Source organism: Zalophus californianus, chromosome 12 (assembly GCF_009762305.2).
Source record: "Zalophus californianus isolate mZalCal1 chromosome 12, mZalCal1.pri.v2, whole genome shotgun sequence".
NCBI lineage: Eukaryota > Metazoa > Chordata > Mammalia > Carnivora > Otariidae > Zalophus > Zalophus californianus.
Genome location: NC_045606.1, coordinates 4,483,563 through 4,769,620, shown reverse-complemented (window position 1 = coordinate 4,769,620; position 286,058 = coordinate 4,483,563). Strand labels below are relative to the sequence as shown.

At 50.6% G+C, this 286,058-nt stretch overlaps 1 protein-coding gene and 1 pseudogene across 5 annotated transcripts; one reads left to right on the top strand and one right to left on the bottom strand.

Moving 5' to 3' along the window:
- Positions 1 to 42,877: 42,877 nt before the first annotated feature.
- LOC113912127 lies at positions 42,878 to 43,079 on the bottom strand (annotated as a pseudogene).
- A 63,972-nt stretch (positions 43,080 to 107,051) lies between these two features.
- Positions 107,052 to 278,416, top strand: GRB10 (growth factor receptor bound protein 10). 5 transcript variants are annotated; one of them, XM_027573017.2, is made up of 18 exons: positions 107,052 to 107,255; positions 139,806 to 139,960; positions 163,951 to 164,040; positions 188,992 to 189,082; positions 214,172 to 214,367; positions 219,718 to 219,859; positions 249,532 to 249,688; positions 254,714 to 254,829; positions 255,766 to 255,834; positions 256,893 to 257,030; positions 257,807 to 257,917; positions 259,757 to 259,855; positions 266,486 to 266,563; positions 267,403 to 267,519; positions 268,361 to 268,427; positions 268,631 to 268,718; positions 276,689 to 276,782; positions 277,893 to 278,416. In XM_027573017.2, exons 3-18 carry the CDS (start codon positions 163,990 to 163,992, stop codon positions 278,037 to 278,039), a joined length of 1,761 nt encoding a protein of 586 aa, XP_027428818.1. In that variant the 5' UTR covers positions 107,052 to 107,255; positions 139,806 to 139,960; positions 163,951 to 163,989; the 3' UTR covers positions 278,040 to 278,416. The 5 variants fall into 5 exon arrangements, 4 of the variants coding, with proteins under 4 accessions (XP_027428818.1, XP_027428817.1, XP_027428820.1 ...); XM_027573016.2 differs by lacking the exon at positions 107,052 to 107,255 and adding an exon at positions 108,087 to 108,216; XM_027573019.2 differs by lacking the exons at positions 107,052 to 107,255; positions 188,992 to 189,082 and adding an exon at positions 108,196 to 108,216.
- The last annotated feature ends 7,642 nt before the right edge of the window (positions 278,417 to 286,058 follow it).

Genomic DNA, 286,058 nt, shown 5'->3' with positions numbered 1-286,058 from the left:
GGTTACTATAATTTTTTAAGATTTATTGTATTTATTTATGAGAGAGAAAGAGAGAGAGCAGGTGTGCATGGAGCGGAGGGGCGCAGGGAGAGGTAGAGGGAGGATCTCAGCAGACTCTGCACTGAGCACACAGCCCCACGCAGAGCTCGATCTCACCACCCTGAGATCCTGACCTGAGCCGAAACCAAGAGTTGGACACTTAACTGACTGAGCCACCAAGGCGCTCCTATAGTATTTTTAAGCATCTTTAAACTATGTATCACCTTGACCTTTCCCACTGTGCACCACGTTGACTGTAATTGCCCACCCAAGCCACCTGTCTTCCTAGGGCTGCCTGTTACACTGGGTGGTGGGTCAGGGTTTTGATATCATTTGTTGGTAAGATCTTTAGGTTGCTGTTTGTTTAGTTGTTTTTTTGTTTTTGTTTTTTGTTTTTTGTTTTTAGAGAGAGCGTGCACGTGTGCACGTGGGTGGGGGGGAGGGGCAAAGGGAGAGGGGGAGAGAGAATCTTAAGCAGGCTCCAAGCCCAGTGCAGAGCCCAACTCAGGGCTCAATCTCACAACCTTGAGATCATGACCTGAGCTGAAACCAAGAGTCAGATGCCTAATGGACTGAGCCCCCCAGGTGCCCCCCTCATTGTTTTACTTTGACCCATGAAAACTCAGGGTTCTTTTTATAATACGAATGGGACCTGAATAAACCTGTATGGGCCTGTCTTCAGGAAGACAGGTGCTGGGAAGGTGGTAAGAAGGCATCCAGTGGGATGTCAGGATATGGAAATTGACCCCCTTCAATTGATTGTCCCAGGATCCTTGGAAAGGCTTCACGTAGCCCCGAGGAAACACCCAGCCAAAGAGAAAGGCCAGATGGAGTGTGGATGAGGGCAGCAATGATGTGATTGTTAAGACTCATAACAAAGGGCGCCTGGGTGGCTCAGTCTGCTAAGCATCTGACTCTTGGTTTCGGCTCAGTTCATGATCTTGGGGTTGGGATATGGAGCTCAGCAGGGAATCTGCTTCTCCCCCTCCCTCTCCCTCTGCCCCTCCCCCCACCGGTGTGCTCAAATAAATAAATCTTTAAAAAAAAAAAACTCATAACAAGCTAAGCTATTTGCTGTTTGATGATATCTGCTCTAAAAAATGCTGATTTCCTAGAGTTCAGTCTAAAAGCTCAACAAATAATTACGGTAGTCTTATTATGGGTCGAATAACAGGCCAAGAACTTTATAAAATATCCCATTTAAGAACTCCTCAAAACACCAATGGCAAGAAGTAGGTATTTCCTTCCATTTCCCAGAGGAGGAGGCAAGGCTTGCAAAAGCTGAGGAATTTGCTGCACATGACATAGCTAGGGAGGCATGGCTCCAAATGAGCAGAAAGCATTGTAAGTGTTGCTTATATTCATCCAAACGCATTTGTGCATCATGTTACTAGAGGAGGCTCATCCAAATCAGAACGTTCAGCTCTCATTCTATGAACTTACATTATAGGGAAAGAAAGAAAGGAAAAAAAAAAAGAGAAAGAAAGACAAAAATTAAAAAAAAAAAAAAAGAACCACACACAACTTTTTCTTCTTTTTTCTTGGATAACTTTTATAATGCAAACAAGACAAACCACTTTGCAGGACTTCAACTTGACATCAGTTGAGATAACACAGGCAGGCAGAGCCATAAAGCGTGAGCTAAAACAAGAGTCATAAAAGAGATCACACTCCCTATCCTGGCGATCGTGCTGTGGGGAACAGACCTCAGAAATGACCCCAAATCTATCTGCATGGGTATGTTTATGAGATATGATTTACAAGCTGGAATTGACCAACACACCCTGCCATGAGTAATGAACACAGGCGCAGCATTTTCTAGTTGACAAAACGCATTCACACACGCCTTAATCTCTTCGGGCTGCTATCATGAAACACCACAGACCAGACTGAGTGTCTGATGCAACCAACGTTTACTTCTCACAGTCCTGGAGGCCGAGAGGTCCATGATCAGGGTGCTGGTGGACGTGACGTTTGATGGGGGCCCGCTTCCTGGTTTGCTGATGGCAGCCTTCTGGTTGTCTCCTCAATTGGCAGAGAGAGAGAGAGAGAGAGAGAGAGAGACTCTGATAAGGGCATGAATCCCATCGTGGGCTCCACCCTCATGACCTCATCGAACCCTAATTAACCTTCCAAAGGCCCCACCTCCAAACACAACACACTGGGGGTTGGGACCTTCAACATATGAGCTTCAGGAGGACACAAGCATTTGGTGCATAGCAACATCTCTCTGTCCTGACCCTCCCAGGCCCCTGTCAGGTGTGTAGGTCAAGGATGAGCAACATCCCCTCCTGGTCTCAGACCTGAAGTGATACCACAATGAGGAAATGAGGCAGGGGGGAGGAGGACCAGAGAAGCCAGGTGTATGGTGTGCTCATCTTGTTCCTGACTGTCTGAGGGGCTCTCTGAACCTTACATTATTGGGTGACCGCCGCCTGCCTCAGCACCCTAGACCCACTTCTCAGCATATGGTCTGGTGACATCTGGTGATTGTGGTTCAGTGTACCCCTTGGCATTCCAGGAATTTGTGTCTTTAACGTTCTTCTTTTTGCCCGTGACACTCAGTGCCTGGTTAATACCTTCTGGTACTTGAAACTGCACCCAGGTAACACCTTATCTGGAAAGCCTTCCCTGGAGGACATCCTCCCTTGGGTGTGGGATCCTACAGGGCCCCTGCTATGCTGTGAGCTAGCAAAGGCTGGTTCCCTGCTCCCTTCCCCCCCCCCCCCAGTACCCAGGGATTTCAGCTCCCATGGGGCTCTGGGATCACACTCGGTCTTGGATTTCCTCCCACTACATTGCCCCAGGGCTCCATCCTCTGTGCCCTTTTCTACCTTCTGGCATGCCCTCGGGCCGCTCACATAGATTCATCATTTTATATACAACCCACCCTAAGAGCTCCAGCCCAGAAATCTCCACGAGATCCCAGGATTCATAGCATCCCAGCGTCTAGTCAACTTCTACCCTCAGGATGAAAACCAAACTAATTTACGTGCCTCCAAATCTGTTTTTCTACAGTCAACGCCTCGTCATGTTAAGTGACAAGCTGACTATCCGAATTTATCAAGCCCCAGACCTGGAAGGCAGGGAGGCAGTGTGTGGGGCGGGGGGGCGGGGGCTGGTTAAGTCCACAGGTGGCCTGGGTTTGAGTCCGGCTCTCCTGTAAGCTGGCTGGGAGACCTTGGGCACCTTTCTGGAGAGCTGGAGTGAGCTGCATCCTCACACTTGCATAGGAAGAGGATAACGCTGGAGCCTTCCTCGTGGGGTTGTTTTGAGGATGTAACTAATTAATATTCGGGCACTGCTCAAAGAGCTGTCTGGCACCCAGGGGGCATATAAATAAATTCATGATTATTTTTACTGTGACGTCTCTCAGACCCTTGCTCTGTTAGTTTCCAGGGTCTGCTTCAAGAAATCAGCACAAATCAGGTTAAGGTTTAAAAACAGCAGAGGCACATTCGTCACCATTCTGAATGCCAGAAATCTGAAATCAAAGTGTGGGCAGGGCCACACTCCCTCTGGGGTCTCTAATATGAAGCTTTCTTTTTTTAATAAGATTTTATTTATTTATTTGACAGGACGAGAGAGAGAGAGAGCATGCACATGCAGGGAGAGTGAGAGAAGGAGAAGCAGGCTCCCCACCGAGCAGGGAGCCCGATGTGGGGCTCGATCCCAGGACGCTGGGACAATGATTGAAGCTGAAGGCAGATGCTTAGCTGACTGAGCCACCCAGGTGCTCCCCTCTGGAGGCTGTAGGGGAGAAGCTTCCTCACTTCTTCTGGCTTCTGGTGGCACCTGGCATTCCTTGGCTTGTGGCTGCATCCCTCCAGTCCACACCAATGTCTTCACATGACCCCTTCTTCTCTCTACCTGTGTACCTCCTCTTTGCAACTCTTCCAAGAACGCTGGTCATTGGATTCAAGGCCTACCTGGATAATCCAAGATGAGCTCATCCTGAGGTCCTTAACTTAATCACATTTGCAAGCATCCTTTCCATAATGAAGTCACATTCATACATTCCAGGGATTAGGATGTGGACATGTGTTTGGGGGAGGTGGGCTCATTTGACCCACTGCACCTGCAACAATCCCGCTAGGTGCTTCAGGATCTGCCGCCAAACTAAGACAATCCAGTTGAGCCCCTCGCATGCAGAGGGGAAGCCCAGGCCTTCATTCCTCCCAGCAGGTGCGTGTCTGGCCCCTGCAGCCTCTCCTCACCCATGCCCCCTGCTTTGGCTTCTCCTCCCACCCATTGCCTTCCTTGGTGAACCTAAGAAACACCAGCAACATGCCCATCTCGGGGCTTTGCACTTCTTTCTATGATGATGAGCTTCCCCTGAGACCTGCCAGTCTCCCCCTTGCTTCCTCTGGTCCATGGACCCAATGTCACTACACCCAAGAGAGGTATTCCCTGACATCCTGTGTCATGGGATCTACCCTGGCTCTCCTTGCCTGCCAACCCTGATCTGTGTGTCTTCACGTATTTCTTAGCAGCTAACACAGCATTACTAAAATACTTTATCCTCGTTAGAAACTCGGTGAGGGCAGGGCGTTGATCACTGTATCTCAACACTTGCAAGAATCCCTCGCTTGTGGAAGATGCTTAATCAGTTTTTGTGGAGTGATTTCAATGAACACTCACATTTTCTCCTTGTCTACTTTGGACTCCCCAGTCCGGAATCACAACCATGGTACCCCAGTGCCCTCAGTTCACCCACAGAGCCCCTAGAGCTGGTCTCCCCGACCCCCCACTCTCACCTGGTGACCCTGCTCATACTTCTTTGAGGGATGAGGTGATGCGGTTGCTTCCCCCATAACTTGACCACCCTCCTTGCCCGGGGGCCCACACTCTCTGCCTGGCCCTCTGGGACCTTACGTGGCTGGCGCGTCCCCTGCCTTGCTGCTTGCTCACCCCGTCCACTCCCAGTTTCTCTGGGACTTGCCTTCTTCAATATTTCCGTCTTGAGCAGGAATCACGGACACCTCCCTCTCTACTGGATCGTGCACAGCTTCTAAACAATTCCTCTTTCAATCCTATGCTTCTTCCCTCCATGACCCACTCTTATTTATGACGACTCTTCTCGAAAGAAGGGTCTATACATGTTGTCTCTACCTCCTAATCTTGCATTTCCATTAACATACTGCAGAATGAGCTTCCACAGCCCCCTCTTCACAAGGTCACCGGTGCCCTCCCCTTTGCCAAATCTTCGTGGCCCCACCTCCATGTTTACCTTACCTGGTCCTCAGCAGCTTTGGGGAGTTCACCCTCCTGTGGGAGAGCTTTCTCCCATGCCCTCCATGACGTCACGCTCACCTCTCCTTCTGACCTTTGCCATGGCCCCTCTCTTCCTCCGTGGCCTCTGACTCCTGCAGTGGCCCAGGGATCCAGCCCAGCCGTCCCTGAGGTCTCAATGTTGACCCTCAAAATCATTTCAAAAACTTCTTATGTGTTCCGTCTGGCGAGCTAAGTCTAATTCTGTACCAAAGAAAAGCTCATGATCATGGTCTTATGCCACACGAGCATATCCTGTGGTCTGTAACTCTTTGGGGAAGGAACGGGAAGCCATGTGTGGGAGGAAGTATCCTCCCTGACACAAGAAAAGTGATTGAAACTTTCTGGGCCTTAGTTTTCTCAAGTGTGAGTTATCGTGAGGTTTTTTGTTGTTGTGTTTTTTTTTTTTAATATTTTATTTCTTTATTTTAGAGGGGTGGGCAGGGGAGGAGTAGAGGGAGAGGGAGACAGTCTCTAGCAGACGCGGCGCAGAGCACAGAGCCTGACGCGGGGGCTTGATCTCATGACCCTGAGATCATGACCTGAGCTGAAACCAAGAGTAGGACCTTTGACTGAGTCACCCAGGTGCTCCTCGTGAGGTTATTTTAAAGAAAAACTTACATAACGGTTCTCAGATGCCCGGAGTCTGGCCCATTGCAAGCTAGCAAGGGTTCCTCTCCGTTGTGCTTCACCTGTTTTTTTTTTTTCACTCTGCAGACCTGGCCTCACCTGTGTCAAGCTCCAAACTGGATCCCCTGTTGTGACAGGGGACACGTGCCTGTGGAGGTAGGAAATCTCACGATGGAGTTTTCCTGCCGACTCCTGCGTGTCCCTCAGTGACTGCGGGAGCTATCTGGTGACCTAGAGCAGACTACGGAAGGTAAGTGAGCTGCTTCCCTTGGAGGTGGGCGATGGGGAGCAAAGCAGAAACCGGTTTTAATCATGTGTTTGCCTCAGTCTGGTCCACATGTGTGGGTCTATTTCCACCCACCCCCCATTCCCCAGCCCAGAGAGTAGGTAATGTGAGGTAGGTCTGAATATGGCCCCTGGACATCTCCCCCACTGCCTTCTGCAAGGGCGTAAGTTTCGACAACTCCAATATTTGGCACTGCAATTAAGCCGTTCAACTGTGCATGACCCTGGGGACGCCCGGGTGGCTAAGTCGCTTAAGCGTCCGACTCTTGATCTCAGGTCTTGATCTCAGGGTGGTGAGTTCCAGCTCCTTGCTGGGCTCCACACCGGGTGTGGAATCTACTTAAAAAGAAAACAAAAAACAACAACAAAAACTGTGCATGACCCAGGAAGAGGCATCTCCAGAAACATTCACCCATCTTTATTTATTAAACAACATATCCATCCCTACCCTGGGTGCTGGACGCACAAACACAAATAAGGTGAAGTCTCTCCTTACAGAGGGGGTGGCCGAGGATGCGTGCTGACTTAGTAAATCATGTCAGTGCCTGTGATACATGCAGGTGTCACCTAGGGAATGGTCACCTTGCTAGCTGTGGTCAGGGAAGCCCTGCAAAAGAGGTGATATTTAAACTGGAGAGCGTCATTTTCCAGGCAGCACATGGGGACAGAATTCTTCCCAGAATTCCTGAAGTCTGAAGACAGGAGAGCCAAGGAGCAGGCCTCTGAGGTCAATAGGGCAAGGCTGCAGTGATCCAAGATTAGGAAGGCAAGAAAGGGAGCGCCGGGCTGTGCACGTGCCCATGTGAGAACAAAGTCTCGACGCTGAGCTTCAAATGTGTCCTCAGGGCGCCCGGGTGGCTCAGTCGGTTGGGCGACCGCCTTCGGCTCAGGTCGTGATCCTGGAGTCCCGGGATCGAGTCCCGCATCGGGCTCCCTGCTCGGCGGGGAGTCTGCTTCTCCCTCGGACCCTCTTCCCTCTCGTGCTCTCTATCTCTCGTTCTCTCTCTCTCAAATAAATACAAATAAAATCTTTAAAAAAAAAAATGTGTCCTCAGGTGGCCCACATAGTGCTCTCCCCTTTGGTTCACGCAGCAAGAGTCTGACTCATCATTGAGAGCCAGAGACTTAGACTTACAGACTCCGGCTTCTAAATCCAATTCTTCCGCTAATACTTGAGCCCACTTTCCCACCTGCAGTGACGCCAGGCACTGGGTCAAGCCAGGACGGTGTGTCTTCTTCTGGGACAGTATTGGGTTAGAGCTGGCCTAAAGAGGAACTCGTGAGAAATTTGAAAGGCAGGAGTACAGCAGCGGCCATTCCTTTGAGAAGGTCATCGTGTTTGGTCGTGGGGTCGGGCTGGTGCAGAGACACCCAGGACCTCCTCCCTGCCTGCTGGCCCTGCCGGCCAAGGGTGACCCGAGGCTCAGCAGCAGAAACTCGTGAAGACTGGGGGCCAGGGCTCCCAGGGGCATCAGCAGCCTACACCTGCCTCACGAGCCCCTCGTGGCCCCCCTTGTGGGTCGGGTGTGGTAATGACCTCTTAGAATCCCCTACAGACTCCGACCGTCTGCCAGGTGCCTAACGCAGGCCCTTCCAAACCTTCACTTCTCCAGCTTCCTGCGTTTCTGGCTTGGGCCTAATTCCAGGAACAAATGCCTTATTTCCAAAATGCTCAGAGCAGCTCCCTTTCCCTGGTGCACCCAGATGGACACAGGGGCTGTACCACCTGAGTTGGCACCTTTTTCCTTCTGACTGCTGCTCCCGGTTCGACCGCAACGTCTAGTGCAGTCCTTGTACCTGATGGCCAGTCCTTCCAGATTCGAAGGCCTTCGTCCAGAGATGCTGAGGCCGAGGGTCTGGGGAGGGCCTGGGAGCCTGAGTTCATTTCACCAGGCTCTCCCTGCCCCCTGCCCCCCACACCAAGTGATTCTGCACAGATACACGGGTGTTCCAGATGGGCCCAGAGACCCCAGCTCCCTGCTTTGCATCACACAGCTAAGGATGCCACACAACATCGCCTTGCTCTCATGTCGGCACCCAGCTGTGTTCCTCTGTTCCTTGTCAGCCTTCTCTTCCAGATGTTAAACAGACCCCTCACCTCTGCATCCTCAGGAAGCCTTGCTGGTGTGTGGCGGTTGCGAAATACACGAGAAGATGAAGAAGGCTGGAGGGGTGGAGACCGTGAAGAAGGAGCTTGGGCCAGTCCTAGGGTGGGGTCTGGCTCTGCATATGCCCTGCGGGGGGGTGGGTCATTTGCAGGGCTGGGACATTTGTCCAAGTTCAGTGTCAGGGCCGGGCAAGTCACATCCGCTTCCTCATCCACCGTCCAGGAGGGTTGACTTCATGTGTGGGGAAGGAGGGCTTTTGGGGGTGTGCATGTCCCTGCCTGAGCCTAGGAGCTCCAAATTGCAGGGCGCCTAGCTGGGGCCTGGATATATCCCCCATCTGGCTGCTGGAGTGGCCCAGGGCCCTGAGACAGACACGCCACTCATCTTAGACAAGCCAGAGAACTGGATGGTCGGATGTTCTGATGTGGTACCTCCGCTCCCCGCTACGGGAGCTGTGAAGACTTGGCGGTGGTAACAGAGCTCCACGCACCACACCTGGCATGTGGCAGGTCAAAGTCCATTAACTTGTGGCTAAAGGCAGATACCCCAGACCAGCAGTGCTGGCTGATGGACCTATTGGGAGAACCCGGTGACTGGTATTACTCAAACATTCGAGTGGAAATTTGAGGATTTCTGATTTCTGAGCTTGGACATTTCTCGAAGACTGTGGTCGCGGGATGCCTGGGTGGCTCAGTCGGTTAAGCGGCTGCCTTCGGCTCAGGTCATGATCCCAGGGTCCTGGGGTCGAGTCCCACATCGGGCTCCCTGCTCTGCAGGGAGCCTGCTTCTCCCTCTGCCTCTGCCTCTCTGTCTCTCATAGATAAATAAATAAATAATCTTAAAAAAATAAAAAGACTGTGGTCGCTACGTGCACAGCAGGGCCTGAAGAACTGCCCTGTGTCCTCAGGCAGACAGCCCTGCCCTCACCCCGACGTGCCTGATTCTCCCATGCAGATAAGGCTGGAATGTTTCTCAGGAGATAACCGTGAGCACTGTGGAAACTGGAGTTTCTGAGCAGTCTGTGGAGTGGGTGACTGAGGGAGAGGGACAGCTCGATGACATGATGCCATGGCTGACGGAGCCAGGGCTGAGGGCTCCGTGGGTGTCCCTATGGCAGGGACAGGGGTGTGGGCATCCACCAGCCGTAATGCCGAGCAGCTCTGTCCTTCCTCCCGCGGGCTCCCAGTACAAGTGACAGGGCGGTTCCAGCCCCTCAAGCATTAGAAACAGAGCCAGGCCTCCCTGTTCCTCAGTTCAAATGTCCCATGGATTAGGGACCTGCTAAAGCAGTCGTTTGGGCTCCAGCTCCCAGCCTGTGGCAGAGGCCTGGAGTGGCACTTACTCACCTTTCCGCCCCCAGCGGGCCAGGTCCCTTGGAGGACGGGAGCTGTCCAGGTGAGCCCCCACAGGTTTGGCCTTGGAGGCTGGAGCTAGGACACCTTGCTCACCTCCTTTTAAAGTATCAGGCTTCTCCTTCCATTTAAGTTTCCGTTTCCGTGTGGCGCCATATTGTGGCATCTATCCCAGCCGGATGGGTACAGGATGGGTCAGGCACAGTGCTCAGTCCCCGGCCTGATGAGCAGCACAAAGGCCCTACGTGGCTCCCCCTGGCGTGGCCCGCCACCCACACGGCAGGGTTTGGTTGCGCCATGAAAGCCAGGGCACCTCACAAGCTGATGACTCGAGGTCCCCTCCCTGCAACAAGGCAGGTCATTGAAAAGCCCCTTCTCTCTCGTTTTGGGTATTTTGAGGCTGCTTATCTGTGACCACAGATGGATCCCGGTTCTGGCCAGGACTGGACTGCAGCCGGTACAAGCAACCTCGGGACGGGGGAGACCTTGCCTGAGTTAGAGCTCAGCTGCCAACTGTTGTCCCGTGTTGCCTCATTCTCCCCAGCGATGCTGACAAAGTTGGCTGCATGGAGGCGTGGTCCGCGGACGCCCTCGCCCTGCACAGGCCAGCCCGGGTCTCTTCTCTGGGGAGAGGTAGGACCGTCGCCTCCCTGGTGACCCTCTACCCCAGAGCATCAGCTCACGCTCTAGGCGGCATCTTGTGTGTCAGTCGCTGCCCCTGGTCGATGGAAGGCAGGATGAGCTCTCAGTAAAGCTGCTTCCTACCCTCAATACTTTTTGGCAGCACATACTCACCCAGAGAGAACAGAAACAACAGGATGGGTTTCTAAAAGACCTGACTTGTGTAGAGCAACCACTTTGTTATGGTCATGAGTTCATGAGCCAGGAATTCATAAAGGACATGGGTGGGAGGCAGGCTCTCCTCTGCTTCTTGATGACTGGATCCTCAGCTGGGAAATCTGGAATGACAAGGATGACTCAGGCAGCTGGCCTGGAGGGTCCCTTCCCAAATGGCTCCCTCGCTCATCCGTCTGTTGTCAGCTCTAGAATTGCTGAAGGTGGGCTCCTCGGGGACCAGCACACCCACCCTCAGCCTCCCCCAGGGCCCAGACTGCTCAGAGCAGGCAGCCAGTTCTGAGAGGCACATCCAGAGAGGGCTCTCTGGAGAGAACATTCAAGAGAGCTGTGTGGACCTCCCCGGCCAAGCCGGGGAAACCACACCTGACACTTCTGTCTCACCCTGCTGATTGAAGCAGTGACAAGGATTCTCAGATACAAGGGGAGGTTGACCTAGGCCCCTCTTGCAACGAGAGGAATGCTCAGGCCACACTAGAGGACAGCGTATGGGATGACAAACATTGGTAAACCATCTTTGGGAAACGTATAATCTACCATACCTTGGACTTAACGGTTTCTCCTGAGCGCAGCCCAGGAAGGACCCAGACCCAGGGCAGGGTCTTCCCCAGCTATGGGGAAGAAGGGACACACACACATAATTGTCTCCATCAGCACCAAGGATGGGTCAGGCGCTTTCCCTGAAGTCCCCTTGCTGATTGCTCCAACTATAAGGTTCTGCAAACCTGCTATATCATCTTCCTGTTAGGGAGACACAGAAGGTCCTAGAGCTTTAAAGGGTAGGGTTTTTGTGGGGGGGGGAGGGGGGAGGTGGCTCATTTTGGTTTTCAGAGTACTGAGTCCATTTCCCTTAGGAGTCAGATCAGAGTCTCCTGTGTCTCTGTGCCCCCAGTGTGGCCAGGAGGTGTGTGTGTAAGGGGCTTGGTTCGTGGGGAAGGTGGTCAAAGAATGGGGGCTCAACCCTGAGATTAAAGTGTCAAGACTGTACCTTCCCCTCTGCCAGCAATCCCTATTGGAGCTCTAACACTTGTCACCTGAGGGTCCTGGGGGTCCAGCGTGAGAGGCTCTGGGGAGCCATGACTGACCGTGTGTGTTTGGAATCGCCAGCGCTGGAAAAAGACAACAAGGCATTGTATCGGGATCCAGAATTGGATGCTCCCCTCCCGGAAATGTCAATTTCAGGGGAGATACGCGTGTTTACTCGGTGCTGGATTTCTTCCATTTGCCTCTCCAGATCCACTCTCCTCCCTTCCCTGCAGCTCCCTTTCCAGCTCCAGGAAGCTGCAGAGGACGGGCCACATCAGCAGACCTTCTTGCCAGGATTCCTGTCTGGTGCACACCTGCCTGAGATCAGAGGAGGAAGGAGCGTGAAGCCAGACATTTCTCCCTGGCTTCCTCCTTTTGGTGCCATTTGAAAACGGACTACGGCTGCCCTGCAGCCCCATCCAGGCTGGACCTAAGAGTGGGGAGAAGGAAAAGTCTCCTCAAGAGCAGAGCTGTGGGCAGAATGTGGCTATTCACTTCGTGTGGCAAGATACAAGTTCTGGGGTACAGATGTACGTGGACCTCAGGACCTCGGCCCATAGATTAGCTAGTTGGACCAGGCCTTGGAAGGGGTAAGACTGGAAAAGTGAGGTCAAGGAATGCTGCAGTGCATGCATATCTCCATGCGTCCCGCTGACACATGCGTCCCAGAGATCACGTGTCCCAGAGGAAGCTCTCAGCTGTTGTGGGGCATAGGGGATGCCAGCCAGGCTCTCTCCTTGGCCACCCCTCACTACACTGTGGCTCCCCCTGAATGGGGTGGTCATGAGCTCAAAAGCATGAGCTCTCTCCTAAAGTCTCATAAAGTCTTGACCAGCTACAGCTAAAGCCAAATGCCCTGTCAGCAGCCATGCTCAGTGTTGGCTCTCAAAGGCGCCATTCCTTGAGGACACCAGGTTGTCAGGTAGTGAAAGGTCAATGACATGGACACTTTCTGCTCTGGAGGGATAATCAACTTGTCTTCACCAGGAGCATCACTACTTTGGATGTGAGTTTGCCTTCCCTGCCTCCAGAGTCTCTGTCAGCACCACCAACTAAAGACCTACAGAGTTTTCCTTTCTCTTTTCTTTCTTTTTTTTTTTTTTTTTGACCGACAGAATTTCTAATCATTTGACATGATATCCTGTACCAAGTGTTGTGGGTTGAATTGTATCCCCTTGAAAGATGTGATGTCAATCTCCACTATCTGAAAGTGACCTTATTTTGAAATAGGGTCTTTGCTGATGTAATCGAGTTAAGAGGAGTGCCTACTGGTGTAGGGTGGACCTTAATCCAATATGGCGGGTGACCTGATGAGAAGGGGGCACACACACAGGGGACAGCCCACGAGAAGACGATGGCAGAGGTGGGAGTGATGTGTCTCCATGTCAACGAACACCAGGAACTGTTGACCACCAACCATTGTTGGCTGGCGGAGAGGCTTGGAACAGATTCTCCCTCAGAACTCCAGAAGGAGCCAACCCTGTTGACACCTGGATTTCAGATTCTGAGGGAAAATTCCGTTGTTTGAAACTCTCTGGTTTACTTCGTTACAGCAACTGTAAGAAATCAACACACCAAGGAACCCATTTAACAGGAAAATAAATAGAACTATAAGCATGTGGTCCCAGGATCCCCTGACCTAACTACACACCCTCTACCCAGAAGCAATGGCCTGGGGGAACGGAGCCATGGCTTGTGAAAAATCCAGCCAAGGGACAAAGTCCTGTGTGAATAGTTCTCTTTTCTATAAGGCTGATCCATGTGCTGATCAATGGCCAATATATGGGGCTATGTTTGTAATAGCTAGAAGGCACGCATCGGGAAAGTAAGGGATGGAGCTGGGATGGACCCCTTCACCATCTCTTCCAGGGCCACCCTTTTGGAGTTTGTGCTTCCTGCCCTGGTAAACCGGAGCTCTGCTGAGTTAGAGATCCCGGTTCCAAGTGTGGAAATGCTCCACAAGGGGATAGGACAGAGTAGGGAGTCCACAGGACTGGAGAGAGCAACCATCATTTGGCCATTTGGGGCGCCAGTGGAGTGCAAGGAAAGCCAGAACTTACTTTCCCAAGGGGGTAATTGGCTGGGATTGCTGTGGGAACCAGGGCTGCTGCCCCACCATGGAGCAGCCTGGTATGTGTCTGGAATAGCAATTCCCATTATGGGAAACTTTGACCAGGGGATTGGGAGTTGGTAGGCAAATGCTTCTCCCACCCTCTCCCTGGATGGACTCTCCTGAGACCTGGTGGTACTTAGAGCCTCAGTAAAGATGGTCTAGAGACTGAGGAAGCAGTTGCCCTTGATACAGAGTCATGGCTAGTTTGGGAATGCCTCTCCTCTCTGCCCCTCTCCTGCAACTCCTTCCCCAGCGGTCTCATTCCTGCTTTCCGGGCTGGTCATCCCTAATCAATTACTAAAACTCATACTCATTAGCTTTCTCAGGGACCAGGTAGAAAATGGTGAATGGGACATGCAGTTTGGGAAGTAAAGCATGTAGGAGTTAAATTTTCTGCATAGTGAGGAGGTCAGTGATTTTTAGTCACGTAAAATCAGGTTTTCTTCACCTCCTTATTGAACTGATATTTCAGGTGTCACATTTCAAGGGGACATCATTGGCTTTTTCATGTATGTTCCCCTATACCTTGGCCACTTTTCTCTCCCTTGTCCCCACCCAGGCTTCCAGGATACTATTTCCAGCCCAAACACTGGTGACACCAAGACCCTCCTTGTCTGGAAGTTGACATAATCCTCCCCCAAGGTGGGAGGCAGGGTTGCTGGTGGGAAATGGTGCCAATTCCGGGCCATTGGGGAGGGGAGATCCAGCCAGGGTCTCACCCGCAGCCTGTCTGGGATCCACAGGGCAGCTGGAAGCCAAAACTCCAGCACAAGTTAGGGGGCCATAAGCTCAGGTAGCCAGGGTCGTCTTCTGTCAAAGGCAACCTTCCTGTCCATGGAAAGAAATGGCTTTCTCTCCTGACCTTCCTGGGCTGGAATACGGCAGCCAATCTTTATGAGCCCTGTGACCCCAGACAAGCTTCCTAGCCACACTTCTCTGGACAGTCTTCACAGAGCTGATCTAAGCCTCGAGGAGATGATGTGCATAAACCACTGGCACGCATAAATAACTTCATAAATCCTCCTCAAGCAGGAGTGAAGCTAAAATGTCAGGGAGCAATCTTCGATTGTAGGTAGAATGGGACCAGAAACAGTGTGAATCCCCACATGTTCGACTGGACGGTGTCTGCCTTCCAGCATCATCGTGAAGATGAGCGCGGTGCATTACTAGAGTGTGTTGCCCATACCTTCTCAGTAGATGCTCGTTTGCTGTTAACCAGTGGTACGTTCTCTCAATGACCCTGCATAAAAGTGGCTCAGAATGAACAGGGGAGCCCTGCGGCTGGCTGAACTGGCTGAGTTCCCAGAGGGACAGATTTCAGTTCTCTTCTGCCATTAGGGCCACGAGGCATCACAAGGAGCCATTGGAAAAACGTTTGGGGGAAGTCCCCTTAGCTTCTGGACCAAGACAGCAGTGAGGGGTGAAGTTCAATCGGACAGTGTGGGACCGATCCTGGCTCCACAGACTGCCGGCTGTGCACCCTTGGGGAACTTATATAATCCTTTCACCCTAATGTCCTCACCTGCAAAAAACCATACTGATTTCTACCTCAGGAAGGGCATACTAATTTCTACCTCAGAAACACCAGAACAGCCCGAGTTTCTGGTAGAGTGGAGGACGTATGCAGCCTCTCACAAAGAGGGCGGTGCAGTTCTGCTAGTGGATGGTGAAAATGAGCCCTGTATGAGGTTTTGTAAAACCTAGCACAAGGAAATGAAGATCCCTCCCAGATCCCCTCGAAAATTTCAAAATGAGTAGTTGGGAGCTTTGCACTTCCAAATTTACTCTCTAGCTCCTGCAAAGCTAAGCTGAAGTCATGTGGTCCCATATCTCTTACTTAGGTCCTGCAAATATGATCAAATTTTCAAGGCACATTTGCATCCTCCAAGATGGCAAAAGACTTTTGGGAGTTTTGTGATTCACAGGTTTCCTTTAACATCTGGGGCCCCTCTGACCCCAGAGGCACCCTCCCTCCGCCGCCGCCCCAGGGCTAGCCAATTCCTAGAGGCAGCAAACAACTTGTCTGCAAACACTCCTTCCCGATGGAAACCAACCAATCCCAAGTCCATAGTTCCAGCCACCTTCTTTATTGGGTTCTTGCACTTTGGGCGATGATGCCCCACTGACCGCTGTAATCACCCTGGATCTGTGCCAGACTGTGGGACAGCCCCTCTGCCCCAGGGCCCACTAAAATTATTCAAACTAGCCAATTCTAAACCTGCCCACTCTACCTTGCCCATCCCTACCTGTGGAAACCACAGTATGGGCTCTTGTTTGCGTTTCCCTGGGCTCCCTCTGCCTCCCAGCTGACCCTGGCACCTCCCCGTATGGCCCTGCACGGTGGTACCTCCTGCTTCTTGGGAACTGTGAGTATTAACTTCTTCCTTACTGATGGTCATTTCAATGTCTGCCCGTACCCGATTAAGACAAATCCCAGATATCCCTAACGTACCTTAATTGGATTCTCTGCTCTTTAGAGACAGAAGGGCACATATGTAATTAAAATGAAACTAAGAAAACCATAATGTGGGAGTGGCTAGACTTTTCAATTACATCTTGCTTCTGAGTGCCAAATATCACCGCTGAGCTCGGGGCCTGCAGAGACCGCTGTGTCCTTTGTCACCAGCCATTATCATTTCTGCAGGAACACATCCTGATGGCTTCCTGAGCTGGCTCTCCCACTGGCTGTGGGCTTCTTCAGGACCGAGTTGCGAGGTTTATTCAACTTGTGCCTTCCTAATGGCTGGTTCAGAGCGCAGCACTCCATACATCCAGAATATGTGCTTGTGAATTGAATGCTTGAATGACCACAGCTCCACCCCCAAGCCCCGAGGACAGGGGTCACTGTGCTTCTAGATAAGGAAGGAGGAAACAGCCTTTAACCGCAGAGTCATTACACGCTGGTGGGTGTCAGGTGTGTCAAGGTGATTAGTAAAGTACCAAAGTTTGCAAACCAGAATGGATTTACAGTTCACCCTTTCCTGAGATCCTAATGTTGACCTGCACCCCATGGCACTCTCTTGAGTGATGGCTGCCGCCTCCGGAATGTATGTAGCTTCAGATCGCTCAGGGGAGTGTGGTCCGTAAGTGGGCACCATCAGTCACATTGCCATGGAGGTAAAAGGCTGAGAACCATTGGTTTAGGGGCCGTGATGGCCGTGTTCTTCGTCCCTGAGATAGGTGTGGACCCGAGATGGCAGAAAGGCACAAGAACCATTGGGTTCACATAGAATAGGTTACTCGGACGCTATTGGTCTTCGGCAGGGTATCTCTCATGATCGTGCTAACTGTTGTTATTCTTCTCGATGCTCTGTAGGCTGCAAGAACAACAAGGAAGAAAACTCTGAAATTGGACACGAGATCGGTGCAAGCACTGTGCACTTTGGCAAGCACTCACATGGGATTTTCCAAAGGCTGTTTCTGTCCCTATTTACTTGCCAGATCAGCCCTTTGATTAGGATGTATCCTGAGGAAATGTGTCTGAGATCCACAGGGTGAAGCCGTGGCAGATTCTAGTATCCAAGAACTAGCTATTGCCCTTTAGAACAGTCGATTACAAATGGCCTAGCATGCCAGCAAAATATTAACACCTTTGATTTCTCTGTATTGCTGTTATTTTCTTTCTGGAAACAGAATTCAAATCTTGCTTGTTTAGTAAGTCATTTACTGCAATTTACTGATATTGCACGCTGGCCAAATTGCTTTTTGTTTAGGTTTTGGGTGACTAACTTTCTAGCTCTTAAGAACACCGCTCTTACGGCAGAAAAACCTATAACACAAAGGGCTTGTGTCCCCACTGGGAAACTTGCAATGGGAATCTTACCCTCTCAAGATCACGCTGACCTCATGTGTCTTGAATAAATAATGACGTAGTTCTCACTCGATTCCTGTTTTTTTTTTTTATTTGTTTATTCAAGGGATATTATTGCATCTATTGATAACCCACTGTGGCTCGCTGTCTTTGCCACTACTCATTGCTGAAGGGAAATAGGGTGGTGATTCTCAATTCTCTGTAGGGAAAAATTAATTTTAATTTTTGATCCATTGCAGACCAATATTTTTATGAAGTATAATAGAAATGAATAAAATAAAAGACCTTCAAATGATACACCCTGACTTACTATTAGAGTCAACGGACATTTCATATGGCTATCATTAGAACAAACATGACATAATTGCTCTAAAAGTCTCTGAGCCCTTGCAGAATTTCTGCAGCTTGGAAATAGACGATTTCTGGACCAGCATGGGTGCCCGCATTCTGAGGAGCCTGGAGGAGAGGTCCTTCTACTGACTTCCTGTCCAAGCAAACGGCAAGTCCACGCTCCAGACCAAACCCACGGAGCCATCTTTGGGATATTTGACTTTCTCTGGTTGGGCCTCATTTGAAGTGAGGCAAGCATCGGAGAGGCTGTGAATCATGAACAAGTCCTAGCCAGGAGGCTCACGGTCTCAGGGGGTTTTTTGTTGGACTTCCCAGGCTGATTGCTGCAGGTGTGGGTCAGGGCTGTGTTTTTATATACCTTGTGCCCATTGTCTCTTTGTATATTCAGTCTCAGGAGACTTGAGGGTGGGGGCAGGCAGCATAAATGAGACTGAGTATGGTGACCCAGATTTGGGGACAGAGAGGCTGGCCCAGCATTGGCAACCCCATTGGCAAAATGAGGCTGTTTGGGTGAAGAGTTTCTAAGAAGATGAGTGTTCATTTCTAAAACCATGATTGGGGCGGGGGCGCCATGATCTCTGAGTATGTATGTATGTGGTTTGGGCAGGGAGCATCGTTTCCTAGGCAGGAGGCCTTGATATGATGGGGAGCAGGGACAGAGAGGTACAAATAAAGGCAGCAAGACTAAAGCAGGCTGAGTCTGCGACGCAGAAGCTCTGGCATCCTGGGACAAGACCACCGTCCGTGTAGTGCTTCATTGCTTATCCAGAAGACACAGGGTTCCACGTGTGGGTCTAAATCCACTGCCTCCTCCAATGTGGGCAAAAATATATTGCATTGCCTCTTGGGCTCACCTAATTTAGAAATTAACAATAATATGTTATGGAGTCACTGTGGATACTTTGGACTGCTCTCAGTCAATTCTTGCCAGAATCTATTGGATCTACCATTTCCCCGGGACCCAAAGAAGGAACAAGAGGTGAAGGGGAAAAGCCAATTTTGGCAGAGGAGCTAGCAAAGGCCCGGGGGCATGAAGCAGTGTTGTGACTTCTGCGAGCATAAGTTGGGTGTAACTGGAGTCTAGAGTATGTGAGGAGACAGGGTGAGTAACAGAGCCATCCAAAACCAGACGCAAAATTGTGCCATAAAGGACGTGAGCGAAGATATTGGGCTGAGCCACAGATTATTCCAGGAAAGGACAGTGCTTTTGTATGTCCCTAAAATATTAACTTGACAGCCCAGTCCCTAGGAGTGTTAGCGACTTTTGCCAGGTGTCTGTTCTGCAGTGCTCCAGCATCCCAGAGGATGGGCTGTAAGCCCCCATCAGCACCCTGGTGTGAACTGTTTCTCACCTCCATGAGGATCGACAGGAAGGACACTGTGTGATGTGTAAGGACAAGGGTGGAAAGCATGATTTCCTACAGAGGAGCAAATAGGGCCACAGACAAGCTCTATATAGTCATTCGGGTCCTTTAAGCAAAAAAAAAGAGGAATTCATTACTAAATCCGGCTGAATGGAGACAGCCAGGGCGCAGAGTATGTAACCCATTAAAGAAACAAAGACCCTTGTAAATACCCGTAAAGGCAACAGAGTTATGTTTAATCCAAATCAATTCTCTTTATCTATTCAACAAGGCTTTTTAAAAATTTCAAGATTATACTTTTAAAATCTCTGATCAACATACGATCCGTGGAGAAATGCAACATCACTTCACTGGTAGACTACTTTCTATACTCTAGTCTTTAATTCAACTCAGTTGTGCTTAATCAGAATCGACAGCAGAAAGCAGGAACTCTGGAATCACATGTACCTGCGTTTCATCCCCATGCCTCGCTCTGGGAGCTGGTCAGAATAGCCAGCCTCTTGGAGCCTCCAGTGTCCCCTTGTGTAAAAGGAGGACAATAGGGGACTCATCCGTAGGGATCCCATGAGGGTCATGTGAGGCAATGTGCCCTACGTGCCTAATGGCCCAGTGCATTTCAACTACTCTTATTAAGGAAATTTTGCTCTGTTTTTAAGACTTCTTGCTGGCTTCCTGGTTCTGAGGTCCAGGCTTTCATTTCTATGCTAATATTCTTTCTACCACTTATAAAAGAGGTGTGTCTAAATCTCGCTACATCATTATGAAACATGGCTCACAGTAGAGTCATGTGGGTGGTAACCAGACACTGTGTCTTTGTTTGGTCATTTAGTGATGTAACCCTTGAAAAATCCTCTCTCAGATCATTCTGTTGGGAACAGTTTCCAAGCCATTAAAATGTTATTCTTCCAAGTCTTCCCGCGTGGCTAACAGGGGAATGGAGACAAAAATGCAGTGTCACTCAGGCTTTGCCTAAAATGAATGGAACCCTCCTCAGCAAGGCACAGTGTGAGATCCATCAGGAGGGTCTAGGCTGGGTGTGGTGATGGACTTAGGGTAACCCTGAGCGACAGGGCGAAGAAAGCAGGTGTGGGAGCTTCTAGGGCCCAGACCCTCCATCACCTTTTCCTTCTTTAGAAAGTCTTGTCACATCCTCTTCCAGTTAGAACGTAGTGACTGTGGGAAGGGGCGTCACTGACGGTCACTCAGAGAACCACCGTTGAACCCAGGGAGGAAGAGCAACATGTCTCATCGTGAAAGAGAGATAGGACCCGAATTTGTCTGGAATGATTGAACTTGTGTCTATTCAAGAAAGAAAACTGGTAGGCTAGATTATAGATTATAGAGAGATAGATAAATAGATGGATAAGATAGGTAGATAGATACATAGATAATAGAGATAAATATAGATAGATATAAATAGATTCAAATAGAGATAGAAAGGAAACTATGTGTTTCGAAGATAATTGACATACGATGTTCTGTTAGTTTCAGGTAACTGACAGTGACTGCATGTTTTTCTGCATTACCAAATGATCCCCACCTAAGGCTAGTTGCCATCTGTCATCATGCAAATACGACGATATTATCAACTACATTTCCTCTGCTCTATGTTACTTCCCCATGACTTCTTTCTGGAATAACTGGAAGTTTGCTCCTCTTAATTCCAATAACGCTTCACCCATCGCCCCCAATGCCTCCTCACTCTGGTAACCACCAATTTGTTCTCTGTTTTTATGAGTCTGCTTCTGTTGTTTGTTTTTTTGATCCCACATATAAGTGGATTGATAGAAAACTGACCATCACATATCACACTGAGTTTAGCAAGAAAGCTCATCGAATCCTATGGAAATAACATTCCTAACCCAAACTGCCCATTTACATCAGTGGCACCACCGAAATTCCAGTTTTATAGGGTTTTTTTCTCTTCCTGGTTTCTCAGTTATAATTTTCAAGTAGCCCACAATTCCTGCGGATTTTTCTGAGAATTATCATTCGTGTCTCCCTTTTTCTCCAATCCCATATTCTAGCCTCACGCAGACCCTGGAGCCCCAACACTGCAGCTCTGTCATGTCCTCCTCATTGGCATCTGCTCTGGTCTCATTAACTCTGTACCAAAATAATGAAACACCTTTCCCTGCATTTGTCCTTTGTGTTGACAGATCTACTAAGCCTGAGTTCCTTATCCCAGCATCTTCATCCCTCCATCATCACTGCCCTAACCCTTCCTGGCCTGTGGTCCTCAGAGACCCTGCTTCTCTCGTCATCAGGGGAGCATACCCGTCCTTCCAGCCCTTCGTCTGCATTCCTGGTGGTCCTCGAGACTGCCTCCCATGGATCTCTGAGCTGGTGTCAGTTCCCCACTCTTTTTCTGTCTTATGCTGGGTGTTGAGGAGTTACCAGCAGAGCGAACACCTCACAGCAAAGTGCAAAGTTAGCGAAGTCAGATTGATAACCCAACAAGGAGTGAGTGTCTGACAAGAAGTGGGGAAGGAATGAGGGAGAGTTTCCTGTCAAGTTGAACCTCATGAAATTGCTGTTTTTCTGGGTATAAAAAAATCCAAACAATCAGTTGAACATTGACAATTTCAGGTGGCATAGATGAGTCTAGAGGTGGTCCATGGAGGAGGTCGGGGGTAGAGGGCATGGGGAAGGCAGAAGGGTGCCATCCCACTGGTTCACCTCCCTGTGACTGGAGCAGAGACCGCCTCCCCTGAAACAGGGGGTGTGAATGCCATGACATTCGTGGTGGAGTTGCCAGCAGGTTGTCAGGTGGAAACCTCTAAGCAGTGGTGCTCGTGTGGGGTGCAGGGACAGAGGGAAACAGCCAGGCCCTTGGAGGAACTAAGCAGGCAATGTGCAAAAAAAAAACCAAAAAAACAAAAAAACAAAAAAACTAACCCACTACAACACACAATGTGCCTCAATATTTAACTATTTTCCCTTTGGGGAGAGGTGAAGGTTTTAGATTGCTTTTATTTACTTGCTTACTAACTCATTTCTTGCTATCAATAGCAATATGCAATGAATATCCTCTATTCATGAATATTTCTTTAAAATGAGAGCCTGGAAATGAAATTGCTGAGTCCAGCCATATAAAATATGGCAAGGCTGTTTGATGTACATTGCCAGTCACCCACCAGAATGTCCTGGGACATCAGCTTGGCCACGAGCCACATGTAAGAGGATCTGTGTCTTCATCTGTTGGCAACAGGATTAGCATTTGTCATTGTGATGAGCAAATAATAGTTGATTACTTTTTAAATGACTTTTTAATCACCAATGTGGCTAAACATTTATTTTGGACATCTACATTTCCTTTGTATTTTTTACAATAAAGGCAATTTATTTAATATAAAATGTGATTACAACTTTATGCCTTTTTGAACTCCAGATTGACTTGATTAAGAAAATAAGACTGGGGCACCTGGGTGGCTCAGTCGTTAAGCATCTGCCTTCGGCTCAGGTCATGATCCCAGGGTCCTGGGATTGAGTCCCACATTGGGCTCCCTGCTCAGTGGGAAGCCTGCTTCTCCCTCTCCCACTCCCCCTGCTTCTGTTCCCTCTCTGGCTGTGTCTCTCTCTGTCAAATAAATAAATAAAATCTTAAAAAAAGAAAAGAAAAGAAGATTGTTGTCATAAATGCCACCATAGAAAATAAGATTGCTGAGGCTGAATTCATATTAACGTTGATACTAGGTGACATGCCAAGTTCTAGGTATTTCTCCCTCTCTTTGCATTTTGCTTTCTTTGTGTAGAAAGCTCATCAGGAAGTTAGGATTCGCTAGCTAATGTCTGGGAAAATGTTTACCATCCTTATAAAAATCCTCTGCTTTACACAGTTTTATTAATTCATTTGCCCGATGTTCAAATGGTGTATATTAAAATACACAGAGAGTGAGGATATGAGATAGACAAAGACAGAGCAAGACACACATACAGAGAGAGAGAGAGAGCAATTCTAAGAAACAGAGATTTCCTTAGAAAATCAAATCCCTGTGCTGGCCCATGTGATAGGTAGTGCTTGTAGAACTGTAGCTTTGCTGCCTAGATTTCTGATTTGGTTGCTGGGATGAATATTCATCATCCATGAGCTCTATCCATCAGCACTGGCTTTTAAAGTACATCAGATGGGTCTGTAATGGCCCAGATAGGAGATCGAAAAGTACAGGAGAGACAATTGAGCACAATTTACTTAAAGTGATTTTCCCCCTTTAGGGATTTGGTTACGTGAATTCTAACTTTCAGAAAGAATGTTCTGTCTGTTGATCTGAAGTTACAAATACAGGATATTTACTCTGCAAACTGCAGGAAGGGATGAATAGAATGGAAGGGACCTGGGTGAATTTTTTGCCAAATTATAAAAATATTTGCATAAAATCATCCACCATCAACACTTTTCTCTAAAGAAATAATGGATTTAACAAGACAGAAGAAAGAGAAATTAAGGAGTTGACCCCCATTTACAATTGCACCCAAAACCATAAGATACCTAGGAATAAATCTAACGAAAGAGGCAAGGAATCTGTACTCAGAAAACTATAAAATACTCACGAAAGAAATTGAGGAAGACACAAAGAAATGGAAAAACATTCCATGCTCATGGATTGGAAGAACAAACATTGTGAAGATGTCAGTGCTGCCTAGAGCAATCTACACATTCAATGCAATCCCCATCAAAATGCCATCCACTTTTTTCAAAGAAATGGAACAAATAATCCTAAAATTTGTATGGAACCAGAAGAGACCCCGAATAGCCAGAGGAATGTTGAAAAAGAACAACAAAGCTGGTAGCATCACAATTCCGGACTTCCAGCTCTATTACAAAGCTGTCATCATCCAGACAGTATGGTACTGGCACAAAAACAGACACACAGATCAATGGAACAGAATCGAGAGCCCAGAAATGGACCCTCAACTCTATGGTCAACTCATCTTCGACAAAGCAGGAAAGAATGTCCAATGGCAAAAAGACAGTCTCTTCAACAAATGGTGTTGGGGAAAATTGGACAGCCACATGCAGAAGAATGAAACTGGACCATTTCCTGACACCACACACAAAAATAGACTCCAAATGGTTGAAAGACCTAAACGTGAGACAGGAGTCCATCAACATCTTAAAGGAGAACAGAGGCAGCAACCTCTTCGACCTCAGCCGCAGCAACTTCTTCCTAGACACATCGCCAAAGGCAAGGGAAGCAAGGGCAAAAATGAACTGTTGGGACTTCATCAAGATCAAAAGCTTTTGCACAGCAAAAGAAACAGTCAACAAAACCAAAAGATAACCGACAGAATGGGAGAAGATATTTCAAATGATATATCAGATAAAGGGCTAGTGTCCAAAAATCTATAAAGAACTTCTTAAACTCAACACCCAAAGAACAAATGATCCAATCAAGAAATGGGCAGAAGACATGAACAGAAATTTTTCCAAAGAAGACATCCAGATGGCCAACGGATACATGAAAAAGTGCTCAACATTGCTCAGAAACGACAGATGTTGGTGGGGATGCGGAGAAAGGGGAACCCTCCTACACTGTTGGTGGGAATGCAAGCTGGTGCAGCCACTCTGGAAAATAGTATGGAGGTTCCTCAAAAAGTTGAAAATAGAGCTACCATACGATCCAGCAATTGCACTACTGGGTATTTACCCCAAAGATACAAATGTAGGGATCTGAAGGGGTACATACACCCCAATGCTTATTGCAGCAATGTCCACAATAGCCAAACTGTGGAAAGAGCCAAGATGTCCATCAACAGATGAATGAATAAAAAAGAGGTGGTATATATATATATATATATATATATATATATATATATACACACACACAATAGAATATTATGCAGCCATCAAAAGGAATGAAATCTTGCCATTTGCAACGACGTGGATGGAACTGGAGGATATTATGCTGAGTGAAATAAGTCAGTCAGAGAAAGACATGTATCATATGATCTCACTGATATGAGAAATTCTTAATCTCAGGAAACCAACTGAGCGTTGCTGGAGTGGTGGGGGGTGGGAGGGATGGGGTGGCTGGGTGATAGACATTGGGGAGGGTATGTGCTATGGTGAGCGCTGTGAATTGTGCAAGACTGTTGAATCACAGATCTGTACCTCTGAAACAAATAATGCAACATATGTTAAAAAAAAAAAGAAGAAGAAGAAGATAGCAGGAGGGGAAGAATGAAGGGGGGGAAATCGGAGGGGGAGACAAACCATGAGAGACTATGGACTCTGAGAAACAAACTGAGGGTTCTAGAGGGGAGGGGTGGGGGGATGGGTTAGCCTGGTGATGGGTATTAAGGAGGGCACGTTCTGCATGGAGCCCTGGGTGTTATACGCAAACAATGAATCATGGAACACTACATCAAAAACTAATGATGTAATTAATGGTGATCAACATAACATAATAATAATAAAAAAAGAAAGAAAGAATGGATTTAGTGTGTGGTGTTAGGTCACAGTAGACTATGAAATGGCTCGGGGATTTACCTGGGATTCAAGAGAAGCGCAGATCCTGGAATGGCTGAACCAGCAGTTCTGAGCTTACTTTGGGGGTAAAGGTCGTCTGGATTTGCAAGAAATCAATGCACCGGAACAACATAGAAGGTGTGTGCTCTGGCTGGGATAAGGCATGAGACATCATTCAGATGTTCACCAGTTGAATGGCACAGAGCTCTTCTCAGATAAATCTGTGGCAGAGTGAAACATCCACTGACTTATTCAACATAGGACTGTAGCAAAAAAAAAAAAATGTTTTTAACATTCTGGAACCCATGATGGGAATAGTTTTATCATTTTGCAAGTCAAGGGAATGCTTGCTTCATTTATTGAAATAAAACATTTTCATAATAGAAATGGTAAATCAATGTATTGGTCTAGTTCATAACTTAGTAGTCCAAAGGTGGAACTTCTGAGGGTAGTGGTTTTTGCAAAGAACACAGAATCACAGGGATGTGTGAAATAAAAGGAAGGAGTTTACCTTGCCTCCTCCCATCTCTCTGAGAATGAGAAGGGTCTCTAATAAGAAAGGAGAAATAACAGTGGTGGTATAGTTCAGATAGCATTTAGGTCCTTAAAAAATTGGGTTTCTTTCTTGTCCGGTCTGGAGATGAATAATCAAACATTGGTGGTCTCACGGAGCATGTCCCGTTGCCTCAGGAAATCACAGAAAGATGGGATTATCAGACCCTGTCTCCCACCTAGAGCACTAAGGTGCTGGACATTAGCCTGTCATCTTTGACAATCATGTGTCCAGTTCCAACTGGGATATTTGGGGAAGCCAAGGCAAATGTGGCTGCCTATATTCTAATGTCACATACATCTTCCAAAAACAATACGAGTCAACAAGAGAAGCGGATAAAACCACACAACTTTTACGCCTTCTACACTTTTATCAACATAACCAGAAAACAGAAAACACTACAACTTCATTACTACCTAAGTAGATGCATAACTACCAATTTCAACGGAGCTAATCCCTTAGCTTGCAAACCAAGACGTTGCAGAGAATAAGGCAGGGTCTCCCAAAAGCTGCACAGAAGAAAGAGGGAAAGTAGGACTACAGTAAAGCTACCCTCAAGGAGCCAACTTTAAGTACGAAATAAAACCCTCCTCAAACCCAAAAGGGAAAACTAATATTTCAGGGTGCTGACTCTCAGGAAAAGGACCCAAGGAGGGCATTTGAGACCTAAAAAGACAGTCTTGGAAAGGCAACAATTACTAGAGATAAGAGAGTACAAAGAAAGGGAGAGGCAACTGAATTTTGAAGGACAAAATCAGCAATAGGCAAGAAATTTGGATCCTACAAGACAAAAGCAAACAAACAAAACAGCTCCAAGTACACATAACAAATGCCACCATAGCTTTCCAGAAAAGAAACCTTGAAAGTGTCTTGAATTAGGATTGTCTCACATCCCCCAACCCACCAGCCCTGTCCACTGAATGCAGAGGTGCAAGCTGTCTTCATTGCTGCAGTGTCCCTATCAAAATAAAAAATGCAACAGGAGGATGAAATACTTATGTTCATGAAAATATACTCCTCCCCCAGCAATTAACCCTGAAACAAAAGGAAATGTATTTCAGCACTCCAAACTGAATTAAGTATCCCCAAAGAAGCATTTGAGGTATGCAAATAAATTCATCTTGAACCAGAAAGTTAAAAACTAAGAACACAAATGGGCAGAACCTTGAAAGAAATAAAATGAGAATTTCAGGAAGAGAACAGAAAAGAAAAAAGATCAAATCACATCAGTAATATAGACTAAAAAGTTCCCAAGGAAGAAGGGATTCATGTAAAAATTAAATAAGGACAAAGAAGAAACAGGACAATAGTAAAGATAATCAAAACAAGACAAAGAAGGTAGAGAATGGGTCAGAAAGTCATTGAAATGGAAGATACAAATTGGGCGCCTGGGTGGCTCAGATGGTTAAGCGTCTGCCTTCAGCTCAGGTCATGATCCCAGGGTCCTGGGATCGAGTCCCACATCAGGCTCCCTGCTCCTTGGGAGCCTGCTTCTCCCTCTGCTTCTCTCTCTCTCTCTCTCTCTCTCTCTCTGTCTCTCATGAATAAATAAATAAAATCTTTAAAAAAAAAAAGAAATGGAAGATACAAAAAAGATGCAGCTTCTATATGCAATTTAAGTCCCTGAAGAGGAAAAAGAAAACAGTGGAAAAGAATTACTATTTAAAACCATAACTCAATAAAACTTTCAAGAGATGAAGGAAGACCTAAAATCTTTGTACTAAAAAGACCCAACAGGTACTTGTGAAAATTGATCCGAAACCATCAGCTCTGACACATATTCTAATGAAATTATGGACTTAAAACATAAAGAAGAAAGCCCAAGGCTCCACGCCAAAAGATGAAATAACTTCAAGGACAATATACTTACAATTACAATATAATCATGTAGCTTAAAGAAAAAACTCAAATCAAGCAATAATGGAGCTGCATTTTTAAGAAGTCAAGGAAGGAACATGCAGACCAAGTATTTTGTATTCAACCAAGCTAATTCCTCAAATAGCAGACTTGTAGAAAAAGACTGAAGCATGCAGAAATCAGGAAATGCTATTCCCATGAAGCCTTCTTGGCTGATCTTCTAGAAGATAAGCTTCCTCTTACCAAGAGATAACCAACGCAGACTTCACGAGCAGTCAGGTGGTGAGCATTTAATACATTTTAATTATAGATCTAAGCCTTAATCAAAGGGGCTGAGAAGGGGGAAGGAAAGAGGAAAGTACAATAGTCTCATTGTTAGTTAAATAGATGGGAGTCAAATGAGGGGATTAAAAATGAAACTAACCAGTTAATAAAAGTTTACGCACAATACAAATGTTCTTAAATAGTAAAACTGTATAAAAATAAAAGTATACAGACAAAATATCATGCAAAGAAATAACAAATGTAATACACAATGTAATTACAACCAAAATAATATGACAGAGTTGAGACCAGACGTAATTGTCCTATTAATAACTGTGAATGGGCTTAATTGACTCATTAAAAAATATTTTAAACTTGGCTTACGAAACAAGATACAAGTCTGGTACACAGGAACCCCTCCCTTACCACCAAAAAAGTGAGGGACTCAGAAAGAAAAAAAATAAAGGGATTTTCTTTTTCTACCAGGAAAATGGAAACAAGAGTGAGGAGGTTGCGATCATGAGGTCAGCAAAATATAATTCAAGCCAAGAAGGATTGAACTTGACTAATAAGGACACTTGTTGGTGTCAAGGCACTTGACTAAGGACACCACTATTCACAAAGAAGTTGTAACAGTTATGAACATCTACAGGCCAAGTAACATAGGAGACATCTTTATAAAGTGGAAACTACAGGAGGTCCAAGGAGGCAGGCACATTCTAATGTGGGAGAACCCAACACTCAATTTTAATAAAAGGCAGACCAAGTGGACAAAAAATAAGTAAGGATATAAAAGATCTAAATGACACAATCAATAGGTGGATCTTATTTACATGACATCTTTTACATCCTTACAATAGAGAATAAACCTTTTCTTAAGCACACATGCAACACTGACCAAAATACTCATGTATTAGGTTATAAAGAAAACACCATAAAAGTCCATAAGGTAGAAATATTACAGCACTCTCTGACTGCAAGGTAATAAAATTAGAAATTTGTCACAAAATAAACAAAAGGCTCTTCCCTCGTCTACCTGGAAATTACAAAAACAAAAAATCCTTTTAGATAGCTATTGGGTGAAAGGGGAAATACAAGCAGGAAAGTACACAACTTCTAAAAAGCAATGACAATGGCAATGAAAACACTCCACACGAGAATCTAGAAGATATGTGCAAGTCAGTTACCAAAGAAATCATTGCCTTAAACACAACAGTGCAAAAGAAAGAATGAAAATGAGTTTATTACATTTTCAACTCCTAAAGTTAGAAGAAGAAGAATAAAGTCAACTAAATGAGAGGACAAAGAGGGGTAAAATAAACATAAATGTGTAAATTAATGAGACAGAGAGTAGAAAACCAGTACATTCATCACTAATCAAAATCTTTATTTTTAAAGAAATGAACAAAACAAACAAGGCATTAGCCAGCCTAATCGAAAAAAGGAGAGGAAGGAAAAAATACAAAATTCATTCAAAACATGAAATGACAAGAGGGAAAACAACATGGAAACAGAAGCAATTTTTAAAAAATACAAAATATGATTTTATAAACCTCTATGGAAAGAAAATGAAGACCTAGATGGAATTGATAATTTTTTAGGCTAGTTTGCCAAAAGTGTTTGAGATTTGGCCATATCTAAAAAAATGATGTGTGCATTTCCTTAATGACCCAGCAATCTCACCTGTAAGAATTTAACTGCAAGATACAACCCCAAGGATGCAAAAAGTACACACGCACAAGGTGACTCATGAACCGTTGTTTGTAATTGCAAGTTATTTGAGACAACTGAAATGAAGTGAATTCCAAGACTGTTTGTTAAAATAAAAAAGTCAATGGATAGAGTTCTACAGTATGTTTCCTGTTGTGTAAAAAGGAAGAACAAGAGACACACATAAATGTACTTATTTGTGCATGAAGAACCATGGAAGGGTTAAACTAGAAAGTTATGAGACAGGATAATGATGGGAGATGGGGGCCGAGCAGATGGGAAAGGACTGGGTGGTGGGCACAGCACAGAAGAAATGGCATAGTGAGCGTTGCTTTTTCTGTATTTTGGACTTTTGCAACTGTGTTAATGTTTCACACATACAATAAATTTAAAGAGCAACAAAGATGTTAGAAAACCCTAAAAGGTATACAAAGTGAAACAGATCAAGTTATCGGTATTTCAAAGTAATAACAGAACCACACTGAGAACAATAAGCCAAGTAATTTTCAAAGAAAGTATGTTGACTGTATATCCTCAGACTGAACACAAGAAAACTGCAAAGAAAGATTGAACTTGGATGGGAAGTTTGGTGTGGCTCAGGTTAACAACAACTAACTGAAAGGATTTGTGTGTGTGTGTGTGTGTGTGTGTGCGTATTCTGGTATATTCTGAGATCAAGCAGTAAGTAAATTTGTAGTGGATGGGAACTAGGTTTCTTACTGTTCAAGAAAGCAATTACAAGTGTGAATGTAGGGCGAGTTGGAATTTACTGGAGTGTACTTGGGTATTATATTATCATGGAATTGGAAGAATCAATAAGAATTCATGGTCTATATTATCTGTCTGTCTCTATCATCTATCCATCTATCTATTGATCTACTAATCTATTGATCTACTGTCATCTATCCAGATATCTATCTATTGATCTGTCAGTCTGTCATCTATCTATCATCTATCTTTCGATCTACCATCTATCTTCCCTAACTCTGTCCACTAAGAGTGAAAAACAATGATAGTCCAGCAGCAATAATCACACTTAGTACAAAGATCTTGATTTCTAAATATATTTGTCATTATAAAGAAAAAAGTCTCGCGGTGCCTCGATGGCTCAGTCAATTAAGCATCCAACTCTTGATTTTGGTTCAGGTCACGATCTCAGCGTCATGAGACTGAGCCTCGTGTCGGGCTCCATGCTCAGTGGGGAGTCTGCTTGAGATTCTCTCTCTCTCTCCCTCTCCTCATGCCCCTCCCCCTGCTTTCTCTCTCTCAAATAAATAAATCTTTAAAAACAAAAAAGAAAAAAAAAAGTTTCCTTGGGTAAATAAGTTCATTCCAGATCTGAAATTGGGAAAATGGAAGGCAAATACAGAACATCTTATTACTCAGGAAAGTAAGGAATTGCTCAAAAAATGATGGAGAAATTTCAAAAGGGTACACAGCTAGCTTTAAGAGACTCTACTGGAAAAGGGGGAACAGTTTAAGACTTAGAGTCAATGTTAGTAATGGATTATAACGTACTGAAGGAAATAAAAATCCATAAATTGATACCAATAAAAACGAGTGAATGAATGAATGGATGAAGGGGACAATGGAAAAGTATTTCTTACAATAGAATAACAATTAATGAAAGTAGAAGGAATGATGGAATTAGAATTGTAGTAATAATTGATTTAGGCAAGAATCAGGAGTGGCTAAAACTAGTGGGTAGAAGTTTTTTGAGAAACACAACATTTACATAGTCTCAAAGTGCCTTTCCACAGAATAGTTATCAATTGCAAAGGGGAAAATCTCACAACTTTACAGTAGAGAAAATCGTCAGTATGTTCCTTGGTCAGTGTGATCAAAGTCAACTTCACCGGTATTGGGACAATCTGTTGTCATGTCTTCCTGATAATATGCAATATAATAAATAAATATAGTAAGTATATGCATTATAGTGCAATATATGAGAAGGATATCATCACTTTTGTGTAATTACTGCCAAAAAAATGGATGAATCGGGTCAAATTATAAGGAAACATCAGATAAATCCACTCAAGGGATATTCTATAAAATGGTAGCTTTAATTTCTTTTAAAATGTTGACATCATGAGTTTGTTTCTTGGTTTATCTCTCTTTTTTCTTTGCTTGTTTATTTTGTTTCTCAAATTCCACATATGAGTGAAATCATATGATAATTGTCTTTCTCTGACTGACTTATTTCACTTAGCATAATGCTCTCTAGATCCACCCATGTGGTTGCAGAGGGCAAGATTTCATTCTTTTTTATGGCTGAGTAATATCCCATTGTATACATCTTCTTTATCCATGCATCTGTCAATGGACACTTGGGCTGCTCATAAATCAGCTATTATAAACATAGGGGTGCATGTTTCTTTTTGAATAGTGTTTTTGTATTTTGGGGGTAAATACCCAATAGTATGATTACTGCTATTGAATACACCCTGATGATCACCAGAGGGGAGGTGGGTGGCAGGGAATGGGGGGTACATGAGTACATGAGATGGGGATTAAGGAAGGCACAGGTCATGATGAGCACAGGGTGATATATGGAAGCATGGAATGAGACTAATATTACACTGTATGTTAACTATATTGAAATTAAAGTAAAATACTAAAAATGTTAATACCATAAAACGCAAAGCATGAGGAGTACAGACGTGGTAACTAAAATAGAAGGCATGAAGATCCTGGATTAGAACCAGTACTGAAAACATTGTTTTCTCTTGCTATAAACAACATTCTTACAATTGGTGAGGCTTGAATAAGATCCATAGATAATAGTACAGAATTTGTGTAAATTTCCTAATGTTTTTCATGATACTGTAGTTATGTAAGAGAATGTCTTGTGTTTTAGGAAATACACACTAAAGTATAGGGGTAAACTAAATGCTTATTTTCAAATGGTTCAGAAAAGAGACAGAAGTGATAGAAAAAAAATATGTTAAAATATTAACGTTTGTCCAATCTAGGTAAAGGGTATATGAGAGTTCTTTGTAGAATGGCAATTTTTACATAAGTCTGATATTATTTGGAATGGAAAAGTTTTGAAAAATGATCAAAAATGATTGGGGAAGCAAGATGGCGGAGGAGTAGGAGACCTGGATTTCGTCTGGTCTCAGGAATTCAGCTAAATAGGGATCAAACCATTCTGAACACGTACGAACTCAACAGGAGATCAAAGGGGAGAGTAGCAACAACTCTCTGAACAGAGAAGGGACCACTTACTGGAAGGTAGGACGTGCGGAGAAGTGAATCCGAGGCGATATTCGGGAGGACAGACGGCGGGGGAGGGGGCCTCCGTCGGCCGCTTCTGGCAAGTGCTAGAGCCGCGGAGCACAAAATCGGACCTTTTAGAAGTTGGCTCCGCGGAGGGACGTCGCTCCAGTGGCTAAGTGGGGGGTGGAACCCTCGCGGGACAGTGGGGTCTCAGGACCCTCGGGGTCACAGGAAGACCGGGGGTGCCTGAGTGCGACAGAGCTCCCAGGTATCGGAGCGGGGAAGCCGGCTGCAGAGACGGAGCCGAGGCGGGGGCTCTCAGCTCGGGGTGGCCATAAACTGTGATCCACGGCCCAGTCGGGCCACTGCTCCCCCAGCAGGGACCCAACAGGCGGCAGATCCGGGGAGACTCCCCTTCCTCCCCCAGGAGGAGCGGCGCGGGAGCGCACCACAGGGATCTGCTGGGTTTGGAGACTCCACACGGGGTCGGGTGCCAGAGATAGAAACGCTCGGTCACAGGCCGGGTGAGCACGGAGTGCGGCCGGAGACCGGGGACACGGGAGGGACTGCTTTTCTCTGGGGGCGCACTGAGGAGCGGGGCCCCGAGTTCTTAGCTCCTCCGGGTGGAGATTGGGAGGCCACCATTTTCGCCCTGGTCCTCCAAAGCTGTACCGAGAGCTTGCAGGGAACAAAAGCTCCCGAGAGCAAACCCGAGCAGCTTGCTTAGCCCCGACCGACAAGGGCGGGGCAATTCCGCCTCCGGCAAAGACATTTGGGAACCACGGCAACAGGCCCCTCCCCCAGAAGATCAGCACGAACAGCCAGCAAGCCAAGACTAAGTTTACCGATCAAGGAGAACGGGAGAACTCCAGCGCTAGGGGAATACTGCACATAGAATCCATGGCTTTTTTTTACCATGATTCATTAGTTCATCAAAGTTAGGTTTTGTTAAATGTTCTTTTTTTATTTTTCTTTTTCCCTTTTTCAACCAACAACTTATCAATCCCTTTTTAAAAAAAAAATGTTTTATTTTCTTTTTTAGAGTCATATTTTATCCCTTCATAGTAGTTACCCTTATTTTTGGCATATATATATAAGTTGTTCTCTCTTTAAAATTTTGAGATACAGTTTCTTCTAACAGATCAAAATATACCCTAAATCACCAGTGTATGGCTTTGTTCTTGTCTCCTGCCTGATCACATTCTCTCCCTTTTTTCTTTTTTTTTCTTAAATCTTCTTTCTTTTTTCAAACAACATCTTATCTTATCAATTCCTTTTATAAAATCTTTTATAATTTTCATCTATACAGTCTTCTTCCGTCCATTCATTGTATCAACCCTTATTTTGTACATATATGTCTTTCTTCCTTTAAAATTTTAGGAGGCGCTTTCTTCTAACAGACCAAAATACGCCCAAAATCTAGTGTGTGGCACTGATCTATGCACTAGCCTGATCATATTTGATCATATTCTGCTTTTTTTGTATTGTTCTGTTTTTGTTTTTATTTGTTTTTATTTTTTTTCTCTTTCTTTTTTCTTTCTTTCCCTTTCTTTTCCCCTGGTTTCAGGTCTTTTCTGATTTGTATACAGTATATTTGCTGGGGACGTTGTAAACCTGTTAGTATTTTGTTCTCTCATTCATCTATTCTCCTCTGGACAAAATGACAAGACGAAAAAAATCACCTCGGCAAAAAGAACAAGAGGTAGTACCATCAGCCAGGGACCTACTCAGTACGGACATTAGGACGATGTCGGACCTAGAGTTCAGAATCATGACTTTAAACATACTAGCTGGGCTTGAAAAAAGCGTGGAAGTTATTAGAGAAACACTTTCTGGAGAAAAAAAAGAACTAAAATCTAACCAAGTTGAAATCAAAAAGGCTATTGATGAGGTGCAATCAAAAATGGGGGCACTAACTGCTAGGATAAATGAGGCAGAAGAGAGAATCAGTGATATAGAAGACCAAATGTTGGAAAATAAAGAGGCTGAGAAAAAGAGAGATAAATAACTACAGGATCACAAGGGCAGAATTCGAGAGATAAGTGATACGAAAAGATGAAACAACATTAGAATAACTGGGATCCCAGAAGAAGAAGAAAGAGAGAGAGGGGCAGAAGGTATATTGGAGCAAATAATAGCAGAGAGCTTCCCTAATGTGAGGAAGGAAACAGGCATCAAAATCCAGGAGGCACAGAGAACCCCTCTCAAAATCGATGATAATAGGTCAACACACCCGATATCTAATAGTAAAACTTAGGAGTCTCAGAGACAAAGAGAAAATCCTGAAAGCAGCTCGGGAGAAGAGATATGTAACCTACAATGGTAAAAATATTAGACTGGCAACAGACCTATCCACAGAGACCTGGCAGGCCAGAAAGGACTGGCAAGATATCTTCAGAGCACTAAATGAGAAAAATATGCAGCCAAGAATACTATATCCAGCTAGGCTCTCATTGAAAATAGAAGGAGAGATAAAAAGCTTCCAGGACAAACAAAAACTAAAGGAATTTGCAAACACCAAACCAGCCCTCCAAGAAATATTGAAAGGGGTCCTCTAAGCAAAGAGAGAGCCTAAAAGCAGCATAGATCAGAAAGGAACACAGACAACATACAGTAACAGTCACCTTACAGGCAATACAATGGCACTAAATTCATACCTTTCAATAGTTACCCTGAATGTAAATGGGCTAAATGCCCCAATCAAAAGACACAGGCTATCAGATTGGATTAAAAAACAAGACCCATCAATATGCTGACTGCAAGAGACTCATTTTATCCCCAAAGACACCCCCAGATTGAAAGTGAGGGGGTGGAAAACCATTTACCATGCTAATGGACACCAAAAAAAGCTGGGGTGGCAATCCTTATATCAGACAAACTAGATTTTAAAACAAAGACTGTAATAAGAGATGAGGAAGGACACTATATCCTACTTAAAGGGTGTTTAGTAGAAGATCTAACAATTGTAAATATCTATGCCCCGAACATGGGAGCAGCCAATTATATAAGGCAATTAATAACAAAAGCGAAGAAACACATTGACAATAATACAATAATAGTGGGGGACTTTAACACCCCCCTGACTGAAATGGACAGATCATCTAAGCAAAAGATCAACAAGGAAATAAAGCTTTAAATGACACACTGGACCAAATGGACTTCACAGACATATTCAGAACATTCCATCCCAAAGCAACGGAAAACACATTCTTCTCTAGTGCCCATGGAACATTCTCCAGAATTGATCACATCCTAGGTCACATATCAGATCTCAACCAGTACCAAAAGATTGGGATCATTCCCTGCATATTTTCAGACCACAGTGCTTTGAAACTAGAACTCAATCACAAGAGGAAAGTCGAAAAGAACTCAAATACATGGAGGCTAAAGAGCATCCTACTAAAGAAAGAATGGGTCAACCAGGAAATTAAAGAAGAATTAAAAAAATTCATGGAAACCAAGGAAAATGAAAACACAACTGTTCAAAATCTTTGGGATACAGCAAAGGCAGTCCTAAGAGGAAAGTATATAGCAATACAAGCCTTTGTCAAGAAACAAGAAAGGTCTCAAATACACAACCTAACCCTACACCTAGAGGAGCTGGAGAAAGAACAGCAAATAAAGCCTAAACCCAGCAGGAGAAGAGAAATAATCAAGATCAGAGCAGAAATCAATGAACTAGAAACCAAAAGAACAGTAGAACAGATCAACGAAACTAGGAACTGGTTCTTTGAAAGAATTAACAAGATTGATAAACCCCTGGCCAGACTTATCAAAAAGAAAAGAGAAATGACCCAAATCAACAAAATCATGAATGAAAGAGGACAGATCACAACCAACACCAAAGAAATACAAACAATTATTAAGAACATATTATGAGCAACTCTATGCCAGCAAATTAGATAACCTGGAACAAATGGGTGCATTCCTAGAGATGTATCAACTACCAAAATTGAACCAGGAAGAAATAGAAAACCTGAACAGACCTATAACCACTAAGGAAATTGAAGCAGTCATCAAAAATCTCCCAAGAAACAAAAGCCCAGGGCTAGATGGTTTCCCAGGGGAATTCTATCAGACATTTCAAGAAGAATTAATACCTATTCTCCTGAAACTGTTCGAAAAAATAGAAATGGAAGGAAACTTCCAAACTCATTTTATGAGGCCAACATTACCTTGATCCCAAAACCAGACAAAGACCCCATCAAAAAGGAGAATTACAGACCAATATCCTTGATGAACATGGATGCAAAAATTCTCACCAAAATACTAGCCAATAGGATCCAACAGTACATTAAAAGGATTATTCACCACGACCAAGTGGGATTTATCCCTGGGCTGCAAGGCTGGTTCAACATCCACAAATCAATCAACGTGATACAATACACTAACAAAAGAAAGAACAAGAATCATATGATCCTCTAAATAGATGCAGAAAAAGCATTTGACAAAGTACAGCATCCTTTCTTGATCAAAACTCTTCAGAGTATAGGGATAGAGGGTACATACCTCAATATCATAAAAGCCATCTATGAAAAACCTACAGCGAATATCATTCTCAATGGGAAAAGCTGAGAGCTTTTCCCCTAAGGTCAGGAATGCGGCAGGGATGTCCACTCTCACCACTGCTATTCAACATAGTATTAGAAGTCCTAGCCACAGCAATCAGACAACAAAAAGAAATCAAAGGCATCCAAATCGGCAAAGAGGAAGTCAAACTCTCACTCTTTGCAGATGATATGATACTGTATGTGGAAAACCCAAAAGACTCCACCCCAAAACTGCTAGAACTTATACAGGAATTCAGTAAGGTAGCAGGATATAAAATCAATGCACAGAAATCAGTGGCATTCCTATACACCAACAACAAGACAGAAGAGAGACAAATCAAGGAGTCGATCCCATTTACAATTGCACCCAAAACCATAAGATACCTAGGAATAAATTTAACCAAAGAGGCAAAGGATCTGTACTCAGAAAACTATAAAATACTCATGAAAGAAATTGAAGAAGACACAAAGAAATGGAAAAACATTCCATGCTCATGGATTGGGAGAACCAACATTGTGAAGATGTCAATGCTACCTAGAGCAATCTACACATTCAATGCAATCCCCATCAAAATACCATCCACTTTTTTCAAAGAAATGGAACAAATAATCCTAAAATTTGTATGGAACCAGAAGAGACCCCGAATAGCCAGAGGAATATTGAAAAAGAACAGCAAAGCTGGTGGCATCACAATTCCGGACTTCCAGCTCTATTACAAAGCTGTCATCATCCAGACAGTATGGTACTGGCACATAAACAGACACACAGATCAATGGAACAGAATCGAGAGCCCAGAAATGGACCCTCAACTCTATGGTCAACTCGTCTTTGACAAAGCAGGAAAGAATGTCCAATGGAAAAAAGACAGTCTCTTCAACAAATGGTGTTGGGAAAATTGGACAGCCACATGCAGAAGAACGAAACTGGACCATTTCTTTACACCACACACAAAAATAGACTCCAAATGGTTGAAAGACCTAAACGTGAGACAGGAGTCCATCAAAATCCTCAAGGAGAACAGAGGCAGCAACCTCTTCGACCTCAGCCACAGCAACTTCTTCCTAGAAACATCGCCAAATGCACGGGAATCCAGGGCAAAAATGAACTATTGGGATTTCATCAAGATAAAAAGCTTTTGCACAGCAAAAGAAACAGTCCACAAAACCAAAAGACAACCGACAGAATGGGAGAAAATATTTGCAAATGACATATCAGATAAAGGGCTAGTATCCAAAATCTATAAAGAACTTATCAAACTCAACACCCAAAGAACAAATAATCCAATCAAGAAATGGGCAGAAGACATGAAAACAGACATTTTTCCAAAGAAGACATCCAAATGGCCAACAGACACATGAAAAAGTGCTCAACATCGCTCGACATCAGGGAAATCCAAATCAAAACCTCAATGAGATACCACCTCACACCAGTCAGAATGGCTAAAATGAACAAGTCAGGAAACGACAGATGTTGGTGGGAATGTGGAGAAAGGGGAACCTTCCTACACTGTTGGTGGGAATGCAAGCTGGTGCAACCCCTCTGGAAAACAGTATGGAGGTTCCTCAAACAGTTGAAATTGGAGCTACCATTCAATCCAGGAATTGCACTACTGGGTATTTACCACAAAGATACAAATGTAGGGACCTGAAGGGGTACGTGCACCCCAATGTTTATAGCAGCAATGTCCACAATAGCCAAACTGTGGAAAGAGCCAAGATGTCCATCGACAGATGAATGGATAAAGAAGAGGTGGTATATATACACAATGGAATATGATGCAGCCATCAAAAGGAATGAGATCTTGCCATTTGCAACGACGTGGCTGGAACTGGAGGGTGTTATGCTGAGTGAAATAAGTCAATCAGAGAAAGACATGTATCATAGGACCTCACTGATATGAGGAATTCTTCATCTCAGGAAACAAACTGAGTGTTGCTGGAGTGGTGGGGGGTGGGAGGGATGGGGTGGCTGGGTGATAGACATTGGGGAGGGTATGTGCTACGGTGAGCGCTGTGAATTGTGCAAGACTGTTGAATCACAGATCTGTACTTCTGAAAAAAAAAGAAAAAGAAGAAGATAGCAGGAGAGGAAGAATGAAGGGGAGTAAGTCAGAGGGGGAGACGAACCACGAGAGACGATGGACTCTGAGAAACAAACTGAGGGTTCTAGAGGGGAGGAGGGTGGGGGGATGGGTTAGCCTGGTGATGGGTATTAAAGAGGGCACGTTCTGCGTGGAGCACTGGGTGTTATGCACAAACAATGAATCATGGAACACTACATCAGAAACTAATGATGTAATATATGGTGATTAACATAACAATAAAAAAATTAAAAAAATGATTTGAAAATATATTAAAACAACACCATGGGAGAAGATGTTTACAACACATGTAACTGACAGAGGCTTGTGTCCAGGATGTTATAAAGCGCTCTTTCAAATCAGTAAGACAATCAACAAGGTAAAAGAAAAGTGGGTAAGAAACTCGAAGTGACATTCAAAGAAGAGACGCTCAAATGACAATAAATACATGAAAAAATTTACATTTCTTACATAAAGAAATGTAAATTAAAATCTCCACTACACACCCACTAAAATGGTCCCATTTAAAATCCTGGCCCAGGGGCGCCTGGGTGGCTCAGTTGGTGAAGAGTTTGCCTTAGGCTCAGGCCATGATCCCAGGGTCCTGGGATTGAGCCCCACATCGGGCTCCCTGCTTCATGAGAAGACTGCTTCTCTCTCTCCCACTCCCCCTGCTTGTGTTCCCTCTCTCGCTGTGTCTCTCCCTGTCAAATAAATAAATAAAATCTTTAAAAAAATAAAATAAAATAAAATCCTGGCACAACCAATCTCACCGAGAAGGTAGAGTACCTGGAAACTTCAGACATTGTCGATGGGTGCAAATATTGGCCAAACCACATTTGAAAAACCGACATTGTCAACTGAAGCGGAGCCTATGTGCACCTGATGACCCAGAAAATCAACCTGAGTTACAATCCTGTAGAAATGCATTCACATGTTCACTAAAGATGTGTACAATTCACCAACGGAAGACTGGGTATGTTATGGAATATCCATACAACATAATAGTATTTGGTAATACAAATAAACACACTGCAAACAGGGATGAATGTCACAAACACATGAATAAGTGGGAAAAAGCCAGACACAGAAGAACACGTAGTATTGGATTGCATATACGTAAAAGTACAAGAACAGGCAAAAATAAATGATTGTGATAGAACTAAGGGCTTGCAGCCCTCTGGGAGGAAGGAGGAGCCACTCAGCGGTTTCTTGGGTGTGTCTGATGTTCTATTTCTAGAAGCGGGAGGTGGTTACATGATTTTTGCTCAGTAAGTGGTAATGGGTTGAGCTGAAATTTTTGTGTTCTGCCCCCTTTCTGTATGTGCGATATTAAGTAAAAAATTAAGAAACAGAGAAATTCATGAGACACAATAATAACAAAGGTAGCAAAAATAAGTTTTAACAAGGGATTCTGCCACAGAGGCAGGAGACTCAAGATTATGTAGGTAAAAGGCAGTCACACTCATTCCTCTCGTATGGCATCAATACTTAAATTCACACTGCAGGATGTACTAAACATGAATTCCACCATTCAATTTTGTATCCAATGTCCAAAGTTTTCACTGAGCTTAGGGGACATTGTAAGCACCAAAGAAAAATATCACATTAATAACGACACTTGCCGGGGGTGGGTGGAGTGAAGCCCCACATGTGGATTATACAGAGACCCCTCCCCACGATGGAGGTATAGCCAGAGAACCACCAAGATTCCATAAGCTTAGTCAGACTCTATTTGTCACATAAGGAATTTTTGTGTGTCTTTGGTGCCCCTGGCATTTTGTGACGTGCATCAATCTAAACTTTTTTCTAGAGTCTGACATTATTCTATTTGGTGGCGTTCTTCTCCTCCAGAACAGAGGCTCCTACACCCATTTGTTACGGAAACTTTTATTTTTAAAACACAGAACAGTCATTTTTCCCAGTCAATAGCTACTTCCATCAAATGACCTGTTTCTGGACTCACCAGCATTTCCGTATCCTGTCTTCTCTAGGGTTCCTTTTCTTGCCAAAGAGAACAGTCTTTTTTTTTTTTTTTTTTTTTTTTTTGTAGAAGAACAGTCTTAATTTACTCCTCTAGACCTTTGTTGGTAAACTCTTAAAATTTGAAAAGCAGGAAAGGTACTGGTTTTGCACTCTCATTTGAAGAATGACCGAGTTCAAAGTTTGAAGTTGGTAATTATTCTGCCTTGGCCCCTTTGAAGATGATACTTCATTACTGCTGATTAGAAGTCTGATGGCAGGGTGTTAGAGCTTTGTGGTAATCTATTTTTTTTTAATGTGTTAGCTCAAAGATGTTCTCTTTATTTTTGGTGTTCTGCCATTTCACAGCCATGTGTGTGGGTGAGGTTTTATTTTTATTTGCCCTGGTTAGAGCTCGGAGTGAACTGCTTGAAAGATCCTGTCTTTCTACAAATCTAGAAATTTCTCAGTGATTATCTTATGAAATATTTGTTTCCTGTTATTCCTTTTCTGCTTTTTTTAGGAAATTTCTAAAATATATACAGTAGTCTCTGAATCTGTCCTTTATGTCTCTTAACTGTTCTTTCCTTAAAACAAACAAACAAACAAAAACCCTTTATTTCACTAGTTTGAGTTCTGGGTAAATTCTTCATTACTATTGTCCAACTCACTGATTTTCTTTTAGCATCCATTTTACAATTTGTTCTAATTTTGTATTTAATATTTTTATTTAAAAGTCTATATTTTTCATGTCTTTAGAGTCGAAACAATTTTATATCCACTGTTCTTTTTCTCACTCTATTTTTCCCCCAGTTTAGTGAGGTATAATTTACATCACTCATTTTAAATTGGCAGGTTTTGGCAACTGTAAAGTCTTGTAACCACCACCACATGCAAGACATGAAGCCTTTCTAATAACCCACCCCACCCCAAATTCCCCGATGCCCCTTTGTAACCAATCCATCCTGGACTCAGCCTCAGGCAACAATTACTCTGCTTTCTGTTAGTAACATTTGCCTTTTCTAGAACTTCAGAGAGAAGAAATCGTGCATTACATAGTCTTCTGCTTTTAACTTCCTTCACTTAGCATAACATTTTTATGATGCCTCCATGTTGCCGCATGTATCAGTGATTTGTTCCCTTTTCAATTAGCAATAATCGTGCCTCGGATAAACCTCATTGGCTACGATACTGCCACTGCGCAAAGCTTGATTTGCTCCTTTTTAATGCTGAGTGATATTTTACAGTATGGATATAACTTGTTCATTCATTCATTCATTCAATCATTCATTGAATAGGCTCTTGGGATGATCCCAGTTTGGGGCTATTATAAACAATACCGGTATGAACATTCACTTATGTCCTTGTGTGTACATATTTTCATTTCTCTTGGGTAAATACCTAGAAGTGGCTTTGTTGGATCATGTGGTAAGTGTATATTTAGCTTTACAAAGCCCTGCTAAGCTGCTTCCAAAAGTTGCTGCCTCATTTTACATTCTAAACCTGATGTATGAGATTTCTATTTGCCCCACATCCTTGTCAACATTTGATATTGTCGGTTTTCCAAATTTTAGCCACTCCAGTGCATGTGTGTTTCCCTGCAGTTTTAATTTAAGTATTTCCTGACACTTAATGATGTTGTACATGTCTTAATGTATTTATTGGTTATATATATTCTGGATAAAAATCCCTTGTCAGATATACGCTTTTCAAATGTTCTCCCCCACTCTGTAGCTTGCCTTTTCATTTTCTTAACTGTCTTTTAAAAAGCAAATTATGGGGGTGCCTGGGTGGCTCAGTTGGTTAGGCGTCCAACTCTTGATTTAGGCTCAGATCACAGTCTCAGGTTGTGAGATCAAGCCCCATATTGGGCTCTGTGCTGGGTGTGGAGTCTGCTGAAGGATTCTCTCTCTCCCTCTCTGTCTGCCACCTCCCTGCTCATGCTCTCTCTCTCTCTCTGTCTCTCTAAAATAAATAAATAAGTCTTTACAAAAATTAAAAAATAAAAAGGAAATTATGAGGGCACCTGGCTGGCTCAGTGGGTGGATCATGTGACTCTTGATCTCGGGGTTGTTAAGTTCAAGCCCTACATTGGGTCTAGAGATTACTCAAAAAAATAAAATCCTTTTTTTAAAAAAAGCAAATTATGTAACTTTGATGAAGTTTATTTTATTAATATTTTTTCCATAGCTTGACTTTTGTGTTCTCTTTAAATGAACACTGCCTAATAATACAAAGTCACAATGATTTTTCTCCTATGTATTCTTCTGGAAGCTTTATCATTTTTCTGTTGCATTTAGGTCTATGATAAATTTTACATTTATTTTTAATGTGGCCTAAGGTAAAGATCAAGGTTCATTTATTTTCATACAGATATCTAGTTGGGCCAGCATCATTTGGGGTAAAGAATATTCTTTTTAGGGATGCCTGGGTGGCTCAGTTGGTGAAGCGACTGCCTTCGGCTCAGGTCATGATCCTGGAGTCCCGGGATCGAGTCCCGAATCGGGCTCCCTGCTGAGCAGGGAGTCTGCTTCTCCCTCTGACCCTCCCCCCTCTCATGCTCTATCACATTCTCTCTCTCAAATAAATAAATAAATGAAATATTTTTTTAAAAAGTTAATAGGCATATGAAAAAGTGAGTCATATCATATGTCATTAGGGGAATTACAGATTTAAACAACAATGAAATCCTAGGACACATCTGTTACAATGGCCAAAATCTGGAACATGGATGACACCAAATGCTGACAGGGATCTGGGGCAACAGGAACTCTCACTCACTGCTGGTGGGAATGCAAAATGGTGCAGCCACTTTGGAACACAGTCTGGCAGTTTTTAATAAAACTATACATATTCAAACCATATGATCCGGCAGTCACGCTTTTCTGTATTTACCCAAAAAAGCTAAAACATATGTTCTACCCAAAAATCTGAACACAAATGTTTGTCGCAGTTTTACTCATAACTGCCAAAACTTGGAAGCAACCAAGATTATCTTTCAGTAGGTGAATGAATAATAAAACTGTGGTACATCCAGACAATGGATGGATAATAAATGGAGTATTAGTGTGAAAAATAAATGAGTGATCAAATTTATGGAAAGACAGGTTGGAATCTTAAATGCATGTTACTAAATAAAAGAAGCCAATCAGGAAAGGCTGCATACTGTGTATGATTCCAACTATATGATATTCTGGAAAAGGCAAAACTATGGAGAAAGTAAAAGGATCGGGGGTTACCAAGGGTTGTGGGGGAGGGATGAATAGGAGAAACACAGAAGATTTTTAGGCATGAAACTACTCTATGCGTTAATACAATGATGGACACATGTCATCATACACCTGTCCAAACTCATAGAGGGTGCAACACCAGGAGTGAACCCTAATGTAAACTACGGACTTTGGGTGATAACGATGTGTCAGTGTAGGTTCGTGAATTGTAACAAATGTGCCACTCTGGTAGGGGACATTGTTAGTGGGGGAATTGTGTTGGGGGGGAGAGTCAAATTGTGTAAAAACTCTCTGTACTTTCTGTTCAGATTTACAGTGAACCTAAAACTACTCTAAAAACTAGTGTTTGTTAAAAGTGGGAAAATAAAATGGGAAAAATATGAAAAATTGTTTTGCCTATTCTAGGTGCTTTGAATTCTTATACAAATTTTAAAATCAACTTGTCAATTTCTTCAGAAAAACTTCCTAGAATTTTGATTGAGATTGCATTAAATCTATGGGTCAATTTGGGAAGAACTGACATCCTGACCATACTCAGTCTTACACTTCATGAATATGGTCTCTCCATTTATTTAGGACTTCTTAAATTTCCAAAGGAATGATTTTTTTTTCTCTAACACTATGTTTCATTGATATCTGCTCTTATTTCTACTATTAATTGATTCATGCTCTTATTTTTATTACTCCCTCATCTCTACTTGTTTTGGCTTTAATTTCTCTTCTTTTTCTAATTTCTTAAGATGTAAATTTAGATCATTGATTTTCGGTCTTCCAATATAAGCAAAATTTTTCTCTAGACTGTGTTTTAGATGTATCATACAAACTTTGTGTGTTTTTTTTCATTATTTAATCCAAAATACTTTCTAATTCCTTTTCTGGCCTCTATTTTGACCCATGGATTATTTAGAAGTATGTTGCTTAACTTAGAAATAATTGGGATTTTCTATATCTTATAGCTATTGGTTTTTAATTCGGTGATAGTAAGCAAATATACCCAGCAAGATTTCAGTCTTTATAAATTTAAGCTTATCTTATGGCCCAGCAATGTTTGGCTCTGTCGAATATACCATGTGCACATGGATAATGTGTGTTTTGCCACTAGATATGGTATTCTACAAACATCACACAAGTTAAGACGGTTGACAGTCTTGCACAATGCTCGGGTAGACCCTTGTATTATATCACTTGTATGCACTTGTAATCTGTGGAAAGGCCAGTCTGGTTGGATCTCACTCATCTGGTATCTACTGATTGTCTTTTTTTTCTTTTAATATTTTATTTATTTATTTGTCAGAGAGAGAGTGAGAGACAGAGCATGAGCAGGGGGAGGGGCAGGCAGAGGGCAAAGCAGCTCCCCGCTGAGCAAGAAGCTGGATGCGGATGCGGGACTTGATTCCAGGACCCCTGGATCATGACCTAAGCCGCAGGAAGACGCTTAACCAACTGAGACACCCAGAAGTCCCTCTTTTCTTCTTTTTAAAAAATGCATCCTATAGTCCCAATTCTTTGTTGGGCAATTTCAGTTTTTATCCTAGATATTCTGAATTTAAGTTGTGGCAACTCGGAAATACAGATTTTCTCTGAGAAGTGTTCTTGCTATTGTTGTAGCAGGCAGTCAATTTGACTGCACTCTGTTTCTTGTATGGTAGCCCGACATCAGTCCAGTAATTTTGTGTGTAGCTGGGCTGCCTTTAATCTACTCCATGCCTGTGTCTGTAGAGGTAAACCCAAGTTGTGTGCAGGGAGAAATTAGAGATTCCCCTTTCCAACTGTTTTCCTTCCAGGAGTCCTCTGCCCATCTCCTGACTCCATCAGCCCCAGTGTCCACATTCAGTCCTCTGGTTCACTGGACCAATACCCCTCCAGTGTCCCAAACCATCCCAACTGCTCCTCCCCACAAACTACAAGTGGTGAAAACAGGGACACGCTGCAGCTTTTCCATGTGAGCATGGGCTCCCTACCAGAACCTGATGTTTCTGTTCAGTCTCCATCTTCGGGTTGACAATTGTGATCTGTGCAAAGATTGCTCCCATGGGATCATCCTCAGCTATGCTAATGGGATCATCCTCAGCTGTGGTAGTCAGTGGAAGCCCTCTCTGTCTTTATTTCACGATTTGTGTTCATTTGATGTTTATGCTGCCTTAACTTAACTCTTGGAGCATCACGTGCATACCCACAACAAATTCTTTATTACACCACTTAAAAATTCATGTTTATGAGGTGAATTCATGTTTTATTTTGTTGTGGTTGGCCTTTATTTTTAGCAGTACGTTTCTTTACTTATTTTGGAAATTTGGTTTAGAGGCTCATTTTGAGTAGGAGATATTTTTTCCTTCTTCTCTCTCTTCTTTTCATGTTTACTTTCTTTTCCAAGATTTTGTGGTTGCTTTTATCTGTCTCTCATGTGTCCCTGGTAAAAGCCAGGTCTTCTGAAGCTTTGGAGCTGCGTGTCCATGGTATTGTGGCTCACACATACCAGTAGGTTTGTTTGGGGTTCTGATGTGGTGTCTGTGTCGTGCTGCCCTACAGTGTGCCATCCTAGCTTGTGGGTTCCAATCCTAAGCCTTGCTCTGGTTTCTGTTTCCAGTGGAGGACTTTTCTTCTTTATTACTCCATAGGCACCCCATTTTCAGTCTATATGGCCTGTTTGTAGGCTCACAGCCCTTCTGACCAACGGGCTGCACGCTCTCTCCTGCATTACTCTTCTACTTCTTTTCCATAGAGATGTTTGTCCCTATGTTTTTTTAAACTCTTTCTGCAGGTTATTTGTCATTCAGGAGTGGTACATTCACTGTTTAAGTTGATTGCACTATGGCAATTGCTAGGGGTTGAGGAGAGGGAGGGAAGGAGAAGTTCGTGTTTAATGGGCATGGACTTTCAAGGCTGGGAAAATTAAGAGTTCTGGAGGTAGATGTTGGTGATGGATGCACAACAGTGTGAATGTACTTAATGTCATAGGGCTGTACATTTACCAATAGTTAAAATGGTAAATTACGTGTCATGTATATTTAACCCAATTAAAAAATGGAGGGGCGCCTGGGTGGCTCAGTTGGTTGAGAGTCCGACTCTTGATCTCGGCTCAGGTCTTGATCTCACAGTTGGGAGTTCGAGCCCCACATTGGGCTCTGCGTTGAGTGTGGAGCCTACTTAAAAAAAAAAAATGGGGGGGAAAGAAAGGTCTTGAATTTAATCATGACATGACCATTCAGTGATTAGCAATGTTATATTAAAAACGAACATGTTTTAAAAAGCGCTCTGGAGTTAAATTAAGCAAGGTGACATAGTCACATTAAATATGCTATTAAACTTGAAACAGGATTTACTGCGCTATCTAGAGCAGAAATCACCTACGATGTTCTCATCAGTGTGCAGGATAAAATGTTACAAAAACAAGTAGGGCTGAACACAGGCCTCTGGAGACATCATATCATGTTTACATTCATCGATTTTTTACCCTCTGAGTGCATATTCAAGCAGTTACTAATCCACATAACTGGGCCATCTTCCCAGCCATCCTTCTTAGTCTTGTCTACCAGAGATATGAGGCCCTTGTCCCAACATCTTATTGCAATCCAGATACAAAGACTTATCTACCAGCCCAGGGACTACATCCAAAAGTCATGCGGTCTCCCTGTTCTTTCTGCGTGAACCCCTCTGGGCAGCTAATGGCAGCGACTTTGTTTGCCATACCCAAGCATGGTCACAAACATTTACCAAGAGCCTGTGATGTATAAGTCACTGTGGTTGCTGCTGGGAGGACAGCATAATCCCTATCTTCAGGGGATTCCTATTGTAGTGAGTACATAAACTATCATACATAATTAACTTTGTCATCTTGATAGGATGCAATTTAGAGTCACCAACCAGTGTTTGAGAGTTCCTTCTACTTTCCTTGTGTGTGTGTGTGTGTGTGTGTGTGTGTGTGTGTGTGTGTGTGTGTGTGTTGGGGGGTGGTCAAAACTCTGTATCCCCAAACTGTCCACATACTGCACATGGCCTTATATCCCCAGTTCCTTAGACCATGCCAACAGGCTCACGGGTCTTTGGGACCTGCCCTACCAGTCTCTGACCCCATGACTTGCCACTTTCTCTTTTTTATCTCCTAGTTTCATTTAGATTTCCTCTTATGCATTCTATTTCTACCCATTGTGAAGCTCTGAGTCCTTACCTGAGACAGGGCATGCAGAAGAGAGGCAGAAGCATTTTTCCTCTATCAATATTAACACCAACTTCTCCATCCTTCATTTTCCTTGCTTTTTCAAAATATCTTATTTATTTATTTGTCAGAGAGAGAGATTGAGAGAGAGAGAAAAAGCAGGGGGAGCAGCAGAGGGAGAGGGAGGCAGGGAAGCAGGCTCCCTGCTGAGTTGGGAGCCCGACGTGGGACTCCATCCCAGGACCCTGGGATCATGACCTGAACAAAAGGCAGACGCTTAACTGACTGAGCCACCCAGGTGTCCCTCCTGGTTTTAAGCAACACTGAAAGCATCCCCCACCCAAGTATCCTGAATATATTTATAAGCATCAGTTCATCTTTGGCTTTAGAATTTGTGATAACATTTTTCCATCTTTTGCCCTTTAAAGGAGAAAGTGCACCGAAATAGAGATGTGGATTCTATTCTTGGCGATGCCATTTATTTGAAAAATAATTTGAAAAATTTGAATTTGAAAAATTACTCTGTTTCTGACCCTCAGGTTCCTCCTCTGTAACATGAGGATCATAATAATTATGCTAGCTACCTAATGGTGTTAGCTTGAGGGTCAAATCACAAATTTTAAAATGACCTTTGGAAACAATGAAGGATTACAAAAATGTTACCTGTTATTTTAATAAAATTCTTCCCATTATTTAAGCTTTAGAACGTAGAAATTGAAATTCACAGCAGCTCGCCTGATAAATAAATAAGTCTGAATCTAATTAAAGGGTAATGTTCCGCTATTTGGATTCCTCTGCCTTCAAGACCAGGAAGGCAGGTTTCTCTATTGGCATTCTTGGCTCGGCTTTGGAGCTGTGTTTATTCTGTGCTTCGCGGGGGACAATCTCAAAGACACAATATCATGGGAATTGAGCTGAATCACTGGAAAATGTGGTGTGAGGAAAAATAGGCAACTACACTTCCCCGGTTGTATTTGCTCCATTTTGCCCCTTTGACAAAGTGAGCTAGAAATTAGCAAATGTAAAGTTCATGTTCAGGCCATGTGATTTATTTTGAAATAACATTATACTGAATCACATCACCGGTCCCCTATCCATGACATTTAAAAGGATCTATCTTTTTGTTTTCAGAGATAAAGGCCAAAGGAAGTGCTCACAGCCTCGTCTCCCCATCAGGCGTGTGATGTCCCCAGATAAGAGCAGGCCACACCCCCAAACCCTGTCTGAATTGAGACCTACACAATGATGCAATGTGTCTAGGATTTTGTGTAATTCTCTTGGCAAGGGAAGTTCTCAGCTGTTTCAGACAATTCCTTTGGTTTGTTGACCTGCCGTTCACCTGCAACAGGCATCCTTATCAAAATAACTCCGCCAGGTCTCCTGGTGGTTTAATCCATGGTTCCTGCGTACATATCACTCGATCCCATTTCTAGAGATGTGGCTTCTGCTTATCTTGCTTTACTTTTGTGCACAATAGTGGGTCCCCAACAGCAAAGGCAAGTTAGTGCAAACCTAATGGGGAGGGAATTCGTAACAGACACTCTTAAAAACCAGAGGAAAAAAATCAGAGAGCGCATAAATATGAATTAAGTTCACTAAAACGACAGGATGCTAAAAAGGATGACCAATGTCAGTTCCCATCTTAAACAAGTAACAAACAGTTCTGTAAAATCACTTTGTCACCATTTCTTCCTTCCTGGCAATGCTGCCAAGCCTGGCCCAGAAATTTCTATGACATAGGTGCCTCTAGCTTTGTTCTGACGCAGGTAATATGCGTGGTACAGAGACATGCTTACCTGTGTATACGGTCTTCCATCAAAATGTTCATATTCTGCTAGTGCTATGAATCCAAATTATTGAATCCTGCTTTTGGGTACCCCCTGGAAGCATGGGTTTGAATATTTGATGTTGGAATGGCCTTGAGAATTTGCTAATGCTCTCAGCATTGCCGACTCTGTGGGTAGTTCTCAATTTCCCCGGCAGCATGCTGTTCCGGCAGCTCGACCCACTGCTGCGTGTCTTTAGCCAAGCGACTGAACAAGACTTAGTTTTCTTAACAGTGAAAAGAAGGAAACTCCCAGGACCCCCTTCGCGTGCTTGTTGCAAGGGCCGGAGGAGATGATGACTGTACCGTGCACGGCAGGCCTGGCCAGACTGTGGTGCCTGTTAATTATTGTTCTTGATGAGCAGCGGCATCTCGGCCCAGTTCCATCGATGACGATTCTGCGGCAAAGAATATATTCTCAGCATCTCATGAAACCATCTTAGCCGTTTTCCGTTGCCAGGAAGATTTTATTTACTTATTCATGAGAGACAGAGAGGCAGTGGGAGAGGGAGAAGCAGGCTGCCCGAGGAGCAGGGAGCCCGACGCGGGACTCGATCCCTGGACCCCGGGATCATGACCTGAGCTGAAGGCAGACGCTGAACGACTGAGCCCCCCAGGTGCCCGGGAAGCGTGTCCTCTTGCCCACCTTTTTTTTTTTTTTTTTTTCTTTTTATCTCTTCCAAGCTTGGTTCCTAAAGGCCTCTCACCCAAGCTACCACTGCCATTAACTTCTGGTTCAAGCTTGCTTGAACTTGAACTCTTCCCAGTTGGAGGGAAAAATGTTGCCTGTATTGGTGCTAAAATCCTTGTGCTTGTGGAAAAGTTACACAGAAATGGGTCCCTGTGCTTTTCTTAGATGGAGAATTTGGTGTTTGTGTTTGTCTTTTTCTGTCCCCAATAAAGGAAGATTCTTCCAGCTTGTTTAACAGAAAACCTCAGCTCGGTGTGTTTAAATAATAAGGACTCTCTTTTTTTATGTGACAAGAGGTGTGGAGCCAGCAGGGCCTCGGGCTTGGCTAATTCAGGGCATAGTCAAAGATCCTTGAAAGGAAACTTTCTCCCTGGGTGCCCTTCCACCTGACAGTGGCTGCAGAAGGAAGCCCCCTGAGCCTCCAGGGTGCTGAGGGATAAGGCGTTTCCAGAAAAACCGAGCAAAAAGGGCCCTTCTCTTCCACTGCAGCGGCAGCTCCAGGACCCTTTCCCGTGTGGAAGAGACATTTGGGGAGCATTTCTGCAGAGTCCACTAAAAGCAGGCCCCCCTGGCCTCTAAGAAATCTAGCGCTGCATCGAGACACGGATGGTGGGGGGTGGGGGCGGTGGTGACGATCCAGAATAGCTGAAGAAACAGGAGATTCTCGGAGACTCAGGGCAGACCTAGCGCTGTAGCTCGGGCTGACTGACCCGGCACCAACACGGAGACCCAGTAGCCCTCATGCGTCCCCGACATCAATGAAAGGACCACATAGGGCCTGGGTGACGCCAGAAGGATGCCTGCAGTCCCCTCTCCCCAGCGTGACAGGTTAGTGCGGGAGGGCAAACAGCCAGCAGTTGGAGTCATGTCGTCATTATGAAGCATGGCTCAGGCATTTTCCAACAGTCTATTTTGACTTCTTTTACTTGGAGTTAAAAGAAGCCCTTGAGATACGGCCTGAGCAGGGCCAGTCCTGGAGGCTCCAATGACATTTGGATTGACTCTCCTGGGACCTTGTGGGACATGCAAAGAGCCGGCACTCGTCTGCACGGATCCTTCTGTGCTGTCCACACCGGCAGAAGCCAGGGACGCCTTCCAGCTGTCAGCTCTTAGGACTGGCTGTGCCGCGTTCACTGGGGAGACATGGTATCACCGCCTGAGGCGTGTTGACCTTCCACCCATGCAGGTGTCAACAGTAACAGTTGCAGGTAAGGATGTGTTCACGCACTTCACCCAATTATGCCTTTTGTTGTTACAATCATGTAGTCAGGTAAGTGCTACTGTTAACCCGTTTCACACTTGAGAAAACCGAAGCAGCAGGTGGTCGGGCAATAACTGACCCAAGGTCCCAGGGATGGTCAAACCAGCAAATCCAGTCTGTGCACTTGAGCAGTGTTTATCTCGGGCTGCACATTCAAATTTCCCGAGGAGAGGTTTCTAAATATCTGGGCCTGAATTCCCCCTCGGACTCCAGAAACCTTGATGGTGGTGGGTGGTGACAGTGAGTGGTGAGCCCCAGGTGCAGCGGAGGTGAGCAGCACAAGTCTGACTGCATCCGGGTCCCCTTCAGGGCCCCGTGGTTCTGCTGGCTTCCCGAGCATTCCCGCACTTAGCTTGTCTACTGGATGCTCTCAGCAGCCAACGTCAAAGCCCCAGGGAAGGGTGAGCATCTTTGCTGCCTTTTTCTCAGATGCAAGAGTGAAGTCTAAGCTAAGGCAAGTCAGCTAGAGGGAATTGCAGGCATCAGGGGGAAAGAAACACATTTGCTGTGATTCTAAATCATTTTCAGGCCAATTGCAAATGCTTCTCTCTTTTCTTCATAAATTTCCATTCTCCTTGCTATTTTTAACAAGGTCATTGGTCTTTTCCCCATTCTGTTTGAGCTTTACCCTTCATTCTACTTTCAGACTTTATCTATTCAGGACTCGGCTTACTGTTTCATTAAAACAAAGCATGTCTCATTTCCCATTATATATTAATATCAGTATAATAGAGTTGAACTGTAAGGGTTTTTAATCATCTCACTTTTGATCATTAAATCCCATTTCAATTCATTTATGATGTCAATAATATGAAATATAAAAGGTGCATCGCTGGAGTTCAGCCTCACAAGGAAATTACCCTCCGCCATGATTTCATTTCATGGCTCCCTGTATGTTTACCCACGTCATAGATGAATAGATGTAAGTGTAGATTGTTAGAGTGTATGCAGACTCACCTCTGCAGCCCAAAACTGATTACAGAATAGATGTGTCCTGGGGGTTGGTATTGGAAGCTAGTGATCACCCCCACCCCCCGCCGTCAGCCCAGGGTCATTTTCCTCAAGTAAGAGAAAGGAGTTGAGAAATCCTGAAGTTTTCACATTAGAGAGTATGTGGGACAAAACAATGAAAAGAAGTGAATAAGAAGGACTATTTTATGGTAAAAGGTGGAAGGACCTGAAAATGGTTTCTGAAATATCATACGGCTCGATCCATGAGAAGCCTGTCCAGAAGTGGGAACAGTTCCTGCACTTTCCAACGATTCTTGGATGTGGTGTCCAATAACACACGCCAGGTCTAGCGTGTAAGCCCCCCCCCGCCCCCCACAAGAGCCACACACGTGCTGTTGGAAGCAAAGCCAAAGGACAGGTAACTCTGTGTTTACCTCCTCCCTACGGTGACTTTTGGATGGGAGTACCGGAAGTGGCAGGGTGACAGTATGTGAGTGTGGACTCTGCACCACTCGCCTCATCAGAACACGGGAGCCGTGTGGCCCGTCCATCCTTCCGATGCCGGTTCATAACACTAGTGACACCCATCCAGGAAGGGAAGCGGATGGCCCAGGGATGCATTGCTGGAACCTTCTCTGTAACCCAAAACATGCAAAATGTTCATCAGTTCCTTGGATGGGGAAATTGAAAGCATCCTCCTTCAATGACACAAAATTAAGCTCAGGTTTTTAAAAAGTGACAACTTGAGAGTAAATACACCAAAATAAATCAAAACTGTGGAGTTCTTTTATGGTCCATTTCTTATTTTTCTCTCAAATTTTAAAAAATAGCATTTAATGTAATATTTTCAAAGCAAAATAAGGGAAGCCAAATAGAAAGAGGAAGAACATTTCTACCACAGAGGGATTGATAACAGGAAATCAACAGGCTAATCTGGGGCTCCTGCCCTCATCCCAGACCCTGACTCTCTCCTGACCATGCACATCACTGCTCTGAAGACCTCAGCATGCGAGTTGGTCCCTGGAACCTTCCCAGGGGCTGCAGACACCTCTCAGCCAGGTGGCCCCCACTGAGGGCTTCGTCCCTGTGCGTGGCTCAGAGTCTCTACCAGGCCAGCCCCAGCCCCACTGGGAAACCTGACCCCTCTGACATCCAACACCACGTGTCAGAGAAGGTCAGAGACACCCACACGGCACCCTTCCCACCTGACAAATAACCTGCAGGATCTCTCCCTCCCTCCTTCCTGAGGCAGCAGGAACCCCGTTCGCTTCCCCTCTGGAGTGACCTGCACCCGGGCTGGTGGGCTCATCCTGCTCTGTGGGGTGTGGCCAACCTTCCACATCTCAGGGTCCTGCTGACCTTCTTCTCTGCCCAAACCCGGGTGTGCAAGTCGGAGCTGTGCCAATCCCAAGGTTAAGGTTCACAAAGGGAGGTGAAAGCCACTCTTGCTTTCTCCCAGCCAACCAGCCAGTAGCAACGGGAACGGCCTGCTGGCTCCCCACATGAATTTCTCAAACGTCCACACCCTGAGACAGGGAGGGAAAGAGGGAGGAACTGGCATCCCAGAGCGCAACCTTATCCACACACAGAGCGGCATTTCCCCCCAACTGAACAACCCACACCCATCGACACCCCTTATACCTCGTCATGCCCTCAACCACTGTACCTTGGAAGCCTGAAACCATCGTATTTCTACCAACGGGATGAAGTCCCTCAGGCCCTCCCTTATCCCAGGCTCCTGTCCCTACTCAGAGCGTCTTCAGACCCCATCCTTCGCCCGTATCCCCACTCCTCTGCCTTTGCCTCCACCCCCCCCGTCATCTCCCACCGATCGGTGCCTTGACCTGCTGCCCCCACCAAATCCTGAGCTCCCTGAACCCGCAACCTGTGGTGTGTGCCCGTATCTGGACAAGGGTACCGTCCATGTGCCCTGCTGTTCCCACTCCTGGCCCCAAGCAGCAGAACCTGGTGTGGGCACGTCCTACAGACTGCACTCCCTGGGCCCTGGCCCTGGCCTGTGGTGGCCCTTCCATCACCGCCCTGGTCCCATTCCTTGTCCCAGCTGGGAGCCAGCTCCCTCTCATTTCTCCCAGACTGTGCCACGTTCTCCAAACCGGCCGACCTCCACTGTCCCCACTGTCAGCTGGGAGCTCCCCTCCTGCTTGACAAGACAGGAAAGGCCACCATGTGGGAAAGCAGACCCTGGGCTCCTGTTCCCATGATGACGAGCCTGCTATCTACCCCTGCTTCCATTTCAGAGAAACAGGCATGTCTCCCCTGCTCAGCCAAGACCCCTGTCTTCCCAGGGACGCTTTTCTCTCTCACTTTTCTCTGATTAGCATTTATATTTGGGCTTCTCTTTCCTACTGTCTTTTCTCTGTCTAACTAGAAACACTCTGAAGTCTCTCCCATTCTTTAACAAGCAAACCAAACCCGCTTTGGGCTCCAAGTCTCCCATCAGTCCCCTGCCCTGTATGTCTCTTTCCTTTGCGTCCGAGCATCCAGCAAGACCAGCTCCTGGACCGCCTGCACCTGCCCTTGCTCACAGGGCCCCAGCGCTGCTCCAGAACCACGCTCTCAGGGGCTACCTGGGGCCTCCCCGCACACACACAGCTCGGAATGTGTCCCGCTCAGGTCCACACTCTGTTTTAACTGACGGTGCCTCCTCACTACAACTGAGGATGTCTGTATCATCCACCAGCCTACCTGGGGGCAGCTCGCAGGGACTGAGAAGCGCAGGGCTGGAGCATCCGTTGCGAGAACGCAAGGAGAAATGTGAAGGTGCCGCGGCCTCTTTCCTGAACTTGCTCCCCCTTTGGTTTCCCTGATGTCATTTCCTTCCGGATTTCCTTTGCTCCTTTCTTCTCAGGCTCCCTGACTGCACCCTCCCCTGTCTGCGGCTGGCGTTCACAGCCTCTGTGCCCCTTGGTGCAGGGGGCAATTAGGTACAGGGGCCATGACAGGTGCCTGAGAGTCAGAGCTCCAGACTCAGCCCCCACATGCCCGAGCAGTGACGGGGCCACGCTGAGTCCAGGATACAAGATTGCAGTAAGAAAATGAAGTAATGGTAAAAAGTGCTTAGTGCAACGCTGAGCAGACTGTGGTGCCTCAATAAATAGGGAGGATGGTGACAATGACCCTAATGTCCCTCAATGACCCCAGACACCCTGGATTCGAGAGCTTCTACCCGTGGTTCGAGAGCTCCCATATGTACGTCTTTAGCACAGACTGCTCCTCTGAGCTCCAGGCCTGTAGCCAAAGTTTATAAAACAGAGCTCGTCACTTTCATCCCCCAAATTGTGCTTCCTCCTACAAGACCGTTCACAGTGAATTCTACCGACATCCACCCAATTTCGTGGCCAGACCAGGTAGTAAGAAAACAAACAAACAGCAGATTTAGTTCACTTACTGAAGAAATGATCAAAATAGCTATAAAAGACATTTTAGAGGCAGGACGGCTGGGTGGCTCAGTTGGTTAAGCATCTGAGTCCTGATTTTGGCTCAGGTCATGATCTCAGGGTCCTGGGATCAGGCCCCACACTGGGCTCCACGCTCAGTGTGGAGTCAGCCTGAGATCATCTCTCTCCCTCTCCCTGCTCTCCCTCTCAAATAAATAAAATCTTGAAAGAAAAAAAGACACTTTAGAGTACTGGAGAAATTCTCCTGTGGAATGGATCTTGGATTACATTTAAGATTATTGTCAATTTTCCTGTGTTATGTCGGTAGTAGAGTGGTCATATAGGAGATGATCCTTGCCCTCAGAAGATGCAGGCTGAGGCGTTCTGGGATGAAGTGCTTTGATGCCTGCAAATCTACTTCCAAATTGTTCATAAAAAAGATGTGCAAACACACACACACACACACACACACACACACACACAGTGTGCTCACACACATATATAAATGAATAAAGCAAATGTGCCAAATTCTTATAAACTGTTGAATCTGAGTGGTGAATACACAAGCGTTCATTACCGTAAACTTCAACTTTTCTGTACGCTTGATCTTTTCCATAATAAAAAATGTTGGGATAAAAAGCAGAATAAATATGTCTGAGAGGAAAGCGTCTGCTGTGGTTAGCATATGTCTCCAGTGGACCAGGGCTTTTCTTCCTCAGTCTAGATATTATGATTTTAATCAAGCAGGAAAAACATGCAGATTTTTAAGTTTTTGGTTTCCGCTTTTAATTGGAGGTTCCGTTCAAGGTCAAGACAAAGCCCATCGACAGACTATCCCTGGTGGCAGCTACTGGGGAGGTAGATACTCCTGATCCTCTCTCACTCCCGCCGGCTCCATGCTAACACCAGTGTGCTCTTGAGGTAGGGCCAAAGGGGTGTTTTATCACACCATCCTTTGTTTTCTCTGCCTTTGCTGCCCGTCACAGCAGTGCCCCAGGCCCCCGTGCAGGCCCACGTCCTCCTTGTTCTTGACCCTGAGCTCTTTTGCTGCTTTCAGGAATTTCTGAAACGTGCAACACACATTAGGCCTTAGTCTCCCAGACGCTATTCTTACGAACGCACGCTTCTCTTTTATTCCCTGCGGAACATGATGCCATTTTCCTATCTTTTATTCATGTGCTATTTAAATCTGAGCTCACTAGAATTCCTTGGGCTGCCTTGCCATTCTCGTTACTTGCAAGCCCTGTCCCTGACCTTTTAAGTGATTCTTTATTTTTTTTTAAATCGCACTAAGAGCACTTAACGTGACATCTATTCATCTCGCATAACTGAAACTTTAAATAGCATCTCCCCATTGCCCCTTCCATAGCCCCTGGCAAGCATTCTTCTACTCTCTGTTTCTGTGAGTTTGACTGTTTTAGATTCCTCATGTAAGTGGGCTTGTGAGGCATTTCTCCTTGTGTGACCGGCTTATTTCATTCAGCATCATGTCCCGCAGGGTCATCCATGTGTTTGAGCAAGTGAGACTCATGCCCAAACCACTGAGGAGCCAGGAGGAGATGGCATTCCAGATAAAACGCCAGGACTGGCTCCCCCACCTGTGTTCTTTCTGTTCCTAACCTGGGGTCTCTTTGCCTCTCTTTCTATTTCAGCTCTGTGCTTGTCACTAAACTTTAATGTGTGTCTGGCCCCCTGGCATTGAGCACAAACCTGGTCCTGCCCATCCATATTATGAACTTGGCTCTCTCCAGTAGGCTCCATCTTTGCTCATTTCTTTAGTGCTGGGTATCCTTGGAAGAAACTCCATACCCCCTTCCTGCTTCCAGAAGAAATCAAGCCCTGACCTATCCCCAGCTTCCACCGGGCAAGACAAGCCCCACCTCTTTCTTCCCTGTCTTGCTTGAAAGGAGGACATGAAGGACTCATATTACATACTTGTCCTTTATCTTCTTTAAAGGGCACAGTTAGAATGGACACCCATTGAGTAAAGTCCATGGTTCACAATATGGTTCACTCTTGGTGTTGTGCATCCCCTGAGTTTGGACAAATGTATGAGGACATGTATTCATCATTATAGTATCATACAGACTAGATTCACTGCCCTAAAAATCCTCTGTTATATCCCCTATTCATCCCCCCCCACCACCACCACCACTGAATCTCCACAACCCCTAATCCTTTTACTGTCTCCGTAGTTCTGCCTTTTCCAGAATATGGTTGGAATCATATAGCATGTAGCCCTTTCAGATTGGCTTCTTTCACTGAGCAATATTCATTTAAAGTTCCTTTGTGGAACTTAAAGTTCTTCTCATGGCTTGATAGCTTATTTCTTTTCAGAGATAAATACTATTTCATTGTCTGGAGGTTGCACAGTTTATTATTCATTCATCCGCTGAAGGACATCTTGGTTGCTTCCAAGTTTTGGTAATTATGAATAGAGCTGCTATAAACATCCATGTGCAGGTTTCTGTGTGGACATAAGTTTTTAACTTTTTTTTGAGTAAATACACAATCAATCACTTGGTCATATGATATGTTTTCCTTTATGAGAAACTGACAAACTGCCTTCTAAAGTGTCTGCGCCATTTTGCATTCCCACCAGCAACAAATTAGAGTTCCCGTTGCTCCACATCCTTGCCAGCATTTGGTGCTGTAACTGTTCTGGATTTGGGCCATCCTAACAGGTGTGTGATGATATCTCATTGTTGTTTTAATTTGCCTTTTCCCGATAACATACAACATAGATCATCTTTCTCCATTCTTTTTTGCCACCTGTATATCTTCTTTGGCGAGGTGTCTTTTCTTATTGTTGAGTTTTAAGAGTTCCTTGTATATTTTGTTCTTATCAAATGACCATCTTTTGCAAATACTCTTTCCCAGTCTGTGGTTCATCTTCTCTTTCTCTTGACCCTGTCTTTCACAAGCAGAATTTTTTTTGTTTTAACAAAGTCTAGCTTATCAATTATTTCTCTCATGGACGTTACCTCTGGCACTGCATCTAAATGTCACTGCCACACCGAAGGTCGTCTGGATTTTCCCCTATGTTATCTTCCAGGAGTTGTATGGTTTTGCATTTTACATTTAGGTCTGTGATCCATTTTGAGTTATTTTATGTGAAAAGTATAAAGTCTGTGTCTAGATTCACTTTTTTTGCATGTGGATGTTCAGTTGTTGCAGCACAGTTTTTTGGTAAGACTATCTCGGCTCCATTGTGTTGCCATTGCCCCACTGTCAAGGACCAGATGACTATATTTCTAAGAGTCTATTTCTGGGCTCTCTATTGTGTTTCCCTGATGTATTTGTCTACTCTTGCCAATATCACACTGTTGCTTTATAGTAAGTCCTGATATCAGGTAATATTAGTCCTCCAACTTTGTTCTTCTTCAATATCGTGTTGGCAATTCTGGGTCTTTTACCATCCATATAACCCTTACCACATGGTATACCTCTCCATATAAACTTTAGAATCAGCTTGTTGATATCTGCAAAATAATTTGCTGGGATTTTGACTGGGATTGTATTGAATCTATAGACCAAGTTGGGAAGAGGTGGTATCTTAACAGTATTGAGTCTCCTTATCCATAAACATGAATATCTCTCTGTTTATTTAATTTTTTTATTTTGTTTATCAGAATTTTATAGTTTTCATCATATAGATCTTATACATATTTTGTTAGATTCGTACCTAAATATTTCATTTGGGGGTGCTAATATGAATGCCGTTGTGTTTTTAATTTCAAATTCTACTTGTTTATTGTTGGTATATAGGGAAGTAATTGACTTTTGTATATTAACCTTGCATCCTACAACCTTGCTAAATCACTTATTAGTTCCAGGAGGTTTTTGTTGTTGTTGATTCTTCCAGATTTTCTACATAGACAATCATATCGTCTATGAACAAAGACAGTTTTATGTTTTCTTTCCCAATCTGTGTATCTTTTATTTCCTTTTCTTGTTCTACTGCATTAGCTAGGATTTCTAGTACAATGTTCAGAAGGAGTGGGGAGAAGGGAAACACATTTTTTTTTGTACCTCACCTTAGTGAGAAAACTCTGAGTTTCTCACCATTAAGCATGAACCTAGCTGTAGGTGTTGCTGTGGTTGTTATTGTTATTTTTAGTTCTAGGTTTTTTTGCAGCTATCCTTTACCAAGTTGAGGAATTCCCCTCTATTGCTAGCTTACTGAAAATTTTTACATGACTGGTAGACTCTGATTTTTAACATGTACTCATTTGATAAATGTGATCTATGACATGCCAGGCTTTGTGCTGACAATGGGAACATAGTGGTCAAAAGAGTGACTCATCCCTCGTCTTCCCCATGCATTGGTTAAGTCATTGTGAAGGTTCCTTCACACACGTCACACACATATGCTCCACATGCTCCATCCGTGGGACTACCTGTTTTAATGCTAATTCCATTGTAGTCCTAACAAGTAGCTCCATTTTCACAGTTCTTTTTTAAAATTATTTTTTATTTACATTCAATTTAGTTAACACATAGTGTATTATTAATTTCAGGGGTAGAGGTCAGTGATTCATCAGATGTATATAACACCCATTGCTCACTACATCAAGTGCCCCCCTTAAGGCCCATCATTCAGTTACCCCATCCCCCCACCCACCTCCCTTCCAGCAGCCCTCAGATTGTTTCCTCTAGTTTAGAGTCTCTTATGGTTTGCCTCCCTCTCTGTTTCTATTTTCTTTTATTTTTCCTTCCCTTCCCTTATGTTCATCTGTTTTGTTTCCTAAATTCCACGTAGGAGTTGAAATCATATGGTACTCCATGGTTCTTTTTAATGATGTCCAATAACTTTTTGTCCAGCAGGAAGGTTATGGCCTTTCTTTCTGTGACATTGCCATTTTTTCATTTTGCAAGTTTTCTTTTCCATAAATGTGTACTTGGGGATCTCTTGACAGACCTTATATCCCTTCCATTTATTCCCAATCCTGGCCCATGAGTACGCATTGAATTGTTAGTTTCCTGACACTTTATTAATAGAATGATTACCATTATAGTTTCCTAGTAAATGGCTTATATTGTTCTTGCCCCGATACCACTTCTTGCTATAATAAGACAATTTAACATGAGTGTGGGGCACAAATAACCTTCATAGGCTTGATTGCAACTAGCTTAGCTAAAATTAGACTGAAGGTCTTTCCTATCTGCAGTTGGATGGAGTAGAGCAGGTGAGGACTAACAGCTTTTTCCCTCTCAGAACATGGATTCATCCACCTAATTCTAATATTTTGGTCATTGACTATATGCCAGGAATACTAGGGATATAGCAATAAAAATAGACAAAAATTAAAAAAAAAAAATCCCTAATCTCAGGAATTTATTTTCATGGTGGAAGAAATTACAAAAACAAAATGAAAAAGATATAGAAATAAAATATAGGGTATGTTAGCTAGTGATAAGTACTGTGCTGGAAAATAAAACAGGAAATGGGGACAGAGAAGGTTACTGAGAAGATGACATTTGAGTAAAAGCCCAGAGGCAGTAAGTGAGTAAGTGTGTCATTACTGACAGGGGACATCAAAAGATGAGGGAAGAGCAAGGGTGGAGGCTAAGCAGGGGAGCTTGCTGGGCACCCTCAAAGCATAGCAACATGAGGGGCAAGGTCACAGAAGTCAAGGGGTGTGAGCTCAGGAAGGGATTTATGGGCCATTGTAAAGACTTTTGCTTCACCTCAATATGAAGGGATGCTACCAGAGGGTTTTTAGCAGGAAAAGACATGCTGTAACTGGCAATGTAATGGAACCACTCTGTTGCAGCGTAGAGAACAGACAACAGGTGAGCATGCATGGAATGGGAAAAGTGCTCATTCCTACCCAGTCTCTCAGCTCCATCCTCCATGTTTTCCCCAACATGCATTTTGGGCATGGCACACATGCCAGAGTCTGGGGTTTCAAAGGCAAGACCTTTTTCTTCCTCTAAGCTAGCACTTCCTTGTGCTGGGCAGTCCCCGAACGAGGCTGTTAGCAGGGCCTTTAGAGTGCCAAAGAGGTCTTCTTGGATGGGGCAGAGGGAAGGATCGACAGCTCAATATCGGACTGACAGGGGAGTCAAGTTCTTCCCTCGGGCAGAGGGAAGGACTGACAGCTTCAACAACTTCTAGGAATTTCACATTTGTTATTTAATTTAATCCTCACAACAACTTAATAAAATTCAGAATGGCTGGAAATTCAATGCGGACTTTGGTGAGCAAATTCCACCCCTTTCCTCTTGGGGTCTCACTGATCTGAGTAAAAGCGCAGCACATAATTAACTTATTAAAAGTATGGGGCTCCCTTGAGAGGTAGATTAGGGGACAAAATTGGGCTTCACAATTCAGTCTCCAGTTGAGACCTCAGGAGCTGACAAACCCAAGATTACCCGTTTGGTCACAAGGCTAAATCAAGCCCTGCCTCAGGGCGCCAACCACAAGATAAAGGCGGAGCCACTCCTAAGCAGAAACTTTAAGCCAATAAAAATGTGCTGCAAAGGCTGTTAGGATCCCACCACTGCTATTCTCTGACTTAGGAGGAGTGAAAAGGCAACAAGGAGGAGCCAGACTCCTCTTGCTGGTCCAGATGGGATGAGAGACGCAGGTGAGTGAGGTCGGGATGGAGGGACATGCCTCCGCTGCTTTTAACACCCGCTCTGTCTGGGAGACCCCACCCCTTCTCTGTGGGATGCTCACGTTTTCGTGTGAATGTGCCGAGGAGAAGAAGAGGGTCATCCCCACCTGCTGCTCTAGGCACAACACTAACTGCAGGTCAGGACAACACGTGTCTCAGTTACTGGCTGATGGTCAGAGGTCATGGGAGCCAATGTCAGGCAGTTGCATTCTTCCAGCCATGGGCACACTACCAGAGTTCTCAGGTCTAAAGTCTCGGACCCCAGATCGGGGAGCATAACCAGGGCCACAACGACATGGACATCCTGAATAAGCTCTGGGAGATGAAACATTGGGCCTCCTGTGAGGGTCCCAGGTCACTGCTATGGGCTACACTGTGTTCCCCCCAAATTCATGTGATAAAGGGCCAACGCCCAGTACCTCAGATCTGACTGTCTTAAGAAATAGGATCTTTACAGAGGTAGTAAAAACGAGGGCATTAGATTGAGCTCTACTCCAGTCTGACTGGTGTCCTTATAAGAAGAGGAATTAGGACATAGGCACACAGAGAGGGATGACCACAAGAGGACACGGGGCGAAGACAGCCGTCTGCACACCCAGGAGAGGCCTCAGGAGGAACCAACTATGCCGACAGCGGGATCTCAGACTTCTAGCTTCCACAAGTGTGAGACAATAGGTGTTTTTCAAGCCGCCTGGTCTGTGGAACTTTGTTAGGGCAGTCCCAGCAGACTAACACAGCCCCGTGTGACACTGATGCTCAGTAATTTGGGTTTTGAAGCAGCCTAGGGGCTCTCATACCCAAAACGAGATGAAATCCACATCAACATGACTCAGAAATAGGGCCGTGTTTGTGCACAGGGTTGTGACTATCCTTGCCACAAGTCTGGTCTTGTGGTCGCGATATCTACTGCTGAATTTCATCCATCCAGAGCTACCTTCCCCCTGCATGGCCATGCGACTCTTACCCCCACCATCCAGACTCCACTGGGACCCCCCCCATCATCATACATTTAACACACCGTGTTATGTCTTCTCTGCAACACGTAGACCCACTCGGTGTGATAAAAAGCCTCATCCTTATTCCATGACATCAAAGAATCTCTTCATCGGGGTCTTATTCTTTCACTCATTCTCATTGTTCATGTTTGAATCCTCTTCGATCTGTTAGAATCTGCACCTTCACAGTTACTGTTTGTGTACATGTGGCTAAATGGCACATGGGCAGCGGTCCTGACACGCCGGTATTCTGTACCCGTGGCAGACATCACTAACTGATCTGTCCTCCCCGGCCTCAGTGGCCCTGCCCATGGAGTAGAGCAGTTGAGGAAAGGGAAAAGTTCTCCATTGTCCATGGTCAGTCTGTGAGAAGAGAGTTGTGATTCACGAATCTTCATCTTCTCCTTCAGCAGACTGTAGTTTGCACTTCCGCGTGCACACGTGCACACGCTCACGTGCACGCACACTGATGAGCCTGGCCTCCAGCAAGAAGATAAGCATTTTTGCCGCCTAGTGTCACTGGACTTGTCCACTGACCTTACGCATGTCTCCATGATGTCTGGACTGCCAAGTGAAATTCTACCCCTCTCTGACTCCCTTTGGAAATTCCCTAATTGCCACAAGAAAACACTGCATTTCCTCCCCAGCCCTGCCAGCCCTCAGCCTTGAGATTTCCTAATGGAAACCACTCACTTCTGTTGGAATCTCAGGGGTAATGAGCAGTCTGGGACTTGCCTTAGTGGGAAGGCAAAGCCATTGCCAAAAACGTTGTTGGTGTCAACTCATGTCTTCCTTGAAGGCAGCATATGAAGGAGTTGTTTCGTGTTGACTGTCTCCTGTATATTTATTGACTGAAACATTTGAGCTGTTGCTTTTCACATTTGTAATTTTAGACCACAGATGCCTAGCATGTGTAATCATACAGCAAATCTCACATCTAATGAGAAAAATGTCAAGTATATTGTTATCCACCGTAAAAGCTGTGAAAAGTATCTCCGCCATATGCAATGTGCCTTCTGCTGCTGCCTCTGTGAATTTAACTGGTAACAATATGAAATTCGCAGGAGGGCAGACATTTAAAAATGAAAATTTGGTTCAACTTCCTCTTGCCTTTACAAAACCACCCCTCAAAGAATTACGGACCACCCCTCAAAGTCATGCTCGCACACCTCGCCTGGATTCCTGCAGCAGCCTGCTACCCCATTTCTTGCCAATTTGTGTCTTCCCAATACATCTTCCACATTGCTGCCAGAATTATTTGCTAAAGCTTAGGCCTGGTATATGAGCCATTACTTAAAAGCCTTATGTGGCATTCCCTCTGCTCACTACTGCCAGCCAGATGCTCTGCGACCCAGCCCCCTGCTCCAGGCTACCCTCCCAGCGCCCACCCCCCATACCCTCATTCTAACCAGGCTAGGTCACTGGTTACTGACTGAACTCACCATACCTCTCCCCACACTCCATGTTGTCTCTGAAGGGCCATGTTTTTCTCTCCTCTTCTGTGTGGCAACTCCCACGTATCTTGCAACATTGACCTCAAACGTCACCTCCTCCGTGATGCCTGCCCACAGAATCAGTTGGCCCTCTGTCTGTGTGCGTGAGGCCATATATACCACCTCTATGGGAGGGCTCATCATGTGGAATACTAACGCTTTGCTACCAGCATCTTCGGTTCAACTCTGAGCTCCATGGACAGCATTGCATTATGGTTGCCCCTCATCCAAGCCCTGCCCAGCCGACCCAAGCCACGACAGCACAGTGGCTGTCCTTCACATTGACCTGGATGATAAAACTCACTGTGGCAGGGGCAGGAATAAATGAGGATTCTTACCCAGGAGCTTGCTCTTTGACTTTGGTGACACAAAACCTTGCCATCAGGCGGGCTGTGTTTATTTCTGGGCTGCTCTTTGTACTTTAGCTCTTTCTCCTCCTGAACAAAATAACAGCTCTGTCAGTCAGACAGCAATTGATAGTGATAAAAATTCTGCTTTTAGACAGTGAGTTCACTTGTTCTTAAGTCATTCTTTGCCACAAACTGCAGGCTCATTATACAAGGGAAATGTGGTATCTCTGAGAAGCCACACGCTTAGAAGTTTATACTTTGCTTCGACTGATGACGAAGGTCTAGGGGTTTTCGCTGCCTGTTGGAGTGTGGCTGGGGTGGGGACGTGACAGTAAACAAAGCGTCATCTTACTCACTGGAACTGATCTATGGAAACCAGAGAGTAATACCTGTTCTCTAGACAGGCACCTACGACTCGCTTAGGGCTTTGGAGGGAAAAGGAGCCATTCTCTCCACTCAAACAGACTCCCTGCCTCTGAGTGGGTGCTCACTGTTCAGGACACCTCATCCCCACTGCCCTTGGGACTTCCCATTCCCCGTGACTTTTGCCAAGAAAAATGGAACATATGGTAGAATATCGGGTTATCTCAGCAAATGCAAAGAAAGGCACATAGGCAGGCCTCGGGTGGGGATGGACGTAGGAGATGGCCAGCAGGAAACGGAATAGAGCGGCCTTTCTCTCCCCACCCTCCCCTCAACACCCACTCTGGCCAAATAAGACCATCCCTGAGGACGTAAGTTCACAAACCTCCATTCAGAGACTGACCAGACAGACTCTCTCCATTCTACTTCTGATTGCCCAGCACTAGCACACCTTGTCAGTTTCTCTCAGGAATCCACTTTGGTCCAGGAGACAAGTGCACGTGATATACAGAGAGCCTATCCCCTCCACATGGAGAAGTGATGTGGGCTCCACAGACCCCCAGTAATGGCTATCCGCTCTTATCCTCACCTTTTACCAAACCTTCTGGAGCAAATGATGGGTAGAGTCAACAGAGGAGAGTAATGTGTATTCTCACCTGCTCTCCATATTCAGTCATGGCTGTCTGGTTTTGGGTGAACTGTGTGCCCCTTAAAGAGGTCAGAGTCCTAACCCCCTGTATGTCATTTGGAAGTGAAGTATCTGCAGATGTAGCCAAGGTAAGATGAGGTCATTTAGTTGGGACTTAATCCAGTATGATTGGCATCCTTATAAAAAGGGGAAATGTGGACCTAGAGCAACCAGCACATGGAGAACGCCATGTGAACATGAAGGCAGACAGCCATGGTACGCCAAGGGTTGCCAGAACACCATCAGAAGCTAAGGGAGAGGCATGGAACAGGTTCTTTCTCACAGTCCTCAGAAGGACCCAACCCTGTCAGCACCTTGATACCAGACTTCTGGCCTCCAGGACTGAGAGATAGTAAATTTCTGTAGCTGAAGTCCCAGTCTGTGGCATTTTGTTATGGCGGCCCTAGCAAATTAACATGCTGGCCTTCAAGAAGAAGAAGCCAGGCAAGCTGGTCAGGGCAAAGGTGATCTTTCTGATGCCCTTAGCACAGAAGGATAGGGAATGACTTACACTGACATGGATAGCCCCTGAACCGGAGGGAGACTTTTCCCTCCTGAAAGGACAATATAGTTGAGTTTAAGAGTACAATTAGATAGATAGATAGAGACTGAATGTTTGTGTTCTCCTAAAATTCATACATTGAAATCCTAATCTCCAATGTGATAGTATTTGAAGATGGGGACTTTGGGAGGTGATTAGGTCATGATGGTAGAGCCCTCACAGTGGGATTAGTGCCCTTATGAAAGAGACCCTAGAGAGCTAGCTCTCCTTCCACCATGGGAGGATGCAGAAGATGGCCGTCCGTGAACCAAGAAGCAGGTTCTCACCAGAAACCAAATCAACAGGGGACTTGATCTTGAAGTTCCAGCTTCCAGAACTGCAAAAAATAAATGTTTTTGGGGGGTGCCTGGGTGGCTCAGTGGTTTAAGTTTCCAGCTCTTGATTTTGGCTCAGATCATGATCTCAGGGACCTGGGATCAAGCTGCACTGGGGGCTCCGTGCTCAGCAGGGAGTCTACCTGAGATTCTCCTCCCACTGCCCTTTTCCCTTGTTTTGTGGACAAAGAAGGAATTTATTTATTTATTTATTTATTTAAAGAGCGAGCACAGGTTGCTCTTTAAATAAATAAATAAATAAAATCTTTAAAAAATGTTTTTTGTTTATGCCACCCAGAGTATGGTATTGTTTTTACAGCAGACCCAACAGACGAATATATATATATTTTATAATATAATAGGTTATATATTATAATATTGTACCTATATTTATATTATATATAATATATTGCATATTATACACATAACATAAACACATTATATTAAAATATAAACATAAATATTATTATGTTAAAATATAAACATAAATATATACATATATTTACCAGAGAAGTCACTTAGCAATAGAGAACTTCAAGGTCAAAGAAAGCTTTTTGTTTTGAGAGAATATTTTTCATTTGACCATTTTTGTTGTTGTTCTTTTTACCCACTTTTCCTCTTAGGCTCAGTCTTGCTTTTTCATTTTAGACATTTTTCTCTCTCTTTTGGCAAAACTATTGGTTGGAACCTTTTGTGGAATTCCTTCTTTGTCCACAAAACAACTAAAAAAGCCCAGGTTTAGGACTTCCTGTCTACTGAGCATGTGCAGTTCAGGCCGAAGCAGAAAGAGTTCTGTCTGTAATGCCCTAGAGCTGAATGTTCAGTATGGTAGCCAATGGCCACACGTGGCCATCTAAATTCCATTTCGTTAAAACTACATATTCATTCCTTAGTCACATGGATTGAACACTCATTAGCCACATGTGGCAAGAGGCCACCTAATTGCAGAGCTCAGACATAGAACATTTTCACTGGTGCTGGAAGTTCTACTACATAGTACTGCTCAAGAGAAGCAAATGATGAAGCAGGGAGACATGAAATGAGAATCATGACCAGGTTTCCAATTCCAGCTCTCCAGTTTCATGACCACTCACCTTAGGCAAAACATGTTATCTTTTTCATTTCTTTCCTCTCCCCACTAAAAGAGAGAGAAAACCAGCTTCCTTACATAATAGACTTGACTTGGTAACTAAAAAAGATGTATACAGTCAGTTTAGTGCAACGAATATGAACCAGGCATTATAAGTCTATAGACCAAAGACATATTGAACACATCCTCTTGGATGTGCGTGGAGCGGGCAGTCAAGTAGAGAGAGAAGTTTTAAAAGAATTATAGTACAGGCAGCAACAAATATACATAAGATATTAAAGTAGATGAAATGATGACACAAAGATGGAATGCTTAATTTGAGGCCAGCGCAGGCATCTGCAGGAAGACTCCGTGTACAGAGCATTTCTAAAGGGGAAAGGGTTGAGGATGAATTAGAATTTTATAGGCAGAGAAGGTGCACCTGACATTTCTGGCATGAAATGCGAATAATAAAATCCAGGTCTCTTCTCTCAACCCACTCCTTTCCTGCAATCGCTGATCTAAGCAAGAAGTGTTAAAATTTTGTTTTCCAGAACACAATATTCAAACAAAATCTTAAGTGAAAACATAATATAAAAATATGTAAAAGCAATGCTGGGCGTTCCACTTCTGACCAATATGGAGTAACAGATATAATATTTATCCTCCTGATGAAAAAAAAAAAACAGGAAAAACAATAATAAAATATAAGAAATAACAGTTTTCAAGATGCCAGACAACACTTAACAAAGGACAGTGATCACCAAGAGACAGGAAACAAACCAGATGAGCTCTAAAATTATAGCCCACAGGGAGGAACCCCGGTGCCAGAAAACTCCCTAGCTGGAGGAGACAGAGTTGCAAGGCCAATCACGGGACAGAGTGAAGGAGGGAGAGACAGAAGAGGGAGGGAGAACTCACAAGCACTGATGAGTGAATGCAGGGAAGAGATTACCTGAGGCCAGGGTAGGAACCCTTAAATGATTACAGGGAACACTACATGGCACTCACACAGGGAAAAGGACAGTGCCTGCTCCCCCAAGCCAGATCAGAAACCTCAAGACTCATGGGGCGTTGGGGACAACAATCAGTAATAGGAAAAACTGAGCACCTAGTTAAAGATGACTCTGGTCCTACCTAAGAAAAATCTAGAGAACAAGAACCGAAAGAGCCAAATGTTTTTAATAATTTTAGTTTTCAGTAGCCTAATTTCTTCCCAGGATGAAGTTGAAGAATATTTATGACAACAAAAATATCAGTCCTCTATAAGGTGAAATTCACAATGTCTGCATTCTAAACAAGATTTCCAGTTATGCAAAGATGCCAGAAAACACAACTCATGATGAGGAGAAAATTCAACCAATGGCAACTGAACTGGAACACATACACATAAGAGTCAGCAGACCAAGACATTAAAAGTGATTATAACTGTATTCCGTATATTCAAAAAGTGGAATAGAGACATGGGAGAGACTTTTAAAGACCCAATTGAAGTATAATATCTGAGATAAATGATACGCTGATGGAATTAATGGCATATTAGGCATTATATAAGAAAATATCAGTGAGTAGAAAATTTCCAAAATAAAGCACTGAGAGAAAAAAGAATAATAATTTAAAAAGATGAATGGAAGTGCGCCTGGGTGGCACAGTCGGTTGAACATCCAACTCTTGGTTTCGGCTCAGGTCGTGATCTTAGGGTTGTGAGATGGAGCCCCTCATCTGGCTCCGTGGTCAGCACACTCAGCATGGAGTCTGCTTGAGTTTCTCTCTTCCTCTCCCTCTCCCACGTCCCATGTTCTCTCTCTTTCTTGATCTCTCTAAAATAAATAAATCTTAAAAAAAAAAAGATGGTGTATCAGTGCCTTATGAGACAATTCCAAGCAGCCAACATAGATGCCCTTGAAGTCCTCCAAAGAGAGGACAGAGTGGCTGAAGAGTTCCAGATTTTTTTAGGGAGAGGGGCAGAAGGAGAGGGAGAGAGAGAATCGGAAGCAGGCTCCACTCCCAGCACAGAGCCCAACATGGGGCTTGATCTCACAACCCTGAGATCATAACCTGAGGCAAAATCAAAAGTCCAACACTTAACCAACTGAACCACCCAGGCATCCCAGAACATTTCCAAATTTGATGTATCTATAAAGCCACAGATCCAAGAAGCTTGATGAACTTCAAGTACAATGGAATGACATTTTTAAGTATGGGGAAAATACCTGTCAATATAAAATTCTATCACCAACAAAGATAATTACTGTAAAGAAACAAAATTAAAAACTTTTCAGTTATAAAGACCTGCAAAAAAAATGATACTAGATGGAAATATATATCTACACATAATAATAAACATCATCAGAAATAATAAACATGTGGGTAAATTCAAAAATGACTTTTTTCTTAATTTTTAAATATCTCTAAAAGATAAGGGACCGTATGCTAAAATAATAACAATGTGGTGTGGGGTTATGACATATGTAGAAGTAAAATGTATAGCAAGGACAGCTTGAAGAGCTAAGAACAGCAATGCTAATAGCAGAAAAATAGAATTTAAGACAAAAATTGTCACTAGAGACAAAAAGGACATTTTATGACAAAAAGATCCCTAGCAAATATAAAACACACATAAGCCTAACAAAAAGCTGCATAATACATGAAGCAAAGATTGAAAGAATCCCAGGAAGAAACAGACAACTCAATAATAATAATTGCGGATGTCATTGACCCACTTTCAATAATAGATCAGACACCTGACCGAAGATCAACAAGAACACAGAGACCGTGAGCCATACTCTAGACCAACCAGACCTAACAGCCCATCTGCTGAGTGCCCCATCCAACCACCAGAGCATACACATTCCACCCAAGTGCCCATCAAATATACTTCAGGGTAGACCCTATATTAGGCCATAAAATAAATCTAAATAGAATTTAAGGGATTGAAATCATGTGGTGTGTGTCCTCTGACCAAAATGGAATGCAATTAGAAATGAATAACAGATGGAAATTTGAGAAATTCACAAATATGTGGAAAATAGACACCACATCCCTAAATAATGAATGGGTCAAAGAAGAAGTCACAAGGGAAATTAGAAAATACTTCGAGAGGAAAGAAAACGAAAACACAATACATCAAAACTATGTGAGGCAGCGAAGTCAGTGTTTAGAGGGAAATAAGCAAACCTTTCACCTTAACACATGGAAAAATGAAGAACAACTTAAACCCAAAGCAAGTAGAAGGAAGGAAAAAATGAAGATTGGATGGAAATCCAATAACTGAAAGAGAGGGTAGGAAAAAATCAAGAAATCAACAAAAGCAAAATTTGCTTCTTTGAGTAGATGGACAAAACTGACAAACTTCTAGCTAGACTGACCAAGGAAAAAGAGAGGAGACTGGAATTCCTACAATCGTGAAGGAAAGAGCAAATACTAATACCGACCTTGGAGAACTAAAAACGACGATAAGGAAATTCTGTAAACAACTAAATGCCAACAAATTAGACATTCTAGATGAAATGGACAAATTCCTAGAAAGACACAAACTACCAGGACTGACTCCAAAAGGAGAAAATCCAATAAGCCTATAACAAACAGATTGAATTAGTAGTCAGAAAACTTCCCACAAAGTCAAGTCCAGATGGCTTCACTGGTGAATTCTACCAAACATTAGAGGAAGAATTAACACTAATATTTCACAAGTCCTTACAAAAATATAGAAGAGGAGGCAACACTTCCCAAGCCATTCCATGAGACAAATATTACCCTGATACAAAAACTAGAGAAAGACATCTCAGAATATACAAAGAACTCTTAAAAACAAAGCCAATTTAAAAATGGGAAAAGGACATGGATAGACATTTCTCCAAAGAAGCTCTACAAATGGCCAATAAGCACATGAAAAGATGCTCAGCATCATTATTCATTAGGGAAATGGAAATCAAAACCACAAGGAGATACTACTTCGTACCCATTAGGATGACCTTCATCGAAAAAAGGGAAAACAAACAGTGTTGGCAAGGATGTGGAGAAATTAGAACCTTCATACATTGCTGGTGGGAACGGAAAATGGTGCAATGGCCAAAAAGTTTGGCTATCCCTCAAAAAGTTAAACATAGAGATTCCAAGTGGTTCAATAATGCCAATCCTAAGTATAAACCCAAAAGAAATGAAAACACAGATTCACACAAAAGCTTGCACACAAATGTTTATAGCAGCATTATTCACAATAGCCAAAAGTACGGGGTGGGTGAATGTCCACTGACTGATGAGCAGATAAACCAACTGTGGTATGTCCATACATGGGATACTAGTTGGCCACAAAAGGAATGTGGTACTGACCCATGCTACAGCATAGACGATCCTTGGATTCATTATGCTAGCTGAAAGAAGCCAGACACAAAAAGCTACGTACTGTGTGATCCTATTTATATGAGATTTCCCAAACAGCCAAACCACAGAGACAGAAAGTAGATTAGTCGTCACTAACGGAGAGAAGAAGGATAGAGGGAGGGTTTGCCAATGGTTACGGGGTTTCTTTTTAGGATGTTGACAATGTTATGGAACTAGACAGTGGTGAGGACTGCACAACTTTGTGAATGTACCCAAAAAAAAAAAAAAAAAAACCCCACCGACTGGTACATTCTAAAATGGTGGATGTTATGGTCTGTGAATTCTATCTTGAGAAAACCAGCCTTTTTTGAAAAGAATAGCCGAAGGGCCAGAAAGAGAGAAAAGAAACGGTGCTATCGCAAGGTTCTTATATGCAGCACGTATTCTGTTATTGTTCCTTTATAGGCTTTATTTTATCCTCCTTAGTTGTCATCAATTCTATTCATCAGTTGCGTCCGGTGTTTTCCAAGGCTACAATAGGATTGTACCTCTCCGTCCCCTTGAAATTAGTAGTGGTCACATGACTTGGGGCACCTGGGGTGGCTCAGTCAGTTAACTGTCCGACTCTTGGTTTTGGCTCAGGTCATGATCTCAGGGTCATGGGATTGAGACCTGCATTTGGCTCTGCACTCAGTGGGGCGTCTCCTTGGGAGTCTCTCTCTCTCCCTCTCCCTTTGCCCCTTCCCTTGCTCTCTCTCTCTTTCTCCCCACTCTCTTTCTAATAGGTAAATAAATCAATAAGATCTTAAAAAAAACAAGTGGTCACATGACCTGCTTTGGTGAATGAATTGGGAGCAGAGATGGCATGTGCACTTTCTTCTGGAAGCCATAAAATTAGCACATGATTGGCCACAGCCTTTTTTGAAGCTGTAGGAACAGGAAGCCTGTGTGGAGATGAAGCCTAGGTCAACCTGGGTCTCTGAATGTCTCCCGTCAGCCAAGCCCCTTGCCGTGGTAGGCATGTGGCATGAGCAAGAAATTAACTTTTGTTGTGTTAAGTCAAGACTAGGGATTGTTACTGCATGATAACTTAACCTATCCTGACTAATGCAGCCTCCATAACAAATATTTTTTATCTTCCTTGAATGACTTCATATTTAGTATGTTTAAAAAAAATCACATAATATTTCAAAGAATGAAAGTTTTACTATTTTTTTTCCAACAAGATCCTTTTGTGGAACATTCAGAAAGTTTCCCACCCTTCTCTATTAAATAATCACACTGCAATAAGCATTTTGATGCTTACAGCTTTGTCTGCCTGCTTTGCATTATTTCCTTGGGTTACATCCCCAAATGATACTACTGGACCAAAACATCCATAATTTTATGGATGTTGATTTGCATAATCTTTCACCTCATTACCTACAATATATGAATGTACCTGTCCCACCATGGCTTTACAAGCATTAGGGATTACTGTTTTAAATTATTACAGGTACTTAAATTAGTGTAAAGACTCACTAAAAATCTTTCTCACTTTAAACAAATCTAATACACTAAATATATAGTTGCATAAGGAGTAAGTCAAGGGGCGCCTGGGTGGCTGAGTCAGTTAAGCAGCTGCCTTTGGCTCAGGTTATGATCCTGGGGTCCTGGGATCAAGCCCCACATCGGCTCCTGCTCAGCAGGGAGTCTGCTTCTCCCTCTCCCTCTGCCTCTCCCCACCCCCACGCATGCTCTCTCTGTCTCTCTTGCTCACTCTCTCTCAAATAAATATATAATCTACAAAGAAGAGTAAGTCAGGGGCAATTACTAGAAACATTCTTCTCTAGTGCATTTACAGTATGCTATGGGGCACGGGTGTGGCTGTCTGTGAAGTGTCCTAAGTGTTGGTTAAGTGTGTGACTCTTGATTTCGGCTCAGGTCATGAGCTCAGGGTCATGGGCTCTGCACTGATTGTGGAGTCTGCTTAAGATTCTCTCTTCCCCTCTCCCTATGCCCCCACTTATGCTCACGCACTCTCTCTCTCTCTCTCTCTCAAAAATAAATAAATAAATAAAACTTTGATTTGACTCTATCAGCTTCTCCTGTGTTCAGGAGAAGTAGGAGAATTGCATTTTGACATCAATCAAGGCAGATGGGGTATACGTTCTATGAAGGGGAATCAGCAGAGGGGAGTTCTCATGCTCCACACTTCATATAAGTCAAATGCATGACTTGCTTAAAAAGCAGAGGGAGTAGCCTGGCTTGAGTAGTAGCGGGGGCATTCAAAAGAGCATCAGGCAGAACGGGGTAGATGACTCAAATTGTGCAGGCAGGGTGCTCTGTCCCGTAAGGTCGCCTCTCCCTGCCATGGTATTGGCTTCTTCTGTAGCAGGTTCTCCCACAAGGTGGGAAGATGGCCACCAGCGGACTCCCACTTTAGCAACACAGGGAAAGCGAAAAGCTGTTGCCTCTCCATCAGGGGAGCAATCTAAAGAGAGACCCTGCTAACCCAGCTGGGCCACACCCTCCTCCCCAGCAACTTCTCCTGACGCCTGCAGGAGGTAGGATGCTGGCACAGGAGAGCAAGTTCCTCGACGGAATAGCGGTGCTGGACAGCCCTAGGCAACCAAAGTCCTTCATGTCATGTACCCTCCTAGCAGTTCTGCAAACTATTCATAACTGACATCAGGGAAAATTCAAGATAACCACAGAGCATCTTCTAGTAGCAAACGTAGATGCGCTTGAAAAATTAAAGAATGGACATCAAATGATTGAAAAAGTAAGTCAATAGGAGAGACTAGACAAGTCTTCCTTACAGAACTCCAGATGAGGGGCGCCTGGGTGGCTCAGTTGGTTAAGCAACTGCCTTCGGCTCAGGTCATGGTCCTGGAGTCCCAGGATCGAGTCCCGACATCAGGCTTCCTGCTCAGCGGGGAGTCTGCTTCTCCCTCTGACCCTCTTCCCTCTCGTGCTCTCTCTCATTCTCTCTCTCTCAAATAAATAAATAAAATCTTAAAATAAAAAAAAAGAACTCCAGATGATAGAGGGGAGTATCTCTGTAGGTACTTCTCCCTCTAGGAGGTGGGGCTTCATTCCCTTCCCCTTGAGTGTGGGTGGGCTCAGGGTCTCACCTCCTGTGAGAGGGTACAATCAGGGAAGCACTGTAACTCTACAGAGGACACACTTGGCAGGTGCCACCCTTAACCCCAGGATCAAGGTCAACCCCAGCAAGGACAAGTCATGTTGACGTCATAGACCCCAGATAGGACGCGATGAGGACACTTCACCTCTGTGGGATTCATTTCAGACACCCACAGCCCAGCATAATCGTGAGAAACATCAGACACCCAACGTGACAGACATCATACAAAATTCCGGACCAACACTCCTCAAAGAGAGCATGGTCTGCCTCAAACTAGAAAAGGTGCTGCGGGTGCCATGCTGGGAATGTGGAATGGCTGCCCAGCAAGAGGCCACCCAACAGCTCTTACAGATTTGTCCCCCAGGGGGATCGAAAATGATGAGACCCAAATTAAGGGAGGCCATGGCAATTGCTGGCCTTGACCTAAGTGATATCCTTGCAGCCTGCGCACTCCTGGGGCTCCCTGGACAAGAGCTTCTTGGAGGCAGGTAACATGGTTTTCTATGTGTCTGCATCTCCACCAGTTTGTAGAGAGGGTTGGGTGCATACTGCAGTTACCAAGTGCTCTGGTGCACACTGTTACTTCTGCACACCCTAGTAAATGATGAATGCTTACTTGCGGATTACAATTGAAAAAGCAGAGGAGGACCAAATCCTAGGATCAAGTCCCTTGCTGCTCCTCTGCCATGTGCCACCAGGACCCTGTGCCCTTCCTTCCTTCCTTCCTTCCTTCCTTCCTTCCTTCCTTCCTTCCTTCTTTCCTTCTTCCTTCCTTCCCTCTCTTTCTTTCACTCTTTTTCTTTCGTTCGTTCGTTCTTTCTTTCTTTTTCTTTCTTTCTCTTCTTTCTTCCTTCCTTCCTTCTTCTTCTGCCTTCCCTCTTTTCTTTCTTTCTTTCTTTCTTTCTTTTTCTTTCTTTCTTTCTTTCGTTCATTCGTTCTTTCTTTTTCCTTCTTTCTCTTTCTTTCTTTTCTTCCTTCCTTCCTTCCTTCTTCTTCCTGCTTTCCCTCTTTTCTTTTTTTCTTTTTCTTTCTTTCTTTCTTTCTCTTTCTTCTTTTTCTTTCTTTCTTTCTTTCTTTTCTTCCTTCCTTCTTCCTTCCTTCCCTTTCTTTCTTTCACCTTTTCTTTTTCTTTCTTTCTTTCTTTCTTTCTTTCTTTCTTTCTTTCTTTCTTTCTTTCTTTCTTTCTTTTCTTTCTTTCTTTCTTTCTTTTTCTTTCTTTCTTTCCTTCTTTCTTCCTTCCTTCCTTTCTTCCTTTCTTTCTTTCTTTCTTTCTTTCTTTCTTTCTTTCTTTCTTTCTTTCTTTCTTTCTTTCTTTTCTTTCTTTCTCTTTCACCCCTTCAACTTTGCTAGAATTCTTCTATTGCATATGTAAAAATGCAACTATCTTTTTTCCCGAAAGGTGGCAGTTGCCAGGAATACATGGGCTCATTTTGCCTCTTCCTTGGGAAGAGAACACCTTGATTCTTCTTGCCTGGAATCAGTGACAATAGAGGCCAACGCACAGTCCTCTGGACTATGTTTCCAGCGAATGAAATCAGGAATTCTGTCACAGTGGAAGTTGGGCTGCCCCGTGTTCCCAGCAGATCTGGATATCCATCTTTCTTCAGTAGGGGTTTTTAAAAAGCTACTCTCCTGGTCATGATAGAGAAATTTACTGATGTTCCCGTGAAACTCTTCCTTTGGAATTTATGCAGCAAATCACATATCGACTTAGTGTCACCGAGAAGACCAAGATTTATATTCCCAAAGATAAGTAATAACCTTGACTTTGACTCAGTCAATATTTATCTCACAAGTCAATAAATGTCCTGCAATAAATTTCCACAAAGGCCAATGGCTTCTGATCCTGGGCTGTGCTCTGTGCTGGGCCCCAAACATCCTTGCTTTTTTCCCTAGCAAACGGTGCTCAAACCCATGAGGTGTTCTCAGGGGCACTTTATTTTTAATGAAGTCCATCTGCTTATGACAGCAGAGCTTTATTCAAATAACTTTATGTGGGTGGAAATTACAGATAATGAATCTTTTTATCTTCTGTTCAATAGTTTTGACAAAAGACTCTTCTCCTTTGTCCAGTTTTTTATTTTTTCTTTCTTTTGGGGGGAGGGGTGGGGAAGGGCAGAGGGAGAGGGAGAGAGAGAATCTTAATCTCATGAGGCTGAGATCATGACCTGAGCCAAAATCTAGAGTCAGGTGCTTAACCGACTGAGCCACCCAGGTGCCCCAAAGGTCCAGCTTTTTCTAAAGCTGATCCCAAATACTGACCTCAGACCCCAGCCCCAGCAGGCTGGAGGACAAGCAGGTAAAGGTAGTAGATGACACCAATCACTGTGTGACTGTCACTGAAGACATTATCTTAGCTGCCTTTTTCAACTTCCCAAAAACTCAAAATCTTTTTTGTTTTTGGTGTTTACTGCTCAAATGTTTTTCACCATTTAAAACCCCAGCGTGCCCTGTGAACAGAACAAGAGAGGTTTTGCCCCTAACTGGAAGTGACATGATGGTCGTGTCCCTATGATGGTGCTCCAGGCAACCTCCTCCTGTCCAACCCCCCCGCCCCGCCCCGCCGCCCCGGTGCCTTAGGTGGAACACACAGCACAGTCTGTAAGTGTTCACGCACCTACAATTCTGGTCATATGCTGACCACCCTTACTTCCTCTCTCACAGGGGGCAGACATGGGGTGCCACTCGCCCCACAATTCCTGCACTTTACAAGGACATTACAGGGGCCCAAAGGAGGCTGATGCACGGAGAAGTTATTTTCTTGTATTTCTTGATATTCCCCCCAATTGAGTGAGATATAATTGACAAGTACCACTGTGTTGAGTTTAGGGTGGGCAAGGCAAGGACATAACATTAGGTGGATACCATGAAACAATTAGCAACAAAGTTGTAAATGTCTGCCATCTAGCATGGTTACTGTTTTGTGCATGCGGGGTTTGTACTGTTGCTGTTTTGGTTTGGGTTGTTAGGCGAGCCTTTGAGGAACGGTTAGTCCCTTCCATAATATCAGGCGTTAAAACGGCATTCCTTCTTTTGTCTTTCATGTTAAGTCATCGAAATTTGGAATGGGCCCTAATTAAGTCTCTCACTGGTCTTCATGACTCAGGGTAAGCATACAAGTAAAAACCTCTCCATCTAGTGCAGCACTGACTATTAGTTCTGATTGAAAAAGATAAGAAGGAGAGGCCTAGGGGTGCCTGGGTGGCTCAGTTGGTTGGGCGTCTGCCTTTGGCTCTGGTCATGATCTCAGGGTCCTGGGATCGAGTCCTGCATTAGGTTCCTTACGCAGCAGGAAGTCTGCTTCTCCCTCTGCCTGTGGCTTCCCCTGCTTGTGCACATGCTCTCTCCCAAATAAATAAACAAATAAATAATAAGATTAAAAAAAAAAAAAAAAAGGAGAGGCCTAATCCAGAGTGTGGCAGGGCAGAAAACGCCTTAGCTAGTACGCTTGGGAAGAAGAGCAGGTGTAGACTGGCCAGGGCAGCCGGGGGACCCTGCAAGCAGAGACGTTTCTGTGACTGTCCCTGCCCGCTCAGGGGTGGCCTCCAGCCCAAACTGATAAGTGGCCACAGGAAAACCACAGGACCTGAAGAGACAGGGGAACCGTAGTCCCTCCTCCCTCTGCCTGACCATAAAAGCGAGCAGACTGCCTTCAAGTGAATCTCTTCCTTGGGCACCCCCGGCAAAGCAGGCTCTGCTGTGGTGGCCAGGGTCCGATGTCCTCAGATGGCAGCAGGTCTGTGCGCAGAAGGCCAAGGAGCTGGTGAGCCACCTGCCACTGGACCAGAGCTCTGCCTAATGACTTTGGGGTATTTGTTACACACAGCGAAGATCCCACAGTCCACACTCAGGGGCCACACTCTCCTCTGAGGACACCAGTTTTTGTCTTCTGATTTCTACCTCATTTCCTACTTCCCTCCCTTGGTCCAAGGTCCGAGAAGGGGACTGTTTGGGGGTATTTTCCGGCAGCTGGGGGAGGCTGCCCCCACAGAAGGGCGAGTACTCATGAGTGGCACAGGTGGGGCAGCCTGAACTGAGCAGCGCGCGGGTCTGGCCGCTGGGCCTCCTAATCCTAAGGCAGAGTTTTATTTCGAGGTCCTAGAGCATCACCTATGCCTATTAGACATGCCCGAAGCAGAGGTAAGTGCAAAATAGTATTTTCCAGTTCAACAGATTGCATGATTTTGTGAGTTCCAATGGCTTTGACGCCCATGGTCTTCCATAAGCCTCACACATTCACGCTGTGGTTTCTCTCCTTCATGTGGACTCGAGCCATCTGTCCGGGTGACAGGGAGGAGCATGTGTGGGAGACGGTCCCCACGGTCTGCAGGAGGACAGGACACACGGCGCCGCGGGAATATGCCGAGCAGTGGCATGTCACTTCCCATCGGTAGTTGAGATGCTACCTTGAAATATTTATCTCTGTGCTTTTCTTTTTCCCACCTCCTTGGGCATGACCTCTTTCTGGCCATTAGGAACATCCACACCCTTCGAGGAGGAATAGAATCATTTCAGAGCCGCTGAAAAAGGAGGTGATAAAGGAAGGGAGAGCAAAAGATCAATAGAGAGAAGTCTCTTATTTGTTTATCTGCGTGTGTTATTTTGTTAACAAGGGTCTGAGACCCAAGGGTGAGGCTTAAAGGAAGTCAGGCAAACCTGATCAACAGAGCCCAAAGCAGCCAGCTTGGGCATGCAGCAGCATACGGGGAAGCTCATGGATTCTCTGGGAGGCTGGAGAGCCAGATCTGGAAGCTCAGTGGCCGCAGGGAAAGCAACCATTCCTGCTCCTCTGTGGGCGGGGACCACCCCCCCCCCCCCCCCCGCCCCGCCGCGGCTGCCACACTCACACCAGCCTCAGATGGCAGGAGCTCTGCTAGCTGCTGCTAGAAGCCACACGATCTTGGGGTCTGCAGAGGATTTGATGCCTTTTCTTGTTCTCCTTCAAGTTACAGTGTCCTGCAATGCATGTATCGGCAGAGCCCCGAGCCCAGGTCTGCACCGGAGCTGTAAGGGAGCCCGGGAGAGCGAATCCTAGCTCCTGTCCTGGGGGCAGGTCTCATAACATGGGAAGTTATAGGACCCACATATAGGACAGGTGGACAGGGGGCCACACACAGGGCAACCATCCACCACACCAAAATAAGAAACGAAGAGATAGAATGGAGAGAGAAGAAGACTCCGTCCCCTGCTCAGGAACAGGCCTCTACTCCTAGGAAAATTCAAGAAGGAGAAGGGCAGAGCATGGACTTTGAGAAAGTGGAGGACAGGGGATGAATCCTGGTGCACCAGGGAGAGGAGACGCAGGTTGTCAAAAGGAAACTGGCCCTTGGGGGAACCACGTGGGACAGCAGCGTGGACAGCGTGGCCCAGCAGCAAACAGAGCACAGGGGTCTTGGCATCCAGAGGCTGGGCATGCAGTGGGAAAAAAACCCACGCCAGGACTGGGGTGTGGGGCCAACCGTGATGAAGCCCACCCCCACTGGGTTCCTTTTGCGAATAGAATCTCACTTGGAAGCCAGGCTCTTCCAAAGGAAAACACAAAAGCCAGAGTGAGAGCACAAGCAGGGAAGAGAAACAGTGATGGTGTGAAACGGAATATTATATATCCTTGAACACTCTTCCCCACAAGCCATTTACTGATTTCAGAGGGAAAAATAATAACTGCAGTGGAGAAAGATGGTTGACATCCTCCTAACCAAGAGGTCCAAGTCAACATCACTAGTGACGAGCATAGCGACAGTATGTGCCTCCAGACAGGAGCCACAGAGAGGACCAAACATCATTTTTCTGTGCTATTCTTGCCAAAAGTGCAACACTGAAACCAGCAGGAGGAACCAGACAAACCCAAAGGGAAGGATGTTCTAGGAAATAACCCACCAGTGCTTGGCAAAAAGGATCAAGGTCGTGAGCGACACAGCAAGACAAAGGCCCTGAGGCCACATGCCCAGTGATCCTGGGGTTGTATATCCTGCCCCAAAGGATATTAGTGGGAGATGTTTTGCAATTCAAATAAGGCTATAGATTACTTAGTAGTATTGTATCAATGTTCACGTCGTGATTTGGACAAATGGCCTGTGGTTATATAAGATTTAGGAAAGCTGAGTGAAAAGTATACGGGAACTCTGTATGTGATTTTGGCAACTTTAGGGTCAGTCTGGGTTTATGTCAAAATCAGTTGAAATCGGTAGAAATGTACAAACTGGAACAGCAGAAGAAGAGGAGGGGAGGGGGATGTCTACACCAGCAAGAACCATCACTGGAGTGCCTGGGTGGCTCAGATGGTTGAGCGTCCGCCTTCGGCTCAGGTCATGATCCCAGGGTCCTGGGATCGAGTCCCGCATCGGGCTCCCTGCTCAGCGGGAAGCCTGCTTCTCCCTCTGCCTCTCTCTCTCTCATGAATAAATAAAATCTTAAAAAAAAAAAAAGAACCATCACTGAATGGCTCTGATCGCAGGGCTCCTTACAGCGGAGACGCCCACCTCTGCCTCCCATGACTGACAGCCTGAGGAGGAACAAGATAGAGAAGCTGAAACCCCTCTCTTCTTGTCTGATGGAAGGACAGAGGGTTACCCCCGGGCTCCTTTCCTTGGCTCTCTCCAGACTGAACCTCAAAGGTGACAGGGCAGCTGCGACAATCATCAAATTGGCATGCTTGAACCCAAAACATTGGTGCTACTGGTGAGCCTCAGGGAGTGTGCCAGTGGGGGAGGCTGTCCAGGGAGGGCAGATGGTCTCCAGAAGAAGCCCTGCCCGTGGGCGCACAACCAGAAACATGGCAGGTGTATGGATAACTGAGCTCATGGCATTTTTCCTGGCCGCCTATAGCTCCTGGGGTGCCCACAAGCAACCAGAAGGTCCTGAGGACCCGAGTGAGGGGCACAATGCTGAAGCATCAGTAGGCTGACAGGGGCCTGGAGTCATAAAAAAGGTCACTGCTGACAGGCATGCAAAACTGAACCAAGGCTTTGAGCTTCTGGGCAAGATGGAAGAACAGGGACCAGATTTAGGCACCCACCTAGACAGCTAAGAGGTTGGACTTGAGGCAGCACAGGACAGGAATCGCTGAGAAGAGGAGCAAATGAGGGGAGCTCCACCGGTGACAGAGGACACCACGTGGAGAGCTTCCAGGCATCAGTGCAGAGAGGGAAATCTCAGGCCAAGCCCAGCGGTCTCCCTGAGAGGGCGCACGGAGCTGAGTGCACAGAACGCAGAGCCAGGAAGGACAGTGCTACAGACGGAGGGGCGCTTTGAAGACTCGCAGAGGGCGTCCCTTGAATCTAGATGAATACCGATCAGAACACACATGAGTATAGGACATGAGCCGAAGCCAGTAAGAGAACCTACCGAAAAGTACAGAGGAGATAATACCAGCAGTTGATAAAGAGGCAGAAATAGTCCATGCTCCCCCAAGCCAGAGTGGAACAGGTTTATTCCAGAACTGTTGTTGCCTAAAAAAGAGAGAGATACAAAGTTGCACTGGACCTAAGAAAGCTTTCCAATAAGCCTCAGAAATATCAAACTGTTTCTAAGTAACTTAATGGCATCACAAAACACAGGTCAAACACAGTTATAGGAATGGAAAAAAAAATCTAGCACGTGGGGTGCCTGAGTGGCTCAGTTTCAGCTCAGGTCATGATCTCGAGGTCATGGGTTTGTGCCCCACGTCGGGCTCTGCGCTCAGCACGGAGTCTGCTTCAGATTCTCTCTCCCTCTCCCTCCCTCCCACTCACTCTCTCTCTCTTTCAAATAAATAAAATCTTTAAAAAACATATCTAGTGTGCAAAACCTACATACAATTTACAAAGTCTGCATTCAGTCAAAAATTATCATTCGTGCAAAGAATCTGACAAATACTTCTCATGATGATGACAAAAATCGATTAGTGGAAACAAATCCATAATAATACAGATGATAGAATTAGTAGGAAAAAAAAACATTGAAAGACATTAACATTAACATTTAAAAGGTTATTAAACCTGTATCTCATATGTTCAAGAAAGTAAAAAATATCAAGCATGCTATGGAGGGCACAGAAGACATTTTTAAAAAAACCCAAATCAAATTCTAGAGATGAGAAAACTCTAGATAGGACAACAGCAGTGTAGATACTTTTGCAAATAAGAAAACGTGGCAAGAAAACCTACACAAAATGAAATGCAGAGACTGAGGCAAAAGGGAAAGAACAGGCAAACGTGAGCTGTAAGAGGACATGAACCTAACATACGTGTAATTGGAGTCAGGGAAAGGGTGGAGACATTAGGGGAGGGGAGAAAAAATATTTGAAGAAAAAATCGCTGAAAAATGTTTCACATCTGCTGAGAACTATAAAATCACAGGCTCAAGAATCTCAAAGAGCCCCAATCACAAGCAAGATAAAGAAAATTACACGAAGGCACATCATAATCGAATTGCTTAAAGCCAGCAATAAAGAAAAATCTAAAAAGCAGTAGAGAAGAAAGGACACATCACACACAGAGAAGCAGATCTAGACTCCTGGTCAGAAACACACAGAGAGGGGCCCCTGGGAGGCTCAGTCGGTGGAGCGTCTGAATCTTGATTTCTGCTCAGGTCATGATCTCAGGGTCGTGAACTCGAGCCCTCTGTCGGGCTCTGCGCTCAGCGTGGAGTCTGCTTGAGATTCTCTCTCCCTCTCCCTCTGCCTCTCCTCCTGCTCACATGCTCTCTCTCTCTCTCTTTCTCTAAAGTAAATAAATGAATCGAAAAAAAAATAAAGAAAAGAAACAACAGAGGTAAGTGAGAGACAGAGAAATACTATATGATGTCACCTAGGTGTGGGCCCTAGAAAAGCCAAACTCGTAAAAGCAGAGTGAGGTGGTGGTTGCCAGGGGCTGGGGTGGGAGAATGGGAGAGATGTGGTTTAAGGGGAAAAACTTGCAACTAGCAATAAACAAATCCGGAAAACCAAACGCACAGTGCAGTAAGTATAGACAATATCATTGTATCATGATCCTCAAACTTGCCAAGAGACCAGATCTTAATTATTCTCACCACAAAAGAAATAGCTACATGATGTGATACGGGTGCCGACTACGGCTTTAAAGACAATCGTATTACAGTATATAAATGCATCAAATCAACAATCATACCCCTTCCATTTACACAATGTCACAAATCAAATACATCTTTTAAACAAGAAAGAAAGAAAAAAACACCCAGCCTGGAACTATTGGAACATCTTCAAAATACTAAAAAAAGAAAAACAACAAAAACTCTCTGTGGAATTCTATGTCCAGTGAAAACATCCCTCAAAAATGAAGGCAAATAAAAACTCCAGACATGGAAAGGTTTTCAAAGCACTCATCACAACAGAGGCACCGTACAAAAAAAAAAAAAAAAAAAAGTCCTTCCTTCAGGCAGAAGCAAAATGACAGCAAAGGAAAATGTGTGTCTACATAAAGGTATGGAAAGTTTCAGAAATAAATATGTGGGTAAATAGAAAAGATTTTTTTCTCTGGTTCTTAAAAAGTCTTTAAAAGATACTTGACTGAATCAAAACAAATACAGATTAGATTTCTCTCTTCTTTAAGATTTTATTTATTTATTTGAAAGAGTGAGCACACAAGCAGGGGGAGTGGCAGGCAGAAGGAGAGGAGACTCCCCACTGAACATGGAGCCCGATGCCGGACTCGATCCCAGGACCCTGAGATCATGACCTGAGCCGAAGGCAGATGCGTAACCAACTGAGCCCCCCAGGTGCCCCAACAATTACAGATTTCTAATTGGGTTTCTAAAACACATAGAAGTTGAAGTCCTGACCACAGAGCCTACTTTGGGAAGGTTCTAGTAAAGGTGAAGTGCCCCAGTGTTACCTCGATACCCTCACCTTCTGGTCGGGGGACGACTCTGCACTTGGGCTTGAGGAATTAGTTTGAAATACTGGTTTCCTGGTGAGCTCTGGGAGTCTATGGGAAGGTCAATTACTATTTCTGAACCCATTTTTTTTTCTCTTGCAAAGTGGGGATGGCATTTTTTGACAAGGCTACTCCATGCCGGTCCACAAAGCACACTGAATCAGACTTTTCACGTCAACAAGCTTCTCATGTGAATCACACACAGTGAAGATTGGACACCAACCTGGTAATTCTCTGGTAGAGGACAGAAGCTAGTGCTTTCTAAACAACACAGTGTTCTTGCTCTCAGAACTCGGCTCCTTCGGGAGCACTTTGTAGTAAGGGCCAGCATGATTTCCAGACTAGCCGATGACATCAGAGCAATTTTTAGACTTTGCTAACAGGCCTTGTAGGTGAGAGAGGAGGCCTGCTGTGTGCAGCACAAATTACAGCAGAGAATGCAGGCGGTGAGCAGTGGGAGGGGATGTCTGGCGGGCTCATGGCCGGCCTGTCTACCTATGTCCTGCCAGATCCCAGGCTCCCAGGCATGACACTCAAGGCTTTGAGGGGTGCTTGGCACCGTGGGCGTCCGAGGCTATCTGGTGGACGCTTTGCCCATCTTACTATAGACCTGTGCCCAGCAATTCCCTATGAACTTACACGAATATATCTTTCCTCCACAGCAGAGAGGGCTAACCGTGGGAAAGAGAGGGTCCCCAGGGGCCAGGGGACCAGGGCAGGACCTCCCTCTGCATGGGGGGAGCAGAACAGAAGGTACCCACTTCTTCAGGAGGTATCAGCTGCTTCTCTTGTTTGGGGGTGCTGAGTTTCACCCCAAAGGGCCTAGGACTCAGCAGGGAGGTGCTCCAAGATGCCGGTGAGGACTTAAGCTCACTAAGTTCCTTCCATAGTACAAGACAGAGGTCAGCCCTCTGCTCCGGTGGGGTTGCTGCTTTTCCCATGTCTGGGGAAGGACAAAAGGCCTCTGGTCACCTGAGGGTATGTGCTCAGGACCAAGCGCTGTGAGTTTCCTGGAACGTGGAGGTCCCTGTTCTCAGGGCTCCCACTGCTGCACCCTCCACAATGCATGGACAGGTCAGCTGGCTCTTGTAGCTAGCTGGAAGTTGGCTCTTTAGAACCGCCTTTGTTTTCTTTTATTCTTTTTTAAGATTTCATTTATTTATTTGAGAGAGAGAGAGAGCATGAGCAGTGGGGAGATGCAAAGGGAAAGGGAGAAGCAGGCTCCCCACGGAGCAGAGAGCCCGATGTGGGGCTCGATCCCAGGACCCTGAGATCATGACCTGAGGCAAAGGCAGCTGCTTAACTGTCTGAGCCACCCAGGGCAAAAATGTCCCTGCATTTTTCTTCTTTTCTTTTTTTAAAGATTTATTTATTTATTTGAGAGAGAGAGAGCTCCCATGTGTGTATAGGGGGAGGGGCAGATGGAGAGGGAGAGAGTCTTAAGCAGACTCTGCACTGAGCACAATCCCAACCGGGGGCTCAATGCCACAACCCTGAGATCATGACCTGAGCCGAAATCAAGAGTCAGATGCCTAACGGACTGAGCCACCCAGGCGCCCCTGCATTTTTATTCTTGATGTTATGTTTTCAGCCCTGGGCTATGATTCCCTTGGCCCTCCCATGGGGAGCCCAGTTCTGCAATTTGGGGTGGGGATCAAAAATCTATTTATAACAATCACCCCAGGTCATTTTTACTATTAAGCAAATTGGTGAAATGTGATGTAGAAAGTCAGTTCCCACAAAACAAGACACACAGTTCTTTTTAAAATCATAGGAGATCTTCCATCAGAATCTGTGTCCCCCCCCACCCCATTTCCCAGGCAGTAAGTTCGGGGTGGGGGCCTGGGTTCCCCAGTAATGCTGATCCTGCAGCTTCGGGAATCTCACTTGGTAAACAACTGATTTAGACTATACTTTACAGTTTATAAAGCCCCTCCATGCACTCTTTCTCACTGAAGCCAGGCAACTACAGAATGGTTCATTTAAATTTGGTTGGATTTCAGGAGGCCCGTGAACACCATCGGGAACACCGTGAGAGAGCAGAAAGAGCCAGGACTTAGAATGGCTATTGTTTACTGAGCACCTCTTTGTTCCAGGCACTGTTGTAAGCACTGGGGTCAGAGAAGTAACTTGCCCAACATTGATCAGCTAGAAAGAAGATCTGAGGCGTGCCTGGGTGGCTCAGTCGGTTAAGTGCCTGACTCTTGGTTTCAGCTCAGGTCATAATGGGGGGGGGGTGTCCTGGGATCGAGTCCTGCATCTGGCTCCCTGCTCAGCGGAGAGTCCGCTTCACCCTCTACCTCTGCCCCTCCCGCCACTCTCTCTCTCTCTCTTTCTCTCAAGTAAATAAAATCTTAAAAAAATAAGAACAAGATTTGAACCCAGACAGCGATGTTGTCTTCAATACAAATGGCAATAAAATGTATGTTACTCAAGGTATTGTTATACAAAGTTAAAGTTCCAGATCCTGGGTTAACCCAACTTCCTTTAGTTGCAGAGAACAGAGGCTCTCTCAAGCTCCTCTTAGGACAAGTCGCAAACCTGGGGGCCCAGACAGGGAAGCTGCAGGAAAGGGAGCCCTTCCTCCCTCCCTCCCTCCGGGTCCTGCACCCTCTGCCTTGGGAAGGTCTTTGCATCCCAGCAGGTGTCTTCTTTCATTTGCTTTCCACTGCTTACTCACCTATGATCTTGGAACATGTTTTGTTGCCACACTCACTGCAAGCCAGGTCAGTCTCTCCACATTTCCCAAAAAGACGCTACAAGGCAAGAACTGGAGGGATGGGGCTGTGTCACGCCAGGCGAAGTCACTGCCCACGCCCGGGACCCGATGACGTCATTGTGACGACCTAGCCCCCGATTGGCTGCCGTGGTTCAGGTGACTGCCCTTGGTCCAACCAGCTGTGGCAGGGGAGAGAGGAGTACCGTCCTCGGGTAAGTCAGCATCCCAGTGGGTGTACAATCAGTTAGTCCATTAAATGAATCAGCATGACATTGAAATTAAAAAAAACAAAAACAAAAAACAATGTTGAGAGATTTCAAGCACATTTCAGCTAATTCACTCCTGGTTCCACTCAGCTGTTTCCTGTTTGCTCCTGTGCCTGCTGCAGAGCTGCGCGTGGTGCAGGATCGCGGGGCCGCCCCAGGTGTGGAGTGAGGGACCACTGTCACAGGCAGGACCCCGGATGCCGAGCGCTGCGGCCACACAGGCCATTTCCTCCAGGGCCGGGGCAAACTGCACACTTGGCACCTGCCATGCCTCAATGAGTATAAATGTGGTTTCAATAAATATCCCGAATCTGGACCAGGAAACGCATGCACAGCGTCCAGGAGGTGGACGTGCTAGGGGGAAATGTTCTCCTGAAGAGGTCCCTGTACATGGCCAGCTATTGTCACCTTCCCTCGCCAACAGCTGCGGAGCCCAATAAAACGAGCGGCCCCGGGAAATGGTCCCATTTTTCCCACAAATGGGGACATCTTTGACAGTGAGTTAACCATTTGGATCATTATCACGACGGCAGCTCATTTCGGCGAAAAGCACGTTAAGCCCTTACTCCAGGCCAGATACTGGAGATACTGGTGTAGAGAGGGGCCGGATCAGGGACCCCGGAGCTCTGACAAGTGGGGGAAGGGACAGTAAGCAAAGATTCACTGATAACCGTACAAACTTGGAGGGCATAGCAACTGTGGGCTCTGGAGGATGGGGTATGCCCTCACCGGGTCCTATACCTTCCCATCTCTAAGCCAGTGGTTCTCCGAGGCGAGGCAGGTGTGGATAGAACACCCACGACTCACCCACCCAGGGTGTCTGAGTCAGTCGGCCTGCATGGCGCCCAGAATCTGCATTTGTAAAACATTTGCAGCAGGTGTAGATGCTGCTTATCTGGGGACCATGCTTCGAGAAGCTTTGCTCTGGGCAGCATAGCCTTGGGGGTCTGACTGCAAGAAAACAGAGGGGAGCAGCTGGGGCCCCCAAGTCTTCATGATGAGTTCCATGCTGGCCATACTGAGCTTGAAGCATGCGCGGAGCACAGAGCACGCAGACAGAAATGTCTGGAAGACGGTTGAGCCGAGGCACTCTGCTGACTGCAGCCATCAGCCCATCGGGGAACAGGGAAGCAGTGGTGTATGGAAGACCCTGGAAGAACTCTCTATCAGCTGAGAAAAGGACAGATGGCCTGGAATACCGGCAGTTGTGTGTCTGTGATGGAGAGGAGGGAGGGGGAGAGCATAAGAACCTCTGACTCATGTTATCTCCCCAGCCACCCTCTCCACCCGCGCCCCCGTCCATCACAGACACACACCTGACAATCTGTCCTCAGTGCTTTGTCTTAATTGTGTCCACCTGGGCTTTGACAGCCCTCGGACATTGTGCATTTTTCAGGCACCTACTCTCTGCAAGCTCTCTTTACAAGTCCCCTGTGAGCTCCCGGCCTCGTCTGGCCCCACAGGTGACCCTCCCGGAGGTTCTGTAGGTCCCAGGCCAGTCCAGGCACCCTCTCTAAAGGGCAGGTGTGGGGAGGCAGTGGGCTGCGGGGAAACAGTGGCAAGGTTGGGTAGACAGCGGGCAGGTGTGGGGAGACAGTGGGTCGGTGGCAGAGATGGGGGGCAGGTGGAGGGGACGGTGGGCAGGTGGGGGGAGGGGGAGACTCTGGATGGTGTCACTGGAGACCACCTTCCCTGGTAGTACCTGTGCGGGAATCACCATTTATTGAAAGCACTGAGGCTTTTGTAACAGCCCATGAGTGTTGGAGACCCAAGGCCTGGACCAGGGAGGGTGGTTATGAATCCTGAAAATGGGTTGGCCTCCCCCAGGATCAGCTGCAAGAAGAAGCCACCCGCTGATGAGAAGCAGCTAATCCAGGAGCAGCATTTAAGCCTTGGACAAATGCCTGCCTCAGGTAAACTCAGTATATACGTAAGAGAGGTGGGTTCGCAGGCATGTCTGGATTAACTGCACCAGCACTCGTCCGACTCGGTCGGACTAGCTGAGCCTGGCTGCCTGGCAGGGCTGCACTCCCTCCAGGAGCTGCTGAGTTCAGACCTGATGCTGAGTAGCCAGCTTTGGTGTGGTTGTGGGACGCCTCTCGGCCCCGCCCCTCCTGCAAGCTGAGCCCCGGCGGATTTGATGTGGTGGCATGCAAGCGCCAGGATACCTGGCCCAATCCTCCCCCTGGCCACCAGGCTGACAAGAGCCCCCTTGCCCAAGCGCAGGTCCCTGCACTGTGGCAGCTGTATCCATGGCTGACGGATACGGAGTGGTGGTCACTTGGGCTGCTCCAGCTCCAAGCTCCCATGGGTTCCACTGAGCCATCCACCCAGGCTTGCTTCATCCCACCCCCTCCACAGGGGCTCCCAAGGACACCTCCAACCAGTCCTGCGCGCTAACAGTCACATCAGAGCCTGCCTCACCTCACCCAGGGCAGCCCGCCCGCCCGCAGGCTAGCCGAGGAGCCGAGGTTCGGGAACCACTTCCTGGTATATACAAACGAAAACCTAAGTGCTGATGCAGAATTGCAAAATTTGTGGCGTATTTTCAATGTTTGCACTTAATGCATTAATACCTTTAGCAAAAGTAGCAAAAAAAAAATGCAATATGATTCTGCTGTTCACGGGATGATGATAAAGTTTAACAAGAAGGTATGAATTCACAGCCCCTTCCGCCCAAGACAACCTGTGAGGAAGCCTGGGGAGCCCACAGGGGAGCACAGGCAGGCTGTCCCCCCAGACCTTGCAGCACCCATAGCCTCACCCACCCGTCTTCTGATCAAGGCCTCAGCAGCAACCCCAGGCGAGGATGGCAGGACAACCTCCTAGGGCCAGTACTAACCAGTGGCCGGGAAAACCATGAGCCAGTTAGATGGTGATGGTTGCTACATTTGGGGAGTGGTCTGTGACACTCCCTTGGGAGATGAAGTTAAACTGAATCTGTCTCCCTTCTTGAATCCCTGCCGCATCCTGTGCCCTCCCTATAAGCCCCGACCTTTGTGAATTCGCATAGGACTAACGGGATAGCCTCAGACTGAGCCTGCTGACAATGCAGACAGAAACCATTGGGTAACTGGCCGGTCGGTGCCGAGGGAGCCACGGAATCCTGTAGAATGCCAGCTATGAGGGGCAGACGTGAGTGGGCAGGTGCCAGCCAGCGGGAAGGAGGGCCAAGGAGAAGCCAGGAGGTCAAGAGCAGGGCCGCACCCTCTGGGACCAGCTAGCTATCCCAGAGCTGCCTCTTCCCCTGCTACCAGGCACATTCCCGTGGGACAGCTTTGTTTACGGGGACCTGAGTGAATCTTTTTTCCCTGACCCCAATAAAACAGGGGAAGGCAAACAGCAACACTCTAACGAGATATGGGAAGGAATTTTTTTTTTTAAAGCAGCTTGCCCAAGGGTGTTTATTGCGGCGCTCGCTATTCATAGCAGCCAAAAAATTTGGAAAGACCTCAGATGCCCAAGACGTGACTGTGGAGGGGCGATTCGTAGAGAAGATGCCTGAGAGCAAGCAGCTGGATGCAGACAGAACTTGAACTCCCTCCTAGCGAGATGGACAAGTGCACGTCACAAGTGTTGGGAAAAGGCAAAGGGTATATAAGTAGGTCGCATTTTAAGTACTTTTAAGTCTTCTTTTGTAAGCTTGGGAGGACAAGGGAAATTTAAATGAGATGAAAGGCATTTTTCCACAGGTGGCTATAAAGAGAGATGCTCCATGTCACCCAGCGTTGCTTTCTCTCTTTTGTACCCCCTTCTCCATGGGGGATGTGTTCTGAGACCCCCAGCGGATACCTGAAACCGAAGGTAGTACCCTACCCTGCCTAGACTATGTTTTTTTTTTCCTGTATGCACCAATGGTAAAGTTTTTAATTTATAAATCAGGCACAGAGAGATGAACAGCAAAGAGATGAACAACAAAAACTAGTAATAAAGCAGAACAATTATAAGACCCTACGATAAAAGTTAAGTGAACATGGTCTCTCTCAAAATATCTTGTCATCCTGCACTCACCCTTCTTGTGATGATGTGGAGTGACGAAATGCTCGCGGGATGAAATGGAGGGCAGCGAGTGACGGAGGCATTGTCACGTGGCATGAGGCTGCTCCTGACTTTCTGAGGAGTCATCAGAGGAGGATCATTGACTTCCGGACATGGTTGAAGGGCATGACTGTGTAGGTACCAATGTGAGGTCCCTTCCCTCTTTGTCTGCCTCTGAGGTGGGGGCGTCACCAGGGAGCCCGACTCAGGGAGGAAGGGATGAGGGAGCCCAGCTCAAAGCTTGCAGGCAGCCCTGCCTGGCCCTTGGACTGACCTAGCAACCTAACAGAGTAAGCATGGGGACAGCCTGTTCTGTTCCATGCGGGAGATGGAGAACTACATTCCTTGCACATTGTCATCTGCCTCACTGGGCTATTGTTCTGAGTGTCTCCTCTTCCCCTAGAAGGAGAGCAGCTCAGACCATCTTTGGGGATGCCCACCATATATTGCTGCCTCACTTAGAGGGGTCATTGCCACATTTATTGATGATAATCCTCAGACACCACCCTGTGGCAATGGTGCTATTCCTTTCCCGTGTTCTACATGTGGGAGAGGGGCATGGTGACGGTGCTCACTGCAGGCAAGGCTGGTCTACGCATCGCTGAGCTGCCCGTGGGTGGCGGTCATACAAACCCACTGGCTCAGCACACGCCCTGGGTTGGCACCTCGCTGGACACTTTAGACACGTTATATGATCAATTTGATCTGCTGTAGGCAGCCCCTGCCTTATGCCTGAGGACACCAAGGCTCAGTGTGGTCGGTGACTTGCCCAGTACCGTGATAGATGTTCTCAGTGGCTCTTCTGGAAGACTAATTGCTCTCCGTGTTGCTGGAATGGACACATCAATCTCGAAAGACCCAATTGGGGTGTTTGGTGACAGCCCCAACTCTTGGATAGGGTGGGGGCCCTGAATAGGTGTCTTTTGCAGTTAGCGTGGGCATTTTGGCATCAAGTGCCGGAGAGATTCTTTGAGACCGTTGATGAATGTGATAGCAATGGATACGGATAACCACATTCTCTAAAAAGGTCCCAAAAGCCAAGTGTTATTATTGTGTGCACCTACAATAGAGCATAACTGATGCCAAGGGCATCTCCAAAAACACCCAGGCTCTGTTGCAGGACAGAGCTGTCCATGGGCGCTGGAGGGGAGGGTGACAGCTCAAAGTCTCAGTTGAGGACTGACGCCCCTGTCCAATCTCACCCAGTGTTGGCAGGCTTCCTCCCGCACCTTCCCTGGTGGTTGGGAATCTTACTCCTCAGAAGAGAGCAGAGCACGTGATCACAAAGCTCCTCCCTCCGTCACAGATATTCAGAGTCGGCCAGAAGCTTCTGTGCAAAAAGGTGGCCCCTTGATGCTGCCCCTCTTTTTTTATTGTTATGTTAATCACCATACATTACATCATTAGTTTTTGCTGTAGTGTGCCATGATTCACTGTTTGCGTGTAACACCCAGTGCTCCACGCAGACTGTGCCCTCTTTAATACCCATCACCAGGCTCACCCATCCCCCCACCCCCCTCCCCTCTAGAACCCTCAGTTTGTTTCTCAGAGTCCATCGTCTCTCATGGTTTCTCTCCCCCTCCAACTTACTCCCCTTCATTCTTCCCCTCCTGCTATCTTCTTCTTCTTTTATTTCTTAACACATATGGCATTATTTGTTTCAGAGGTACAGATCTGTGATTCAACAGTCTTGCACAATTCACAACACGCACCATAGCACATACTCTCCCCAATGTCTATCACCCAGCCACCCCATCCCTCCCACCCCCCACCACTCCAGCAACCCTCAGTTTGTTTCCTGAGATTAAGAATTCCTCATATCGGTGAGGTCATATGATACATGTCTTTCTCTGATTGACTTATTTCACTCAGTGCTGCCCCTCTTTATGACAGCTTTCCATGCACCATCTTAGTGAACAACTCCATCAGTTGGAAAAGGAAAAACAAGAGTCAAGAAAACTGAACACTGAGGATGGGTATTGGCTCTGGGGACTGAAGACGTCACAGGCGTGGGTTCCTTGTGCTCCTGCACCTGGAGGCCCACGGGGCAGCCTCCTCCACAGCTGACCACCCTGGGAAGCTAGGAAGGCTGTCCGTGCAGTGGGGGTGCCATGCTCTCTTCCACAGCCTGTGTGCCCCAAGAGAAAGCAGACTCCTTATCTGGACCCCCCAGCGAACGTCCTTCCTTCACTCATCTTTGGTTCCCAATCTCACTGCTAAACCAACCCCGGCATCATTGATCACTGGGGCTGGGATTACTCTGATGACCAGACCCAGCCAAGAAGAGGCAGGCGAGCCCCCGCCCCGTCCCCCGCTGTGCCATGTCTGAATTACTGACCCACAAGGTCTGCAAACATAATAAAATGGCATTTGTACTCCACCACCAAGTTTGGGGTGCTTTATTAGGTTGCAATAGAACACTGAAGCAGTATGCACAAAATTCAGCAAAATGTAAAAACTTAGGAAAACTGCCACTTAAGGTAAGAGCTATTATCCTGACTTCCTAGCTGAGGACATTGAGTTGAGACAGACTGCACAATATTTTTGCCCCAAACCACACAACTAGTAAGGAGCATGGTTAAAGTTGGAACTGGTCTTTCTGCTTCCAGAGCACAGAACCGTATACAGAGCCTCAACCCAGTTCTCCATGTGCTGCGTGCCCCCCGAGGCACTAGGACAGCTGTCTCAGTGGGTGACGATCCCTCCTTCCAAGGTTCCCGATGGCCGATGCAGGAAGAGTCCTCCAGCAGCTGATGCAGAGATGCACGCTCTTGGGGAGCGGCTCCCAGTTGCACCCCTTGCTGATAGCACTCCTGAAGCTGCAGCCTCCCTGGACTCTTGGGTCCCTTGGTGGTCTGCTAGCTGAGTCTGGGCAGCCGTGCCTGTCAGGGGTGTTCCCAGGGTGCCTCTGCTCTGAACAGGCACAGCTCCTTCAAGGGCTCTGTCGTGCCCCCCAGAGTCCTGGTAAGGAAGCCTCTGTAAGAGCTGCCATCACCGGAACTGTCCTTCCAACTAGTTACAGTGCTCAAAGATGGTCAGCATCTCAGTCAGTGTTTGTAAGTGAATGTGGTGTTTGCAGACACAGGACAGACTCCAGAGCCACTGGTGGGCCGGTATTCCCAGTGCTTTCAGAGCTGCATCGCTTCCTGCCCTTATCCCTTCCCCTCACCCCTGCAGACCCCTGCAGAAGCTGGGCCTCGTGGGGTCTTGTCCTAAGGGAAACCTGAGGGGGTGTCTCACAGAGGTGCTCTGGGCGGACGTTCTGCCTAGACTCGTGCCCCAGTTCCAGCCCTGGGTGGGCATCCGCCTTTACGGCACACAAATCTTAACCTCCTGGTCACTTCCTCCTGGACCAAAGCCCTGTCTCATCTTTGCCTGAGCCCTGGGTACCTGCTCTGGACTTCTGTCCATGGCTGCACCTGGCAGCTACCTCCACCCACCTGCCCTATGACAGACCTTCCACGGTCACCCGGCATTTCATCACCAGGAGGGTCACCCGCTTGCAAGACTCCTACCACTTGCAGACTTTTTTGGATATACTGCCTTGGTGCATCTGCTCTGACCTGGACCCACTGTCTCTAGGGGAGGCCCCTCCCCTTGCGTATTTCTGGGTCTGTCCATCCTGTGGGTGTCTCTGGTCTCCAGATGGTCACAATTCCCAAGCTCGCATCCCAGCCAGCTCCCCAAACCCCCTAAAAGCAGGGGGTGGGTAGGTAGGGCAGGTTAAAATCCCCAACTTAAAGAGAGTGTTTAATATCTTCTTCCACACTGGACTCAGGGACACATGCCTAAGCAGATATGCCATCACATTTTATGATCCTAAAACCAATGAAAGCCCCTTTCCCAAAGAGGGAGAAGTTCACAATGTTGAAATCTAAATTGCAGGATTTTGCACCAAAGAAATCCTATTAGGTCATACACTTAAATAACTGGGTACATGGAAAATCACACAGTGACAAGAAATGACCGTGGAGACAAGAGGAACAGTTGGAGATGGTGGGGCTGGGGCCAGAGAGACGTGCCTTTGAATACCAGTTCTGTTGTTAGGTGACTTTGGGAAGTCACGTAGCTCTCCTGAGTCAGCTTCCTTGATTATGAGATCGGGGCAGGAACATTGGCCTCGAAATGGATTGCTAGGATTAACTGCACTGTGCACACAAAGCGCCTGGGACGGTGTGCACAGTGAGGTGTGCATGAGACAGCTGATCATCCGCCGATGGTGAGGCTGATACCCAGGAAATGTGGCTTGTTTTGAGGATAGAGGAGAAAAAGAAAGAGGAAGGAAAGATAAAAATAAAAAAATTCTCCTGGAGAAATCTGTCCTAGATAGTCATTCCATCTTTAAATTCTATGGGCGCTAAGTAACAGTGACTCTGGGTTACACTTGCATCTGAATAAGCGAGGGGCGCCTGGGGTGGCTCAGTCGGTTGAGCGTCTGGCTCTTGACGTCGGCTCAGGTCATGATCTCAGGGTTATGAGATCGAGCCCTGCATCAGACTCCGTGCTGGGCATGGAACCTGCTTAAGATTCTCCCTCCCTTGAAAGGGGAGCCCTCCTACACTGTTGGTAGGAATGCTAGCCGGTGCAGCCGCTCTGCAAAACAGTATGAAGCTTCCTCAAAAAGTTGAAAATAGAGCTACCATACGATCCAGCAATTGCACTACTGGGTATTTACCCCAAAGATACAAATGTGGGGATCTGAAGGGGTACGTGCACCCCAATGTTTATAGCAGCAATGTCCACAATAGCCAAACTGTGGAAAGAGCCAAGATGCCCATCGACAGATGAATGGATAAAGAAGAGGTGGTATATATACACAATGGAATATTATGCAGCCATCAAAAGGAATGAGATTTTGCCATTTGCAACGACGTGGCTGGAACTGGAGGGTATTATGCTGAGTGAAATAAGTCAATCAGAGAAAGACATGTATCATGTGACCTCACTGATATGAGGAATTCTTAATCTCAGGAAACAAACTGAGGGTTGCTGGAGTGGTGGGGGGTGGGAGGGATGGGGTGGCTGGGTGATAGACATTGGGGAGGGTATGTGCTATGGTGAGCGCTGTGAATTGTGCAAGACTGTTGAATCACAGATCTGTACTTCTGAAACAAATAATACATTATATGTTAAAAAAAAAAAGAAGAAGATAGCAGGAGGGGAAGAATGAAGGGAGGGAAATCGGAGGGGGAGAAGAACCATGAGAGACTATGGACTCTGAGAAACAAACTGAGGGTTCTAGAGGGGAGGGGGGTGGGTTAGCCTGGTGATGGGTATTAAAGAGGGCACGTACTGCGTGGAGCACTGGGTGTTACACGCAAACAATGAATCATGGAACACTACATCAAAAACTAATGATGTAATGTATGGTGATTAACATAACATAATAAAAAAATAAATAAAATAAAAAGATAAAATAAAAAGATTCTCCCTCCCTTTTGGTCTGCCCTCCCCCCCACCCCACGCTCTCTCTCTCTCTCTCAAAAAAAAAAAAAAAAAGAACGAAAGAGAAGAAAATGAATAAGCAAGTAAGTGAGAAAGACTCTGCCCATTATCATGATACAGATGCTGGAGCAGGAGTGCGGGGCAGAGGGACAGATGGCTCGCTCCCCCAGCCTCCGCCTGGACAGGGATTCTCACCACCTCCGGTGCAGGCTGCCCGATCCCCCTGGTGCAGCTCCAGGATTAGTTGTTCTTTCTCTGCATAGCCTCACAGGACGACATGCAGGCAGATTAATCCTCTTAAACATTAAACAAGGTACGTTAACGGTGGCAGCTTCTGCATGCCACTATTCAAACATTAACTTTGTGATGCCGCCTTGCAAACAAACCTTCGCTACCCTTCTCACCCACCACGGACGTCATGTTCATACTAAATCTTCAGTAGCTCTAAATGCGTTTTACCAATGAATGAGTTTCGTTCTTATTTTGGATTCTCCTATTAGCTCCGGAATGTTGGTTATTAAAACCATCCAGTGTATTGGGCTGGAAATATATTTCATTAAGTAAAGTTGGTATGATATTAGTGGTTAATTAACTTCTAATTGAGTTTAAGGGCTGACTTGACCATTTTATTTTTTAAGTGGCTGAAAAGGAGCTCTTGGTTTAGAGGCATAGCTGGGTTTGCATACCTTGGGATTCAGAACTGTGTGCTACCTGTTGAACTCTAATTCCTAGTCCTTCTAGAGGAGGTGGGGGTCTGAGCTGTTCACTGCCATACGGGCCGTGTGCTTGGGGCCAGAGGCTGCTGGTCATCCACTAACCAGCCACCCCTCTCCTGCTGGTAGAGCCTGGACCCCCAAGAGAGAGTGCCAGGTGCTGCTAGGGCTTGGGCCCATGACCATATTTTGGCCACTGAGATGTGAGAAGAAATCTCCTGGAACCTTCTAGAATGAGGCAAGAGAGGAGATATGTCCCCTGTCTGCCTTTGGATGCAGCCCTAAGAGGACCCAGTTCTGGAGCTCCCTCTGCACCGTGGCCTTCGTGGCAGTGGGGATAACCATCAGGGGAAGGTAGCAGTAGGAGCGCCCTAGGGCAGGTGGAAAGCGCCCAGGTCCTGGCTGACGGTAGCGAGCCCTGTTCTGTTCCCAACCGCTCAAAACACCCGTAGGAGCACAGCATCCTTTATTTTTCCCTTGAAAATAATTCACCTTACTGGTTTAGTGTTCTGGAAAGGCGAGGGATTGACAGGCCTAAAGTACAGAAATATCATTCCAAAGATTCAGGTTGCACACACACATCTCTGTTTAAAACTAGATGTGAAAAGGTAACAGTTTCTCAGTCGCTTCATGTAGCAAACCACTCTAAAAATTAAATAATACTAAGAACTCCTGACTTCCTCTGTGCATATTTAACCTGAAAGTAGTCACCTGCCTGCATTATTCTTGGAGCACAGCATTCTTTCAGTGAAGATGGACCTGTCTTGGAAAGAGTCCCCGGAGGCACCTGCAAAGGCTTCCTCATTTTTCTGCCGCTTCACGAGGGGGTCTTCTTGCTCCGCCCATGAGCTCTGCCTGAGTGCTCCCTCCCTCTGGGCCAGGGTCTGCTTAGTCTCCTCACAGCCCTAAGACACCCAAGCAAGACTCCACGGCAGCTTGGCTGACCCTGAGGCACTCTCACTCGCTCCCGTGGCAGGGCATTGACCTGGGAGGTGACAGAGTCCTGCCCACGTGCCAGGCAACCTGGTGTTAACCCGTGTGCACCCACGGCGAGGCCTCCTCCTCTGTGCGGCCCCAGAGGGCTGCTGCCCCGTGAGAATGGGGGCCCACGCGTGGCCAGATGTGCTGATGTTTCAAGGGAAGCAAAGACTGATTTTATGCGGGAAATTTAACAAAATTTTAATCACGGTATAGAGAGCCCTCTGCCCCTGCTAAATATCACAATAGAAAATGGTAGGTCATAACCAACTCATGTACACCAGCTTCCCCAATCTCCTGCTCTACCAAGGATCTCTGAGCCCACCTGTAGCCTGCAGCTGTTCACCTAGAACCTTCTCTCCCTATTGTCGCAACCCACATCATCCGCACCAGCAAAAGTCCCCGAGCTGCTCTCCTGGATCCACCCTGGAGCCAGATGGGGCTTTCTATGACACAACTGTGATTGTCCATCTCCTCTAGATCACCAGCGGAACAGGCAAAACAAAGCAAAAACTCTGACCCTCACCTCACGACCCCTACAAAACTAACTCAGCTTGGATTATAGATCTAAACATAGGAGCTTAAAAGTGTAACACTTCCAGAAGTAAACTGTTGCAGGCCTTGGGTTAGGCAAGAGTTTCTGAGATGGGGTGCAAAAAACAAACCACAAAAGGATCCTTTGATAATTTTCAACCTACAAAATTAAAAACTGCACTTTGGAAGACACTGTGAAAAAAGGAGAACAGGTGGGAGAATGTACTTGTAAAACCTGTCTATCCGAACGGACTGGCGTCCAGAATATATAAAGAACTCTCAGAATTCAATAAGAAAGCACCAATGTGAGTTTTTAAAAAAATGGGCCAAAGACATACTTCGGAAAAGAAGTATGCATAGCCAGTAAGCTCACGCACAAGTGTCCCACATTATTTGCCATGAGGAAAACCCAAATTAAAATCAGAACGAGACACCATGACACACCAGTTGAAGTGGCTAAAACTGGAAAGACTAACAATACCATGTATTGATCAAGATGCCGAACAAACCAGACATTTGTGGTGCAGGCACAATTGGTACAGATCACTTTGAAAACAGTCTGGTGGTTTCTTATAAAGTCAAACGCATCTCATAGGACCCAGCAATCTCACTTCTAATTATTTACCCGAGAGTAATGAAAACTTATATTCCCAGAAGAACCTGGGTAGCAGTTTTATTTCTGGTTGCCATAAACTGGGGCTTGCCCAAATTTCCATCAGCCAGTGAGTGGATGAACATCTTGAGGTAAGGGTATCCGTGGATCGTATTCGGCATTAAAAAGGAACAAGCTATTGATTCATGGACCAACACAGATGAATCTGTAATGCATCATGCTAAGGGAGAAGGGCCAGATAGAAAAGTCTATACGCTGTGTGATTCCATTCATATGACAATCTTTATTTTTTTTATTTTTTTTTAAAGATTTTATTTATTTATTTGAGAGAGAGAGAGAATGAGAGATAGAAAGCACCAGAGGGAAGAGGGTCAGAGGGAGAAGCAGACTCCCCGCTGAGCAGGGAGTCCGATGTGGGACTCGATCCTGGGACTCCAGGATCATGACCTGAGCCGAAGGCAGCCGCTTAACCGACTGAGCCACCCAGGCGCCCCATATGACAATCTTTAGAAGGCAAACTAGGAGCAAGGGGGTAGATGAAAGGCTGCCAAGAGTGGTGCGGGGGAGTGATGGCAAGGCGCCAAGAGGGAAGCTTTTGGGTGATGAAACGGGTCTTTATCTTCCCTGGCATCATGGTAACACAACTGTCTACCTTTCCAAAACCCCATGTGATTTTTCCCGAAGGTAAAATAAATCCCGATAAACCCATCTTAAGAAACGTCCTTCAGGGAGCCCCTGTTTAGGGTACAGAGTCATTGTGATTCAAGCTACCTTGTGCAAAGGAGAGTTCCTAAGAAAAATGGATTTCCATGGAAATCTAAAACAAGAGCTGCAAGTCCCCGGGGCCCAGAGAGACGGAAGAGAGAGGGCATCTATTTGGGGCTGCTACCAGCACCTCCCGTAACAAACTGAGCCCAGAGCAGCTGTTCCTCACCTGGTCTGACTGTTCCTCACTTCACACTCAAACTCCCCGGTGCCGGCATCGACTGGCCCTGTCCCTCCTCCCACTGGCAAATCCATGAATGGGAGTCCTTGGGCCAAGGGTCACCCTCCCTCCCCAAATCAATTGCTACTTAGGGACCATGGAAATCGGGGTTGTTGGGGAAACTCTGGGAAATCAGGCTGGATGGACCCAGGAGGGAAAACTCTCCCTCCCTCTCATCACCTTTGGGATAAAATAGAAACGCCTGAGCATGACAAATAGTCCCCTCTCACCTTTTCCGGCCTGGTCTCTTGTCACGTCTCCTGATGCCCCCATGTCCTCCAGCCCTGTCCCCCGTATTGTATAACCAAGTTTGACTACCCGGTAGATTCTTTCTCAGCTTTGGTGAGGCACATGCCCCACCCTCCACTTAGTTCCCCCTTTGCAGAACTTACCATCTTGGGCCCTCCAGGGCTCCACTGGGGCATTGCCACCACGGGGAAGCCTTCCCTGAATGCCGCTAGGCTTCCCACCTCTGTATGCAGGGGGAGGGGGCAGCCTGTATTCATTCCTCAGGTTTAGAGGAGTCAAAGAAACACCGCGTTTGGAATACTGGTGTGCAAGCCGGTCCTGAGGGAGTGTGTCAAAAGTGCAGACTGACCCCAGAGGGGCAAACTCTACAGGGCGGGGGCTGGCCTAGGGGGTCGGCTGAGCAAACAGGTGCCTCAGGGTTCTGTGGCAGGCATGGTGATTGTATTATGATTATAGATCAATCCCCACCCCATATAGGGCTTCCCCACTCCACCTGCACTTGGGTGCTCTCCTGCAGATGGGTAAACTGAGGCTCAGAGAGGCGAGGCCCCAGACCTGTCCATAATGCTGTTGACCACAGGTTTCCAGCTCTGACTGCCAGGGACATGCCTGCAAGAAGCCTCCCCCCCTCCCCCGCCCCAAACCTCTGCACACAGCAGGGCCTCGCTGTCTGGCCTCACCCACTCGAGAAGGGAGGGCCACTTCTGGCCAGAGCATTTCACCTTCAAGGTGCCGCTCACCTCTTCTCTTTTCCTTTGCCAAGGCTGCTGGCTGCGTTGGAGATGGTGCCTGGGTCCCAGGGCCTATCATTCCTTTCATCCATTCATTTGCTCTATTGATACAGCCATTTCCGAGATACTATTTTGCAGTGATGACTTATTTCAGGGAGTGCCCGGCACTCCCCCTGCTGGGATGATACTAGCAAACAGCAAGGGGTTAGCCTTGTCCCGGGCTTACAGTCAGTGGAGGAGACAGTAACCAATTCCTTACTAATTATAATAGGAGTCTATCGGATTCTCTGCTTTCAGCTGAAGGAGGCTTCTAGCACATGGTTGCATAACTGAATTCCTCACTGTCACGAAATCCTGTTTTTTGTCCTGACACCTCATTGCGGCAGTGCATTTCCCTCGGCGAAGTTCTTGAACACAAAGCCGCACAGCCTGGGCCCGGGTAGGCTGGCTTCTCTAGGGTAATTCATCCACTGCATGGCTGTAACCCACTGGGGGTTTCCATCCTTCTGAAATGGAGCATGTGGCCAGGGAGCATTTGGAATTTGCAGCAGGAGAAGGTAAGGTGCAATCTGCCCACAGAATTGGCTCGGCTCTGGGGACAGCTGTAGCTTCTAGAGCTGCAACAAGAGTGACAAGTTCATGAACTTGTATCATAAAGTGATACTGAATGGGCCCTGCCCAGAAGGGAGAGGCATGCGTGGATGTCTACGCAGAGCTGGGAAATGTGGGGAATGAGGGCCTGTCCCAGGAATTCTAGGGATCGGTGTCAGCATGAAAACACTTGAGGACATTTATTTTGATCCCTTCTCAGTGAACAGTAATGTTTGAAAGCCCGTCCATGTTGAGGAAGCTAAATGCGATACCTGACCCCAGACTGAAGTTTGTCTGGGAATGAAACACTATAAAGGACATTCTCAGACCCACCGGCAAAATTGGGATATGGACCTAGAATACACACAAGGATTTTACAGTGTAAATTTATGAATTTGGTACCTATGCTAGGGTTGGGTAAGATAATATCCCTACTTTAGGAATGACATATCAAACTATATAGGAGTAAAGGACTACGGTGTACGGAGCTTGCTTACAAATGACGCATAAAAAAATATGCCTATATATACAGGGGCTTTTTGAACATCTATAAAAGCCCCCTGCCTATCAGGCTTTCTGAGTAGTGCAGGCATTCCTTGCTGAGCGGGGCCTTTGGCAAAGCTGTAAGATTCAAAGCTTATAGACTTTTGAGGAGATGGCCCCAAATTGAGTTTTCTCTTTAATTTTCTCTCCACCCTTTGTCTACAAACCCCTTATGTTTAGCTCCTTCATATCATTTTCTCTAGATGTTCATCTTACCGTTTTCTGAGCTTGGAGCAAACCCTAGACGCTTTCAGGAGGCCTATTTCAGTAATGGGAATGGATGACCTTTCACTGATACACTCTGTCCCAAGGTGGGAAAAGCAGGAGCTATATAAAGTGCCATAAAGGGTTTTGGCATAACGCTTACTCTGCACTGACCAGCTACTTGACCTTCAACAATTTATTCAACCTGGGGAAGATTAGGTTTCCTCCTCTATACAGTGGGCATCTCCAAGAGGTCCAGAGTGGGGGCTCCATAAGACGATTAGTGAATGTTTGGCACAAAATATGTGCTCAGTAAAGGTAAATTACACTGTAGCTGTTTCCACAACATCAAGACCCAGAAAAAGATGTAATTACTGTTACTATCGTATTTGCACTGTAATTTCAATTGGGGAGAGAGGTGAATAACCATATCGATGATAATGCTTTCCATTAACTCAGGGGTTCCCTCGTGCCAGTCACTCTCTGTAACAGCCATGACCTCATTGAACCTCCAGGACATGACCCTCGGACAGGCGCATTAGCCCATTTCAAAGATAAAGGTATACACTGAGGCTTGGAGGCATTAAGAACATATGTAGGGTTTCCCTACTCCACCCGCACTTGGGTGCTCTCCCGCCGATGGGTAAACTGAGGCTCAGAGAGGCCAGGCCCCAGACCTGGCTGGCTGTGGGCGGACACTGCAAACCCTGGTTCTCCTTTTCCGGAGTGGGACCGCCAGCCTACCACGGAGTCCGGGGCAGCCGCCCCTGGTCCGTCGGGTCCTTCTTCTGCGCCCGGGGTCGAGGATTTGGACGGTACGGTTAATGCTTAGAGTTTCAAAGAATTCGTTCCCAAATTGTCTTCTGGGACAGGTCCGACGTGTCCTTCGCTGGCGCCCCAGCTTGGGCGGCCGGGATCCCGCGTTCGTGGGTACCGGCGGTGGGGGTGGGGCAGGACGCGGGATCCCGGCACCGTAGCGCAGCGGCCCCTCCCCGCGGGTTCGGCCCCCCGGCGCACCCCCCCCCCCCGCGCCCCGCCCTGCGCCCAGGCCGCGGCTCCGCCCGCGCTGGCGGCCGCCGAGCGGTCCGGGCTGTGGCGGCGGCGGCAGCGGCGGCGGCGGCGGCGGCGGCGGCGGCAGCGGCGGGAGGAGGAGCAGGAAAAGCGGCCGGGGGAGGAGGCGGAGGCGGAGGCGGCGGAGGCGGAGGCGGGCGGAGGCGGGCGGCGGCGGGCGGGGCCGCGCGAGTTTAAAGCCCAGCGAGGGGGTGGGGAGGCCGGGAGGAGGCAGGAAGGGACGCGAGCGGCGCGCCGGCGGCGGGCTCGGCTGGGAGGCCGCGGAGACCCGCGCGGAGCCCAAAGTTTGCGCGCAGCCCCTGGGCGGCGGCGCGCGGGTGCCGGGACCGCCCTGCGCGCCGCCCTCGCCCGCCCCGGCCGCGCCGAGGGTCGCCGGCGGCCACGCGGAGGCGGCCGGGAGCGGCGCCGCGGCAGGTACGGAGTTGGGCGGGGAGCGCGGCGGCAAGTTACTTTGTGGTCGGCGCGGCCGGGCCCGGCGGCGGGCGGGCGGTCCCCGCGCCGTCATTGTCTGCGCGCGGGCCGGCCGGCCGGGGACGCCGGGCGCGGCGGGGGCGCGGCGGGCGGAAGGGCGTCGCCTCCGGGCCGGGGGCTGCGGCGGGGAGCGGGCGGTGGGCAGCGGGGAGCCGGCGGCGGGGGGCGGGCGCGGCGGGGAGCGGGCTGTGCGCGCGGCGCTCCGGGCCCGGGAGCCGAGGGGCCGGGCGGCGCCTTCCCGAGCCCTCGGGTCCGACGCCGGCCGCCCGCGGGCTGGGTCTGGGCCGGGGGGGGGGGGGGGCTGCGTGCGCCGGGCCCTCGGGGCCGAGGCCGCCCTCCCGGGGCTGCCCGGAGGGTGGGCTGCAGGCGCCCCTGCAGCCCCGGGTGCGCCCGCGCCCGGCGGCCGGGGTGGTGGGGCCGGGCTCTTTCCCAGCCGGAGCGCGGCCGCGCCGCGGAATCTTTTTTTTTTTTTTTTTTGGTTCCCCTCGTGGCCCCGTTACCCGCCGCCGGGGCCTAACACCCAAGTTGTGGGCTCGCGGATCAGCCGCCCGCCAGCCGTGGAAATGTGATAAGAGCCAGACCGTTCGCAGAAGGAAATTTCTGATGCAACTCTCCGCCTTCCCTGGTCGCCTCTCCAAACGCCTGCCTTGCCGCTGCCCTCGAGCCTGTGCGTTATGGAAATTAGGGGTATTCTCGACTTTTGATTGTGTTCGCCTTTTCTTGGGATTGGAAGAAACGCCGACTTTGTGTCATTTGTGCTCTGACCCAAACGGTGGGTAGCCACAGGTGACTTTGACCCGGTCCTGGAACTCGGCGACGCATGAGAAAGAAGGCTTTCTTGCAAAGGTCGTAGCCACTTTCATTCAAGAGAGGTGCAAAGAAAAAGCCCAAACAAGTAGCGCTCGTGAGTAAATATGCATTATTGCACAACTTTCTCTGCGCTCCTGTTTACAAGGCCAGGCCCAGAACACTTTGTTTCCGAAAATGCTGATTCAGCCGTTTGCAGCCCCCGAGGTTCAGAAATGGTGCTCTATTTAACGTTTCGCTCAGTTTTACTAAGAACACATGTTGGTAGCGCAGCAACAGGCGTTGATTGGGGGTTTACGGCACAAAGCTGGTGATTTTTCGCCAGAGTGACCCAGCGTCCCCCTCTCTCTTTCCAAGAGGAGAAATAGGAAGAAGCTAGGTTTCTGTAGAGGTAGATGTTGTGACTTAACGGCAAAGGTGAGGTGTCTGGGGGGCGGGGGGGGGGGGGGGCGGGTATGTTATTAAGGAGAACCTGAAATCAAATGTGTTTCCAGGAATGATTCTAAATGACTGTTTTTTTGTTTTTTTTCCTGTAAAAATCTGAACTCTAGGATTACTGCACATAATACTTGAGTTTTATTGGGAACACTTGAAAGAGAAGGGCCACACAGGCCAGTCCCCAGATTACAGGGAGGGAATGTGAGGACAGAGTTACACACCCCATGAGTGGCCTCTTGTAATTGAGAAGCCTAGCGCCCGATAGGCCTGTAACGTTTCACAGTGTAAGAGACTCGTTAGAAGCCTCCTTGTTTTCATCCTCGCTGCTGATCCCCGTTTTGCAGGTATGGAAACTGAGGCTGCTGACCCCGTTTTACAGGTATGGAAACTGAGGCTCAGGAGGTTAATTGGCGTGCTGGGGTCACATGGCCGGCAAATGATGGAGCTGTCTCCAGGACCTAAGCTTTGGATTATTATCATTATTATTATTATTTTTTAGTCCTGTGTATTTTATGCTTCTGCATGAGTCCATCTGCCTCTGAAAGGGAGAAGGGGCCCAGAGGAGGTTCCTCCTTCCAGCCACACATCTGGAGAAGTAGGAGGCTCTGTTACCTCAGGGGGCTCCCCACCTTCCAGATTTCTGTCCTGTCGCCAGACCTTCCACTTCTGTACATTTATTTTGGGAGGAAACTTTGGTGTCAAGAGTTCGGTAGGGCAAGTTCTGTTTACGGGAATTTAAACACTGTTTTAATAAAAGCTGTGCATCCCTAGAAGTCATCAGTTGCCCTTTCGCCTGTGGTCTGTACCACTTTTGGGGCAGCGTTGGGCTGGGCAGAATGCCTTTTTCCTTTGTGAGCTGGGAACCCAGAGCGGGGCGGGTTCATGCCAGCTCCTTGTCTAGGGGTTTATTGGTGGTGGCCGTCAGGATCGGAACCCAGGGCACCCCCAGTGACTGCCCCACTGGAGAGAGCCGAAGTCAGAATCTGGGAGTGAGCACAGAACTTGGATTTTGACGGGGTGGCTGGTCTGAGACTTTACAAGGTACAGAAATCAAACTCCAGCTTGAACAGAGGCAGCTTTTGTGCCTTGGGCTTTGCCTCAGAGCTGTAGAAGAAATTCTGGGTTGGTATATCTGATAAAACCAAATGCTTTGAAGGTGGCCTAATTTAAGGAACCTATTTTCTTGGAATTCTATCCGTCTCTGCAGGGGAAGAAAAACCCACACAGTGGTAGGATGTTTTTGAGCCAGGGTCAGAACTCAGAGCAGAGGGGTCTGTTCCATGCAGGGGGGAGGAAGCCGGTGCGTTTGCCGTGTGCGCAAAATCCCCGTCTGTTTCTCAGTCTGTTAAGCCAACGTGGAATTGCGTGCGTTCCTGGGGGAAAAAATACTTGCCTTGTCTTTGCACTTAAGTAACCAGTCGTGTTCAAAATTTAAATAAAACTTTTTCTGCTAGCGAACATTTTTTTTTTCTTTAACCTGTCTTTATTTTTTGCTCAACTATCGAATTATGAGAAATTATGGAAGGAATTAAGACAGTGGAGCGACTTGGTGGGCAAGGCTTGGCAGACAGGGCGCTTTGGGGATCTGGTAACCTACGTCCGAGGTCTGCACGCTAATGGGTGTGGAACGCATCTCATTCTTTCAGGCATTGGCGGGTGTCTGATCTGTGCTTGTATTTTAGCTGCAGGCTTCTGGGGAGCTGTGTGCTCCCCGCCTTCTCCCTCTGGCGGGGACACCTTTGCCTCCACTGCCCTTCCTGGCTTGGAGGAGCTTCTGAACTCCTCTCCGTGGAACGGGCTTTTGTCCCTGCTCCTGGGGGTCTCGGGGCTCTATTAATTGGAAGGAGATGAAAGAAGGGGAGCATAAAACTGCCAGCTCCTGGAAGGGCTGACCGCTCTTCCTTAATGATGGGAAGAGAAATGGTGTGACTGTCCTTTGAGATGGCAACCCAGAGAGCCCTGTCCCGGCGTGACGGAAGGGTGTTGCAGAGGCAGAACCCTGAGCGGTTCGGACTTTCTGCTTTTGGGGTCTCCCTTTTTGCCCGTGCCGTGGCGGAGATGGCCTTGACACTAAGAGGAGCCTCGCTGGCCCCATGTCCAGGTGGAAACAGGATGCCTGCCGGGTTCATCGCCACTGGGGAAACTAGAATATCATTCCTATTTTTCAGCCGTTGCATTCATATATGGACTTGACAGAGACCTTCCTTGATTGTTGAGATCCTCGATTTGAGGACTGGTTTGAGCCGGAGCTGCCAGAGTGGACGGTGTGTTTTGGCACCTCCTTTGGGAATGGGTGGTGGGGAGGAATCCCCTTCTGCTCTGTGCAGGGGAGTGGCCCGTGCTGACGTTTGCACGAGGACTGCTGCCCCAGTTTGACCCCGGGATCTCCTATTTCCTGGTGCTGCAAGCCTGCTGCGAGTCTGAGCAGGTTAACTAAGCTCATCGGTAAAACGAGAGCCAAAGGTATGTTTACCGCCAAGGGCTCTTGGAGTTGTGTGACCCTCTGCGTAGCGGGTGACACTCAGCGAGAGCTGGGACATGCCGCTTATATGCACACTCAGCCTTGCCTTTGAGCAGCTTGTGTACTTGATGATCCTGCTTTCTATTAATCCGCAAGGTCTGCTCGAAGGAGGACTCCGCTTCTCATCCCTTTGCCTGCCGGTGCTTGGCGCGTGTTTGCTGCACCAAACCTTGTGGAACAGCGGCCCATAACCTGCTTTGAGCACCAGTCCCCCTAAGGATCCTTTTCTGGCCTGCCTGTAGCACGGCGGCTGGAGCTCCTCACTGGTGGGGTTCCAAGAGTACAGGTGGGTGGTGGAACGTAGATGTTACCTGGGGGCAAAGCATTTGACCCCGGTGATGGTGAATAGCAGGCATCCGCAGCTCGTTCCCCGGGACCCAGAAGGAGAGAGGCGCAGACCGGGCAGGTGTGCAGGCTCAGCTGGGCTGCAGGGTCGAATGCAGGGAGACCCCTAACCTCAGGCACGCGGGGCCAGGTGGTATCTATTTTCAGGACCCCGAGGTTGGTTGGTGTCTGGAGTCTACAGGGACACCTAGCCCGGCTGGGGCAGAAATGAGTGTGGGCCCTTGGTCCTGCTGGGCTGACCGTGCCCTTGGAAAACAGCTCTGCACACTGCCCGAGGGCTGTGCCCGTGGGCGGCCCTGCATCTCCCTGAGTCCTGGCTGGGTTTCCGAGCCGGGTCACTGGGCCCGGGCACCAGCCGCTACAGTCTTGCCTCGTAATGTGGGCTTCAAAAGCACTTGGCTTGGAAAGAGCTTGATGTGTGCTGGCCCTCAACGTTGCATCATTATTGCCCTTTGGAGCAGACCTGGCAGCTGGGACCCTTCGGTGTCATTGTCACCACAAATAGAACTGCAAGGTGACCGTGCTCTGTCTGGCCCCGTCTAGAGCTATCAGGTGCACCACGCTGGGGGGCCTCTGAAAATACAGAACCACGTGTACCTTTTCTCTCGTCCTGTCACGGGGTCACCAGTGAGGACCTCCCGGGCTACTGACCACAAGTTGCCTGGATCCCTCCTGAGATGCTTCTCGGGGTGCAGAGACCCTGCGGGCGCTCACATCTCTGATGAGCTGGGCCTTTGGTTTCCTTCTTTATTCTCTTGCCTGTCATCCCTGGGAATGTCTTCTCCCCACCGTTTGCGAGTTGAGAACTCCCCTTGACGGACAAATTTAGATCAAGTATCTAATAGTGGTCATTTTAGGAACGCCTGCGTCAGGAAGCTCATAGTGACCAGAAAGCTGCTACAAACCGAGGAACTTAAGTTACGAAGTTTGTACGCTGGCCTCCTGCGGACAGGAGAGCTCCCTTGGTTGAAGGATGATACCTTGCTCCAAATCTGGGCTCCGGCTTGGAAATCTTGCCACCAGGTGGGAGGTAGAGCTGAGTGATGTGGAAGGCCGGCTCAGCGTCCCCTGTGGCCCAGCGCAGGCTGTGGTGTGTTCCCCAAGAACCTTCCGGCTGCTTTTCCTAGGATGCTGTCCTCTCTTCTCCAAAATTCTGTGGACCTCATGGAAACCCGGCTAGGATGTTTCTAGAGAAATACGAAGATGAGAGTGTGGCCTACGTCTCCTCAGTAGTGTGTGGGAGCTTTGGAGGAAGGATTAGGCGGGATGGGGCTCCGTGCCCCCTGCTTGGACTGTCTCCACACCGCAAGCCTGGCCCTTCTGCCCACCCTGCAGCCTGCAGGGCTGTGGGGGGGAGGGGGGCGCAGGTAGCTCCCCCGGGTAGGGCCCCATCCCCTGCTCTCCTGGCCTGCCCCCATATAAGCTTCCTCCACTTGCCGTGTCCCCGGCTTCCTAATCCCTCAGCACCCAGGACAGACCATTGTTAAATTTGGTTGGATTTTGTAGTTAGAATGATCTATGTGTATAAACAGCTCCTCAGAAGTAACCAGGCTTAGTTTTTCTCTGTACATATTTATCCATATTTCTAAGCAGATGTCTTCCATTGCTCACAGGATTCTTTGACTTCCCTGCTTGGAAGGTGAGGAGTCCCGTCCCCCATCTGTCCCATCTCTGCCCTGCCCTTGTACACCCTGTCTCCCCGCTGACTCTTCTGGCGAGGTGGGTTGGACCATGGCGCGCTGCTGATGCTCTGGGGGCTGAGCTGTGAGGTCTCCTGTCTCGCCCGACATTGTGCTTTTTCTGGGAGTGCTTTTGCGCTTGCTTGGTAGTTCGTGGACTTAGCACTCCCTGCCCTACGTGGAATCTTCCTTCCCCATCAACCTGGGGGTGCCCTTTGCCTTTCTCTAGGATCCCGTGACTCTCCTCGTTTCTTCCCGCAGTAGCGTGGAGAGCATTCCATGCTAGCCTCCAAAAGTCAGGGGCCTGCCCGTTCTTGAGACCTCGTGTGTCTGGAAACATCCTTGTCCTCCTAGCAAAGATACGGGTGTCCAGGTGTAGACTCCTAAACTGACCGTTTTCCCTCAAAAATTTGAAGGATGCCACTGTCTTTAGGCGGGATGGGGTTGAGAAGGAACCTAATCTGATCCTTGATTCTTGGTATGAAATCTCAGTGTGTGTTTGTTTTTTTTTCTTTTCCCCTTTTTCTCTTTTTTTTTTTTTTTTTTCACGTCTAGAAGCTTCTGGGATTTTCTCTTTATCTTTGTTTGGAAATCCCTTGAAGAAGTGCCTTGTAGGGGGGTCTCCATCTATTGTGCGGGGTACGGCGAGGGTCCCTTAAAGCTGGAAACCCAGTTCCTTCGGGCATGGGACATGTTTTTGAATTAGTTCTTTAATTTCCTTTCTTCCGCCTTTCCCTTTCTCTCTTTCTAGAGTGGCTTTTGTTTGTCAGGCTCTGGGACTGGTTCTCCAATTACTTCTGTCTCTTATTTTCTATGTGTTCTGTTGTTCGAAGTTGTGCGGTATGTCAGGCTGACTTTGAATCCTTTCTATCGGATTTTAAATTTGTTTTAATTTTTAATCCCCAAGGACCTCTTCTCTGATTCTTTTCTTTCAGTAGACTTTGTTTTTCAGAGCAGTTTTTAGATTCACTGCAAAATTGAGCAGAAAACAGAGATTTCCTTTGTGCCCCTCCCCGCCACAGACGGCCGCCCCCCCCCCCCCCCCCCAGTATCCCCAGCAGAGCGGGGCATTTGTCAGTGAAGCTACAGCGACACTCCATCATCACCAACTGATTGTTTTAATCGCCTAACATTCTTGTTTCATAGATATGGTGTTTGTTAAATTTTTAGGAGAGTATATTCGTTTTTTTTCTTTTTCCTATATAGTTTCTTTCTCAGATTTTTACATTATTGTTTTAAAACTTTTCTACACATTTTTGCCTGACTTAGGCAGAAAGCAGAGCCTGCGACAGGCGAGAGCTTACAGGTGTGTTTTGTTTGGCTCTGCAAGCCTGGGGAACCAGGGTGAGGATGGGAGGGGAGGCAGGAAGGAGAGCAGTGTGTGACGGGTGGCTTCAGATTGGCCCTGTCCCCCCGTAGTTCTGGGGCTGGGGTGGGCCGGAGAGGGATTCGTCTTCCATTCCGTGCCCCCCTCTGCCTGCCGGGCTGTGGGTGCGGGTGCAGGCCACGTGGGCAGGCCTTCCTCGTCCACGGGGTCTGTTGGGCCTATGCCCTGGTGGTCGCGCCGGCAGTGGCCAGACAGAGGCTGAGATGGGTGAGGCTGACAGGGTGGTGTCTGACCCAGTCTGCTTGGTACCCCCGTCTTTCGGGTTCAAGGCTTTGCTTAGAGGTCTGGGCCCTTCTCTGCCAGCCTGCTTTCAGAGGCATCCCTGAGGAGCTGACGGTGGGCCTCGGGGAACCGCTGTCTGGCTGCGCCATTGTGTGGAGCGCCCCTGGTGCCCGCGGCTCGGGACCTTCTTCCTCGGCTGGCGAGACTGTGTGCAGAGAAGCCTCTTTATTGCCGACAAGGCGGGCTGCTGCAGGCTCCGGGAACGTTGGCAGTCCTGTGTCACCTGTCCCTGGCCCACCTGTGCCCAGTGCGGTGCCAGAGGCCCAGAGACCCGCCCGCTGCTTCTGGAAAGTAGCCCCGGTGTTCTGGTTTTGAGAGCAGGGCATTTGCCTGGCTGACAGCTTTGGGGGCGGACACGGCTCCAGCTGGTCCTTAGGCTGGAGTCAGTGCTCTTGTTTGGACCCTGCCCTTCCTGGGCTGCCAGAGGGAAATGGGGGTTCTCCTTCCTGACACTTGCGGGCCTGGCTGCGCGCCTGGCTGTTTCTCTGCTTTCTGGCCGGGCGCCTGGCTCTTTTGCATCTTGGATTCAGCTTCCCCTGCTCCACTGGCTTTCTGGCTTAAATGCCTTTTAAAAGATCGCCTTCCTGTGGTCCCAGCGCAGCTGAGTGTGTGTTCAGTGGGTCATTGGGCACAGGCCCGGCTTTTCTGGATCTGCCGCCGGGTGGTTTTACCTCTTGCTCTCCAGCACGCGCCTTTAACTGGGAGCACTGGTGTTTTTTACGGGGGGTGTGGCAGAGGAGGGCCCTTGTGTCCTGTGCACTCCTCTTCCCCAGGAGGCTGCAGGGCCCGTGAGATCAGGCGGAGGAGTTCACGGTGGGGGTTGCGAGCAGAGGGCAGGGGGTGGATGGCACCCCTGTGCCTCCTTACCGCCTTCGACTGCAGAGGTGGGGTGGGGAGTCACCACTGAGAGCAGCAGGGCAGCCTCAAGTCTGGGAAGAAAGCGGAGTTCACCCCTGCCAATGACTTGCTCTGTGACCTGGGGCAAGTTCATCTGTCTGCACTTTGATTTCTTCTAGAATTTCAGGGCCGGACCCTGTGCCTCAGTTTACCCTGAAGCATCTCCACCGTGGGGGCACCCACTATGGGCTTGAACACTTGGGTGGCGTGCGCCTCACCTCCCAGCGCACAGCCCAGGCCATTCACGATCTGCCAGAACCCTGAGAAAGGCTCGCTGCCCATCGTTTTGGGTCGAACGCTCCGCTTTTGGTTGGCTTTCATGCGGTCGACTTTAAAAAAAATCCTGAGACCACATGGTCCTGGTTGCCTTGGAGCCCCTCCCCGTGGGGTGAATATGTGCTGTGTCTTCACCGAGCCCTCTGGGAGTCAGAGGATCCAAGGCCGGCCGCTCCTTCCCGGGAGCTGCACTTGGTGCTTCTCCATTTGTCTGAACACAGCGCCCCGGTGGGCTCCCCAGCTCGCTGCTCCCTTTCCTAGGTGTGGGTGTGGTGGAGTGGCTCAGTGTCAGAGTCCGCTTCCAGGTGGTTCTTACTGCCCTCTGCAGCTCCCAGCTCTTCCTGCCATGTCCCCGGTAAACCGGAGGGTGGCGTGCTCACTGGCTCTGTGGCCTGGTGTGGATTAACTTCTCTCCAGGCCGGTTCAGGGCCCGGTGTGCGCGTGCGCACGCGCACATCCGTATCCCGGGCCTAGCGCACAGCCCGCGCTCCGTGTGTATGGTCTGTTAGCTTTGTGCCTTTGGCTCAAGAGGTAGCATCTCCCTTCCTGCTGTTCTCGCACAGACGTTCTGCAGAGGGGTGGGAGTGATCCTGACAAACCAGACCCGGCCGTCCCTGGTGCTCACCGCCGCCCCCGACAGGTGGAACGAGCGGATGTGCTGTCACGTGTCTGACTTGGGGTGGGCCTGGGATTCCTCCAGCCCAGTCTCGCAGCATGGTCTCACCTTGCCGTGGTTGGCTTCCTTACTTCTCTCCATGTTAGAACACGTCAGGCTGTGTCTGTGGGTGCTAAGGACACCAGGACCTGGTGTTCTGCACAGAAGTTCCCTGGTGGGGACGTAGCTATGTGGCCTGTGCCCCAGCTGGTCTCCCACTCTGTGCGTTCTGCCCTGAGCCTTGTCTCCCGAGCTGTGCACTGTGCGGTCTGCGCCCTAGCCTGGTCTCCCATGCTGCATGCTGTGCGGCCTGCGCCCCAGTCGGGCCGCGCCCCAGCCGGGTCTCCCACGCTGCGCGCTGTGCGGCCTGCGCCCCAGCCGGGTCTCCCACGCTGCGCGCTGTGCGGCCTGCGCCCCAGCCGGGTCTCCCACGCTGCGCGCTGTGCGGCCTGCGCCCCAGCCGGGTCTCCCACGCTGCGCGCTGTGCGGCCTGCGCCCCAGCCTGGTCTCCCATGCTGCATGCTGTGCGGCCTGCGCCCCAGCCGGGTCGCGCCCCAGCCGGGTCTCCCAGGCTGCGCGCTGTGCGGCCTGCGCCCCAGCCGGGTCTCCCAGGCTGCGCGCTGTGCGGCCTGCGCCCCAGCCGGGTCTCCCACGCTGCGCGCTGTGCGGCCTGCGCCCCAGGCGGGTCTCCCACGCTGTGCGCTGTGCGGCCTGCGCCCCAGTCGGGTCGCGCCCCAGCCGGGTCTCCCACGCTGCGCGCTGTGCGGCCTGCGCCCCAGCCGGGTCTCCCACGCTGCGCGCTGTGCGGCCTGCGCCCCAGCCGGGTCTCCCACGCTGCGCGCTGTGCGGCCTGCGCCCCAGGCGGGTCTCCCACGCTGCGCGCTGTGCGGCCTGCGCCCCAGCCGGGTCTCCCACGCTGCGCGCTGTGCAGCCTGCATCCCAGCCCCGGTTTCCCACGCTGTGCTCTTTGTGGCCTGCACCCCAGTCCCCACAGCCCGGTCTGCCATGCTGAGCGCTGTGCGGCCTGCGCCCTAGCCCCATCTCCCACTCTGCACGCAGCGACCCCGTGTGGTGGGTCCCGCGTAGCCAGTGCCTCACAATGGATGTGAATGCACTGGGGACCAGCCCTGCAGTGTGGCCCCGTGGTCCTCATCCGCATGCTGTTCGGGAAGGGCCAGTCCTGGGTGATCGGTAAAGGCGCTAGTGGTCAGCCGCTCGCTGGTCTTGCTGTGTGTTTTGGTGGCCCAGGGGCTCAAAGGGGTGCATATCCTCAGAAGCGCTGCCCCCAGCCCCATCTCCTGCTGGCCCGCTGGAGTCCAGGATCCTGTAGCCTCTGGGTGTTAGCTGTAAGCTGTAGGACTCGGTGTTATGTAACCGTTTCTAACTTAATTGTTTAATATGTAACAAGTAATAACTGTATCTAGATAAACCCGTCCACTATCTCTTAGCCAAGTGGTGGGCAGTGGGTCTGGGAGCCAGCTGGAGAAATGAACAGATAAGGGTTTCCAGGGGGGGAAACTGGACCTTTTTCTCTGCTAAGGGCAGATACCGAGGCCTGCCTGGATTTCTTTTATACCTCAGCGACCATATATAGCCGGGTAGAAAAGCCCGGGGTGGACACAGCTGGTCACGTTGCCCCTTGCTCTCCAAATCCGCCTCCTCCCTGGAGCGAACCTATCTGACGGGTAGGGTGAGGCGTGAGATGTTGGGGAGATTTCACACGCTTGAATTAGCTGAGCCAATCGCTCCAGACACAGGTGGGACTTCCTTGCCCTCGCTCTTAGAACAATCAGATCACCTGTTTCACGCGGTGATTGCCCCTTTGATCAGCTGCCATTTGTCCGTTGATGGCAGGAGTCCCTGCCAGGCTGTTGACAGAGGTTTTGTTGGAGGTGCCCGCACACAGCCGCTATTGTCGGTAGAGGCTGCGGTCTGTGGGACTGGACGTCTCATTCCCCGCCCCGAGCCAGGAAGAAACGGTCGCCTTCCCTCACGGTTCTCTGTAAATGTGAAAGGTGGAGAGTCACAGCTGGGATTTGACGGGTGGTGGACCCGAAGAGCTGAGCCTCGGAGTCTGGTTACAAGTCACTGTGAGACCAGGCCCTGCCTTTAGTCTAATGCATGTCTCTGCTTCTGTGCCATTTGCTGGGTTGTCCCTGTGTGTAGGGGGAGAAGGTGTCACATGCCCACCCTTTAGCCTGGGACCCGCGAGCTCTATGTGCTGGGTGGGGGCGGGGGTGGGCGTGGGAGGACTTGTTGGTTTTCCTCTCTGGCACTCGAGAGCATAAAGCTGGTAAAGACCCACAGAAGAAGACTTAGTCCAGATTTGGGGTGCCAGGCAGCCACACGGGGAAGCGCGGTTATGGGGGGCTATTAGTGCACAGTGGACTCGGGGCTCGCTGCTGTGCCCCATGCCCCTGAAACAGGGATGGGACTCACTGCCTTGTAGGACCGGGGGGGGGGGGGGGTGGTGGTGTGTGCTAACTGCTGCCGGACGCAGTCCACAGGATTCCTCGTGATTTCACTGTTGCTTTGACGGGAGGTTAGCGGGATTCCAGAATGGTGGAATGGAAGTGTGAGTTAGGTCGTTGCATTTTCTAAGGCTGTCATTCACTCCTTGAGCCATCGCGGATGCGCCACCTAGGCCTGGGTTTCTGAGCTTTTCAGAGAACTTTTTTTGAATTTCTGCTGCAGTCTAATTCACTGATGCTCAACCCCGGTGGTGCCACCAAGGCCAGGCAGCCTCTTTGGGTGTGGACTTGTGATGCAGTAAGAATGCCTTAGGAAAGTCCGCATGGACCAGAACGGGGGTACCTTCCTTTCAGATGGGAGGTGACGCCCTGATAATGCCTGCGTGGAGGGATGGCTAGGAGAGAGCAGCGTTTTCAAGCGGTGACCTCTGAACCTCCCCCAGGCCTTGCCCCAATCCATGAGACCAACTTGCAGAGCTGGGGTCTGGAATCCCACATCTTGTAAAGCAGCCAGGTGATGCGTATGGGCCCACAGCTCGAGCAGGGGTGCTTGGTTTAGAAGTCACCCCAGCTCAGGAGCTGTGTTCCAGGCCTGGAACCACCAGTTGGGTCAGAAACTTGGCAGCTCCCACCTGCCAGAATTATTGCCTAATCAGAAGGTCCAGGACAGAGCACTGGGGGTTGGCGGTAGGGCAGTCTGAACCGTGTGGACCCTGGGCGTCTGGGAGAGCATGTGACAGGAGGCCCTTCTTGTTTCTGTGTTTTACCAGACTTAAAAAAAATGCTGGCCCAGTCCCAGGGCTCACCCAGCCTCACCTACGCAGGCCACAGAAGCACGCCTGGCAGTTGACATGGCCATACATCACATCCAAAATCAACACGATGCACCGTATTTACTCTTATTTCATAGAATTCATGGGGGTTGGAAATGACTCACAGAGTCCTAGCCCCTCCCAAACCTTCCAAGTAACTGAACCCTTTCCACGAAGGCTTATTCTGATGGATTCGGGAAAAATATTCCCCGTCCCTCGTCCCACGTGGAGTGGGCTCTGCTCCTCCCCAGGCTGGTAGGGGCTGCATTAGGGGGACACGGGGTGCAGTGACTCCCATTAGGGGGCCAGTAGGTGTGTACTGAACCCGTTTGCTTCTCCCTTGCGTTTTGTCCTCTGTCTCCTGGGGCAGGGAGTCCAGGACTGTCCAGAACTTTCCCGGTCTGTGGGGAGCTGAGCTCCAGATGCTCCCGGCTCTAGTCTGCTATCAGGGAGGGAAGGCCGTCCTGAGCGCGTGGATGGGACCTCTAGGTCCCCGCCGGTGCTCTTCCGGCTCATCGTGGTTAACTTCTCTGCGGAATGGTGCTGGCCGCTCGGCTCTGGCCATTTGCCTTTGCCGCCAAGAGGCTGGAAGCTCTCAGCACCTGTTCAGGCGCTCAAGTGGGAGAAGGGCTGTAGGAGCGCGCTGGATGGGTTTGCACAAGGACCCTGGGAGCCACTCACCCAGCAGGTGCGTGCTGCCGCCCCACTCCCCTGAGAATAGTGACGTCCCTGGAGGAAGGGACATCGAGCAGAGGGGTGGCTCCACGATAAAGGAGTGACCCGAACGGATTTTACACTTGTTTTCCTGGAGGGAGCTGGCAGCTGTCAGTATCGACACAGGTTCGGGATTAACAGTGTCCGAAAACTGTACTTAAACTGGAGCATGCGCGTGAGTCCCCGCAGGATCTCGTGATCAGGCCCATTCCAGCTCGGTGAGTCGGAGCCGCACTTCATGTGCTAAGGTCTTCATAACGTTTGTTCCATTCTCTCTCTGGTTTCTTCTCTCAAAATCTCTGAAAAGGCTGCTTGACCCTGTGAGAGGAGAGCTCTTATTACTCATGCTATTACTTAATCTAGGACATCTGCCGGAAATTTTTCAGCCGTTAGCCCTCCGTGATTGTAAATCGCATTCTTAAATTAAGCGTCCACACTTTACTCCGTTATTAAGTATTTGCCCAGAGTCCCACTTTGACATTTACTTGGATTCTGTGGGTTTTATTCGGTGGTTTCTCTTGTGTTTCTGATGAAAGAAAATTAAGTTTGAAGCCTTTGGAATCTTGCAGGGTCTGGAAGCCCTACCTGTCTTCATTGTAGGAGTGCAGGATTTGTGTCCCATTGAGCTTGTAAGCCCTAGGGCCACAAGCAGTGGGGAGAGCCCCTGCCGGTGTCCCCAGCCTGAGCTCTGCCCTCTGGGGGCAGGTAGGGCAGGGTTGTCGCTTCCCGTAAGGGCAGGTGACATGGGAGTAGCTTCTGTCTTACTCACTTGGGAGTCTCTGTTCTGTGTGGCAGGCTGCACTCTGGGCACCCGTTCTTCTTTGTTCTACCTTTTGAAAAATTCCCCCACCGAAAGCTTTCCTGGGATCATGGAGCCTTTGGAATGTTTGTCTTCTTGCCAATGTCTGTTGCTCAGCACAGGCATTGACGGAGCCCACGGGGCTTTGGATGCTGTTCCTTCGTCAGCCTTTATCAAGAGTCTTGTGGTGATGTTGGACAGCCTGTGCTTTCCGAGGGCTAATAGATGCCGCAGAGCTAATATTCCTTGGCCAGATGTGCTTGGAAATGTCGGGGTAGATAAAGCTCGTTTCCCATGGCAGAACTTTCAGAAAATTCAGTTCCACACTCCAAGGGGACAGTGAATTATGGTGGCTCCAAATTTGGTGGTGGGGGGGGGCACAATACCCTTTTGTGCTGATTGCACCACAGGGCTAGTCTTTTATAGAGTTCTTTCTTAAAAAACACCCAGCTTTATAGAGATATAATTCACATACTACACAGTTTACCCAATTAAATTTAAAGTATACAAGTCAATTACAATGAGTATATGCACAGATCTGTGCAATTTGTGTGTGTGTGTGTGTGTGTGTATACATGTAATATATATGATACCTAGTTACTATACTCACAGGTATGTGCAGCTAGCATCAGTCAGTTTTATTTTATTATTTTTAAGATTTTATTTATTTATTTAGAGCGTGAGCTGGGAGAGGGAGAGGGAGAATCTCAAGGCTCTATGCTGAGTGCAGAGCCCATCCCCGGGCTTGATCCCATGACCCTGAGTTCCTGACCTGAGCCGAAATCAACAGTTGATCGATCGCTCAACCAACTGAGCAACCCAGGCTCTCCGAGCCACCGGTCAATTTTAGAACAATTCGAGACTTCACGAGGAAGCCTCTGCTCTCTGGTTATAATTCTCATTCCGTCACCCCCACCACCCCTCAGCAACCACTAACCTATTTTCTGTCTCTATAGATTGCCCTGTTGGGGATATGTCTACGAATGGTTTCATATGGTATGTGGTTTTTGGCTTGGCTTCTTTCATTTAGTATTGTGTTTTCAAGATTCGTCCGTGTTCTGGCAGCTCTTGGTACTTCAGTCCTTTTTATGGCTGAACAATATTCTCTTGTATGTATACACCACCTTTTTTGTTTATCCATTCAACTGCCGATAGGTATTTGGGTTCTTACCTTTTGACTTCTGCAAATAGTGCTTTTACAAACATTGGTATACAAGTACCCGTTTGAGTCCCTGCTTTCAGACTTTTTTTTTCTTTTGGTGCATACCTAGATGCAGAATTGCAGGATCTTATAGTAATCCTGTTTTCAGTGTTTCTGAGGAACCGCCGTACTGTTTTCCGTAGTGGCTGCACCATTTTGCGGTCCCGTCAGCCGTGGGCAAGTGTTCCAATTTCTCCATGTCCTCATCAATACTTGATACTTCCCGATTCTTTATATTTCTGCAGAATATGTTGGTGGGATTTTGATGGGGAGAGCATTGTATCTGTAGGCTGTTTTGACAGTGCTATCAAGTCTTCCAATCCATGAACACAGGTATATTGTCTTATTACGTCATCATCTTTATATTCTTTTTTTCAAGATTTTACTTACTTATTTGAGAGTAAGAGAGAGAGCATGAGAGGGGGGAGGGACACAGGGGGAGTGAGAAGCAGGCTCCCCACTGAGCAGGGAGCCTGACATGGGGCTCGATCCCAGGACCCTGAGATCATGACCTGAGCCGAAGGCTGATGCTTAACCGATTGAACCACCTAGGCACCCCTAGGTCTTCTTCGTATTCCTCTAGTAACATTTTAGAGACTTCAGTGTTACAAGTCTTTCACCTTTGGTTAAATTTATTCCTAATTATTGTTTTTGATGCTACTCTAAATGGAATTATTTTCTTAAATTTCATTTTCAGATTGTTCGTTGTATATAGAAAAACAACTGTTGATTTTATATCCTATAACCTTGATGAATTTATTATTTCATTCTCATAGTTTTGTGTGTATATGCAAACTTTAGAGTTTTCTGCATATAAAGTCCCATCATCTGGGAATAGAGATAACTTTAGTTTTTTCTTTCCAATTTGGATACCATGTATTTATTTTTCTTGCCTAATTGCTCTGGCTAGAGCTTCCAGTACTATGTTGAATTGAAATGATGAAAGCAGGCCTCCTTGACTTATCTTTTTTTTTTTAAGATTTTATTTATTTGAGAGAGAGAGAACGAGTGAGCAGGAGCTGGGGGGAGGGATGGGGGGGAGGGAGAAGCAGGCTCCCACTGAGCGGGGAGCCCAACACGGGGCTGGATCCCAGGACTCTGAGATCATGACCTGAGCCAAAGGCAGATGCTTAACTGACTGAGCCACCCAGGTGCCCTCTCCTTGACTTATTCTTGATCTTAGAGGGAGAGCTTTCACTCTATTGCCTTTGAGTCTGCTGTTAGTTGGGGATTTTTCATATGCGAAAAACTTTATGATGGTTAGAGTTTCCTTTTGCTCTCCTCTGGATGTTTGGTGTCCTCCCAAAATTCATTACGTTGAAATCCTAGTAGGCGGGGGCCTTCAGGAGGTGCTTAGGTCATGAGGGTGGAGCCCTCAGGAACGGGATTAGTGCTTTTATAAAAGAGATCCACAGAGCTCTCTAGCTTCTTCTGGCCTGTGAAGGTACAATGACAAGTCTGTGACCTGGAACAGAGCCCTCCCTCGATAATGCTGGTATGCAGCTCTTGGATTTCCAGCTTTTGGAACTGTGAGCAGTAAGTTCGTGTTCTTTATAAACTGTCCACTGTGTGGCACTTTGTCACAGTAGCCTGGACGGACCAGGACATCTTCTGTTCCTAGGTGAGTATATCATGACAGAGGGATGAATTCTGTCAGGTGCTTTTTCTTGGTCAGGTGAGATGATCATGTTGGTTGTTTCCATTTATTCTATTAATGTGGTATGTTCTCTTGATTGGTTTTTGTAGGTTGAACTTTCTCTGCGTTTCTTGAATAAATCCCGCTGGTCAGTTGTGTCATCCTTTTAATCTACGACTGAAGTCTGCTACCTAACGAAACAGTGTTGCGTTTTGTTGAGGATTTTTGCATCAGCGTTCATCAGCGGTGCTGGTCTGTAGTTTCCTTGGAGTGCGTATTTACTCATTTGACAGAGAGCGAGCGGGGGAGCGGCAGGCAGGAGGGAGCGGGGGAGGGAGAAGCCGGCTCCCCGCCGCGCAGGGAGCCCGACGCGGGACTCGATCCCGGGACCCTGGGATCCTGAGCTGAGCCGAAGGCGGACGCTTAACCTACTGAGCCACCCAGGCGCCCCAAGTTGTTAAGTCTTTTGGATGAATTGACCCTATCCTCAGTATAGAACGTCCTTCTTTGTCTAAGAATTTTCACTTAAAGTGCATTTTGGCCGGTGGTGGTATAGCTATGTCCCAACTCTCTTTTTGTCACTGTGAGCATGAAATAATCTTTTTTCAGTCTTTTCACTTGGAACCTGATTGTGTCTTTTGTTCTAAAGTGAGTCTCCTGGAAACAGCATATTGTTGGATTATGTGTCTTTATATTTTTCCATCCTGCCAATCTCTGCCTTTTGAGGGTTTAATTTATTTACATTTAAATTACTGATAATGGCCATTTTGCCAATCTTTGTGTGCTTGGGGGGGGGCGAGTACATCCTACAGATTGCTGTCCTTTGTTTCTCTAGAATCTTCTCATAACTAATGCTTTAAGGAAGGCTACCTCGGTGTGAACATTTGTGGAGTAAGTTATATTTAGAAGAACCTTTTACAAAACACTGAAACTTGTATTGGTCCTTAACGATGCTCTTGATAGCATAGTCTTGCGGTTGCTATGCTGGTTAGGGGAGAGGTGTTTGCATTTTCTAGCTGACTCCAGCAACTGCTTGGACAAGACATCCTGCTGCTGCTTGAAAAGGAGGGGGTGGTGGATTCCTGGCACTGAGCTTACCTGGCTTGCCTCTGACCCTGCCTTTGACCCTCAGGACAACCCTGCAAGGGAGGGAGAGAGTCTCCCTTCTATGGATGGGGAAGTGAGAGACCTCCTGGTCTTAGGCCTCGTTCAGGGTCAGGCGGGCATGAGTGGATGAAAGGGTTAGACTTGTCCGCATTGAGCTTTGGATCCCAAGTCCCACGTTCTTTGTTCCCCTGAGAAGGGAGAAGGGAGAGGTGGTGTGTTCCCACCAAAGGCCCACCTGCTTGAATGAATGGGGACGTGTGTGATAAGAGGAAGGACTTCATCCACGCATGTTGCTTCTTTGCTCTCAGCATTTTAAAGATTTTATTTATTTGAGAGAGAGAGGGCATGTGAGTGCATGAGCAGGGGCAGAGGGAGAGGGAGAAGCTGACTCCCCGCTGTGCGGGGAGCCCCACGCGACACTCGTTCCCAGGACCCTGGGATCCTGACCTGAGCCGAAGGCAGACGCTTAGCCGACTGAGCCACCCAGGCGCCCCACTCTCTGCATTTTAGATACCAAAGTCACATTCATCTCACAGTGCCTGGCACATAGTAGGTCTTCAGCAAACATTTAATTTCCTTTCCTTGGGGGAGTTTTGTAGGAAAGATCCTGGGTTCTTGACAGTCCCTGGTCTTGGATTCAGAATGATCTAGAAGCAGTGAGGTTCAGGAACACAGGCAATACTACTTTGCCCTGTGCTGTCACATAGTAATCCATTTGCCTTTGCTCGCAGGTGTGGTGGCCGCCTTCTAGTTTTGAGTGTGGCCGCCAAGGCCTTGGGTTTGGCGTGGCCTTTTGGAGGCAGGGAACTGATCTTGTACCAGGCCTCGCACAGTTGTACTCCTTTTTTATTTCTCACAATGTTCGAGGTTGTTGGACGGTTACGAAGGTGGAGGTCGTCATCTGAACGGATGTACGTCTGCGTGGCCATCTCCCTTAGCCTCTGTTCCTTCTGGTGTCAAGTGTCGGGCACACACGTGCCACTTGAATTCATTTGGCTTTTTAGGTCCCTGTCAGGGTCCGTTTGGGCCTGCAGCGGTGAGCACGGGAGGCTCGGGGCACTGGTGTCTTTCCCCTTGCACGGTAGCGTGTCCTTATGGATAGAAATAACAGGCGTTACAAAGGTCCTTGCCCCATTTAGCAGAGTCAGTCTTACGTTCTCCGGTCAGGATAGATCCCCTTTTCCTTTAAGCGTGTGCTCAGTCCTGGGAGGTAATCCTGCAGCGGGCGAGAGAGTGGGGCGCTGTTTTCCCCGGGAGACACTGTGTCCCCCCCTTCCCCCACAGTGTGTCCCTTCCGGCTGTGGGCTCTGGTCTCCCACGTCAGACAGTTTAAACCCAAGGAGAGGAGCAGCTGGGACCAACATTATGGAGAACGTGTCTGGGTGGAGATCTGTGCAGGTGCCCTGAGCGCATCGTCAAGTTCAGGCCCAGGTTTCTCACAGGAGAGGCAGAGGGCAGATGGTGACACTCCGCTTTGCAGTGCAGGAGCCCCAGGGAGGCTGCCCATCCTGCAGAACTCTGCTAGAAAACTGGAAATACTGGACGTGTGACATTTTCTCTCTGACTGTCCCTGTTTGGTGGCTTATTCAGGAGGCAGGGAAGAATGTTCTGAATGCTTCCAGCTGTGCATCTTGCCAGAATCCCACAGGACAGGCCTATGGGGAGCACAGTTGAGCAATTACTCTTCAGAGGTGACGACCCTTGGGCTCCCCACCTCGGATCTGCCCCGCCCCCGCCCCCGCAGGGAGTGCCCTCATTTATTTTCATGGCCCTGTCTCAGGTGAACAGTTCTGAAACCCAGTATCATTGTTCGTGAAATCTTTCCTGATTGACCGAGTCTCTAAGGGCTCTTGTTCCCCAAGGGCCTTGGTTTGCTGCGTGAGCCTGGTTGGTGGTGGTGCAGCCTGCCCCGGGGGCATCCCCTTTACCTCCTGGGGCTGCTCGGGCCTTGGAGGCTGTGGGCCTCCCAGGTTCGCTCCCAGGACCCGCTTCACACCCTTAAAAGTGACTGGCGACCCTACAGAGCTTGTGTTTTTGTGACCGTGCATATTGATCTTGGCTGTTGCCAAAACAGAGACACATTTACAAAATACTTATTCCTCCATAAAAAGAAGAATAAATCGGGGTTGCCTGGGTGGCTCAGTCGTCAGGCGTCTGCCTTCGGCTCCGGTCATGATCCCGGGGTCCTGGGATCGAGCCCCGCATCGGGCTCCCTGCTCCGCGGGAAGCCTGCTTCTCCCTCTCCCGCTCCCCCTGCTTGTGTTCCCTCTCTCGCTGTGTGTCTCTCTCTCTGTCAAATAAATAAATAAAATCTTAAAAAAAAAACAATAAATCTGTTATATGTAAACATAAAGGCTATGTCTTAAAAAGATAGCTGTGTTTTCAAATAAAAAATGTAATGAGAGTGTCATCATTTTACACTTTGTAAATCTCTTTAAGATCCGGCTTAACAGAAGGTGCCTGGGTTCTCGAACCTGCTTCTGCATTCAGTCACATGCCTTGTGGCCTCTGGGACACCCCAGTGTGCACTCAGGAGGGAGAGGCCCTGGGTTAGTATCCTGAAGGTGGTTTTGCTGTTGCCCTTGGCATGTGAGGTCGGTCAAGATCAAGGCTCCCGTGAGAGACTGCTGCAGGTGGAGATGCAGATGCGGGGTGCAGCCGGGGTGCTGGGATGCTGGGGTCTCTCCGTGGTGAGGACCCTGTGGCGCATCTCTGTGTCTCTTGTGTCCTCTGTAGCTTACGGACACCCTGAAGACGGCCCCTAGTTGTTGAGCACCAGATGAGGTGGGGAGCCCAGGTCTTCTGTCTTCTGGTGTATTCGTATACTTTCTGGGGCTACGGTATGGACGCGGTGGGGAGATGCTGGTGCCAGCAGCTGGTGCCCCCTCTGTGTGCATTCACTGATGGGTCAGCTTGGCAGTGGGATGTAGATAGAAGCGCTGCGCAGCCCGAGTCCAGGGCTGTGAGACGTCGTGGTGAGGGCCTGGCTGCCCAGATCGTAGGGCAGAGCTCCTGGCCACTGTCCTGTTTCCCCCCGGGAAACCCAGGTGTCTGCAGAGGAATCTGAGACAGGCGTCACACTGAGCGCCCCCCCCCCCCCCCCAGAGTGCTTCGGGACAGGAGTGAGACCGGCACTTTGTACCGGCGGAGCAGAAGGTAAGCTTACAGGGGAGAGGGGCAGAGTGACCCGGCTCTGTCCCTCCTCTGACCTGGCCGAGCTGCCTGCAGAAAGCCCGGGGCCCCCTAGCCTCAGCCAGCACTCAGACCCGGAGCCTCGGAGTCGGGGCGGGTGAAGCCAGCCAGGAGCTCACCGTGCGGACAGACGGACTCCAAGCAAAGGGTGATGTGGTCCTGGCTCTGCGACCTGTTTTTCTCTGTCAGCTTACACTTTTTGTTCACAATGCATCTGATGCCAAATGTCAGCCCTCCAAATCTCCAGACACCAGTGGGGGTGTCCTGTAATTCCGTGCGGTTCCGACACTGCCCCCCCGCAATGGGCTATAGGGCTCGAGACTGCGCCAGAAAGGGGCCCTCACTTCAGATGCCAGCTGAATCCCAAGCCCCCGTACTTCTGACCAGATGAATATAGAATGGGGATGCAACCCCCTTCTTAGTTTGGTAGTTTGCTAGAATGGCTCATGGAATTCAGGAAGGTACTTCACTTACACTTGTAGGTTTGTGATAGAGGCTACAACTCAGGAACGGCCAGATGGAAGAAACACAAAGAGCAAGGTGTAGGTAAAGGGGGGGCGCGTGGACCTTCCGTGTTCTCCCTGGGGGCTCCCAGCACCCCAAAGAGCTCCCGCATCTTGAAGCTCCCTCCCACCCTAAAGAATGGGGTTTTGTGGAGGTTCCGGTAGGTAGGCACAATTCATCAGCTCATTGGCCATTTGCAGTTAGCTTAGTCTCTAGCCCTGTCCCTTCCCTGGAGGTCACTCAGCCTGTAGCCCCTGTCCCTTCCCTGGAGGTCACTCAGCCTGTAGCCCCTGTCCCTTCCCTGGAGGTCACTCAGCCTCTAGCCCCTGTCCCTTCCCTGGAGGTCACTCAGCCTCTAGCCCCTGTCCCTTCCCGGGAGGTCACTCAGCCTCTAGCCCCTGTCCCTTCCCGGGAGGTCACGAAGGTGGGGACAGTTCCACATCCTAACCATGCCTGGTCTTTCTGGTGACCATCCATCTCCCATCCTGAAGGTGTCAGGGGGTCCCAGCCACCTGCTTCATTAGCCTATAAGACACTCATCACTCTGGAGCTTCCGGGAGTTGTAGGAGCCGTGTGCCGGGAACTGGGACAAGGACCAAATATTTGTTGACTATCCCATGCAGGTGATGCATGACAAGCCATAGAGCATATCCGGGCTGTTGAGCACTGGTCAGCTTGGGAAGTGTGAAGGGGAGGCCGGGCACGTGAGCATTACGTGATCTCTGTTGGCAAAGGAAAAGCATTTCAGTCGCTGACGCAGGTGAAGGACGGATTCCTTTGCAGGTCTCCACGCCAGCTTCCCTCCTGTGAGGCCTCCTGTAGGGTGCGGTGGCTCCCACCTCTCTGGGCATTTGGCATCTCAATCGTGGAAGGTAATAGAATTCTGAAAGGATTTAGATTACTTTTAGTAATTCTTATAGGAGACCTTTTTTTTTTTTTTCTTTTTTAAGATTTATTTTAGAGAGAGGGAGTACGGGAAGGGGAAGGGGCAGAGGGAGATGCCGCTGAGCACAGAGCCTGTCCTGGGCCTCGATCCCACGACCCTGAGATCAGGACCTGAGCCATATGACCAAGAGTCGGACGCTGCACCGACTGAGCCACCCGGGCGCCCCTACGGGAGGCCTTTTGAAGTTCGTCTGTCGTGACGGTTTTCATAGCTCTGATCACCAGGAAGAGGAAGATTGAATACTGGAGTATGAAGTGTGGGTTTCAGTTGGTGGAGCTGAGGTCCGGGTTAGCTTTCCAGTGGAAGACCCCGCCTTGTCCCCAAGACTGCATTGACGTGAGGACCACTGGAAATTTTGAGGTGCATTCACGTCTCCTTTTTAAAGATTTTTATTTATTTATTCGAGAAAGCAAGAGTGAGAGAGAGAGAGCACATGAGAGGAGGGAGGGTCAGAGGGAGAAGCAAGCTCCTTGCTGAGCAGGGAGCCTGATGTGGGACTCGATCCCGGGGCTCCGGGATCATGACCTGAGCCGAAGGCAGTCGCTTAACCAGCTGAGCCACCCGGGCGCCCGCATTCACGTCTCCTAAGCGGCGGGCTCTGTGTAGCATGGTTTGCTGGCAACAGCAGCTGTCCCCCCGCCCCCCGCCCCATGGGTGGGTTTCTGCTCCTCTGACTGTGAGTGGGGCTCTGCTTTGTCCCTTTGCCTCTGGGCCCGGGGCGGGGCAGACTTTCCCAGACAGGAGGAGGACCCGCTCTCGGGTCAAGGATGTGTGACTAGCTGGGATTCCTTAGAGAAGTGACCAGTTGTGTAGGGCTGTTTCCCACGCGGATTAGCAGCAGCTGGGCGTCCCCTGCTAGACACCTGAGGACGAGTTCACTTGGGATGGGTTTCCACATGCTCATGCCAGTTTTTGCAGAACGGATAAAACCAGTGATCGGCCATGCATGCCACAGACTGCTTTTCTTCCCCTGTTTTCCTTGCGGGGTGTGGACCAAGGCTTGGCCACACTCCTGCGTCTTGCGTCGACTGCCCCAAGAAACCAGGTTAGGGACCAGCTTGTTGAGAGTGCTCGTCAGGATGGAGGCTGTCGTGAGCACTCAGTAAATGTTTATGGAGCCAATCAAGGAAGAAGTCATGACTTCAGGACAAAGGTCAACGTGGAATGATTGTTAGAGAAGGTAACGCAAGCCATTCGGTGCCTGCCGGGAACTCCTGGGCTTACAAGAGCCTTAGGACGGTGTCCCGAGGAAGATCGCCAAGTGTTGCTCAGTGATCTGCCTGTCACTGGACAGCCACCTGTAAGTGGGACGGGCGATGAGAGGCCGCCCGCCCAAGGGCGTCTGTGACACAGCTTCTTCGTCTGATGTGCGGGAGGCAGGAGACCTTTTTTTTCTGTTCTCTTTTCCTTTCCTTTCCTTTCTTTAACTTTTTTCTTTGTCCTTTCCTTTCCTTTTTTCCCTTTTCTTTTTTCCTTTCTTTTCTTTTTTTAAAAGATTTTATTTATTTATTTGAGAGAGAGCAAGAGAGAGCACACAGGAGGGGGCAAAGGGCAGAGGGAGAGGGAGAAGCAAGCTCCCCGCTGAGCAGGGAGCCCGATGCGGGGCTCGATCCCAGGACCCTGGGACCATGACCTGGGCCGAAGGCAGACGCTTAACCACTGAGCCACCCCGGGGCCCCAAAGCAGAAGACTTCTCCACCCAAAGAGCTCTCACTCCCAGCCCTGACAGGAGCAGGTGCCCAAGGCCCTCCTGGCACCGATAAGGAGCCTGAGGTTCAGAGAGCATCGCGGGTGTTTCCACCACTTGCTCAGCGGGTCTCCCGAGTCCTAGGCAGATGGAACAGGGTCAAGGGGAGCAGACGCGGGCTCCTGGCACATGACAAGGGAGTGAAGCAGTGGACGGGGAAGGACAGAGAGATGCGGGCTTGTCACCCTGCCACGGGTCGCGTCCACGAAGAGAAGACGACGGGTCTGTCGCGTCCTGTCAAAGTGGGCTCACTGGGAGGTGGAATCTAAGAGATGCACCTTGATAGGCTCGTGTAGGAACTGTTCTTCAGGTCCTAAGGTAGACTGAGCAGGGCCGCAGGGTCCTCGAGAGGGAACGGCTTGGGGGGGCCGCCACCCTGCGACTCTCGAGTGGAACCGGCAGGCATAGCGGCCGGCTCTGTGTGTCTGAGCAGAACATTCTGCGTTCTGCAGAGAGTCGCTGAGCCCGTGTTTCCTGAGCTGCTGCCCGTGTGGCCAGAGGCGGTCTGGTTCAGGGAGGAGTGTGAGACTGTTCGGTCGGTGCAGGGGGGGCGTATTTAGAGCTACAGAGGAATTCCCCACCCCCCTCCCCCGCCTTGAGCAGTGGTGCTGGGGCTGGGCACTCAGTCCGTAGGCCACCCTTGTCTCCGTCTGCTCGGGCCTGCCCTAACGGAGTAGCACAGACCGGGGGCTTAGTCAGCACACATTGACTTCTCACAGTTCGAAGATCTGGCTCTGGCCGATTCCCTCTGTGCTGAGGGCTCCCTTCCTGGTGTGCAGGGGGCCCCTCCTCACTGTGTCTTCACATGGTGGGGGGACAGGGGGAGGGGAGGGGGGAGGGAGAAGATGGGGGGGAGCTGCTGGAAGGGCCCAGCAGGGCTTGAGAAGGGCCAAATACAAGGAGAGAGCTAAAGGTCACTGAAGATTCATACTGCTAGACTTGATAAAAGTAATAAAAGGTGATTAGATTGTTGACTGTAGCAGTTATTTTCTATGCCCAGATGCTGGGCCGGGTTCTGGGCTGGTCAGACCCTCCGGCATCTCCGTTGTCCTTGGTAGAATCTGGACTCCCTGCACTGAAGGCGCATTTTTTCTTACATGTGTTTGTAACACTTTATCCCCCAAACCTAGAACCTCCAGTTGTTCCCTACAGGGGGTATTGAGTGGTACTGAGGAGGAAAGGTGATTGTCTTTCGCATGTAAGGTTCTGGAGGTGGGGGGACATGGGACCGTGGGGCATGCCCCGTGATTTGGGCTGTTCTCGGGGCGGTGATAGGCACCCACACAAGACTGTTTCCCACAGATTTCCTCTGTGACGAGGGGCGAAATCTTAACCTGTGGTTGGTGGTGCCTCGCTCAACATCACTCAAAATCCCATAGCAAAGTTTCTCCACAAATTAGAGCATCTTCACTTATTTTCCTCTTTCTCTTGTTGGCTTTTTTTTCTAACTTCCTGAGGGAAGAAAGAAAATGCAGAAGGAAGGAAGGAAAACAAAACAAAGAAAATAGAGGGGCATTTCTAGAAGCTTCTGGGCTGTTCTTGGTTCATGTGACTGGCCCACAGCACTTAATGGCCTCATTGTTTTCCGTGGAGAGCTGTGATTTCTCTGGAATTCCTAGAAAGGGGAGCGGGCAGAGCCAGCCACAGGGTGAGGGAAGGAGACTGTGCTTGAGCGTCACGAGGGACTCAGGTGGGGTTTTGGGGTGAGGGGTGGGAAGGGGGGAGAAGCAGCAGGACCACTGGCCCGAAACCTGACAGAAACACTTTTGACTAGGGAGATCAACTTTAAAATTACGTGATTCCTGTTCCTTCTTGCAAACGTCCGGACCCAGAGTCTGTAGAATAGAGCGAAGGCCCCGGCTGCGCCCTCTGAGCCATTAGTTGGCCTCCCTGCCGGTCGCTGATGGTCTGTGTCCTCCTGGGTCCTTTCCTGCCGCTAACTCAGGTGGATTTGTGGACCTGGTTGTCACTTCCCCCTTCCGCGAGAGTAACCCTTCCCTCCTCCTCCTCAGCTCCTTTCCTCCTTGATCTCTGCCTCCACCTGGGTCAGGGCTGCCTTTGGCCAGTTCCGTGAGAAGCACCTTTTGGGATTTGCATCATTTCATCCTTGCGGGAGGGAACCGGAAGGAGAATTGAGCCCACAGAACGGCTGGCTGTGTCTGCAGGGCCAGAGGAGCGGGGCCGAGCAGGGTCTGGGTGCGGAGCGGGGAGTGTCTGAGCTCCTGGAGGAGGCTGGTGGGTGAGGCGAGCTGTGGGTCCGAGGGGAGGCAGGCCCCCTGGGTCAGGCTGCTGTTGGGGGGTGTCCAGGTGTATCTGAAGCCAGCTTGAGAGGGGGCGCGGGGGGCAGCGGGTGCTGAGGCTGGTTCTAGGTCGGAGGAGCGCAGCGGCCTGGTGTCGGCAGCAGAGACGGGAGGAGGGTAGTGGGTGGATTTCTTATGCTCCTGTAGCCAGAGCACCTGTGCCACTGGATGGCAGGCGTGGGAGGGAGGGCCGAGGCCGGGGGGGACTTGGTGGGTTGTGCCAAGCAGGGGAGGGGGACAGGGACAGGTGCATTTGCCTTGCTTCCAGTTATTTTTTCTCCCCAAGGTTTTTGCTTGTCCTTTGATTTTGCAGAGAGGGCTGGGTGCCGTGAAGGAGTTGGATTTTCCTTCCTGGCTTCCAGGGTGAGAATCTTGCTTGGGAAGATCTTCCTCGTCCAGATTTCGTAACGTTATTCTTCCGTGCCTTCTCTTATTACGTTTCATGATGATTAAGTCATTCATCTACCAGGAATGGTGGGCGGTGAAGATCCGCCTGTGTCTTAACTGAGCACCAGTAGACCCTTATCCTGGATCCTAATTTTCCTTCTTCTGTGGTCACTCAGCTCCACCCGGATCCTCTTCTGTTCTGTGGACTTCTGTGTCTGTCCTGTGCCTGTCCAACTGCCCCCAGGCAAGCCGCGGGTCCCTGGCAGACCTGGGGTGTCGGCTGGGGGTGCACCCCCCCATTTCCTGGGGCAGGAGCAGCGAGGGGAGGGCTTCCCTTCCCAGAAAGTGCTGTGTTTGCACCTTGGCCTCTTCTTTCCGATTTCTTGTAGGTTCTTCACCAGAGTTTCTGGGTTTTCCTCGGGATCTCGTACGTACTTCTTAAGTACGTTAGTTCTCTTGCTTCTATGAATAAAACCACTTTACCGCTATACTTTGTAACCTGCTTGGTGCTGTTGCCTGAAAGACTGAGGGCGGGGGGGGGGGGGTGTCGCTCTGGGATCCCGACCTTATTAAATGCTGACAGGAGCTTGGCCTACAGCTGATGTTCCTGAATTTCCTCTGTAAATAACGCTGGCTTCTTAGCTCTTTCTAGACAACTTCTGCGCCTGGTTTCTGTTTTGTACCTTGCTGTATCATCTAGGGGGGTGACCAAGGGGCTTGCTGTCATCTGGGCTTGCTGGCCCTAATTTTAAGGGCAAGGTTACTGGTGCCTCCTCATTATGTAGGCCACTTGGCTGCTGGATGTTTCTGGTAGATGCTTTCATTAGGTCAAGAGTGTTCCCTCTTTTACACCCCATCTCTGACCTGCAAATCACTGGCAAGCAGGGGAATTCCCCCCTCCCTGCCCCCGTTATCCTCTGTGCTTGGAATTTCAGGCTCTTATTTTGGACCTTTTTTTTTTTTTCCTTCTCTAAAATAAAATGATAAAATATGCTCCAAACAATGTGATCCAAAAGAACAAAAAGGAGGAGAAACGTGGTAAAGGAGTGCCCAAATTTTTCTATTCTCTTCTTACCCTACAAATGCTGTTCATCAACAAAATAATAAAATGGGTGGGCCAGATTCAAATACGTGTTGATTCAGTTCTGGCTCTTCCATTTCTTGGCTGTGGGAGCTTGGGAGGTACTCATTGTATCCCAGCCTTGGTTTCTTCATCCCTGAAATGGGATAATGATTCTGCTTTGAAGGATTGACAGTATTTCTGTGTTCTTAAGTAAGGACCATTCATTTTTCCATTTCATTATATGTCTTCTCTACATTTACTTGTTTCAACATAATCCTCAAAACCGTTTGATTAGTGGTCTTTGAGCATCTGGTGAGACGTGTGACCTGTGACAGGCTGTCAATCGAGGTGGCTCTCATCGCCATCTGTGGGCATCATGGCCATCCCCTTCATCCTCCGCGGCATCAGCAGGACCGTCTGGGAGAGCTGGTCAACCCTGGAATTCCAGCCCCGCGGATCCTGCGTGCCAGGCTGTGGAAGCTTGATGATTTGGCCATGTTCTTACTAGGATGCTTCATGGAGCACGTGATGCAAATCCGAACACTCCTGTTGGTCAGCCCCACTCTTTCTGATGAACCCTCTTGCATGTAAGCTCTGTGCCGGTACCAAACTATTTTAACTATTTTTGCTTTATAATTTACTCTGAGATGAGAGTAACTCTCCCTTAATGTGCTATAGTCGGTGGTCTCATGATTGATCTTGTTAGTTTTAATGCATTTAGATGGATAACCGCACCTCATTTACAAAACTAGCTTTCGTTTCCTCAGTTGATTGCTTTGAAGAGCATCTTCCCATTTGGGAGCTTTGCATGTTTCCATTAGTCCAGGTCTCTTCCATGACTCAGGCAAGTGGCGTCGTTCTTTAGTTTACGCAGGGCTGTTCTTCTGTTCTTGGGACTGAGCTAAAACGTGCGTGTGTGTGTTGGCTGTTCACCCATTCTCCGGGCGGTCACCGTGTCCGTGGGCGCGTGCGTTTACCCTGTCCCTTGCTGTCCCGCTGACCTTGGCTGTCGAGGGAAGTCTCCTGTGTCTTTCCAGGCGGCAGCCCCCCGTCTTGCTGCATGTCCAGCCGGGGAGGCCTCGGGCAGGGGTCCTTTGGATAGCCCATCTTCGAGCTTGCTCGGTGGCTCCTGGAAGCCCCACGGTGAGGACTGGTAGGATTGTTGGTTCTGCCTGACTGTGGAGTTGAGAACCCCGTTCTGGGCCCAGGCGTACATTTTGATTAAGTCGGGGCGGTTTCTGTGATGGCAGCCAGTTGGGATGGGACCCCCTGACCTGGGCCAGCTTGCCATCCCTGTAGGAGCCCCTGAGGGTCTGCTGGTGGACGGGCCACAGAGGGAGGGCCTTCCTGGGCACGGGCCATGGAGCCCCTGCTGCATTGTGCTGAACGCTTCCTGGGTGTTGGGTGGTTCGAGAGGACGACGTTGGCATTCGGGTGCGGCCACTTTCCTTTGTCGTCACATTCCGCCCTCTCGGCCAGGGAGGTCACGATGGCATTTCTGGCTGTAGGAACACCAACTAAAAGTGGTCTGAGCTGTAGAATTTCGGAATTTTGGCTTAATTTTTGCTTCTCTTTTAAAGGCTATCCTCAGGTTCCGGCGCTAGCGTTCTGACATTTTATAATGACTTTTCCTTGACTTCCATTCCATTGATCTCTTTCTCAATCTGTCTTTCTCAATTTGCTGTCGCAAGTGGAGTCCGCTATCCATACAATATTGAATTTATTTTTTTTAAATTAAGGGCATTCAGTCCCCTTTTGCGAAGGCATAGACTGTTCCAGAGCAGTGTGGCCGCACACGCTGAATATCCTCGTCACGGAAGGTGGGATTTGTTGAGTGTCTAAATAGTCACTGTTATGTCTCTAAATATTTAGTGCGCGAAAGCTAGACTGAAGGAAAGATTAATATAAACTCTGGGAGTTTGGGAAGATATCCCAGATGCTACACAGAAATCAAGGGGTCCTTTGTTTCTGACATACTTTGGACGTCAGTAAAGACGTTTGGTTTTGCCCAAGTTCGTGCACATAGGATTTCAAAGTTCACGTCGTGTCTGATGGGGAGCCTGCAGGGGACGCGCTGTCTTGATTGACGGGCGAAGGGTGCAGCGTGTCGGCGACTCTGTTCGGTGTCAGCACCCCAGCAGTGGCTCCGCCGGTGTTGGTGACAGTGGCCGTGGGTGAGGACGGGCTGTTGCTCGCAGAGCCTGGAGGCTTGTTCGAAGCACGGGCTCTGTGCCTCTTGCTTGGTCCTGCTGTTGATGAGGACGCATCTCAGTAGATCTGCCTGCTCACCACGTTCAGAAATCATCCTGTCTTTGTTCTGTCTGCTGGGAAGTTCAATATCCACTTTCTTAAAAATAGAAATGGTCGAAGTGGCGATGAGTTTGACAAGCAACTGCGTGTCATTTTTCTCACGTGGTAGATGAATTTATGTTGCCCATTGTAAAATAAGGCAAACCTCCCGAGCGTATGTTGCAAATTTAAAGGCCTATGCAGAAAAGACGCATTTGGAAGCAGTCGTGGGGCATTTGGATCAGAATCCAGGGGAAGACTAGTTTCTCTGGAAAAGATGGGAAATGTCTCAGAATTTCAGGAGCAGAAGTGTTATGTGACCCAGTCCCGTTTTCCCACATTCCAGTCCATTGTCATTTCAAAGACCCTCGTTCTCATTTGACCATTCACTTTTTTTTTTTTTTTTTTTTAGTTTGTGGTCAACTTCGCTACTAGAATTTAGAGATGTTGCACTGGACATAATTGCTATAATCTGTTTCAGACTTGCACATTCTTTGAGAGGGAGAAAGCAGGTGCCCTCACTAAAAATGCCTTTGCGTCGACGGGTGATGTTCAGTGTTGAGCAGGCACATAATCCTGTATCCTGCGTCCCCCTTTCGGTCCTAAGATCAGCATCCTGTCTGAACACCGGCAGGCTTACTAGTGGCCAAGTGTCTAGCACCTGATCGTGGGGGAACTGTGATGCGTCATGGTTCATGTCTGGCATATTCCTTTAATATTTACCGTATGTTGGGTCCTACATCTTTACAGGCTCATTTCTTCCTCTTAAAAGCTCTACATGGAAGAAAAAAGAAAAAAAAAAAAACTCTAGATGGAGATACTGTTGTCATGTTGATTTTGGAGCGGGGGGGGGGGGGGGGGGGGCCTCAGAGGCTTAGTGCCTCCCCCAGATGTCACCTGCTGAGACAGGGTGGTGTCAGGAGATAAGAGGCTCTCTGGCTCTTGCGCCTGATCCCTGGCCATTGTGCTCCATGCTGGCTTTCTAGTAAGTTCGAGGTCCATGACTTCTTCCTTATCACGTCAGAGGCAGGGCAGGGTTTATTTCCACTGTGGAGCGATCAGGAAGAATTAGTTTAGGGCTCTGTTCCCCCCACCAAGGGCACCCACGTCGCAGCCCGTGGACCAGCTCAAACACAGAGGCAGCAGCTCTGATGAAGACTCTCCTGGACTCACGCTGGCTCTGTGCCGATCGCCCCACTGAGTCCCCGTGGGAGTATGTTGCATTTGACCTGTGAAGAGTCAGTGGCATCCCGATGTGATGTATTACGCTCCTCGGGGAGGTGGGCTCTCCGCGCACTGTCCTGCAGAGGAAACTGTAGGGGAGAGCCCAGGTGACTAAAAACTCACCTCCAGCTCAGCCACGCTTTGGCTTGGTCCTGACACTGTCCTTCGAGCCTAGAGCAATCCTCCTGCTCATCCCTCAGGAAAGATGAGTTGCATGAGGGAATCAAAGCAAGTAGCCAGGATTCAAAGGGCAGGTCCACCTGCTTCTGCCCCCTCCTGTTAAACGTGCGTGCACTGTGTTCCGCGGAGCCTTCTGCACTGGGGGGCTGGTACCTGGGCTGAGCTGGAGGAGGGTCTATGTGGGGTGGGGTGAGGGCTGTATTCTGGGAGGACCCTGGGAAGGATGTGGGCTTTGATCTGGGCTTGAAGCATGAATTACAGGTGAACTTGGCCTTGCAAGAGGGCAAAGGTCTGTGCATTTGTACCCCGCCTGCCTCGGGGGCACTTGCTTTTCCTGGGGGTGGGGGGGACACATGCAGACTGCGGCCTGGGACCCAGAGCTGCGTTCCTTGCTTCTCTGGTCTCTGGTCTCCGCAGGCATCTGTCTCTGCAGTCCGTTGACATGGCAACTAGAAGCCTACTCCTCTTGGACTTCTTTCTCGTTCTGCTCTTTGAAGAATTTTTAAATTAAATCTCCTTGAAAAAAAAGATATCCTGTGTGTCTGTTTTAAAAGATTTTAGTCTTGGGTGCAGAGCATAAAATGCAGGTTTGCGTAAGTTCCGCATGTTCAGTGACTGCCTCTTTGACTTTCAGCTTTGGAGTTGAGTGAGCACCATGCTGAGCCGGAGCAGGGAGCCGTGGGGAGCGCGGGCGCCGTGACCGTGACCGGCAGCTGGTTCTCACCTGAGTCCTCTTGGTTAAGCTGAGGCGGCTGCCAAGCCACCCGAGCCCGGGCAAGCCCCTGACAGGTAAGGTCCGTTGGGTTTTCACTGGTGTGTAGGATTCTCTCTTAGTAGGAGAATCGTCTGTTAAATATTGATTAAGCCGAGATCAATAAATGCTTGCCGTTGCAGGCCTGGGCATAACAATGGCTCCTTTATTCTGGGGTTTCTGCAGGGAGTCTGTGCACCTGTCTCTCCATGGCCCCTCTCCGCTCCTTTGCTCACTGGGCTGAGGTGGGTGGCCCGAGACCTCTCCTCGCTGGGCCTCAAGTCGGGCTCTGCAGACCACCCTTCATGCCCGCTGTGCAGGCGCCTCTCCCTCTCCAGCCCCCCTTGGTGTTCTGTCAAAAGCGGGTGATGCTACCTCCTGGGTTGTCCTGAGATGTGCATATGAGCCCTCAGAGGTTCGCAGCTGTTGCGTTTGGTAACAGGCCAGAACGGAAGCAGGGGGAGGGGGGGCGGCTCTTGACTCAGGCCTTGTTTGCCAACACCACTTGTGTGGGTCTGCCCCACCTTAGCCCTGATATTGGGGGCCCATCAATAACAAAGGTCCGGGGCAGGTGTTGGCACGTCCTCTTCTCAGTGCTGCACCTGGGCACGGACCGTTTCTTTTGTCCCAGTCGGCTGGGGTGTGGGGATCTATCATTTTCTCTGTGGGTATATTAGTCGGGGAACCGAGGCCGGAACAGTGTTCCAGCAAATGCGCCCGCTTGAGCCTTTGCTCCCAGGGACGACGGTGGGTGTGGGAGAGTGTGTCGGTCAGCTCGGGCTGCCATAGCGAATACCCCAGCCTGGGCGGCTTGAACCACAGATGTGTATTTTGGCTCGGCTCTGGAGGCCAGAAGTCCGACATCAGGGTGTCAGCAGAGACAGTTCTTTAGCAGGTGGCTTTAGCCTTTCTCTCTGGCACGAAGTCGGCCGCCTTCTCCCTGGTCCTAGCTTGACGGTCTCCCTTTTGTGTGCCTCCGTGTCCGAATCTCTCTTTCTTGTAAGGACGGGAGTCCTCTTGGATTAAGGCCCACCTATCACCTCATCTGACCTTAATCACCCCTTTGAAGACCCTTTCTCCAAATACAGAACATTCCGAGGCTCTAGGGTTAGGGCTTCATTCAGCATGGGAATATCTGGATTTAGCCCCGAACAGAGGGGCTCCCGGGCTGAGGAATTGGGGTCCACAGTCCTTGGGACAAGAGTGCTGGCCTTTCTCTCCAGCTTGCCTACTTTATGCGGCCTCCTTCCATGACCCTTGATGCGCTTGGGTTTTCCTAAACTGTCTACAGCGCAGAACAGAAGGGTCTTGCTTAATTGGGTTTATTCACAGACCCTTCTCGAGCGTCAGCCTCGTGGTAGATGCCGAGTGACATTTTACATGTCCTGTTTCAGCCTCAAAAGGTACAGGTTTCGTGTTTCTTTCTCTCTGGATAGCTAGCTTGACCATTGAGTTTTTATTCTGGGCTGTGGTTTCTTCCGCTGTGAGCCCGCACAGAGAAAACATCCCCCACATGGATTTGGGAGTAGCTTCTCCTGCTCCCACTCCCCATTCCTCCAAGCGAGGCTCACATCCCGTGAACCATGACCTCCTCAAACTTCTACCGCCCTCCTGGAGGACCAGCGCCATCAGGATGCACTGTTTGTTGCAAAACAGAGGCCCCTGACCCTCTTTGTCACAGCAGAGTTGATGAAGAGGAACAGGCGTGCCCTGCATGGCTCTTGAGGGAGGCTGCAGAAAGCAAAGTCTCGTAGGAGAATGAGCGAGAGGGAGAAGTAGCACACCGTGCCTCGTCATGGCTCCGTCCCTTCGGTGCCCGAGACCCGGGGCACAGGTGCCGGTCAGCTGCCGCTTGACTTGGCCCTGGTTTTGCTGTCCTCAGGGACCACACAGTTCCTGAAGCTCTGGGGGGCGGGGTGCAGAAGGCGGCCAGTGGGGGTGGCGGTGGGTCGGGCTGATGCTCCCACCTGCGAGCAGCCATCCTGCTGGGCCCCTGTGCACCTTCCTGCTGCCTCTGGCTCAGCAGGGACCCGGACAGCTTCCTCGAGGGTCCCTGGTGGGTCGTCACAGTGTGGGAGATGCACATCCAGAAAAAGGCAAGAAGCGCCCCTGGCCACTCCTGTCCTCACTCCTTGGATTGTCTGAGCCGCCTCCACCTGTAGTTCTGTTCTTTCCCTGTTAGCATTTGAACGCGGTTTCTCCTTCAGAGCCGAGAGCCCCCGGATGCCGAGAGCCTTGCCGGGGACCTCTTGGCTTGGGCACACAATGAAACTAAGTCTCCTCTCACAGCGAATCCTCCCGTTCGGGGCCTGAAATCTGATTCTCCATGGCGGCTTAGGCGTGGGGTCCGCTGGCGTGAAAGGCACAGTGTGGGGTGGGGGTGCGCTGCCGCGTCCACCCTCCGGGAGTGGGGAGCTGGGTCTGGGGCCGTCCGTGTCCGGCTGGTGAGTTTGAGTGCCCAGAGAGGTCAGCGGGTGTAGTGAATAAAGGGTGGATCCCCAGAGATTGCTCCAGGGAGGGAATTTGCAAAAATATTTTATTTATTTATTTCTTTTAAAGATTTTATTTATTTATTTGACACAGAGGGAGACAACGAGAGAGGGAACACAAGCAGGGGGAGTGGCAGAGGGAGAAGCAGACTCCCCGCTGAGCGGGGAGCCCGACGCGGGGCTCGATCCCAGGACCCTGGGGATGATGACCTGAGCCAAAGGCAGACGCTTAATGACGGAGCCACCCAGGCGCCCCTCCAAAAACATTTTAGCCACAAAACCTTTTCTTGAACTGAACTCTCACGTGATGTCCTCTTTTGCCACGTGTGCGGGTCCCATTGAGTGCTCAGGGGGCCCGGAGCCCCCTGGGTCTGGGGGATGGCTGGACAGTGGACGTGGGTGCCTTCGTGTCTTCCCTGTGATCACTGACGGCCCTCACGATGGGCTTCTCCAGGGATGAGTCCGAGGTAGAAAGTCTTACATTTTTTTAAGAGCCAGTGTTTTTTGTTTTTTAAGATTTTATTTATTTATTTCAGAGAGAGAGCAAGTGAGCACAAGCAGAGGGAGCAGGCTTCCCGCTGAGCAGGAAGCCCGCTGCCGGACTCCATCCCAGGACCCTGAGATCATGACCTGAGCCGAAGGCAGACGCTTCACCGACTGAGCCCCCAGGCGCCCCTAAAAGCCAGTTTATATTCTTCCTGGCCTCACACTGCATCCTTAGTCCTGGCCAGACAATTTCAAAAATGCACTTCCACGGGACATGGAGGTAGCAGTTGCGGGGGCATTGCAGGGGTGCAGGTCTGTGGGCTGCAGGCACAGGCCATTGTGCTGGGTGGTCTGGAGTGTGCGTCCTCTGCAAGGCAGTGCCGAACCTGCTGGGTGCAGGGTGGGGTTCCGTGGCATCCTCCATGATCCCCTGCATTAAAGAAAACAAATCTGACCCAAGTTAGGCTCTGCTAACTTGAACATGGCATATCACGTATTTGATGGAAACCATTCGATCAGTTCTCGCTTTCCTGACTTTCTCTATTCATTTGGGAAGTTCCAGAGAGTACGCATTTGGTACCAGCTACTGTACCAAACCCCAGGGGGTTCAGGAAGATGCTATAACACAAAATAAGAGGGTCTGAGAGGGACCAGTTAGTGGCCAACAGGGAAATTAATAAATTACAGGCTTCAGTTTGAGCGGCGACTCCGACGAGGGCGCCCAGAGTCTGGATGTGGGTGAGCCCATGGTGGGAATCGATCCTGGAGGGATGGGGTTGTGAGTGGTCAGTGACGGTGTGGGGAGATACGTTGGGCATTGGGGCCACCCTCCCTCTGTTCTTCACTGTCACTGCATCCCAAGATCCCCGTATATTCTGGGGTCGAGGGAAAGGTACAGATGTCCTACTTGCCCGATTTCTGTTCCCCCCCTCTTGCTCCCATGAGGCTCCGGTGGGACTGCAACTTGGTCGTCCCCTGGCCCCAGTTTCTGGTTGTTTGTGTTGCTCTCCCTGGAGAGTTTGTCGGGGTGGTTGACTTGGGTCAGGGCGTCGCATCCCCAGGCCCCGCCCCCACTGCATCGCCCCCTCTGCGGGGCTCGTCCCCGAGTGCGCTCTGGCCCAACAGCAGAGGCGGGCCCGCCCCCAGCCGTGCGGCTCACACGCCACCCCGTGCACAGCAGGACGGCGCCTCTCTTGGCCTCCTTGGGATGCTGCCGGGGGAGGGCTGGTTACTGCTGCAGCTGGTGGGACCTGCTTGGCAAGAGCGGGCTCGGTGAAGGTAGAAGCCATTTCTCTGCCCGGCTGCGTTGATGGGTCGTTCCTCCCCATTTACGTTCTGATCGACTCCCAGACCTTCTTGGCATCTAACTAGAAGTGGAGCGACTTCTGTCTTCCTGTGTTCAAAGGCAGACAGCCCCAGTCGTGCCGCAGCTTGAGGCCAGCGTCCGCGCAGAGAGATCTCGAAGGGACTGGCGTGCACGTCGGGGTGTGTCTTCCTCTCTGGCCTCCTCCCGCCTTCTGGCTTCGGGAACCACACGCTTCTCTCTTTCTGCTCTCCTGCGTTGCTCCCGTTTCACTGTGCTTCTGCCGTCCACTCCATACCAAAGGCGTCCTCACGCTCTTTTGGCAGACTTTTTGTGTTCTCCCATGGAGTGCCCATGTTGTTTTGCCGCACGTGGGGTGCTTACCCCAGCGCGCCCTGATGCTGCTGGGGCGCGGACCCCTGTCCCTCGCTGCGCGTGCATCGTGTGGCCCCATATCTCTGCCCTCCGTCGAGTCCTTGCATCTGATAAACACCCGATGGCATTGTTGGCTGTGCTGGGTCTCCGCACCTTACTCCCGGAATAACGGAAGGAAGGATCTCAGGATGGAAGGAATCTAAAGCTCCCTGACTGTAAGCTTGAAGGAAGAAAGAGGACCTGCTAGCACCCTGCTTGTGAGTCACTTGGAGGTGCAGCTCTGCAGCGTCACCTGTTTCAGGAGAGTCTGTCATTGCCCAGGGAGCACATTTTTATGATGGATGCTCTGAAATCCATGCCGGTTCCAACTGGAGTCCTGTCACCATGGGTCCGGGGTTGCCTTTTCTTGTTCTGGTCACGATGGTCCTTGTTCTTGAAGTGACAGGCGATTTTCACCTGTAGTCTGGACATCTCTGGTTTAGGGGGTGAGAATCAGGATCCTGCTTCATCTCCTTAGCAGGCAGTTTCCCCTGAGGAGGCGGTGCCCATGGTCCGCGTGGGGCCGCATGTCCCCTGCCTGCTGGGACTTGTCGTGGTTCCGGGGGACGTCCACACCTTCCCAGAGCACAGCCTTCCTGCAGCCTAGTGCAGGGGAGACCCTGCGCCCCTCCAGGCCCCCTGGGAGCAGGGTGGGGGCGGGGAGTGGAGGGTGCACACGCACGGCCTCCTCACTTGTCGGGGGTGACTCCGCTCCCACTCGACCCTGCTGGTACGGGAGGTGGGGTGAGGAGAGCAAGTGCCGACTCAGCCCACCTCCCCCTCCTTGTTCCCTTTACGATGCCAGGACGGATGAGAGGCAGAGCTCCCCCCGTGGCCCCTCCTGGCCATACTCCTGTAGGGGAATCAGGGGTCTCTTTCCGCCAGGTGGGACACTGAGATCCCTTCCCCTTTGGGCAGCAGACAGTATGCCAGGGGATCTGAGTGGGCCCCCCCCCCCCCGCCAAGTCGGGGGCTGGGTGGGCGGGGGGCGGAAAATGAGCCCCCACGTGCCCTGCTGAGACTGGGATGGGTGGGGAGGTTTTACCAGTGCTGTTGGCTACAGTAGGGTGGCAACTGGGGACAAGGTTTATGGTTTTGTTAGACCACCTCCTTCCCCGCCCCCGATCCTGTGTTTGCGGTGGGGGGGGGTGAGCTTTCCGGAAGCTTTTCTGGCCCAGGTCTGTTGGTGGTTCCTGGTTGGAGACTTCTGCAGTGCCTTGTCCAGGATCTGTGGGGAAAGGAAGCCTGGGAACTCACCCCCACGTTCTTCCTCACGCCCCGAGGCCCCCGGGCAGTGGCCCTGTTCCCTGTACCTCTCGGAGGCTTCCCTTCCCTTGTTGTGTGATGTCCGTCATGGCTGGACCCGGAAGTCTCCACTTTGGCTCTCGGAGCTTTCCGTCCAGTCTTTTATTCGCACAGGGTGGTTGAATTCTTTTGGAAGAGGGCTGGAGGTTAATTATGTGGCTCCTTACAAGGTTCAGTCACGAGATGAAAACGATTGTTGGAATTCTGTCGACACCTGAAGGAAACCCAGTGTTTGTAAAGTGAAGCAGGTGACTTCATATTCTTTAGCACCTAACTGCATCGGAAGAATCATGATACCTGATCAGTCACCTGTTTGTTTCATGTTGCACCTGTATCTCTTTGCTGTTATTCTCCGATTCAGAACCCCAAACAGCCATTTTTTGATATTATTTCTGTCCATCCGGGTTGGGGTAGGATCTGGTTGGCGCTCAGGGAGCCTTGTTGCCCTGGTATTGGTGGTGACCAATGTATCTGCGAGACAGGAGTTTCTCGAGAGAACCCAGATCATGTAAGAATGTTAAGTATTGACAGGTTTCTGAGAACTTTGGGTATTGGAGTACTTACGTCTAAGGTAACGGGCATTATTTCTTGAAGCTCAGTGTTTTAGAGCAGTGACAGTGCCAAAGTGAATTTGGACAGAGTGCATTGCAGGGGAAACGCGGTTACCAGGGTACTTACGGTGAGTCACGGGGATCTCCACCCAGCAGCCTCGGATCAGGCACTAACCCGGCAACACTTCTGATGTCCAGGCTTGTGGGAAAGCGTGTTTTTCCTTCCATTCCCCTCTCCAGGTTTGATCTCCTCCTTCCGAGGGCTGGGTGTCTGGCTTGGGGCATGGCTGTGGGGCTGCCGGCCACATGCATTCTAGGCTGGGGGAGGGCAGGTGTCAGACTGGTCAGGAAGACAATGTCCAAGGCAAGTCAAGGCAGGGGGTGAAGCACCAGGAGAGCCGTCTCTCTCTTCCAGGCTGGCCGCTCTGGATGTGCGTGGATAGCACTGAGTTCTTTCTTGCTGCTTGGTCTGGTCTGTGGTGTTGGGGCAAACCCCTGGGGATGCTTTCCGTCTACCCTTACCTTATTTATTTTGCTCACGTCTTCAGTGCTTAAAGATGACTCCCGGAACACAGCAGACTTACTTTTCTCCGCAGACAGCTTAGACTGGCCCGGGAAGGCCCATCCTTCCGGTCGGCAGTGAGTTATCTTGTGCTGCGGGGGTCAGTGCAGGCTGGATCTGGGGCCTGGGTGACTTGTCATCTAGGGTGCCTTTGTTCTTCTGTGAAAGTGGTCAGCGTTATGAGACCAGAATTCCTGTATCTTTGTGACGTAAAAACAGCTCTTCAGGCATTGGTGCTGGACGTGGCTTGACTTCACAGATGTTGGAGGGGCAGTCGATGCAAACCTGGGTTTGACAATTGCTACATTTCTGCTGCTGTTGGTTATTGAGATCTGTGGCTAGCACACTGTAGCCCTTCTAGATGTCTCAGCTCAAGGCTGACTCTTGTCAGGCTCGACCTGTTTGCAGTCGTGGAAGCTTCTGTTGAACAGTATTGCCCAGAGATGGAAGCAGAAGGACGGTGGAGACCTTCATGTGTGCACCTGCTTAGGCAGAAAAGAGAAAAGAGGCAGTGAGGAAACATGGGTTTTTTTGTTTGTTTGTTTGTTTTTTTAGGTGTTTTGGTCTTCGGTCCTTATCCAATGATGGTGGCTCATTGAGCTTTTCAAATAGCTTTTATCTATTTGAAAATAGATGATCAATTATCAGTTATCTTTTATGTGCCACGATGTTGCTTATGGCTGTCTTAGAAATGGTGCAGAGGACATTCTGCCTTGACTTCTGCCAAGGGAACTTAGCTCCGGAGGTGGCAGAGGGCGCTCCTGCTGGGCTGCCTCCCCGTGCAGAGCCCCGGGGCTCCTGTGTGCAATCTGCGGGCCGCACGTCGCAACTGTCTTCGAGAAAGAGATTTCCCGTTCTTCTTTCAGGGGTGGGGGTTGGGGCAGCCTGGTGACGTGGTTCCAGAGGGAGTTGCTGGGCCAGTGGGCGAAAGGAGGATTCCTTTTCTTTGAGTTACAGTCTCGGTGAAAGGATGGAGGGCCGTCATAATGGGCGGTGAGGTTGATGATCACCAGCTCACGGAGAGTGAAGGGCTCCCATGTCAAGGCTCCATGCTTGCAGAAGCAGCTGTCCTCGGTCCTGGAGATGGGACATGAGGGGGCGTTCCTGCAGCTCCTTCGTCCTCTTAGGGCTTTGTATGCAAGTGACTTGATGTCTGTGGGTCCGGAGGGTGTGCAATGGGTGTGGATGGTTCAGTGGGACGTTATTGCTTTCTTATTACTGCAGGTTTTAGAACCGGTGGGGGAAAATGTTGCTCTCAAAATGACAGATCCTGCGAATTGCAAACTGCAGAAGAAAAAATCTTGGTGGTTATCTATGGAGACGCTGGTAGTGTGGAACTAGTGTAGCCAGCATAGATACAAACCCATTTCTTTTTTAAACAGAACAGTTTTAAAAATCCCATTTTACAGTTCAGACGTTCAAGAATGTTGTCATGAACATCCAAGTCTCACGTGAAAGAATTTATTATGTGTGTTGGAGTTTGGAGAATTTTTAGCATCATCTAGGTTGTAGAGGACCGTTTTGACCTTTTTTAGGAGAGAAAGCAGGAGTTTCTAAAAAATACGTGTCACCTAGTTGGTGACGAGGGACCCTGAACCTGCCCCAGGCCATGCAGTGGGGGTAGGGCGCAGGGTTCAAACGTGGCCTGGGCTCTGCTCCACATATCTCCTGCTCCTCACGAGGACACAAGAAGCAGAGCCAAGGGCTGGTGCCTGTTTCTACCTTCCTTTCAAGTTCACAGAAGCAAGAAGGACCGCATAGTAAAATACGTGGGTTTTACGGGAAGCTGAATGGTTTTACTTTCCTCCAGAATTTCTGTGAGCCTTTAATCTGACGATGCAGATCTCTGGAGTGCACGTGGGATGAAGCACTGTGTTTGGTGGCCGCAGTTAACCCTCCTTCAGCGTCCGAGGGAAGGCCACCGTTGTCTGCAGTTCCTGGGGCTGGGTCGTGGATTTCTCGTGGCCTGACCTTGCGCGTGCTTCTCTTCTTTGGAACCCAGGTCGTCGGAATATGAGAAAAGACACTGCTTTGGGGCGCTTGGGTGGCTCAGTCACTTGTGCCTCTGACCCTTGGTTTGGGCTCAGGTCACGATCTCAGGGTCATGGGATCGAGCCCCGCGTGGAGCTCTGTGCTGGGCGTGGAGTCTGCTTGACCATCCCCTCTGCCCCCACCCCTTCCTCTCTCTCTAAAAAAAGACACAACTTCACTATGTAGCTTGTCGCCTCCGCAGAGAATCCGGCATCTTTCCCTTGGCGGTGAGTTATTCAAGTCCTACCAAGGACAGAATGTTTTCATTTTTCATCAGGAAAGACTGTTTTTCAGTAAAAGCTAATGTATTTAAAGTGAACCTATTCGGGTTGTTTTGAAACAGTATCAGAACCTCCTGTAGCTAAACTGTATCTAAGAGATCCAGATCTAGAGCCCAGGGGGCTCAGTCAGTGGTGCATCTGACTCTTGATCTCAGCTCAGGTCTTGATCTCGGGGTCGTGGGATCGAGCCCCGCATCAGGCTCCACCCTGGATGTGGAGCGAAATAAAATAAGTAAATAAATAAAAAATAAGAGAGCCAAATCTGATGCTTGTGCAAACCTACTAATGACCCAGCCCCGGCCTTGGTGGAGGGACATGCAGTGGCCCTGTGGATCGTCTCTTCTTGCCAGCCCCCCGGTCTGATGATCACTGTTGGAGTACACACACACACACACACACACACACACATGATCACTGTTGGAGTACACACACACACACACACACACACACACGATCACTGTTGGAGTACACACACACACACACACACACACACACGATCACTGTTGGAGTACACACACACACACACACACACACGATCACTGTTGGAGTACACACACACACACACACACACACGATCACTGTTGGAGTACACACACACACACACACACGATCACTGTTGGAGTATACACACACACACGATCACTGTTGGAGTACACACACACACACACACACACACACACACACACACACACGTCTTCTCTGGTGAACGGATGCTGAGCCATTCCATCCCGGAGGGTAGAACTTCATGTGTGGGGGTAGGTTTCCCAGGCGACTTGTCCTGGGTCTGACGGGTTGGCATGGGGGTGTGCACTCTGCATGCTAACGCAGCTCAGAATGGGTATTTCGTCTTAGGGTCTCCGGGACAGAGCTGCGACTGAGAGCACATCCAAAGCATCTCTGGCCAAGACGGCCTCTCCACAGCAAGAGCTGAGGGCTTCACGGGTCAGGGCTTTTTGTGAGGTGTGAATGGGTGACACACTGAATCAATACCCTTAGAAATAAGAGTAGTTATCTGTCCCCGGTAATCAAGGTGGTGGACAGGGAGGCAGCGGGTGTGAGTAGGGCTGCACTGCAGAATTGCACACTCGCCATAGCTGTGAAATTTAAGAACAGAGCTGACATTTATGCTGATTAGAGCTGTCAGAAACCTCTAAACCAGGACACACGACTCGCTTTCCCAGCCGTGTGAGGGATGGCGTTAGATTCCGGACTCTTCTCTGACACGTGCTGCAGGATTTGAGCTTTGCCTCATAGGGCGAGCAGAAGCAAGGCTCACTGTCCTGATCTGTAGTCCATACGCTTCTGGTGCCATGAGAGCCCAAGAAACTGGTTCACCAAGATCCCGGGAAAGCTCTGGAAGGCAGTGCAGCCTTAATGCTTTCAAGATTTAAAACCCAGTGATCATATTCACTTGTTTTTTGGATACGTAATTCCTGCACTTGGCATGAAACTTAACAGCTCCAGAGGGCTTTCCATGAAAAATAAGTCTCTCCCCCCAGACCCCCAAGTGTCCTGGTCGTCACTCACCAGTGGTTTGCAGTTAAGAAGGACTCTGCAGGGAAGCAGCCTGTGTGCAGTCTAGCTGGGTTTCTCCTGGGGGGGTGCCTGGGGGCCGGGGACCCTACACCCCATTCTCCAAAGCCCCAGAGACTTGGGGTTCTTGCAGTCTAGCTGGGTTACTCCTGGGTGGCTTCTGGGGGGCCCCTGGGGGTCGGGGACCCCACAGCCCCTCTCCAAAGCCCCAGAGACCGGGGTTCTTGCAGCTCTAGCACTGGACTTGGGGGCCGATTGGGTTGGGAGGAAGCTGCAGGCCTTTTGCAAGACTCCACGACACAATGAGATTAGGAGGATCTGGTGCCGCCCACCCTCCATATTCATGTTTTCCCCAGAGGTCTCGGGCTGCAAATTCTCAAGCTTTCTTTAGTGGAATGTCCCCCGTCAGTGATGTGAGTTTCATTGTATGGACAGGTGCTGTACTTTGAGATGCTGATCCGAAGGACTTGGGTTTATATATGTTGTACAAAGTGTTTAAATCCAAGCACGGTTTTACAGACCTTCCTTAATTTTTCTGATTAAGTTCGAATCACTTTCCCAATGGTTAGAGAACCAGATTTGCAGGCTGCAGAGACAAACCCGAGGGATTTCAGCGGTGTTGCCACTCGTTCGTCGTTGAAAGGCGGGCTGCTAGGGCGGTCGGTCAGGGACGTGGTGGGCCATGTGGGTGGTATCATGGTCATCTTAACTTTTTCTTTCTTTCTCTTTCTTTCTTTCTTTCTTTCTCTCTCTCTCTCTCTCTCTCTCTCTCTCTCTTTCTCTCTTTCTTTTTCTTTCTTTCTTTCTTTCTTCTTTCTTTTTCTTTCTTTCTTTTTTTAAGATTTTATTTATTTATTTGAGAGAGAGAGTGAGCGAACACAAGTGGGGGTAGGGGCCGAGATAAAAGCAGACTCCCCGCTGAGCAGGGAGCCCGATGTGAGACTTGATCCTGGGACTCAGGGATCATGACCTGAGCCGAAGGCAGTCGCTCAGCTGACTGAGCCACCCAGGCACTTCCATCTTAACCTTTTTCACTTAAGTGATTCAGTCTCTTCATTTTTGTTCTCCTTTTATGTTTGGATTTGCAAAGAGCTGGCCCTTAGAAGGCACCCACAGTAATTTGTTCAGTAATTTGTAATAACTAATACATCTCAACCGTCAAGGATTATCCTAAGTAATGACGCCAGTAGTGAAAACCAAACGTTAATGAGTTAAAGGATAGGGGTGTGTGTGTGTGTGTGTGTGTGTGTGAGTGTGAGTGTATCAGGGAAAGTAAGTTTTTTAAAGAGGACCCTGATTTTAGGCCTTTGTGTAGATAATCCACGTTTTAAATTCAACATCATGATGCTTTTCCTTCTCCCCACGGTGTCCCCTGGTCACACAGGTAGGATGCTCTTCTCTGCAAGAGCTTCCGATCCTTCCTTTTCTCCACCTGCTGGGCCGGCTACCCGTGTTGATGCCACGGCTGTTCCCTGCCTGTGGGGTCCTGCGCACCCCCGGGCGGCCCTGGCCAGGTCATCCTCACCTTAAAGCCCGTGTCCTCATCTGTGAAGTGGGGACGGTCCCCCCATGGGTTTCCGAATTGTTTGGGGCTCTGCACCAATGTGGGCTTCCTCTGGTCAGCTGCAGGTGTTCAGCCATCATGGAGGCCTGGGAAGGCCATCCCTTCTGGGAAGGTGGGCATGGAAAGGTGGGGTGCAGCATTCTCACGGACCCCCTTTGCCTCTGTTTTCATGACCCGAGGCCAGTGTGGTTTTGCCCTGGTAATGCGTCTATGAGGGAGGTCGTGAGGCCCCTCTGCCCGTGTGTAGTCCCTGCTGTTCTCTGTGGGTACTCTCTTCTCTCACTCTCTTGTTTCTTGACTTCCTCCATTGCTGGGTACCTCGAGTCTGTTGGGTCGTTCCTTACAGGAGCCTTCGGGAACTGGGGTAGCAATGCTGTCCGGCGCTTAGCATGTCACTGCATACACGTGCGTATTAACCCCAGCCGAGGTGGAGCCCCGTCTCTCAGACCCCAGTGCCCATGGGCTGAGGCAGCTGGAAATTGAATATCAGCGTCCAGCCTTGGCCTCTCCGACCTCGCACGGACCAGATCCCGTTCCCTGGGGACCCCGCATCCGAGCTCAGGACTTGGGATTTGGATTTGGGCAGAGCAGAGCTCCAGGGCTGACTGCACACACGGCCGGTGTGGGTGACCCAAGCAAGCAGCTTCTGCTCAGCCTCCTGGCCTGTCTAGTGGGAATAATTATTGTGTCTCCACGTGGATCGTTTGAGGACGCGATGCTCCATAAGTGAAGAGTGTGGCCATCACCGTGTTTCATTTCAAAATTTCTCTGGTTTTCTGTCAGCAGGCTGACCAAAGCACTTAGGTGTAAGGTACTGTGGATACTTGAATAGAATATTCCAAACAGACCTCTTACCAAAGACGGAGAGTGTATAAAGTCAAAGGTCATTCTCTTACATAGGGCCAAATCAGACCCTTGGACCTGAAACCCTGAAGTTTGAAGTGATGAGGTCATTCTCTGCCGTTGAGTATAGCTCTTTGGCCTGCCTCCCCCCCCCGCTGCCATGTTCTAGAAGGGATTCTGTCTGCATAGGAAAAGGTAATAGATTTTTAAAACATACCAGGTGCAGCTTCCCTGTGGGAATCTGGCCCTTAGGATTCAGGTGTGGCCTTTTGAGGAACTGATTATATTGTTTATTTCAGTTGTGGTAGTTTTCCCTCCCCAGCTTCCAGAATGTGACTCTTCAAAGCTTTATTGCAACTTTCTTCCAATTTTTCCCCCCTCGCAAACATCATAAAAAAGGATTAATCATGTAAAGAAAAGAGACAAGAGCAGTGGTTCTCAAGTTTGGGAACACGGGGAGCTTAAAACAGTGCCCACATCCCCAAGACTTTATTTTCGCTGATCCAACACCCGAGGTGCCCCGTGGTTGGTGCTGGACCACGGACACAAGGGCCCCACATTCTGATTTAGCGGGTCAGCATCCAGGCTGGAGGATGTGCGTGTGCACAGGTTCCCAGGTGGTGCCTGTGCCGTCTGTCCAGGGACCCTCATTTGAAAACCACAGGACTGGGGAGTTCTGGTTAAGAGCGTGGACTTATGGACTGAGCTTCATCACGTCCTTGGTCACCTCTGTCTCTTTCCCATCGCTGGCCCCAGGACCTTGACCACTGCGCTTCATGTTACTCTTGTCAATAATGGGGATGATCGTAGTGTGAGGGCGTATGTGTGCGTGCGTGTGTTTGCACATATACATGCACATCCCTACCTAATCCGCTGCCTGTTCTACACAAGCACTCGTGAATCATCTTTTTTTTTTTTTTGTCTTGACAAATTGAAATAATCAATAGTAAGAACATCCAAGTCCATTGCTTTCTTTACATGTTGGGGCAAAGGTGGTAGGAGTGTGGGTTTCAGTCTGTTTTATCTGCAGTGTTTTCTATCAGAAGAGTGCTTTTTATTTTATTTTTTTAAACGATTTTATTTATTTTAGAGAGAGAGAGAGAGGGTGTGAGCAGGGAGGAGGGGCAGAGGGAGAGAGAGAAGCAGACTCCCCGCTGAACAGGGAGCCCAGTGCGGGGCTCGATCCCAGGACCCCGAGATCACGACCTGAGCCGAAAGCAGACGCTTAACCAACTGAGCCACCCAGGCGCCCTAAGGGTGTTTTTTAAAGATTATTTTGATTTTGGTATTTATCTGTAATAAAAGTTCTAATTCTGTTGAGTCTCCAAATTTATTTCTTTGTTAACATTTATAAGATTACCGCACGATTAAAACATACTGTATTCCTTTGCTTTCATTTTGTACATGGAGTTCTTGTTTTCAGTGTGAGTTTCTTGTCGAAGTGTAGCGTTCGCTCACTTACTCTAAGCCCCCTGCATGCAGACACTGTGTTGTTTGGAGGGTGAAGAGTGAGCACTGTGGTTGGTTGCTAACCACACCGTGGGCCGTGTGCTCTGCTGTTCACGGTTCACGAGCATCTCGCGTGGCCCTGTGCTTCGCTGGCCCCATCCCCGAGCTTGTCACCGCGCTTGACTTTTGTCCTGTGTCTCTACCCGCTCCGTCTCTGTCCCTCCCTTCCTGGCTCTCTTTTTAAAGCATTTCTATTTCAATGTGCTTTGAGTATTTTTTTTCTTAATATTGGAATAGTGTTGATGATTATTTTGGAAAAGAAGCGAATCAAATAGTTGACATTTTTTGCTACACGTCATCTGTTTTTGGAATAAATTGTTTCTTTTTTGAATGCTGTCTTCATCGCCTGGTTTCTATTTTCCCTTTGATATTTGAAGTATTATGAGTTTCTTTTGATGCATTTATTGTGATTTAGAATGGGAATATTCTGTTTTCAGATCCACAGGTGACTATCTCGATATGTCATGAACGTCGGTCAATTAAATTGTTCCTGGTAAACAGCAGGGTCCCTGGCTTTTATGGAAGGGATAGCTTTCTTTGTAAAAAGTCCTACAGTGATATAAGACTTGCAGCTTCTCTTTTTGATTTTATTTTTAAATTAAATGTTATTAGTTAGCCTGTCCACCAGCAATGAAGCTAGTTAGTCCCGTTAGTGTGCAGACCTTCTGGAGTCCCCACCATCCTGGGTGCAGCGGGGCATATTCCAACTAACAAGTGCTTGAACAAGAAGGCATTTACCAGGTACAAGTGTGATAGGATTGATGTCAGGTGCTGGCCGTGACCGTGGAGCAGGGTGGTGGGGCGATGAGCAGTTCACTGCCTGTGCTGGGTGTCATCCCGCATATCCCAAGAGGGCAGTGAGGAGAAAGTCGGAAATGGACATGCCAGAGAGGACATAGTAAATTCCCTAAGTAGATATACTAGATTTTCCCAGCGGTATTAAATGCATATTTTGGATTTGTGGCTGAGTAGAAATGGGAAGACTCCATCTTGCACCATCGGTGACTTTAGGGATGCTGGAGATGGCTAGTTGTGTTAAGCAGAGGAGTTGTGTTTTTCTAAGAGTAGGTCAGAGGAGGTGACGCACGTGGGAGCTCGGGAGTTAGCCAGGGAATGGCTGAAGCGGACCGCTGCCCTAAGCCAGGAAGTAAAGGGGTGTGGGTGGGGGGAGGTGGGGACAGAGTATCAGGCCCAGTGGGCAGCTGTCTCCGTCCTGCATCCCTGTGCAAGGGAAGCCTGTGAGCTTGCAGGCACTACGTACAAACCCGAACCCGACCCTGTTTTCAGATTGTGGGTTGCATCCCATTGTCGAGCCAAGCATCAAGTTAGTAGGTCACGCACGGCATGTTCAGTAAGGAAAACACATCAGAGTGGATTGCATGGATCCTGAGCACAGTGCCAAGTGTGATGCGTCAGGCGTGTCATGAGAGGCGAGGGTCCTTCAGCGCACCTGTTGGCATCGTAGTCGATTTTTCTAGCGTATGGAGTCATCCTGATAGGGGGGTGGCGCTGGACAGTTGAAATCTGCCACAAGCATAATGTGTAGTTGGTTGTGATGTGAAAGGCATATGCGTGCCAGTCTTTAGAGTCTCAGGAACGCCAAAAAAGCGTTATTTGGTGCAATGTTTTAAAATTTTAAGATAGTTGTATCACTTTAATTTAGTAGAAATTGCCCTTAAAATGGAAAAACAAATAAACATGAGACAGAAAGAACAAAGGCGTTGTTGAAGTTCAGCTGCTGGACCCAGAAGTGTAAATATTGACGTTGTTGAGAAAAATGTTGATTCTAGGATCAGCAAACTTTTGGCTTTGCTGGAACTATTTTTCTGAACTATAGTCTAATAAGAAAGTTCAGGCTTCATGGTGAAGATTATTTAAATTTTTATCACAGGTTCAGAACTCCATTAAAAGGCACAGACTCCGGGGTCCCTGGGTGGCTCAGTCGGTTGAGCGTCCGACTCTTGATTTCGGCTCAGGTCATGATGTCAGGGTTGTGAGATCGAGCCCTGCATTGGGCTCCATGCTCAGCAGGAAGTCTTTTTCCTAGCTCTCTCTCTCTCTCCCTTCCTCTGTCCCTCTGCCCCTACCCCCGCTCACTCGCTCTTTAAAAATGAATAAATAAAAGCTTTTTTAAAAGAAGGAATAGACCCCAATACATTATTTATAATGCATTCTGGCAGTGGACAAAATTCATAGTCAAAAAGACATATGAAACCAACACAGCAAGATGACCTTATCCGTAAGCCCCTTTCATCGAAGCAAGAAAAAAGACAACAGTCGTTGGTACAATTTCTTAGTCATTCTACAACTGTTCATGAGAACGCCTTTTATTGTGGTAGGTACAAAGCTGTAATATCTACCTGCCTGTCAGGCCCTTCGTCAGGCTATGGAGCACATCATTTTGATAAATCAGCTGATGATTTGAATATGGAACTCTCTGCAAAGTGGCACAGAAAGTCATCACCCCTCTACTGTTGTAGGACATTTCAAAGTGCAGTTTTTTTGTCGAGGAGCAGGATGGAGGTTGAGTCTCCATGAGAGCAGAGATCATGACTGTGGTCTTTGTCTTTGTCGGGTGTGGACGGCAGGGTGGGTTTATGGAGGGCTTGCAGTGGGGTTTCCATTTCACCAGCCCGACATTTGGGTTACACAGAGTCACACAACTGAGAGAGGGCATGGCTGCTCAAGAGAAACCAAAATGGACAAGCCATAAACAATTTCCAAATGGTAGAACAAGTGTGACCAGGAAGCTTGGTGGTATCTAAAAAAAAAAAAAAAAAGAAAAAAAAAGTTTGTATAAAAGTGAATATGCAATCATTGCCTTTCCCATCTTCAAGTTTTATCATCCTAAGAAATTCTGCTGAATCTCATGATTGTATTAAAAAATACTTAGTGGGGCTGGGGGTGTGCCTGGGTGGCTCCATCGGTTGAGCATTTGACTCTTGATTCCGGCTCAGGTCGTGATCTCTGCATCATGAGATCGAGCCCTGCATTGTGCTCCGTGCTCACTGGGGAGTCTGCCTGAGATTCTCTCTCACTCCTATGCCTCTCTTCCCACTCTCTCTCTCTCAATGAATAGATAAAATCTTTAAAAAAAATTTAGCAGAAGTTGTTAATTTTATTAAAGGAAGCTCATTGAATAGCCATCTTTTCCGATATTTAAAACTGGGGATAAAACATATGAAACATAAAATTACTATTTTAGCCATTTGTAAGTGTGCAATTCAGTGGACTTAAGTACAGTCACAATGTTGTGTAACCATCTCGGTTATCTGTTTCCAGAACTGTGTCCTCATCCCGAACAGAAACTCTGTATCCATTGAACAAACTCCCCTTCTCCCTAGCCCCTGCAAACTTCTCCCTCTTGTTTCTATACTAGGTGCCTCATATAAGTGAGGTCCTACAATATTTGTGCTTTGGCGACTGACTTACTTCACCTGGCATCATGTCTTCAAGGTTCATCCATGTCGTAGCATATATCAAAGTGTTCCTTTTCAAGGCTGAATAATATTCCACGGCATGGATCTGCTACGTTTTGCTTATTCATTCATCTGTTGATGGACACTTGGGTTGTTCACGCTCTTTGGCTATTGTACACAGTGCTGCTATGAACATGGGTGTACAGGATTTGTTTGTGTCCTTGCTTCCACTTCTTTTGAGATATATGCTTAGAAATAGGATTTCTGGAACTTATGTTAATTCTCTGTTTGGTTTTTGAGGAGTTGTTATACCATTTTCCACAGAGAATGCACCATTTTTCATTCTCACCAGCAAGGCAGAAGGGTTTCAGTTTTTCCACATCCCCACCAACACCTGTGATTTTGTGTGGCATCTCATGGTGGTTGGATTTGCGTTTCCCTAATGACTAGTGATGTGGAGCACCTTTCCATGTGTTTATTCGTCATTTTTATGTTTTCCTTGGAGAACTGTCTAAAGTCCTGGCCATTTTTTGAAATTGGTGATCTATTTTCTTACTGTTGAGTTGTAGGTGTTCTTTATATATTCTGGATATTAATCCCTTATCCAATACACGATTTGCAGCTCTTTTGCCCTTCTCTGTGGGTTTATTCACTCCCTCCATTGTGTCCTTTGCACAAACGTTTTTAATTTGGATGAAGTCCAGTTAGTCTTTTGTTGTCTATGCCTTTGGTGTCTTACTCTGGAAGTCATTGTCAAATTCAACATCATGGAAACTTTTTCCTAGGTTTTCTTCTAAGAGTTTTATACTTTTATTCTTACATTTAGGTCTTACACCCATTTGAATTAATGTTCATTGATAGTGTAGGTCAAAAGTCCAACCTCATCATTTTGCATGTGGGTATTCGATTTTCCCAGAACCTTTCATTGAAAAGACTGTCCTTTCCTCATTGAATGGTCCTGGCACCTTCGTTGAAAATCAGCCAACCATTATATATGAGGGTTTATTTCTGCGCCCTTTATTCGAGTCCATTAGTCTCTATGGCTGTCCTTCTGCCATTTCACACTATCTTTATCACTGTAGCTTTGTAGTAGGTTTTGAAATCAGAAAATGTGAGTCCTCCAATTTTGTTCTTCTTTTTCAAGATTTTGTGTGTGTGTGTGGCTATTTGGGGCCCTGTGAGAATATATATAAATTTTAGAAAGATTTTATCAATTTCTGCAATAATGCTGGAGGGAATCTGTGAGGCATTGCGTTGAATCTCTAGATTGCTTTGGGTATTATCATCATCTGAATAGTATTAAATGTTCCAAACCGTGAACACAGGGTGCTTTTCTTGTTTATATCTTTTTTATATTCGTATAGCAGTATCTGCAATTTTTAGTGTACGAGTCTTTTGCCTCCTTAGTTGAATATATTCCTAATTGTGATTTTTGATGCTGTTTTGAATGTCGATTTCTTAATCCCCCTTTCAGATTTTTTTGTTAGAGTATAGAAATACAACTGATTTTAGCGTGTCAGTCTTCCGTCCTGCAACTTTAATGCGTTTATTTGTTAGCTTTAGATTGAAGGCATGTCTTAGTAATCTTTAGGATTTTCTGTAGATAAGATCATGTCATTTGTGAACAGAGATCATATTAGTTGCTTTCCGATTTGGGTGCCTTTTATTTCTTTTTCTTGCTCTATTGCTCTAGCTAGAACTTCCAATGCAATGTTGAGTAGAAGATGCAAAAGCCAGCATCCTCACCTTGGTTTTGCTCTTAGGGAAGAGCTTTCCATCTTTCACCATAAAATACGATGTTAGCTTTGGGTTTGAGACATTTTATTAGAGACCAGAGTTACTCTGATCTTCTTAGTGTATCTAACTATAGTTTTCCTATCCCAAAGGAACCTACTCTACAGGGCTTATGGGATACATATTTTTCTGGCTGAGAAGCAATTTCACTTGGTAAATACTTTCAGAGGTCATATTTAGGTAATAAAATTGGCATGTTTATGTGATATTTTTGGCATTCCAACACCCATTAAATTTGAAGCTTCAGGGGGAAAGTAACGTGTTTCCACGTGTTGAACACATCCCAGAGTTCTGGAGGCATATGGGGCCGGGCAAGCAGCGGGTGAGGAGTGAGCTGGAGGGAGTGTGGGCAACAGTGGCAGAAGGAGGTGTGGGGCAGCGGTTTAGTGTGGGTGCAGAGAGGGTCCTTGAGTGGCCGGGAAGGCCCATTCACTGCGGCAGAAGAGGGAGCCAGGAGGCTGTGAACCCCTCCCCCAGGCCTGCAGGGATGTGGGTGGAGGGGAGAAAAACAGCGTCCCAGGGAAGTGAGGCTGCAGGTTGAAGAGGTGGAAGATGTGTTTGCAGGAGGGCCCGGGGCTGGGAGGCTGTCCACGCAGACTCATCAGACCCACATGACATGGGCTTTGGGGAAGCCCACAGGAGGCAGCACAGTGTGGTCCTGGGAGCTGGCCGTGGTTGGTTGGGGTGTATACGTCAGAGTTCTCCAGAGGAACTGAAACATGTATGTGTCTGTACAGAGATTTATCTTAAGGAATTGGCTCATGTGACTGTAGGGGGCTGACAAGTCTGAAGTCCATGGGGCAGGCTGGCAGTCCGGGAACTCAGGCAGGAGTTTGCTACAGTCTTGAGGCCAAATCCCTTCTCGGGGAAACCTCAGTCTTTGCTCTTAGGCCTTCAACACATTGCACGAGGCCCACGCCCATTATGGAGGGTGATCACCTTTACTCAAGTCCAGTGATTACAGATGTTGACCATGCCTACAGAGTACTTTATCTATCTATCTATCTATCTATCTATCTATGATTTATTTAAGAGGGAGAGCGAGAGTGCACTCACATGCATAGTGGGGAGGGGCAGAGGGCGAGAGAGTCTCAAGCAGACTCCGTGCTCAGCATGGAGCCCGACGTGGGGTTCGATCTCACCACCCTAAGATCAGGACCTGAGCCGAAACCAAGAGTCGGACGCTTAACCAGCTGAGCCACACAGGTGCCCCCACGGAGTACTTTTAGAACAGCCTCTAGGTTGGTGCTGGAGCCTCGAGACATGAGACTTGCCACCCCGGGGGCCAGGTTTGCGGGGCTGGGGACTGCTGGCCTGGCCAGAGCCTAGAGGGAGGTGACCCGCCACAGCTGTGCCCATGCAGGGAGTGGAGTGCTCCCGCCGTCTTGTGAGCCCAGCAGCCTCTTAGGGATTGTTCTTTGGTTTCTGTCCAGGTGGCTTAAAGGATCCTACACACTCGCAGGAAACATAGGTGGTTGGTAGTAAATGTTCCAGGTTTAGGGCACTTCTGTTCCTTTTAGCTGAAATGACAGTTTAGTAGTGTTTTTATATCTTGGGTCTGAATTAGTTTTCGAGGGCCACCAGAACAGGATAGTACCGACTGGGTGGCTCAAACACAGAAATTTATTTTCTCATGGCTCTGGAGGCCAGAGTCTTGAGATCGAGCTGTGGGCAGGGCTGTTCCTTCCGAGGCCTCTCTTCATGGGGTGCGGATGCCTGTCTCCTCCCCGTGTCTTCTTCCCACGGTCATCCATCTGCCTGTCTGTGTCCCGATCTCCTCTAACACCAGATCAGGGCCCACACTAATGCCTCACTGGAACCTTATCACCTCTTTCAAGACCCCCACCTCCAAATTCAGCCACATTGTGCGTCCTGGACGTTAGGGCTTCAACTTCTGAATTTTGGGGAGGACCCCGTTTAGCCCATAACTGGGCCTTACCTTGATTTCTTAGCTATTTCAGGGGATGGAATGAATATCCTGACTTTTATGCACCCATCTGATTTTAGGTTTCCCCTGGGAAGCTTCTGTGAGTCTTTGATTTCTGAATTCTTAAAACCTCAGACTGTGTCTGGAGGGAGCTTCTCTGCCACAGGTGCGCGGGAGGTGAGGCGTGGGGCTGTGCTGGGGACTCTGTAGCAAAGGTGGGTGGTCCTGCTGGCGGCCCCCGGACATGGTGGGGCGGCTCTCCTGGAGTCATTTTGTTTTCTTCCCGCTCTAACGGGGTGACACGGATAACCCTCAGAGTCCCCTTCGTGAGACCTACCCTGCTTGGATCCAGATGCCAAGAGCCCAGTGAAGCGGGGGCCTGACAGGCAGGCAGCGTCCACACTTGGCGTGGGTGCTGGGGCACAGTGAATGCACAGTTTACATGGGGGGAGTGAGACCGGGAAGGTGCATTTACAATTCTGTGTGGCAGATGGAAAAATGGATGTAAGCCCAGCGTGGGGCCCAGGAGCTCAGAAGGGACACTGGCGATAGTGATGAGAATTTGCTTACGCACCACTGGGCAGGGAGCCATCTTGGAGCAGTGGTGATTGGTGTGAGGCAGTCTGAGAGGACTTCCTGGAGGAGGTGATCCCTGAGCTCAGTCCTACAGGGTATAGTAAGTTAGCTGGTGGTGGAGCTGGGACCAACAGCTGCAAGTACAGAGGCTCAAGAAAGCCTCCTGTGGCCCGGAATTAGCAATCATTCAGGGTGTCTGGGCCACCAAGGGACCAAGGGTCCAGGGCGTGCACCTCTGGGATTGATTATGATGGGGAGAGTTCATATGCTGCCATTCCTGAACATGTATTCACGTCTGATGATTTCTGAAGGAGAAGACACTGCCTCTGTTCCTGGAATCCACGCCCCACTCTCTGATTACTCCTGAGATTTAGAAGGAAAGATGTATCTCGGAGAAGCTTGCTTCGTGGAAGTTTGGCAGAGCGTTTTTTGTGTTCAAAGGCAAAGGGATGACCCATCCCCAGTCCAGGCCAAGCTGCTGGTTGCCCCTCACCCCAGCCTCAGCTCTCTGTATCAGAAGGGAGGGGCCTTTGTCCGACTCAACTGGGAGACTCGGCTGCTTTGTATGCTGCAGGCCTGTGGTTTGTGCCACAGTAGTTTAAAAAAGAAAAAGACAGGGGCGCCTGGGTGGCTCAGTCATTAAGCGTCTGCCTTCGGCTCAGGTCATGATCCCGGGGTCCTGGGATCGAGCCCTGCGTCGGGCTCCCTGCTCAGCGGGGAACCTGCTTCTCCCTCTCTCTCCCTCTGCTTGTGCTCTCCGTCAAATAAATAAAATCTTAAAAAAAAAATTTAAAAAGGAAAAGGATCTCTGTTTCGCGCATATTAGGAGCTCACTGTAGGAGGCAGTGTGCTTTTTAATGTAGCTGCTGGTATTTGCAGCTCACTTAGAGGTCCGGCAATTTTCCTGTATGTTCAGAAGTCCGTTTCTGTGAGTGTTATTCTCAGAGGCTGTGGTCACAGAACCGAGGCCTTCAGGGAGAGTGTGGAGCTGACCGGGGGGCCCTTAGACGCGGTCGATCTTGGCTGTGACCAGGACACCCGGCATGCACACAGCCACCTTGGTGCCTCCTTGGAATGGGGCTGAATCCGTCCTTGCCAAAGTAAGATAAAGTCTTCAGGGACTTAGTATTTGTAACGAGGAAAGAGCCCAGGGGTCCCTGGGAGCTCCTGGGAAGGTGTGCGGTCAGCGCCATGGGCCAGCACCCCCTTCACCCCACAGGCCCTGGGACCGTGCGGAAGACTCCCCACGGCTCTGTAGCTGGCACCAGGCTCCTTCTGTTAGAAGGCAAGCGGGTACCCCCATGAGTAGACATCCCACCCGAGCACCTGACCACCCGAGGGGTGTCTAAGGGCTACCCCCTTGGCCGCGTTGCTCTCGAACAAGTTGTGAGGAGTTCATTGTTCCTCCGGTCCAGCTTCTCACGGTCTGTCTTTGTTGTAGGCGCTGCAGATCCGTCGATGTAACTGGAAGAAGGAGCCGATGGCTTTAGCTGGCTGCCCAGATTCCTTCTTGCACCATCCGTACTACCAGGTATGGGGGAGCGTGGACGGCTGCTGCCCGCACGTGGTGGTGGCCCAGGGTCACGGCACAAATGTAGTTGGCGACCACCACCCACTCCGTCCCCGGCAGTGTCTGTGTTAGGGCCTCTGGCGTGTCCCACGGAGGATCACGTGTGGCTCCCACAGTTGTCCTCGCTTTGTGCTGGGAGACCTTGTCACGTGTCCTCTCTGTCCGTGGCACCCTCTCTTCGAGAAGATTGTCCTTGTTGTGCGGCATTGCCTCTGATGCGTGGGAGGGGGTGTTTGGAAGGCGCAGGCGCCGTGGGGTCGTCTGCTGGGCCCCAGAGCTCCGGGTGGCAAGTGGCCGTGGCGGCTTCGGGGATGTTCACGCGGAGACACAGCGTCCGGGGCAAGACGTGGGGAGAGGGAGGTCTCTTGGCCCCGGCGCACGCGGCCTGCCTTCTGGAGATGCATTCCTCCCCCAAGACCGGCTGGCTCTTTTTCCCTCCGCCCTTGCTCTGATACTGTTTTTCCCTCCCTTGATCTGTAAAGCCTCTCTGGCGATAGTGATGAGAATTTGCTTACGCACCACGGCTGCGGAGAGATTTTCCTTTTTAATTATTTTTTGGCATCGAAGTGACGTGAACCTTCAAAGAGAGGCTGAAGGTTGGGAACACCGTTCCTTGTAGCCACTGAATTTGAGACGAGACCGAAGCCAGTCAGAAGCCAAAAAAGGGAGCCAGCACCCTCGCCGAACTGCGGAGTGTGCTGGGGACGAGGTGGGTCTTCTCAGTGGGTGAGCTCTTTGCAAGGCCCGCTGCCTTCTGCAAGGTTCATTTCTTGTTCTTAAAGGGCCTCACCCGGTTGATTGAGCTCTGTGCTGCATTCGTGACTCGTTCTCCCGTGGTCACTTAGCTTTGGCCAGTTGTCTGGGCCCACCCTGTGCCCATCATCTGTCCTGCTGCCCTACACTTCACACCATCACTCCCAAATGGAGGGGATGGATCAGTGCACCATACGGGAAACTGTCCCTGCAGACTCCCCCGGGGACAGTTTGAAGGTTCCCTGCACTGAAAGTTGGTGGAGAAGTGTCCTCTCCAGCTGCTTACAGAGCGGACCTTGAGGGCCAGCCCTGAGGGAGGGAAGGGTCACGGCACCGAGTCCCTCTTGCCAACCCCCTCACCCCCCCATCTTCAGTTAACCCACCGGGCCATACAGAGACGGCAGACGCACCAGCTCCAGGTCACTCCTCACTCCCCAGACGCGCTGTTTGTCTTTGCTGACTCAGTTGTCCCGGTCGGTTGTCTGCCTCTGCAGGAGCCAGGAAGCCCTGGGTGTGTGGTAGGCAGCCCCAGCGAGCCTCTGTCACCCCTGGAGGAAATGCTCAGTCATACTGTTTGGTGGCTTTTGATGGCACGGTCTTCCGCCCATAAAAATCCAGCAGCCAGACTTGGCAGCTCACATCCGCTGTTCCTGGAAAATCAGATGACAGTTCCAGAATTTCTCAGAAAATGGGATGATTTACAGTGAGTTCCAGCCTTGAGCAATCCGCAATTATAGCAATTAGAGAAATCTCCCGAGTTTTTATAGAGAAGAATTTCTTCAGGTCGTCAGCGTGCAAACAGTTTTCTAATTCTAGCCGTTCACTCCGAGCTGGGGCGTGGATTAGTTACTGGGTTCGGTCAATGAGTTGCTGAGATGTAGAGCTATTTACGGACACAGAAGCACCCAAATTAGTATATGCGTTAAATTATCCTGCTTTCCGCTGTACGGACCGGGCCAGCAGATGCGCGTGACGGGGCCCCGGGGCTGGTGGGATAGGGGGCAAACAGCTTCACTTTTAAAGATGTAGGTTTCTCCTTTAAAATATGCTATTGTTATAGTTCTGTGGCCTTGTGTGTCGGGGGGGGGGATCTTGTAATATTCTTGTGCCTCAGTTTCCCTTCTGGTAAGACAGGGTTAGTGGTGTCCAGGTTGTGTGGGGATCGGAGCAAACACACAGAAATCGCCTGACACGGGGGTGGCCGCATCTTGGACACCCAGCCCAGGGTACTTACGTTTCATTCCTTGGTCACCAGCGGTGCCTGACACAGTGTCAGAGCTAGGAAGACAGCTTTGCGTGAGGCAGGCAGATTCCCGGGCTCATGGGTCCTAGTCGGGGAGGTGGACATGGGACAGCAGGCAAATAAGATGATTGTGAATGAGAATACGAGGCGAATAAAACAGGCCAGTGGGAGAGAGGTCAGGGAGGCCTCCCTGGAGGAAGTGCCCAGAGCCGGGGTGGAGCCCAGGCAGGACTGGGCAGGGCGCTCTGCACAGACGACAGAGGAGGAAAAGCTTAGCGTGGGGAGGCCGGGGCGGAGGTGAGACTTTGGTCAGGTAGGAATGGGGGATACAGCCCATCGTCTGCGATTTTAAAACCCCAAAAGCTCCAGACTGAGAGGTATTCTCATTTCTCACGTCACAGCTGACCCCGACTCGACTGCAGAGCTGTGCCCTTTAGGGGCATAATGGCTCCATTACCAGGCCTCCCTGGCCCCTGCATTCTCTCTCTCAAATCTGAAAAGTCCTAAATTCCCACCTCCATCTAGGCTCCAGGGTTTTGAGGAAGGGATTATGCACCTGTTAGGAGGTGCATTTTATTTATTGACTATAAATGAAAGCAACACTTAACTATCCTTAAGAAAAAGCAAAAAAATAGGAAGCGTGATAGGTTCAGGTAAAACGTGTGAACAGAACGTTAAACGGTGCTTTGGCAGTGATATGCTCAAAGGTAAACATGATGGAGGTTATCAAGCTTACCGTTGCATTTCCAGATATTTATTCTGAGTATCGAGCTTTACTTTTACAGTTTTTATTCTTGATTTCTGAGTCAAAGACACGTATGTTTATGGGACGCCTGGGTGGCTCAGTCGGTTGGGCGTCTGCCTTCAGCTCAGGTCATGATCCCAGGGTCCTGGGATCGAGCCCCGCGTCGGGCTCCCTGCTCCGCGGGGAGCCTGCTTCTCCCTCTCCCACTCCCCCTGCTTGTGTGCTCTCCTGCTCTCTTTTGTTCAAATAAATAAATAACAACCTTTAAAACAAAACAAAAAAGACACGTATGCTTGTCTTCGAAGTCAGCATCTGAGAGAGTGTCCCTGTGACCCCCGCGCTGAGATGGAGGTCGGAGCAGTCTCCTGCTCGCTGGCTCCTTACCTGCCACCGTCCATCTGTAGAGCAAATTCCTACGGTCTGTCCCAGGCCCCCGTTGCTGCATGTTGCTCCTTTGGCTCCATTTCAGTCCCGGAGCCCAGAGCCTTTGGGCAGAGCTCAGGCTCTGGCAGGCGACAGCCGTGGGCCCATCCGGCCCCCTGCCTGCTTTTCTAAATGAAGGTTTATGGGACCAGGGCCATGCTCATTTGTTGACATCTCTGCAGTGGCTGATTTTGGGCTCAGCAGCCGAGTGGAGTGGCGTCTGGCCCTTTGCGGAAGAAGTTTGTCAACTGCTGTTTTAGGACGCCGACCTCTCCAGTGAGTGCTGTGGGCCGACGGAGGCCACAGTGGGCCTCCTCATGTCTGCTGGCTCGTCTACTCATGGTCGGGGCCACGGCGACAAGGTCAGAGCCCGAGCATGGGACCTCGCCTGCCGAGCACGTACGGCTGGGGGTGTTCTGCGGGATCCGCGGGCGTCTGTGGACAACAGCTGGATTCCTGCATCTTCTGGCAGTGTCTGGAGCACCTGGGGGATGACATCATTCCTGTTGTCTTGACTTGGGATCAGTCCCCAGAAATGAATTCTGTTCCCAAATCCCATTTTTATCTTTTTAGCCAGACAGCGATCCTGTACCTTCTTCATTTTTATTCTCATACATCCGTATCTTGGCAAAAGGACGTTTATATTGGACTCCATTTTCTTCTAGAAATTTGTGGCTGGTGACTTCGGCTCCTCGTGGCTCTCACAGTTGAGCTGGAAGGATGCAGAGATCATTTGTCCCAACCCTTGTATTTATTTCATGTGGGCATCCCAGCTGATAGGATGTCTACCTAGAAGTGGTTTTGCAAAGCATTTCAAGTTTCGGTTCTGAATTTCATAACAACCGCTCTTTTACAGAGGTGTTTTGTGAAGTAGAGGAGGGAATTTGTACGTGTGTAATGTACTATACGCTAAATAAACACCGTGTCCACTTCTTCTCTTTACAACATCCCTGTGAAAATTAGACGTCACTTAGAGTCCTCGGCACCGTGCTCGGCGCATCAGAGTCCCGCAGGAAACGAGCCATCGCTTTGGTGTGACAATGTGAGCTGCTGTCTGATTTCTTAAACAGTGTAGATCTCGTCTCCAGAAGTCGAAGTATTAGGTGGTTTTGGGATACCTAGGTAAATTTGAGACTGCAGTCTTCCCAAGTCTTTGAAATCACTGCAGGATTGTCACGTAAAAATAGATGGCATTTGGTTTGGAAAACTATTTTCTCCCTGATCTGGTACCATTTACTGGAACCCGATGTAGTGAATGACCTGTTAGTAAGCAGCGTGTGTTTATACTTTCTGTAACTTACGGAAGCCACTGAAAACTTTTTTTTTCTTTTTTTTTTTTTAACCGTTGGGAGTAGCGTGGCTTCTTCACTCATGTACTTACCGTGTTAGGAATGACAGACCGTGGCTGGATGTCGGGACACAGATGCCAACCCTGGGTGGGTCCGTGTCAGCGGTGTGCCTTGTGGGGACCGGCGGGGCCCCTGTGTCATCCCCTGACATGTCATGTGGGTATTCGGCCCAGAGCTCACAGCTCCATGGACGGCGGTGTGTGCGGGTTATGGGGAGAACACTCAGCGCTCTGTGCTTCCGTCTTAGATCCTCCCGTTTAACCTTCCGCCAGCCCTGGGAGTTGGGACCCCCATGCTGTCCCCTTTTCAGATGACACTAACGTCGGGGCAGAGAGGCCTTTGCCCCCTACTGAGTAACAGCCCTGTTTTTCCTAACGTGGGTGGCCCTGGGCGGCATGGTCACATCCCTGAGGCCGAGGCGGGAGGATTGTCAGAGAGACCTGGGTTCAGTTCTCCTCAGCGCTCCTGTGATGCACCATTTCATTGGTATCCTCTGATCCTGTGTTTATTTCTCTGATCCTAAAACACCATGAGATAAAGGGTCACTTTAATGACAACTTTGCAGTTACACAGAAATCCCCAGCCCTCGCCCGTAAGTGTGGGTCAATTGGAGGATGTTTTTATTTCAAAATGTCCAAAAGTGTAGGCAGTCTCTGAAAACCAGTGAAATACTGTAAGTAAGTGAATAAATGAAAACCAGTGAAATACTGTAAGTAAGTAAATAAATACAAATTAAAAATGTTTTTGATTGGAGAGAGAGAGGCTTGTTCTGGTGTGAATGTTCTTTTCATCACCTCTTCTCGGAAAATGTCCCGCCTCCCGGCATGGGCTTCCCTTCTTCGATTTCTTCTGATGGTTCCAAGGAAATAACAATTCTCAAATCATTCTAAAAAAGTAGCTGTGTTTGTTGAGGGCTTCCTATGTGTTGTGAAGCCTCAGAGGTCATCACGTCCCTGTGAGGGCGGCGGTGCACCCCGTTGGTGTGTTGGTGTGTTGGTGTCAGGGTGGCGGTGTGAGCCCGAGGACGGCGGGCGGGGAGGCGGCAGGCAGGACTTCCTGCGCGGTGTCACGGGTGCTCAGAGCCGGGAGGCTGCTCTGGTGTTTGCCGGGGTGACCGGCGAGTCCTGGAGGCCCCTTCAGTGACAGAGCCCGTGCGTCCTCTCCTGCCACCTGCCGTGGCCCACACGCCCCTCGGCTCTTGAGCGCCCTTCCGTTGTCCCGGTTTCTGGCACGTTTTCTTGTTTCCATCCTCCTTTGGTGTGTCGTTCCCCGTTAGACAAAGCCATCAGCAGGTGACACCTCCAGGTGGCTCTGGCCAGGTCAGAGCCGGGGGGCTGGCGGGCGACTGCCCCACTCTCTCAGGGCATGAGAGTCTCATCGGTCATTGGAGGCCACGATGGGCCTTCTTGTGGGAGAGGGTCTCTCCGGGCAGGCCTCCCTGTGTTCCGGGCGACCCCCGGGGACGCTGGTCCTGCCCAGCCCGTGAGCAGTGGAGAAATTGAGAGAACGTGTTTAGAAATGTTGTAGCAATTTGAGTGTTGATTTCAGTGATAAAAATGTGGGCGTGTATTGTCCCATGTTTCAGTACTTCGTTTTTATCGTGTCTTGTATAAAATAGCCATGCTGGACAGACTGGTAGCGATAACATCAGAGAACACCGCCCTCCCCCACAGGTGCGTTGGGAAGTGCTGGCGTAGGGGCCTCAGGGGGTCAAGGTCACGTTTGTGGTGGTTCTGGTTTGCACTGGCTGCCCAGTCTGGCCTCGGATGCGTGAGATTTGTGTGGTGACGTTGCGTGAGGCACGGTAGGCTTCCCGAATTCACTAGCCTTCCTTCTGGTCAGTGGGGGGGCCGAGGGAGGACAACCGCCGTCCCCGCACGCTGTGCCCGGCCTGAGTCCTCCTGCCCTCCCGCGAGCTGCCTGCGGCGGGCTCCTTGAAACTCCTGGGGTCTGGGGCTCGGGGGTTCACCTTAAGGGATTTTCTCTGGAGTTTCCGGCGGGACCCGCCTCCCGCCTCCTGGGGCTTTACTTTGAGCAGCAGTCTGTCCTGCGCCTGTCCTGGGGGCCGTGAGCCAAGGGGACAATGAGCCTGTCTGGAAGCCGGGCAGACCCGCGCTCTCGTTTGATGGCCGCGCGTCACCTTTGTGAAATGGGAGCCACGGGGCCCGTTTGATGGGACCGGAGGAATCCCCCGGAGTTGCCCAGGAGTGCTGAGCATTGTGACCTGCTTGGTCCCTGAAGCCCAGAACTTTGGAGGAGACGGGCCAGGCTAGCCAAGCAGTTGGTTGTACACTTGCAGACCACCCCCTGAAACCCGGCTGCTAGGATGCAAGCACACTCCTTAACGTTTTATGTCACTCTCCGGGCAGCGAGGAAGGGATCGGCGTTTTCCTGACGGCTGCCTGTTGTGGGACCACTGTGCACCCGGCTGGGCCCTGTGCCACGAATCTCTGGACACCTGCCCCAGGACTAGCAGAGGCCATGTGCCCTTGGCCTCCGCCGACCCCTTCTCTGTCTCCATCTTGCCAGACCTACCTGCGCGCCTTTGCTCACGGCGGTTCCTCTGGCTTTGGCCCTGATGTCCCCCTCCTCCCCCTGGAGCCGTGTGCCTCCCCGTTTTCACTCTCACTTCAGAGCTCCCACCACTGTCAGGACAGAGGACAGAGGACTCCCTGTCCTCCCCGCCACCCGACGTGTGGCTCCTTGAGGACACAGCGGAGTCGTGTTCACTCTCTGCCAGACCCTCCCTGGTTGGCCCAGCACTTGTGACGTGAGATGCGGCCTGCCTGCTCAGGGGTCAGAGCCCTGTGGCCTCGCCCTGTGGGCTGAGCCCTGCCCATGCCTGGGGTCACCCTAGCCACCCTGCGTGGGGAGGGGGCAGCAGAGCAAGAACGTGGCAGGGTGGGGGGGTAGGATGTGATGGTGACCCTGGGAATCGGGGCTCCTTGGGGGCTGGTCCGTGTGGGGCGGGCTGGCTCTGGATGCCAGCCAGCCACTCATCGTCCGCCTGCTCACCCAGCACACGCGGTTGCTGGGCCTGCCTCCTGAAGGCGGGGAGGGTTCCCTTTCCCGCGCTTGCACGTCCTGGGTGCGTGTTTCTGGGGCCCGCTGAGTGCTGTGTGCGTGTTGGCCCTTTGGCCTGGGGGGCTCTGCCCGCTCTGGCCGCAGCCTACCTCTCCTGCCCCCCTTGGCCCCTCTCACCTCGCCCCACTGTGGCTGTGGGGTCATCTGTCACCTTGCCCCTGCACCTGGCCCCCCGGGCCGCATCTTCTATGAGAGGTTTCTCTGGATCTCACGTGAACACTTCCTCTCTGCGGGGAAGGTCGCCGGGCCTCCCAAGCGAGGTCGACGGGAGTCCTGGTTTGCCCGTCGCAGACCTAGGTTCCACCTGCTGTTCTACATGGCATGCACGCATCCCGAGCTCCAGCCACAAGTTAGGGGTCACCATGCTCCTGCGCCCAAGTGGAGGATCTTGCGGTGTCAGAAGCTGGGGGTAGAGAGGTTTGCCGACAATTGGGGTTTGGAAAGCAGGCTCTGGCGGCAATGTCAGGAACTCTGTGCTGTTTCTGTGGGATGTCCTCAGGCTGGAGCATGGGGGGGCCGGCGTGTCTCCCGCCCCTGTGGCCTATTCGGTGGATGGGCGGCTCCGTCCAGGGGCCGCGCGGCTGCTGCGTTCTCTGGCGGAGTTCGAGACCGCGTCATGGCGCGGGGCGGGGGGACACCTGTTACTCGTGATACTTGAAGACTGCAGACAGGCTGCAAGGTATTCGGGGGTCACGGTTTGTGAAATTTGGCGGTGAGGCGGGGCATCTCCTTCCTTCCTGTCACTGAGACGGAGGGGAAGAGGGCATCTGTGGGGGCAGCTCGCCGGTGGATTGGGGCACTGGAGAACCCGTGTGTTCCTTCAGCAGCGAAGACCCAAGTGCCAAGTGCACGGGCCAGCCTGCCCGCCCGCCTGCCTGCCAGCAAGCACTGCCGTGTCCTAAACGAGCAGTAAGTGGGTTGACAGGAACCCAGGCAGTAGCAACTGGTTTTTTGTTCTTTTGGTTTGTTTTCTTTTTTTAGTGACGCATTTTGGGGGAGAGAGGAACCTTAAAATGATCCCTTTTAATACAGCATGTGGGGTAGTGGAAACGGGAGCTTTTCAACTCTGTTTACTTTCCTATTTAAGTGTTTGGTCTTGCAAGTAGGGTAGGTTTAAATTCTGTTTTGCTATTCCCGTGTGGTGCTTCGTTCCTACCAAATTTCCTAGCAGCATGCATAGATCCCTTTTTTGTTGCTGGTTATGTTTCCCTCCCTCTGTTCCCTGTGCCTCATTCGGTGGGTGGCGGTGGATGGGGCCGCTCACCCGCTGTTGCTGCCCAGTTACTACCCCAGCACAGAGGGGTCCCTGACTCGTCACAGCTGTGTCTTCATCATCCTCAGCTTGGTTACTAAATATTCCTGCATGTCTGAGGGAGACCCTGAGAACGTGGCTACTGGTACCTTTTAAAGATTATTACTGTGTTTTTATTAACTAGGAGAACACCAAAAACAAAAAAACAAAAACGGGTGTATGAAGTAGCTATTAATTGAAGATGAGCATTATTCTCAGCCTCTGCGAACGTTTCCCGTAATTGACCTTTAAAGAATAAACACAGAGTGGATTTTCAGCATTTCCTCTTACTGGACTTTGTCACTCTCTGCGCACGGTTGGTGAGTTTTTCCGGGAGAGTGATGGGAAACCTGGCCTTTCGTTTTCCGCAGGTGGATTCCCCGCCTCTGCCGGCAGCTCCGTGAGGGGTTCGAGCGGTGGGGGGGCGGGGGGGGTGGCGGGGTTTCTGCCATCTGTTTCTGCATGCCTGGGAGCCTGCTGTCGACAGAGGGGCTGGAACTGGATCGCTTGGTAGTAGGGCTTAAAAAAAAAAAAGAAGAAACCATCAAAAGGAGCATGAACTCCTAGGAAAAACAAGACCTCTCGTCATCGGTGGAACATTCCAGAGTAGGATAAAAGTGCAAGAAGCTAGGTCGGTGGTTTATTTCCCAAGGAGCCGGCTGGCCTCTGGTCTCGTTGTCCAGATTCGTCAGGATTAAGGTGAAGACGCTGAGGGCCGCCTGGGTGGCTCAGTCTGTTAAGCCTCTGACTCTTGATTTCGGCTCAGGTCATGATCTCAGGATGGTGAGATCGAGCCGCGTGTCGGGCTCCATGCTGGGCTTAAGATTCTCTCCCTCTGCCCCTCTCCGCACCCCACTCACACACACTCTTTCTCTCTCTCTCTAAAAAAATTAACTTGAAAAAAAAAAAAAAAGATAAAGACACTGATGTTTCCTTGTGTGGGGTGGTCCTTACCCTTCCTTTTCAGGGAGCAATTTCTTTAAGTTGCAGCTTCCTCTCCAACTTACCTGCTCTGTGCTTTCCTTTAATTATTCCACGGCATCACCCACTTCAATTATAAATGAGCGAATTGCGTGGTGTGATTATGGTTTTTACTCTGTTTTGTCCAGATAACATATAAAGCCAAGAGGGCCGGGCCTGTGCTTTAAGGGCTAACGCCCTGGCCACTGAGTAGGTAGATAGTTGCTGAGCAGGGGAGTCTCTTTGAAGATTGGCTGTATTTCTCTGTTCTTAGGCGACCGAGTGGTCAGATTCCAGAGTCTCTGAAGCTGATCAGGTGCCCCGGGACTGTGCCATGCTGGTACAGATGTTAGTCCTCGATGAGCTTGAGGACGTCGATCCGTGATCACAGACATCTTTTCATTGGTTTGAGAAGCTTTCTCGGACCCGAGAGTGGTGAAAAGCAGTCTGTGCTTTCCCACCTTCCCCGGCTGATTTCCAGAGGGGGTGGGGGGGTGGGGGGGGCGTGTATCTTAGGCTCCCACGTACATATGAAACCTGCTTCTTACTGAGCAAATTCGTTTGGAGTCCACTTCGGTCTGTGGTCTTCTAGGACGGAAGATCGGGGGGGAGTGCGGGTTGAGGGTGCAGACTCGTGAGTCCCCGGGCTTGACCCTGCATCCTGTGCGTGGCTTGGGACTGCGCTCCATCCCCTGCCTGCCCTGCTTACTGTGTGGTGGGGACACCACAGTCCCCTCTGAGCTACTCTGAGTCAGGGCTTCAGGGCAAGACGGGGCCGCCTGAGCCTAGGACACCACAGTGGCCATAAGAGAAATGTGTGTCCAAGTATATTTAGAAGGCCGAGTCATCAGGATGTGGTAGCAGGGCTGGAATGTGGAGCAGGAAGAGTTTGAGGCTGACTCTTCTGTCTGGCTTGAGCACCTGCCTGAGGGGCGTCTGGCTGGCTGGCTGGCTGGCTGGCAGTCACTGCAGTATTTCTGGGGACCAGTGTAATGCCAGCATTTCAAAACACAGAAGTTTCAGATGGAATGAACCTGTCTTCTCATCACCTAAGAGTAGCCTCTCCTCTGTCCATTCACCACCCTCCCGGTCAGCCAGGTGTCCAGCCTTTGAGTAGGCGTGGAATGTCCTTTTCTCGGACGCTTCAGTCACCTGATGAACACTGTTGCGCGAGCCTGTCCCGTCTGCTAGCCTGGCACTTGGTCTGCTGGTCTGTGACATTTGTGCAGTCTGTACCCTGAGTGTCCGTCCCTGTCTCACTGGGCTCCCTAGGGCCTGGGGCTTCCCTGGAGTGGGAGGGGCCTGCTTTGTTCCCAGCAACTCCCTTCTGGGCCGCCTTGGAACAGGGTCACGTGATGGCTCTCTTGGGACCTTGTTATTACCCCTCACAGCTCTCCCCAGGACTGGTTGGCAGGGTCGGGGTTAGTGAGTTCACGGATCAGTATTTTCAATGGATCCAGGGATCCTGTTAGGCCGGGAACGGCTTTTTAGAGAAGGAGGCCTTGGGTACAGATGCTAACCAGCAGCTTTGTCAAACCTGTTGTGGTTTGCTGGCCCAGGAAGGAAGTCTCTCTCTGATCTGTTGATAAGGAGCAAGGATCATGATCTAGCAGGGAGTTCTTGGGTAAAGAAATGTTTTGTGGAAAAGGCGGGGCTGTCACAGTATCTGGAGATTATCTGTGTCCGAGTGCAGTTTAAATTTGTGGCTCTTGTGTTTTCCACACGCACACATGCACGTGCACACGTACACACACACTCCAGGCTTCTCCTGAGCACGACGCCCTTGGTCACAGGGCTGGGAGCACAAGTCTGCAGCTGGACCTTCTGTGCCGGAGGCTGGCCCCGCGTCCCTGCTGGCGGTTGAAGCTGGAGTGGCCTGTCACTCGCCAGGCGTTGTCGCTTGTAACTGCTTCCCAGGTGTGCGGGGCTGGGTGCACCTCTGAAGGAGCCATGGAGACCCTCCTTGCTCCCCCCTACAGGGGGTGTGTCTGTCTCGGGGATGGGGAAGGAACTGGGGTCTGCGGCTGGAGTTTGTATACCTCATGCTGTCTCCCCAGCAAACCCTTTGCAGTGGGTGTTGTTCCCTAGTTTTCCCGTGAGGACGGAGGCCCAGAGACTTCTGTTGACTTAACCATGCTCAGGCTAGACAGCTGGGGACTGAGTGGAGATGCCGGCTTCAGGTTTGCTCCGCCTGGTCCCAAACCTGAGTCCCCTCCCATCTGCCCACATGGGGCATGATTTGGGGGAGATCCCCCCTTGCTTTCCTCTGCGTGCTTCATTTTGGAGGGTTTCTGTGTCTTCGTGCAGGTTCTGCTACCCCCGGCCTCCCAGACCGCAGGGGAGCCGCTGGGCCGAGGGAGAGCAGAGAGGGGGTGTGGCATCTCACCTGCGGCCGGGCCCATCCTGGGGTTGGGTTTGGTGCCCCTCAGGATTGTGCTTGCTTTCACCCTCCTGAACACTTTGCGGCCTGGCTCTCCGGGCTACTCGAACGTTCCTGCCTTCCAGGGTCATCTTCGATGTTTGCAGGGCTCTTTCTCTCGGTTGACATCGCCTCTCCTGAGGGACCCTGCTTTCTCTTCATGCCTGCTGGTTTGGGATTGGGTGTCAGAGGCGGCTGAGCACTGTGGTTTTTTGTTTCTCCTGTTTTTGTGTTGCTTTGAAGATGGGGGGATTTCTAATGGGAACAGTTAGGCTTCTTCAAGGCTGTTGGTCCTTCTGAAACTTGCTTTTTTTACCCGGCTTGCTGGGCCTCGCTTGCCTTCACCATGGAGGCAAGACTTTTGGGGAGCTCCGTCCCGTGTCCCACGTGTACGAGCTTTTCCACTGTGGCTGCAGGGGGCACAACCTTGGCTCTGCCCCGCGTGAGCTCCGGAAGTCCTTCTGTCTGCTTCTTTCTGGTGGCCCCGAAAGGTCCTCCTTCCTTGTGCTGCAGATTGTGGGCGCTCCAGGCAGCGAGTTTGTCTCTCTCAGAGATGACGGTCCTGTGCTCCCTGCTGCCCAGTGCACAAAAACCATTTCAGTGTTTTACTTATTTAAGGAGAGAGAGTCTGTTTGGTCCTTGATATTCCGTCTTGGTGGGCAGCACAGAGGTCCCCCACGCTGTGGTAGCCGTGGTCCTAGGACTAGATGAGGCTCAGAACGTTTTATGTAGTATCTAGAAGCAGTGTGGGAGCCACAAAGAAATACAGAGACGGTGTAGTCCAGAGACCTCCCTTTATTTTATTTTTTAAAAGATTTTTTAAATTTATTTGACAGAGAGAGAGAGCGAGAGAGCGAGTGAGAGAGGGAACACAGGCAGGGGAAACGGGAGAGGGAGAAGCAGGCTTCCCGCTGAGCGGGGAGCCCGATGCGGGACTCGATCCCAGGACCCTGGGATCATGACCTGAGCCGAAGGCAGACGCTTAACGACTGAGCCACCCAGGCGCCCCGAGAATTCCCTTTATAGAGGAGGAAAAAGGCACGGAGAGGGAGTTTATTTGCTTCAAATTGTGGAGTTTGTCACAGTGGTGATTTACAAACATTTGGCTCACGCCACAGAAAGGATTTTCATTCATGAAGGATGTAATGATCTGCTTCTGGTGACCCAAGCGGGGGTCGGGATCCGGCGGTCCTCCCGCCATGGGGAGGGGCTGACCCGAGTCTTGTTTGCCCGGCACCGGCAGCTCCAGAGCCAGAGGACCCAGCTCATTGTGCCTGGGGGGGGGGGGGGGGGGGGTCTGTGCGCCTCCTTTGCTCGGTCTTGGCTACTTGCTTTGCACGAAGCTCCGTGGAAGATACCCCTCCAGTGAGCATCACCCTGACTTGACAGCCATGCCCTTCAGCATCCTTCTAGTAGCTTCTTCCCACCCCTCCCTGCTTTGCCACCCACCCTCAGAAGACCATTACACCTGGTTCAGGTGCGGTGTGGGAGCCCGGGTGGGAGGCAGGAGGGGCTGGAGCTCTGGGCCAGACCCAGCTTCCTCATTCCACCTCCGGATTCTTGGCCCGGGGCCGCCGCTCACCCCTGGCCTTCTGGCCTCCACTTGCCAGAGGGACGGAGAAATGAGGAAGAGCTACCACCAAGGATTACATTATGGTAAACCCTGGGGCTTTTTCCTGGTCGGCCAGGACCAATGAGAACCCTTCCCAGATTTTGAAATGTACTTTTGAAAAAGTTCACGGAAGAGGTGCCTCTCGTTCCGCTAACTGGGGGCACGTGGTGGGGGTGTGCCATGTGCTGGGGGCGGGGGTGCGGGAGCTCTGCCCGGAACATAGCTCCGTCTCGGTGCATCCCGATGACCGTGCGCCATGTGCTTCCCTGCCCAGGTGTGAGTGTGGATGTTGCACGGGGTGGTGTTGCCAAGACAAAGCTGGAAGCTTCGAGCCAATAAACTCGGGTTCACGTGTCTCCAGAGGCTTTGTGCACCCCACTGGGGAGGCCTCGGGATTGTGACCCACATTTCAGACGAGGGAGCTCAAGCGCTGAGATGCCGAGGGATCGTCGCCAGGACCTTGAACCCAGCGGCCCCAGCGTCCGAGCTGTGCTGGCGTTTTGTTAATGAACACCCTCTGCTTTGTCCTTTTTGTTTGGGTCTGTGTGTGGCCCGGGGGACTCGATTCCCTTTGCCTCTGGGAGGGGCTCAGCTCATGGGTGGCCCTCTGGCCTGGTCCCTTGAGCCTCCGGGAAGCTCGGTACACGCGGTCGTCTGTGACAGGGACGGGCCGGGGACAGCAGGGGGAACACCAGGCACCAGGCCTGTCTTCCAGAGCTTGGGGTCATGGTTGGTCAGAGGTCGCCAGGGTAGGGTCAGAACACATTTTGTTCCATTTGGAAGTTCGTGGTTTCTTTGTCAGATTGTTCTCCTTGCCCGTGTTGCATTTTGACTGATCCTCAGGAAGTACGTTGAGGACTCTGATTGTCGGCCTTATTAATTAATTAGCAGCGTAGAGATTTCCGTATTGTCTCATTTCCCAGGCTGCTGAGCCAGGGTAGACATTAACGTTGGTGTAGCTGCTACTTGCTGCCCATTCTAACAAATTCACGTTATACGCGTATGTGCAGATGTTTTGGTCTCTGTTCGTTTTCCTTTCCACGAGGGCGGGGGTCCCAGAGAACAAAGCGAGTGGTCAGTGGAAAATGGGACTGGGCGCCCAGCAATCAAATGTCCTCACTGTGCTGTTTCTGCTGCCTGGATGCTGGCCCAGCCACTGGGCCTCCCTTAGTCACTGTGTAAATGAGCCACAGGGGTCCTGGCTCCCTCCGGGAGGTGGTTGGTTGGAGGAAGACAGAAGGGCATGTCGTGGGCCTGGTGCAGACGTGCTTTCATAAATGGGGGGCCCTCCGTACTCCCGTCCAGACCTGCACCTGCTCTTCTGTGTTAGGTAACGTGAGGGCGGTTGTGCAGTGCTGAGTGACCCAGTCTCATCGACGTTGAGTCATTGGCTCCCCCCACAGGAGGGCTGGTAGATGCCTGGCGCCCTGACTCCCCCACCTGGACCGACGGTGTGTGTGGGTGAGAACCAGCGACCCCTGCCCCGGGGGCTCCCATCCCAGAAAGCCTGGGGAAACCCATAATGGCCTTTGGCTTCTGCATCTTGACCATTCTCTAGAGTTAGGGACATTCCATAGGATGACCCGAATAGCCATTAAAAAATTTAGGGGTTGGGGCGCCTGGGTGGCTCAGTTGGTAAAGTGTCCGACTCTTGATCTCAGCTCAGGTCTCGATCCCAGGGTCGTGAGTTCAAGCCCTGCATTGGGCTCCATACCCAGCGTGGAACCTACTTAAAAATATATATATATAGCACCATTGTAGAGTTGACAGAGGCCGCTCGCTGGTTGTACTTAAAATCAGTAAGTTATTGACTTTGGAGAGCCGTCAGCCTCATACGAAAGCAAGCGTGGACGGTAGAATTGGTGCACAGGACATGGGGGGCTGTCACCACTACATGGAACGTTGGGCCATCATGTTTCTTATTGGTTAACATCTCACGGACTTGACGCATCTGGCTCCTTTTCTGAGCTGCAGTCATTGTATTGGCCGGAACTCTCTGTCCCCCCTCCCCGACTAGAGCTCCTGAGACGTGACCCCTTGTGAAACTGTGGGTGTCCTGACCTCCGATCTCTAGGCCTGCCCCCCGGAGTGATCGCTGCCTGCTCTGTCCCTGGGCCAGCCTCTCTGTGGTCTCCTTCTTCAGAGCAAAGCCTGGGCTTAGGTACATTTAGAGCTGGTTGCCCAGGTAGGCACATCCAGAATCAAAGTCCTGGATGTAGCTAGAGGGCCTTGCATATGCAAAGAGCTGATTTTTCCCTTCGGGGGCTGCAGGGGAGGCGGGTGGGGTTCTGATCAGGGCGAGTCAGGGGAGAAGGCCTGCAAGCGATGTGGGGTTATGGGTCGGTGGGGGGGGTGGCGGGGGGGCTGAGTCTGCAGGACCCCAGGCCAGCACAGGCAGAGCAGGGGAGAAGCAGGGAGAGGAAGGGCAGAGACCTGTCTTCTCTCTACCAGCGTCATGCCTGCCTTTCACCGGCAGCAGCGCGGTGAGAACACGAGCCTGTGTTTTGGGGTTTGCGTGTCCTCTGGGGCAGGTTTGAAAATCCTGCCGTGAACCCGTCTCCAGGTGCTCAGAGGGGTGAAGGCCTTGTGGGCTTTTGTCTGAGGGGTTCCACCTGGGCAGTGCGTGGGGGCAGGGCCGGGAGGTCGTGCCTTGCCGTCTTGGTGGGGCTCACTTTTCCCGTAAGCTGCCACTGTTCTCTGCCTGAACAGCTGGCGGGTGCGTCCGCACCGCCCGGATTCCTCTGTGTGCGCCTGGGGTCCAACCTCCCATGTTCGCAGTGCCCACCCAGGGGCCGGTGTCACAAACTGCTCTTCCGGCTTCTCCTCTGGATGGGGCTTGCTGCAGGAACAGAACGGACAGGAAGGCCGGCGTGCTACGAACCGAACTTGCATTCTGTAACCCTGCATGGACGTCCGGTCGATCTGCCCTTCCCAAGTGGCCCTCTGCCCCCTTGCTGGTGGTGTCTTGGTGGAAGAGGAGGAGTGGGGAGGGAGCAGGTGGAGCGGCTCAGGGAGGCGGAGGTCAGGGGAGGTGGCATAGCAGCAGGATTAGTGGGCGTGCCCGTGAAGATCGCAGCTTATTAATAACTTACACTGTGCTTCACACGCATGATCGCACCAGGTCTTCGCACCGTCCCGTGAGGTAGGGCTAGTGCCTTCCCCAGGCCTCTGAGCTAGTGATTTCTAGAAATCCTGGAGCTAGTGCTCTTCACCATGAGGTGAGCTGCCTCACCAATGGGGGGACGCCAGATCAAAGGACGGGCGGGCAGAAAATGGACGTGGCGAAGGCATTTTATTTTGGGAAAACCATTTGTCAAGCTGAGCAGGCTCTGGGCATGAGGTTTCTCTGTGGGGCGATGGCAGTGTTCTAAATTTAGATGGTGATGGCAGTACAAATACTGTAATTACACTAACATTCGTTGGATTGTACACTTAATATGACACCTGAAGTTTTGTTAGGTAACTGATATCTCAGTAGAACTGCTTAAAATAAGAGGTTGGTGGACTCTCTTTCTCCCTCGCGTTACTGAAATGGATGTTTCCATGCCTGGCATTGTAGAGTGGGTGGTTGAGTTTAAAGCTAGGTGATTCATACACTACCTTTCTCATAATGTCAAGAATCCGGGCACTTAGAGGTCATTGTGTAGAAAAAAGTGTCTGAAGATGGTAAATCCAGGACAGTGTCAGTTCAGGTCTACGGCACTTGGGTGCAATGAGGTTTTTGTGAAAGTCTGGTGGTTTTCTCAACAGCGGCATTGTCCCTGCTGCGCTTGGTGTCTTACTGTTTTGGAGAAGAGGTTTTTGTCGCTCTGATGAGTGGCGGTCCAGGTATTTTCCTGTGTGACTCAGTGGCTCATATGGTACCATCGGGACAGAAGGCAGTATTCTCACTCCTAGATAGGAGGGCCGGCATGGTGAGTAATTACTAAAAACCTAGTAAGTTTTCATAAAAATGAGTAATTGTAGCTGGGAGGAGGCTACATGGGAAATCTTTATCACACCCCGCTGTGTATGTTTGGAGGTCGTAGAGGAAGACACGCACACAGTTGACCCAGTGGGCTTTGGGCGTCAGGGAATTTGTGATAGATTGTAAGACAACGCTTTCCCCATTAGAATCATGGACAGATGCTACAGTCATGTGTTCCTCACTAGGGCGGGAAGCTCATCGCTTAGTGGATTTTGATTCTGATTTGTTCTACGACTTTAACTGCGTTTTGTTATCAAACGACAAAAGCTATGGTGATTGTACTTCGCATACTGACCTTCAGAAGCCTCTGCTTGTTGTGTGTCAGAGATGGACCAGGATCCCACCGGGCGGTGGGCTGCAGGGGGCAGGAGGGGGCCGCCTGGAGGGAAAGTGAGCTGCTGGGCCCCAGAGGGTAGGACCTGTGCCATTCTGTCCTTTCCCTGCCCGACAGCGGGGTTGGCCAGGGCCGCTGCGGGAGAGGGTGTGGGGGCGCCGGGAGAGCCCCGTGCGGCTTTGTTTTCACCGCAGCCTAAGGTGGGCATCCCTGGGCTGTCCCTGCCCCCCACCCTCAGCATTCTCATGCATTGTTGTTCCTGTGTGGGGGTGGTTTATCTGAATGAAGACTTCAGCTTGGAGGTTTTGATGGAACATTCTCGCTGGTTGAAGACACGTCGAACCCCCTCGTTCTGTTCTCTGTGGTGTTCATCTTTGGTTTTCTTAGCAGAGTAATGGAGGGCGCCTTCTGTGCCTTTATTCCCCTGAAAAGATTGTGCGCTGGGTGGGACCAAGGACCCAGCCCCGACACCTACTAGAGAGACATGTCTCTTAGGGACGCCTTGTTCCTTGCTGTTCAGGAATCCAACCTTCACCTGTTGAATCAGCCCTTTGTTTAGAGCGCCTTAATTTAGTCCTTCTGGCCAACGTATGAAGCCGCCAGTCGGCCCCGAGGACGCACACAGATGCATGAAGTCACACAGCTGACTGACAGGTGGGAGCCTGGGGTTGGACCCCGGAGTCTGGCCTTCCACCGTACGCTCCCCTTTGTTCCCCGGCAGACACCGTGCTGACTGTTACACTCCTGTCTCATTGAAGCCCCCCACCTGCTCCCCGAGGCCCGCGTTGGTCCTGCGTTTTTAGATTGGGAAACGGCTCAAACCGCCCAGCGGACGTTCTCCAACTCCACAGCGGTGTTTCTCTTGGGCGGCTTGGGCTGTCTGGCAGCCAGCATGGGCAATGAGGTATTCGACGCCCCCCCTTGCCACAGGATGCGGGTGGGTGCCAGCCATCACCGCGCGCGTGGAGTCTGGCTCTGTGGGTGCCCAGGCCGGGTTGTGATGCGTCTCATCAGCTCTTCTTGCTGGGCTCCATGGCCTTCCTTCCAGCGGGCCCTCATCTTCACCACCTCACTGTGGCGGGGAGGGTGGCGGAGGCGTCCCTGCCCCATGTCTGGGGACGTCAGCGGGCAGGGGCACGCGCTGAATTACAGAGCGCAGCAGGAGGGAGGGGTAAGAGACCGTTTTCATCTGGGCTTTTAGAGAAGGCTCCAGAAGGAGGTGGCTTCCCAGCGAGGCCTTTGAAGATGAGTGCCTCATGCGTGTGGAGGGCAAGGGAGAGAACATTCCGGAGAGTGAAGAATTCCTGGGCAGAGCAGGATGGGGCGGCCTACCTGCTGCGAGCTGTGCGTTCTAGCTGGCGGGAAGCCAGGGCAGGAAGGCGGCCCCCCCGGAATATTCCGTGGAACTGAGTCACCTGGGGTGAGGTGCTCAAACTCAGCCCCAGCCCTGCAGTCAGGACCTTGCAGGCCTGCAGGCCTGGGAGTCTGCATTTCTCAGCAGCTCCCCCTGGAGGTCTGACCTCCCACTGATTCCTGCTACCCTGACAGCCGGGCCCACTAGGTTCAGACCCCGGCTCGAGGCACCTTTTCCGTGTGGTCTTTGAAACCTCGGGTTCTGCGTTAGCCGAGCGAGGGAGGGTCAGCACCTGCCTCCCTGGGCAGGGGTCTCACTCAGCGCATACAGTGGGCACGCTCCTGCCAGGGGAGGAAGTGCTTCAGGGAGGGGGCTGGAGGGGTCCGGAGAAGCCAGTTGGGTTGGTACCCCAGCCTGGGGCCAGCAACAGGCCTGAAGGAGCGAGGTGGAGGGGGGGGCATTCACGTAACCCCCCGGGAGTGTGACTCAAGAAGGAACTTTCTAGAGGAGAGCACTGCCCAGCTGGAGGATCCGTCCCTCGTCCCCTCCCGGTGCCCCATCGCCAAGTCCTGTGGGAGCTCCTGGCCCAGCCTGCCGCTGCGGGGTCATTCCCCCCACATCCACCCCCCACGCTGCAGGGCTTAGTGAGGGTGGAAGGAAATCACTCAGCACAAGGTTATTCTACGGGGCGGGGGGCTCTTCTTCATATTAGTGGAGGCAGCATTTCTGCCCTGCTCCACTGGATGCCTGCCTCTGACTTTGGAAAGTATTTCTATAGCCAAATGGATCTGGGGATCCAGTACCGAATAGTGAGGTGACCCGCATAGCTAATTAGGGGCTCTTCCAGGCTCCCGCCTTCCCTAGAGGTAGACAGCCCAGTAATGAAGGGCTCTGGTTTAAAGAAGCCTTAGCAGCGAGCAGCCACCTTGGAGAAGAATCCTGGACCACCCCCCCAGGCCCCCAACGAGGCCCCAGGCCTCCTGCCAAGGACACTCCGTAGTGCTGGCTCCTGACCCTAAGGGGAGGCTCACTAACCTGGAACAGGAAACCCACCCGGACAAACAAAAATGAGCCCCGGGAGACCAAGCCGGCATAGGGACAGGCTTGTTATTCCTGTCCCAGTTTTCGTGACCCTGAGCCTGGCCAAGTGCCACTGTTTGCCTTTCAAGAGGGACATTTGTGCCTGACCTTCGCCTGCACTGGTGGTTTGCTTCTCCCGGGGCTTTATTTTACAAACACCAGCGGTTTCCTACTGTTGCGTCCTTTCTCACTTACCAGGATAATAAGATTCTTGTCTGAAGCTTCCACCTGTTGAATTCTTTAAAGTATGTTTTTTTTGTTTTGTTTTTTGTTTTTGACTTGGGAGTCTTATGTATGCTAAATCTGGTGACAAGGTTGCCTAAATTAGGTTTGGAAGGTCCTTGTCTTCTAAATCGATGTCTCCATGGGGTCAGGTCTGCTTGCCCCTGACGAGAGGCGTGCTTAGGGATGGTGGCACTTGGGGGGGGTGACGGGGTCTCGGATTTGGACTTGAGCCTGCGCAGGAGACACCCCGGGGGCTGTCCATTCCCAGAGGGACAGGCTGGGTGGGGCCTGAGCCACAGGGAGGCTGGACCCTTGGTTTATACTCTGCTGATGTACGTGCCATCTGATTTCAACCAGATGGTCCACAACCAGCATCCATGTCACTCATACGTAAGCAAACACGCCAGAAGAGAAGTTTTAATAACTAAAGCAAACCTTGAGACAATTCGAGGAGGAGAGATCCATGCAAAAGGAGCAGGAGGCGAAGTGGGTGCCAACCAAAATGTGTCGGAAGCCGTGAGGATAGCGAGTGTGGCCGTGGCTTCGGGACGGGCAGATCCGTGGGATCCATGCACGAGTGTGGCCGAGGCTCAGACACGCGTGGGTGTGGAGATTATAAGGTGGGATGAAGGTGACCTTCCGGCTCAGGCACAAAGGGCAGAGTGAACAGGGGGCCAGTTTATGGTCTCACCTCTTCCCTGTCCACCAGTATAAATGTCAGCAAGATGAGCGAGGAATACGTCACGTCGGAAAAGAGACCAGAATAAAACATACACGGACGCGCTCCGGTTTCCTGGAGAGAGAACAAAGGCAGTCATCAATGTTGCCACGATGAACTGAGAAGGAAAGTTCAGTAAACTGGCCTACGTTGAATTACACTTCTGAGAATCAAAAATTCAGTTAAGACTGCAGACAGACAAGCGGGGAAAAGCGTTTGCAACAGACACAAGCAAATGGTTTCTTACACGTCAAGAGCTCATTCTGGAGGAATATGGAGGCACAAACACGAGTTTGCAGGGGGCGGAGGATGCCCACGTCCATGGGCCGGGTGCTCGCCCGGACTTGGGCCCTGGCTTTGCACTTGGTGTTGTAAATAAAGCCTCCAGCAATCCCGGAGGGGGTCATCAAACCCATTTTATTATAGATGAGTCAGTTGAGTCAGACTCCAGAGAACTGGCCCCAAGGGGGGCTCAGCTCCCAAGGGGTGGGGGCGGGCTTGGCCTGTTTGGAAAGCCCTGGTGCGCTCAGGTGCTTGTCCCGCTGAGCCATCAGAGGGTAGTCCAAAAGAAGAAGGACAAAGGGCTAAGAAGCTCTGGAAAATGGTCAACTTCGGTATTTGAGACCTGTACTGAAAACCACAGGCCGAGGCCACGGTTTACCTCTGGGATTGGCAAGAAAAAAATTCCAGAAAGATCACCAGTCTTCGGTCTGCCGCAGATATTATGAAACGGGCACTTCTCCTCTATTTTGGGTGGAAGGGTAAACTGCGTGAGCAAGATTTTGACAGTATGTATCTAAGCTCAGAAAAAAATACGTGTGAAACCTTTGGTCTAGTGGTTCAACTTCCAGGGTTCTGGAAGATAATCTGGAATAATCAGAAATGCGGCCAGGGTTTTATGCACAGAGGTGGGATTGGATTGTTAGTTAGTACACCGTCTGAAACTTGCAACTGGCTGCAAGTGTGTACTAGAGTAGTTTAGAATCTGAAAAAAATACTTACCAAGGTTTGAAAATAGTATCTTGTCATGTTCATGGGGGACGGGGAGGCGGGACTCCGGATTGTTCACACCGTGTGATTTCCACGGTGTCTAGAGGTGCTAAGTCCCCGAGAGTGCCGTCAGTTACCCTACCTACTGTCAGGGGATTCAGGTACGTTTTTATTGTACTTCTGCTCTATTTCCCAAAATTGACCTGCTTGTTTCAAAATTTGGAAAAGAAAGAAAAAAATATTTATTCCAGATGGTAAAGAGCCGACCGCATGAAGGATTGCAGAAACGAGCTGGGGTGACCTCAGAAGGGGGTGCTGCACTGCATTTGGGGCTCTGGGAGGTAACCACCTCATGCGCTGACCCTGACAACTGAGCTCCGTCCTCAGCACCTCCTCAGGGCTCCTGGTGGGTTTGCTCTTGCCTCCAGACTCTGTGTCCTGCAAACCAGCTCCTCTCCACTTTCCTAACCAGAAACTTCCATTCTTCGCTAACCACCTGCTCACTGGTAGGGTATGGGTTCCTGAAGTCACGCTGCTCGCCCATCCAGTGGAGTGGTCCAGGGCTTGGAAGTGCTGATGGAGATGCTTTGTTGTCGTGGGAGATTTCAGAAAGATAGGGTAAAATTCAGTAACAAGTGTCATTTGATTATGAATCCATTTTTTTTTTAATCAGGATCACTTGTAACCCCCACACGATCCATATGTAACATATACATTCTCCATAAGTAATTCAAACATTGCACCCAGACGTACCACGTTGGTGCATTTTTTCTCGTCTCTGAAAGAACAGACCAAAAACTGATAGGGTATCATCTGAGGGTGAAAGAAGAGAGGTTCATTTGAAGTTTTTTCTTTAAGCTTTTCTTTAGCATCTAGATTCTCAGAGTTAGCGAGTATTGCATCTATGATTAAAAATCAAAAAGGAAGCTATTTTTTTTTGGAGAGAGACAAGCAGTGAAGGCACCCTATCACACCTTGGGGCTTGGATCCGTTTTCTCCAGATTTTCTGGGGGCAAGTGTGACTGTGGTCTCAGGGACCGAGCTTCCTTCTGCTGAGTGGTAGATGTCGGTGAGCTGACCCTTCTGGACTCTCTTCCCAGTGGCCCTGTCTCTGCCTCCCCAACTCTAGCGAGCGCCCCTCCCACCCACCCCCCCCCCCCCGCACAGCATGGACCAGACCCCCGTGTGTGTGCGTGCAGGTTGGCGTTCACACAGTGGAGGGAGTAGAGTATCATCCATCTGTTTCTACAGCCCCAGGCTAAGGCTCCGGACAGAGAACCACTTGCTTGCTGGGGAGCATTCAGGTGACAGAGCGACTTGTCAAAATGAATGAACTTTTTTGAGTTTCTTGGGCAGCGTGGGTGGGAAGGCACGTGGGCTCTGAACCCCACCGCCTGGGTTCTAATACCAGGACTGCCCCTTCCTGGCAGGGGGCAGTAAGGTGGACATAACCTTCCTGTGCCCGAGTGTCCCCAGCTGTAAATTGGGAGTCCAGCCCGGCACAGCTTGGGGAATATTCCGCTTGAGACAGTTGGCGGTACCGAGAGGTCCCTTTGCATAGGTAGGGATGAGTTGCCTGCTCTTTGTGCCGATAGTAGATGTCCCTTGCAGACACAGTTCTAAGACCTAATTATGGAGGTAATCCACGTGCAGTGTAGAAATCTCAAAATTTCTCAAATCTGAAAGCGAAACTTGACCTCTTTCCATCCCATGTTAATCCCTGCTAGTATTCTAAGTGTGTAAATATGAAAAGGCCCATTTTCTTTTCCCACATTTTAACCTGTCTTTCATTGGCTTGATTATAATCTTCACGAAGACGTTTTTTCCTAGAGTTGTGGAATTGATTGTAACATTGCTGTTTTAACTTTTGCCTAAAATTTCTGTTCTAATCCTGATGTGTCTGAAAGAAAAAAAAAATGCCGCTGGGCCCTTCTGCTTTGTAGAGGGGGCCAATTATAAAGCTGTCTCTGGATGTTTCCGTGCCAGATAACAGACCGCCTAGGGCTTGATTACCAGTAATTGTTGCAGAAAATGCGTGTGCTCTGTGGAATGCTAATTATTTATATTCCGTGCTCAAATCCAACAGTTGATAATAATTCTTTTTGAATTGCTATTCAGGCAAAGCAATTCAAGCCAGAGACCTAGAGGTAACTTCTGTTCTGACGCCCTTGCTAAGCAGGTGGCACGTTTCCATGATTAACTTCCCTGATACGGTGTATTTTAAACAACCGACGTTTAAAAACCTAGAAGGTGAATACAGTGAAGTAAGAAGTTGAGGAAGAAGGACATACGGGGGAGGGTGGATGTGGACAAGAGTGTGAAGTGCTTCCTTTGACCAAAGCCTCTGTGCTCCCGCCTTTTCCAGGACCAGGTGGAACAGACGCCCCCTCTCGGTCCGCGAGATCTGGCAGGACCTGGCTTCCCTGCCCCGCCGGACCAGCTCACAAATCACCAGGGTAAGGAATGACAAAAACGCGGTGCCACGGATGCCCGAAGCCCCCGCTGCGGCTTTGCCACGGTGCTAGGACTCCGTGTTCTGCGAGACCCTTCTTGGCCCTCACCCGAGAAGGTTCCGACCTCGGCTCTTTTCCCCTCGTAAGGAAAACAAATTCTAAAACAGAAGAAAACAAAACAAAAAAACATGGTTGCGATATCCTGACCTACCCGTATCCCGCCTTTTTGAAAGTTTGTTTCACGTTGCTTCGCTTTCACGGAAGACCTACCTTAGTACCTGTTTTTTGCTCACCTAAAGAAATCCAGAGAGGATTTCCACTTTTAGAAAGGAAGACTCAGCGTTGCTTTTGGGGCGCCTGGGTGGCTCGTTGGGTTAAGCGTCTGCCTTCGGCTCAGGTCATGATCCCAGGGTCCTGGGATCGAGTCCTGCATCGGGCTCCCTGCTCTGCGGGGGGTCTGCTTCTCCCTCTGCCTGCCGCTCCCCCCTGCTTGTGCTTTCTCTCTCTCTCTCTCTCTGACAAATAAATAACATATTAAACAAAAAAAAAAAAAAAGGAAGGAAGGAAGACTCAGCATTGCTTTTGCAGGGAGCCATTCTAGAGGCAGCGGGTGCTGAACAGGTCGGCGGCCCCGCCAAGCCCCTTGCCCCTGAGCTGCGCTCAGCATTTCAGCATCCAGCATCAGAGCTGTGAGCACCTGCGGTGTATCTCCAGGTCTTTTGTTCATCCGTTATCAGAGGAGACTCTTAGAACGCTCCCCAAATTTGTCCTATGAATTAATGGTAATTGCTTCTTTGTCTTACACCGTTTCAGCTTGGAAAAGGTTTCACAGGAACGCTGAGCTCCAAATAGCGAGGGGAGACCTATATTTCTGTTCCGTGAGCCAACTGCAGTGAACAGAACTTGAGAATCAGTTCCACATGAGTTCTCTCAGGATGCAACATGAAGGGAACCCGACGTTACCTGTCGGGGGCTCCTCCATGTGCAGTCCTCTTGATGCTGGCGTGTGTATATTTGCACTCAGGCTAGTTTTGTGTGTCTGCGCTCTTGGTAGTTCTCTGCCTTGCTCTGATTCTATTCCTGTTATATTAATTTCTGACGGGATTATCACGGGAAAGAAAGGACAAGGGTTAAAAGCAAATTAGGTCCAACGATGCACGCGTTGTCACGGGGGTGGGGGTGGGGAGCCCGCCAAGGGAAGCCGTCTGACTGGGGGAGGGGTCAGGAAAAATGCCCACAGCTCAGCTCATGGTTTGGACTACTGGAGAGGTTAAGTACAATACGTTGTAGGCTTTAGAGCTGGGAGGCATTAGAATAATAGGATTTTTAAAATGGCTTAATCAGAGAGAGGTTGAAATTTAGCAAAAAATAAGAGCTGGGAGCTTCCCATGAAGTCAAAGAGCTGTTTTCTCAAGTGTTAGAAGCCGTGTCAAACAGTTGGGAATCTGTGTCAAGCATAATGTTAGGGTCATCTTTGAGAACCCTTGCAACAAGAAAGAAACCCGATTTGTTAATATTGATTGGCTTTGCAACTTAGGAACATTTTAATTGATTACGTTTCACTGATTACTAGGGGTCCCATTTAAACTGAAAATTATCGAAGTTTGGGTAGTGATGTTTAAAAATCTACGTTGATGCTTTAATCCAAAAGTTAGAAAAAAAATTACATGGAAAGAACTTTTTAAAGCTTAACGCTTGGGACGCCTGGGTGGCTCAGTCAGTTAAGCATCCGCCTTCGGCTCAGGTCATGATCTCAGGGTCCTGGGCTCGAGCCCCACATTGGGCTCCCTGCTCAGCGGGGAATCTGCTTCTCCCTGTCTCTCTGCTTCTTCCCTGCTTGTGTTCTCTCTCTCTTTCTCCCTGTTAAAGAAATAAGAATTTTAATAAATAAATAAATAAATCTTAAAGTTTTTTTAAGGTTTAAAACTAAGATGTATATTCAAGTATCCCATGGATCTCACAGCTGCTCAGTGAGTGCCCATGAGGGTTGAGCACAGACGGTGGAGCGGGCTTCATGCAGAGCAGAGCGGATTCCCTTCCTTGCCCCAGAGTGGCATGCCAGCTGCTGAAGCTGAGCGTCGAGCATGTCCCAGCACCTGAAGCAGGGCCAAAGGGAACGAATGAATGCGTCTCCACCTGTGACCTTGAACACCTTTCCCCTCCGATCCTCAATAATTCTGCACACGTTGCATGTAAAACAGGGAAATCAGAAGGACTCATGCAAACTGGGCCCACGGGACAGATGTTTTTAGAGAGTGAGCAGCGCCCATGCTTATTTCCACCGGGCTATAGAAGAGAGCCAGCAACGGAGGGCAGTTCAGATCGGGGAGCCAGGCATGGCTGGCCGGGCCCAGGCAGCCTTCTGAGAGACAGCAGTGGTTCTGAGTGCCCTGCTCCATCCCCACACCGGAGGCGGGGGCAGGGCACAAGCCACCCCCAAAGAGTCTGCAAACTGAAGTCCCTACACACTGAGAAATACAGCCACCAGAATCACCAGACCGCTGCTTTCCACATGCAGCGAAGATGGGTCTGACCATGGCTTTGAAGAAAGTGAGTGTGTCCTGCTCAGGGAAGGTGAATGAAAGCACGGTGTCCTAAAGGACAAACCGAAATGCAGCGGGGCGATGGGGCGGGGGGGAGGGGGGCATGTTTTAGAAGTGAAATATATAGTTATTGGCATTTTCAAAGTTCCGGATTCAGTCTAAGGAGAATTAGTGAGTTGGCATCACCTCCCGACAGCACAGAGAGACCTGGGAAACTCTAGTGGGCCATTGGACACACACACTCACATGGCCTGGAGCATGCACGGGGGAGGGAGGGGAGGAATTTGAAGAGAGGCTGGTGGCAATTAGCCAGAACTGGACAGACAGTCCCCAGAGGGGGGCTCAAAAAACCAAGAGGGAAAGGGAAGACTAATCCACACTGGGAAGCATCTAGGAAGATTCCAGAAATCCAAGGCAAAGAGAAGGTCTGCGGCGAAAATGCAGACTTCCCAGCGCCTGAACAACCATCGGACAGGCAGCCCACGCGTGCCCAGCAAGTGCCAGAGGCTAACGTGGGTGTTCTCAGAGCGCTGCAGGGAAAGTGACCGTCTGTCTGCAAGTTCACACCAACACGTACTGAAAGCAAAGAAGGCTTTTTCAGGCAAAGATTGAGAAAATTTGTTACTGTCGGTCTTCTCTGAAAGATTTATTGCAAGTTGTACTTTAGAAAGAAGATCATGAATGCCTTGCAAGGCGCCAAGTAGGGGACACGTAATGCGTGGAGAAAGGGGCGCCATGTCACAAGGTCAATTCCATACGAATTGTTAAACTAAGGTTAAACTGAACTTCCGATAATTAGACGCCCTGAGTGTGTGTGTGTGTGTGTGTGTGTGTGTGTGTGTGTGTGTGTGTGTGTGTGTTGAGGTTTGTTCTATGCATGGTTATATCATAATGCCATTTTAGGGTTTTTTCCATGAGCAGTTATATAATAAGACTCCAGTTAGGAGAAGTAGAACGTAAAACAATTTGAGACTGCATTAGAAAAAAGTACACTTAGTTATGTATTCTAAAGATTTTATTTATTTGAGGGGGCGGGCAGAGGGAGAGAGAGAATCTTAAGCGTGGAGCCTGACACGGGGCTCGATCTCATGACCCTGAGATCATGACCTGAGCCGAAACTGAGAGTCAGATGCTCAACCAACTGAGCCACCCAGGCGCCCCCTTAGTTACATATTTTAAAATCTTAGTTGCAACTAAAATATTGACTGTAATTACTGAAACAATACACGTATATAGTTTCTAATCTAGCAGAAAAAGATACAAGGGAATCTATATTTAATAAAAACCAATATCAGGAGAAGAGGAAGAGAAACAAGACGTGAAAAATAAAAAGGATGTCAGGTAGAAAATAGAAAATATGTCAGAGTCATTCCAGTCATATCTGTAACAGTATTAACAGGCTCGGATTAGTAGAAATATATAGAACCCTGCACCCAACAGACTCTTGATTCTTTTCTAAAATCTGTGTAGCTTTTTAAAAAGTCGACCACGTATGGGAAACTGCTCTAAATTTTATGTTTTAAATTTATTTTTTTGCACTAAATTTGAAGCAATCTATTTCATGCAAGCCACGTTCTTTGATCCAGTGTGAGTAAAATTGGAAATCAACAGAAAAAGTTCAAAACAAAAACACATAAACGTGTGTGGAAACTTTAAAACACACCATTGCCCCACTCGGGGATTACAGCAGAAGTCACAACGAAAGTACCAGTCATTTAGAATTGAGTGAAAAATGCGTGTACTGCAGGTAGAAAATTGTATAAAGTGTTCGAGACTCCATTTGTAATCTTGGCAGAAAAATGGAAATTAGGAGCGTGACAAATGAAGAATGCTAAGGAATATAGAGGAAATAGTTACAAAAACTGAGATCAGAAATGAGGGGAATGATGAAGAAAGTATCGATAGGTGGGAACAAAACCAAAACCCAGTCCTTTGTAAAATCTACCAAAACTGCAAACCTCCAGCACAGACACTTCTTGAGGAAGATGGGTGCATAGGAAAACCACGTGGAGAGCACGCCAGGGAGTTCAAACAGTAACACAAGAAAACCATGAGCAAGTTCATCCCTGTGACTGTGCAAATATGAGGGAAATGGATAATGGATCGCAAAAACGAAACGGCAACACGCAATGCTGACAAGGATGTTGGAGCCACAAGAACTCTCATTCACTGTCGGTGGGAATGCAAAATGGCACAGGTGTTTTGGAGGGCAGTTTGTCAGTTTCTTGCAAAACTGAGCTTACTCTGACCATAAGATCCAGCAGTTGCACACCTTCGCTCTTACGCAGAAGAGTTGAAAGCTTATGTCCACACAGAAGCCTGCCTACACAGGGATGTGCGTGGCTGCTTTATTCATAACTGCCAAAAAGCTTGGAAGCAACCATGACATCCTTCATTAGAAGTACGGATAAATAAGCTGGTCCATCCAGACAGTGCAGCACTAAGAAGAAATGAGCTATCAAGTCACAGAAAGACGGGGAGGGAGCTGGGATGCATAGTCCTGTGTGGAAGAAGCCAGTGTGAAAAATCGACAGGCAGTAGGATTCCAAGTCTGTGACGTTCTGGAAAAGGAGAAACTGTGGAGACAGTAACGAGACCAGTGGTTGCCAGGGTGGCAATGGAAAAACATGACTAGGCAGAGCAGGGAGGATTTAGAGCGGTGGCAATACTGTGTTATGATGTCATAAGGATGGATATATTTGTCCAAACCCATGGAACGTTCCACACCAAGACTGAACCCTAAGGTCAGCTATGGCCGGTTATGATATATCAGCATCTGTGGTTTAAAAAAAAACAAAAAAACAAAAACCATTCTAGTGAGTGAAGTTGATCATGGGCGAGGCCACGCTTGTAGGAGGCACTGGGTATGTGGGAAATCTCCATACCCTCCTCTAAAACTGCTCTAAACAAATAAAGTCTTAAAAAAAAAAAAAAAACCCTGATCCCTAGAGATTACCTAAAAAACTAACCTAGCGATTACCTAGGAAAGCCAAGACTGTTTCTCCTGTACAGTGAATGCATCTGGAATGTGCTGACAGAATGTATAGCTCTGTGAGTGGTGTGGACAGCACTCGAAAGTTTCAGGTACAGAATTCGGAAGAAATAAGGAGGAAGAGTTGAAAGAGGAAAGCAAAGTGAAACATAATAATTCGACTCCTGGCAAAATACAAAATCTTAATAAGGAATTATATGGCAGAATGGAGTCTGTAATCCAACACCGTCGCCGCAAAAATGCTTGGGGTTTTGCAGATGTGAGTGTCACAAAACCTTCAAGGAGCAAATCGTTGCTCCTTTTACACGAACTGTCGGAGAGGTAGAGACCAGAGCCTCCACTCATCTTCCAATGCTCTGTAGCTCTGCAGGAGACAGCACAAGAAATCCACATACGGGTGTATTTCGCATGATCATACAACCGTGTAAAGCGGTAGTCAAATTTACCCCTTTGCTTTAAATTAAACATCAAACAAACAAATGTCATGACCAAGTTGGGTTCATTATAATCGTGCAAGCATGCTTTACCAACGTTAGATGGTGAAGGCATTGACACATTCAGAGACTGAAGGGGGAAGAGTGATCTCTCACCAGTGACCACAAGGATATACACAATTCTCCACTCATACACAGAACAGATGACGAGAGCAAAACCCTGGCTAAGCCGGAACTTTAGGGAACTTCCGTAACCTGTCACAAGCGTACAGCATCCACCGTATATACAGGGATAATATTAGTCGTGTCTGTGCAAACACAGACTCACACCCAAGTGTAAGTTGCTGCTGAAGGGCATAAAAAAGACATAAACAGTTGGAGCGCTCTTCTGTGATCACAAATCAGAAGCCTTAACTAGCAAAGATGTCAAATATTATCAAATTTGTCTTTAAATTTAATGCACATGCACCCACGTTTTGCAGAGTTTTGGTGTGACTTGTCAGATGGCTCCTAACTTTATTTGTCTTTAAGATTTTATTTCTTTAAGTCATCGCTACACCCAATGTGGGATTCAAACTCACAACCCCGAGGTCAGGAGTCGCTGCTCAACTGACTGAACCATCCACGTGCCCCAGATGGCTCGTAACGGATGATAACAAAGCTTCTTTAGGAGCCATTACAATTAGGAAAGTGTGTTAATGATTCAGGGATGCATAGACCTGAGGACCAGAATAGATGTGTCATAAAGAGCCCCGCACATTTATGGAAACTCGGTGCAGCTTGGAGAAGTCCCAGCAGAGCAGCGAGGACCCATGGGGCTGGATGCGGGGGGGTGGCGGGGGGGGGGGACTGGACCCCTGCCCCCATCCTATCCTTAATCATCAGTTTCAGGCCAGTTCAATCACTACAAGTAGAAAACAGCATTTTCTAAAAATTTATTCAAATAGGAATGAGTCTTGAGAATCCTTGTGCCCTCAGGCTAAGAAAGAAATTCCTCAGTAAGGCTCAGCACCACTGTAAAGGAAAAATGGTGTTTGAGGACACGGCAGATACACATCTGTGCAGGGGCATAGTGGCCTTCCAAACACTAACCTGCACACTCCGGCCTGGGACAGATCACTGCAGTGCATTTAGCACGCAGACTATTAGGAGCCTCGGTTTATTTTTAAAAGCCCTCTAAGTAAGAGAAACAATCAAATAGGAAAACTGGCAGAAGGCACACAGGGGAAAGCATTGCTGTGTGTGTTTGGACCACGGACACTCATGGCACATGGGAAATGGGGCGACAGAGCTGGGCAAGGTGGTGGCGAGGCTCAAGGTCTGGGATTGGGCTAGGAAGGCACACCTCCCTCTGTCAAGTGTGTCCAAATGCCACCTGCTCTTCTCTGCCGGTGGCGCCCCCAGCCCCGGGTCTGGACTGAGTGAGCTTGGGGGTTGCAGGAACCACCCCCCTCACCCCCCGACCCTGTGGGGCCCTCCACCCTGCCTCTCTGAGCCTCCCCTTCCCCACTTTGCATCTGACACCAGGTTCGAGTTTGGGTTCCTCTTAACAAGATGCCCTGGGCCCGCAGTACAGAATTTGACAAAGGTCTGGCGCTGTTGTCTGCCTCCTGTGATCTGCAGGGCCCCCTCGGATGCTCTGATTAGAGGCCTGAAGGTTTGCGCCGTGTGTTTGAGGTCGACTTGGCTGGTTCTTTGCAGGGGACCCGGTGTTTAAAACAAAAGGCTCACTGTGACTTTCCTTGACCTGTTCTTTCTCTCTGGCAGAGAGGATTTAGTGCTCTCGTGTTTATTAGCTTGTTCCAACGTAAGCAGCTTATTTTTGTGTGACAGTCGTTGGAATGCTTCAGGCGTCTCCCAGCCGCACCCTGCAGGAAGGGTTGCGTTTTCCTTTAAACGTCAGTGGTTTTATAATAGCTAGAATTGCTCTTGACAGTTTTTTACAGATATGTTTTTATTGTGGTAAAATATATATGACATCAAATCGATCATTTTAACTGTTGTTAAGTGCACAGTTCCGTGGCGTTCGTTATAGTCACGGCGTTGGGCAGTTATGAGCACCATCTATTTCAAAAACTTTTGTATTGTCCCAAACAGAAAGTCTGTATGTATTAAAGCAGTAACCCCCCCCCCCCCCCCAGCTCTTGGTAACCTCCACGCTACTGTCTCTGTGAGTTTGCTTCTTCTAGTTACGTGACGGGTGTGGAATCCTATACTCTTTGTTCTTTATGTCTGGCTTATTTCACTGAGCACGGTCTTTGAGGTTCATCCTCATTATAGCGTGTACCCCAATTTCATTCCTTCTGTGGCTGAATCCTCCTCCGCGGTGCACACGCACTGCGTGTTGGTCCGACTGTCCGTCCGTCCATGTGCACCGGGCTGCGTCCACCCACAGCTGCCGGGAATGATGCAGCAGAAGACACAGGTGTACGGTACCCGTTGGAGTCCCTGCTCTCAGGACCTTTGGGTCTATACTTAGGGATGGAATTAGTAACACAGTCATTCTGGGTTTAGCTTTCTCTTGACTGTATTTTTGATAACGTGAGGTTTCAGAGGATTGTGGTTTTTCGAAGTTTGGTCTTTTCTCATTTTATGTTTTTTATTTTTTTAAAGATTGTATTTATTTGTCAGAGAGAGAGAGAGAGCACAAGCAGGGGGAGCAGCAGACAGAGGGAGAAGCAGGCTCCCCGTGGAGCAGGGAGCCCAATGTGGGACTCGATCCCAGGACCCCGGGATCATGACCCGAGCGGGAGGCAGATGCTTAACCAACTGAGCCACCCAGGTGCCCCAGAAACAGCTTGTTTGAAATGGAAAAGGCCAGGGCGCCTGGGTGGCTCAGTCGTTAAGCATCTGCCTTTGGCTCAGGTCATGATCCCAGGGACCTGGGATCGAGCCCCTCGTCGGGCTCCCTGCTCAGCGGGGAGCCTGCTTCTCCCTCTCCCTCTGCCTCTCCCCCTGCTCGTGTTCTCGCTCTCTCTCAAATAAATAAATAAATCTAAAAAAAAAAGCTGTTTCTAATGGCTCTTCCTGCCTGCGGCTGAAGCTGAGCTGTGTGGTCATTCGTGTGCGTGTTCATTTCGGGACCGTGGTCCGTTTGGAGACAGGAATGTGTGAGCATCACAGTGAGGCCTCCCAAGATGGATTGCAGACATTGTCCATGGCGCCCGGAGTCATACATCCAGGGACCCGGGGCTCCCGTGGAGACACTAGACTCCAGCACTTGGCTCGGATAATCTGTTTGCCAAGTGGAAGAGACCACAGTTAGAAAAGAAGGTCAGTAGAGAAGGTGAAGGGTTTTTTATCTTCCCCTGCAGGGAGCCTTGGCCAATGTCACAGATGTTGGGGGCGGCCAGGCTCGGGGCCAGATAGTTCTTGGCTCTTGTTTCTTCCATTGGTGGCGCCCCGTGACCGTGGGCAACTTAGGAACCACGTTGTGGTTTAGATTCTTCAATAGCAAATACCCATCTCGCATAAGTACCGTGAAAAATACTAAGAGGACAGTGATAACTCGGAGTCCCGTGCTAAAACCTCCCCGTGTCTTCTGTGTTTCCCGTGGAGTTGTTAGAGCTGCAGATTGGGAAACTGAGCCGGGGATGTCTGGTAACTTGCCCAAAGGGACTGAGAGGTCACTCAGTGCTCAAATTGGAATCGAAGCCATGTCCACACATCTGCACATTTGGAGGTAATTTAGGGGACGCTTGTAGCATGCACCTGGGGGTGTCAGGAGCGTTTGAGGTGGGATGAGAGAGGACAAAACCAGAAAGGTAGCTGGCAAGACTCCTGTCGATTGTAGCTTTTGGACCCAGCTCGTGTCATAGGTCATTGGATGTCCATCTTTTACTGTATTATCCATGAGAACGTTTTACCCGCTTTACACATCGACCTTTTATCCGCTTTACACATGCACGTGCGCGCACACATCAAAGTAACTTTTTTTTCCTTAGCATCCTGCCCTCACAGGGAAACGATGCTGTCCCCTAAAGAGAAAGCCCTTTTTCTGATGTGTTCAACAGAATCCTGAATAGTAACGAATACTGGCCTCTGGTTGGATATTGACGCTGACGTTGAGTATGGTTTTGATTTCCTTCACCCTCCTGCCATGCCTAAACACCTTGGCTTAGGGCTGAGATGGCAAAAAACTAGGAGGAAAACCATCCATAATCGTTCTCCCACAGAGTGACATCTTTCTGCCTTTTGGAAGACGAAATGCATTCAGGCCACGTCCAAGTATCGTGTTTGCCCGCATGATTAGTGCTGCTGCTGCAGTATCTGTTCAGATGACAGTATCACAGACCTTCAGGAAGGGAGGCCCTGGTTTCTTGCCTCTGCCCTCTGTTTCTTACGTGTTTAGGTGACTTCCCCGTTATAAAAACAGGTTCTTCCCCTGTTAACCAGTGAATCGAACCAACTGTGCTATGCGGTGGGCACTCTCGGTATCCTGTATTTGCAGGGGAGGAAACTGAGGCCCAGGGGTCAGAAGAGTCACCCAGATCAGCCCCTGCGGAGTGGCAGAGCCCAGTTTGGCCCCAGTTGGTGGGCTCTGAACCCCTTTGCCTCTGGAGTTAACGCTCCATCCTTCAGGGTGCTTGTGCTTTCCTGTCCTTCCGACTCGTCCGAGTTTTCAGTGCGGCAGAATGAGATTTTAGAGGTAGGGGCTGAGTTTTCCTTGTCCTCGGAAGCAGCCAAATAGGTTGGACCCCCTGCAGCCGCCTCCCCTATCCTGGACCCGTGCGCACTCCATCCTTTGCACTCGGAAGAGTATCTGTCTCCATGAGGAAGACAGAACAGAAAGCCACTGGGGCACCTGCTCGCTCCATCTTTCCCAGAGTCAGGCGAACCTCGGACCTCCCTGTTCCCGGTTCCCCGTTTGCACGGAAACACTCCACGTCACCCTCTCTGATCCCCGGGTCTCAGCTCTTACGGCTCACTTCCCGGATGCTCAGACAGCTCATGCCATGCTGGCCTGTTTCCTTTTTGCAAATCGTTGGACCCCATTAATGTTTCACGTTTCCTTCGCTGTCAGGAAGCTTACCGCTCGTAGAGGGCTTTATCCCTGTGAGTCCTGTGTTCCTCCAGGAACACAGCGGGGGGGGGGGGGGGACCACAGCAGTGCACAGCGAGGTTTTAATTTATTGGTCATAGAACACACAGACCTTTGCGTCCATCCAAAGAGGTATCAATCCCTTTTTGGAAGCGGTGGGTACAACTTCGATTTAATACAGTATTAAGATCAGTGATGAAAGAGTATCCTTAGGTCTCCCTTAGGTAGAGAACCAGAATACGCTCTCTCCTAAAGTCTAATATGCTTTTCCCCATTATATTACGATTTATTAACTTTTTTTTTTTAACCCTCAGTTAACCGGCCCTTGCAGGTGAATATTTTTTAGAATGAGTTATTTTTCTTTTACGATACTAAACCCTATCCCCGAAGGCAGATCCCAGGCTGGAGGTTTTCATAAGGAAAGCAAGCCACCGTCCCTGCTGCCTTCAGAAGTCAGTTAACAAGTTTGCCACTGTTGCTTCTCTTGCCACGGCTGATGTTAGATACGCCCCGCCGTGAATTGCCCCCATCTCTGAGCAGGTTCTCCAGACTCCTGGTTCTCACCTGCGGGCGGGCACTGTACGCACACATCTGGCTAAACCTCTCTGGGATCCTCCGACGAGCTGACATTTCAGTGGGTTAAATAGTTGGGCACTGGCGGGGCAGCTAGAAGCCCGCCCGGTGGCTCCCGGCACCGTCCACCGCTTCCCACGGAACATGCCAGGGAGTGGTAAGCGACATCCGCCAATTCTGCATTTGGTTCTGACCGGGAGAGACTTTACTAAACAGTCCTGACCTTTCCTGGGGGTGGGAGCATGGACCGGAGGAGATGGGCACACAGGCTGATGGTCCTTCCGTCACTGTGGGTGTATTTTATAAAAATAATGCCGGACACCGAATCATGTTCCCCACTGACTGTGCCCTCTGCCCATTCTCTGTGAAGCTGCTGTTTTTATTCTGAACACAGCCTGGGCACACCATTCTGTTTGTCCAGACACCTTGGGGTCCTTGCGTTGCTGCAGGTGATGCGCACTGACCCCCACGCTGTCGCCTCCTTCCTGGATGCCCCCCACTGCCCGTTGAATAAGTTGCTTCCCCTTGGATCTTCTCTTGCATTTTTTTTTTCTTTTTTTCCCTCCTGAAAACTTCTCACACTTTGTTTTGTTTTATAGTTTGTCAAGTACGTGTCTGTCTTTCCCATTTCTTTCTAGGCTCCTTGAGACCAGGGATCACGTTTTCGCTTTTAATCTTCGGGGGGAAAAAAAAAAAAACTAAAAAGAATGGTGGAGTTTTAGGCTCACCAGGGTAGGAGCCGAGGGTCCACCAGTAGCTGTGAGACTCCGGGTGTGTATTTTCACTTCTCTGAGCCTCGGTTTTCTAATCTATGGAATGGGCGTGATAGCCTGCAGCCCATGGATATGGTGCAAGGATTGTGTGAGCGATCCCAGCGAATGTTCTTGTACCGCTCCCCACGCCGCCGCCACCCCCCCCCGCCCCCTGCACACTCTGTCTCTCTGAATTACTCTTTGACCAGCATGCAGGGCAGTGGCCATAGCGGACAAGGAAGGTTTGTTTTAAAGGGAATACCGAATCAGGCTCTGTCAAGGGCTAAGTGCTCCTTGGAGATGCGAGCAGGGGGTCTGTGACTTGAGAAACGTACCCTACTTCTCATCTTCCCTCTGGAAATGGAGCTCTTCCCAGTGCAGAGTCCAGCTGCCCGCCAGGCCCCACCCCTCCCATTCCAGTGTTTCTGTGGGCAATGCCATGTGGAGCGAGGGGGGACTTAGGATGTATGAAGCCGTGTCTTCTCCTGGGAGGTTCAGCTGCATCCACGGTGGGCCAGGGAAGCCAGAGAGACTCTGGCATGGAGGAAGAGTGTGCTTTCAGAGGGAGAGAGATTTCTCATGGTGGGGATGCCCCAAGGATACCTCCCAGTTGGGGACAAAATTGCATCCTGTGACCTCAGGGATGACCTGGTAAGCCTGACAGGGTCAGGCAGGCTCACACAAGCACGGCTCTGGCCTGCTGGGTAACGCTTCCTGCACGGTCCCCATGCCTAGACACGTGTCCTCCCTTGTTGGAATTAGTCTGGCATTTATCCACCTGGTGGCCTGTGTGTCACCTGCCTGGTGGGCCTTTTTCCAAGGAACAGCCACCAGAGGGTTTGGGAAGGCTGCCTGGCTGACTTTCTAGAAAATTCGACAGCTGGATTTATGCAGGCTGGTAACTCCATTGTTTAGGTGTTCAGTTCCAGTTTACTAAGCATCCATTATGTGCCAGGTGCGAAGTTAGTGAAGCAAAAGTGAAAGAACATGAAGTTCCAGTCTTCTAGAAACTCAAGTTTAGTGAGAAAACAAAAGGAAGTTAAAATGTTAGAAGGAGGCAACACGTCCAACTTCGGAGGTGGACAGACCTGGATCGGACTCTGCACCCCACGTCTGGGGAGCTGAGAGGCTCTGCCTCAGTATCTCCAGCTGAAATCTGTGAAAATACCTACTTGTCTGGTTCAGCAAGAGGAGGAGAAACAGCTTGGGCTGTGGAGGTACCTGGCCCAGGACTTGGCGCTTTCTGGGTGCTCAGGAAGTGGGAGCTGTTGTTCATCAACATCATCATCATCATCATCATCATCATCAACAGAGAGAATAGAAATCAGACCCATGGCCTCCCCTCCTTCACGTGCCCAGCCTGCGAGCATTCCTTTTTCTCCTGGGGCATTCATCAGCACATACCCCTTCGTTTCTCTCAATTGAAAAATAGTTATCAATAAGAATAATAAGCCCTCGGTTAGGACCTCCCTCCATTCCTTCCCTGACCCAACTCTAAAGAACTGGATTCAGAATGAATCTGGGTGAGTCTCAGGAGGCTGTTTTCACAAATCAGAGCCACCCGGGTGCCCCCGCTCCTCGCTTATCGGGTTCAAGGGGGACGCCTCCAGATTCGCAGAGCCCGCCTGCTTCATGTGGAGCGTCCTGTCTTCCCGGCGAAAGCCCGTTTCCCCCCACATCCTGGAAGGCCAGCCCCTCTCTCCTGGGCATTTCAGTTCCGGGAGCTGTGCCATTTCTTGGAATCGCCCGGTACGTTCTCCTGGAATGACTTTCCCCATCCCGAGGCCTTGGAAATTGGGCGCTTCTTAGAGCTGAATGCCCTCTAGATGACGGTCTTGCCTTTAAACAGGGATCTCGTTTTAAAATTCTCCTCTTCTGCCAAGAGTGAGCAGAACCACGCGAGGAGCGTGTCTGGCCTCTGGGACGCTTTTCTGGTTTGGCCACTCCATCAGCTGTGCCAAGGTTCCCTTCGTCCGACGACACAGACCGTGCCCCATGCTGCTGTCACCCACGCCTGTCCCTGTCCTCTCTTGCAAGATGTTCAGTCCTGGGTGGGGTTCCCTCCTCTTGGCTGGAGGTCGCCCCTTTCCGTAAGGAGCTTGCGCTTGCTTTCTTCACGATGTCTCCTCTGCTGGTCCCTCCCTCACTTGCAACTGCCTGGGAGCAGGTTCAGCATCTCCTGTGGAGGGACTCATTCTGCCAGAGGTGGTAAAATGTCATCTCCTCCCCTGCTACTTGGCTTCTCAGAGAAGTCCTTTCTCAAAGCGGGTTGGAGAGACGTGGTTACATTCAGGTGGCGGGGACTCCTGTCTCTTTTGTTAACATCTGTATTTCCAGTACCTGGAATGATGACAGATACGTAGTTGGTGCTCGGTACATGTTTGTCGAATGAATGGATTTTACACTTGCAGAGTTAAATTCACGGAAACAGAGCGTTAATGTTGAACAGGGTAATAGAGACTCCCCGGTGTCTAACTTGCGTTTAAAAATTTGCCTTTTTTGAAAGGGCAGTGCTAGCGATGGGTGGACTTTGGGACTGTGACCTGGATTTTTCTTCTTCAAGTGCAGTGTTCTTGGACTGATATTTTTAGGATTGATGGCAAGTGAGAACCTTCCAGAATGACCGGCTGTTCACATAGTCTCTTGCACCCAGTGTCTCCCTGCTTTACGATGTGATGGAAGAATTAGGGGTCCGGACCAGAAGTCTGGAGAAGAGACACGGTAAATTGCGAAAGAGAAAGATGCAGCTAATTCTGTCTTTTTTGAGTTATATTTTGTGGGCGTGTTTCTGTTCTCCCTTTCCCGCCCCCCAGTTGTCTTCTGATAGTACAAATAGAGATTGTACTACTGAGTGTGTGCTTTTCTCTGTAATGTGTAGCTGAGGTCCTTGGTCCTTGCAGGGCGGACTCTAACTTCTTCCCAGTGGAAAATTCTTTTCCTGTGTTGTATATTCCCACGCACGGAACACCACAGTCTTGGGTGCTTTCTGGGCGCTTCCTTGCAACCGTGAGGCAGGCCACAGTCAAAGACAGAAGGAAAGTTTGTAGATTTTCTCTTTCTAGGCGGTCTTCGCCGGTCATCCGGTTCCAGTTCTAGAATTTCTGCGAACAGAGTCACGGAACGAAATGAGTGGCTTCCCCCGTTTTGGGCGGCGTTGCGGAGGGGAGGAATAGAATCATTTGACACTTCTCTAAAACATGGATTAAACTACCGAATCTCACTGGAATCAAAGTCCAGTGATAGCGATTAATCATTATCTTAACTTCTTTTGCTTGTTTGCTGTGGTGGTAGAAGCAGTGCCTTCTGGCCGCCGGGCTATCTATCTGCCCTCGGTTCAGGGATCTGCCCTGGACTTTGGGGTCCTCCCTCCCCACCCCCCGAAGACTGCAGTGTTCCAGGAGTCCCTGGCCCTGGTGGTGAGGAAGAGGGATCGGTCAGGACAGGGAGACAGGGCCCAGCCTCCCTCACTGACCGCCGTTACCGGCAGCATCCTGGGCCCCTCCTAGCCCTGGCCACGAGCTGCTCTGGGGAGGTTTGGGAAGAGCTGTTGGCGCAGCTGGAAGGAATCGTGGGCTCATTGTGTTTCTGTAGGTTCTGTCCACTTACGGTTGAGCTTTGCACGAGCCGTGGTAAGATGCACACCTTATCACAAGATGAGTGCCGGTGGGTGGGAACGGCCCCCCATCGCGTGGTCCACAGGATTGGTAGATAAGCATACGTGTTTGTACTGGGACCTACCGTCTGTTAGGACGTGGGGTCCGTGGTTAGTGCGACTTAGGAAAGGAGCAGCCTGGTACTGGGCCTTCCCAGGCCGGTCTTCCTGGGGTTACCCGGTGAGTCACGCGGGAAGCCAGCCCCAGGGGTCCCGCACTGCCCCCCAGCCTCCGTGGCCTAGAGATGTCCCAGTTCCTGTTTCATCCCCTGACTAGCTCCAGACACCTGTCTTGTCTGTGGAATATTTCTCTTCTGGAAGCGACCCTCCCTTGACTCCTCTCCCCAGCCAGACGCCTGTCCCTGCTGGCCGCCCTGGGCCCCGTTCGGCATCGGCCCCCGGGATCCCGCCCCTGTGCTGACCAGCCAGAGTGGCGTCCACACCGTCTTCCCGGCCCCGGTCGTGGAGGAAGCTGCGTGTGAGCGGGCGTGCCGGCGCCGTGGGGGGTGGCCTGGGCTGGAGGACTGCCAGACACATGACCATCATGGCAGGCTGGCATGGCCGAGGGTACCCTTGTCACAGAAGCACTTTGACCCTCCTGAAAGAAAGGGGATCTGTGTTCTCATTGGGCATTTTCACCAGCAGCTGGGGGACCTTGACCCCATTGAACATCAGCTTATTTGTCTCACTGCTAAGTCGGTGTTACTGTACCTGTCATTACCTTACAGATTAAAGTCAGTGATGTGAAATGGAGGGGCATGTGATAAGCACTTGATAATTGCAGTCCTTCGTGGTGATAACCACTAATTTGCATGTGGACACACAGCTCAGACGTCAGGCCACCCAGCCACCATGTGGCATTCACACTGAATTACCACTGCTTTGGGCCTCGCTCTGCCTAGCCGTGGGATGCGAAGTTGCCGCCTCTTAATTTCCGAGACCCTTTGGAGTTCTTCAGCTTTCCATGGCATAGCGAGGAGAAGTTGTGTGTGCGGGCTCGAGCTCTGTGACCCAGGCTGCAGAGTCTACAGGTCGTTTAGGATCTTCCCTGACACCACTGTGCTCGGGGGGCCTGAGGACTGTGCTCAGGAGCAGGAAGACCAGCACACAGTGATTCACTGGGTTCAGAGCTGCAGCTCGTATACTGGGAAGGACAGGGAGCAGGGTGCGGTGAGGCGGGCTGCGAATGCATAACGTATTTCCAGTGTTTGTCTTCAAGGTTCGAAAGAGCCCGTGAACTTGAATACATTAGCCACCCAGACAGTCTTTCGAGTCCTTCCTGGCCTGTGGTGTGTACACACAGGAAGGACGGGGGCTAATAAATCTGGCAGTCATTCGGTCACGGACTAGTTTCTGGTGTCAGGGTTTCGGGATGGTAGGAATCCTCCCTCCTTCCTGCGAGGGACTTAGGATTTCAGCAACTCTTTCCTGTGATACTGATTTTTCTCCATCCATGGCTAACCCAGGTGCATTCAGGGAAGGAACATGCTTTGGGCCTGGGATTGGGTTTGCGGGCTTGGGAATCTGCATAGACCTGCTAAGTGCTGACCAGAGCCCAGCAGCCGCAAAAAGCGTAGGCAGGGCTCCTTTTCGAGGGCACATACATGGTTGTAATGCAACACACACGCACGCACGCACACAGATTCTTCCAGTTGTTGAAATAATCAGCTTGTTGGATGCATACTTTCTCAATTCATAGACACTGACCCAGTCAGTCTGGGGGAGGTGGGTGGAGTGGAGAGCGCCATTTCCCACAAAGGTTGGAAAACGAAGTTTCTCTTGTAGACGCGCGGAAAGGTCAGGAGATGTGAGCATCTGGCCGAAGTTGTGTATGTATTTATATGTATATGCCAGACGGATCCTTCCAGGGATTTTATTTCCTGTTTCAAATCCTGCCTGCCTGTAGTAACCACTACGATAAAGCTTTGTTGGATGTATTTTTTCAGATGACAGGATTTGAAAGTTGCCTTTGTGGGGCGCCTGGGTGGCTCCGTCGGTTAAGCGACTGCCTTCGGCTCAGGTCATGATCCTGGAGTCCCGGAATCGAGTCCCGCATCGGGCTCCCTGCTCAGCGGGGGGGTCTGCTTCTCCCTCTGACCCTCTTCCCTCTCGTGCTCTCTGTCTCTCATTCTCTCTCTCTCTCAAATAAATAAAATCTTTAAAAAAAAAAAAGAAAGTTGCCTTTGTACTTGGGAGTGGTGGTCAGGTGATCTGCTGTTCGGTTTTCTGAATATCTGTAACTATCAAGAATACGAGTAGGGGCATACTCTAACTCCAGTGTAACACCTGATTTTCTTCTTTTGCTTACTTAAGCCTACCAGTACCGATTAAAAATTAAATCCTTGTGGCTGGATTCTGTGAAAGGAGAAGATTAATTGGTATGCAGAAGGTATGTCAGTCGAATGTTGAGTTCTGTCTGCACGAGGTTTAAATGGCTTAGAGGTCGACAAACATAGCTTGCCAGGTGAGCATGGTTTAGGTTGAAAACACCGTTGCAGGCTGGACCTTCTGTTTCTGTCCAGATAGAGAGGTGTAAGAGCGTTGGCCTTTCCGCGTGTGTTCGGGACTTTTTGGCTATAGCACTGTATGTAAAGAGAGCTTCCCTTTTCCTCTCTGCGCTGACCCAGCACTTCTGTACCCCAGATGTGTGGGCTTTCTTCCCACATCAAGCATTCTCTGACACCAGCTGGGTGTGTCCTACGATGCCGTTTCAACTGCTTGGTTCCGTTACCGGAGCAGTCCGCAGAACTCAAGCAAAGAGTTTACTGGTTAGAGTACTCATTTATTATAAAGGATGCAGCTCAGTGACAGTCAGGTGGCAGAGAGGCATGGAGCAAGATATGGGGACGGCGTTCGGGGCTTCCATGCCGGGCACACCACCTTCCCAGTGCCTCTATCTGTTGACCTACCCAGGGGCTCTCCAAACCCTGGGGGTTAGCGTTTTTTATATAGGTGCTTCACTACATAGGCATGAGGGCTTACATCATTGGCCACTGGTGATTAACTCGACCTCCAGCCCCTGTCTCCTCTTCCCCGAGGTCAGGAAGTGGGGCTGAGCCTCCCAACCCTTTAGTCCTGCTGTGGGTCCCCCTGGCACCAGCCCCCATCCCGCGGTTATCTGGTGGTTTCCCCCAAAGCACCTGATTAATGTAAACTCAGGTGTGGTTGAAAGGGACTCGTAGGGGCGCCTGGGTGGCTCAGTCAGTGAAGTGTCTGCCTTTGGCTCGGGTCATGATCGCAAGGTCCTGGCATTGAGTCCCACTTCGGGCTCTCTGCTCAGAGCAGAGAAGCTCTGCTTCTCCCTCTCCCTCTGCCACTCCCCCTGCTTGTGTGCAGATGTGCTCTCGCTCTCTTCCTCTATCAAATAAATAAAATCTTAAAAGAAAAAAGAAAGGGGCTTGTAATGAATAACAGAATGTTATATCACAGATGATCCTTTCACATTTATGAAAGCTCCAGAGCTATTTCAGGAACCAAAAAAGACCAAATATTGAACAAAAGATGCTTGCGTTGCTCTTAGAGTTTAGGAAGTTATAAGCATCTTAGGCATTGTGCCAGGATCATAAAGAAGGCCAAGATAACAATTTCCTATTCTGTCCCAACTTCACCAGTGCCCTTGACCTTTCCCCCCTTTTTTTTTTCCCTCCTGCTCTTAATAATCTATTACTGTCTGGCGTTTTAGCATCTTAAGCAAGGACGGGCCCCGTCCCGTTAGGAGCGTCCCTTCTGTATGAAGATGGGAGGAGACAGGCAGACGGTGCGTGGTAACAGGTGCTCATGTGGGTCTGGGAAGAATGGACGGTCCATACGTGTACCCTGAGCATGTCGGGCAAGTAGCGTTTCCCTGAGGCAGAGTCAGTGTCCTCTTTTCTATTGTTCGAGAGGAGGCCGCGTGGCGCGGAGGGCCCAGCAGGGTGCAGTGAGGGGGGCCAGGCAGGGCTAGAAGTGGGAGCCTCACCTCTAACTCATGCTTTCCTCCGCGCCTGCGGTCCGCCGGTGAGCGCCTGGCCTCCTCCTGGCTTGGCTTATGGAAGACATTCACCCCGAATCATTGAGGAGCCAAACGCGAGCTTGTTTCACTGAGTTTAGATCTATTTTAGAAGTGAAGCAGCTTCTGTTTGCCCACGGCAGTGAGGCCAGGGGCACATGTGAGTTTGAGATCAGATGAGCTACCCAAATATTTGGGACAAAAGTCAGCATCCAGTTTGGGACTTGGGTTATTTGAGGAAGCCAAATGACTATTAATAACTGGATTTACAGCTGTGTTGTTTGACCTAAATCTGTGCTGTAGATGTGTCCTCATGAACCCGTGTGACGTGAAATTGGGTACGTAAAATTGTTTTCCCTTCCCCCTCCATGTACCTTCCAGGGGTACAGTCTCACGGGAGATATTTTGGCATCAAGTCTGTACTGAGTAGACACTTCGTCTTAGCACCCATTTCCAGAAGCATCTGCCTCGTTCGTGCCCGGCGTGTTTGCTTCTCCGCAGAAGGGCTCTCACGGGCGGGTGGTGACCCACACAGGGAAGGCGCGGAGCCGTCCATGCCCAGCGGGATGCACAGGATGCAAGCCATTCCAAGCATTTCTGTAAGAACGGACAGTCACCTCGGTAATGTCTTGGTGACTTCCGTAATATCATAGTGCAGTACTTTTTTTTTTTTTTTTTTAAGATTTCATGTATTTATTTGAGAGCGAGGCAGAGAGAGGGGAGAAGCAGACTCCCGCTGAGCCAGGAGCCCGATGTGGGGCTCGATCCCAGGGCCCCGAGATCATGACCTGAGCCCAAATCAAGAGTAGGATGCTTGACTGACTGAGGCACCCAGCGCCCCAGTGTAGTACGTTTTAAAAGAATGTGACGGAGAGGGACGCGTGGGTGGCTTAGTAGATTAAGCGTCTCACTTCGGTCATGATCCCAGGGTCCTGGGATCGAGCCCGGCATCGGGCTCCCTGCTCTGCGGGGAGCCTGCTTCTCCCTCTGCCTCTGCCTCTCCCCCTGCTCATGCTCTCTCTCTCTGACAAATCAATAAATAAAATCTTAAAAAAAAAAAAAAAAAAAAAGACCGTGATGGATAAGTGTCTTCCTTGGAATCAGTCCTTTAAGACCCCTGCTTGGAAGATTTCATTATTAGTCCTTACTAGAGTTTAACAGAGTTTAAGGAAAATCCTGACTGATCCGTTCCTTTCAGAAGGGGGTGGAAGCATGTTGAGGATGCACATTGCATTTATCGTCTGGGGTCTTTATACTTCACCGTCATACTGACTCTCGGTAATGTCAGAGTTACTTCGTGTTCCCGAAAGCATAGTGGCCTGACTGCCGACAGGGGTGACCCAGGTGGCAGTGACCTGGCCGGCCCTGAGAAGGAGCAGAAGGGCAGGGCGGAAGGCACCGCGGCCGCCTCTGTGGGCAGGGACAAGGTAACTCCAGTGAAAACCCGCCTGGTGGGTCAACACGTGGCATGTTCTCAGAAGAAATCTCTCAGCGAGCGAGCCCGTGTGTCAGGCGGTGGCCAGTGTCTTCTGCTGGGTTTTCTCCTGGTTTTGAGGACGTGTGAGCGGCCGTTGGTGAAACGCCACCGGGCCTGTGGCACCCCTCGGCCGGCCTGCCGTGGCACCCCGCCCCAGCGGGGCGTGACCCGAGGCCGACGCGGGAACTACCGTGAGCTCTGGCCATCACCCGACACTGACTTAGATGGTCCACCAAGGGAGAAATACCGGGCTGTTCATGGGGTGAGTTCGGGCAGCATAGACTTAACTGTGTTGCAGAGCTCAAATCAGGCAGCTGTTATGTGGCAGCTAAGTAGGAGTGTGGGCCACATTCTAGAACTTCCCTGAAGCCCCCGACTTGTGAGTGTTCCTGCTGAGTGTTGCTTCCTCAGTTTGCAGATAAGGACAGGAGACGAGAGGACAGTGGCGTGTGTGTACCTCTCCCTCCGGGGGTCCGGATTTTCCGTGAGCCCCTCTCGGCCCACTCACCTCCCTGCCCCCAAACTCTGAGCGAGACTTCTGCCTGCTGACTCTGGCGTTGTCCTTTGTGATAGATTAATTATCGGTCACGTGGTAATTATGAATTACTGATTCAGCACTTTGGTCCTTTTACTCTCTGGCCACGGGATTAATGTTTGACTCTTTAGAACCCAATCTAAGGCAACATCTTTCCTCCTCCGACACAGGCCCGGAGACATGCAGGACCCTGCTCACAGGTTTCAAGTCGGGAGGCGGGTCCGTGTCCACGCTTCCCGCCCCCGTCTACTCCGCTCGGACAACTCTCGCTGGTCTGGGTTCCTGCCATTTCAGAAGCATCAGCTCCTCTCTTGTCGGTCCGTCCTCAGGACCCAGTGGGATCCATCTGAAGCCTACTGGGTAGAGCGTCCCGTGTCCAGGCCTCCCTCAGACCCTGGCCCTGGCACCATTGCCTGGAGGGTCAGGAAGCCGGGGGGCCATGGCTTTTCTGCTCCTGCCTCCATCGTCCCACAGCTCTTCTCCACCCCCACCCCACCCCCAGCTGACTGCACGCCCTCCCTTGCTGTAGCCGTGGGGCTACCTGCGCCCCCAGACCGTCTGCCCCTTTGGCATCCGTGCCAGGCATCCTTCCTCAGGCAGGTTTTTGTCGCTGTTTTGCTTTGCTCTGTCTTCTTGGGCTCTTTTGCCTCATGAGACGGGGAAGCCGAAGCAAAGGCATCCAGGCCGTGTGTGTGGGGAGTGGGAGAGGCAGGGAGGGCGAGTGGCAGAAACGACTGTGAGCTCGTGCATCGAGCACACACCTAGAGGTGAGGTCAAACTGGTGGCTGCAAAGATTGTTTTCAGATTCGAGGTTTGCTATTTTGCACTTGTATGTGATCGTGGGCAAGGTGCTCGACCCCCACGGGTCTGTTCCTCAGCTGTTAAACCAGTTAGTGGTCCCCGGTTTATATTGTGTTGTAGGTATCAGTGCGGTGGATGTACTGAGTAACATCTACCCCGTGCTTACCAGGCTCTGTTACAGAGCGGGGTAATGACCAGCCTCCTCCTGTCACCCTGCTGCGGGCAGCTCCATTGCGAACCCCGTGTCGGGCTTGTGGGCCAAGAAGTAGAAAGCTGAGCCTTGTGTCCTGGCTGTGGAGCCCGTAGCAGGAGCAGGGCTGGGGTGGGCAAGTTCTTGGCAGGTGACTTCTCTGCTCCGCCTTCCTGCCCGTAGGGGCTTGGGGCCCTGGCTTGGCGAGGGTCGCGCTGTCTTGGGCCCCGAGCCCGTCGTGCGGAGTGGGTGTCACTTACAGGAGCAGGTGGGCCTGTGGGTGACTTCACTTGCAAAGCGCTCCGGTAGGGTGGGTCTCGTTCACGGTTGCCACGTTGTGAAAAGTGACAGAGCTGAAAGTCCACAGAAGTGGGCAGTGCTGTTGAGTTGTAGTGGGTTACAAATAAGAGAAACGAACTCAGAGTAGCTTCAGCATGCGATTGTAGGGACTGTGCCTTACGGAGCTCCCGGCCAGACCACGGCCTGGCCATAGGAGGGTTGCGAGCCGAGCCGAGCCGGGCTGCTCGGAGCCCCAGGCTCTGTCGCTGCCCCGTGCCCCAGCCACTCCCACAGCTCCGAGTGTGGTGGCTTATAACCCCCGTGGTGTATAGTCAGGGTTCTCCAGAGAAACAGAGCCAATGGGATGTGCATTTACAGGTATACGGAGGGGGGTATTTTAAGGAACTTGTTCATGTGACTGTGGAGATGCAAGTCCAAAATCTGCAGGGTAGCCAGCAGGCTGGGGACCCAGGAAAGAGTTGCAGTTCAAGTCTGGAGGCAGAATTCTTCCCTCCTTGGGGACTGTATAGCCTTTTTTTTTTTTTTTTTTTTCCTTAAATGCCTTCAACTGATCGGACAAGGCCCACCCACATTATGGAGGGCAATCTGTCTTACTCAGAGTCTATTGATTTAAATGTTACTCTCTTTTTTTTTTTTTTTAAGATTTTTTATTTGACAGAGAGATAGCGAGAGCAGGAACACAAGCAGGGGAAGTGGCAGAGGGAGAAGCAGGCTTCCCGCGGAGCAGGGAGCCCGATGTGGGGCTCGATCCCAGGACCCTGGGATCATGACCTGAGCCGAAGGCAGACGCTTAACGACTGAGCCACCCAGGCGCCCTCATCTAAAAAATACTTCACAGAGGGGCGCCTGGGTGGTACAGGCAGTTAAGCATCTGACTGCGGTTTCCACTCAGCTCATGATCTCAGGGCCTCAAGATCAAGCCCTGCATCCAGCTCTGTGCTCAGCAGGAGTCTGCTTAAGACTCTCCCTACCTCTCCCCACTGTGTGCTCGCTCACTCTCTCTCAAAATAAATAAATCTTAAAAAAAAAAAAAAAACTTTCACAGAAACATCTAGAATCCTGTTTGACCAAATATCTGCATCCTGGCCAAGCTGATAATGTCCAAGTTCCCATCAGAGTCTCTAGGGCACATCTCCTCTGTTTTCTGTCCCTTCCCCCTGACATCCTCTGTGCTTTTGTCTCTGCGTCTGTGTCAGGCCTCCCCTGCTCTCAGGCCAGTCGAAAGCAGAGGAGGGCACCTGGAGGTCAGCAGGTGCACGTTCCATCAGCCTCCCCCTGTGAGCCCTTCCGCGTGGCTTGGCCCTCCCGGAGCCCTGAGCAGGCTGAGGCCTCTGTCCGTGTCAGGTGCCGCTCCCTCGTTCACTTCTAGAATTTCTGGGAAGGGAGAAGTCCCGATTCATCTAGTTAGGGCTCGACGTCCACCCGTTGTGGTCTGGCCAACTGAGGCCAGCGCAGTGGCGTCATCATGCTGTGTGGCCCGGGCCATGTGTGGCCCCTCCACGCCGAGGGGTCCAAGAGCTAGGCAGGGACTCCAAAGCTGTGTCCTGTCTGTGCCGACCGTGGAAATGCGGCTGGACCGAAGTTACCGAGTTGCCTGTGCAACATCAACAAATACTGATACATGTACAGCGTACGGTTCCTTATGGGATGTATACTCTCAGGTATGCTTCCCCTCCTTCACCGGGTCGTGTGAACTGTTGTGAGTTTGGGGACCTGATCCCCAAGAGGCCCATGTGCTTCTCCCGCCCCTCCCCCCTCGCTGCCGCTAAAGTTCTGCTCTGTTCTGTTTTCCCACTCTTGCCACGCACGCCCAGAGGATGACGTAGACCTGGAAGCCCTGGTGAACGACGTGAACGCGTCGCTGGAGAGTTTGTACCCAGCCTGTAGCATGCAGTCGGAGACGGTGCCCCTGCTGCAGAACGGCCAGCACGCCCGCAGCCAGCCGCCACCCTCGGGAGCAAGATCCCTGCAGGCGCAGCGTTCGCAGCCTGTGCACATCCTCGCCGTCAGGTGGGACCCCGGCCCTGGAGGGGCTCGAGTCTGAGGGTGGAGAGACAGCATTGCTCTCAGCTCGGTCCAGCTCGGCCCCACGGGCTTGGACGTGGTGTCTGGGTCAGCTCTGACAACGTCCATTGAGCACCTGTTTGGTGCCGGGGGGGGAGGAAGTCCTCGTGAGAGAATGTGCTGGAAGTAATGAAGCAGTGACCCAAGGCGGTCCGTTGAGGGCTCCAGGGCCTTACTGCGCGGAGTGGGTTCTGGGGGCCTGGAGGAGGGGCATCCCCCAGGGGATTCACTGGAAATTCCGGGGCTGGCGGGAGGGGCTTCTGGAAGCGGGGGGGGGGGGGGATTCCTTGCAGGTGGCACATCTCTGATTTGGGTGTCGAGGGGTGAGTTGGAGCTGCGGGGAGAGGGAGATTTTGTGAGTGGAAACATCCCTGTTGCCGAAAGTGGCCAGATTTCCTCCGTCTTTATGGCGGAACGATATTCCATTGTACCTACTGCGTTTTTCCATTCATCCGCTGATGGGTGACACGGACAGCATGCTAAGTAACCAAGCCTGCCACAGAAGGTCAGATGCCATGTGATTGCACGTCGGGGACGCATCTAAGGTGGTCAGACTCTGAGAAGCAGAGAGTGGGAGTTGTGGAGGCCAGGGGCCAAGGGAAGGGGGCCGGGAAATAGGGGACAGAGCGTCCCAAGTGTTGGTTCTACAAGGTGAGCAAATCCTGGGGATCTCCCGCAGCACAGAGTGCTCAAGTCCCAGTACTGCGGTGTAGACCGAGAACCTTGCTGAGGGGGAGGAGCCTCAAGGATCACAACAGAGAGCGGGGGCGGGGCGTTGGCAGGTTGTGGGTGTGTCGGGCAAGAGAGACTGGTGCTGGGTCGTACACGTTACATGTTGATCACACCTCAGCGGGAGGGTGTAAACAAACGATGACCCCGACAGGTCAGGGCCACATCCCGAAGGCCTCGTGAGCCGTTCTAGGGGAGAGACGGGGAAGGATCTGAAGAGCTGAGCCGGGAGATTGGGTTTGGGTTTTGGCAGATCGTTCTGGCAGCCTGGTGTCCGGGGGGTGGCGGGATAGGGCACGGCCGACCTGGAGGCTGTTTCAGCCTAGAGACGGTGGTGTCCTGACCCCGATAAAGAGGGGGGCGGACGGGAGTCGTGAGCACCTGAATTCTTGGGGGGAGGGACGGAGTGTGGAGCACGTCTCGAGTGCCTGGGAAGTGGGCAGACAGGGGTGCTGCAGGCATCGTGGGCCTCCTGCGGGGAGAGGTTTGTGAAATTGAGCTGAGACGCTCGCTGTGGCCGCCGCCCGGTCCCTGTGGGCCCTGAAGGTTTTCAGATGAGGATGGAGGGATGGGAGGGGGTGAGGGACCGAGGCCTCCCTGCCTCCCTGCCTTCCTGGGCTTTCTAGTGTGAGGCTGGTGGTGCCCTCCATCCTGGGCCTCAGTCAGCCTGGGGTTCCCGTGGCTGTTCTTCCTCAGCACTGCATCTTCTGGGGAATCCCACTTCCTTTCCTTGGGGTCGGGGTGGGGGGGGGTCCTTTTTGCTTCCAGAAACTTCTATAAGGCTCTTTCTGGTCTGACACCCCCAGTGTTCTGCAGGCAGGTAACCCTCTTGCCCAAGGTAGCCGGCTTTGTCCCAGGAGGCAGAATAAGCACAGAGCCGTCTGCAGGGGTGGTCGCCTGCCTCTGGGCTCCTGGCCTTTCCTTACCTCCCCCCTCCTAGTGTTTCCCCCAACTCTGCTTTCTGGAGCATCACCCCTGTGTTCTTGGCCCCTGCGGAGCTCCGTCTGGAAGGAGACCCTCTTTTTCTCCCGGGCGCTTCTCTGGGCCTGGGGTCTGTCAGTCACACGTCCAGGGAAGCCTTGTGTGGGAGACCCCTTGGGAAGACGGGGACACAGCCCGCACGGTGACCGTGCCCAGAGCTGAGTCAGGGCAGAGGATGGACAAGAAGGCCCGGGCCAGTGTGTTGCCTGGAGCCCTTGAGCCTCAAGTTCGGGCCAAATTCAGCCCTCCGCTGTGGGGCTGCCTGTACTAAGTCCCACGGGGGGTGCATGGGGCGGGCGTGCACCAGACACTCCCTGCTGCAGAGTGGACGCTGCGCCTCAGGCCTCGTCTCTTCTCACTTCTCTCGTGTGAGTAGCATTGTTTCTTAGCTTCAAGTGCACTTAAAAAATGGGGTGACCGATACGGGACACACAGAGATTTATTTTGTAAGGGAGGCCTTATGTTGAGCACTTCCCTTGTGTGCTGAGCACTTCCTCTGTACAGTCTCTGTTGAGTCCTCATTTGTTAGCTGGTACGATGGCCACCATGGCCCTCGAGGTGGGTGGTGTGGTGGCCCTCAATGCCCAGGTGACAAAACTGAGGCCCTGGGGGTAGTGACTGGCTCACATCTGGTGAGTGGGTAGACCGGATGCAAACCCAGCCTGAGATGCCCTGAAGAGCTCAAGACTCACTGGGCCCGGTGCTGTGTGGGAGACCCACGGAGTGGGGTGTGGAGCGCCGATGGAGACAGGTGCAGGGTAGAAGCTGGGGAAGGCAGAGAAGGCTTCCTGGAAGAGGCTACCATTGGGTCCGATCCTGATCTTGAAGGAGTGGACTGCAGGGACAGCGGAGGGCGGTGGGTGTGTTCCAGCCGGGCACACGGTAGAGCACAGGCCTGCCATTCTCCTCCCCATCCCCGACCCCCGATGTTCCTGCACCTTCACCCCCTTTCCACGTCTCGGTTTGTAGCAGTGGAGGGACGCAGCCTCCAGAACAGGAACTGTCTCCAGCTCCGTGTAATGTCCCTTAGTTTTGCCTCGGACGGTGTTTGTGAACTGCTCTAAAGCCGACGCGGGACTCTTTTTTTTTTTTCCTTTTAAGAATAATTTACTGACTTGAAACTCAGGTAACATACAATTAACCACTTCCAGCATACAATTCAGGCATTTTTAGTACTCTTTTGGGGTTGTGTTCCCACCACCTCTACCTAGTTCCAGAAGGTTCCCACCCCTCCAGAGGAAAGCCCCTACCCATTCCGCAGTGTGTCCACGCTTCCCCTTCACACGGCCCCGGCAACCACCCACCTGCATTTCTCTTGCTGCGGATTTACCTGTTCTGGCTGTTTCAGCAGAAGGGAATCCATGTTCACCGAGCATAACATCTGGGTTGTTTTTTTTTGTTGTTTTTTTTTTAATAAGGACTTACTCTTTGAAAGACGAGTTTTAGGTTCATAGCACGCTTCAGAGAAATTTAGAATATTTCCCATACTCCCCGTGCGCACACGCTCGGCCTCCTGCACTCTCCACATCCCCCACCAGGTGGTACGTTTGGTACAACGTTTGACAAGCCCGCAAGGCCGTGTCGGCACCCAAAGCCCACTGTCGGTGTCCTACGTCCTGTGGGTGTGGACAAACGCGTAATGACACGAATGCATGCTGATACTATCACATAGGATAGTCTCACTGCCCTAAACAACATGGTTTTTAATATTTTTCACAACGGCCTATTAAGAGAAGCTTCTGCTAACATCTAGGGCATCAGAATGTTGGCATCTTGTAGATCATAAAACACTAGTGCTTCAGGTTAGTCGCTGGCTAGGCGTCGTCTTGGGGCTGGAATATAGTCACAGCGGGCCTGGCCACATCTCCGCCTCTCTGGCTCTCTGGGACAAGGGACCGCCTGTCGGCCAGACACTTGGCCATGACAGAAGCTCGTGTGGGAAGAGTGGCGTTTCTTAACCGCGCACGTCCACATTCTGGTATTTTTATCGAGCCACTAGAGAAGAGCCGTTCTGCACCCCAGCACGGACCTCCTTCCTGCCGTGGGAGCGGGCGCACTGTATGTGGGCGCGTCCTGATCCCCAGGGAAATGGCCAGTCCGGCGTCAGGATTAGTCGGTAAACAGAGAACCTGTAAGGTGATCACAGAACATTTCTCTAGTGGCAAAACTCCCAAGAAAGCGATTAATCATTAATTTAGTTGAACTGTCAAAGGAGTTCAGAAATTCTTGGAAGGTCCAGTCAATGCAAGGGCTTTCTGAGGCATAGTGTCCAGAGACACCAGGAATGCTGAGCAGTCACTCAGGCTGTGCTCCCTTCCTCTGCGTGGGCGTCCGGACACTGGGCAGCAGTGCCCTCCGCCCCCAGGAGAGCCTAGCAGTGTAGATAGGAGGCCACCAGCAGAGCCCTGGGGACAGGAAACAGAGGGGCGGGCGCTTTGCAGTTGTCTCTGCTTTGACTTTGAACTTGATTCTTTTGCTGTTTTTGTAATTGCATCTGATTCATCTCACTGGGTGTGTTTGGTTTAGTTGTAGGACAAGTGGATTTTGCATTCTTGGCAGGAAATGCCCCAGAAGTGGGCAGCCTGGTGCACACTCTCTGTTGGCCTTCAGCACCGCGAAGTGGGTGCTGCGGGGTGTTTCTGAGGACACGCAAACACGGGCTTTTGTGCTCTGGGGAGGTAGCGACACGGAGCACTTAGCTCCAGCGCACTCAGCGATCAACCACCTTGTTGTAGAAACAAGCATTCGTTCCACGATGCAGATGAGGGCACACGAAGCCTCTTCTGCTTTTATGTGTTTGGAGAAGTGATCACTTCAAGGGCACTGGGGATAGTGAGTCTCCTGAAAATGCTCTTAGAAAACCTCTTCACACATCCGTGTTTGGAGAGAACACCTGGTACGGGCCTTGCGCGGAGCATCGTTTGCCATGTAAGCGCGCTCGGGGTGCTTCTCGCCCCCGGATGTTTAATGAGTGAGGGAATCTGGACCCTTTTGAACCTGAGAATGGGAGCTTTGAAAAAAAAAAAAAACAAGACTTTTCGTCCCTGTATCATACACATGACATAAAATTGACCATCTCCGCTGTTTCGAAGTGAACGAGTGCCTAGTGTTGCATATACTTATGGTGTCCTGTATGTATCTCTAGGACTGGCTCAGCTTGCAGAAAACCTCTACCCATGACCCAGAAGCTCCCCACTCCCCTCGCCCCAGTCCCCGGCAGTGACCATTGTCCTAGCTAGGAGCTCAGCAACCCCAGGTGCCTCAGAGAGGTGGAATCTCACAAGATCTGTCACCCAGCACCGTGTGCTCAGGGTTCATCCCAGCTGTAGCACGTGTCAGAATTCCCTTCCCCGGGCGGCCGAATCATGTCCCCTTGTGTGGCTGGACCACGTTTGTGTGTCTGTTCACGCATCCATGCGCACTTGGGTTGGACTTTTGCGATGCAGCCTGCTGTGACCCCGGGATCCAGGTTATCTCTTTGAGCCCCTCTTTAGTTTTTTGGGGCACATCTCCAGACGTGGGATTGCTGGATCGCGTCGGGAGGTGACAGCAAACTTTTAACGAGCGGTTGTGTCTCTCTTCCCAGACGCCTGCAGGAAGAAGACCAGCAGCTCAGAACCTCGTCTCTGCCGGCCATCCCCAACCCTTTCCCTGAGCTCTGCGGCCCCGGGAGCCCGCCGGTGCTGACGCGGGGCTCCTTACCTCCAAGCCAGGCAGCTGCGAAGCAGGTGAGCACGCGCCCCTGGTTCGAGCTCCAGGCCGCCTGGCTGTGGGGTCAGGCTGGATGCGCTGGCTCATTCCTTTGGAAGGAAGGGAAGGGAAGTGTGTGGGATCTTTTTTGTTCCTTCTTTTCCTCTTGCTACTGTCCTTTGACTTTATGAAACTTTTTGATTTATTGGCCAGAATTCCATTTGTTGAGTCAGAGATGTGTCTATGTGTTTTAGAAAGACTCTCATAACAGTGATAAAAAGTAACAGTTTGGTCCTTAAAGATGAATGTTAGTTCCCTGACAGAATTCCCCCCACCACATTGTCTTCCCTGGCCGGGATCTCTGGGTAAGTGAGGTATTTCTCAGGCACCCGAACTTCCACATAGTGGAAGAGTTTCCCTTAGATAGTCCTGGTCTGGAATAGGATCTGTGCAAGGCAGAAAAACTTGACCCAGAAGACGACAGCCACCTTTTTAAACTAAGAGTTTCTACCTTAAAAGTAAGACTGTGCACTGGGTATTATAGAGCCATTGTCCTCCAGGAGTAAACTGGGACGCGGAGAGCATCGGTCACTTAACCCAAGGTCAAATCGTCATTAATCAGCTTGTCAGAGAAATAGACTGGTGGCTCTGTCCCTCCAGGTTGGCTTGGCCTGGCCCACAGTGGGTTGCAGGCTGGGGAGGGAGCCTCAGTCATGCCGTGGTGTGGGCGGTGGTGGCATAAATATAGTAATGATGACAGGAACATCTTCTGACGTTCACGGAATGATCTCTAGAGGCCAGGCGCCGTTCTACGAAGATTCCATGTTTTATGTATTTGTTTGTTCATTTATTCCTCAAAACACCCCTAAGGGTTAGGTACAGATTTTATCTCCATTTCCCAGTTGGGAAACTGAAGCCCAGCTGTAAGTGGTGGTGGGGTTGGGCAGGACCCCAGAGTGAGCATGGGGGGGACGGGACCCCAGAGTGAGCATGGCGGGGAGACGGGACCCCAGAGTGAGCATGGGGGGGAGATGGGGGACCCCAGAGTGAGCAGTGGGCCTGTTGTACCTGACGGTAGGATCCAGAGCCTCTGATTTTAGCCATTAAACTAGTGTTTCCTGGGATCTTGATGGTCTTTATTGTCAGTAGGTGCATTTCAGAACTTTCTTTGCCTTTTCTACTGGAACCCCTCTCTTTTATTTCGTCTGCACTTTGCTGTCCCCACCTGTGGGGACACCCACCGTTCCCTTTCCTCTACAAACCTCCGACCCCGCGCCATGCCTGTCTGTGCTTGAGGAGGGAAGCATGTCCTCTCGCCTTGCTGGCCCCTGAGCAGGCCTGCTCCCTTTCTGACTTCATGCCTCCAGGGCAGGCTGCCTGGTCCCGCCATCAACACTTAGAAGGTGAGGTAAGTGTCCCTGTCCCGGAGCCAGTGCTGGCTGGGCTACAGCTCTTTGTCACATGCTTCCAGGACATCTGGGATGTCTGCCTCCCTGGTGACCTTCTGCTTCAAATAAGGGTCTAGACAGGCTGTCTGTGGATTGGTTGCCGAGCTTGTTTACAGCCTTACCCACCCTAAAATAAGACCAGGAAAATTTTATCTGGTTCTCGCCGCACTTGGCAGGAAAGTGGGCCTCCACCCCCACGGACTGTCCAAGTCTGTAAGCAGAATCCGGAAACTCAGGAATTTTGCGTGCTATTTTTCTTGGGAGCAGAGCGTCTGCCGTGGTGTCTGTCTTGCTGTTGCCCCGTTTCCCCCCTAGCCCGCGGGCTCCCGTGGGGCGCAGGAAGGACACCTCACGCTGGTGTGAGGTGGCGAGTCCATGGTCCTCGGCGGGTTTTACCCGCCTCCGAGGGTCGCCAGTCATCCACACCAGGCTCTGACCTCCGACCTCGGGAGCCGTGTGTCATTGTTGCCGCTGCCGGGGGCCGCCCCCCCAGCCTGTGATGGTGTGGCTGCCGATGGCCACAGGAGTTTGGGCCCCTTCGCCCCGCTTGCCCACTCTGCTTTCTCCCTTCGCGCCAAGTCCGAGGGGGCAGCTGGGTCCGCGTCCAGGCAGGTTCTCCCGAGGTGGTAAACCATGCTCCATGTAGGCCCCTGACGCCACCTCGTTCACTGGACAGCACGCGGTCAGCTGGGAAAAGAAGAAAGCCTCTTACCCCTTGGGAAGGCCGTTCGCTCGGGACAGCGAGGCCGTCAGAAGAAGCCTCTTTCTGTCCGCGAGTCCGAAGGGGAGGCAGGAGCGGAGGGAGGCTTGAGCAGCCATGCACAGGGACACCGTTCCCGCCTGAGACACTGCGCACCCCACTGCGTTCTTCCCAGACCCCCCCTCGCGGACAGGCCAGCAGCCTTCCTTCCAGCTCCCTGGGTGACCTCCTGCAGTGACCCTCGCTGGCTGCTCGCCGTGGTGTCCGCGCACCCCGGCTCTGGGGAGCTGCTGCTGTGATGCGGTGGGGTGCATGGGCATCCTGCTCAGCACGGCGTGCCGCCTCCCTCCCCCCACCCCGGGGAGGACACCCACGTGGCGGGACAGCCCGCAGAGGGCGGCAGGTGCACTGCTGAGGTCGCAGGCTTGTGGGGGTGTCGTCCTGTCGCCTGTCCAGCGCGGCTCCTCTGTGGACGTGTGAGCTGCAGGCCGGCCACCGGGAAGGATCGGGAACCCTCAGTGGCCGCCCCACACCCTCCCGCCAGGGCATCCGTGGGGTGCAGATGCACCTGGTCAGGCTGTGGAAGTCCTCTCGTGCCGACCCGGCCATGGCCTGTCCTTGCCTGAGCTGACCCGAGTCTGCACAGCGGGAGCGATGTTGCAGGGGGTGGGTGTGTGTGGGGGTGTGTGTGTGTCCCGAGAGTTCACCTGGCAGCCCCACCCCCGCGGGGATGGTAGAGTGGGAACCCTGATCTTGGGCTTCCGGAGCTGTGAGGAGTACCTGCTCTATGAGCCTCCCATGGGTGGTACTGCGTTATGGTGGCCTGAGCCCTTGGAGAATGGAGCGTAGCGTCCTGGCTCCCCCCCCCCCACCAGAAGACGTAACCAGGCGGAAGTGACCGTCCCTGCCTGGATTTGAAATCAGAGTGGCCACGGGCGGCTGACAGCCTACCGGTCCTTTCTGCCAGGCTCTGCCTTTCCGCCCCCTAGATCTGGGGTCCTGACTCTGCTGCCCCCAGGTTGGTCCCCTAGGCTCTCACCATAAAGGGGCGGAGCTATGGTGCTCCCCACCCCCACCCCTGCCCCGACTGTGCCCCCACAGAAGTAGCACGGGACTGACATTGTTCTCACCCTGGTTCCATACCAGCCTGGCTGGGTGGCACCTGCCCTGCACCTGCTCCCAGCCCGACCAGCCTGAGCCTGGGGGAAAACTGTTGAGTCTGCAGCCTGGCAGGTGGACCCTGATCAGGAGTTGCTGGGAATGTCACGCACTCCTGGAGCCCGTGAACCCAGTGCACCCAGCGACAGCAGCCTCTGTGCCTCCTTTGGGGACCTCCCAGGCTTGCGGGGGTTTCAGTCTTGTGAGGAGTTCGAGGGGTTGCCTGTCTTAGACTCAAGCTTCTCAGGTGTTCTACCTATTTTATTGTGTTACATGAATTTTAAAGCAACAGCATTTGGTTTGTTTGTTAATATTTTATTGTATTTATTTGAGATGGTGGGGGGTGGGAGAGAGAGAGAGAGAGCGCGCGTGTGAGCATAGAAGGAGAGGAAGAAGCAGGCTCCCGGCTGAGCAGGACCCCGGAATCATGACCTGAGCCAAAGGCAGACGCTTAACCGACCGAGGCCCCCAGGCGCCCCTGCTTGTTAATATTTTAAACCAGAGTCTACTGACTGGCATTTAGTTTTAGGGCCTTGTCAGTAATGAGAGCACGTGTGGACCTCTTTATCTGTGTGCTTGGTAAAAAAAACAGTCGTGAGGGGTGGTTTGTGTTGGGAGGAACACACCCTTTGCCCCGTGAGAGTGTCGAACCGGTGGCTCCAGCTTTGTGCGGAGTTTTCCCGGCTTATTCTAAACAGCTGAGTGATTCGTATCTGAAGGTACGGCTTCGGTGAAGGACATCGTTCCATCGCTTACAGAGCAAGTAACTTATCTGAGTGACTTAATGAAGTTGTTTAGTGACATCTCATCACATTTTTACCAGAAGTACAGATGCCTGAGAACTTCTTTGAGTGATAACATTCTCTTCCCCCAGAGGGTCATGAAATTAATCAGTGTCAGAAAGTGAATTTTTGTGGTAAAAATCAGCAAGGCATTTCTAACTGCTTGGTGACTCATTTGGAAAGGACATGCCGTCACGTGGGTCAGGCGACTGTTAGACACAGATCGTGAGCCGTGAGACCGAGTTTCAGGCTTCAGTCCCATCCTGTGGTCTAGACAGTGTCTCCGAGGGTCCCCGGCGATGTTCCCTTTGCTCTCGGTGCCGCGTGGACCCAGAGAACGTTGGTCCTTCTGTGTGTCTTGCTAAGCCAAGGGTGTCAGACCCCCTGGAATATTCTCTTCGAGTCATGACTGTCGTGTAGTCTGCCTGCACTTTGGCACAGCGTGCATTTATCTGACAGCAACTATGAGTGCCTACTGTGTACCTGGCCCAGTGCCGGTGATAAGGGTCCAACGGAGGGGTGCAGCGCCTACCCTCTGACCCGCAGAGGCCAGGGCATCCCCTTGAGCTTCAGCCAGAGCCTAGAAACTGGAGGGAGGCACAGCGCTCTTGCCTGATGGGAGCTGGCTCGTCTTTCTGGCCACACTATTGGAATTGAGGATGTGACCCTTCTGTGTGCCTGGAGCTAGCCCCGGGGGTGCAGCGTGGGGAGTAGGGAGGTGCGCAGGGCCTGGAGGGGAGGCTGGGAGAGTTTGGGGCCTGGCCCAGGGGATCAGAGGCGAATGCCTGATGCTCTTCCCTTCAAGGGACACTGGCAGGCGTGTTGAGGCTCTGGGCACAGCCTTGGCCCCCTGTCACTGCCCTAGAACGTGGGAGGAGAGGGGAAGTGAGTACAGGCACTGCTCTCTTCCTGGGGTGCTGGGTCACCAGATGTGTGCCTGGGGACAGCTGACTACACAGGCTCTTCCCACAGGCATGCCCAGGCCTGGTGCACTAGGCCTCGCTCTCCCATTTTAGCCACGACTCCTCTCAGGCACCTCCAAGGTCGGGCAGGAGGTGTCGCTGAATGGGGAGGCCCGGTGGCCGCAGACCCCGGCTGTCTCGCCCCTCGGGAGAGCGGGCTGCCCCGGGCACCGCCACCAGCTCGAATGGAGGCGCCCTCGCCCCTTCCAGAAGCTTCCCTCCCACCAGCCCCAGGACGGACCCCAGCCCTTCTCTCTGATCCTCCCTCTCAGAGGCAGGGAGCAAGGAGCCCTCCGAATGAGTGCTTTACGTGAACCGACAGCAGAAAATCGAAGGAATCAGGAGCGCACGTGGATCACGCAGGGAATCTGTGAAGTAGCAATGGCTGGGTCAGATTCCTACAAGGTCTAACACGTTTGTCCAGACGAGGGTCACTAGAAGGCGCAAGAAGTAACTCCTCCGAGCTCCGGGATGCACAAGGAGGCGGCCTCGGATGAATCGGATGACATTGGACGGGCGGTCTCGTGCGAGTCCTGAGACACCCTACCAGAAAGGCCCTGGTCGTGTCGCTTGGCTTCTCCCTCATGGTGATTACCTTGCAGGTGCCTTTGGCTGCAAGAAACCCAAGTGGCTTCTGTTGTGAGGACATCTACTCTTACCATGCCAGCGGGTCTAGAGGCGGGGGAGACAGCTGCCCAGGCAACCTTGCTGTGTGTCGCAGAACCTGTGGCTTCTCTCACAATCCTGGCTGGCCAGGCTCGTGCATGCACTGGCTGGTGAGCCAGGGGCCCGGCGTTGTTAAGTGGTGGAGGGAGAAACTGAGGCACCGTGTGGCGTGTTCCGACCCAGCAGGACGGAGTGAGTTGGGCTCTGGGGCTGGAAGCAGGAACCTCTGCTGGGGAGGCTCTTAGAAACATCTCTATTTCCGAGTTTATTGTGTGCCTTAGTAGCTCGATGGAAACTTCTGGAAGGCCTTGTCAAGGATGGCCTTTCCTCGCAGCCAGTAAAGGTTTCCATGGAGCTCCCTGGTGCTTGTTTCAGCAGGTTTCTCCATTTGTTATTCAAACACGATTAATTGCACATTTAACCCCATTTCTAACAGGGCATGAACATTGTCGCACTCCAACCCACTCTTCTCCCTTTGCTTACTTTTAAAAATTAATTTTCTGGAACTGAATTAATTGCCCTGCATAGGGTTCTGCACGTTACTAATGATCAAAGGTGGGCCTCCTGAGGCTTTAACTACCATTTAATGAATGTGCTGCTACATTAGACCGTCTTTGGCGAGGAAAACGAGCCTCCGTGGCCAAGTGCGGTTAACGCTGTGGGATGTGCCAGTGTGGACGCGCCGTGCTTCCTGCTTCTCCCACCTGGGCCGGACGTCGTCCTGGAGTCCAGCGCCTTTTCGTCAGCTTCCATGCCGAGGCCTCAGCCCACACCATGCAAGCCTTCTTTTCCTTAGCACCTCCAGAACGTGCCCATGTCACCTTCCTGGGGCCTTCAGGGATCAGAACACACATCGGAACCAGGGTCACAGTGACACATCACCCGAGGGCTGGGGTCTGAGTGGGGCGCCGAGTGGGGTGAATGGTGCACTTCGGACACTCAGGACAGTTGTAGGGTCGTCCTGGGACCGGAGCCCAGGAGAGCAGTGCTCGGGCCCCCGGTGGGACAGAGAAGACACTGGTGTCTGATGACAGTCCCTTAACCAGCGCGAGGGTCTGCCTGCACACGGCAGCTCATCCCCGCCATTTTCAAAGGTAAAGCTGTCTTTACTCAGTGTCCCTCAAACCGGTTTTCCAGGGGCGCCCTGGGGGGCTCAGTCGGTGAAGCGTCTGCCTTCGGCTCAGGTCATGATCCCAGGGTCCTGGGGTGGAGTCCCGGATGGGGCTCCCTGCTCGGCGGGAAGCCTGCTTCTCCCTCCCCCTCTACTGCTCCCCCGCCTCCCCCCAAGCTTGTGCTCACTTGCTCTCTCAAATAAAATCTTTAAAAAAAAACCAGGTTTCCCTTTCTGTCCTACCTTCATCCCCTGTACTCTCGTGAGTGAGGTGCGGGCAGCTGCCGCCACAGCCAGGCTCCACCCCTGCCCCCTGCCCGAGCTCCGCCCCTCCTCTTGAATGAGGGCACATCACCCACTTTCCGGCTCTTTCCTTTGCCCATCCCGCCTCCACTCAGTCCTGTGGCTTCCCTGGAAAAGTTCCTAGAGAAGGAATATAAACTGACTCTGTTGGTTTTCTAAAACGTTGAGTCTGCAAGTGAGCCTTCACTCATCATCCCCGGAGCGGTTCAGTCAACGAAGAGATTTTTGGTATTTCTAGGTGGTCTCCGGCGGCCGTGCCTGGTAGCCCCATCTCTCCGCTTCTGCCGAGAGGTCTCGGAGGCCTGCCCCACCCCCGGTGCCTCTGGGAAAGCCTGGCCCTCTGCTGTCACGGGGGGCTGGCGCGGGGGGCTGGCATTCCTTGTCATCGTGTCACAGAGCAACTGACACGTCCTGTCCACAGAGTGGGCTCACACTTGAAGCCCATGGGCTTCCCGGCATGCCACAGCAATGCTCCGCACAAACAGGGATACGCCTCGTTAAGCCACATTTATGTGACATTTTCTTCCTTCTGAGGGGACATGTGGACTCGACCAAACCAAGCAAGCAGAGCCCACGAGCAGCATACGTCCCATTACCTCCTGTTCTTTCTGCCACGGAAGGCCCCGGGAGCTGGGATGCTCCGGTTGGCAGCTGTCCCCGTGGTCGTGAGTGGGGTGCCACGTCAGCAGGCTCTGAGGCAGGGTGCCCTCGGGGAATCGGGGTAGTGGGACAGAGATGCGTTAACAAGCGTGTTGCGCTCCACGGATTGGCTCAGCCTTGCGAATCTGTGCAAGAACCAGAGGCACGCAGGGACCCGATGGCAGCCCTGAGTCATGTTCGCGAGTTTCCGTGGCTGCTATGACCGTGGCCCCGTGCATCAGCCCGGGTCTCAATAACACGGAGGCTGCGAAGTGTGTCTCCCCGGGGGATGGGTCCCCCGTCAGTCCTTCTGGATCAGAACCCTTCGTCATGGAGCAGTGGCTGGCTTTTCTGGTGGGCTGCCTCCCCTTGCACACTGCTGAGCTGACGGAGAACCTTGTACCCGCTTCTCTCACCCTGGGCTTTCTGGAATCTTCCTGACCTGAGTCCTGAGAAGAAAGCATGCAGGTCTGTGAACGTTGGGGAGGATCGCATTCCGTCACCATCTTGGAGATTCACATTTCATGCCAGGTTTTGGAGGCTCTGAAAATTCCTACAGGGAAGAAACCCCACCGACGGGAGGCAGCCCAGCGCTTGCCAGACGTTTCTGATCACAGACCCACTTTCTCCACGACAAGCTTCCCACGGAACCTGCTCTGGAATAGGGTGCCAGATGGGCCAGGGCATTTTTTCGGAGTTCTCTGGGAATAGCACTAAAATAGAGGTGTCTCGGAGCCCTCGGGGTGGCAGCCTGAGAACACCCCCAGCATTTGACGGGACCCATCTTCATGTGTCTGCAACCACGCAGGGGACCCGAGCGGGGCAGTCCTGTCGGGAAACTCTCTGAAGTCCCCACCACTAGGGTTTCTCTGGACTGTAAATATCTCTGAAAATATAAATTCTCTAAACTTGGGAGGCCCCACACTGGTCCTCGATCACAGCATCGGCTATCCCGGGACCTCCCTAACTGTGACAAGCATTGCAGAGTGAGTGTTTAGATCACCTACCTTTCCCAGGAAGACTCCGTGTACCTTTCCCCCAAATCTAAGAGCAGGAGGTGATATTCCTTGGCCGGCGGATCCGTTAATTCTTGCTAGTGCTACTGTTGGTCTGCAAATTTCACGGGGAGCAGGGGAAATTAGAAAATGGACTTTTGGCCCCACGTGTTTACCGTCCCTGACAGCTCTGTCGTAAATGCCCGGGAGTGCCCTCCTCATCTTCGCTTGCGTTCGTGTTTCAAACCTCGGCTCATCCGGCGGGATAAAGCCTGGCACATCCGTGGAACGCGGGCCTCTGTGCCTCAGGAATGCCCGCGACCGGTCACGGGGGACGTGTGGTTCCGTTGGGCACTGTCCAAGTGCATCCTTACCTTGCGGGTCGATATAACGTGTTTCATGAGCTCACGAAGGTGAGAGTGCGCGTCAGACCTCTGGGTCTCAGGAGAGGCCGTTCCACGACGTTGTAAACGCTTTCTGACCAGTGGCCTTCCACACAAAGGGTATTTCAGCCGTCTGAAAAGACAAATCCAACTATTTCCATCTGCCCGCAGTTTGGTTCCCTTCCCGCCCCGCTGCATGTGTGTGATTGTTGTTGTGGTTGTTATTGTTGTTGTTTTTGAAGATTTTATTTATTTGAGAGAGAGAGAGAGCACAGCAGGGGGAGTGTGAGAGGGAGAAGCAGGCTCCCCGCTGAGCAGGGAGCCCGACGCGGAACTCGATCCCAGGACCCTGTGATCATCAGCTCAGCCGAAGGCAGACGCCTCACTGACTGAGCCCCCCCAGGAGCCCTGTCCTCTGTGTGTGTTTTTATCTGGTTTCAGCCAAGGTAGATATAATTTTATACGTGCTTTTGTTAAATATGCCGAGTTTTCTTTTTTCCTGGTTCCTTCGAACAGGGCTCTTCGAAGCTGGTATTTATCTGCACACACTTCCTTGGCTGTGCCTGGATGTTTGCGTGCCTTCCCAGTTGTCTGTGCTCTAGAGAATGCTTTTGTGAGTGGCAGTGCTGTGGTTTTTGTCACATTTTGAATTCGTCCCCTCAGGGAAGTTTCCAGAAGCTAGATTCCTAGTCCAAGATCATGGGTGTTTTATAGTTCTGGGTACATGTTGTGATATCAGTTTGCAAGGGGCTGTTTATTTTGATGATCACATTCAGGGTAGAGTGAGTTTCAAGAGTTCTGAGCCCTGTCCCTGCACCAGAGCCGTCGCCATACCAGACAGCCCCCTGTGCTCTCTTGGTGGGCGAGGAGCTCAGGGGCTCCTCATGGCAGCCCACGGTGGCCCTGGGTGGGCAGTGGGTGCTAGGCCTGGGGTCAGCCAAGCCGACACAGGCCTCTCCTTGGGAGCCCACAACGTGGTATGCGAGACAGACGCTGGCTCGTCCGCAGGGACTGTGGGACCATGTGACCTGGACATTGCCCTGTGCAGGGAAGCTACGAGCTAGCCTCCCATCAGGCTTGAAGGATGAGAAGCCATTCATTGGCTTGGAGGGCAGAGAATGTTCCAGAGGGAAAGAGGGAGGGCGTTCACAAAGGGCCTGGATATTAGCGCCTAACTTCTAAGAATTCCATCCCAAGTGCAAAAGAGACTCCACCACGTGTCCGATCAAGGGATGCAGAGCAGATTTGCGTTTTGAGGAGGTTCCCTGTGGTTTGCGGTCCTCAGGATGGGCCACACTGGGGGTGTCAGGGGCTCGGCCACTGCTCACGCAGACTCGGGAGCTGATGGCCTTCTGGACAAGGGCCAAGGTGCTGAGGCTGGAGAGAACAGGCTGGGTTTGAGCAAAATCCCCAGGATTTAGTGATTTCTTGCTCTCCCTTAGTTGTCCTCATCCTTGTGGCAACTGGCAGTTCTTGATTTTCCTCCTTTAAAAATGAGTCCACCCTCGAGCTCTGATCTTGGCTTCTAAATTTCATTCTCTACTGAAAGGGTGCCAAGCAAGCACTTAAAGAGGAGACAAGAGATCCCAGAAAACTGACTGTCCAGATGACAGGCTGAAGAGCTAGGACAACTGAATGTAGCTTGTGGTCCTGGATGATGGGATCCTGAACCCCAAAATACTGTCTTTTCTAAAAAGGACATTGGTGGGACTTTGGCTGAATTTGAAGGAGGTCTCTAAATCTGCTATTAGGTAGCGTATTGATGGAATTTCCTGATTTTGTTCGTGGTCCTGTGGTTATATGAGTGTTGTTTTTAGGAAGCACATGCTGAGATATGTAGGGGTAGAGGGGCCAGCTGTCTGCGGCTCACCCTGACGGACAGCTGTGGAGAGAGTATAGGATAAAGCAGATGGGGCAGATGTGGGTATTGGGGAACCTAGATGAAGAACATACGGGAAATTGTGATATCACATTCTGTAGATTTTCCGCAAGCCTAAAATTTTCTCAAGGTAAACGATGAAGAAAGAGAAATCCTGTTTAAAACCCAAAATAACGCACTATATAGACAGATTTTTTTCAGTGTACTTTCCCCAACGGGACAGACAGCCCAGAAAACATGAGACATGCGCACACCACACAATTCTCCATCGTTTACACAACCTCACCTTTCAGTGCACGGCTCCGGGAAACGTAATGCAGGTGCACCCCGGTTGGGCTGTCTGCTGGCCAGCGATCTGGGAGGGTCTGCCAGGAGACACTGGAGCGCCTACCCCAGGAGCCACACATCCAGGAGGTGAAGTTGATCGAGAACACACTGCTTCTCCTCTCTTTTTCCTCCTCCTCTTCAAAAGAAGTGGAAGGAATGTCCTTAATTTTGTTGGCAGAACGTGCCAAGTGGATTTGTCTGTTCGGAGCTCCACTTCGATGCGTATAAGCTTCATCCAAGGGAAGGAAATTCCCAAAGCTTCAGACTTGGAGCCTCAGACTGTGGCTGGTTCCCAAGCAGAAGAACATGAAGCAATGAATAGACCCTGTTTCCTCAAAGGCAGTGCCAGCTCCGTGATTATGCTGTTGGCCGAGTTTCTCTCCGGGTCCGTACCGCTCAGGGCTCAAGAACCCGCAGGGACATGATCTTGCTGTAATTATGTCTGCGCCCCTGTGAGCCTGATGTGGAGATATGCCCCCTTGTGATCTTTTAAGTTTCGGTGGATTTTTAGGGCAGTCTCGCGGGGGTTTGATAGGTGGGCTCTGTCAAGTGTGCGGGACTAAACACGTGTTCTACCAGGCAGATGGACTGCTGTGTGGTCCAGGGTAGGGAGGAGCCCTGGACTTCTGAGAGCCGGCCCCGCCCTCCTCCTGGGGCCCCGCCCTCCTCCTGGGGCCCCGCCCTCCTCCAGACTGGAAACCTACATGGAGCCCAGGCTCTGTGCAGGGTGGATGTCTCTTCTCATTTGTCCCGGTCCCAGGGTGGGGGGTGCCAGAGGGCTGCCGTGGGGGCCCACCGATGCAGGTTAGCTCCTGCTGGCCGCCAGTGCCCCGGAGGACACTGCGGAGGAGGGGGCCCTGGAGCAGCTGGGGCAGAGTTTGAAGCAGGCCCTGGGATATGGTGCACCGTGGTCGCTGACCCCCATAACCCATTACACGAGAGGGAGAAAAGCCTTATTCCCTCAAAACTGCAGTCTGTATACCAAGAGCATAACTGGTGAGCAGCTCTGGATGTGTGAGGTCACGAGACTCTGAATTCTGTTACTGAAGGCGGAATGCACGTATGGGTCCTTGGAGAATCCAGGGGCGATCTCATTGCTGATCATTGTGAGTCATACGCTAAGTCTGGCGCAAAAGCCAAAGCAGGAGGCACCGACAGAAGGGGATGAGTAAGGAAGAACTTGAGAGGAAACTTCGCATCTAAACGAGGACTGGTGTCCATTTGAGTCAATCTCACTGTATGATGATTTTGAGTTATTTTTGGGGTGGTGTTGGTTGTTAAGACATAGCGGAAGTCTCGGAAGCCGTTTCGTCCGTCCCACCATGGAATTCTCAGGTGTCCAGATGCACATCCGTGTCTGTGGTTTCCCTGGTCTCGGGGGACACAGGTGTTCTCTGGTGGCCCCAAAGACATTCTTCTCACGGGCGACCAGCTCTGTGTCCCAGATCCCCTGAGGGCCCCCCAGCTCTTGTTCTCTGTCCATCCTCAGAGTCATCGGAGTTGCCCTAATAAAGGGCAAGTGGCTTCTGTACGACCCGAAGATGTAGTAGATGACTGTACCAAAGACGGGAAGAACCAGGCGCAGCTGGGAACGTGGATGCCGCCGGGCCTCGGGCTTGACGCGGCGTCTCCGGAACCTGCCATATGTATGCTCTTCTGTCCTCTGCACCCTGGGGGCTCTCTGCTTCCTCTTACGGGCGGCACGTTTGTTTTAGCCGCTTGGTGGTCTAGCGTCTTAGCCACCGAATCAGCCAGAAGCCTGATTTGCCACCGGGAGTGCGCCTCCGTTCCCTTGGCCTTTTCAGACCCTGGAATCCGAACCACCTGGTGTTCCCAGGACAGGTGGGGGCCCTTCCAAGAGGGGACAGCCCATGGTCAGAGGAGCGGGTGTGTCAGGCAGCAAAGGGGTCCAGCCCTGCGGATGGCTTGGGTTTAGTGAGAACACAGGAGGGGCCGTCCGGATTCGGTCTTTGAGTGGTGACCGCTTTCCTCCCTTGGAAGGGTGATTTTGATGTTAGAAAACATGTTTTCCTGTCATAAAAGCCACGTGGTTCTGGTTTCAGAATGGAGAGACGGTTCTGTGCTCTGGAATGTGTACCCAGGTGCAGAGCCTAAGCCTGCAAGAGGTAGCACAGGGTGCGCATGGAAGATGCATTGTGCTGGGACAGTTAGCAACTGTTCGGAGGAAGAGTGGCATTAGGATCTTCCCACTTTACCGCCCGCCATGATGGATAGAAGTGTGTGTGTGCCCCAACCCCCACTCACAGGTGGAAGTCCTGAAGCCCCCAGCGTCTCAGGATGTGATGAGCAGAAATAGAGTTGTTGGAGCCTTCATTACTTTAGAGGAGGTCACACTGGAGGAGGTGAGCCAATCCAGGATGACTGGTGTCCTTATAGAAAGGGAAAATTGGGCGGGGGGGCGGCGCCTGGGTGTCTCAGTCGGTTAAGCATCCAACTCTTGGTTTCGGCTCAGGTTGTGGTCTCAGGATTGTGGGATCGAGCCCTGTGTCGGGCTTGGTGCTGAGCGAGGAGTCTGTGGGATCGAGCCCCGTGTCGGGCTTGGTGCTGAGCGAGGAGTCTGTGGGATCGAGCCCCGTGTCGGGCTTGGTGCTGAGCGAGGAGTCTGTGGGATCGAGCCCCGTGTCGGGCTTGGTGCTGAGCGAGGAGTCTGTGGGATCGAGCCCCGTGTCGGGCTTGGGGCTGAGCCAGGAGTCTGTGGGATCGAGCCCCGTGTCGGGCTTGGTGCTGAGCGAGGAGTCTGCTGGAGGTTCGCTCTCATCCTCCGCCCTTCCCCCCGCCTGCTCGTGTGCACATTCTCTCTCTCTCAAATTAAGTAAGTCTTCTTATTTAAACAAGGAAAGTAATGTCGTAAGTTAAATACTAAGCTGTGGACGAGCTGCGAAAGAATATCTGGCCTACCTACATTTGCATTATCCTAAGTAAAGAGCTGTTATGAATCAGTTAAGAAAAAGGTACATCACCTCCCTCTCTTCCTCAGCCTCTTTTCTTTCACGGATTCTCCCGCTCCCAATTCACTCAGTACTCCTGAGCGGAAAACGACTTTTCACAGCTTTTCTTCCCTCTCCTGACGTCACACCTGGTAACCTTGCCTCGGGTTTAAGAGAGAGGATTTGTTACCAAAGAAAACTAACTCCTCCATCCACCTGCCTCTGGACCCACTTGCCTGCCTTCCTGGCCACGTGGACTTGCCCCTGCATTCACGGCCAGCCCCCGTTCATGGCCAGCACCCCCCTCTTGCCTTCGCGAGGACAGTGCTCCTGCCGCCATCACCCCTTCTGTCTCCTCCGTCCTCAGACTCGCCTTGGTCCCTGGATCACTGCATTGGCATCTAGATAAGCCCCAGCTCCCGGACCTCACAGGGGGACACCCCCTCTGTTTGCATTGCTCTCCCGCCCCGGCCCAGCCGTGGGACTGTGTCCCTACTCTCTCCCCTCAGCACTCCCCATCAGGCTTTTGGTTCCCCTCATTCCCTGAAATGAATCTTCTGTAGGACGTGAGACCTACACCTGGTCCCAGCCAACGGTCAGGTTTCAGGGGCATCTGTGATACTATCCCTGCAACACGTGGCACCGGCTTGTTTCTCCCGCTTTTGTGAGCCCCGCCTGCCCATCCCTTCCGCTTTCTACCCCGTCATCCCCACTGTCGGGACCACTGTGCCTGGAGGGCCCTTGGCGCTCTCTGTCCCTCGTGCTCCAGCAGCGCACTTTCCCTAAGTGACGTCACCCCAGCACCAGGGGCCATCTGGGTGCTCCCGGCACCCACGTGCGAGCGGAGCCTGCCCACTGCTCTGCATCCTGTCGTCACGGCCCCTGTCATAGCTTCCCACCCGTCTGCACACAGATAGCCCAGGTCTGGGTTCTCCTCCAAGTCTCCCCAAGCCCCAGACGTGTGTTTCCAGCACCGATTTGGCTTCTCCGTGTGAATGCCTACGAGGCACTTCATACTCAACGGGACCAAACTCGTCCTCCGACAAGCTCCTGCCCGGCTGCCCCGTTCGGGTCTCCGAATTCCTTCGTTACCACCCTGTCACCTTCCACCAACCACAGCTGGACCTCCCCTGGTTCCTTTCCTGGGACCCAGGTCTCCTGTTGCTTCCTGCCCTGCACTCTAGTTCGACGGGTCTCCCAGTTGCTGCCCCTGTCCAGCGTCCTCACCCACACAGCACTGGAACAACCCTTTTAAAATTGTCCCACGTGGCGTCTTTGATGCAATGACTTCGTATTTCAGGGCGAAGGACAGAGTCGTCCTGGCTGCCCACGAGGATGCCCTTCCAGTCTCCCCCTGGGCCCCCTCGCTTTCATTCCAGCAGGTGACACCCTGGGTTTTGCTTCTCTTTTGTTGTCTGTCTCCCCACTTGAGTGAAGGATCGTGAGGTTGGGATTTAGTCTAAGCGCCCCATCCCCAGCATCCAGATGCCTGGTCAGGAGAAGGTGCACAGGGAATACCCACCATGGATGGTGATGACAGAAAACCACCCTCGTGCAGGCAGACCTGAAATGTCCGGAGAGGTTTCAAACCATTGAAGGCAGGCCTTAAAAATAGTGTTTCAGCTGTAGATTACCTGTGAGGCTCCATGTTGCATTCTAAGTTTGTTTGCCCCTAGAAAGGAAACCTTTTTGCTGTTGTTAACTCATGGAAATCCCACTTGCAATTCTGTGGCATTATTTTGATCTCTGTTGCAGGTGACAAAATGCGGTTAGAGTGTATCCTGCCTCTGTAACAAAGGTCTCCATCTCCAGGATCCTCAGCGGGTTTTTGTTGATTTCTTTTTTGTTGATTTCGTTTTGCTGAGGCTCCTGGGACAGCTCCCAGCGCCAGGAGTGAGAACCTTTCGCTCAGTGAGCCTAAATGAGTTCCCTTAATGTGAAAAGGCGTAGTTCTTCTGCTCACCCCATTCCCATCTTTTAAATTCATGGCACTCGATTTAGACATGTTTATGGGGCCAGAAGACCTGCCTGGCCAGCTGGGAGCCATACGCGTGGCATTCTCCCCCCACCCCCCGCAGTATTCTGCACCCAAGATTGGTCTTTGGATCTTTAATCTTGCTGATCCAGAGCCATCCGGCCCCGGCCTCCCTATAAACTCAGTGCGTTCGAGGCTCTCCCCAACAGGTGTTCGCAGGGAAGCCTCCCTCCCACTGCGTTCCTCCTTTTCCAAAGAAGCCTATTCATTCTGTGGGCACAGGAGCGCTGGCACATTCCACAACGGAAGCAGAGTCAAAGGTTGGGACTCCGCTGGCCACGACTTGTTACCACTTCGTCTGTGCCCAGCCAGGGAACAAACACAAAACAAAACAAAACAAAACCAAGCCAGGAAACTCTTAATTCCTTTACATTATGAAAGTAATCCGTGGTCACGGTAAAAGGAGAAAGTGAAACTCACGTGGTGCAGGATCGCAAGGATAAAAAGGAAGATCGCTTTCTCCGTCCGCGACCTCGTTCTGCACAGATGGGCAGTCATGTGTCTGTCTCAGCTCAGGACCTACGGGCATTGTCATGTCCTTCCCCAAAGCCTCTTGGTGCGCTGTTACACGAAGGTACCATCATTTATCTAACCAAGCTCCTTGTAATGGTTTGCAACTCACTTTTCTTACAAACTGAGGCTGAAATGAACATTCTTGGACATAGATCTTTGGTCGTTTAATGGCTGGGTAGGTGGGTGGTGGATAGATGACACAGAGGTGGACCGGTGATAGATAAATGATCGCTGACAGAAAAGCAGATAGGTGGTAGATTCCCAGCAGTGTAATGGCTCGATCCAAAGATGTATGTGTTTCTGGCTACGTGTACGTGCATGTAAAACTCATTTTTATAACCCTCGTCAGAGGGCGATCTGTCCCTTACAATAAAATGCGAAGGCACCAGGGCTTGACCATTCTCCTGGTTCAGGTACAGAGTAATCCGGGACAGGCGTCCTGTAGCACTGGTCCTCCTTGCCAAGTCACTGTCCCCAGTGATGAAGGCAGACTCCCAGGCCATCCGTCATTTTGATTGGCTGTTTTTGTAGCTTCCAGGAACTGCAGAAGACATCTGAGGGCAAAGGGACAGACCTGAAGATAGAGGTCATTAGCTTTCCTACCCGCCCTGTCTGGGACCTTGACTGTGGGAGGGTGGATTAAGCTGTGCACCTGCCACATTCAGATGCTTATTCTTTTTGGTGTTTGGTGGAACCTTTTTGTTTTTCTGGGTTTAGAGTGGTTGCGGCCGCCTGCAGTGTTCTGGCTCACGTGTCATTCCTGTGGATCCGTGGTCGCCCAGGAAGTAAGTGGTGCCGGTGAATGTTCTGCTGTCTAAGAGAATTTGTTACTAACTCTTGGCAATAATCAGTATTTTTATAATCCCGTTATGTCACCTAATGGTACATAAGCTTCCTTGCCCCAAAATAAGGCTTTGCAGGTGGTATAAACCATATGCAAAGCAGATGTGTTTTGGAAACGAGCTGGGATTTTGAGGATGATGTTATATCTAGAGATACATTTTCTTGACTATTATAATTGAAAATGTAGCCCCCGGGGGCAGCCCCACTCTCTAAATCTTCAGTGGTGGCTCTTGCCTTCTGGGTCCTCGGGACCCGGAGGGGGCCTGGAGACTGTGGTCCTTTGTGATCGCTTCACCATTCAGGACTCGCGCTCGGCTTCTCAGAACTCACTGTCCTCTGAGCTTCAGTCAGTCTGCACGTCTTCCCTCCCCCACAGCTCCGCCCAGACCCCAGTTGGCCTTTCCCCCCGATTCCCCTGTCCTGTGCTGGCAGCCGTGTCCCCGCCTTCCTGCCTCACCAGCGTACCCACCCAGCTGTAGCAGAGGGGACAGCTGTGTGCAGGCTGATGCCCTGCCCTTGCTGACATGGTGTTGCTGCTCTGGGGGGGTCACACCTGGCCCCAGAGACCATGCCGGTGGCTGCCCTGTCCCAAATTACAGGAACACCAGCCCTGCTTGCCCATAGGCTCAGGCAAGACTTTTTCTGAAACGAGGGGACAATAAATAAATTAGACACTTTGACATAAGATCCTAATAAGGATCCTAAATTGGCCTAAAAGTCGACCCATCACACTTGAAGAGGTTCAGATCATTTTGGGGAGCCCCTTTGGATGGGCAGCCTGACCTGCCGATACAAGAGGGAAAAGGGGATCATTGGGGAGATGCCTGAGCTTGGGAATTGCGTGGCCACGGAGCAGAGGGCACGGGCGCGGGCACGGCCCCGTGACGGTCTGCTCCTTGGGTCTCCTTGGGCAGATGCTGGGACCTGTCCCCACGGGCGGACCTAACAGAGCGCCACCTTCGCGCGCGGGCTATTTGGCTCAGCCAACCCCAGTAGTGAGCGAACCCCCCAGTGCAGCCTGTTCTGGATCTTAAATATCCTGCATCGGAAATATTCCTCAGGACAGAGGCTGAATGGAAAAGGAGTAGGGATGCCACTCGGAAATGAGAACCCAAGGCCTGTCATCTTTGTAACCTGCTTTGTGGGTGACGTCGACAGTGTGGTAAGATGCTAGCAGAGTGGTGAATGAAAGGAGGGGGTCACCTGTCATGACTCTCATGCGGGATTCGTTTTAAATTTCATTTTGGAATAAGTTCAAACCTAGAGAGGAGTTGTAGTAATAATGCAAAGAACTCTGGTCGATCGTGTTCCCTGATTCCTAATTGGTAATGTTTTACACATTTTAAAGATTTATTTATTTATTTTAGGAGGTGGGGGTTGAGGCAGAGGGAGAGGAGAGGAAGACTCTCAAGCACACTCCCCACTAAGCACGGAGCCCGACATGGGGCTCGATCCCTCGACCCGTGAGATCATGATCTGAGTCAAAACCAAGAGTTGGACACTTAACCACCCAGGTGCCCTGCCACGTTTTACATTGTTTTCACATCGCCCAGACGTGTGTGTGTATATATATGTGCACGCAGATGTGGTGGGCTTAGAGGCGTCGGCCCCCCATGCAGTCGAAAATCCAAGTATAACTTTTGAGTCCCCCAGAACTTAACTACCACCAGCCTGTCATCGGCAGAAGCCTCACTGACAACATGAAGGATAGATTAATGTGTATTCTGTGCTGTATTCTAATAAAATAAGCTAGAGAAGAGAGGAAGTGATTGAGAAAATCATAAGGAAGACAAATACATTTGCAATGCTGTGCTGGATTCATATTAAAAAAAATTCACAGATAAACAGATCCACGCAGTTCAAGCCCATGTTGTCAAAGGGTCCGCGGTGTGTTTAGATACCCACACACCGCTCTTCTCTTCTCTGAATCATTTGAGTCTGATTTGTAGACATCGAGTCCTTTCTTTACTCCTATAAAGACCTCCATGTCTGTTTCCTGAAAACAGGGAGCATAGCACGGAATCCTTAGCATCAGCCGCGTGCACATACCCAGTCTGCAGACCATGTCACCTTGCTCGGTTGTCGTCCTCATGTTCGCGATGGCCTTCTCCCTTCCTGGTTCCTGACCGGTCTTCTTCCGTCCTGGTTCGTGACCAGTACAGGACCACCATTCTCATTAGGCTGTGTCTCTGTTAGTTACTGAAGGACGCCCTTGGCACGTGGGGGGCTCCCATGGGACCCCATCAGGTTGTATGCGTGTGAAGACCACAGAAAGAGAGTCTGTATCCTCCCCCAGGCTTCCGCTCAGGAAGCTCCCGATGTTGGTTGGTCCGATCAACACTGGGGTTGATCTTAATTGCTCGGCTAAGATACCGTCTGCGGAGTGTGTCCGTGGTAGAGTTACTGTTCTTCCCTCCGTCGTGAAGAAGTAATTTTTTCTTTAATACTTCGTTTATTTCTCAGAGAGAAAGAGCACAAGCAGGGGGAGTAGGAGAGGGAGACGCAGACTCCCCGCTGAGCAGGGAGCCCGACGCAGGGCTCGATCCCAGGACCCTGAGATCATGACCTGAGCCGAAGGCAGACGCTTAACCCACAGAGCCACCCCAGGCGCCCCAGAAGTACTTTTTGAAGGGCGATAATTCGAGACTGGATTAACTTGCTTTTCTCCATCGGGCTTCCCTTCGCTGGTTTTATTGCGTATTGATGACTCTCGGCTGATTCTTCTATCATTCTGCATTGATCAGGTGGAATTCTCCTGTTGGACCATGTGTTCCTTTCTCTTCCACGTTCTTACGTATGTGTGTGTGTCTGTGAGGACGTGTTATTTTATCCCATGGCTCACAGCCCTGACTACCGGTGTTCATTTAGAGACTCCTATCGCCCCACTGGGGCTTGGACGTGTCCCCGTCAGTGTACTCGCTCGCTTCCTGGGACAAGATGTCCCACGCTCTGCGATCAGGGTTGTTTGGGGCTGCATAGTCCTTTGTTGTGAGGGCCAGTCCTGAGCCTCGTAGGATGTTTAGCGGCATCTCTGGCCTCTTCCCACGGGACACCAGCAGCACCCCCCCATACACACACCTGTTTGACAACCACAGTGTCTCCGACATCGCCACGTGTCCCTTGGGCGGCAGAATCCACTCCTGCCAGCCCTGGCTGGGAAGCACTGAGGAAAAGGAGTATCGCTTCCCCTGTTGAATGTTTCGGTCCGTCAGAGAGATGCTAGTTCACTTCTTCAAGTAAATGAGGCCGAAGAAGCCTTATCTTTATTTCTTCTGGCAACGCAAGGCTAAAAGAGTGTTGAGGCTCTCGTCTATGAAAAATTTGGAGCCCACACATTAGACGGGAATAGTGAGGTGAACCCCCACGTACCCCTCAGCCTGCTCCAGCCACACCCAGATTGACTGCCCGCCCCCCCGATCTGCTGTTTTGACCAGAATCTCACATCAAAATAGCACTTACTTGTAAACATTTTACAATATTTCTGGTTCTGTAAAAGATCGTGAACTTTTTTTTTTTTTACCCACAATTGTCATCACTCCTGATTCCTTAATATCATAAAAAAAAAAAATTCAGTGTTCAAATCAGAATTGCATTTACACTGCGTGTGTGTGGTCCCAGTGCCCCTGAAAGACAGCGCTGCCCTGGGAAGGGCTCAGCTCCAGGAGTTGGCTCCCACGGAGGCTCCAGTTCGGAAGCAGGCGCCCAGCCCCGGCCACACCGCAGGCCCCAGCTCGGTACTCAGGCTGCACGGGTTCCTGCCCACCTTGAGCTGGTCACCAGGCCTCCTAGAGGTCACCCCCGCTGTCCCCACCCCACCTCACGAAGGACAGGTGGACCTGGGGTGGGGGGTAGTGGGGGGGTGGTTTCTGTTCTCCGGCACCATCACTGCCTTCTTCCTTTTGGGCTCCAGCTTTTTGGAATGCAAACAAACTCCTAATCCCTGGGATTTCCACCCTTAGACTTGAGATAAAGTCTTTGGAGCAGAAGTTTGGGATGAACTCTTTCTGTGCAAATGCTTTCCCTTTGTGGGTTGGTGCAGCAGGGCGATCTAGGCATGTGGTGCCCCCCAGAAGAACACAGGTCAGACAGAATCTGTCTGGAATGATCCTTTACTGAGTGTGTGCTCTGCACACGAGGGAGTTATATGCACCCCCCCATGTGACACCCAGCGTAAGCCCGTGTGATGACTGTCCCCCCGCTGTGGTAGTGAGGGTGTTGATGGTCAGGGCAGGGGAGGCTCATGCAGCAATGGGAGGGAGAGTCTGAATCCAGGACTGGCAGGTTCCAAAGTCCATGCTCTCGCTGTGGAGCCGGAAATCCTCGACCTGATTGATGCTTCTAGACAGTGTGGGACGTGGGCACTGGGGGACCCTGGGATGTCCCGGGGAGTGGGGACTGCACCGAGAACGTGCTTCATAACCGTTTCCTAAGTGAGGGGCTGAGTGGACTCGTACCTGGTCCCATTCTGTTCTTCAACAAATCCAGTTTTAGGGAACAGCATTCTACCAAACACATGGGTCAGTCGTCTCTGCTGTTGGGAAGATTTCTCTTATTAGAGATGTGTTTTAATGAAGCTTGACCTCTGGGCGCCTCGGTGGTTAAGCGTCTGACTCTTGGTTTCGGCTTAGGTCATGATCTCGGGGTCCTGAGATTGAGTCCCACATCGGGCTTTGCGCTCAGGACAGAATCTCCTTGAGATTCTGTCTCCCTCTCCCTCTGCCCCTCCCCTGTGCATGTGCTCGCTCTCTTTCTCTCCCCCTCCCCTAAAATAAGTAAGTCTTTAAAAAAAAAAATAAAGCTTGACATCTAGCGATGTATCCTGAGAAAATAGACACACACACTGAGACTCACATAGGAAGATGTGCCAAGCGGTGCAGTCGGTGAGCGTGAAAGACTCGAAACCGCCCACGTGGACAGCTGTCAGGACAGCACCGTGGTCCCCACGGCCACGTGGACAAACACCTCCCGGGCGCTGAAACATCAAAGATGTGTAGTGCCCTGGAGATATTTACGACGTAACCTGAAGCTAACCAGCCTGATTGCAAAACTCTGTCCTGTGATCCTAACGATGTCAGTGTGTCTATTTATAAATACGTGCACAAAAGAATACTAGAAGGGCACACTCTAGAATTTTAACTGATAGGGGAATTGTCGGTATTCTCAGATTTTTTTTCCTTTGTCCCTATTTTTAAATGTTACAATGTTACTTTTATGATAAAAAAAACACTAGTATCTCTGGGTGTGTGTGTGTGTGTGTGTGTGTACGTACGTACGTACATGTTGGGAATTTCTACTTTACGTGGCCCCGCCCCTCCCACCCTCACATGTCCCGGGAGTGGCTGATGTTGTCCCTACGCACGGGAAATAGAGTGGGTTCCCCCAAGTCGACTCCACCGTGAATAGTCTCCCTTCCTTTGGAGATTTAAGCGAACAGAGCTCCTGGATGTGTCCTTGCTGGTCCTTGTGGTGCTGGGCACAGGTGGCCAGGCACCTGTCACCGTTGTGGGGCTCTCTGCAGGGACTAGCATCCCCCCTGTGCACCTCCGCTCACCCCAGCCCGTCATCCCTGGTCCTGGAAACCAGAGGGGAGCCTAGCAGACAAGGAGGCCTGGGGTAAGGTGGAGGGAAGTTGTGAACGAGTCACCAGCAAAGCGTCTCACCGAGTGAAAGAGGCCGTGCTTTCCGGTGGAGGGCCTCTCTGGATTTTTTCTGAGCAGGGAGAAAAGTGAGTGTGGCGGAAAGTGCGTTGCTTCCCCAGGGCTCCCTCCCGGAGCAGCCGAGCAGGTGGGCAGGGCAGAACAAGAATGGTGAAGGAGCTGTGGCCCTGCTCCCCTAGGAGAGGAGGAGAGGCAAGCCAACGTTCCCATGACAACAGCAACGGGGCCTCTTGATTGGCGGAGACCCGGGTAGGAGCCCTTGCGTGAAGCCCGGCGGACTGCTTGGTGCCACCACCGTGTTACACGTGGGGAAGCTGAGGCCCAGCTTCGCTCGCCTCCAAACACTGGGATCCCTGTGCTGTCTTCAGTCCACCAAAGGAGGGTTGCATCTTTGCTAAAATAGCTTTTATTTCAGTTTTCGACAGAATGATATCACTTTATCAGTATCGCCTTTGTCAAAGTCATAGGCTACACGTATCCATTCGAGAAAGAAGAAATACAGATGAGCAAGTTAAGTCTTCCAAATGGTCTGTCTGGTTTGAAATAGAGGCATAAAGGTGGGCCGCCCTGTGCTTTGAATCTTGTCACCCGCCTCTTGGGCTGATGAGAGCCATTCAAGGACGGGAGTCCGCTGGGGGACCCTGAAATCTGTGGTTGACTTTCGAGAACTATTTGATGCATTGTTGTATTTTATTTTTTTTAAGATTTTTACTTATTTATTTATTTGAGAGAGAGTGAGTGAGAGAGAGAACAGGAGCCAGGGGGTTATGGGGGAGAAGCAGAAGCTGACCGGGGAGCCCAATGCAGGACTCAATCTCGGAACCCTGGGATCATAACCTGAGCCGAAGGCAGATGCTTAACCGACTGAGCCACCCAAGCGCCCCTCAGTGAGTTGTTTTTTGAATGTTAACTCCTTTAAAAAGGATTTGCAAGGACTGAAAATATTTTTTTATTGAAACTTGGAAGTCAACAGATTATAATGGAGATTTCTTTTAAAGTAAGTTTGACTCGGTTTCATTGAACAGGATTAGTGTGTATGTTCTTATTACCTCGAATAGAGCCATATAATTACATGGAGCAGTTCCGGTTATCGTACTTTATATCTCAAAGTGGAACCATTAACTTAGAACAGAATTGGAAAAAATTGTTCGGTTTACATTATTTTTCATTAAAATTCATCTAGCCTAACCCTGGTTCTGCCTCAGTCTGAACTGAACTTAATTTCCTCCAGACTTACTATAAATGCCCGATTAGGGCTTCAGGGCACACGAGAATCAGAAGCCTTTTCACGTCACTCCTAGGAGGCCACGGATCCCACATGGCGGGGAAGATTCTCCAGTGTTGGGAAGCATTTTGCCGGCAAAGAAGCAAAGTGAAGCAGAGCAGGTGCTCTGGGTTTAGGTTGGGGCTCCAGCAGTTTCCATTTGCTGGATGCTGGGCAAGCCATTCTGCATGACTGAGACTCGCCTCCCTCATCTGGTTGGGGGACAGTGACACCTGCCTCGGAAGGCGTTCATGTTGCGCCCCAGCACGGCTGCTTCGTTGAGTGGAGCCCCCCACCTGCCCGGGCACCAGGTGTGGCCCTCCGGGAGGCCGTCCACCTGCCTGGCCATGGCTGGCTTTCCCACTTTCTTCCTTGTGGTCCCAGCCGGGACGGGTATCATCAGCACAGCCCACTTCCTGTCCCTGGCAGTCCTTGGATTACAACCTGACTTGTCCATAAGTGTTAACCGCCCCCCAGTATTGACAAGAAACTTCAGAAGTTTCTGAAAAGCTCAGCTTACGTCCTCACTTTGGAAAATGCACTGAAAGTGGACCTGGAGGGGCGCCTGGGTGGCTCAGTCGTTAAGCATCTGCCTTCAGCTCGGGTCATGATCCCAGGGTCCTGGGATCGAGCCCCGCATCGGGCTCCCTGTTCAGTCGGAGGCCTGCTTCTCCCTCTCCCTCTGCTGCTCCCCCTGCTTGTGCTTGATCTCTTTCTCTGTCAAATAAATAAAATCTTAAAGAAAAAAATGGACCTGGGAGAGCTTAGAGCTAAGAAGTCGGTTGATGGAAGGTAAAGAAGGAAGACAAAGCTGGCTTGGGAGCTCCTCGCTCAGGGCCCTCCCCTCCCTTTTCTGATGGCTTCTGTGCCAGAGTTTGGGCCCCCCTCAGCTCTGCTCAGTCCATGCCCCCTGAGAGGGCTGACCTTCAGGGTCATCCTACACCGTGGAAGGTGCTGAGGGCGAAGAACTGAAAGTAGCCCGTTTTCTATCTTTCCAGACTGGTCTGGGCCAAAGTGAAGGCTTTCTCAACTCAGGAGGAGATTTTGAGCAAGGTGTGCCCTGCGCATGAAGGAGAGCGAGATGGGCAGGGAGGTGACCCCCACGGCCTACCTGTTGGGGACCCCGGGCCAGAAGCCAGGCTCCCCAGAGGGCAGATTGGGGCCATGGAGCTGTGTCACCTCCACCCTGATGGTTCTCAAACTCCTTCCTTTTGGTCTGCTTCTCGGTCTGTGCAAGGAATATATAAAAAGTGACAGCAGGGCTCTGGGAACGCCGGAATGTTCTATTACCATTCCAGGGCTTTTCTCACAGGCCGCGGTGCCCAGCGACCAGGGGCTGGGTGGCCTGATGGAGCATTCCTTCCCCTGCTACCTCTGCAGAGAAAGCGCCTCACGCTATTGCTCTAAGTATGTTCTCTTTAATATTACCATTTTATTTTTAAAAGCAATGAGCTACTGAGTTTCTTTTGCAACAGAGAGGAGGAAATTGAGGATTCAGGATTCAGCGGTTGGCTTTTCTCACTGAATTGTCCCCGCTGCATCTTACCTGTCACGAGGCTTGTATTCCCAGATTCGAAAGCCTGAGTCTGGGTCCAGGTGGCCCCCTTCCCTGGTGTCTGCATCCTTCAGACGGAGCCTGCCTATTCCTGGCTCCATTTGCGGTGTGAGCACACCCCCAGGGGCCAGGTGCAGGGGCCCGAGACCTTTCCAAGAGGGGCTCTCCTTAACCTGAGCCAAGCCTGCATTGTGAGGTCAGTGCTACTCACATATCCCCATTTCACAGATGAGGAGACTGAGGCACGGGGCCACTGTGCCAGGTTCCCGCAGCTAGTTAGCGATGAAGCCAGACTGCAGCCCAGTCTGATTCTAGAGCCCCCCCCCCGCCCCCGCTTTGACATGGGAGGTCGTAAATGGTGCTCTAACATCCTTATAGCAAACACTGTGCTTTGCACTTGTGATCGACTCCGCAAGCAGTGCTCATGGCACAGAGGGGAAAGTGAGTCTCACCAGCCTGAGGTCACACGGGCTGGGGCCACGGGGCTGCACTCCAAGTTCACCCCATCCTGGTATTACCCAGAGCCGTACCTTCCCTGGATAGGCTGTACCCCGGGAAGGCACAGGCCCATGGGAGGACTCTCCTCCTGGCTGAACCATGAGCTGCAGGGGGGCGGGGGGGAGCAGAGACCCTGGCCTGCTCCCCGTGGAGGAGCTTCTGTATGAGATGCTTGAATGTCCATGCATTGAGGGAGGCTCAGCCTGCTCCCCGCAGCCCTTGCCCCAGGCCTGTGCCCCAGGCTGAGATCTCACATCCTAATTTGCTTCTAGAATGAGGCCCGGCACCGGCCAGGTGGTCACTGAAAAGGTACCTCGCGGTGCTAGATGCCCCTTCAACTGGCGGCTTCCGGAGGCACGGTGGAAGGTGGCCAACTGGGACTGAACATTTCTGTTTGTGCCTTAGTATTCGCTCAAGTCTTCTCCTGTGTAGCCCTGGACATGTGCCCCACCGGACCCTGCTGCCACGTGTATCGGCTTCTTGCCTTTCCGTCTTGGGAGGTGGCCGGGGCAGGGCGGCCAGCGTGGGCTCCGAGGTCCTGCCCCTGGAGCCCGGTCTGTGTCTGCCCCTGCCCCTGGCCTGTCAGCCCGGCCCGCGCCAGGAATCCGAAAGCCGTGGACTTGGCCTTGAGACAAAAAGCACATCGTAGCTTTTAATACTGAGACTATATGTAGACTTCTGGGGGGGCGGCCGTGAGCGGCAGGGAGGGGAGAGTGAGTTTACAGAAAAATGCATTCGGGCCAGGAAGAAGATTAAATACCGGGGCCAGACCTGATTTGGGGCAGGGAAATTGATAAACAGACTTCAACGTGATCGAAGTGTTCTAGAGAAGCTGATGTTGATTGTAATCCGGGAGAACTCCCCCCACGCTGAGCAAAGAGGAAGCTCAGGAGCACACTGGGTTTGGCAGAGGCCTCGGTAGACTGTGCAATTAGCGTATTTCTAAGGAATTATCTGGACCCAGTTGTACTTTCTAAATTCGTTTCTCTTTTGTGTTAGTGCGTTGTTTTGTGGGGTTGTTTTTTTTTTTTTTGGAAATTTGGACCTACAGACAAAAAGACCTATTTTCATTGTTTAAATTAAATGTCGCTTTTATGGAGTCCCTCGCGTCCGCTGTACTTGAATATTTAATTTGTTTCGTGGAAGTATAACTTCTGTCAAGCGAAATGTGAACTTCCAGAAAGAGATGAGTAGGTTTCTATAAAAATGCATGTGAGTAGCAAGCTTGTCCCTCAGTCCTGATTGGCTCCCCTGGGGATTTCTCCGGGGTGGCTGAGAGGGGCCCGGCAGGGGTGGTGACAGCAGGGACAGGCCTCGTGGGACTGGACAATCCCCATTCCTGCTCCTGCATTCACTCCTTGCAACAGGGACTTGACCCCACAACTCGCTCTCTCTGGCCAGACAGCGTTTGCACCCGGGAAACGGAGTTGGCACCTGGGGAAAGGAGTTGGCACCTGGGAAAGGGATTTGCACCTGGGGAAAGGATTTGCACCTGGGGAAAGGAGGTGGCACCTGGGGAAAGGATTTGCACCTGGGGAAAGAAGTTCGCACCTGGGGAAAGGAGTTGGCACCTGGGGAAAGGAGTTCGCACCTGGGGAAAGGAGTTGGCACCTGGGAAAGGGATTTGCACCTGGGAAAGGGATTTGTACCTGGGGAAAGGAGTTTGCACCTGGGAAAGGGATTTGCACCTGGGGAAAGGAGTTTGCACCTGGGGAAAGGATTTGCACCTGGCGAAAGGATTTGCACCTGGGGAAAGGGACAGAGCGGGAATAAGAGAGCTGCAGATACTTGATCAGGACCCACTGACATTCAGAGGCCGCCGAGCTGCGGACACAGATCTCTGGGACACTTGGCAGACAGGCCTGGATTCAGAGAACGCGCGTGCTCGGGCTCTGGGCGTCCTGCGTTCCGTTTCTCTGTCACGGGAACATGGAGAGCGGGGCTATCTCAGGCCAACAAGCTCCGCACTGAAGTGGGGAGCCCATTGGGGGCCGATTGCTTCTGGCCCAGGGAGGGACCAGAGTGGTCTGCCCTGCGTGGCTTGATTCACGACCTAGCAGCCCTGCGGCCGCTTCCCCACCTGCCCGGAGACAGCCCTCCCTGCCCGCCCAGCTCCCCGCACTTCTGCACAGCCACTATTGCTGGGGCAGCCCAGGAGGGGCCCAGCCTGGCAGGGACAGTGGAAAAGCCGGGGACAGACTCCCTTTCAGGAGACTGTCTCAATTTAAAATGCCATCTTGTTCCTCTGACTGCTTTTTCCATGCTGTTGAGGTAAGGTGGTTTTTTGTTTTTGTTTTTAAAGCATTCCATGTTCCCCCAGAGGCTGCATCCCTGTCCCTATCGCTCTGTCGCTGGGGCAGAGGATATTTATGATCCCGGGGATTTCTGCTTGACTGTCCTTTTACCCAGGAGCACGTCATTCGTGGTGGCTTTGAACGGTACCAGGGAAATGAAGCTGGCTTGTCATGCTGTAGCGGGAGTGGGGAACAGGGGCCAAAGAATTTTGTGACTATGTTCCTACTCTGCCCCATCCTTTGAGTATTTTAAATTTCAGCAGATTCGTACTTACTCGTGTCGACTCTCCCTGAGTCTTAGTGAACTGACCTGTGTGTGTGTGTGTGTGTGCAGGGGGGGGGACGGGGCGCTGGCCGCTGCACCCCAGACTCTGGGAACAGACAGCAGGTGGACTCATCAGTTAGGATGTGGGTCGCTCCATTTGTCTGTGCAGCTGGTCCCGCTGTGAAATGTCCAGCCCCGAGACCACCAGCGGTATTTGACACGGGTTCTGGCGCTTCCTGAGACAGGTGGCTGGGGGGCAGTTCATCCACTCCGGCCTGGCCATGCGCCCTGTGTGCCCCGAGGTGTCCTGGCATCTCAAGAACTTCCTGCTGTAACCCTGCATGCCCCGCCACGGCGGGCCACTGCTTGCTGCTTGGGAGGACAGAACGCTGCCATGCTTACCTTTTCTGTTGGATCTCGATGCAGCATTTATTCCTGGAAAACCCAAGTGGCTCATCTGTAAGTGTGCCCTTTGTATGTTGCAGGATGTGAGAGTCTTCAGTGAGGACGGGACGAGCAGAGTGGTGGAGATAGCTGCAGACATGACAGCCAGGGACCTGTGTCAGCTCCTGGTTTACAGAAGTCACTGTGTGGACGACAATAGCTGGACGCTCGTGGAGCACCACCCGCACCTGGGGCTAGGTAGGGAGCACGCTGGGGGGCCTGGTGCACAGCCCACGGAGCCCCTGCCCCGACAGCGAGACTTCTGCATGCTGTCTCCTCTCTGCTGCACACCTGTTTCTCCTGCCTCCCTCCCAGCCCCCCCTCCCCACCCCACCCCCGCTGCTTCCAGAAGCTTGCTCTGGGAGGGTGGCAGCGCCGTTCCCCAGGGCGCACACATAGCAGGAAGGTTCTCTCTGTGATTTGGCTGGAGAACTGGCTGTGGCAGGTGCTCGGGGCCTGGTGCACAGCTGCAGTCTGGAGAGGGCAGCCTGGCGGGGCTTGGGGGGGTGGGGAGCACCATCCTGGGATCACTGCTCAAACAGCAGTTCATCCTCCTCACGGGAGTGGGGTGCTGCAGTGACGGCCTGCAGAAGTTGGAGTGTTCTGGTGTATCGCTGGGCTGGTTCACGATGTTCTCACTGAGCGCGCATGCGTGTGTGTGTCGTGTGTAGAGAGCAAGAGGATATTTTGAAATAGGTGCCATTTATGGAACTTACGGAGATTTGGGGGTTTTTGTGGGGTTTCTTGCTCAGGTGGTCTATTTCAGGTCAAGAAATTTTTCAGATTTCTGTTGAAATTCTTAGCGGATAATATACGGTGCTTATAAAATCACAGGCACGCACTTAAAACCAGAATTTTCTCCAAATCCACAGCTGTATGTCTTCCACATGCTGAAGGAGAAAAACTATCACAGAGTTCTTCCTGTGGCTCTGAACTTTTCTCCTGAACCTTTCTGGAAGATTAAGAGATCAAGTCTAAACTCCCAGGTCTGGAATATTCATGTAACGAAATAGTGTTCTTTCCAATGATGTTCTACAGTCCAAGCCTAAACACTGCTACGTAACTCTGAGTCGGCGTTCTTTTGTTTTAAGATTTTACTTATTTTTTTGTTAGAGAGTGAGCGAGCACAAGCTGGGTCCCCACTGAGCAGGGAGCCTGATGCGGGGCTCAATCCCAGGACCCTGGCATCATGACCTGAGCCCAAGGCAGACGCTTAACTGACTGAGCCACCCAGGCGCCCCTGAGTTGGTGGTGTCTTAAGTTACTGCAGCAATAGGTGACCTGTTGGCAAGCTCCAGTTTGGGACACCCACGAATGGATCCTACACTGATCTGATGGGGCCACCAGCAGCATCTACTGATGTACCCATAACTTGGAAATTAAACAAGAGTTGCAACCCTGTAGCATGTATGGACGCGTACACATGCCAAGCATGCATATATGCACATTTATGCATACCTGCACACGCAGAATGGACTTCAAAGACACAGCTCTGGACTTGGGCCCAATATGAATATTCTTGAAGCCCATTCCAAAGTCTGAATCTTAATTTGAAAGGAATTATAGAAAGGCCTTCTGCAGATACCGTAACACAGGAGTATGTTTGTCCACACCAAGAGCGCGTATAAAATGGGGACAGATACACTCAAAAAAATTGAACATACAAAGACTGTGAGAAAGGTTCACATACTTTTTTGTGGTAGCTCTTGATTTCTCGAACATCATGCCAGAGATAATTTCTGTAGGGCAAAACTTCAGAAATCATCACCCACATGAAAAAGAATTTATTCCGAGAAACTCGTAAAAGAAATACACATGCACACTCAGTATTCTTTTTTTTAATTTAATTTTATTATGTTAGTTGCCCTACAATACATCGTTAGTTATTTGATGTAGTGTTTCACGATTCATTGTTTTCATGTAACACCCGGTGCTCTGTGCAGAGGGCACACACGGTATTTTTAGGGATACGATAGTTTTTTCTTTTATTCCTTATTTTTCTTATTCACAGATGGACTTAACATACTCTAAAGGGGTGATTTTTTTTTTTTCCTAAGATTTTATTTATTTATTTGAGAGAGTGTCAGCCTTGAATCCCCGAGATCAGGCGTGAAAGCGCTCGCCTGGGGCAGAATTCTTCAAGGGATGATGTTCTGGGGGCGCTTCTGGGTTCTGGCACGCAGTCAGGTGATCCCCCCACTCTCGGGCAGAGCCGTCCAGCCCCACGTCCCCAGTTACAGGACCCTCTGGAAAGTCGCTTTCTCTGTTGTGTGTTGGAGATGCTCTGGGGACCTGCACATACACGAGGCCTGTGGTTTGGGCGCCAGGCAGACAGAGCCTCAGATCTGGAAGGCTGATACTAGGCAGATAGTCACCCCCGATAACTGAGGCATAAGTGAGCTAATCCCAAGGGCACTTTGAGCCTACTTACAGCCTTTGAATTGAGGATTTCAAGGCACAATGACTACCCTGATCTTCGCAGGTAAAATATTAGAGCCTTAGTGATATCAAACTTTTCCCCAGCCAGGAGTGACTATTGAGAAAAGGTGGTTTTGTTTGCACTAGCAGAAGACCACATATGCATGCACGTGGTTGCAGCCCTCGGCGGCCCCCGTGGGCGGGGGGCGTCATACTCGGGGGCGGGGGGGGGGGAGCAGGTGCAGAGGTGTCGGCTGGTGCTCGGCGGGCAGTGTCTCTGGCTGGTGGGAATGTTCCCCGCCCAGTTAGTGCCTTTCTTCAGCCCCAGCATCAGCTCCTGAAGTCACTTAACCACTCGAGGCCCTTTGACAAGTTGGGGCAGAGCCCTTAGTGATGGATGATCTTAGGGCAGCTGGTCTGTGCCTTGTGACTCCCAGCTCTGGCTGTGGATGTGATCTCTTACGTTAGCGAGACACACACATCGTGCCTGTTGCAGGGCGGGGTGGCGGGGGGCCTTGGCCTCGGTCTTTTGCATCGAGCACTCAGCCTTGCAAACACTGTCCCTGACCGAGACCACTCAGCAGCCACCGGGGCCAGGCGGGGGGCTGGGCGGTGCAGAACGGGACGCACACAGTCCCGCCGTCCACCCCGAGCACGTGAGTGGTGAGGCTCCAGAGGGCTCCCTTCCACCAGGAGGCCTGCACCTGGGGGGCATGTCAGGAGAGCTAACAGCCAGCCTGCAGCTGTGTCAAGTGAACAAATGATTTTTTTTAAAGGGATTTTGTAAAACTTTAACTGGGGCATGCAGACGGCATCCCGGTGCCCCCGTGGCGTTGACAGTGTGACTGCAGGTGAGCTGCATCCCCGCGAGGGCGGGGGTGCCCCCACCCAGGCCCTGGGTGACCACAGGCACCAGGCCGGATGAGCAGGGGAGCCCAGTCGTCGTGGAGCACGGTGATGGGAAGACAGCTCCCGGGAAGTCCGGGGATTTGGGGAATTTTGTTGCGAGAATTAGGTTGCAGCCCTCCAGGAAAAGGCCTGAGCTCTCTGTTTGGGCTGTTGACAGCATTGTGTGTGTATCTGGCCAGGTGAGAGAGGCATGCATGAGGTCACCCTCTGAAGGACCTGGCCACAGCAGGGACGCTGCCATCCGGACGTGCCGACAGGTGTTGAAGGTCAAACAGCTGCCGTGCTCAGCCCTCGGTGCTCAGAAGGGCCTTCGAGGACTGACCTTTCCCATCTCTGTCTCCTTGTCATGCCAGCCGAAAGGCACCGGAATGCTGGTTGTCGGGTGTGTGCAGACGTCGGGGTTGTTTTCCGTGGTATCTCCCCCTTGACTTCGTTCGTAGTCCCCAGGCCCGCAGAGCCCCGAGCCACTGTTAACAAGCGTGCTGACAGCCGGCTCTGCTCCCCGCGGTGGCTGGGCCGTGCAGGTGCGGCCCCAGGGATGCTGCTGCGAGCCGGGGCGGGCGGCTCAGGCTTCTGCCAAGGACTTGCTTGTCCATGCCGCATTTTAAGGGAAATACCTGCCCTTCTGAGTTGTGTGATCTGTAACCTTGCAAGTGGAGTAGGGTGGTGGCGTAGATGCTGGATTTGGTGTCAGAACATGGAAAAAATACGAATCCCCTTTGAGGAGTGTCCAGCTCTTCCGTTTGTACAAAGAAATCCTTTGGGATTTTTGATGAAATGTCGCTTTCCGTTGCGATTATAGGAAGCTGATGGATGGCAACGGGTTGTTTAATAGACTCACCTTAAGGTTGTTTGAAAATACCTGTTTTTGGAATAATAGGGAAAGTGAGAACTGGAGAAAAAGACTTTGAGCTGAAGTTGGCAGAGTGGCTTTTTCACAGCTGGGAAAAGTGGTGTGTGGACATCCCATGGCAGACGGGGGTCTCTGGGAAGGGGGTCACACACAGTCTTCCTGAGCCCCCTGCTGGCCCAGGCTCCGGGCCCCCTGCGGGTCGGAGAAGGAAGGGGAGCCACCTGTGGGTACCTGAGCCCCCGCGGGTGGTGCCGGGGTGACCCGGAGTAGAGGAACACACCCCTTTCAGGGCACATGGGTTCCCCGCTCCCCTCTGCCCAGCCACCCTGGGCCCAGTCTGTGCGCATCTGTCCCGGGATCTTGCCATGGTGGTTGGGACGTGGGGAGGCTGGAGGAGGGAGGCCCGTGCGCATGTCCGCGTGTGCCCCTCGGAGCTGCTCCCCCGCCACGGGTCCCCCGCGGCTTCCTAACGAGCCTGTGTGGAGGGAACGCTCTGCTTTGGAACGTGGCATCGGCTCGTGCTCACTTAGGTCGCTATAACCCCACTGGTCTATTTCTCCATATTTCATCTGGTGAAAAATTTCAGGTTTGTGAACCAACCATAAGCCGGTTTGCAATGCTTGGCTTTTGTCCCTATACCTACAGAAATGGTTTTTCCTGACTAAACTTCAGAACAGAAGTCACTGATCAGTTTTGCACCAGAAAATCCATTTTAAATGAATGCCAACCTGAGCCAGTCCCCTTTGCTGAAAGTAAAGACAGGGGTCGAGATCTAGCACTCAAGCCGGGCGTGGCTCCTCCCTCCTGTCGTGGGGACACGCAGGGCAGGGTCGTGGGTCCCTTGTTGCCGGCAGATTCCCTCGCAGCCAGAAGCAGGCGGGCCTGTTCGTGGCTCTTGGCCGGCACCAGGCGTGGCCCTGGACCTCCTCTTAGTTCACAGCGTGTGAAGAGGAACGGATCGTGAGCCAAATGTCGTCCCTGGGGGAAGCCACCTTGCAGGTTCTACCTGTATCTTTTCACACATATGTTTTTTTCTTCTGCAGAAAGGTACCTGGAAGATCATGAGCTGGTGGTCCAGGTGGAGAGTACCATGGCAAGCGAAAGCAAGTTTTTATTTAGGAAGAATTACGCAAAATACGAGTTTTTCAAAAATCCTACGGTGAGAGTTCTTCTCTCTTTTGGGTTCGGGGTTTGGGACTCTTGCAGTCTTGGGGTTGATACTTGGGAACAGTAGCAGAGGGTAACGTAACCGAGGTGGATGTAGGGGGGCGGCCAGAAGGGTTTGAGAATCCGGGGTTGCTGTCTCACGCCACCGCCCTTGCTCAGAACTCAGTCTCTGCTGCTTAACTAAATGCCTTTGTGTAGTGGCCAGAGGTAACGAGCGTGTTTTTCCACGGTAGCAGAGGGAAAGGGGGGGTTAGCCTTTGAGTCGGGAGAGATGAGGGGTGGGTTTTTCAGTTATATCAGGGGTTCATGGTTAAATTGGAACAGATTGGTTCAATATGCAGCAGAATAAAAACTCATTGCTCTCTGCAAATAGCAAATAATACTTCGTGGTTCGTGGAAGAATGAGTTTCCAGGCACGTTGGGCTGGATCTTTCTTTCTTTTTTATTTTTCTGGGGGGCGGTGTGGGGGAGCACGTATCCTGTGACCTGTCAGGATCTGGAGCCTCCCGCTGCTCTACCATGCGCTCCTGTCCTGAGGTATGAGGCCGAGCCGTTGTGACGTGAGCAGAAGACCCACCGTCAACTTCTGGCTCAGTGGTTTAGCTGCCTTTTTATTTGAAAGTAAGAGATTTGATAACTGATTTTGCGTAACACCGTGTGGCGATCCTTGGCCTTGGTGCACGCTGAGAGACAGGAATCCACATTAAACATGATAGATACTCCAACCTCGAACTCGCCTTTTAAGGAAACATGGCAACTTTTGAAGTAGGCGTTTCCACCAGGGGAGGGGAGGAAGAAGGAGCGTCATTTTAAATACAGACGGACGTCCGCGCACCTGTTAGGAATGTTTTTAATACTGGCATCCCCGTAAGGCTGCTTTTCCCCACTTTTAAACTAACCTAATGGGTTTGTTTTCCCATTTCCACAGAATTTCTTCCCAGAGCAGATGGTTACTTGGTGCCAACAGTCAAACGGCGGTCACAACCAGCTTTTGCAGGTACTGGGCAAGAAAGCGTTTCTGGGTGGACATTCTCTTGCGCTGTGGTGGCGGCTACCCAAAGCCTTGACGGGGTTGCATTCTCCGTCATGTCCCAGTCTTGGCTCCCGACGGGGTTTAGAGTACCCAGAAAGAAAGGTTGACTTGGGAAACGTGTGTGCAGCCAGGCTCCTTCGAAGCGAAACAAGCACTTGTAAACGGGATAAGCTTCCTCCGAGCTAGAAGCAGCGTGAGCAGAAGGGCGGGAGAGAGAAGCCACAGGCCGGCGCATTCTCCTCCGGAGCTCGGGTCCTGGGTCAGGCCGCCGCCCTGGGGATTTCTGCCCAGAGACCGAGCCCCCTTACCGTGAAAAAGGATTGGGCTGCCGTTAAACCTTTTAAAAGGGAGCAAAGTGTACATTAAAATGAGTTACCTATCTGTCTTCGTTGTCCCTCTGCCTTCTGAAGCCTGTTCACAAAAACCGGGCCTTTCCGCAGCCCCTCCCCGTGGGGGGCCCGGCTCCAGCCTCGCTCCCAGACCTGGCTCTTGACCTCCGTTTCCCAAGAAAGGTGTGCTGCAGGTGGGAGGGGTCAGCTGCGACAGCGGCGTCGCCCAGGCCTTCCTGGAGAGACCCGTCAGCCCACTGCTCTCTGGAGGGCGACTCGGTGAAAGTGACGCACTTGGTCTCCGTCCACACTGCTCCCAGCGCTTCCTGTCGCCCTAACTCTGATGATCAGGCTGCATGTTTCATGGGCACCCAGGAGGAAGGGCCGGGCCCCTCACCCTACCGTCTTCTAGGGAAATCTATGACGTCCCGCTTTTCGTCAGCGTTAAGGGAGGTCCATTGGCTCGCATGTGCTCGAAGACTCACGTTGTTTCCTGCACACCAGTTCACGTGGGGTTTCAAGATTTTTGAAAGGAAAACTTACCATTTGAAAATGCTTGGTTTGACCAGAAAAGAGTATTCTTGTAATTCAGACGATGTCAAGATGCCCGTGAAGGCAGCAAGACGCACCTGCTCCCGTCCTCCCTGCCCCCGTCCCGTACCAACACCTGACGCTGCCGCATCTCTTCCACAGAACTTCCTGAGCTCCAGTAGTTGTCCTGAAATCCAGGGGTTTCTGCACGTGAAGGAGCTGGGGAGGAAGTCGTGGAGAAAACTGTACGTGTGTTTGCGGAGATCAGGCCTTTATTGCTCCACGAAGGGGGCATCAAAGGTGGGTTTAACAGCCACCATCATCACCCCAGGTCAGGGGCATTCAGAGTGGACGTGGCTTCCCTTGAAAATGCACATCTGGGTCCCCCCGAGCTTATGATAACTGGCTAAGCTACGTCCGAATTCCTGGTCCGCTGGTCTCCCTAGGAAACCAGGCGACAGCCCAGACCCACGGGCCTCCGGGCCACCTCACCGCTGCATACCAGGGCAGCAGACTTGGTGCGGGCCGAGCGTTGCAGCGTGCTCTTCACTTTGAACGTTAGGCTCCGGGTGTTCTCCCGGTTTTCACTTTGTATGTTTGGTTAGGGAGCTTTGATATGGCAGGGTCTCAATCACGTTGTCACGGTGCGGTTTTTTGTTTGTTTTTTTAAGGATTTTATTTACTTATTAGAGAAAGAGAGCACAAGCAGGGGGAGGGACACAGGCAGAGGGAGAAGCAGGCTTCCCGCTGAGCAGGGACCCCCACATGGGGCTCGACCCCAGGACCCCGGGTTCATGACCTGAGCCGAAGGCAGACGCTTAACCGACTGAGCCCCCCCCCCCCCGACGCCCCTGTTGTCACGGTCGTGGGAGGTGGGTTTTCTTGGCGAGGGCTGGGTGCATTTGGTCTAACTTAGCGCTGATTTCATAGGATGCGTGGACCGTCAGAGGGGAAGGCGCACACAGTGTGCGCAGACTGCCCTCTGTTGACGAGCACATGCAAGCGCATGCAAGCGCCTGCCTTCTCCTGTGCTTGGGAAGTTCTCCCCTGTGAAGCTGACCCCCCCCTTTCCACAGGAGCCCCGACACCTGCAGCTGCTCGGGGGCTTGGAGGAGAGCAGCGTCTTCTCACTGATCGCCGGCAGGAAGCAGTACGGCGCCCCCACCGACTACGGCTTCTGCATAAAGGTATCACACCCACCGCCCTGTCTGGGGGCTGCGCTCCTGATGGCATCCCACCGGGACTTTGGAATGAAACCGTAAACTCCTTTTTTGCTGCTGGGGTTGTTTGGGTTGTTTTCTAATGGAAACACCAGTTCACGGTGGATTGATCACAGGTCGATCCCGGAGTAGCTAGCAGCTTGGGGAGAAGCAGAGGACGTGACAGGCAGTATGTGTCGATGGGCTCCGTGGCTTAGTGACCCTCAGCCTGTCACTTGGGTGGCCTCTAGGGTACCGAGAGCTGACACTTTCCATATGGGCTTCCAGTCCCCGGGACGATGGGTGTGCCCCCTGCCCTGCCTCTGTGCACACGTGTGTGAGAGCACGTGCTCATGCATATTTCCACACATGCACACACCTACACGATCACACAGATGTGCACACATACATAGGCTCATACACATACACACACCCGCACACATGTGTGCACCTACATGAATAGAAGGAGATGCACACACGAGTGCACCTCTCGTGTGCATGCACACATGCACACCTCTGCATGAATACAAGGACATGCGTACACATGCACGCACGTGCACACATGCACATCTCTGCACGAATACAAGGACGTGCGTACACATGCGTGCATGTGCACACATGCATACCTCTCCATGAATACCAGATGCGCACACCTCTGCATGAATACAAGGACATGCACACACATGCGCACACGTGCACACATGCACACCTCTGCATGAATAAAGGAAAGGCGCACACATGCATACATGTTCACACACACCCCTGTGCGCAGGGCCCACTCTCCCCTGGTGAGGCCGTGCTGATGGTGGTCATGGTCACGGTGGAGGCCGTTTACTGCATGCTCACTGCACACAAGGTGCCCCGCTAAGGGCTCGCCCTCCATCCCTTTACTGCATCTTTCCAGGTGCTCATAGGAGCCGAAGCAGCCCCATTGCTCACATCCAGTCACCAGCGTGTGTGCTTGAAGTCCTCCAGCCGGGCTGACTTCTGAGCCAGGGCTCCACCCCAGCCCGAGGCGAGGTCAGGGAGTGGGGGGCATGCTGCTCCCTAAAATACCGGCTTTTACTTGATCTGGTGAAGCTTCTTGGGGTTGCAAGTAGCAGGAGCCCCAGGACCCGCGGTGCATGGGAAGGCAGCATGAGGGCGGCCTCTGGGTGGTCTGGGGTCCATTGGAGCCCCGGTGGCCAGTGTCCCCCCACCCCATCCCACCAGCGCACACCTGCAACGCTTCTCCCCCATCGCCAGGTAAACCCCGCCTCTGCATCGGGGCACCTGCCATCCCTCTACAGTGGCCTGTGTGACAGTGACCCCTGCCTGCCCCAGGCCGCTTGCCCCCCAAATTCCCCTTCTCTGGGGCGATGCCAGCCTCACTCTCTGGACCTTCCATGGGTCCGTCCTTGGGGCCGCTCAGATACGCCACAGGCCATGACCGCCTCGAGGGCTTCTCCCCTCGCTGGCTGAGCCCTGCAAGGGCCCTTCCTCAGCCACCACCTCAGTCTTCCTGGGAGGCGACCAGACATCTTTTCTTCCATAAGTCTGGGCCTGGCTCTCCGGTTGAATCCAGTTTTCCCCGCACAGACCTAGGCACCCCCTTGTCCCCGTGGCACCCACTGCCTTCCCTTGCTAGAGTTTGTCTCCCTGAGATCCCCCTGTTGGGGGCTGGCCGAGCACTCGTGACTGCACCCAGCCCAGGCTGGTCCGTGCGCGACAGAGGAGGCACCCTCTCTGGTCGCGCCCTGCCAGCCGTCTGGGCGCGCGCCAGGCCCAGCTCTGCCCAACATGGACTCACCGTGTTGCACTCACTGAGTCGTCTCTGACCTCCTGTAGCCAAACAAAGTCAGGAACGAGACGAAAGAGCTGCGGCTGCTGTGTGCCGAAGACGAGCAAGGCCGAACATGCTGGATGACGGCGTGCAGGCTTCTCAAGGTACGCGGCGTCCTGTGTGTGTGCCCCACGCATCTCTTCGTGGAGAGCTCTCCCCATGGCCCGCTAGCCCCGTGCGCCCGCACGTCTTTCCAGACGGTCTCAGAAGCTTCTCACGAGGCTTTGCGTTAGAAAGGTCAGAGCCGGCTTCTGGCCTCGGCACCTGACCTTCAGGGACGTGGTGTTTCTCCCACCGAATGCCAGGAGCACCCCAGCCAGTTGAGACAACCAAAACCGTCTCCAGACATGACCAGATGTCCCGGGGCGGGGGGGCGGGGGGGGAGCGGTACATGGAAGTGGGGGACTGTGCCGGCTGAGAGCCCGTGGTCTAGAGAAATAGTAAGAGAAAGCCCAGACCGGGAGACGGGGAGAGAGAGCAAACAGTCCGTCAGGAGGGTTAATGCTTTCCAAGACTGAGCATCAGACTCTAGCTTCCCGAAAAGCCGGGGCCCCGAGGGAAACGTGGCATCTCCTGCCAACACGTTCTTAAAGGGGTCTGTTGCACAGAACCTCACATGGGAAGATGCCCTTGGCGGCAGCTCACGGTGACTGCCAAGGGGGCTGGCCGAGCACTCATACTGCACCCAAGGTGTTTCCTGTGGCAAAGGCTCATGTAACAGCAGAGAACACCTCACTTCTGCGTTCCCACGAGATGTCCCCCTGTGCATATCTGTGCGCCACGTGGTTGCAATTCTTATGTATATAAGGCCCGTGGGCATTGCACGGTAGTTGTGCACGCTGGTTGTGCAAGGTGAATGGCGAGGGGTCCGGGAGGAGAAGTTGGTTTGGTCAGCTGTGGCCAAGGAATCTCTTTACGAAAACCCCAGCCTTCACTGAAGCTTTCAGCTGCGCAGAGTCAGGGCAGAGCCCCCTAGAGAAGCGGACTCATGGAAGGAGGCGTAGCTCATGACCCCTTGGAGATGCCAGAGGGCGCAAGCTCCGAGGACGGGCATCCTGTAAGCCTCTCTTTCCCAGAACCGTGCCTTGATTTTTGCTGCTGATAAAACAAAGAAGGGTTCAGCGTAAAATGTTCTGATTTCGTAATCAGGGAGTGTTGGTACAGGACATCGGCGACTCCTTTACAAGCCAGCTTCAGAAGTTAAGGGATGGCCATTCAGAGGAATACTCTTTGGTGTCACAAAGAACGAGGTTCTCTCGGGAGTGTGTTGTGGGAAAATTTCCAGGACGTATTATTAAGAATTAAAAAGCAAAGTGCTACCTTTGTTGTAGGAGCGAGGGAAGGAGACGCTAAAATGCATCAGTGCATTTGCTGGTGTGCACATGAGCCCTCGGTGAGACTGCTGGGGGGGGGGGGGGGCGGGCACGGGCCCGCACACACGGGGGCAGATGTGGGAGGGACACCTTGACGGGTTTCTGTATGTTTGTGATTTTCTGGACCTGCGGATACGTAGTCTATTTTGGAAAAAGCAGAAAAGGAAGTGGGAGCACATCTGTGACACCTGTGGGTTTGGTGCTTTGGGGTAGCACACGGTAAATCCAGGTGGCGAGGTCTCCCTCTCAGCTTCATGCGTGAGGAAGCAGGGCTGGCGGGACAGGGCTGTCCTTGGGCGCTTGCACAACAGAACCGGGCACCGGGAGGGAAGTGCGCAGAACAAGCAATGACGGTAACATCCAACTTTGTTACTAGCGCCAACAGAAATGTGTCCCGTTGGATGTTAGCATATTGGGAACGTTTCGTGAGCACTTGCTGTCAGCCGGGCTGCTCGTCACTTCTAACCAGCAGCCCCCTCCCCATCGTCATCCTCACTGGACCGATGGCAGATCTGAAGCCCATTGCGTCCTGCCCGGGGGGCCGGGGCTGGGGGTTGCTGGTGTGCGGCACGGTCGGCTCCAGAGCTGGCTCCGCCAGGGCCAGCAGGAAGGGGACACCGTCCACGTCTGCACGTGGCCCCGTTGCCTCCAATCAGCCCCAGACCCCACATCCCAAAGTGCCATTCCCGAAGGAGGCGGGGGGCCTGGACCCAACGGCCACCGCAGTGTGGTCGTGACGGGCTCTGGGCCAGTGTGAGGTGACGCAGAAGCTGAGTTGCCTTCGGTCCCAGCTGGTTAGTAACGCGCCAAGGTGTCTTGCCACCACCGAGCAGGCTGATGGACCTCATCCCACGTGAGAATTCCTTACTTCGCCCTCTTCCCCTCCCTGTCCCGTCTCAAACGGTCTTGGCCTCAGAGCAGGAAGCGTAATCAGAAGACCATAGCCCCTCGCCTTGCATCCCGATGTTACCTTCAGAATGGGGTGTATTTTCTTCCAGGGGTTGGGGCCATTTGAAGCCATGAGGAGACCTTATAAAGTGCCTTCTGTTCTCTCAGCCCAGCTCCTGGATGTGAGCATAGACTCAGGTCCCTCATCTGTCCATCTCCCTGACAGGGGACCTGACCGGGAGAAGGTCCATCCGTCTGTCCTCCCTGCGCTTGCTCTGTGCCAGATCTCGGTCTGGACGTCATCTTGCCTGGTGCCCCCCAACATTCTCTTGGAGAGGCAGGACTGCCTGGCGCTCAGAACATAATAGATGCTCGGAAAAATTGAGCTGAATGACAGCAGGAACCACCCAAACTCTTGTGTTCGGCTGTGACCCTTTCTTTTTTGACACTCTTCCTTCCTCTCGTCCACTGGGTGTTCTGGGCAAGGCTGGCCTCGACCAGGGGCTGGCAGGGTCAAGGGGTGGGGGCTTGGACCTCAGAGAGTCTGGGTCTCGGGCCGGAGTCCCAGGGGTCTTGCCGGTGCAGACTAAGGAGATGCTGTGCTGCGCCTTTTCACGGTTGACCGGAGGTCTCGTCGGTACTAAGTGATGGCAGATCCCCCGAGCTTGAGCCCTCAGACTGTCCTGTTCCCCAGAAGGGGGTCAGATGGACGTGTCCTTACGTGGAGGAAGCGTCGCCTTTCTCCTGGCCTCGGTGTATCCAGGAGTCCCTCCTGAGTGATGGATAATCCTGCACTAGCAGTTTGTGTTGTCTTAAAATCCCAGGGCTTGTTGGAGAGGAACACCTTATTTTGAATTAACCAAGGATCTTTCTGTGCCTCTAAGTACCGTCACAGGTATTCTTTAAAGAGGAGCTTGAGCCTGTGTAGGAGCAGAGGGTCGTTGCTGTTGTCCTCAGATACGCTTAGGGGAATAACGCCGGCAGGTGGTACCTGCTGCTATTCCGCATTCCTTCCTATTACGTGGTTTGCTACATAATTTCATAGCCATGGGGTGGCCGTGGAGGGAGCATATTAGCTCCCCCGCCCTCTTCTAGAAGTTTCTGAAACTGCCGTAGAAATTCCTCCCCAGGAGGGGGGCGTGGCTTCACAAGCGCGGGTTTCTGTAAGGAAGGCTTGGTGTAGCTACGCACCGGCACACACGTGCGTGCAGGTTCCATGTCCCTCAGAGGCAGTCGCCCCCTGCACACTGTCCCTCGAGAACCCGCTCAGGTTTCCTCTCCATTAATAACCGATTAACACTGCTGCTTATTTGTACGCCTCCCACAGGACCGTAGCTACCTCACGGTCGAAAGCGCAGCGTGTACTCGCATTGTGTTCCTGGAGCTGAGCCTGGCAATATGAACGATGACCCTAAACCCGGGTGCAATCTTGGCACAAGGAAATAAGCTTCTATGTCCCTTAAGAATGTAAATGTTAAATGTTTAATTCCATTCCAAGAGAAAGGGAGCAGCGACGTGTTCTTTAAGTTACTGTGTGCACCACCCATACCCATATGACATCATGTGTGGGGAGGCTGTTTCGAAACACGGCACACGTTAAGTCGGTAGAGCCAAGAGGCGCCATTCTCCTTAACGTGGGAACGTCTCTGCGGTCCCTCTACAGACAGAAGCTGAACATCAGCTGTCACTCACGTGCCTTCTTGAGAAAGTGTCTGAGAGTGTCGCATCCAAGCAGATGGGAATAGGAAATAAGAAACATATTGCCAAAACAGGGGGCGGATAATTCTATGGCCACACGTTCTTCCCTTCAAGCAACCGAAGGAAGCATAAAGAAAAAAGATTGGTTGGACCATAAGTATCTCTTTAAAACCCACTCACCTAAAATAAAAAGGAAAATAATGTTAAGTAATTGGCACTGTAGGTTGTGTATGGAGGATAAATAATCTAAAAACTGTCAAGGGCTTGTACCAGTGACACTACCACTCTGAAGGTCGGAGTATTCGTTTGTAAGTGGGAAAAACGAGAATTCCTAGTCATGGAACTGCAAAAAGTAAGTGTGGGAAAGAGACAACTTCTTTGATAATTAAGGCAAAAATAATATTTAAAGACTACAGTGCAAGTAAAACACAGTTTGATACCTGCTTAAAGACAAGCTGGTTACGTGGTTCGTGGGTCAAGGACGAGTCCTTCGACTGAATTATTGGGACGGAGAGTGGTCTTGGGGCCGTCCTGAACAGGGCGTGTGCATGTGTATGTGCACGTGTGTGTGTGCACGTGCCTTTTCCCTTTTTCTTTGGCCTTAACTTGACTTTTCTGTAATGTTTTGAAAGGGATCCTTATGTCATTGCTGTTAAGCCTTACATTTTCAACTCTGTTTCAGACGAAAACGTTGCCTCCAGTTCAGTTGCTGTTGGTCATGTTAGTATAATTATTCGATTGGGAGTGTTTGTATGTACATGTGTGTGCATGCACACCACACACACACACACACACACACACACACACGTGCGGGTACGTGTTATTAGGTCACATGAGTTTAGAATATTTACGTCTCCTTGACATCGATTCTTTGGTCCTTCCGAAATCTGCTCTATTATCTGCATCAGCGCTGCCCGCCCCGAAGTCTTATCCACCTGACATTACCATAGGTACGTCAGTGTGTTCTCAAGTGGTGTTCGCACGCTTTTTCTCCTTCTGTTTTTCTGCCTTTCCGGGTCCTCGTGTTCAGGGCGTGTCTCTGACAAACATCATGTCATCATAGCTTCTCCTCTGATCATCCTCATGTTCTAATTGGCATATGTGTTGGGAAGGATATCCTTCAGTGGGTTATTAATAACATTTGTGCTTAAGTCTGCCACTTGCTGTTTTATTTTCAGTTCGTCCCACCAGCCTGTGTTCTTCTTTTTCTCCATTTAAAAAAAAAATTGCTTTTGGCAGGGGAAGACTCATCACTTAGTTTTATTTCTACTTTTCACCCCCGTCCACGTCTTTTCTCCCTTTCCTGGTGGTCACCCCACTGTCACCATGTGCATCTTCCCCTCGCCAGACCCCACCGTGCCCAGGCATCCCTACCGCGTCTGGGCCGGTGTGAGGAGTCTTCGAAGTATCTCGTCCTAGATTTTAGTTCTTCCCGTTTCTTAAGCTACTGAGACCTAGAAGAGACTCTGTTGTTATTTGAATTCCCTGCACGTCTGCACTGATTCTTTCCTGGATTTGCATCCTTCTCAGGGATCAGGGACATGCACAGAGTTCTCCCAGCGTGGAACCGTGTTCTATCTCACCTCCACTGTTGTGGGAACTGTCCACGGACCATGGGGTCACTTCTTCCCACCGCCCCCAGTTCCACTGCCTTCTCTCTGCATGTCCTTGGAACTCAGCTGTCCTGCGCCTGGGGCTTCTGTGACCATGACATGCGCTCTTCCCTGCTTGTGTTTGTCTCTCTGTCTCTGTTTTCCGCGGTCGAGCTGGGATGTGCCGGGACGTGGGTTTCTCCCTGGTACCCGGCCCCTGGATTCTGTAGCCTGCCGGCTTTCTATCCGGTCTGGAAAATGCTTGGCCAGTAGCTCACCGGTGTTTCTGGTGGCCCGTGCCCCGTCTTCTGGGAGCATCGGCACACACGTGCTACACCTCTTGGTGGTGTTCCAGCACATCCGTTCCAGATACTAGAGGATACCCTGTAGGGTCGGGGCTGGAAATGGGTTACCTCTTGACAACTGTGTCTTCTCGCCCACCTTCTTTCCCACATGGGCGAGTGGGGAACCAGGGCACAGGCAGGGCGGGTACAAGCGTGTGGAGCTCTGCTTTTCGCCCAGGCACAGGAAGCATGGATCGCCGGTGAGAACAGGCTCTGTATGTTCGAATCCAGAGCCCTTACTTTACCATGACCTTGAGCGACTTGCCTCACTTCCCTGTTCCATCTGTTCCTTATAAAATGGGGATAAAGGACACGTTTCCTAATGTGGAGAGTAGTAAATGAAATAAAGCACTTGCATCAGTACTCGGCCCATAGCAGCATTCAGTAAGGTTAACTGTGGTGCTCGATCTTTTTTATTTTTTTAAAAACCATTTATTTATTTGAGACAGAATGAGCAGAAGCAGGGGGAGTGGCAGGCAGAGGGAGAAGCAGGCTCCCCGCTGAGCCCGATGGGGGACTCAATCCCAGGACCCTGAGATCATGACCTGAGCCGAAGGCAGACACCTAACCGACCGAGCCCCCCAGGCGCCCCTCGATCTTACTATTACGTTGCCACTGCCTGCTTGTCCCTTGCCCGCCCAGTGTGAACAAGCTAGTCGGCCGCTCATGTCCACGGGGGGCAGGCATGCAGGAGCGAGGCTGTGCGCTCACGGCGGCAGCTAGGGTCATCCCTCCCTGTTCTGTGCGCTGCGCGGTCCTTCCCTGCACGGGTCTGCCGCGTTCTGGGGCTTGGGGGGCTCCTGGGGCCCTGGTGGCTGACTCTGACCTTCCCCCTGCAGTACGGGATGCTACTGTACCAGAACTTCAGGATCCCGCCACCGCGGAAGGCCTTGCTCCCCTCCTTCTCCACGCCGGTGGTGAGTACGGCTGTGGCATCCAGAAGGCGGGCTCCTTCCCAGCATCACAGCTGAGCGCGGGTTGTTTCAGGAGAAGCTGTCCCCAGAAGCGGCAGAATGGGCTTGTGCGTGCTGCCCGGTCCCCTGCGGGGAGACGGGTTTCATCAGCAGTGTGACTGCTGGGGACGGATCCTGCACCATTCAGGGCGATGGCTCTGCTCAGGTGCTCAGGGACTGTCACCAGCCACATCTGGCTCTCACCCGGGTCGCCCGTGGCATTGTGGCCACGGCCGACCGTTAGGCTGGAGCCTTCCCTGATGGGAACTTAGAGCTGGCAGCCAGTGTCCTTGTTCTCAGTACGAACTCAACTTCCCAAAGGTGCTTCGTCCTCTCAAAACACGACCTTGATGCTCCTCCAGGTCTGTTCCTGAGAGAGGCCAGGTGTCCACAGGGAGGATCCACGTGTCGCCCTGAACGGAACTCCTGGGGGAGGGATTTGGTGGCTGCTGAGGGCTGAGCTTCCCCCCAGCGTTTCCACTTCTGTGACGTGATCCAGTAGAGCCTGGGGGCCTGCGAGGGACCCCACTGCCCAAACCCGGCGGCACCCCATGGCCTCCAGTGGCATTTGGATGCCACCAGGGGACTGGAGCATTTCTTATTCCCCTCAAGAGAAACCAAAGCCATCTTCCGTTCAAGGGCTCTCCTGCCACCAAATTTCCACCCGAACCTTAGAGTGGGGGCTGGGGCGTGCCCATCACCCCTTCTCCTGGCCATCTTCAGGATGGGTTTGCACCAACTTTCCCAAGTGCCGCGGGGGCCTGGTTCCCTCCATTTTAAGAACTTGTGGCCTTTCCTTCCAGCGCAGCGTCTCTGAGAACTCCCTTGTGGCGATGGATTTTTCTGGGCAGACAGGCAGAGTGATCGAGAATCCGGCCGAAGCCCAGAGCGCAGCCCTGGAGGAAGGCCACGCCTGGAGGGTAAGGCCACGGCCAGTCCCATGGACGGGCCCCCTCATGGGGGGCACGCCCCCCACACACTGGTCTCCCAGAGGAATGGCCCTGTGGGTGCCGTCGCGGGGGGGAGGGGCGAGGTGCTGGGGAGCGGGGAGGGTGGCATCTGAGTCTCGGGGCTCCTCCACGTTCCTGGCACCCACGGCCCCCACTGGCTCCCGTGGGAGGAGCGGGGCGGGAGCAGAGCCCTCTGGCCTCATGGCTCCTGCACAGAGCTGCTCCCGCTGGTGGGTGGTCAGTGGCCGTGTGTGGACAGCGCGGAGCCCACCCACCCTGAGGAGGCCAGCAGGCGCTCACATAACGGCTCGACCACTAACCAGCTTCGTGGCCTGAGACATTCTCTTCCCTCGGAGGTCCGTGCTCCTGACCTCCCAGCGGGAAGAGCATCACCCTGATTTCAAATTCTCTGAGATTTACAGAGAACGTATAAAACCTGAGCCCGCCGCTTTGGCTCAGAGAGTTCCCTCAACTGTAGCTTCAGAGCGGGTTGGAAAAGAACGGCCCCACAGCCTGGGGACTCTGTAGGCCAGTGTTTGCAGTGGATAAGCTCATGCCTTTCTCCCAGAACTTACCAGCAATTTCACCGTGTGTCCTCTGTGTGCTTCAGTCCTGGAATCATCCAGATTCCCCAGGATGCCTCTGTTGTCCCAACTGCGGTCAGGCAGGGGGCGGCCCTCCGCTGGCTGTCCCTCCACAGCCAGGGGCCCCATCACCCCGGCCAGGCCTCCCCGCCACGTGTGTGTCCCCGGTGGCTCGTGGGCCGTGTCGGTCTGCTGTCTTTGCGCTCACACGGGCATTTCTTCCGCAGAAGCGAAGCACACGGATGAATATCCTAGGCAGCCAAAGTCCTCTCCACCCTTCTACCCTAAGTACAGGTAAGTGCAGCATGGCAGCCCGATCCTTCAAGAAGTAAGGAAGATGAAGCCGCTCCCATCCCTCCCGGAGCTCCCCCAGACCGCCCGGGCCCAGCGTGCGCCAGGAGAGGTGTAGCCGTGGGAACCGGGTCCCCGTGCCGGTCACCGGTTCGCTGTACCTTCGGCGAAGCCAGTCTAGCCTCCTTCTCTCTTCCCTCCTGCAGTGATTCATAGGACGCAGCACTGGTTTCACGGCAGGATCTCCAGGGAGGAGTCCCACCGGATCATTAAGCAGCAGGGGCTGGTGGACGGGTAAGGAAGCGCCGGCCTGGAGAGCGGGCAGCTGCCTAGGTGATGTTGTGCTGGGCACACGTTCTGTCTGGTTTCTCAGCGATCCTGGAGGGCGGGCAGTCGTTAGAGCCTCAGTTTAAAGAGGAGAGAATGTCGGGGCGCCTGGGTGGCTCAGTCGTTAAGCGTCTGCCTTCGGCTCCGGTCATGATCCCGGGGTCCTGGGATCGAGCCCCGCATCGGGCTCCCTGCTCGGCGGGAAGCCTGCTTCTCCCTCTCCCACTCCCCCTGCTTGTGTTCCCTCTCTCGCTGTGTCTCTCTCTGTCAAATAAATAAAATCTTAAGAAAACATAAATAAAGAGGAGAGACTGTGGCTCAGGCTCAGTGTGGTGTGGGGTGGGCTCAGCTAGCCAGCGGCCAGAGGGGGATGGCAACCCATTCTGTCCATACAACATCTATTACCAACTTCTGCCTTTTTGCTGCAGTTCAGAGGGCCTCAGAGCACAAGCTGGTTATTTTTCATGCTTCCCATATTTTTCAACAAGGCAGGGGCAAACAGAAGAAAAATGTTTTTGTTTACATTTTATCAGGTAGCTTTTGCTGAGAACAAACAACCCAAACCTTCGTGGCTTTGGGCCACAGAGTTGGATCATTTCCTACGGTTGGAGTCAGTGGAGTGTGTCCTCACCTGTGCCAGCTCGGCTGGGGTTGGTGTGGCTGTTGGCTGCAGAGATGGGGCAACTCGGTGTGTGCCAGCAGGCTAGCCTGGGGACACTCACGCCGTGGCGGTCACGGGTCCCAGGAGTAAGAGAGATCAAACCCCCAATGCACAGGACCTTCTCAGGGCTAATACCCCATCGGCCGAAGCACGCCCCGCAGCCTTGCTCCCATGGCCATGGGAAGGGCTGCCCAGGGACCTGGATGCAGACCCGTGTCCTCGCTCCCCGCTCCCAGCAGGAGGTGCACTGCCCTTCATCTGTTAAATGTTTTGCTATAGAAATTTAAAAACTTACCCAGGAGAGAAGAGGATAGTGAGCCCCCACGTAATCCTTGTCTCGTTTTGACAGTTTGCTAATTTTAGTGTGTCTCTGTCCCTTCCCAAGTGATTGGCTCCTCCACACCCCCTTCTCCTTCTGGAAGATTTTAAAGTAAATCCCAGACATTCTAAATTTTTACCGGTAAACATAGTTAGTGTGTCTGTAAAACATAAAGACCCTTGTCTTCTGACACAACCACAAAATCACTGTTATTCTTAACGAAATAAGCAAGAATTCCTTAATATCATCTAAAATCCAGTCTGGGTTCCAATTTCCCTAATTGCTGTGAAAAGAAAAAAAAAATCCTTTAAATCGAGTTGGTTCAAATCGAGACCGACAGATTGCATTTGGTTGATAGGTCTCTTGAGTGTCCTCAGATATGATGGTCTCCCTCTGCTTTCCTTCTCTTTCTCTTGTTCGCCTGTTATTAGCTGAGGCAGTGGGTGAGTTCCTAGCCACAAACGTAGCTAAACGCTTAACTTTTCCCTCAAGTAAGAGGGTCAGTTTGGAAAAGAATGATTTGGTCTTCTGCCACCTTCCCGTAGTGACAAATGAGCTGTTGTTCATTTAAACAATGATTATGTACTTAGATTCTTAAGCATTGGACTTACTTCAGTCAAAACTTACTACTTTTGATGCTCCGCGTGCCCTCTCTTTGGCCAGCAGGACTTGTTCGAATTGGTCCCTGAGTTCTTTGGACCCACCACGAGCAGTGTTGGATTCCAGGTGTGACGAGAGAATGTCAGAGTCTCATTCTTTCTAGTGGGAAATGGTGTCTGGACACCACAACCCATAGGCCTTCTCCAGGGAGAGAGCTAGGACATAGGCTTTTTTTTTTACGGTGAAAAAGAAAAATTTGAAACCCTTTCTTTACAGGGTTCACACTGATAAACGGCCAGATCAGCTGGAAGAGTACCAGGTTTTTACTTTGATTTGACTGTATTTCTCTTCTCTTACTCCGAAAATCTTACTAAAGGTATAATCATTTGTAAATACTTATTTTCCCTCTGTCTTATCACATCAGGAAAATATTCCTGCGGTCCTCGTAATCCTGAAGGCACGTGCCAGGCAGGTCGTGTTCAAGCACCACGTTTAAAGCCTTTCCTCCCTGGGGTTCTGACAGCAAAGCATTATGCAGTCCGTGAGGTTCATTTGTCTCTGTTTGGTTTTGATTTTTGTCGGTGGATCTGATTTGTTTTCCCTTCGGCTTAATGCTTCCCGTTGAATTCTATAAAACACTCCCCCGGTTCGAAAGTCAGAACAGTGAAAGCAGGCCGATTCCCTGCGGACTCTCCTCTGCCCCCCCGGGACTCCCCCATGATCGGAACCCGTTTTGTGGGGTCCGTTCATCCTCCCGTTGTTTTCGGTTTGAAGGTAAGCAGAGCGTTTCTGCCTCCTGTTGGCCCCCCGCCCCGAAACACAGGTACAGCGCCGAGTGTCAGGTGCACCTGCTGTGGGAGGGTCCCCGAGCCGCCGGCGGGGGTCTGCCCCGTCTCGTGCTCAGCGTTTCCGGGCTGACGGCAGGACACCTGGGGCGCCATCGCTTCGTATTCCGGCTGGTTTCTCTGCTGGTGGTCCCCAGACATGTGGGCGACGGCTTCCCCACGGCCTCGCAGGCTGCAGGGGGGTGTCTGTCTTTCTCATCTGCCACTGGGGAGGCCAAGCCTCTTTCCAAAAAGTAAGGCCTCGGGCCTTTCTTCTTTTTTGCCATTCTGAAAACTATTTATATATTTTGCCCAATGTTCTCCGTTTTTTTGCGAACATTCTTTCCTATGTCATGTGGCGTTTTAATTTTGCTTATGGCTTGTGTTTGTTTCCTGTTTGGTTTGGGCTATACGGACATTCCCCCCCACCCCCGAAGGGGTTATACAGACTTTTGAATGTAAATTTTACTATGGGCACGTTTATCCTTTGTGTCCCTTTTCCTTCTGGATTTTTGAGTCCTTGTCATGTTTTGGCCACTCTGAAATCGTAAAGGCGTTTCTTCCTGTTCTGTTCTGGGACTCACGCTGTTTCTCTTCTTTCCCCGTCTTTGTCCTTCGCCTTTTCTGTCCATGTGTCTGTTTTTGTTTGTCTAGATCCCAGATGCATTCAGAACGTATTTATCCTGGGACGCTGTGTAAACAGTGGGTCCTATTTATTTTTTCTATGTGGTTATAACCTTGTTCCAAAATTACTTATTTGAAAGGTCACCCATATCCTGCAACAGTCCTTTGCTAAAGCATTAGAAACGAGTCCGTTTGCAGCCATGAGCAGCCGCATCAGAAGGGAGCCCCACGGTGCTCTGACGATGTCACCACGATGGCCACAGGGTCCGTTCCAAGGAAGCCCAGCGGTTCCCTTGCCAGGGGCTTCACGGTGCCCATGAAAGTGAAGGTTCCAGAGCGGGTGGGATTTGGTGTCGTGGCCACTCGTGCCCCTCCCGGGGCCCAGGGCAGTGGTGGTGGCAGCTGCGTCCCTGTGGAGCGGACGGCACCTCGGAGGCCATGTGGGGACGAGTGTGATCGGAGGAAGCTCCCCTGTGATTCCCAGACGAGGCCCAGCCAGGCCCACTCCCCCTTAAAGGGGCGGCCCCTGTGCGTGGGGACCGTGCGATCGTTCAGCACACTCGGGCCACCAAATTGTGTGTCTGCACCTGTTTTGTTTTTTAAAATTTTATTTATTTATTTATTTGAGGGGCACGGCACGAACCGGGGGTGGGGGCAGAGGGAGAAGCAGAAGCAGACTCCCCGCTGAGCAGGGAGCCCCACGCGGGACTCGATCCCGGGACCCTGAGAGCGTGACCTGAGCCGAAGGCAGATGCTTCACGGACTGAGTCCCCCAGGCGCCCCATGTGGGCACCTGTTTAAAAAAAAAAAAAGAAAATGTTTGTCTTTCACCACTTCCTAGAATCCTTGTTGGCAAGGTTCCTGTCCTTTCAGGCCTGGAGACGAGGGTCTGCGTCACCTCTGTCACCTTGCCTCCCACAGACCCCTCCTGCTGGCATCTGCCCCGTTAACAAGCAGGGGTTTCTCTCTCGCATAATCTTCAGTCCCGATGTCAGGCTGGCAAAAACGAGCATCAGGATAATGGGACCCATTCAGGGGTCATCACAGTGAGGCCAGACTTCCATTAATTCCTGAGCACGTAGGGAGGAAATGCGTTGGGAAAACAAGGTAAATGAAATAATCACTTCCTAATCTTGACTGATCCCTGCGGAGAGATAATGAAGGGAAACCAATTTTAGAGAGTCCAGCAACGGAGAGAAAGTGACTGAAAGTAAGCCCTCGCCTCAAATGACACAGGGTGTCAAGAAAAGGGGCTGGAAGGAGACAAGGGAACCTGGAGTCGATCCGAGAGAGGGCTTTGAAATCCCTGGTGTCCAGGTGCCCTGAAATCGCTGCCCACCTCCTTCCCCTCCTGCACCCACAGCCCCTCCCACAGCCTGGAGGCGGAGGATTCTGCCGGTCCAGGGCAGATCTGGTTCTGTGGTCTCCTCTGCGAAATACCCCCCGATGGCTTACGTCCTCTCCTGCAGCGTTTCCGGCTCTGTCCCCCACCCTCCCCACCCTGGCCTTGCTTACACTCGGGTCCAGCCCCACCCGCCCCTCTGCGGCCCCCAGTCCCCCAGCTCTGTGCTGTCGGTGAGCCCAAAGGAGCACGCCACTCCTCCGCTGGGTGGGAGGAAACTTCTTTGTCGAGATTTGAGTTCTCTGCAGCTTTTCCACCCCTCACCACGCACCCCCCCCCATGGCAGAGAGAGGGGTCGTGTCCCAGGGCTAACCCAGCGCCCCCATCAGCACCATAACAGGGCTCGCCAGCCATGGAGGGACCGTCCGTACACACCTCCTCAGATTTTACCGGTGGCCCTGTTGATGCTGGAAGCCAGGGTTCCTCCATGATAAAGGCTGGCTGTGTGACCCTGGGGAATTTGCTGAACTTCTCTGTGCCCCGCTTCCCTCAGCTTGAAATGAGAACAATGACAGGGTCACCACGGGGACTAAAGGAGTTGACGCGTGCGCAGAGCCTCACTCGTGACCCTGAGCCATGTTGCTCCGTGGACCGGTGTCAGCCCCCGGCACAGGCCCCTCTCTGCTTCGGGAGCCCGCCGGGGAGCACATTTGCAAGGGCTCCCCCCGCCCCCCGTCCGCAGTCCTCACCGCTTTCCTTCCTGCGCTGCATTCCAGATTTCTTCCTTCCTTTCTTTCTTTTTTTCAAAGACTATTTATTTGCCAGAGAGAGAATGAGAGAGAGAGAGAGAGGGAACACAAGCAGGGGCAGAAGCAGACTCCCCGCGGAGCAGGGAGCCCGATGCGGGGCTCCATCCCAGGACCCCGAGATCATGACCTGCGCTGAAGGCAGATGCTTCACCCACTGAGCCCCCCAGGCGCCCCTGTGTTCCAGATTTTTTGACCTGGCCGCGTCACCAGGCACGTGCGGTCCTCCTGGGACCTGTCCCTGCAGAGGTCCCTTGGGCCATCAGCGGGTCTCTGCGGTTTGTGGATGGCGATCCCGTGGGTCCTGCACTGTCGTGCATGGCTCCATGTCCTCGGCAGCCAGGCTCCTCGTCGGGCTGCTGGACGGGTGTTAACGTAGTGCGCAGCCTAGGGCGGAGAAGGCCAGTCATGGAGCTGATCGGTGGCAGGTCAGGCAGTCCTGCGAACTCCTGAGCCACACGCTTTTCAGCCCACCGGCTCCTCCGAGTTAGTAATCTTTGCAGACAGCCAGCCATTGGGCATGACCTCGAAATCCCAAGCATTTGGGGAGGCCTCAGCACTTGCCAGGGTCCTACCCTGGAGGGAGGCTGCCGGGCAGAGCCTTCCTGCCACTCTGGCTCCTCCGGGGTCACGTTCAGCTGCTGTATGCACCTGTCTGCAGCAGGCAATGGTCGGGAGCTAACTAAGGTGACAGGAGAGACAGGGACAGACCAGCCTTTCCTGTCGCACAGCCTGGTGTCCAGGGAGCTCCCAGGTTTCTGCTGGAATGGTGGCTTCTTTGGAACGAAATAACCCAGAAGGCAGATCTTTGAGGAAGACAACTGGGGCATGCAGCTCTGCCCAGGAGAGGGGGGGAGGGCCCCCCCGGGCCCTCGAGGTGTCACGTGGGGGCCTGCGATTCTTAGCGCTGCCCGCCTCCCCCACCCCACGAGTCGTGGGACTCCGTTTTCCCAGACGCTGTTTGCAAAAACCTACCTCCTGGGAACGCTGGAGCAAAGGGGGGTGTGGTCACACAGGACTGGAAAACCCTGTGCCCGAGCGGCTAGGCACCCACAGTGGATATTCCCATTTAAAGGCTCTGAGAAGCCCTGTAGTAAAATAAAACACCCGTCCGCCTTTTTCATACAGGACTTTGCCATCCCAGGTAGCTGCTTTCCATCTTAACAGTAGAGTCCAGAAGCAGATGATGGCGCTGGTGACGGTCGTTTGTTTTGAACACGGCTCTTTGTCACGTGGATTCTGGCATGGGGGCTTTTTCCTCTTCCTTTCTCAGGGACACCTGGCCCTACTTCGTTGTGCTGTTTGGATTTTTATGTACTTTTTGTCCTGAAATAAATTTGCATTGTGGGAAAGTTGCTAAATCATATAATGAACTCATGCGTGCATTTTCTCAGATACCCCAGCTGTCAACATCAGGGCTCGTTTGCTTTAAAAGTAGGCTCCTTTCCTCCCTCCCTCCCTCCTTTTTTTGTCTCAACCCTTTGGGAGGAAAGTTACAGAGAGCATGAGGTCTCTTGATTCCTGCTTATTTCAGTAGAAAATTTGTAAGACCAAGGACTTCTCTTCCATAATAACAACTTCCTGTAGTACCGTTGTAAAAATCAGGAAGTAGGGGCACCTGGGTGGCTCAGTCAGGTAAGTTTCTGCCTTGGGCTCGGGTCATGATCAGGGTTCTGGGATCAAGTCCCACGTCAGGCTCCCGGCTCAGCCCGCTTCTCCCTCCGCCTCTGCGCCTCCCCCCTGCTTTCACATGCTCTCTCTCCTCTCTCTTTAATAAATAGATAGATTAGATAGATAAAACCTTTATTAAAAAATTGGGAAGTAAACATCCATGTGGTTCTGATCTCAAATGCACACACTTACTCCGGTGCTGCCCGTGGTTCCGATTACAGCCTTTGTGGAAAAAGAAAACAACGCCTTATTTCTAAATACGTCTATGGGGGCGCGTCTCTTTAGGCTTTGTCCTTTGTGGACACTTGTTACGCGAAGAAGCCAGTTGTTACAGGGTGCACCTCAGCTGGGGCGCGTCCGGGGGCTCGGCCGGGTCGTCACTTTGCAGGAGGGGACGTGGAGTCCCCACTGGCCGGGCAGGGTCGGTGGATTGTCTCGTTTCTGGCGGTGCTGCCTCTCGAGCACTCTGTGGTGAGGACATCGGCGGGTTTCTCTGATGGACAGTCGCTGTGTTTCCCTTTGTAATAAATAAGTACCAGGGGGGTGATGGTTTGAGAATGAAATACTCTGTTTCTCGTTCGCTCCTGTTGACGACCTTGTCCTTAATCGGTGGCAACCCACGGCGGTTGCCAAACAGTTGTGCAACCCATCATTCCTTCCTGTTTGTTTAGTTGCCCTTCTGCTCTGAGGAAGAGCTCTTTCTTCTCCTCTCTTAAGGTACTTGCTCATTTATTTATAATATCGGTGTTTACTCACAGATTCCTGTCTCTTTTCTCTGGGTTCTAATCTCCTTTTGATAGTTACTGTGTGCTGCGTCCTGGGTCATGACACTTTGAACTTTGAACTTGATGTCTTTGCGGCTCACATTGTCCAGCCGCTCCGCATCCTTGCCCGGCCGTGGCCCCAGAGTGCTTTCAGTGGAGAATGACAGAAATCCGTCCCCAGGCGTCCTGAACCGTCATGGCTGCACGAGCCGGGAAACGTGCATGTGTGTGTGTGTGTGAGTGTTTGAGTGTGCGTGCAGACAAACACACATCTCAAGTCTGGATTTTTAAAAATGTACAATCAGCTGATTTTTTTCCATCCCCAGGCTTTTTCTCCTCCGAGACAGCCAGAGCAATCCAAAGGCTTTTGTGCTCACGCTCTGTCATCATCAGAAAATTAAAAATTTCCAGATCTTACCCGTAAGTATTGATAACTTCTCACTGAGCCTTGTTGTTGTTTCCTGGGTTTATTCTGAATGCAATTTTCAAATCCTAAATGAACCAAACTACAGGTCGTCAAATATCAGACAGGTCCAAGCTGACCGGAGAGATGCTTCCCAGAGTCCCTTAAGAGGTTTGTTCTTTGAAATTGGGAACACACCTCCCAGGATGCACCATTCGGGTGGGGGGTAACGTATACAAAGTTGACGTCAGATGTTTCGCATAATTAACTGATACAGTCTGCAGGTCATAACGTTCCTGAAATGTTTCCTGTGGGGCCCAAACCCGGGCCATGTTCTGCCTAAAGAGGGTGGTGAGGTCTTTTCCCCTCAGAGATGCTCTCTGTCCAGTAGCAAAGGAAAGCTCCGGAAGGCTCGGTGTAACCAAACACACCTTTTTCACACCGTTGCACCTGCTGTTTCTGAAGCTTGCTTGAGCCCAGGACTTTGGCGTCTCAGGAATCCCGCAGGGACAGGAGCGGGAGGAGCCCAGGGCAGTCCAGTTAGCTTTTCTGGTGCCTTCCAGCTACGTCCGATGATGCCCTCACTCTGCCCATGACCCTGGGCCAGGCTTCCCAGACTCCCGCCCCCACGTTGTATTATTGACACAGATGTCCTCGTTCCTCTTAGCCTCAAATCAAATGAAAACCTGTTTTATGGCGGGTGGCGTGGGTACTGCCCATCCTCCCAAATAACCCCAAATTCTGGAAGCATCAAAGGGATAGTAATTGGAGACTTGAGAGCAGCAAGACTTGAACACGGGGTGCGCTGGTGCCTCTGGAAGCTTTTCTGAGTTTATTAATCAGGAGAGGTTTCAAACCAACCTGCTCCGTACTGACCCGTTCACACCGCACTGCAGTCCTTGAACTTGCCATTCTCCGGGTTCAGACCGGCCTTAGGAATGTTGCTCCTTCTGGAAGCTACCGTGGGGTCCCTCCATTTTGATGGAAATAGCTACCCAACATGGCAGGACCTGGGAAAACACTTCTCGTACCTGCCCTCACCAGTCCCTTGCAGGGACCCCATAGTTGCACTCTCTGTCCCCAAGGATGTGGCCCCTAACTCGGCGAGTGTTCTTGTGTCCCTCTAGTGCGAGGATGATGGGCAGATGTTCTTCAGCCTTGACGACGGGAACACCAAATTCTCCGACCTGATCCAGCTCGTTGACTTTTACCAGCTCAACAAAGGAGTCCTACCTTGCAAACTCAAGCACCACTGCATCCGAGTGGCCTTATGACCTCACATTGACTCTTGGCTGATGACGGGAGGAAGCTGACACTGGAACGGGGATGGGGGGGGCGGGGGGGGGGGGGTTGTGCGTCGCCAAGGACACACGTCTGTTCTGCACCCCGGGGAGCGGGGTCCGTTGGGGCCCACCCACCAGGATGGACTCGTGGCTGGACTCGAGGAACGATTTGCTGCTGCAGAGCCGACGGGACCGCCTCCCTCCGCGCCGGCCAGGTTCGGGAAGGCGGGAGAGAGCGAACGCAGATTGGAGGAAAAAAACGGGATCGATCGTCTTGGCTGGGCCACGTAGGAACGAGAACCGGAGACACGTAATTGGAAATGAACTCTTGCCCTGGAATAATCTTGACAATTAAAACTGATATGTTTACTTTTTTGTATCGATCACTTTTTGCACTCCTTTGTTTTCAATATTGCTCTCGGCCCCGGTAGGAGGGGGTGCGGCTCTCCGGTGTGCGAGCGGGACACAGGGACTGCGGCCAGGGGGCAGACTCCAGAGACTGAAGCCGGGCCCCCAGGGCTTTCCAGAGGGTGGTGCCCACCCTGTGCAGGTGACTGGAGTCGGATTCATTCGGCTCCCAGGTAACAAGCCACCCTCAGCCCTCCCCAGAACACTTGAAGTGCTTTTTTTTTTTTTTTTTCAGTAAAAGGTGTCATCTGTGGTGGGCATCGGGCCCGTGGTGTGAACGCAGTCAGGTACCCACTGCCGTGTGCACAGATGCTCCCTACACCTGTTACAGGTGTGCCCTCCACTGTTCAGGAGGCCTGGGTGCTGTGGGAAGCTGGTTGGCCCACAGCGTGGCAGGGCTGAGTGGCCTTGCCTCTAGCTAGACGTGGGGAGCATCGCTGGGACGCCCCCCCCCCCCCCAAAGCACCCAGTGTGCACCACCCCCTCTCAGCCTGTTGTAGAGCAACCGCTGCCTTAACCCCTCACCCCCCACGGTGGCTTGGGGACTTTCCCGGCTGTTCTCCCTCCAGGGGTTAAAGGCCCTAAGATGAAAATGGCCCCTGCTTGGCTGCCGGTGGTGGCCCGCAGGTCTCCATGGTGATAAAGACGTGAACATTGGAAAGGGCACATCTGCAGCCCGGCATGGAAAGGTCCTCGCTCGATGACCTCCACCCTGCTGAAAAGCCCCATGAGCCGGCCCAGGCGGAGGCCCCCCCTTGGCGGGCTGGCACTCAGAAGTACCTCACGGCCCCTGTGGGCATTGAAGAGTCTGGTCAACACAACACTGCTTCCCCCTGGTGGGGGATGCGGGGGGGGGGGGGCTGAGTCACACAGTGGCTGGACTGCCCCCCCGGCCCGCCCCGTCCCCTTAGCTGAGTCACCAGGTGTGACAGGGGCCGCGGCTTTACCTGCACTCTCTGCAAAGCAGAAAGGTCTCCCCTGACGGGCCTGGGAGATCTGGTCCCCCCAGTGCCTGACTCTGATTCTGCCGCACCGCCGTGCCCACCCCCCCCCCCCGAGCAAGCACGCACCCGGGTGGGACCCCCAGGACCCGCCTTGCTGGCACCGCTGCGCTCTAAGCACCTCGAGGGTGTAGAAACACTGTATGTTAGTTTACAGGCCTCACTCTGCCTGTTTTCCATGAAACGTCTACTTACACAAATGCAGAATTTTTAGTAAGCTGTTTTTCACCGTAAACGCACTCAGTCACGTTTTCTTCCTCTTGTAGCCAGGTGAACTTTCAGACCGCCACCGGTCAGCTGAGTGCTGCCTGGCCGCAAGCTTCCAGGGCGCTCCCCCTCGGAGGGGCTCTTCAGTTACACTGTTAAGACATTTTTCTCTTCACTGGTTGGAAGTAGAACCCTGAAAGCGATTCTACGATTTCTGTGTTTCTCGGTGCGTTGACTGGTGGGATGAGCCTCACACCCCTCTCCGCTCGACAGCTAGCATCCCCAGCATCTCGTATTTATAAACATGCATTTTATTTAAAAGGAGCATGAAAGCTGGACTCTGACTCCCGGTCTGTGTGTAGCTGGGTCGACGTCATTTTCTGTACCTTCCCGGCCACGGTGAAATGCTGGGTGGACGGTGGGAGCCCGTGTGCCTGGTGGCTGGGAATCCCACCTGGAAGCAGCCAGTCCCTCAAGGATGCGGGCGCCCGGCCCAGCCAACCAGGGGCTGAAGGATGGTCAAATTTATTTTTGTATTTAAATGACATGAATGTAAATGGAACAGCTCAGGGTCGTTTTGGAGCCTGTTGACTTTCTCTCTCTCTGCCTGTGGTTTTCTTTTCTAAAAGGAAAACCCCCCACATAGCAGCCTGGACTTATTGGAAAGGAAATACCCAACGCTTTGGGTATTTGGAGTTTAAATAGGTGAGCTCTGTTACCTTAGGTCTTCGAGTTCCAGAACGTTGTTTTGTTCGGTAAACCTTGGAGAAATATGTGCCTCAGTCTAGCTGTTTTGTCTTCTCTTTTCTGCACTTAATACCTGACGGTTTGACCAATTGATGCACCTGTCCGGGGCGGGACCTGCTTGCGGCGGATCGTGACGTCACCGGGCAAGCTCGCGGTGACCGTAACACGGCCTGATGTGTAGACCGTTTCAGGGAATGCAGAAGGTATCAAAGACAAAACCTTTATTCCACGTGCTTTGCCCCTTTCTGTACATAGCTCTTCGGCTTGTGAACCTAAATGTAAACTTTCAGGTATTTTTGTACAAACGAGGGACTGATGTTCTGTTTCTTGTGATTAGAAATAAACATTACTACAGTGTTCTTCATTTTCCACTGCTCGTATGTCTGTTTCTGTGTTTTGGAACACTCCAGCGGGCCCGCCCCTGAAAACCTTTGGAAATAACGTGGAATAGCAACAGTGCGCTTTCTTTGCACTGGTTAGACACTAGCTGAAAAGGAGTTGACCTGTGACACGCGGGCTGGGTGGCTCCGTGTCGCTGCAGGATGACCTCAGCCGTCTCTTCTCCCTGCACCCGCACTGCAGAGTGAGTCAGAGCTAGTCCTATTTCCACTCAGATTTCGCAAACACCTCAAGGAACTCCTAAAAGTTTGCCTTTGAGAAATCCAGTGGCTGTGTTAGCGCTGCAGTGGGACCATGACAGTGGGTCAGATCGGGGTTTTGTAGTCAAATAAACCGACAGGAGGATGGAGAGAATGGATGCCCCGTGTCCCTGCTTCCCCCACATCTCACCAGTGGGACTAACTCTTCTCCCTGCCTCTCGTCACACACACCTTCCAGACAAATTGCCCAAAATGATACGTTAATTGGCGATAGAACATTTTTCCCTTGGTTGTTGTATTGCAATTTACCACGGTGTCATTTTGGGCAATTACGGGATTTTGTTCTTTGAAATAAGAGTGATGACAGATTGTGTCCGAAAATAAAAGCCCTGTTGTAACTATATACTCAAACACACACACAGGCCGAGGTGTGTGCCAGGGCCGCAGCAGAGAGTGCTCGGGGGCCCTCTGAGTCCAGCTGGGGGGTCCCTGTGCGAAGGATGAACGTGGGGGTGACCAAAGGCAGACGGACAGCACGGCCTTCTCTAGGTGCGTGCTGTCCAATACGATACCACCAGGCGCACACGCCTGTTCAAATTTAAATTTCAATTAATAAAAATAAAATGAGACGTTCAGTTCAGGTTGCACCAGCCCCATTTTTAAGTGCTCAACAGCCACAAGGGGCTAGCGACCACCATGATGGACGGTGCGGATCTAGAACACTTCCAACGTGGCGGAAAGCTCTGTTGGACAGCTCCGGTCCCGGTGACTGAGAGCAAGAGCCTATGTTGCAAAAGTGGATGACGAGATCGACGAGGGTCCGTCTCTTGTGTCTGGTTGATGCGTCGAATCGGCAAAGCTCGGCCTCAGACCCAAGACTAAGGGTACCCCCCCCCCCGCCGAAGTCACACCTGTGCCTCCCCCCTCCCCGCCCCCAGGTAAGACACACTAGCTTCCCTTTTGCCAACAGAGAAGAACCGTCCACTGCCTTCAGCGTGCTCTGGCCGACCCTGCTTCCCAGTTATAATGGACTGACAGTGGCTTCACGTCAGATGCGTGTATTGTGTATAAAACTTAACTGTGTTTGCACAGCGCATCCTTCACCCCACCCCCCCGCTGCCCCGCCGCTTCCCAATCTGATAGCAGCCTGCTCCGTGAGCAGATTCCCTGGCCTGAGCCAGAGGTGGGAAGGGTCCGTTTCCTATTGCCCAGATTAGTCCCATTACTGATTACCTCCCCAGGCTCGAGGGTAGCTTTCGTGTGGAAATTTAAAGTGTGTGTTTGCACACAAGGCCCCAGAGTGTAAGCAGACACCGCATCGGTGTCTTCCCTCTTTCCCCGCAGGAGTAAGAACGGACCGTGCAGGACTTCTTGAGAGACAGGCTTGTACGAGCAATCACATGGGAAGCAGGGATCATTCTTGATGCCTTTCTGTAATTCAAACCCAATCCCGACAGGATGCTGTTCGTGAGCTAAGTCAGGCATCGTGAGGAGAGCACCGTGGGGCTTCTCCCAGACAACCAGTTGCAGAAGTACGCACTTCTTGGCCTCTTTTTAATTAAAAGGAGGAGACTTGCATTATTTTTTATTTCGTGCAAAAAATGAAGTGGCCTTAAGGTTTGTTAACTGCCCTATTTTCGATTTTACGTACAATCAGACCGTGCTGTCTTTCTGAGCTGGTTGAGATTTTTTCCTAGGGTGATTTGGACATAGGTGATATACCTCAGTGCCGTCTGAGTCCTCCTGTAAGATTAGGCTCCACCACCTATACCAAACTTGCTTTCTGACCCTTCTCTCCCAAATAGGTACCTTCGGGATGACTCGGTTCGGATGCGTTCTTGGCCTCACTCCCGGAGCGTCTGGTTCAGGGAGGACAGAAGGTGCCATGGGACCAGGCCCCACGTGACTCGGGGTGGCTCCTACCAGGAAGGGGAATTCTAGAGGCTGTCAAGAGAACAGGCCTGTGCCCTCGGCCACGTTTCAGCAGCATAACTTGGGGAACCATATAACACACCTGTAAAGGGACGCTTTGGAATTCAACCCACCCATTCGTCAGACTCTCCTCTGGAGCTTTGAGGCTACACAACATCTCCAGGCCCCTCTGAAGCTTCTGGAATTAAAGTCTTGGGCGTGGCAATACAGTGCTTGCTTCCAGGCCACTGTAGGTAGGCGAGATCATCTCCAGCTCACCGTGGCTCGGGGGATTTCTGGTGCATGCATCTGCTCCATTTTTATCCTTCCCCGACCCATCGGGACTTGCCGACTGCAGGGCACCGCCACCTCACCCCCCGTCCTGCCGTCTGCTAGCCTCAGCTATCCCTCTCCTCTGGAAGGTGGGCCACCCACACCGACTCTGTCCACCTCCCAGGGGAGGCTCCAGTTCCAACAGAAAGTGCCACCTGTAATGCAGTAGCTTGACCATCCTTCGTTTGCAAGCAGAGGAGCGGATCCCTCAGTCTGATCAGCTGTCAGAGCCTCTGACCTCAGGACCCGCTGGCGTGCCAGGCCCCTCTCCCGAGCTGGAAATCATCCTGGAAATGGAAGCAAGAAACTCATGGAAGAAGAACCACAACTAGCTAGGGAACATGTGACTCTCATTTTTTTAATTCGATAAAAAAAAAAAAAAAAAAACCTAGGACTGGCTGGTGGCCCATCAGAGTTGCCTTCTCGAGCTTTTTTGCCCATTGTTTCATCCTCAGTTTTAGACTTTACAAATCCTGACCAATTTTACTTCGCTGAAAAGAGAGTATCCGTAGTGGCTTTTGAAGCTTTGGTGACAACCCACGGTAACAAACGCATTTCTCCTGTGAGGCCGTGCACATTATACACACGCATAATGGAAACAGGAGCTTCAGAAAACAGTATTTCCCTTACCAGGTGCAATTACCCTCTTTCCTCTTTGATTCTACTTCATTTTTTAAAATGCTGGTCACAACACCTTCAAAACCAACTTCATGATCCAACAGTGCTTTGAGAAACTGAGTTGCAGAGGCCCAAAGTTGGAGGATTCACAGCACCCAACTAACTCCAAGGCCTACTCTAAAACGACAGCGAATCAAGACTGTGCATTTTTTTTAAAGATTTTATTTATTGATTCAAGAGAGAACTAGTTGGGGGGAAGGGCAGAGGGAGAAGCAGCCTCCCCGTTAAGCAGGGAGCCTGACCTGGGGCTCGATCCCAGGACCCTGAGATCATGACCTGAGCTGAAGGCAGACGCTTAGCCAACTGAGCCACCCAGGCATCCCAACACCGGGTATTAACGCGGTGCCTGGGTGACTCAGTCAGTTAAGCGTCCGACTCTTGATTTCAGCTCAGCTCATGATCTCAGGGTCCCGAAATCGAGCCCTGCGTCAGGCTCCACGCTCAGCGAGGAGTCTGCTTGAGGTTCTCTCTCTCCCTCTGCCCCTCCCCCTGCTCATGTACTCTCACTCTCAGTCGCTCTCTCTCTCTCTCTCTCTCTCTCAAAAAAAAAAAAAAAAAGACTGTGTATTATTGGTGAAAGAACAGATTCGTGGAACACCACAGAGAGCCAGAAGTAGACCCCCATCAGTATGATCAGCTGATCTTTGACGAAGGGTCAAAGATAACATGGTAGAGCAAAGGTGTCTCTTCAGCTCTTCATGGTAGAAGCACCAAAGGTCCGCATGCAGAACAGCGAATCTAGACACAGACCTCACACCCTTCACAAACACCAACTCCAAGTGCACCACAGACCTGAATATAAAATGCAAGATTATAAAACCCCTGGAAGCTAACAGAGGAGAAAATCTAGATGAATATAGGATTTGGTGCAGAGGCACGAACCGATCCATGAAAGTAAGATCGACAAGCTGGACTTTACCGAAATTAAAAAAAAAAAAAAAATTCTGCTCTGCAGAAAACACAGAATCTTCTTACCATGCCCTAAGCCATGTGACTTTTCGAGAAAAATCCGACATGGGTCCTGACAGTGTGAATCCTCCTATTAGGGGGTCACCTGGGACCCAGTCTTTCCCCCCGCCAACTGGAAAGGCCAAAATATTAGGGATGAGAAACGGCACCGGCCCCAGAGATTGTCCACTGGGGACCTACGTGGGCCTGCCGCTCTGTCTCATCAGGAGGTGGCAGGGGCCACGTGGTCTCTGTGGCTCAGACATTCCCGGGCTTGGGGTTCCGTGGTCACGCCTCCAACCACTCATGCAGGAGCGACAGTGTGTCACAGGAATACCATAGAGTTGTCCACATGGACGTTCAGGCCTGCTTCCGTCTGGAAGCAGGAGTTAGAAAAACACCTCGTGGGCCGCATGGCTGGTGTGAAGAAATATGGATGAACTTAACTCAGTACTAGGAGGTTCTTGGGGTGGAATCAGCCCCTGCTGTTGGCTGGGCGATCTCGGGGGCCGAGGTCCCCGCTCTATGCATCTCTTGATGACGATGGTGCCCCATCAGCCACCGGACCGGGGCCTCCTGGTAGGCGTGTCCTCCGGCTGGTTAGTTTATGTCCCCTTGCCAGACGACTCTTCCTTTGACAGACACCTTTCTTGGGACGCGTGTTTGCTTTTAACAAGTCAGGGAAACATTCTGTGCTTCTGCTCCACAATCTCAAAGCACACACGTTCTGTGAAACTTCGTGGACGCAGAATGGTTTAGAAGGTAGAACCGGTACAGCCTCTCCTCGGAAGTTCTTACTGGGGCCTCAGCTGGGACTACGACAAGGGTCAAGTCGCGACAAAGCAGAGATATGGAAGTCCAGACACTTGACTCCAGAGCAGATGCTGTGGCTTTGAAACTCGGTAGGGAACCGCGCAGTGTCGATGGAACTTGCAACTCATCTGGGGGGGGGGGGCTGCCTCCCTGAGTCGGCTTACGGCATACACCCAGACCCCACTCCACCACTGAGGTCTCGGTGTCTATAGACCACAACACCCGAACAGGTTCTGTTCAACTCCAAGCTGTGTCAACTTGAAACTGTATTGAGGTCATGTGCTATAATGGAGAGCAACAAACATTTTACATTCTTGTGTCAACAGGCCTCCAAAGCTGATGTACAAACACAGTGCTTTGCTGAG

Coding starts and splice junctions, on each gene's coding strand:
- GRB10 (XM_027573017.2), top strand. CDS start 163,990: ATGGCTTTAGCTGGCTGCCCAGATTCCTTCTTGCACCATCCGTACTAC. Junction 189,083..214,171: donor CCAGCTCACAAATCACCAGG/GTAAGGAATGAC, acceptor ACGCACGCCCAG/AGGATGACGTAGACCTGGAA. Junction 255,835..256,892: donor GTCACAACCAGCTTTTGCAG/GTACTGGGCAAG, acceptor TCTCTTCCACAG/AACTTCCTGAGCTCCAGTAG.